The sequence below is a fragment of the Ceratotherium simum genome, chromosome 30, assembly GCF_057802395.1.
Source record: "Ceratotherium simum simum isolate JZ-2026a chromosome 30, ASM5780239v1, whole genome shotgun sequence".
NCBI classification, from domain to species: domain Eukaryota; kingdom Metazoa; phylum Chordata; class Mammalia; order Perissodactyla; family Rhinocerotidae; genus Ceratotherium; species Ceratotherium simum.
Genome location: NC_141929.1, coordinates 902,201 through 1,104,595, shown reverse-complemented (window position 1 = coordinate 1,104,595; position 202,395 = coordinate 902,201). Strand labels below are relative to the sequence as shown.

The following is a 202,395-nucleotide window of genomic DNA, read 5'->3' as shown; positions in this document are numbered from 1 at the left end:
TGGGAGGTGCCTGGATCCTGGGCCAGACTTTCCTACTAAGGGAGCCACGAGTACCCGTCTGCTCAGGCCAGCGAGTGAGTTTCCATCTAGAGATGCTGGCCGAGAGGTCAGCAGATGCTCCTGCCTCGCAGACAAGAAGAGCAGGCTCAGGACAGGTGAGTGACTGCCCAGGGCCACCCAGCCGGCCAGTGCAGCTCCTGGATTCACACCTTTCCTTGCAGCGTCCTCCATCACGGATGCGATAATCCTGATGGGCCCCCAGGGTGGGGACTCCAGGACGGGGGTCAGAAACTCTGCCAATCGGCATGGAGACCTCCCCAAATCCTGCACACCAACAGCCGAGGACGCAGGTTTTCTCGGCAAGCAGAACCAGCAAGTGTGCAATGGCAGGGACCCACAGCGGGAGTCACCTGGTGCTGGCTCTTCAGAAATTGCTGCAGCAGCCATTTGGAGTGGCCCCTTTTCAGAGGATGAATTTGGGATTTGCATACAGCCTGAAGGTGCTTGCAGTGGTCAGTGGCCTCAGCACTGGTCCAGAGTCAGACTAGGCACCTGGCTCTAGCTTTCAACAGCTGTGTGACTTTGGACGAGTCATCTCCTCCCTCTGAGCCTCATTCCTCATCTGTCACACATGGGTATGGCAGCTTTAGGTCATGGCCCTAAATTCCTTGGCTACCCCTCCCACTGAGGGGTCCCATGTGACTTCCAAGGCTTGGTCATGAAAATGCCACTCTACTGCCCTGCTCACCTGAGACACTGGCTCTCAGGACCCAGCTGCCATGCTGGGAGGAAGCCCAAGCAGTTGTGGAGTGGCACTGAGGCCCCACTGACAGCCAGGACCAGCCACCTGGCTGCGTGACTGTACCATGGGGAGAGGGGCTGCTTCAGCCAGGCTGAGGTCCTGACTGCAGGTCCAAGAGAGACCCTGAGCTGGGACCACCCAGCTGATTCCGTCCTGTGTTCCTGACCCTCAGAAAACGTATGAGTTTATCCGTGTTTGCTGTTCTAAGCCGCCAAGTTTTGGGGTAATTTGTTAGGCAGCAGCAGATAACTGACACGCCCTCCTCTCAGGGGTCTGGAAGTATTGAATGTCGATGCACAGGGCCTGGCACAAAATATCTGTTTGGTAAATAAACATCAATTTTGCAAGAGAGTGTGGCTTTTCTTTCTCATTCTGAGGCGTGATTGTGCCAAAGCTCCATCCTTTGGTTGTAAATGTGCCCCTTGCACTGCTGGCCATCTGCCTCCCCGACGGAGCCCAGGCTGGGCCTCAGAGGCCAAGGACTCCGGGCCAGTGTCCGCCACCCTCAGAACCTGCCCTTGCCAGCCTCAGAGTCAGCTGTGGCCTTGAGGAAGGGGGACGGGCAATCGGTGACAAGGCTGTGCTTCCTTCCGCCGCAGAGAGGAGTCCTGGCAGGAAGTCGTGACTAAGAGCTTGTAATTGATGTGGGGGCGGCAGCAGGGCCATCAGACGGGAGCAGGCCAGCCCTGGGCACAGGGGAGCCATGGGTGAAAGCGGTCTCCCCTGCACCTGCCCCTCGCCTCCCCCTGCACTGGTGTCCACCCCTGAGTGAGGGCATGCAGGACCCTCGCCTGGCACAGACCCTCCCCCATCAAGGTCTCAACAGCTGCCGAGCCCCCCATGTGTGGAGTACGTTCAGGTACTTGCCAACCTTAGCTCAAACATCACTGCATTGAATTCCCACAACAACCCCACGTGGCAGGCCTGTTGCGAGCACATTTCACAGAAGGGGAACTGAGCTTGGAGACATTAAGCATCTCAGACAGCCCAGGATGCACAGCTGGGAGGGCGCAGTGGGCGTCGTGGGCTGGGCCTCGCAGCCTGGTTCCCGGGACTCAAAGCCCAGACCCAGCAGGCCTTGGCTGTGTGTGCGTGTGTGTGTACGTGTGTGTGCTTGTATGCACGTGTGTGCGTGTGGGGGAGGGGCCAAGATAGGGGTCTTTGTCCTCAGCTGCTGTACTGAAGGCTGTTTGCAACCCCCCAGCCACAATCAGGCCCCTTTGCGTGGCTATGTGTCTCTCTATCTTGTCGGGCCTCATGAAGTCAACCAGACCAGGGAGCATGGCTGATGGCCACGGGCGGGTCACTGGAGCCCGGGTGCCCTGCCCAGGGCACATTTCCTGGGGCTACTCAGGGTTGACCAGGATGTCTCTGAGAACATGAGATGTGCAGACATTAGACCAGCACAACCTTCTCCAGCCCTGGGAGAAGCTGGTCTGGGGGGAGGGGGTTCCAGACCAGCCCTGGGGGCTCCCTGGGAGGCAGGAACGGGTGAAGGGGCTCCCTCTCTTGCTCTGGGCCCACGGGATGGGGGCCTGAGGCCGAGATGAGACTCAGGGACTCAGCCCAGGAAACTGGCCAGAGCGAATGTCTGCCCAGTGTCCAGGTCAGACCAGCTGGACAGAGCCCCCCAGAGCATGGCAGGCGGGGGTGAGGGGCAGGGCCTGTAAGGGGCGGGTAGAACAGTCTGCACCTCTGGCTGCTGCGGGGCAGCTCTAGAATGGCCCTCGGGGCACGTTCCTCATTCATTCATCCAGCGTTTGCTGAGGACCCAAAGCAGCCCATGCCCACACCCATCTGCAAGAAGGGGGTGGTGATCCCTGCCTCGAAGGGGACCTGAGGCCAAGGGTGATGGCATGAGCAAGGGGGCCCCCTCCTGCCACTGGAGAAATGGGAACTCGACTCTGCCTCATCCTGGCTTCTTCCTGGGGTCCCCAGGCTCTTCCTGGACACAGGGGCCTGAAAAGCTCCCCACACCTAGTTGCCAGCGGTGTGGCTGGACCTGGAACCCATGCCAACCTCCGATGCCTGCCTGGGCTTCACTTTGGTCTGTCACCACAGAGAGCAACCGGCTAGTGCCTCGTGATGACACCTGGAGGTCTCAGCCCCCAGGAGGAAGGCAAAGGCCACCGCAGGTCTTGAGCCCAAATTATACTAATGTAGCAGCTGGTGGCAGCACTGGGGGCAGGGAAGGGTGGGAGCAGACAGGACGGGAGGGAAGGAGCGCAGGTTCCTCCGCTGGGACTGCGAGTGTGGCCCACGGGAGGCTGGCCAGGGCACCCAGGCTCCTGACACCCTGTGGGGCTTGGCTGCATCCTCTGGTCTTCCCCCTACTAGAGCAGCGAGCACTTATTACACGCCTGCTGAGTGCCAACACCGAGAACACAGCAGCTCAGCGTCCACCCAGCTGACAGGCAGGCCTTGATAATGCGACCCAGGTGCCCGGCCCCTGCTCCTTACAGCCCTGCCACTTTGGCGACTGCCATGTCTCCAAGGCTGGCCCCTGCTCTGTCATGCCCACCGCGAGGAGCATCCAACCCATGGGGCACAGATACTAGGGGTCATCTGAAGCCTGTCCTCCCCTCTTCCATAGTAACAAGCCCCCAGTTTTCATCAGGGTACATAGCTGTCCTGATAAAGTCTACATTTCCCTTGCTGCTAGGTCCGCCATGTGACTACATTGTAGCCAAGAGTGTGGGATGAGTGGTATGCACAACTTTAGTATGTGTGCTTCTCTCCCGCTTTCCTTCCTGTTGCTTGGATTGAGATGTAATAGCTGGAGCTCAGCAGCCATCTTGCACCATAGGTGAACTTGGAAATGGAAACCACACAGGGTAGATCAAGAAGATAGGAGGGCCAGGCCGGCCCTGTGGCTTAGCGGTTAAGTGCGCGCGCTCCGCTACTGGCGGCCCGGGTTCGGATCCCGGGCGCGCACCAACGCACCGCTTCTCCGGCCATGCTGAGGCCGCGTCCCACATACAGCAACTAGAAGGATGTGCAACTATGACATACAACTATCTACTGGGGCTTTGGGGGAAAAAAGGAGGAGGATTGGCAATAGATGTTAGCTCAGAGCCGGTCCTCCTCAGCAAAAAGAGGAGGATTAGCATGGATGTTAGCTCAGGGCTGATCTTCCTCACAAAAACAAACAAACAAAAAAAAAGAAGATAGGAGGGCCTAGGTCCTGGACACCGTCCTGGAATGACCACCTCTGAATTTCTTGAATGCAAGAGGGAAATAAAAACTTCTACGCTGCTTTTTCATTATCCGTGTTACTTATAGCCAAACCAGTGCCAAGTAAAACAGCATGTAAAACACTTAGCATTCCCACCAAGTAAGTTTCTGGAGAATGTCTGCCATCATTATTACAAGCGTCTCTGTTGTAGGGAAAACCTCAGAAAAGGTGGCTGGCTCGTCCTTGGTGTTTCAGGAAGGCTTCCCTGAGGAAGTGGCACGTAAGTGGAGACTTGATGAATAGGAATAAGGTGAGTCACTTCCAAGGCAGAGAGTGACTTCTCAGAGCCACTTGGTGGGGAATGTTGCCTCTTGTTTAGGACCATCAGAAGCTCCCTGTTGGCTCCTGAATTCTGTCTTAACTCCTTAGCTTGGTGGTCAGGGCATGCCTCAGGTGGATCGCAGTAATGCCTTCAGGTATGGTCTGCTCCAGCAGACTGTCTTATTATCTTTTTCTTCTTCTGGGTCTTGTACCTTATTATTGAACATATAACTTTCTTTTTTCTTCTTACAAAAGCAATTTGTGTTCTTTGTAGAAAAATTAGAAAATCTAAATAAGCAAAAATAATTTTAAAAATCAGCAGCATGTCCACCCGGGGCAGCCATGTGAACACCGTGGTGCCTTCCCCTCCAGAGTTCTCCATGAATATTCATATGCCTATTTTGTAGTGGAGGAAAATTGTCATCGGGGCGAGTGCTTCACGACAGGAACTGGTGGCCCACATTCTTCACCACCCCCCATGCCCTTGATTCTCTCAACAGCCCCATAGGAGGCCCTATGAGCCCTGTGCTGCAGATGGTTCCATAACCTGCCAGAGGACACAGTGTGCGGAGGCAGAGGGGGCCTTCAGCTGAGAGTCAGGGAGCACTGGGGAGGGGACCCAGGAGCTCCCCAAGAGGGAGGCAAGGACAGGGTGGACCCATGACGGCAGCAGGCTGGGCACCACAGAGGGACCCCAGCCGGCCCCCACTTTACACAGCCTCGGGGCACTGTGGGACCTTTCAATGTCAGTGGACATCTCTTTCAGCATCATTTTGGGAGCCTGAAGGTATCCCTCCCACAGGAGCCCTGTTCTCAGTCATGGGATTCCTCGTCGTCCACTTCAGTGGCTTTGATTTGTCATTGTCTTGAACAACGCTTCGGTGGACACTCCTGAGCGAGCCCAGATGCTTCCCCACGGCCCTGGGGCCCGCTGCCCAGTGACGGACATCTGGGTCACCCCTCTCCCTTGGGGTGCTGTGGAAAGGCTCAGGCAGTGGACATGCTTGCACACGCCTGCAACATGTGCTGGTGGGGCCTCCGGGAGCTTCCAAGTTCAACAGCACGGCAGCCACAGCCACGAGAGTGTGGCCGCGCCCCTGCCTGCACAGGGAGCGTTCACAACCGAAACGTCTTCTCCTTCAGCTCTGTGGCCTTCCTTCCTTGTGGGTGAAATAGTTGCTGTGACGGGTGGAGGTGTAGGGGTGGCCTCAGGGGCAGGGGACTGGACTGGAGCTCATCAAAGCAAGAGGGAAGAGCAGAGTGCCATGGAGCCTACCGCACCACTGGGGCAGGGTGGGCAAGGGGGCATCGGGAGCAGATCCCTGGTCCGCAGTTGTACCCAGACATCCAGGCTGAGGCTGCGGAGGGTGAGAGTGGCTGCACTGGGCCTCTCCAGACACGCCCGAGCGCTGCCCATTGGGCAAGATTGCCCAGTGTTCTGGGTGGCCTGGCCAGTGTGGCCTGTGTGTGGCCAGTGTGGCCACTGGGCACAGCATGGAGCTAAGGAGTGACACATGGAGTGTTCTCCCAGTGTCTCTGGGGAGAACGAGGGCTCTCTGTGCCGGCCAGCCCAGCTGATCACCTTTAGCTCCTCAGCAGATGGGTATGGAGCAGGGTTGCCCAGCGTCTGCACAACAGAATGGGAGGGGAAGACACAGCCAGGCGGGAGGCTGGCCGTGGGGGTGGCGTCCGCGCCCCGCGTTCTCGCCGTTGTAGGACTCGGCGCCAGCCCACGGCTTCACATCTCCCGCTATCTGCTGCCTGGGAGAGGGAAGCACGGCCTTAAGTGGGAGGAAACAGGTGTCGGGCTGGACCCTCTGCCCGGTCCCCCAGCCCTGGTGTCTCCGGTGTGAGCTGACACCCCTGCCCGGCTTCAGCTCACCTCCAGAGCTGGTGAGCTCAACTTCAGAAAAGATGAAGCGATGAGGGTGTGGAGGCACCACTGGGAGTGTCTGCGAGCCCGTCTCAGAAATCCACCCCTTCTCCCCACAGCAGGGGCCGCACTCACAGGCAGGGTCTCGCCTGGAGAGGCAGCTGGGGCGTTCCACCATGAGAACCTCAGAGGGCCTGTGAGACGTGAACCGGCACTCACCACCTCTTCTCATCAGAGAAGAGCAAATCGAGGCCACAGGAGTGCGTCCATCAGCAAGACTGACAGATCCAGTGCCCATAAGGATGGGGGCAACCAGGACCTCCGACACTGGCTGGGGCTGAGCGGACACTGTGGAGAACTGGCAGACCCGGCCACTCGCCCCGGGGTGCACACCCAGAGAAGCGCATGCGTCCGTCCTGCAAACCTCCACACAAACGTGCAGCTGGGAAGTGAAAGCAACTCAGAAGGCCGTCAACGGGAGAGTGGACCGAGAAATCGTGGAGCATCCACACGAGGGAGCCCTAGACAGCAAGTAAACCAGAGAACCCCTGAGACCTTCAGCGAGACCAGGCATAGAGGCAGACATGAGGGGATCGTGCTATGCGACTCTGCTCGTGTGAAGTTAGAAGACAGGAGGGAGGGAGAGGACGGGCACGCTCTGCCTCGTTCTCGGTGTTGGAGGTACAGGCACTCAAGCTGATGTTCGTCTCGATGGACTTTCACGTGTGTGTGTGTCTTCTTTGAGTTGTGTACATTCACATATGTAAGCTACATCTAATTTACTGGGTACCTGGCCGACTCGCCCAGGCCCTCTCACCCCCAGACGTTGGAGTCTGGTCACACTGACCCCTCAGCTGGACCAGCAGAGCATGGACAGGAATCTGCACCTAAATTCTTGTCCAGGAAAACAGGAGGAAAAGTCGGCGGAGTGTGCCCTCCCTAGGCAGTCTCTCCGGCGACTCTCCCCAGGGTGCCCTCCTGCCTCATACCCCGTGGCGGCTCCTGGAGGCCTGGGGCCCCAAGTGGGGCAGCCCGGTCAGTAGCAGGCTCAGGGTGGTCTGAGAGGAGGCCACCATGCAGCCTGCAAGGCTGTCGGCCGCGGACCAGGGACACTGTGGCTCCTGCCTCTTGTGGCCGGGTTCGAGGTGCGCTGTCAGCATTGGGTGGTACACACCTGTGGCCAGGTTACGACCCCCCCAGTTTGTGGGTTTTTCAGTTATAGCCCTCTCAGGGCCTCAGCTCTTCTTTCTGGGAGAGGCAACGGGCGCAGCTATGAGCTCAGGACTCAGAATGGCCTGGGTTCACACCGGCTTCCTCCCTCCTAATGTGCAAGCTCAGGCCTCTTCCCAGTTTCCTGTCTGTGGGATGAGTGTGGCGACCCTACAGCGTTCCCAGGATTAAATAAGACAGCGAGCACAAAGCCCTCACATCTGCCTGCCCACTGAGGCGGGGGAGCTGGTACAAAGCATCCTGGCACGGCTCCTTTAGGCTGACGTGACTTTACTAGTGGCCTCACAGCTTGAAGGTGACATCGTCACAGAGCCCTGTCCTGCAGAAAGGAGGTTGGGCCTTAAGTTCTGGGAGGGGTGAGTTTCACTGAAGCCCATGGGCTGGCAGTGGGAAGGGAGCGGTCCTCAGATTCAAAAGAAAGCTGAGAGCGAGCGGGGTCTGCGCAGCAGGCCCCTCCTCCTTTATTGCCAGGCTGAGGTGCAGGCCAGCTGTGAAGGCTGGGCTGTCAAGGGGCCAGGCTGGAAGGGGAGCAGGCTGTGGGGTCGTGGGCGGGGTCAGCCTGTCGTCCAGGGGAGGGGAAGGCTGGAGTCGCCCATCTTGGCCTTGTAGACAGCGTTGAATTTCTCATTTTGCGCTGGAGTCAACTGCCCCTTCCGTTGCCCCATAATCTCCCCACCTGGGGAAGAGGGCAGATGAGGAAGTCAGGCTGAGGGAGGAGAAACCCCAAGTGATTATGGAAACAGCATAGCCGACCTCTGGGGTTCCTTGGGGGAGAGGAGACCAACGACCATCCCCTCCCAGGGTCATGGTCTAACTGTATCCCCAAAAGACACGTTCGAGTCCTAACCCCGGTACCTGTGAATGTGGCCTTATTTGGAAGTAGAGTCTTTGCAGACGTGATCAAGGTCAATGAGGTCATTAGGGGGGCCTTAATCCGAGGACTGGTGTCCTCAGCAAGAGGAAGGAGCACCCGTGACTGGAGAGATGCAGCGGCACGCCGAGGACCCACGGAAGCTGGAAGAGGCAGGAAGGACCCTCCCCTGCGGGTGCTGGAGGGGGCGTGGCCCTGCTGACTCTGATCTTGGAATTCTGGCCCCAAGGACGGTGAGGAAATAAATTTCTGCTGTGTTAAGCCCCTCAGTTCATGGTACTTCGTACAGCAGCCTCAGGACCCTCACTGCCTGGGGTAACCCACCCACCCGCAGCCCGGCCGGCTCCGAGGAGGCGAGGAGGCAAGGAGGCTGCGGGACCTGGAAACTACCCTGAGATCTGCCGTGTTGGAGGCTTTGAGGAACAGTTGGGTTTTGTTTTATTTTTCAAATTTTCTAAACAATTATATTGTTTCACTAGAAGAATTCCACAAATGTGCTTTGGTTTGATACAATGTTTTCTTACACTAGCCGTACAAGACTGTGACACAGACCCCTCACTCCCAACTTTCCCACCTGGCCCCGGGGGCCCAGCAGGCTGCTGCCTTGCTGTTTTCCGTCCTGGACTCCAGGGGTGACCCAGGAGCTCACTGGGTCCCTGCAATGCCATCCTTGGGAAGAGGCCTTCTTGTTCACAATGTGGAGTGACAGGACCCTGACTTCTACTAGGAGACACCCCAAAACATGGGCTCTCACAGAACTCAGTGAGCCAAGCCTGCGACGATGGCCAGGCGCAAATGTCAGCTCCTTTTCCCCAGTTTCATTGAGATTCAGCTGACATACAACACTCTGTGAGTTTAAGGTGCACAACGTGGTGACTGATACACGTACATGTGAAACGATCACCACAATAACGCTAGTTAACACTCCATCGCCTCACATCATTACCGTTATTTTGTGTGTGGTGAGAACATTTAAGGTCTGCACTCTTAGCAACTTTCAAGCATACAGTACAGTATTGTTAACTCCAGTCACCATGCTTCACGTTTGATCCCCAGAACATATTTACTTTATAACTGGAAATTCGTATCTTAACCAACGTCTCCCCATGAGGCAGCCACCATTCTACTCTCTGTTTCTACGAGTTGGACTTTCTTAGAGTCCACGTAAGTAGGATCATACAGTATTTGTCTTTCTTGTCTGACTTACTTCACTCAGCGTAATGTCCTCAAGGTCCATCCATGTTGTAGCAAAAGGCAAGATTTTCTTTTTTCTTTTTTTTTTTTTTGTGAGGAAGATTAGCCCTGAACTGACATCTGTGCCCATCTTCCTCTACTTTATATGTGGGACGCCTGCTACAACGTGGCTTGATGAGCGATATATAGGTCTGCACCCGGGATCTGGGCCTGCGAACCCTGGGCCGCCAAAGCGGAGAGCTCGAATTTAACCACTACACCACTGGACCTGCCCCAAGATTTCCTTCTTTTTACAGGCTAAATAATATTCCATTGTTCAGATATCCCACCAGATGTTGAGGTAGATGAAAATCCTATTCATAAGCACCCATCCTGGTGCCTGACTCCTTTTACCCATACGAGGCATATTTGCATGGCTTTTATAAATGCCTGCTTTCCTGAGAATGCAACAGACGCATCACTCGAGTGTGTGGGGGGAAGCACTTCATTTTGTTCCATTTTCCAAGAGCTGTTCATCACTTTGAAAGATCCCTGCCTGGTCTGAGTCTGTGGGGGGTCTACACTCAGATCCCTGAATCTCATCGCACCATTGTATCTGCTCGTGTTGACGTGGCCACACATATTATGTTGAAGTATGTTATCTTTTTATAAGTTATTTTCCTTATATTTCTCCTGTATAGGATAGTTAGGATATTATATTTATTTTAAAGAAATATGTGGCAGGAAGTTCTCTCACCTATAGCTGTCATTTCAAGATAGTAAGAATCATAACAAGAGGAGGCCTGGATGTGGCCACGAGAACGTGTGAAGGTCTTTCTCCTTCAGAGCAGAGGTTGTTAGGAGGAAATGGATTTGGGGGCACCCTCTCGGAGGGGTTCAGAAAGTAGGATTTGGAAGTCCTGGGAAGATATGAGAGGAGAGAGAGCCGTAACCTGGGAGAGATGGGGGCACCATCCAGATGGCAAGCAGCATGGGAGAGCACCACAGGCTGGCGAACCCTCTGGGCGTGAGCTTCTGGTGTTTTTGTTTTGCATCCTGACTCTCCACCCTTAGCTTCAAGCCTTTAGTGACGTGTGCTATACTGACAGCCCGGAGCCCATCGGCCTGGGAGAGGAGTGGGGAAGGAGGGTACCCTTCCGCGGGAACCAGCCCTGGCACCTCCTTGGGTGCCCTGCTGGAGGTGACCATGCTGCTCCGGCTCAGGAAGGAGAAGCTGCAGCGTTCCGGGATGATGTCCGCCTCTTCCGGCCCGAGTGGGTGCCCCAGGAAGTCACTTAGCTTCCGGATGGTGCCCCGCAGTTGCTGGATCCAGAAAGGAAAGGCCCAGGAAGAGACATATATTTGCAATATGTATGTAGGGCCTTAAAAATAGGGCACTGAATAACCAGAGATGTGGACGAAGATGTTCAGTTCAGCATGATTTGTAATAGTAAGAAATGAGAAACAACTGAATTTCCAGTAATGAAGGGAAGTCATTTATGCCATATCTCCATCACAGACCATTATGCGGCCATTAAAAATTTCATGGGGAAATACTTACACTAAAATTTTAAGTGAAAAGTCCAGGATATAAAATGTTGCATGTGCAAGATGAGCTCCACTATGTAAAAAGAGAGTAAACAAAAAATTAGATGGATGAATAATAGGTAGATGATAGTAGATGAGTGGATGGATGAACAGATATACGGATGGATGTGTAGGTAGATGGCTAGATAGCTTAAGAGCCCAGGGAATACAGACCCACTCAGCTGGTGCAGGGTGGCAGACGTCACAGCACAGCAATGAAAGTGACCCACAGTTCCTGAGAGCTACAGGACCCAGCTCTCTTTAAGTTACAAAGGTCCTATTATCGATGGTAATACTGCTCTTGGAATCTCGCTGTCTTGCCAGCCAGAATTCTGCCAGACTCGGGGCAATATTTCTGGTCATGACACAACCCCAACCAGCTGAGAAGGAAACCCCTGAAGCCACCTGGATTGTCATAATCGTCTCCTCCTGGGTGAACATCTTTTTTTTTGTTCATTCAATAGATATTTTTTGAGTGCCTCCTGTATGTCAGGCACTATTCTAGGCGTTGGGGATACGTTGGTGACCAAACAGACAAAAATGCTTCGCTAATAAAGGCCACATTCCAGACGAGGAGACAGACAGTACAGTTTAGTGAAGACGAGGGCATCCCAGTGGGTCAGGAGGCCTGATTTCCGCCCCAGCCATGCCGGGAACTGGGCTGTGTCCTCTTTGAGGTCAGCATCATCTTTAATTCAAAATGACTTCAAAAGAAGCACTAAAAATTCTAAAGAATGAAACCTATGGCATTAATATTTTTGTGTTAAAGAAATTTTATATATTTGGCATTTGAAGATCTCATAATATTTTAGACAATTTGGCCACAGATCTTATTCACTACTCTCAAATCTAAAAGCTTTGAAAAATGAGTCTTTTCTTAATTATTGCACTAAAACTCATTTGATTGGAAAAACCTGGCCTGAGCTGACGTGAAGCTATTTATAATAATTTTTGTCCCACTTAGAGGGAATATTCTAATGTCCTGAGGCAGAAACAGGCGTTGTCTGCTGTCTGGTAGCAGCTGCTGACAAGCCCCCACAGAGCGTTACAGCCTCTGTGGAAATGGGTACACATCCTGAAATCCCACAGATTCTGAATTCCCAAACCACACTTGGCCCCAAGAGATGGGATGAGGGATTGTGGACGTCTGAGAGGCCAGCCTTGTGAGAGCAATTTAAACATGTTACTGAGAAATTGATTTCAACTTGTGATTCTAAATTGAAGTCTCACTGTGTGCATACCATGTTGGAACAGCTCAGAGAGCCTGTGGTGCTCTGGCTCTGTAAGTTTAATTTGCTGTTGCCAAGGAAACTTGTCCGGGGCTTGGGGAGCCCAAAGGTGCAGCCCAGTGGCTGAAACTGCCCACTGCAGACTCACTCCTCTCTCACAGGCCCTGCTGGTATAAGGTGCAGGAGGCAGCCCTATGGGCTTGCGTTAGATTCGTAGGCAACGACCGGAAAGACCTTGGGAAGGTGGGGTCCACTCCCCTTGTCAGGAGGGAATGAGGCCCCCGGAGTGGATGGCGGGGGCAGAGTGAGCAGTGTTGCTGGGGCACCCCTGCCAGCCAAGGACCCTCCCCTGACTTAGGGTATGTCACCAAGAGGACGTCTGTGTCCTGGAACTGGAAAGTACACGCAGCCTGCAGGAACTCTGAGGGGAAGGCGTGCAGACACCATAGAAGCAGAGGGTGCTTGTCCGTGGGCTTGTGCTGGTCCTCGCAGAGGTAGCGAGCAGAGCCTGGGGCCTCTGAGGGTAAGTGGAGGGAGGGTCTGTTAGCCAGACCTGCCCGACCCGGGTGGGCTGGTCCTGGCAGGTGTGCACTGGGGCAGCCACACCCACTGTTAAAATGTTGACATAGGTCCCTGCCAGGTGACTGCTGGCCAGTGTCCCGAGTCCCAGGTGCCTCATAGGACCATCTCAATGCTCCTCGTCAGCTGTCCACCGTTGTCTGTCCCCTTGGCCGGGGACGGCCCCAGCCCCAGCAGGGGAGACAGCACTCTGAGCGGCGGGCCTGGAAGGTACCTGGTGCCCGTTTGGCCCCCAGGCTGTGGGTCCCTCTGCTGGAGCCTCCCTGCTGAGGCCGCCTGTAGGACCTCACTTTGGCATCGAACTTCGGGGGTTATGACATGTTGTGGAGTTGAAACCCAAGCAGCAGTCGGGTTAGGGGGAGCAGCCACAGCACATTTTGCCCGGAGTCCCCACTTACCAGGCAGAAACCTGCAACTAACACCGTCCACCCCCCCATTCAGTCTCCATATAGCAGCCACAGGACCTGACCACACTGTCCCCTCCCCACCTGGCCTGAACTCCCTCCAGGACTGGTAGAGATTTAGACATTCACTGCATTATCTCCCAAACAGTGATGGGGTTATGAAAGGGAAATGCAGTCAGAGAATGTGTGTGTGTGTGTGTGTGTATGTGTATGCACGTGCACACACGTATGCTCCCACACCTGTGGACAGGTGAGTGTTGGTCAGGGACAACGCCCAGCAAGGGGTGAGCTGTGGGGAGAGCTAGGGGAGGAGTAAATGTGACCCACAGACCAAGCAACCAGGCAGGGAGGGAGCCTACCAGCAGAGGGAACAGCATGTGCCAAGGTCCTGAGGCAGTGGAGAAGGTCTCTTCAAGGACCTAAGAACAGGCCAGTGGGGGTGGGGGTTCTAGGATGAGGGCCACTCCCATTTCCATCTGTAGTGAGGTCTGAATTACCAGGTACGTGGGCCAGTGTCCTCAGAGGGCAAGAGGGCCTCTATTTCCCAGGCCAAGAAGAAGTGGGGGCTTTAAAGTTCATGCTCCACAGTGAACGCACTCCAAACACAAGGCAATATAATTGTTCCAATCAAAAGCACTTAAGGGGCATTTATAAAAAGTATTGACTTTTTATAAAGTCACTCCGCCACTGGGCGGATCAGTCATGAGACCCAGCTGAAAGGGGTCAGATGGCCCTTTTTAGTCCTGACAACCCCAGAGCGTGTCTGGGGTCCCTGAGCAGCCCCCCACTGTTGGTCCCACCTCCCACTCCACCACACCATCCATAGCCCGGGGGGAGGACAGACCCCTTAGGCACCCCCCCACAGTCCGAGCCCCCCACTCGCTCCGGAAGGAGCAAGCCCCTTCCTCGCTCTGCGTGGCTGCCTGGCCCTGGAAACCTTGGCTCACCCACTCAGGCTGGCCCGGGACACCCCAAATTGGAAACTTTAGGCTTGAAGCCAAGGAGCTGGGATTGGCTGGATTCAGCGTCAGATGATGTGGGGGGCAGCGTCTTTTTCTTTCCTTCCTTCTGGACAATGCATTTGCAATGAGCAACATTCTGGAGATTTTTGCACATCAGTATATAGACAGCTGCACAGAATACCTGTTTTTTTAACCATTCTCCTCCAGGTGGACACTGGTTGTCCACATTCCTTTGCTGTTAATACATGGTAGCTTATCTCCAAAGACGACCGCTGAAAACCGCTCCCCTCCCTCTGTGTGCAAGCTGCTTTTCCCTTCCCTTGAACCAGGGCTGTGACTTGCTTTGACCAACAGAATGTGGCAGAAGTGAGGCTGTGAGATTCTGACAGATTCCGCCACTGGCCTGTAAGAGCCCTGTGCTGCCCTGCTGGAAAGAGGCCCAGCCAGACCTCAGACAACCAGCCACCCCAGCTGAGGCTCAGACAAGAGAGAGAAGGTGTCTGGGACATTCCAGCACCAGCCATGCCCCAGGGAAGGAGCCACAAGAATGACCCCAGCTGACATCCCAGGAGCAGAAGAAACACCAGGCTGGGCCCCACCGGTCCAGAGACTCGTGAGAAATAATAAATCACGGTTGTGTGAGACCTGGAGCTTTGGGCGGTCTGTTAGATAACAGACACTGCTGCAATGAAGATCTGCGATAAGCCCCGTCTCCGCGTGTGCAGGGCATCCAGAGGATAAATTTCCTACAGCGGGACTGCTTGTTCAAAGGACAGATGCAATTCTGATTTAACTAACTTATGGATTATTGCCAATCAGATTGGTAAAAGAATGGTTTTCTGGTGCTGTTTAATTTGCCTTTTTCTCATTGTGAGTGAGGCTGAGCATTTTATTCAGATGTTCAAGGGATGTTTTTTCTGTCATCTTTTCAGTCATCTCTTTTGCCCGTGTTTCTGTTGGACTGCATCCTTTTATTTTTTATTTATTTATTTATTTGCTGAGGAAGATTGGCCCTGGGCTAATATCCATGCCCATCTTCTTCTACTTTATGTGTGGGATGCCTGCCACAGCATGGCTTGATAAGCGGTTTGTAGGTCCGCGCCCGGGATCCAAATCTGCGAATCCTGTGCCACCGAAGAGGAGTGCACGAACTTAACAACTATGCCACCATGCTGGCGCTGGACTGTGTCCTTTTAGAAAAGCTTTCTAAGAGCTGCTTCTATGCCAGCACTTTGTCTGCTGTCTGCATTATTACAAATATATTTCCTAGTTTGTCACTGGTCTTTTATCTGCCTATGTGCTGTTTTGGCCATGCAGTGTTTTATTCTACGTAGGAAAATGTATCAGTATCTTTCCCTAATGCCTCGTGAGACAGAGAATCTGCATCTGTTTTCTTCTAGTACTTTCCGATCTCATTCTCGCTGTGTAAGTCATTGGTACACCCAGTGTTTGTAGAGTATGAAGTGGGGAATCCTACCTGATCTTGTTTCAGATGGCTGTATCGTTGTCCCAACACCATTTATTAAAAGCCTGTTGGTTTCGATGGGCCATGGCTTTCGTATGTCAACTATCCATGTGTATCTGGGCATTGAGCTTTCTAAACAGAGTGGTGCACTGTGACCAGTTCCTCTGGTTGGCACACACCCATCTTTAGTGGCAGCATGACTCCATCACGGCGAAGCAGTGGATCCACGCTCCGTTCCCTCCTCTCACTTTTGGACATTTGTGTTGGTTTGCACCCAGCCCCTTCCATGGAGGGCAGGAGAGACTGAAGAAGAAGGCAGCCATTCCAGGTTGGTGAGGGCAGGTTAATAAGCAGGGAAACTTGCAGACGAGGCTGGTCTTGATCTGCCACGGGACAAGTAGATCTCCTGGCACACTCACCAAATCTTAAGTTTACACAGAGGCCTTACCTGGCTTCAGTCTCATCCCGTCCCGATGGTCCCAACAACACCTTACTCTCTCCAGGCTGTGTCCCTGGAACAGCTCACATTTGGGAATGGTGGGCAGGACGTACATTCCATGGACATGGGAACGGGGAGGAGCCACTCATTGCCCGGGACCAAGAGGCGGTCTTGTCCTCTTGACAACCTCCTCCAACAATTTGGTGGATAAAAAACAGCACAAATTGTCTCGCTGATATTCTCCCACATGATAAAGTAGGTAACCAAAGCTGTCAGCAATCCATCTACTAATATTTCTGGGACATATACTCTGTGCCTTGACTGGAGGGACAATTGTGAGGGAGATGGCTACTGCACCTGCCTTTGGGGGGCTCACCAGTGAGTGGGGGTCAGGCCACAGTAGCAGACACTCACCAAGGAGTTTGAGGGAACTTCAGGGGTCTGTGGGGTCACAGGAGACCATCGAACCCACACTAATGGTGAAGGCAAGGAAGACTTCCTGGAGGTGGAGACACCTAGCTGAGGCCGGGAAGATGAGGAGGAGTTAGTCAGCCAGGCAGGGGTGGGCAGAGACTGCTGGGGCCCTGAAAGGCTTCCACTCTGGCTGGACTAGGAGCGCACGATGGTAAAGAGATGGGAGTGGTCTCTTAGACATGGGCCGATGGGTTCACTGTCCCGGGTCCTGGTGCTCAGGGCAGCCTCAATCCTGTCACCCTCTTGGCTGGCACTCCAGCCATCTACCCCCTTGGGTGGGGCAGCCACTGAGGTGGAGATCCTGTTAGCAGCCTGCCCTGAGTGCCGCTGACCTACCAGCCTGGGCCGGCTTGCTGACCCTGCAGGGAAGCCCTGGTCGGCCGGGCAGCCTGGAGTGAGCAGCGCCGTTGGTTTCTGCTGGACCAATGGAGAAGGGCTGAAAGGCACCAGGGTTCTGGGCCGTCCCTCCCCTGGAGTCTGGAGTCTGACCCTGGTGCTTCTGGGCACCACTAGAGAAAAGGGACCGGAGGATGCACTCTTGCTCCTGTCCCGAAGCCGCCCCATGTGGACAAAGCTCCTCTCCCTGACCAGACCGCAGCCGGGCTTCTCTGAGCCCTCTGAGACCATGGGCCTCCCCTGGGCCTGCAGACTTGAACAGGCACATCGTTTCTTTTATTTATTTATTTATTTATTTATTTATTTATTTATTTATTTATTTAGTGAGGAAAATCAGCCCTGAGCTAATATCCGTGCTAATCCTCCTCTTTTTGCTGAGGAAGACCGGCTCTGAGCTAACACCTATTGCCAATCCTCCTTTTCCCTCCTCCCCCAAAGCCCCAGTAGATAGTTGTATGTCACAACTGCACATCCTTCTAGTTGCTATATGTGGGACGCAGCCTCAGCATGGCCGGAGAAGCGGTGCATCGGTGCGCGCCCGGGATCCGAACCCGGGTCGCCAGTAGCGGAGTGCGCGCTCTTAACCACTAAGCCACGGGGCCGGCCCAGACATGTCGTTTCTAACAGCTTGAGCCCCATCCCTAGGATGACCCTGGACCCCTTTAAAGTGCTCTCCTGAGAAAACTCAAGACTGACAGGAATGGACTGTTTGTTCTAGCCACACCTGAAGCCAGGGCCTGTCTCCCAGGCTCCGCGGGAGGGCTGGAGCCCAACTTGGACAAGTGGCCGTGAGCGAACCCAGATGCTTTCCCAGGGACCAATCCTCCCTTCCCACTTTTTTTTTTTTAATGTGATAACTTTTAATAATATGTTTTAGTCACACACTTAACATAAACATGGATCATCTACAGCTTAGCCAGAGGGTGAGGGAAGGGCGTCTGAATGTCGGTGCCTCTGGTGTCGGGCCTCTGAGGCTTTGGCCGCGTCCTGGGGGTGAGGCTGATGCAGCTGCTGGTTTACCCAGCGGGGAGCTCTTAGAGCAGAGAAAATCCAAAACAGAAGGAATGTCGCTCTTTTTCCCTCTGGGCCTTTTAAGAAACTAGACCAGGGCCGGCTCCGTGGCTTAGCGGTTAAGGGCGTGCGCTCTGATGCTGGCGGCCCGGGTTCGGATCCCGGGCGCACCCCAGGGCACCGCTTCTCCGTCCAGCGCGGGGCCGGGTCCCACGTACAGCAACTAGAAGGATGTGAACCTACGACATACAACTGTCTACTGGGGCTTTGGGGGGAAAAATATGAATAAATAAAATCTTTAAAAAAAAAAAAAAAAAGAAACTAGACCAAAATTATAAAATGTCCAAGGTTTCTGTTGAGCGAGGGTGTTTTTCTGTGTTTAACTGTCCAGAGAACAAATGAGACCTTCCTGACGCTGTGAGAGCATGGCCTTGGGGTTCACTCTCCCAGGAAGCAGGAGCCTTGGACAGCATTCAGGGTTTTATCACACCCTCCCTTCACCTGCTTTTTAACAACTTTTATGGCAAATGCATTTTGGGGAGCCCTTCCCACATTTTGTGACTTTCTACTTCCCTGACACCACTAAGCCCAGCTCACCCCTCTCCACTCTCTCCTTCTCCCCTTAAAACATCGAGTCACGTCTGCACAGAGTGGAGTTCAGTCCATGCTGGGCCATTCCCTCCTGCATGAGTCGTTACTGATTAAAGTCTGTCCTCCACGCTTGGACCAGCGTCTGGCTGTCTGAAGCGCGCTCGACTGGCAGGCTGCCGCTCTGCCATCTGCCCAGTTTACTCAGCACTCAGTCCAGCTGTTTTCCTTGTAAGTGGGCCTGGAGGCGGGAAATGCAGCTGGCACACATTCTTATTTCCTTGAGCTACCCCTCCTACAGAGACGAAAAACAAGGAAAAGCTCAGCCCACGGCTGGGCAGCTAGGAAGCCGGGCCTGGTCCTGCCTTCATCACTAACCAGTGGCCCGACTCAGACAAGTCACTTCCCTCCTGACCAGCCGGCGGCCCTGCCGAGCCTGGGGGGAGGGTGGGTGTGCGTACCCTCAGCCCGGACAGTCCGCAGCCATGCTCCCCACTTGGACCCTGCTCACAATCTTCACCTTCAAAAGAAGAGACAGGCCAGCAGTTGTGTCCATCTCCTTGGTCCTCAGGCATCCTAGGGGAGCAGAAACGCTTGGGAAGAATTATCGGAGGTAAAATGTCAAAGCAAGCTGGGAGGAAAAGGAAGCAAAGGCAGCCCCTGCCTCTTCATGCAGCAAAGATTCTCTCCTGGGAGAGAAAGCCCCCACCCCATCGTCGCCCTGCACACACCCCCTGCCCTGGCTTACCTGCCCCTGCTCTAGGCTGCAGCTGATGGGACCCAACTCTGAGCTCCTCCAGCACCCCCAACTCATGCTTCCTCCAGAAGCCTGCCCTGATGCTCCTCTGGGCATGAGCTCTTGCAGGGTCGTGCCTGCCTGGGGTCCACTGGGTGTCAGGTGCAGCAGTGAAGGATGGGCTGAGGCCCTGGCCCATCCAGCCCCACTGGGCTCTCCATCTCCCCACACACCACGGCTCACTGCCACCCTACAACAGGGTGGAAACTCTGGTGTGACACCTGGTACCCAACTGAGGCAGAGACGCTGAGGCTGCCAGGCGTGCTGGCCCATGGCTCACTCTCTGAGCGTCCCCGCACTCCCGAGGAATGCTGAACACCTGAGGCATGTTTGAACATCTGAGGGGTGTTCTCATTCCCAGCTCTGCCCGCCAAAGCCAGACTCTGACGGACTTTGAGCTGGACGCCATGCAGGACCATGCAAGGTGTCTGTAAACAGGTTCCACCTGAGGGCCCCTTATTCCCGCCCCTCTGTGAATCCTGTTCTCGCCTTTGCTCCTCAGAGGCTGTGATATCCCCACTGAGAAGTATGGGCTCCCAGAGTCTTTGCCTGGAGGAGGGTGGTGAGGACGTCCTTAATCCCACTCTCCAAATATGCCCAGGTGTCTCTGTAACCCAGCAAAAAGGGGCTCATTCTGCCCACCGCAATCCAATGCTGATCAATTGCAAACGAGCCGGTGGTTGAGAAAGGAAAGTTTATACGATTAGCTAGCATAATCAGAAGATGGCAGACTAGTGTCCTAAAGAACCATCTTAAAATCATACAGAATCTTGAGGCAGTTATATAGGGGAAATGGGCAGGGAAGGAGGGGGTTCAGGGATGTCCACCATCTGGTGTGACGAACTTCAAGGCACCTCATTGTCTCTTTCTCTGTCATCTGTGATGGGTACCAATGCAGAGTTTTTCTTTCTGGAGGTCATCATGTTCCTGGAAGACTAGAACAAAGTTATCATCTTATCACAACTGGGAGATATATGTAAGCAAGAGTCATAGAACTAGCAGATCATGTATTTTGCAAAAGTGAGAGGTGCTTAATCATCTAGCCTACATGCAGGCTAGAATGTGTTCACAGAGACTAGTGAGTCAGGACCACAGTTACAATATTGCTTCCTTTCCCTAAGATGGCTTCCCTCACGCTAACCTAAGATCTAGCTGTTACATCTCCTTCTGGGCACAGAGCAACTGGTTCTGGCCACCGACGTGGGCTCCTCCAGTGGGAACATTTACGGCCATGTGAGACTCTTCTTTTCCTCTGCTTGTCCTAGGGTGACTTTGGGGAGCAGATCCCCCCTCAGTGGACCTGCAGCAGGAATGGGGCACACTTCACTGAGAGTGGGGTCATCTGGTATGGCAGCATGACCGAAGGAGTCGCAATGGAATCAGTCTCTGTGCTCCCTGGGTCTGACTCTCACTCACTCACCAGCTGGGTGGCCTCAGGTGGGTCATTCAGCATCTGTGAGTCCATCTGTAAAGTAGGGTGCTAATTAAACCCACCTGCAGTGAGTGGAATGGTGGCCCCTGAAAGATATGTCCCTTGGAACCTATGAACATGACCTTTCTGGGAAAAATGCAGATGTAGTCAAGCTAAGGATCTCCAGGTGAGTCAGAGTCTGAGCTCAAGGGACATCTTTGTGGATGTGGCCTGCCTGAGCAGGGCAGTGAGGGGGCATGGGGGGGATGGGAGTTTGGGGATGGTGCGAGGCTAGTCGGGTGAGGCTGTGGGCCGTGGAAGGACTTTGGCTCTGACTGAATCGCAGGGCAGCCCTGGGGCCCAAGTCCAGCTCACAGGGGCACGTTTTCTGGGGTCATTAATGACAGCTCCCCTGGCTGGGGATGCCCTGCTGTTTCCTGCACAAAGGTGAGGCCTCGCACAGCCAGCCTCTTGGCCTCCCAGGGTCCCAGGCCAGCTTCACGGCCCCAGGAACGGTGGAGGCATTTGAGTCCTTGTCCTTCTGTGTACACCAGACTTGCAAAGTGTATCCTAACTTGGCTCCAGCCCCCCAGCCCTGTCCCTAAGATTTTCCCAGAGAAAAATCATCCCCTGACTCTTAAATCTCAAGGGACAAAGGTCTAGCTCTTTGAAGGTTCAGCTCACTGGACTTTCACTTATTCACACATCACATAATTACTAAGCAGATGAGATGGTGTAACATATTTCAATCCCCCAGAAACTTCCCCAGGGCCGTCTCCCATCCACCACCTCCCCACCCCATGGGCACTACCGACACAGCACGATTCACCTGTTACAGCACCCCACACGGGGACCAACGCAGTGCACCTTTTGGGCCTGGCTTCCTGTCCACATCTGTACATGACATTCGTCCATGTTGTTGTGCTTATCGACGGGTCCGTGTCGTTCTTTGTCACAATCCACATGACGATCAGCTACAACTTGTTTATCCATTCTCCTGTGAATGGACATCAGGGCTGGTCCCTCCGCTGCTGCTGTAACGGCTTTATTGCGATGTAGCCCACATACCATCTGTTAGGGACTGGATGCTTGTGCCCCCCAATTCATATGTTGAAATTCTACCTGCCATGCGATGGTGTTGGGAGGAGGCACTTGTGTGCCTAGTCAGGGGTGCAATGTCTTGTGGGGCAATTGGGCCGTGTTTCTGGAACTACTATAAAACACATGTGACCTGGCCTAGTAATTATACTCCTTGGAATTCATCCTTCAGGTGCGTTAGCAGGTGGGCAGGGAGCGTGCCTTGTGGTAGCAAACGATTAGAAATAGCCCAACACCATCCGGGGGCAGGGGGAGTGTACCGCGCGCCTCCACATAGTGGAATACTATGCAGCTGCCCGAAAGTGGGTGTTGGTTCGACCACGTGGAGGTGCAGTCTGGCAGCATCCACTGAATCTGCAGATGCTCTGGCCCTCAGACAGGTGCACATGTGCCAGGAGACCTTCGTTAGAGCCAGGAGTAGAAACAGCCCCATCCAGCTAGTATTGCTGTGTGGAGTTACCCCAAACTGAGCAGCTTAAAATACCCATTTTTATTGTGCTCACAGACCTGTGGGTGAGGAAGAGGACAGGGCTCAGAGGACAGCTCCTCAGCAGGGCTGTCCCAGAGTGCTCTCAGCACGGCGGCTCATAGCGCCCCAAGTGAGTGTGTCATGGATGAGGCAGATGCTGTCCTAGCCGGCTTGGGCAGCTAAAACAGACACCAGGGGGCTGAAATAGCAGATATCTGTTCCTCCACAGTTCTGTAGGCTGGGAAGTCTGAGATCACGGTGCCAGCAGATTTGGTGTCTTGTGAGGGTTCTCTTCCTGAGGTGTAGACAGCTGCCTTCTCGCTGGGTGCCCACATGGCCAGGAGAGATCAGGCCGTGTCTTGTCTCTTCTTTTAAGGGCATTAATGCCAACACAAGGGCTCCACCCTTGTGACTTAATCACCTCCCAAAGACCCCACCTCCTAATACCATCGCACTGGGGATCAGCGCTTCAACATTGGAGTTGTGGGGGGACACAAAGCTTCAGTCCATAGCACAGACCCTGCTCCGGAAATCTCTTGCGTCACATCTACCACATCCTATTGTCTACGGGCAAGTCACAAACCCAGGCAGAGGGTCATGGACACCACCCCACAAGGGAAGGAGGGCCAGGGCCGCACTGCTTGTATAGGTGGGGAGATATGGCTCTGAGTACCAGAGCCTGGGCAGACTGGGGGATGTCAGACTGTGGAGTACTACGCAGCAATGAAAATAAACAGCTACAGCTACGCGGAGCTCTGAAGGAAAGCGAGAAGAGAGTTATGAACGGAAGGATCGGGGTTCCAGGGACTGGTGTCTGGTTCTTGGCTTGGGTAGCAGCTCCCTCATAATAAGTCGTTGAACTATACATATATTTTTTAATAGCTTTATTGAGACATAATTCACGTCATAAAATTCACCCCTTTGTCATCTACAATTCAGTGGTTTTTAGTATAGTCGGAGTTGTGCAACCATCACCACTATTTAATTTTAGAACATTTTCATCACCCTAAGTAAAGACCCCACACCCATTAGTAGCCACACCCCATCCCCCTCCTCTAGCTCCTGCAGCCACTAACCCACTTTCTGTCTCCATGGATTTGCTTGTTCTGACATTCCACATCAATGGAATCTTACACTCTGTGGCCTTTTGTGTCTGGCTTCTCTCACTGAGCATCATGTTTTCAAGGGCCCTCCATGTTGTAGCATGAATTAGTACTCCATTCCTTTTTATGGCTGAATAATACTCCATTGTATGCATGGACCACATTTTATTTATCTCTTCATCAGGTGATGGGCATTTGGGTTGTTTCCCCTTTTGGCTATTGTGGATAATGCTATTGTGAACATCTGTGTACAAGTTTCCATGTGGATGTAGATAAATGTCCTGCATACTTTTTGGTATATATGTTACATTTGCACAATTAAAGTGTATAATAAAAGGAGTGAAGGAGGGTTCCATGTGCTGACGTGGAGCAGTCTCTAAGGTCTGCCATTGCAAAGCTGGACAAGACTGCCCATGGTGCCAGCGCCCTGAGTGGAATGTGGCAGTCACTCTCGTCCTCTGGGATGCCCACAGGAGGCTGGGAGATCGCTAAAAGAAGTTTCCACCCCGGGAAGGTTGCTGCGAGGCTGACAGGGGGTGCAGGATGCTGAGAGGAGAGGAGAGAATTTCCTGGACGAACAGCATCTGGCCTTCTCTCCCCCACCCCACCCCTCCTTCCTACCCGCCCCCTCCTTCCCTGCATTTGCAAAGTTTCTGCTAGCAGAAATGGGGCATTTTCACCTTCCTGGGGAGAGGCCTGGGAGGAGAGGCAGGTGGCTGGGGCGAGGCCAGCGCAGCTCTGAGGTCCTGGTGAGGGAGCTCGCCCAGGCCAGATTGCCTGGCTGGGGACAAGCCTGCATCACTGATGCCCTGATGAGAGGGCTGGGGGTCAGTGGGCCAGGGGCCTGAGGGCGCTGTCTGGAGCTGAGGTGGCCGGAGCATCGCGCCTGCCCCTGGGAGCCCAGGTTCAGCAGGGCACAGCTGGGAGACGAGGAGCCTGGAAACAGATGGAATTCTAGAAGCCTGAATTGCTGTAGTCAGTCCTGTGGTTGACAGACGGGAAACCGAGGCTTGCAGTGCATCCCGACTCAGCGCTCTTCTCTGCACCCTATCTTGAATCAACAGGTCCTCTCTGCTGTCCTTAGGACGGGGTTCAGACTTGCTGAGGCCGGTGGGGCCCCTGCTGGCCCCTCTGGTTTCCGCTCCTCCACATCTCTGCCGTCCTCTTTGCCTAGAATGTCCCTCCCTTGCCACCTGCCCTTCATGATTGAGCTAACTTGTCCCTTCCTCCAAGAAGCCTTCCTGTTCTGGAATTCTGCCTGGCAGCCCCGCTGAGAGCAGGCCCCCGCTGTCCGCCCTGCCCACTGCCGTCGCTTCACCAGGGGGAAAGGATCTGTTGAATGAATGAAGAAGGGAATGAAAATCAAAGCGGCCATCTGTAGGGCCCATTTTCGGCAGGACGACAAGGGCTGTTCAGAAGCTCAGAATGTTTTGTCCTGTTGGCGGCACCAGATCATCTTGCGACAGTGACTCACAAAATAGCATCAAAACGTACTCAGGACATATTCTTTGTATCTAACGCAAACACGTGTCCTGAACTTTACCTTCCCCTGACTTCCCCGTGGAATCAAGAGATAGTCCAGAGCATAAAGCGAGTGGGGTGGCTGGTTTGGAGCTGAGGACCCAGTCGTCCCGTAGCCGCTCCCAGCCCCCCGGCTCTGAGCCCCCTGCCCCTCGGCTGGGCGTAGGGGAGCGTTCTGCCTCCATACAGGCCAGACAAAAATGTCAGCCTCCCTTTGTGTTCCCCCTGCTAATTAGTGTCTTGGATTCCATCTTACATCAAATTTAATAATGTTTTGAAGATTAATTATTTTACAAGGAGCCTGGCTACTTTTCTTTTTCCACGTTCCGTCTCTTCTTTTCTGAGAACACCCTGTGTGCTAAGGGGAGGGCCTTCAGGGAGTCATAGAAGATTCTGAGGAGATGGCTTTGGGCTCAGCGAGAGTTGGATCTGGAGCTCGGGGGTCATTTGTGGGGACAAGTGGGTGTGAGCTGGGACATCATGGACTGGCTGCGGCAGGGGACACTGGGGACAGAGAGCTTGGGAGGTGCATCATGTACATACAGTCGAACTGTTTTCATGGGGTGGGTAATGTAGTGCACAGTGCTTTCTGAGATTTGGCATTGTCCCTGACCTGTAACCAGCCCCAGGGAGGAGGTGGTTTGGATTTTATGGGCAGGAGGAGGCCCTCCAGTGCCCCCTCACATGCAAATGTCCCCAAACACGTCCCCCTCGGGGCTTCAGGCTCTTGTCTATAGAAGGGCAGGTTTGCTGACCAATCCTGATGGAATCCTGGGTTGACGTGCATAGCCCTGGGGACTGAGGTTGGAGGTGCGGGGTGAGGGGGAGTCTCCTCATGCAGTTAGTGATGTCGGAGTACATCTGACTGCAGTGCCCACGGGACTCGGGGGCAGTAGGGGCAGTTCTGGGAGACGCGGAGGGCGGCCCCAGATGCTGGAACCAAGGGCTCTCGGCCCCTCCTGGAGGACAAGGCAGGAGGGGAAGACCTGGGGCCCCCTTCTCTCCTCCTGCTGCCTGAGTGGTTCAAAAACATAAGAACAGTCTAGTGGTCGATGCACACCTCTGGAACCCTCTGGAACCCTCTGGAAGCTTGCATCCTGGGTTCAAATCCCAGCTCTGAGCCATGTGGCCTAGGCATGTGCAGTCCGTGCCTCAGTTTCCAGAGCTGGAAAAGGAGATAATCACACCTGGGAAGTCTTCCTGGGCCCAGAGCTGCCAGGTGCTGCCCCTACAGGGAAGTCACCTCCTGGGCCACAACTGCAGGAGCCTGACTGGTTACCAGGGTGCAGCAGCTGGGGGTAGTGGGGTGGACAGGAGGAAGCACAAGGATACCAGCTGTCAGGGCCATCCTCTGGGGCTCATGCCTGTGGGGTGTGGACCTGAGAACGGGCAGCCCTGAGAAGGACCGACCCTGAGCTGCTGGCTTGGCCCCTGAGTGTCCAACAGCCTCATGCTGAGCTGAGGGATCTCAGCCCATTTCACAGAGAGGACACTGAGGCCCCCACACACAGCGCTTAAGAGTCCCTGAGCGTTTCCACACAAGTGTCTCCTTCAAGTCTGGAGTGTCTCCTTGTGGGGACCATTGTCCCCATTCTACAGTCCAGGGGACAAGGCCAGCCCCAGTGGGAGGCCCCTCACCCGCGCTGCCTTGCCCAGCCCGGCGACCACACTGTCCCTTATGGGAGGGCAGGGCCAGGATCCTGACGCTTCCTGTCACTGCACTGGGACAGGGGCTGTAAACGGAGGGCAGGGCCCAGGACAGCAGGCCTCTATCAGGAGAGGGATCTGCTGACGGAGCAGCTGGCAATGACAGCAGAGATAACCCTGGACCTCAGACCTGCCCCACCGTTGCGGGAGGCACCCAGGCCAGGGCCTCCTGCGCCTCCTCATCCTCGACCGGGCTGGCCTCAGAATAGCCCATGAGGCCCCCCAGGAGAATGGACTCAGCAGCCCCGGACAAGACACAGCAGGCACCGATCTACAGATACCTTGTACGCTCAAATGCACCAAGGCCAACACCACACTGGACCTGAACGTCCTTCACAGGAGCTCCGTCCGGTAACTGACAGTGTGGCCACAGGCAACACATGGGGAGAGAATCCCAGAGCCCACCAGAGCCCACCGGGGGTGGCTGCGGTCCCCTGAGGCAGCCTGGAGGCAGGAGCCACAGTGCTGGTATTGTGACTGGCTTGGAAGGGATGTGTGTGGGGTCTCCACCACTCCTCTGCCCTCATTAACTGTTTGCTGGCACTCGCTGTGGCCTGGTCTGTTCTAGAAGCTGAGGACGCAGCAGGGAATTTGACAAATAAAACCCCAGTGAGAATGGAGCCACCAGGAGGCAAGAAACAGAGCAGCGAGAAATCCTCCCTGCTGGAAAGGGCTGAGTTCTGGGGCGAAGAAGCTGCAAGGACACGGGGGTCTCCTTTCGTGGGCCCACTGTCCCCTCAGACGTCCTTATAAAACATGCCGAAGACAAAACTAAGAATTTCAGGACAGCAGAGCATTAAACCGAGTGTGGGGCCTTCCGGGGGCTCCCCAGGAAGCCGGCCCTGCTCCTTTCTGAGCGTGAGCCGTGGCGTCTCCTCTGAGCCTGGCGGCTCTTCTTACGGGGGCAGGTGGCGATGTCTCCCGCCGTGGTCCCTTCCCCACGTGGGCCCCACTTGGCCCAGGCGCTGGCTCTATGAGCCGGAACATGTGTGTGACAGTGTTTGGGGGACCCAAACATTCTTTTGGGGCCCCTCTGCCCCAGAAAGAATGGAGAAGCCGGCCGCCCGGAGGTGTGAGTGTTCTGACCCCTGAGCTTCCTCTGGAAGCCTCGCCGAGGGGACCTGACACTGGGAGCGGCTGTGGGCACCATCCACTGTGACGACTCTCCCCCATTAGGCTGGCCCTGATGAATGGTTCCCCTCATTTAACCTAACTCGGGGTGTTTTCTCTCTGGGGACTTTCAGAAAGACACACGTTTCCCCCAGGGCCACAAATGTGACAGCAGGAAGTGTGCGGGGCCATCGGATGAGGCAGGGCCTCCCCACTCTGGCCCTCCACGCCGTGTCTCTTCTCCCATCAGGACTTCTGACCCTGCAGGGAGGTCGACCCCAAGGTGGGGGGTGGGGAGTGGGCGCGTGAACCCAGCAGAGCACCCCCATGAACAGGGGTGGGGCTCAGGGCTGGGTTGGGGCCCCGAGGGTGCCCCAAATCGGTGGGGTCTCAGCCCCCTAGGTCACTGTGCAGAGGCCAGGGAGGCTGCTTGAGCCCTCTGGAGCCTCTTTTTCTGTTTTAATTAATTCGATTTTTCCATTTTAATGCACATGCTAAAAATTTCAAATAGTACAAAAAGTAATAACATTAAAAGTAGAAATCTCTCTTCCTAACACCTGGTCCTTCTCCTGAAGGTCAGTGCCGACGACAGATCCAGCCCCCTACCCAGTCCCTAAATTAGGGTCTTGCCAGCAGAGCCCTCCCCGATGATGACAGGGCCCAAGGCTGGCCCAGCAGGGGAGTACTGCTCTCCAGTCTTTGTGCCCCCTGAGCGGTGCCCCCTCAATGTGGAATTGGGGGGGTTGCCCTCCAGGCCAGGCCCAGTCCGGGATGCCCAGAGAAGGACACTCAGCCCCTCCTCTGCCCTCCTCGGGAAGCAAGGCCCTAACTCAGCCCTTCTCCTGTGCCCTCACTGCCTGTACCTCTTTCACGGGGTCCCCCTAAACTCTGAGGTGAGGAGACCCCCACCCAGCTCCTGGGGCCCATCCCTGTGTCTCTTCCTCCCAGGTCTGGTACCTGAACTTCTCATGGCAGACCCCTGGCTGGGGGGCTGTCCCCCATTTAGAGACTGTGGCTGCAGCACAGGAGGCAGCACGGGGTCCCACAGCCAGGGTAGAGGGTATAGGGCCGGGGCTGTGCTCCCCCGACTGTGCCCCCACCCTCCCCCCGCTGCTGTGCGTCCCCGTCCCTGTGTGGGAATGGGACAGCCCACTGCCCGCCAGGGTGTGCCCCCTCCAACCTCAGATCTGAAACCACTTGATGGAGCCCGCTCCCAGCCAGGCTGGGTCCCCACCAGACTGTCCCCGATTTCAAAAGTCCCGTGGCTCTGCCAGAGGACATTCCGATCTGTGAACGCTTTTGATCCTTTTGTAGCAGGGAATGCGGGGAGATCAACCCCTCATTACATATATGGAAACCGGGGCCAGGCTAGAGCCCACCCTGCTCCTAGGTTGGGGAGATAGTGAGTTTCGACGCTGGGACTCAGAAGGTCACTCCTGACCCTAGAGAATGAGGCGGGTGGGCAGGGGTCAGGGGCTGAGAGAACATCAGGATGGGAATTCCTAGATCTTTAGGTGAAAAGCTGGCCGCTGCCTCGGGATGCTATGGGCTTGGCGGGAGGGTCCCTGGGGTCCAGGTGCCCTCTGTGAGCTCCTGTACCTGGCTCCTGCCTCCCCATCTCCTAACTCAGCCCTCCCACCTGAGGCCAACAGCCTGCCTGAACATCCCCCACATTACTGTCTGGGGGACCCTGATTCCTTTTCACCCAACACAGTCCCATCCTGCTGGCTCTGGGCCCAAGGCCCAGCCTGTGGGTCGGAGGGAACCCAAGCCCCTGGGGCCTGCTGAGTGTGCATGAGCCTGGCTGAGGCCTCAGACGTGTCTGCAGAAACTAGAACCAGCTGACATGTGTAGAACATTAAGCCCCTCTCTCTGTGGCGCATTGTGAAGGGCCTTGGGGGAATTTCTTTTTAAGAGGTGGCTTTTTTGTGCAAGGGAAGCTGGGTGGAGAACTTGGGGGAGGGATAGAACTTGAGAAAAACAGAAACAAACCCCCAGGCCTCGTGAGCACCGGTGCGGCAGGGAGGCAGAGCCCAGGTCCCAGCAGCACTGGGCACCCCCTTCCCCCCAGGTGAGTCTTAGGGGCTCAGGAACAGGGCTGAGGGCCAGGGCTCTGTGAGCTGCAGGTCTGTCTCCTCCCACCACTGGAGAGCTGCTAGGTTAGGGAGCACCCGCCAGCGCATCCATTAGTGGGCATCTGCTGTGTTCCCAATGAGGCCTCTGAGTTTGAACTGGGGGGAGAACAGACAGGTGGTGAGTGCATTGTGGGTGGGGGTGGGGGAAGGCCTGACAGGCTGGGGTTCTGGGGTTCTCGGGTGATGGACAGAGGGCGAGAAGGAGTGAGGGATATCGGTGCCAGGCAGAGGGGCTAGACGGTTGCTTCCAAGGTCGGGGAGGTGGTGAGGTGAGGCTGGAACCCTCTCCCCAGTCGAGGCTAAGGGGCCAGGACCTTGTCAGAGCATCTTGTGGGGGTCCCTGAGGGAGGGAACCCTCTGCTGTGTGTTCAGTGGGTCACAGGCCTCAGAGCGGTGGAGGCAGCCAGCGGGGCCGTGAGGTCACCTAGAGAGAGTGGGGGACGGGACAGGACTAGGGGATGTGGAGAAGCCACAAGCCTGAGGGTGGCTCCTGGGGATTGGGTGCCCAAGGTGTTGTCCACGAGGACAGTGGGGATTGAGGCTTGTAGGGGGTAGGGGTCAGCGTGGTGGCCTCATGGCTGGGCCAGGAAGGCTGAGGGGCTGACACCCCAGTGCAGACATAGGCTGGTCTGGAGCCTGGGAGGACGGCTGTGGAGCCGTCTGTGAGCCTGGATCCTGTCAGGGACACATCACTACGCCTCCCTCCATTCTCCCTCCATTTCAGGCCATTTCAAGGCCACCGCACCCGGCTCTGTGGGTGGTCACAGGGGCTGAGAGGCGGCTGAAGGCACCAAGGTGGGCGTGTGGGCTGGGTGGGCGCAGAGACAAGGGTGCCTGCGAGCTCCCCACCCTGTGCGAAGTGTGTATGTATGTTCTGTGTACCCAAGAGGGCAGGCTTGTATGAGTGTGTGTGTGGTTGTGTCTGTGTGTGTCTCGTGTGTGCCCATGTCTAGATATCTGAGTGTGTGTCTGCTTTTCACATGTGAGGAGTCCGTGTGTGTGTGTTTATAAGGATGACCAGGTTTCTGCACGGTCACGTTTGGCATGTGTCTAAGTGGTCTTGTCTGTGATGTTGTGTGCATATGTGTGCAAGTGCATGGGTAGGTGTGTCTGCATGTGTCTACTTGTACAGACACGGTGAAATCTAGATATGGGTGTGGGTGAGGTCTGCACACATTTGCTGTGGGTGGTGTTTGTGGGGGCATGCATGAATTTGCATGTGAGTTGTGTGTGTGTGTAGCTGTGCTTATGTATGTGTCGGTGTGTTTCTCTTGTGTGCACGTGTAGGGTGCTTACGCATGCTCATGTGGCGTGGGTAGGCTTGTGTTGAGTGGTTTGCATGTTTCTGTCTGTGCATGTCTCGGTGTGTGTTTTCTCATACACCATAGCATGTGTGTTCATGAAGGATGGTGGGTCAGGGACCTTGGGCCTTCTGTGCTGCAGTGGGCTGTCTCAGAGCCACGGGCTCCAGTCCCCCTTGGCTGGTTGGTGGCCCAGCCCATGTGGGCATGAGGGGCAGGTGAAGCTTTGGTGGGAGGGGGCTTCCTCAGGCCCCACATCACAATGCAGTTGTGGTGAAGTGGTCCTTGGTGGTTCCAGCTGATAATTCATCCCCTGGGGCTTCCACGGTGGAATGTGAAGTCTCCGGGCCCACTGGGGCCCCCCAGTCCATCCCAGCCATGTGTTTGTAAGGAGTTTCTGCCAGCCACCTGGGCCATGACTGCTCCCTGGACAGAGAAAGCAACCTGCTGTAACTCTTCATGGGTTGCTTCTCCATGGCTCTGGTTGATGTTTAATAGCACTGTTTAGTTTTGTGTGTTTATTTTCACTCTATTCCTTCTGTTTATGGAAAATGATGCTGATTTCCCAATTAATAATACTATTCCCTTTACTTAAATAAAAAGTGATACAATTTAAGGCTAACTATTAAGTGTCTTCCATGAAAGCAGAGCTTGAGGCAAGGATTGGGTACAGATTGCTTCTTTGGAAGTGACCACAGGACCAAGGGGAAGGAAAGTGTGAGATGAGGGCATCACCAGGGTGGTCTCAGGATGTCCTTCCAGGGACCAACTGAAGAGCATTTGTCCATGGGCTTCTGTCCCATTGGTTGAGGACTACCACACGAGCATCCAGGAGGCATTGCCATCAGCTCCACGTCATCTGTGTGAGACTGAGAAGATGTGGGGTGGGTGCAAGAGGCTTCTCTTTACTAAAAGGAAACAACCGTGGGGCATAGAGAAGATGACAGTCATGGAGGGAGCACTCGAGGTTGATGCATGAGAGGTGCTGGCTCACAACAGCCCTGTGAGGTTAGGATTCTTCATCCCCGTTTTACAGACAACAAAACCAAAGTCACTAGTCATGGGAAAATGACCAGTGTGTCAGTCCTCTATTGCTGTGAAACAAATTATCCCCAAACTTAGCAGTTTAGTGCACAGTAGTCATCAGTTACTGCTCTCGTTTCCTGTGAGCTGGGGGTTCATCAGGGCCCAGTGGGGCCAGCTGATCTGTGGCCCGGTGTCTGAAGCCTCAGCTGGGACTGGGGTCATCTGAAGGCTCGTGTCTGGCTGTCAGTCAGGGCCAAGCTGGGGCTGTTGCAAGAACAGCCACACCAGCTTCCCAGGGGGGTGTCCAGGAGACAGAGCCAGGTGGCCATACAGAGGTCATGCCTGCAGCCTCTCTCGGTCAGTCGAGGCAGCTACCCCGCCTCTGGAGGAGAGGCCAAAGTCACACCATCAGGGGAGCGTGTTGGGTAGGGAGTGGTGCAGCCGTCTCCGGGAAATGCAATCTGCCACGGCTGGGAGTTGGAGCCCAGGGTTGTCCAATCCCGAAGCTTGTGCTCTTAACAGAGCACTAGTTCCACCTCCTGCCTGCTCTCCTAACAACGATTCTCTAAAAACAAATGGCCTCAGCCAGGCTGGCCAAACCCCAGGACACTGCTGACCTGGCCGGGCCTGGGCCGCCTCCCTGGGCCTCACCACGCACGATGTGACCATGTGAAGGATGGGTGCCGTGCACGGCAACCAGAACAAGGGGAGGAAAGAGGAGCCACAACCAGAGAACTCTTCCCTGCTTTCTGTCTCCTGAGTCCTCTAGTCAGGTGTCAGGGGCAGGCACCTCCTGCTCTTGTCCAGTCGGGCGAGAGGGGCCCGCAATGTTGCAGAACGGACAGCATCCATTGGCAGGCCAAGGTTTCGACACATTTCTGGGAACAAGAATTTGGTTGGAAGCAGAGTAAGGAAGTCCTGTCAGGAATGTATACAGAGGGGGCTGCAGTGGGGGACAGGGAAGCCCACCCAGCAGAAACCAGAGAGGAACTCAACTGAGACCTTGCAGGCAAGATGGGGTGGAAGTGAGAAGCATGGCTGAACTTGGGATCTGCACACGGTTGGATTGTAGAGAGGCTGACCACCCCGCGCCTGCTCACACATGCGCCGTCCTAACCAGCCCAGAGGAGGTCTGGGTGAAAAACACCATGAGGTCCCTCCCTAGAAATATATTTTTTGAGAATCAAGGTTACTATTAAAAGTGCTCGTGTTGCATTCTGGCATGAAGGGGCCCCCATTGTACTGTCGGCCCCTCCTCCTCGTTCTACACAAAGCCTGAAGCTGGGAGGCTGCCCACGTACATACAGCAGGGCTTGGCTATTGCTGCATTCTTGAATTCTAGATATGGAGTGACAAAGATCTCCAGCTGTTGAGAAAAGAGTGCGATGCAGCAAAATGTCCAGACAAACAACGGAAAAAATGCATCTAGAGGAAACAGATTATCATCTGGGATCAGAAACACTGCTTCCATAACAAGAACAGGGAGCTAGGAGAACTTCAGCAACAACAACAAAACACAAGACACGGCTCTTGGGAGATTAAATATATAATTCCTGAAGGAAAACATTAAATAAAAGTGCTGGGAGACATAATTGAGGAAAGGTCCTAGAGCATAGACTAAAAATAGAAGAAAACCTAAAACAGGAGACAAAAAGGACCAATCCAGGAGGTCTAACATCCGACTTCGAGCAGTGCCAGAGAGAGAGGACAGGGAAAATGTGTCACCTGCAAAGAACCGGGACTCAGGTCGACACTGGACTGCCCAGCAACAACATGGTGCAGACAGAGCACAGAGCCCTCACGTTCCGAGGGAAAATGGTTTACGACCCGCAGCGAATGTCCAGCAAAACTGTTAATCAGTTATGAGGGCAGATAAAGCCATGTGCAAACACCCAAGGAATCAGAAATTTACTTCTCACACATCCACAGTTAGGGAACGATTTGAGGACCAGATCTAACAAAATAAGTGCATAAACCAAAAAGGAGGAAGACTCATAGTGCAGAAACTAACTGGAAACCAAAGATCCAAAGCTAGAGGCCGTGAGACATGAGGCACAGCTTGGAAGTTTGTGAGAGTATGATAACAGCACCCAGTGAGGGGGCGGGGGGGAGGTAATCAGAAACTCCAGGATGAACAGTAAAACCGTATGGAGCAAACAGGTTTAAGTGTGAGCTGGGAATGCCTTGAACTGTGGGGCATGGTTCTGAGTGGTTTACACGTTAGCACTCCAACAGGACTGTTGTGAAGTAGGTACCACGATGCTTCTATCTTACATGTGAGAAGACTGAGGCTAAGAGATCTGACCAGCTCACACAAGCAGTCTGACCCCAAAGCCCCCTCAGCCTTGCCACCCCACAGGTTACAAGTCAAATAAAGAAACGATGTAGGGCCGGCCCTGTGGCTTGGTGGTTAAGTGCGCGCGCTGTGATGCTAGTGGCCCGGGTTCGGATCCCGGGTGCGCATCGAGGCACCACTTCTCCGTTCATCCTGAGGCCGAGTCCCACATACAGCAACTAGAAGGATGTGCAGCTACGACACACAACTATCCACTGGGGCTTTGGGGGGAAAAAATAAAATAAACAAAATCTTTCTTAAAAAAAAAAAAAAAAAAAAGAAATGATGTAAAATGGAACCACATCCGCCTACCAGGATGTGGACCTGGGCCCCTGCTCAGAGGGCTCATCACACCCAGTGTGAGCTCATGATCCTGTCATGTTCTGCTGTCATCTAATGTCTGAAGAAGGGTGTGCCAGGCCCTCCCACATGGAGTAGCCCAGTGGCCTTGAATCCTCTCCTCCCAGAAGCATCTCAGGAAGTGCAGTCACACTCACAGCTGAGCTCCTGCACGTGCTGTCCTCTGTCATCAGCTGGCAAGACACATCTGTGGCTGAAGTTACAGGACGGAGGTGAATGTTCCCCGTGAGACCAGTACCAAGTGGAATTGTGCAGGAGCTGGGAGAAAAAGGAGAAGTCAGAATACTGGCCCTGTCTTTACTTAAAAGTTTTATATTTTGTTCATCATGGATTTTTTTTGCTCGAATTTTTGATTTTTTAAAATATTGCCTTAAAACACTATTTATCTCAATGACTGAGTCTTTTGGTGACCCCCTACTTTGCAATTTGCACCTGACGCAGTGCCTCGCTCTCCTCACCTTCATCCGGCCCTGTGCTCCCTGAAGTTGCAGAGGTAGAAGGCCTGTGACATCATCGGGGAGCTGGGCAGTGGACCACAGAGAACCCGATCCTGGTCAGCGGAAGAGGAAGTCAGCAGGAACTGGGCAAATTTGATGACGAAGGAGGAGGTGCGGGGGCTGTTGTTCAGTGATGCAGAGATGATCAGAAAACTGGGAGCTGAGAGTACCTCCCACCGTGGAACTGGGCTGGGGGTGCTGAAGCCCTTCTCTCCTATAGGGCTTCTAGACTGTTAAAGTGTTACAAAGGAATGACCAGAGAATTTACAGATTTTTAAACAATTAAAGCCATTGAATTCTGAATTTGAAAATGGAAAGAAGGCCAAAATCAAGTGTGAGGCAGGTTTGAAAAGACACCCTGCACCTGTCTGGGGAGGGATGAGGGTGAAGAAGGACCTTGCAGACACGTGGGGAGACCACCCACTCACAGAGGAAAGAACCAGCCTGGTGGGGACAGGATGCCACCATTCCCAGGAAATGGCCCAAAGAAGTACCACAGACAAGTGAGAAATAAATCAGAATAAATATCTCAAGAGAGGAGAAAATAAAGTGCACAAGAAACAACGAATCCAGGAAAACGTGTAGTTACATTTAAATGAATGTTGCAGAGACTGAGGGCTATAACCTAAGCGTTGTGGATTCTGTGTGTTGAAAGAGAATGTAGATCTAAATATGATGTTAAAAAAATGAGGGAAAATACCAGCAAAGTACTGATACATAGAAGAGCTTTCTAACTGTGGGAGATGGGGAATCAAAATCACCTGAAGAATGCAGCAAAAGCAAGAAAATGGGCGATGGGAGGGGGCCAGAGATCTACAGGAAATAGGTCACAAAGGGGAGCCGGGAGAGGGAGACCCACACGTCACTGTCATGGTACTGGCTTAAATGATCACACTGAACGACAAAGATGCTCAGATGAGGTTAAGAAATAAAATACGATTATATGATCTTATAAAAAGCTCAACTTTGAAACAAAAAGGATAAGAAAAAAAAGTTGAAAATAAATAGAAAAATATGGAGCAGGCAGAGGCTGATAACAGGAGTGCGGTATGGTGACAACTGTGTCAGGGAGAAGGTTCCAGGGGAGAAGTCTTGGAGGAGCCAAGGGAGCCTACTGTGGAAGGGGACAGTCTGCCATGAGCAGACCTGAGCCTCACCCACCAAACAGCATCCAGGTCACGAAGAGACAGGTCAAGAGGGTCAAAGGTGAGTGGACACGGAGAATCGGGGGACCAGCGATGTGCTGGAGCTATGCAGAACGCTGCGAAGGGCAAGTGGATGTGTGCGTGTCTCTGCGGTGTAGACTCCTGGCTCGGTGTTAACCTGCGTGTCCAGGCTAGCCCGGACGCTCTGACTTGGGGTGGCCCAGCGTCCGAGAGGTCACAGCCCCCAGGCAGTCTGGTCAGAGCCCATGGCCCAAAGTGAGGGGCCTGGACCGGGATTCCTCATCCATCAAGGGGGATCGTCTCCTCACAGGGTTGTGGTGAGGGTCAAACCCCAGGGCCTGGCACAGAGGATGCCCTGGCAGGGGGCAGGTGGGTCCTAGCCAAGGGACTGGGGGCTAGAAGGAAAGTCCTTGATGGGTCTGGGGCTAGTGGCCCAGGCCTTGGGCATCCTGGGGTGAAGATGTAGGAGAAGCAACAAGGATGCCCTGCTCCTCCTCTCAAGGGTGTGAGTGGAGGCTGGAGGGAGGAGAGGCAGACAGAACTAGAGCAAACGATGGCTGTGCCTTTGGCCTCATCCTCCCAGCTGGCTTGCAAACTGCCATTTCAACAGGAGGGAAACTGAGGCCCAGGCACCAGCCTGGGACACACAGCTGATGGCGGCAGAGCCAGGACTGGGACGTGACCTCCTTCTCAGGCGAGAGGAAGGGTCTCCTTGTCTCACCTGCACCTCCTACCAGCCTTCCTGGCCTGGTGCCCTCACAGCCAGCCTGGTTCTCAGCCTGGCTGCCCACCAGAACCCTGGACACTGGCCCAGCCCTGGGACCAGGATTCATTGGTCCCGGTGCCACTCAGCATCAGGTTCTTAGAAGCCCCTGGGGAGACCTGAGTGTACAGCAAGGTTGGGAAAGGACCCCAGCTCTAAGGAATCACTGACACTCCAGGTTTCTGACCCCAAACCCCAAAGTCCAACCTGCTGGGTTAGAAGCCTTCAGCCAGTCTGGGTCCCTGTGATGCCAGAGGGCTGCAGGCCGGGAACTGGAGTACAGATGCCCCAGCACTGGAGGGGTGTGGTGGGGGCCCAGCTGGGCTCCAGGAACCAGATGCAGACCCCCAGCATTGGGATGGGGTGTGGTGGGGGCACCCCCATGGGGCTGTGCTCCATCTTCCACAGTAAATAACGTAAAACTATTTTTACGGGCAAACAGAGGAGTACAGGACCAGAACGCGGTATTTGAATGACTGTTTTAATTCTTGTTTGCAGATCTCAGACAGGTCCCCGGATCCTGAGGGCAGCAGTGGTAACAACACAGCTAACACTGTTGGCCGTGTACCTGAAGCAAGCCCCCTCTGGGCCCATTGTCCTTTCATCTGGGCTCCAGCCCCTCCCCTGGGGTTGGTAGCCACTTACTACGCTTCTGCCTGGTTCAGACAGCAACGCCCAGCCCAAAGGGTCTAGGACTTTCCATCTATCCACCCTCTCAGGGAATGTGCTGATTACTGATTGATTACTGATTAAACAGGAGAGCTCCCGGGAACAGTCACCTGGACCAAGGCCTCTGCTCTCTCTTCTGGCACAGAGAGAAGCTCCTAAAAGACTTGACTCGTCCTCGCAGTGCACAGGCTGGCCAGACCAGGACAGAGGTGCCAGGGCAGCGGCGGAAGCAGGTGCCTGGGGACCGTGTCATGTGGACCAGCTGGTGGCTCTGGCCCCTGGTGGCCATCTGCACTGCAGACCAGTTCCGGGACGAGGCAGAGAGAATCATGCAGGATACACCGGTCATTGACGGGTAAGCAGCCACTCACGAGACAGGGCCGGGGGTTGTCCAGGGCTGGGGGTCCAGGGCAGGGGGAGCTAGCAGCGAGGTTCTTGTGCCCTTGACTTGAGATGGGCGCTGCCCTGTCTCCGCTGGGACTGTTTCTCCAGCTGCAACCTGGCCTTTGCTCTTTGCTGGCCTCAGCATCTTCATGAGGTCTCTTAGAGCCCCCAAGCCTCCAGCAGATGAGGGCCTGGAAGGAGCAGGGAGGAGGCAAGCGGGGAGGCCCCTGTGGCCCTCAGCTGCTCGGGGGGCACCCCACAACCTCGTCCCACCTGCACCCTGGGTGCCAGGTCTCAGCTCAGATTGGGTGCTGGGCCTGGGGATGTTGGTGGTCTGCCGTGGGGTCATGTCTCACACAGCCGCATGGCCTGAGGGAGCCGCATTCCCTCTTGGGGCCTCAGCTTCCTCATCTGAAGCTGCAGGTGAGGGTGGTGTCCCCCACGGGCCCCTGGGAGGCCCTTCTCGGCCCTCTTGACCCTCCTCCCTGAGACCCTTTCCTCACGCCCCTCCCTCTCCTGTGTCCACCTGGGAGTGACCCCATCTATGTCTTGCTCCTGCGACGCTTGGACATCCAAACCAAGCTCCTGATGCACCTGCTCCCGAAGCCCCCCTTCCAGACAAGACCCTGGTGACACCCTGTCGCTCTTTCTCTGATGTCACAGCCAACCTGGCAGTGCCTCCTGCATCTGCATCCCAGTGCATCTGCAGGGACCCTCCTCCCCCCACCACCTCCACCCCTGCTCTGGGTCACGCGTGAGCCTCTGACTGTCCCCCTGCTCCTGCCGCCGGAAGTTGGGTCTCAACGCCGCAGCCAGAGGGAGTCTTGGAGACATAAGTCCCAGCTCCTGTCCTTCCAGCTCACCTCCCACCTCCCACGGCTCCCATTCAGCTCAGAGTAATAACTTAAGTCCCCCCAGTGGCCCCCAGCGCCTCTCACTGCAGCGCCCAGCAGTGTCCATATGACGCAGGCAAGCCTCACACTGTCCACGCTCAGCTCCTCCAGGGCTTCCCCCAGGGCCACCTCAGCAGCCAGGCCGTTCCTGACCCTCCTGGCACACCCCAGCCCTGCCTTCCTGCTTCCCTTTCTGACGCCCGCTGAGAGCAGAGACTGGCACACTCTCGGAGCTGAGAGTGTTAAGGAGAACACTTGCGTGTGTCTGGCACACAGTAGGTATTCCATAAATGTTGCTGTCATTAGTTTTTGGCAGATGCCTCTGGGTTTTGTTGGACAAAAAAAACTGCACAAGAAAAGCAGAGAAAACAGGATGTCTCGCTGTGTAGGAGTTCAGGGAGCTGCACAGCCCCTGAGAAGGAGGAGGGCCCCAGGGGTTGTGTGCGCCCCTCCCTCCCCTCTGGCCCTCTGTTCCTCCCCTCCGCCTCCTGCCTGGACCCCAAGCCCTCTGCTCTCCCCTCTGTGCCTCTGAGGGTTCCGCAGGGCTGGGTCTCCTCCACAGGCTCAGGGGGAACCAGGCACAGGGAGGGCGGCTGCGGAGGCCCTGCCGGGGCACCCATCTTGGGCCCCTGCTGTCTGGCAGGATGCAGCAAGGGCAGCACAAGATGCCAACAGTATGAGCCAGGGGAGCTGTTCCTTCATTCTGGGGGACTCAGGGCAGCTGGGTACAGAGAGATGGGGGCCAAGTTCAGGTGTGGGGGGCTGCCCAGAGGCCCACGTGAGGGGTAAGATGGCTCAGAGAGCCCAGACAGCCGGGAATACTAAGGAACCAGGATTTTGGGATCTGGAATTGTCCAAAGAGTGAGAAAGCTCAGACTAGGCTGACAGAATCAAAATCAAAATTGTGGACCAGTTAGTATTAGCTACTCTTGTAGGTCAGAGACTCAAATAAGTAGCTTCAATACAGAGAAGTCCAGAGGGAGTCCCGGCATGGCATTCCATAGTGCCAGGGACTCAGTGTGGCCACATTCCCATGGTCATCTCATGGTTTAAAGTGGCTGCACCAGCTCTGGCCATCACATCTGCATGCCAGCCAGCAGGAATAAGGAAGGCATCTAGAAAGGGCAAAGTGTGAGCAATAGCTCTCCGTCAAGGACAGATTCTGGAAGCTGTCACAGGGCAGAACTTAGTCACACAGACACACCCAGCTGTAAGGGGGCAGGGAAGTATCTTTGTTTCAAAGGGCCATGTGTCTTGCTAAAAATGGGAGGTTCTGTAACCAAAGAAAAGGAGGAGAATGGGTGACAGGCAACCAGCAGTCTCTCCCACAACAGCCGGCCTGAGTGCGTGTCGGCTGCTGTTCAGCATTTTGCAGCGCAGTGGGGTCCTTGTGTCACTGCTGAGGACAGTGCCTGGGCCACACAGATAAGGCAGATGGCTCCGGGAGGCTCCAGAACGCAGGGCGGACCACAGCGCGGAGGAACCTCTGTCCCCACTTTGGGTTCCAGCCGAGGGTGGAGCAGCTGAGGGGAGGAGGGAAGAGCAAAGTGCACCCTCCTGTCCTGGGGGGCCTGGGTGGCAGCTGGAGGGTGGGATCCGATTGCCTAGAAGGCTGGGGCATCCAAGTCCTGTCCAGGGGCCTTGCCCTGCCCTGGGGACAGCAGCCCTGCGACCCCCGGTAATGAGGCGGTGACCTTGCCTGGCTGGAGCTCCCCCACCGTCCACCACTCAGCCAGCAAAGGCTTCCTGACCACTCGTGCAGCAATTCCTGGAAAACGGTATCTGTGGCTGGAGCCCCCGGCCAGAGACCAGGGCGGCTTCCAGGGTCTGGAGGCAGCCAAGGGGTTGGGCCCAGGGGAGGGCACATCTCCCACGAGGAGCCAGGCCAACTTGCTTTGGAAAAGCTCAGTCCAGGGGGCCGGCTGACCTGGGGCTGAAGGAGGCCAGCATGACCCCGATGTAATATTAGTATTAATAGTTACTCATTCACCCTCACAATTCACCCTGAGGAGGGTTCCAAGACATCCCCCTGCTACAGATGAAGACACAGCAAGAGGGGCGGGAGCCAGGATTGGACATGGGAACTGGATGTGGGGTGAGGAGGGGTGCCGTCTTGGGGAGAGAGGGGTCTTGAAAGCGGGAGTGGCCCCCACAGCCCCATCCTGGCCCCCCATTCACCGCCGTTGCACCCCAACTGTGGCGTTCCTGCTTTACAAAGCAGTGTACCCCGGACGGGCCTCAGAGAGGAGGGGGTGAGGGGGAGGGGCCTGCCGTGGCACCAGAAGGCCCCAGGCATCCGCAGGGTGGGGCGCCAGGATGAAGGCCTCCCTCCAGGCTGTCCTCTCAGCCCCCTTGTCACTAGATGAGGTGTCCAGCCGAGGTGCCTCCCTAGACGTCCTGTGTGAGTGTGGGTCAGCTGGTGAAAGTGCAAATCCCACGGTGGTTCTGGGCCTGGCCCGAGACTCTGCATTTCTAACCAGCTCCCAGGGGCTGCTTCTAGCATCTGGAACTCAGGGGGCCTGGCTCCCCAGCAGTCTCTCCCACTCGGGGCTGCTCCTGCTCTCCCTCTGCCCATTCCTGGGTCCAGGGAGGAATCAGACCCACCAGCTGCTGACAGCTCTCCCTTTTCCTCTGCCTTCCCCCTCTCCCCTTCCCCTCTTCCCCGCTCTCTTCTCCTCCCCTCCCCTTCTTCCCCTCCCCCCCCCCCCACAAAACACTCACCCTGACTGATCCTCAGAAAACTTCAGAGGCCCTCAGTCCTTTGGAAGCAGAGAAGGATCTGCTTAGATCTGCTTGGAAATGGTGCAGGGCTGTCCAGAGGGACAGAGGCCACCGAGGGCCTGTGGAGCTCCCGAACCTTGCGCCTGACACCCTGCTCCCGTCTTTGCCCCAGAAGGATGGGATGGGGGTCCCAGGCCCCTCAAGGGCAGGCCACTCCCCATGCTTCCCTGCCCCCTCCTTGCAAGGGGAGGATTTCATCTTTAGCCTGTGGAGGCTGTCAGGCCCCAGACCTCACGCCCTGCTTCCCCAGTGGCAGCCAGCCTTATTTCAACTCCTGACCCCCCAACCCCCGGGATGATTTTGAAGCAGAGGGAGCATCTGCCCTGCCATCTTCCACAGCGAAACGCCCTAGAGGGAAGACCTAGCCATGTAGGGCTCTCAGCTAGAAGTTACCTGGCCTGGGGGTGTGCTCAGGTGCGTTCAGGCAGTCTCACCCCTGTGGCTGGCTGTCCTGAGCCATGAGAAGCAGGAAGTGGAGAAAGAACAGTCTGCAGGGAGTGAGCTTGGAGGCTCCAAATCCAAGTGGCCACCCTGACCTGCCTCTGGTCCCTCCTCTCGGCCCCTAGGCACAACGACCTGCCCTGGCAGCTGCTGAACTTGTTCAACAACCAGCTTCAGGATGAGAGGGCCAACCTGACCACCCTGGCCCAGACACACACCAACATCCCCAAGCTGAAGGCTGGTTTTGTGGGGGGCCAGGTATGGCTTGGCCGGGCCCTGTGCTTGCCTACGTCGGGGCCCATCCACCACCCACCCCCCATCTTGGGTCCTGGCTAGGGGCAGCCCCTCTCTGGTGGCCACAGGCCCTGGAAGGGGACTTGGCCATCCAGGCCATGGGAAGGGCTTCCAAGGTGGGAGGAAAGCCAGATGCCCACGTGGGGGTGGGGCTGGGGCCAGGCACTGTCAGCTCCAACCCCCACCATGGCCTCCAGTTCTGGTCTGCGTACGTGCCCTGCGACACCCAGGACAAGGACGCCGTGCGGAGGACGCTGGAGCAGATCGACGTCATCCACCGCATGTGTCAGATGTACCCCGAGACCTTTGTGTGCGTCACCAACAGCACAGGTGCGTCCCAGCTGGCCCATCCCCAAGCCCCCCCGTCCCCCAGCCCTTGTCCTGAGCCCAGTGCGCTGGCGCGGCTGGGGTGTTTCTCATGTTGAAGCTCCCCCTGGAGCCCAGGCGCACCTGCTGCTCAGGTGCCCACTGCCCGGCTGGGCTCCGCTCACAGGCATCCGGCAGGCCTTCCAGGAGGGGAGGGTGGCCAGCCTGGTCGGCGTGGAAGGCGGCCACTCCATCGACAGCAGCCTAGGTGTCCTGCGGGCACTCTACCACCTGGGCATGCGGTACCTGACCCTCACCCATAACTGCAACACGCCCTGGTGAGTGACCCCAGAGTCCCTTCAGCTGTGCTGGAGGGTCACGAGGGGTCAGAGGCCAGCTCGGCCCTGCTCCTGCACCCTCCTCTCCTCCCAAGTGTCCTGGATGTGGGTGGGCCGGGACGAACACTCTGCCCCTCGGGCACCTGCTCTCTGCTCTCCCAGGGCCGATAACTGGTTGGTGGACACGGGGGATGACAAGGCCCAGAGCCAAGGGCTGTCGCCCTTTGGTGAGGTGAGTGGGGGTGGGGACAAGGAAGCCCATCACCCTCAGAGAAATGAGCCAGGACACAGTGTCTCGCCTTTCAGAACCTGTCTCCTCACCTGTAAAATGGATTGGCAGGGGTTGTCCCCAGGGAACCCACTGGTCATTAGAGTGGCCCCAGACTTCCAGCCTTTGAAGGAGTCATTGACGCCTGGCCCAGCAAGGGGTCCTTGCCCGAATGCTCTCCCCCCATGCCTGGACCTCTCGGGGGGGCTGCAGTGAACCCCAGAAGGCCGTGCGCAGTGCAGCCTGCCTGGCTTCAGGGCACCAGCCATGACCTTCCAGGATGTGGGGGTCGGCTGTCCTGGTCCCTTGAGCCCCCTCTCCCCTCAGACTGTGGTGAAGGAGATGAATCGGCTGGGCATCATGATTGACTTGGCCCACGTGTCTGTGGCGACCATGAAGGCCGCTCTGCAGCTGTCCAAGGCCCCTGTTATCTTTAGCCACTCCTCAGCCTACAGTCTGTGTGCCCACCGGCGGAATGTGCCCGACGATGTGCTCCAGCTGGTGGTGAGGGGCTGCTAGGGGGTGGGGGTGGAGATGGCGGTGTGCTCTGCTCCCTGGGTGGCCTTGAGGACACCACTACCCCCGTGGGTGGTCCTGGGGGTGCCTTGCTGTCCCCCCCGTGGGTGGTCCTCGGGCACCTTGCTGTCCCCTGTGGGTGGTCCTCGGGGCACCTTGCTGTCCCCTGTGGGTGGTCCTCGGGGCACCTTGCTGTCCCCCTTGCACCCACAGCTCCACTCTCCCCCCCATACAGAAGCAGACGGGCAGCCTGGTGATGGTCAACTTCTACAACGATTACGTTTCCTGCAAAAGCGAGGCCAACCTGTCCCAAGTAGCAGGTAGGTGGGTGAGCATGGTTGCAGTGGCCGAGCGGGGGAGGGCCTCTTGTGGGACCCACACCTGTTGCTTCCCCCTGCAGACCACCTGGACTATGTCAAGAACGTGGCGGGAGCTGAAGCCGTGGGCTTTGGTGGGGACTATGACGGTGTTACAAGGTAAGGGGCGAGACCTGTGTCTTGTGGATGAACTGGGAGGGTCATGACCCCCTGTAAACGTACCTTGAGGGGCTGGAGGAGGGAAGTGTGTCCTGAGGATGGGCCCAGCACATCTCCCTCTGAAGGCCACTCCCCTGGACTCCAGTGCCTTGGGATGGGGGCATGGGCAGGTCAGTGGCTTACGGGGAGGTGGACGGGTCCCCGGGCCCTCATCGCCTGGGATGCAGAACCTGGTCGTCTGCCCTTGTCTCAGGGTTCCCTCAGGGCTGGAGGACGTGTCCAAGTACCCAGACCTGGTCGCTGAGCTGCTCAGGAGACAGTGGACGGAGGCGGAGGTCAGGGGCGTCCTGGCTGGCAATCTGCTGAGGGTCTTTGAGGCAGTGGAGCAGGTGAGAAGGGCCCCTACACTCACTCACCCCCTCCCACCTGGCAGGCAGGCACCCAATCTGTGTCTGTCCCCAGGCGAGTGACCATACGCAGACTCCTGAGGAGGAGCCCATCTCGCTGGACAAGCTGGTGGCTTCCTGCAGGACCAACTACGGCTACTCAGAGGCCCCCAGCCTCCACTGCCAGCCGGGGTCCCTGCTGGTATCCCTCACCCTGCTCCTCCTCAGCCTGTGTCTTCAATGAGCCCTGGGCACCGGAACCCTTGGGCTTCTGCGGCTCGGGGAGGACTGGCCCTCAGAGCGGCGGTGGCTCTAGGAACGTGCTCCCAGCACATGGGGACTGGACTCCCCCGGGGCCAGCATGCTGCGGGACCGCTCAGGATACAGGCACACAGTGGACCCTCAATAAAGGCGACGACCCCTTTGAATCCTGAGGGTGTGTTTCATCAGCACCCTGACCCTGGAGGGGAGCTCCTGAGCATCTAAGGGCAAATTTTGTGAAAATAGCCCCTGGCTGAACATCCAGACACAGAGTGCCTGAGTCCTCGAAAGCAGGGCCCGACAGGGCGCAGGGTCTGAGAAGGGCTTTGACGGACACTGCTGGAGGGCCTTTAAAAACACATGGTCCGCGGGGCCAGCCCTGTGGTGTAGTGGGTAAGTTCACGTGCTCTGCTTCGGTGGCCCAGGGTTCGCAGGTTTAGATCCTGGGCACAGACCTACATACCACTCATCAAGCCATGCTGTGGCATGGCTCACACAAGGCATCCCTCTATACAAAACAGAGGAAGACTGGCACAGATGTTAGCTTAAGAACAGTCTTCCTCAAGCAAAAAGAGGAAGATTGGCAACAGATGTTAGCTCAGGGCCAATCTTCCTCATACAAAAAAAAACCCACCACACGGTCCATGCTCTAGCTGCCACCTCCCCACATGCACTTGTTCACACACATACACACACGTGTGCACACACCCACCCACATACTCGTAGTTATGCATGTACACACATATACACACTGCACACACATACACAGGTGCACACTTACTTGTGTACACACCCACATGTGCACACACACCTACACACACCGCACCCTTTGGCCCAGCCTCTGTGATAAATGGGAAAGTGCGATCTGGAGCAGGGAGCACTCTCCGGGCCACCCCCTGCAGGGGCTCCACACCTACTGGGAACATGGACTCTGCACGGCTTCTTCGGAGGGTGGGGGCTCAGTACTCCCCCTGGTCGTCAGTGGATGTGTCTTGAGACAGTAAGCTAGTGGGTGACAGACCCAGGGCGGAGCCCTAACATGTCCCTGCTGCCCCTGTTAGAGGCCAGAGCCCCTCAGAACGCCCTGTCTGGACAGCTGTGGGCTTTAATCTTGAGCAGGAACTCCGCTGCCTGGGCACCCTGGGCCCCCAGGCCCCCGCCCCTCGGGCCCCACATGAACCCAGGCCACCCCCTGTGCTTTGCTGTTAGAGTTTTCCTCCAATTCTTCTGTGATGAGCCGCATGTCCCACAATAAGGCAAGTGACTCGCCCACAGGTGCCTGCCTGAGCCAGTGGACCGTCCCGGCCCTGCCTCTCATTCCAGCCGGCACCTCTCCAGGTGGATTGAAAGCCACCAGAAGGGACATTTGTGGGCATTTGCTGATCAGTTAAGATCAATTTAATAAAGGAGAAACAAGCAAGGAAGGGTTTCCGTCCCAAGCTGGCCAAATCCCGCCACCGCCCCTATTCCACCACTGTTGACTGTGGAAAGGCTCCCCCTGGTGCCCTGCAGGGGTAGCACACCTGGTTTTGCTAATGGTATTTTCTCACAAGAAAGGCTTTAATACTAGTCCTGAAATCATCTTAACCACATTAAAATCACACCCCATGGAGGCCGCACCCTCAGGTACCATCCCAGATACTCCTGGGTCCCAGGAGGTCTTTGGCTGCCCATCCTCAGGTCTTCCTGCTACAGCTGGTTTCCATGCATCCCTCATTCCAACCTGAGTGGCAGAGACACCAGCCTTTCCTGAGGGAACAGCACCCAGTGGGAGGTCTGGGGACCTGACAACTGGCTTCACACAGGCAGGCAGAAGGCTGGGCCCACCCACAGTATGGTGCCCGTTTCAGGGTGCAGGCAGATTCCCTGGGCGGCATCCGGATGCTCAGCCACTCTGAGGGGGCCTCCTCTCTCCTGGAAGGGCCCACGACAGCACTTCGCAAACCTGGGGTGCTCAAGCAGCCGAGGACCCTGTCCAAACACAGATGTGCTCAGGTGGAGGAACAGGGGAGGATGCACCTGGAGCTATGGGGCTGGTCACCACGGGTGTGTGGGCTGAGGCTGAGGGGCAGGGATGTGACTCCAGGTGCTGACTCCAGAGGCTTCATCATGTTCACACGCCCGAAGAACAACTGGAGACCAGCCAGGATGGGGAGCACTCATAACGGAATATGCAAAAATGAGCCTAACAGAAGACTCGCAACCACTGTGAAGAGGGCATGGATGAGAATGAGCGGGGCATTTGACCATGAACCGGAAGGACGGCCCACAAACACTGTCCTCTGGGTAGTAAGGGGTTCTCACAGGGGTGCCGTTAGCTATTCTGAAACTACTCTGTGTACAAGACAAACGAGCAAAGAGTATGTGAGGGTCGGGCTGTCACCTCAAAGAAGATAGAAATGAGGAGGGTGAGGGCCAGACGCAGTGCAAAATAGGGATGTGCAGACGCAGCCCCCGGTGGACGTAGAGGGGCGTGCGATGCGGTTTCTGATGTCTACAAAAAATAAACACCCACAGGTCCATGCTCATAGAAATAGCGGAATAAGTGGAGAAGGAACTCTTAGAACACAGCTGCACACAGAGATCTCCATGAGTACTGTCACCAGGAAGACTCACCAATGGACACAAATGTCAGGAGCATGACGAGGTCTGCAGTCTTCAAACGTCCCCCACAAGACACTCAACAGAGCGGAACACATAACTTGACAGGAGAGAAGCCTGGCCAGCACCACCTGTCCAGGTGAGTGACAGCGACACCACGCACCTGGTGTGATGCACGGAGGATGCAACACCACGTCTGTGGGACCCTCGCCAACAGCTGCGGACTCGATGCCATCATGTGAAAACGTCACGCCAACATGAGCAGAGGGTCACTCTGTAAAGTAACTGGCCAGCACGCCTCAAGGCCGTCCAGGTCATGAAGACAAAGAAACGGGAGGCCTACCAGGCGGGGGCGGGGGTGTGGTGAAGGCCCAAGTTACATGTCAGGGTGCTTGGCTGACTTGGCTGGTTATATGTGGTTAACTAGTAAGCTGATGTGAGGGAAGCTGGTATACAGAAGTATATAGAAACCATGTCCTTCGTTTGCAACTTTTGAGTTTAAAATTATTTCAAGGTAAAAACAAACAGAATTTAAAATTGTAGATTCTGATTCCATCTGTGTGGGCAGGGCTTGAGAGTCTGCATTCCTCCTACCACCCACCTCCCCTCCCCCAGGTGCCCCTCCTCAGCCTCCCATGAGCCACCCTGAGGGTCTCACCTACGGCTCCCTGCCCACCCAAGACACTAACACAAAGCTGGAGCAAGTTCTCAGGGATCAACTTGTTTGCTTACAACAGCATTTTAGGACAAACGGCAAACATGCCCACTAATCTTTAAGGAGCTGTGGCCTCCGCCCCCCACCCGGCACATCTGTGGAACTCTGAACCCCCTGGGGACCAGGACACTCAGGACCTTCTCTGAACCTCCAGCATGTGTGCACCCCGAAGGACCACGGCCAGGGAGTAAGGCGAGGTCAGCATCATGGAAGTAAAGCCCGACAGCGCCCTGACCCTATACTCTCTGGTCTCACCCCATAGCTCAGGGCCCACCATGGCTGCCCCCAACACAACTCATTGCTTGCAGTAAGTCCAGGAAAAATCAGTCAGAGCAAGTCAAGGCAAAGGTCTCCAACATTCCTGCTCACAAGAGCCATCAGTGAAAGGACAGGCTGGACGGTCGGAGGCCTCTGTGAGTGCTGGGTGGGGTGGTCAGCTGTGCACCGAGCCAGGCCCCAGTCAGTACCAAGCATGCAGTTCCCACCAGCTTACGCCAAGGAGGGGGCTCGGACCCAACGTTCACATCTGCTGCCTGCTCCTTCTATTTTGGCAAAAACAAAAAACCCTGGAAGCTTCAAGAAAATGACGAAAACTTCAGGAATTGGAAACAACAGAAATCGCGCCCGTCCCAGGCTGTCCCAGCAGGGTGTCTGGAAGCGTCTGCTGCCGGCACTCCACAGCAGCAGCCGGGTTTCCTCAAAGCACTGCCGCTGCTGGCCCCACCCAAGGTGGCTGCGGCTTCTAAGGTCAAACGGTGTGAGCCAACAAGGCAGGAAGAGAGGCTGGTCGTGGGGAGGCACCTCGTTATTTACAGTGACAGGAGACAGCGACAGAGAGAGCATGCCACTGTGCCGTTGAGGAGCATTAGGCCACCCTGCTCCATGGCTGAGAGGAGCCTCAGCATACTCAGGGTTGCTGGAGGAGACACGCAGCACACCCCACAGGGCCTGAGGCCCTCCAGAGGTGGCAGTGGAGTGAGGATGCAGATCCCCAGGGTGAGCATGCCTGGACTTGGAGCCTGGCAGCCTGAGTGGGGCTCAGCCACTTGGCAGGAGCACAGCTCCAGGCTGGAATGGCCGAGACCGCACCCCTGGAACATCCCATAGGAGGGAGTGCTGGCTGGGTGGCCCTCGAGGACATCCCTCAGTACACACAGGCTCCCAGCACCTCCTTGGGGCACCAGCTGGAGCCGTGTCTGTCCAAGGGGTGGAGAGCTCCTTGCCCACTGCCTGGCAGCAGGGGGCCCTGACCCCCACTGGCTGACCACCAGCAGCATGTCTGCCGTCACTCGGAGTGTGAAGGCCCCACAATACACAGGGTGTCCACTGGCCAGGCCCCGTCAACTCCTCGAGGGTGGGGGACAGAGGGAAGCCTGCAGATCCTCCAGCTGGTCGGCCCAGAGTCACAGAAATTACCCACAGGAGCCAGAAGTTTGTGCAAACTCACCAGGACACAGATCCACCACCCACCCTAAGAAAAGAGGAACAATTCCCAGGCCAGGCAGGTGGGGGGCTGGGAGCAGGGAGGGCTGACAGCTGCTGCTGCAGGGTCAGCAGAAAAGCAAGACGCAGTGTGGAGGGAGGAGCCTTCCTTCCCGGCACATCAAGGCCGGGGAGGCAGCGCACTGCGGCCCAGCACTGAGGCCCAGCACTGCGGCCCGCGTGGGCGCGGCTAATTCCTCAAGGCGGCCAACCTGCAAATCAACAAGAGAACTCCAGTGAGGGAGGCAAGGGGCAGGGCTGTCTTTGAACCCTGTGCGCTCACGTCAAGACACCAACCCTGGGAGCCAAATAGGGCCCCTCACCCACCCATCAGGCCAAGGTGCTTTCCTCTCAATTTTGGTTTTTCAAGGTGGGCCTTAGATAACACGTGAAGGCTCTAGCACCGGCAGGTACTCTTCCATTCTCTTTTCTATTACGTTAGGAAGAGTAGACTTCCCTTTCTAAAGCAAGCTGTGGACAGGCGTGTAAACACCACGCTGATGCATAATGCAGAAACTGAACAAGGGGCAGGGGAGAGGCAGTCAGATGGCAGGAAGGCAGCTGCTCCTGAGCCTGGAGGCACTAAGGGCATTTACTTAGACTGAAGAACTTGGAGATGAAGCCGCCCTCCCCGCGGGCCCCTGGAGCCACCTCGAGCCCAGAATGCGCCTACCACCCTCACAACCACAGCATCAGAGCACGGGGTTTGTCACCCAATGTTTCTGGGCAGCGAGCCCACCTCCGAGACAGCTGGTCCTCCTGGCTGCGCACAGAGCTCTCGCCCACGGCGGAGGCACCCTCAGGCAGCTGGTTGAGCTGGTCCAGGACCTCCAGACCGTTCTCCTCCGCAATCTGCATGATGAGGCTGTCCACCTGCTCCTGCGGCGTGGTCAGTGTGGTGGCCGAGCTCATGGAGTCCTCCATCACCTGGGGGGTCATGTTCTGGGCAGTTGGGCCCAGGCCCGGGGAACCCCCACCACAGCCTCACAAGGGCTCCACTGGCCCCTGCTCTGGTCACCCCGTCTCAACTACACTTCCTGTTCACTCCCTCGGCCCACACCAGCCTTCTTCACACTCCACTCTCTCCTGAGCCCTTTCTCCAGCTCTCTCATCCTTTGGGCATCGTGCAAAGTAGCCTGCATAGAGCCACCACACCTGGTGAGGCGCCCACACCCCAGCCCCCGGTCCCTTCTCATCTGCTGACCTCTGCGTGTGGGTCCGGACTCCCCACAAGGAGTCAGGGGCCCAGCACAGAGGACACGTGATGACGCTGCGGAGGGAACACACGCCCAGACTACGGGCCCACCTACCGACGTGTGCACATCCAGGTTTTGCACCTGCTGCTCGAACCTGTCCATCACCGCAGAGACCTTCTGCAAGTCCATGCTGCTCAGCGCCCTGTCCAGGGCCTTGGTCACCTGCGCCATGTTCTTGGTCACCTGGCACCGGAGGCAACAGGACTAAAGGAAGGAACGCCACCCACCAGGGACGGGCCTCTGAGAGCTCCCTGAGGAGAGCTGGGCCCTCCACTGCCCGGGCACCCAGCCCCAGGGCCAGCAAGACCCAAGCCTGGCCAAGCCGAGCTGCACGCAAGGCAGGCGGGGCCTCTGGGGACACACGGGCCCTCTCCGGGCAGGTCCCCAGGAAATGCTGTCAACAAAAGGACGGACATGAGACCCAGCCTACGGGCACTTCAGAAAAGTCCAAGGACACCATGGACCTTTGGAGTTGCCTTCTCCTTCGGCGCCGTCCCTACTGTGTGGAGGGACCCCCACCATGGAACCAAAGGGTCGGGCGTGATTCCCTGCCCCGCCAGCCAGCCCCCGACTCTGCCAGCGGAAGCCGGCACACATGGCCCAAACACTCACCCCCTTCATGGTCACAGCCGTCTGCACCTTGGAGGCCACTGCGTCCACACGGGACGCCATGCGGAGCCAGCTCACGCCCTCGTTCTTCTTGCGGATGGCATTCTCGGCGTAGACACGGGCGCACTCAACGTTCTTCTGCTGAAGGGCCTGAAATCCAAGGGGAGATGCCGGCTGGGAGAATGTGGTTGTTTGTCTGTACAAACTCTGCCTGCCCTGCTCCGGGGCCTGGTCCTGGCCATTCCTGGGGCGTTGTCTGCAGCGTGGGGGCTGCCTCGCTTTCAAGACCCTCTGCAGGCGTTCTCATCAGAAACGTCTGTGAGCTTTGTGAACACACAGACGCCCAGGCCCCAGCCTGCTCAGGAGCGAAGGTGTCCAGGGGCAGGGCCACCAGAACAGCCTGCAGAGGGGTAGAAAGGAAACACAGCCACCCTTCCCAGCCTCTCTACTCCCACGACGCACTCAGCCCTCTGCAGCTCCTTGTCGAGCCGCCCACACCATCACTCACAGGAGCTCGCAAAAACCAGAGCAGGCAACGCTGATTCCAAAGGACCCACATGGCGGGTGGACAAGAGGACTCAGACCAGGGTTGGCTGTCAGCACCCCTTCTGCCCTGCGAGCTCCAAGGTGGGCGAGGGCTCACCACAATCCAACACCCCCACTAACACAATTGTAAGCAAGTCCCCACCGAGAGCAGCCAGGCCCCTTTTGCCTTTCCTGCTGCCCGTCCCTGGAGAGGCCTGTGTGGCAGGGGACCGGGGGATACGCAGGGACCCTCCAGCCCTGCTCTCCAACACACGGAGGAGGTGAGAGACAGCTGAAGTGATGGGGTCACAGCAGGCACAGCTGGAAGCCCACTTCCCACAAAATTTGTGCAAAAAGCAAGTTCAGAACGTCGGAAATGAATAAAAGGCATGGACGTTCAAAGGAAAAGAACAAAGGCAGCGCATGATCTTTTTGCTCTGGACACCCTTGATGCGCGCACTGCAGGTCTCGTGTGGAAGGCAATGAGTGAGCCATGGTGGGCACCTCACACAAGAAGACACCCCAACGAAACCAAAACGACAGAAGGCGGGGTAGAGAGGAAGAACCCAGCGGCAGTCCCACCTTTTTCACTTTGGCCTGCTCCGCCTTGGCATCTTTCTCCGCCTTCTTAGCCAGCTTCTCCAGCTGCTTCGCCGTGAACTGAGCAGAAACAGGATGAAACAGGATGCCAGTCAGACACACAGAGCCCAACCTTGGCCCTCCGCTCCCTGCTCCCCGAACCCCCATGAGCCCCTGGCCCCGGGGCGCAGAGGAGCCAGGAGGGGACTCAGCAGGGTCTTGGGGTTCTGTTGCAGAAGGGGTTGTGAAGGGTTTTCTGAAACATCTGTCCTCTCCCAGAACATCCTAATCAAACCCTCCCCCAAAGCAGAAGGTTAAAAAGGCAACTCCCACAATTACTACTTCTGTTCACTGATGGATTTTGAACTTACGGAAAAAACTCGACAGAATCTGTTTCAAGCTACCTGGAATAATACAGAATTCTGGATGGAAATACCCCTCAAAGTGTTATCTTCACAGAGCACTGTGCTCATGAGGAGCTGCCGGGCAGCACACGCAGCTTCCTGACGCCAACTCCCAACACCAAAGGAAACCATGTCTCGTCTCTGTGGAGCCTCTGGCAACCCCAGTCCAGAACCAGGATGATGGGCTGGCTGCATGCAGGCCTTCGCCCAGGCCCCCCACCTTGGGTGGAGTGGGTTGAGGGTGGGCTGCCTGGCCCTCTCGTGGGCATCTTCCCAGTGGTCACTTCTGTCCCAGCAAGATCGTAGACCAGGTCACCCAGGTGAGGCCGCCCGACTTGAAATGCACCTCAGTCTGTAAATCTGTCACGAGGGCAGACATCACCGTACCGAGAGTGGCCCTCTTTGGAGAGACTTCTCTTCCCACCACCACTGTCCCATCTTTGCAGCTCTGTCCCCATACCCCACCTTCCTTCCTCACAGCCCCTGCCCCGGCCCCTTGCCCAAAGCTCCTAGGGGCCTCAGCCCCCTGGCAGCCCTCCTTCCACCAACTCTGAATCATAACGCGCCAGCTTCTCCGCTCCACTGATCAGCACCTGGGGGCAAAGGAGAAGCGACCAAGGCACCAGGAGCATCACACAAACCTGCTACCCTAACCTCATCCTTCTCCCCTGCCTTCTGCCCCTCAGCCTTAAAACGTGCGGACAACAAGCAGGCAACCGCCCTTATGTCCGGGCCTCAGGCGAAGGTCTCACCTAGTCCAATGGTCAAACCTCTGTGACAACTGGGTGCCCAGGACAAGGGCGCTCTCTCAAAGGTCACCACCAGCTCCTCATCCCCACACACACTCCTCAGGTGCTTTCAGGTCAACCTCTGCTACCCCTGCCACTCTGACCATCCTTTTTCCCTTCAACCTCTCTAAGTCTGCGCCGTCCAATACAGCAGCCACTCACCACATGTGGCTATTTAAATCTAAATTACCCCAGGGCCGGCCCTGTGGCTTAGCGGTTAAGTGCGTGCGCTCCGATGCAGGCGGCCCGGGTTCCGATCCCGGGCGCGCACAGACGCACTGCTTCTCCGGCCATGCTGAGGCCGCGTCCCACACACAGCAACTCGAAGAATGTGCAACTATGACATACAACTATCGCCTGGGGTTTTAGGGGAAAAAAAAAAAAAAAAATTACCCCAAATTAAGTAAAAGTAAAACTTCAGTTCCTCAGTCACATTAGCCACATTCCAAGTACTGGATGTGGCTGGTGTCGGGCAGTGCGCATCTACGACGTCCCTCGCTGCAGGGTGTGGGCTGCTTCTGAGCCTGGCTCTGTCCGGGTCCCCAGTCCCATCTCCTGGCTGCTCTACAGAACGAGGGTGCTTCAGCGGGGCACTCCGTCCACCTAGGGGCTAAAACCCAGGCTTCCTCCCTACTCATCCATACCCTGCCCTGCCCCTTTCTCCTCAGAGGCTCAGTGACCTGCTCTGTCCTCACCCCTGCCATGGCCACCCTTGCCTCATGCCCTGCCTGCCTGGACTCTCACAGGGCTACCTGCCCCTAGTCTTGTCCCTCCCTCCACAGACAGCCCCCAAACGGCCTAAAGCGCACATCTGGCCACGTTCCCCCTTCACATAGAACCCTCCAGCAGCTCCCACTGCCTCTAAACGACGTCCACTCCTTGGCCAGATGCCCTGGGACCCGCCTGCCAGCAGCAGCAGGGACTGCTGGCACCTCCTCACACACTTAGCCTCCTGCCTTGACAGCACTGTTCACAGTTCCTCCCTCCTGGAGGGCCCTACCCCAGCTCTGGTCAGAGTGGACCGCAACAGCCCCCAAAAGAGGCATCTCTTGACCAGGCAGCTGCCAGGGCAGAATGCTCCGATGACCCAAGGGAAGGAGCAACCTCCTAGAGGCCCATACGGTTTCCTAACTCTGGCCCCACTAGCGGCGTCCCCTCAACCTGCAACACCCACCACCTGGAGGACCCACCGCCCCTCAGCCCCTCCACAGCCCTGGGTTTCCCCCACGCACATGGGACTTTGTCATAGAGAAAAGGTTCCTTGTCTGCCTACCTCACACTCCTACGTTCCTGAAGAGAAAATCTAGATTTTCTGACCCTGAGCACCCAACAGTCCCTTCCACATGAGTCTGCTGAATGAAGTGCCCGAGGCCTCAGTGTTCCCTGCTCTCCTCTCCGTGGTAAAGCCAGTGTGACAAGCTACAGTCGGTGGCCTGCACACAACACTCCTGCTCAGACTTTCAGAACTAACCACGGATGAGAGCATTTAAGGGAAATGTGGCAGAAGCTTGCCCTGGATTAACCAGGAAGTGCACGCACCACTCCAGATAGGAAGAAGGCTCAGCTGCCCAGAACGCTCTCCTGCAGTGTGCTTTCAGAGGATCTGAGGCCACAGGTTTAAATGCCTGGTAGAGCATCGAGGGGTGCACCTAATACCCAAACTGTGTTTCTTACTTTTTTTTTTTGCTGAGGAAGATTTGCCTTGAGCTAACATCCGTTGCCAAGCTTCCTCTTTTGTTTTTGCTGAAGATTTGCCCTGAGGTAACATCTGTGCCAATCTTCCTCTATTTTATATGTGGTCGCCACCATAGCATGGCTGCCAACGAGTGGTGCAGGTCCGTGCCTGGGAACCAAACCTGGGCCACTGAAGCAGAGCAGGCTGAACTTAACCACTATGCCACGGGGATGTGTTTCTTAAAGATAACACCCTTACTCTGGCATGGATGAGCCCAAGCCACCTGCTTCCACTCAGCCCAAGATAAGGAAAGAGTTAACACGCCATCAAGCCAACTCAACAACCCCCTTTCATCGTCAGTCAGGTTGAGCACTATGCAGAGATCACGCAATTTATAATTTGTCCCTCTGAGTGTGACTTACACCTTGTGTCCCCATTCACTAACCAGCAGGACAGGGTTGGGGTGACTGGTCACGCAGTACATACCTTCAACTGGAACAGGGTATCTGCAAAGAAAAGAGATGGTTTGAGGATTTTTTGTGTGAGGAAGATCAGCCCTGAGCTAACACCCAATACCAATCCTTCTCTTTTTGCTGAGGACGATTAGCCCTGGGCTAACATCCATGCCCATCTTCCTCTACTTTATATGGGACGCCGCCACAGCATGGCTTGACAAGCGGTGCATCTGTGTGCGCCCGGGATCCGAACCTGCGAACCTCGGGCCGCCAAAGCGGAGCATGCGCACTTAACCACTGCGCCACTGGGCCAGGCCCGGTTTGAGGATTTTAAGGCATGTGACAAGCAGCACTTTTAATAAGCAGATGGGGTCACTAAGACCCCCCCTAGACATGAAGAGCTGGAACACAGTGCAAGCATGGATGGCACTGACTGGGCCTTCAGGGAGGCCCACTCCACACTGGACCAGCATGCCAGCTCTGCTCCCTCCTTAGCCACAGGGCTCAGACAAATGCAGAGTTCCCGAACCTCCGATTCCTTATAGGTAACACCAGGATGGCACCAGCTGACCTCAAGGATTAGTGTGCGGGCAAATGAGGTCATGGATGCAGTGCGTGGCCCACGGGGAAAACTTGAGATGCTGGTTTGTAATTAATGCAACTTTACAAAGGACCATTGGGATTCTTTCCCAATTTATCGAGGCTCAGTACTGGACAGGCTATTTTTCACATACTCTTTCTCCCCAAAATAAATGGATAAAAACAGCAGAGCGATGACTCTTATGCCGTCAAAGGGCTGGCCCACAGACAGAAACGACCCTCTCCACCAGCTGCCATTTCTGAGCCATCGAACCAGGCTCAGGGGCCTCCCTATCCACACCTGAGGAACCAAAGAGACGTGAGTGTACCATGGGCTAACTCCTCTGATGGCCGAGCTTGCTGCTCACTCACCAAAATGCAAGAGCCAGGTAGATTTGCGCTCATCTTAAAACTATCTCAATTCATTCAATTCCTAAATTTAGAGAATGATTCCTGAAAGGGTTTACCACCCTAGCCCAGAATGAGAAACAAATCCTGTAACCAGAATGGGGGTGCGGGGTGTTGATAAATGCAAATCAAGGCTCTGGGCTGAGAGCCCAGCCCACTCTTCAGAAAAGCTCCCCGCCTCCACCATTTATCAATGCAGGCACCTGCCCGTGACTCTGGGAAACAGAGCTAACCTGACACAGGTGGCAGGCAGGGTGCTGACTCAAGACTGGCCTGGGTATGGCCCAGCCTTTGAACTTATTTCGTGACCTAAATCACCCTCTGCCCCTGCCACAGCTTTCTCATCTAGATTTGAGCAGTAGGAATAGAATCTGAAGAGCAGAGTTTGTTAAGGCTAAACCTAACCCTGGAGAAAAGTGATATGGGCAGAAGAAAATGCCCTCGAAAGCCCAGCAAAGTGGAGCAAGAACCCAACAATTGTGTGTGTGGGGAGAGAGTAAGTGATGCTACTCATCTCTCTGAGGCAATTCGTAGAGAATTTCCTTCATGACAATGACACGGTTGTGCAGCTTTCTACATTTCACAACATGATTTTCATAACCTCTCCATCACATCAGCCCTTAAACATCCTAGCAAGTGAGGGTACCTTCACTCGATCACTGATTCTTCCTGTTCTTTGGGATCCCTGAGCACAGAACGGGCAGAGGGGGCCCTGAGGGGGTGCTGCAGGCCGCGGAGGCCAGGACCAGGGAGCCAGCCCGCCTGGGGCCGTGGGCAAGGGCTCCCTCTCCCGCTCTGTCTCCCCCTCTGCAGAATGGGGCATAAAGCTCCACCTCAGACCGTGCCTGGCACACAGTGAGTGCTTGCTGCCTGAGCTCTTCCTAGTCCCCTTAGTGGTGTTCTGGCAGCGGTGCGACTGTCTCCTTTTCGGGTGCCCTCTGATCTGACATCCTAGGGCCCCAAAGGCCAGCGTCTCTTGCCGGTACTGGAGCTGAGGGGCGGGGGGCGGGGGGAGGTTGGGTTGTGGGGAAGAGGGTCTGGGGACGGGGGCGGTCCGGCTCGAGGATCGGGGATCGGACAGGGATTCGGGGTCCGAGGTCGAAGGTCGGGGATCGGAGTCTGGGGTCGAGGCCTGCGGCGCCCGCCGGAGCCCCGCCCGTGGGAGAAGCGGCCCCACCCCGCGCGGCCCGGAAGACAGCGGCTCTCACCGTCCATCGCCAGTCTGGCAGCGGCGACCCACAGAAAGGCAGAGGGTCGTGATCTCCCGGCGGCGTCAACCGCACCTACCAGCTCTGCTGGGCGAGAACTTCCGGGTTTCCCCCTCCCACTTCCGGCGCCGGCCCCTCTCGCGAGAGGACGGCGGAACCCGCGGGCGCGGCGTTGCCGTGGAGACCAGGGGAGCCGGCAGCGGTTTGTGAGTCAGTCGGCTGCGTGCCGGCCGGGGTGCGCGGTGCGTTGGCACTGTGGCGCGGAGGGCTCGCCTGTGGGACTCGCCAAAAGCAAACACAAACACAGGAAAAGTAAAGGGCCGCCGTCCGCCGTGTCTCTGGCGCGGCCCTGCCTGGGGCGAGGCCAGGCGGCCGCTGCTGGCGCCGGGCTGGGAGTGCGCCCGGGGAGGCCGGTCCGGACCCGAGGGGCCTACGCCTGGGTCCTCCCTGATGACCGTGCCTCTGGAATCTTTCCCTCCACAGAGATATCCGTGTTTAGGGAGACGGAGTGACCCAAGTCTTTCCAGCTGTTTTATTTCATGCTGTACCAAAGCAGGCAACCCAAGGAGGATGGGAGCCACTGCCCTATATTCAGTAAATTACAGGTCTGATTAATTATCCGTACATTTCAGGTGAGGAGCAAAAGAAGGGGTGCACCTATTCAGTCCCAAAGGCTAAGGGAGGGTCCACGGACAGGCCTCCCCAAGAGTCTCAGAAGCTTCCAGACACCACGCCCGCAGAGAGCTTCCATCAGAAGGAAGGGGCATGACCGGCCCCGTGGCTTGGTGGTTAAGTGCTCGTGCTCCGATGCTCGTGGCCTGGGTTCGGATCCTGGGCGCGCACCGAGGCACCACTTCTCCGTCCATCCTGAGGCCGAGTTCCACATACAGCAACTAGAAGGATGTGCAGCTATGACATACAACTATCTACTGGGGCTTTGGGGGGAAAAAATAAATAAATAAGTAAATAAATAAATAAATAAAGAAGGAAGGGGTAGCCAAGTTGCAGTGTTCTTGTTCTTCTGAAGTCGAAGGTAGGACACACCCAGGAGGGGGCAGAACAGAGGTGTGCACCTTCAAGGAGTTTGCCAATGGGGTAAACAGGAGCCTGGGTGATGCTAGGCTAGTAGCAGGGGCACGCCCTAATGAGGGACGGGGTTTTAGGACCTTTAGATAGATGAGTATCCAGAATTCTAGGTGGGAAATATAAGTTCAATAAAGGTTTAGGTCAGTTCCAAGGAACAGATGCATAACAGTCCAGAGGGGCTCAGCAGTGTCCAGACACAAAGCATACCCGCGGTTATCCCAGAGCGCTGGGTGCCTCTTGGCACCACTGTCGTTCCTTCAACATCCCACAGACTGGAAGAGAACCTTGGGAGTCTGCTCCAATCTGGAGTGTTGTCATGTGTAAGAAGGGATGTGGGAGCTCTCTGTCTGGGCGCAGGGGTCTGGGAGGGAATAGCACATTGGTGGGACAAGGGTGAAATCGTGACAGCCCAATGAGGCCAGACCTTTGCGTGTGGGTGAGGGGATGAGGCCACAGAAGTAACCAGAATATGAAGTGTTTTCTTAGTTTTATCATGCGGGTTGTGGAGATGGAACTGTTAAATAATTAAAATAAGGTGTGTTGGGGTTTGTACCTTAGAAAAGTCTGTCTCCAGAATAGAGGCCATTGGGGCAGCGAGGAGACGTCATAGGCCCACTGCTGTCACTGAGTAGCAACTAATGAGGCAGTGGCAGTAGGAATTCCAATAGGATCCAGGAGGTAGAACCAGCAGAATCTGCTGTCTGAGATGTGGGGGGAAGTGGGGGGAGCCAAGTGGATGGGTTTCAGGGACCATGAGAGTGAATGGTTGGTGGGTCAGACAAGGAAGGAGGACAGGAGGAATGCTGGCCTGGCAGGGAGAGGAGCTAGGCCCGGGCAGGGTCAGACTGAGGCACCTATGGGATCATCAAGTGCAGGAAGCAGTTTGAAATGAGGGCGTTGGGCATTGGAGCAAGGTCTGGACTTCACATCCTGATTTAGGAACACTCACTTGAGGGTGGAAGACCATAGGAAGGGGCAGAGTCCCAGGGAGGAGGTTTGGAGAAGGCTACCAGTCTGTCAGGAGGCTTCTGGCTGCCAGTCACAAAAAAGCCAACCAGACTTGGCTTTACTGCCACATGTCCAATGTCTCCCAAATGAAGGAAGGGTCAGAGGTAGGACACTCAGGTTTGCTCAGCAGCATGGCAGTGACATCAAGGACTGTGTGTGTCTACACTTCGCCACCGTCAGTATCCACGGTCCCCAGAGAGCTGGATGGCTCTAGGTGTCACATGCAGATAGGACTGCACCTACTGAGCTTCATAACAGCAAAGAACCTTCCCCCAGTGAGCCTCACCTGCCCGGCATCTCCAGGATGAACTCAACTGTGCAAATTCCGGGGCTGGACCTCTGCCAGCAGGAGGTGTGGGCAGGAAACTGCCTGTTGGAAAGGCACCAACAGTGTCTGTCACACCCTCATTTCCGGGGAGTGAGAGCAGATGGATATGAGGGGAAAAGGTCAGAGAACAAGAGTGAGGATGGGGTCTCCAGAAAGAAAGTGAAGCGTGTGGTTTCTCCCTAAAATAGAACATCTCAGCAACAACAAGGAACAAGGCACTGATGCCTGCTGCACTGTGAAGGATTCTCCAGAGCATGATACTGAGTGAAAGAAGCCGGATGTAAAGACCACATATATTATTCCATTTGTATGAAATGTCTGAAAATGGCAAATTTATAGAAAGGGAAGCCTGGATAACGGTAGGAATGGGTATAGGCTGCAAGTGGGCACAAGGGGTCTTTTGAGGGTGATGGAAAGGTACTTAAAACTGGATCGATGGTTGCCCAACTCTGAAAGTTTACTAAAAATCACTGAATTATATGCTTTAAACAGGCAGATTTTATGGTATGTAAATTATACTGCAATAAAGCTGTTAAAAAAGAAAGGAGCACTAGTCCATTGTTAAATGCAACAGGGAGATGGAGGAAACCCTGGAAAGACTCCGTGGAAGGAGGTGAGCAGCTGGTCTCAGTGGCCTTCCAGGGAGCAGCATCCAGGAATCAGAAGTGCAGACAGACATATGGTCTGCCAGGAGGGACATCTAAACTAGGGCAAGAGCATCTTCTCCTTCACATCCTGTTTTAAAGCTGAGGGATTTCCCTATTAGATTTGGAAAAGTTAGAACTTTTGTAATTTTATTTATTTAGTTACTTTTCCCCCAAAGCCCCAGTAGATAGTTGTACGTCATAGTTGCACATCCTTCTAGTTGCTGTATGTGGGACGCGGCCTCAGCATGGCCGGAGAAGCGGTGCGTTGGTGCGCGCCCGGGATCCCAACGCGGGCTGCCAACAGCGGAGCGCACGCACTTAACCGCTAAGCCACGGGGCCGGCCCAAGTTAGAACTTTTGGAAGTCAAAGTTTCTTTTTACCATAAAAGCCTTAGAGAAATGGAAAGTTCCAACAAGTCAAAAGTTCAGTGTATTATAAAATTATTAAAAGTATGTTTTACTACTATGGGATAGAAATCAGAAAGTGATTGCTGGGCTGGGGTTGGGAGAGGCTAGCTGACTGGAAAGGGGCTTGTGGGAACTTTGTGGGGTGATGGAGAGTTCTGTATCTTGTTTGGGTGATTACATAGGTGCGTATAGTTGTGAAAACTCATCCAGCTGAACACTTAAGAACTGTGCATTTTATCTTTTGTGAATTATGCCTGAAAAAACATGGAATATACACGAGTCCTTGTCTCTTAGAGCTGCACCCAAAATATTTAAGTACAAATGGATGTGATGAATGGAGATGGTGTCTGAGATTTGCTACAAAATGTCAGCGTGTACATGTGGATGATGGTGTTTTCCAAAGATGCCACACTTCTCCCATCCTGCATCTTCAATGGTGTGACCTTGATGCTCCTCCCACCTGGGGGGTGGTGTATGTTCCCTCTCCTTAAATCTCTGCAGCCTTGAAGTTCTCTTGTAACCAACAGAAGGTGGCAGGAGTGACTTCGGAGGCTAGCCCATGGAAGGTGCTCCAGTCTTGCCTTGCTCGCTGGAATGCTAGCTGGTGCTTGGAGCCCTGAGCTGCCATGCTGTTGGGTGCTGCAGTCAGCAGTCCTGGTCTCTGAGCCCTTCCAGCCCAGGCGCCAGACTTGTGAGTGAACAAGCCTTTAGGTGACTCCAGCCCCCAGCCTTTGAGTCTTCCCAGCTGAGCCACCACACATCATGTAGCCGCCAGCATCATTTCCCAGCCCTGTGAGTGGCCACCTTGCACGTCCAGTGCAGTTGAGCCTTCAGATGACTGCAGGTCCAGAGAACATCTGACTGCAGCCACCTGGGAATCCACAAATGATAACTGTCCAGTCGAACCTGTCCTGAATTCCTGAACCATGAAACTGTGAGACAGAAAAATGGTAGTTTTAAGCTGCTGAGGTTTGGATTAAGTTGTTACCTAGCATGAGTAACTAGAACAGAGGGTAAGCGCTGGGGCAGAGAGAAAGTTTGACCATGAGTTTATAACTGTGGCAGCTGTGTGATGGGATATATTGTACTATTCTCACTACTTCTGTATATGCTTAAAATTTTGCAATACAAAATCCACAAACATACACACATTATAGAGATTAACATACCACAAATTTGCAATCAGCCAATTCCAAAATGCTGGAAATTCTACTGAAAAGATGACCCTGATTTTTCTACAAATAAATGACATGAAAAAAAGGAGCGCCTCTTAGTCTGCTTGGGCAGCTATAACAAAATACCATAGACTAGGTGGCTTAAACAACAGACATTTTCATAATTCTGAAGGCTGGGGAGTCCCCTGATCTGGGTGCCACTGAGTCGGTTTCTGTGAGGACCCCTTACTGACCTGCAGAGAGGTGTCTAGTTGCTGTGTCCTCACATGGCCAGAGAACAAGAGCTCTAGTCTCTTCCTCCTCTTAAGAGAGCACTAATCCCATCACGAAGGCTCCACCTTCATGACCTCTTCTAAACCTAATTACTTCTCAAAGGCCAGATCTCCAAATACCATCACATTGGGGAGTAGGCCTTCAACATATGAATTTGGAGGGACACAAATATTGAGTCCATAGCAGAGAGAACTGTTATAGGAGACTTGAGAGACCCATGAACCAAATGCAGTGTTGGACCTGAGCTAAGTCATTCCGGAGATAATCAAATTGGGTATGAGATGATATTAAGAATCAATGATAATTTTCTTAGATGTGACAATGCTATTGTGGTTATGCTAAAAAAAATCCTTATCTGATAAAGACTGCATTATTGTTGCGTAAATTATATGTCTGGGATTTGCTTGAAAATAGGAAAAAAAAAAAGTAAGAAAGATAAAACAAGGTGACAAAATGTTGATTGAAATTAGGTGATGCGGGGCCGGCCCGGTGGCGCAAGTGGTTGGGCGCACGCGCTCCGCTGCGGCAGCCCGGAGTTCGCCGGTTCAGATCCCAGGGCTGCACCAATGCACTGCTTGGCAAGCCATGCTGTGGCAGCATCCCATATAAAGTGGAGGAAGATGGGCACAGATGTTAGCCCAGGGCCAGTCTTCCTCGGCAAAAAAAGAGGAGGATTGGCAGATGTTAGCACAGGGCTGATCTCCTCACAAAAAAAAAAGAAAGAAAGAAATTAGGTGATGCATATATGGGTACTCATACTATTCTATTTTCATGTGTGTGAATATTTCTGTAAGTTTTTTGTTTGAAGGTAGAGTATGCATAATCACAAGAAATTTTTGAAAAAGAAGAGAAACTTAAGGAACATTTAACAGCTATTAAAAAATATGTTGAGTGAAAAGAGCCAATTTCAAAAGGTCACACATTGTATCATTCCATTTATATGATGTTCTCCAAATGACAAAACTATAGAGATGGAGAAGAGACCAGTGGTTGCCAGGGCTTAGGGTGCGGAGGGTGGGTGTGAGGGGAAGGGCGTGACTATAAAGGTGTGGCACAGAGATCTTTGTGGGGATGGAACAGTTCTGGATCTTGATGGCGGTGGTGGTTACATGTGATAAAATGGCACAGAACACACATTGTACCAAAGTCAATGTCTTGGTGTTGGTATTTTACTGTAGTTATGTAAGATGTTACCATTGGGGGGAACTGGGTGAAGGATACATGGGACTACTTGGCACTACTTTTGCAACTTTCTGTGAATTTATAATTTCAAAATAAGTTTAAAAATGTATCAAAAATTATAATTAAAATAATGTAGTTCCAGTAGAAGAATAGCCGATGAGTGAAATAGAAAATATGGACAAGAATAAGCCCCTACTCTATGTGAGTGTGTATTTATTTAGTGCATGATAAAACTGGCACCAAGAGTAAGTGGAAAAGGAAGGATTATATAATAAATCATGCTAGGAAAATTACTTAACATTTTAAGGGAAAATGTAAGTTGGAATGTAACCTTCTGTGTGCTCAGATAAATTCCAGATGGATAACAGTGAATATAAAAAGTGACTACTGTGGCACAAGTGGTTAAGTGCGCGCGCTCCACTGTGGCGGCCCAGGGTTCGCAGGTTTGGATCCCAGGCGCGCACCGATGCACTGCTTGGCAGGCCATGCTGTGGCGGTGTCCCATATAAAGTGGAGGAAGATGGGCATGGATGTTAGCCCAGGGCCAGTCTTCCTCAGCAAAAAAAGAGGACGATTGGCATCAGATGTTAGCACAGGGCTGATCTCCTCACAAAAACACAAAACAAAAAGTGACTACAGGGCCGGCCCCGTGGCTTGGTGGTTAAGTGCGTGCGCTCCGCTGCCGGCGGCCCGGGTTCGGATCCCGGGTGCGCACCGAGGCACCACTCCTCCAGCCATGCTGAGGCCGCGTCCCACATACAGCAACTAGAAGGATGTGCAGCTATGACAGACAACTATGTACTGGGGCTTTGGGGAAAAATAAATAAATAAAATCTTAAAAAAAAAAAAAAGATCAAAAAAAAAAAAAGTGACTACAAAAAATAAGATGTAAATTTTAATCTGATTCCTCAATGGGGAACATCTTTCTAAGCGTAAAAACAAAGACATTACAAAGAAATATTGAAGGTTTTGACTACATTAAAATGCACAGTATCTCCCCAAGCCCTCTATAAACAAATGTAAATGGTAAACTCAAAAAAAAAAAAAAGATTTGCACCTTGAATGTGGGGTGGAACCATGAATAGGATGGATGTCCCACCTGTGATCAGGCTATTAATCCTCTGGTTTTGAGGCCAACCCAGTGGTGCAGCGGTTAAGTGCGAGTGCTCCACTTCGGCGGCCTAGGGTTCTCGGGTTCGGATCCCAGGTGCGCACCGATGCACCGCTTGTCAAGCCATGCTGCGGTGGCGTCCCATATAAAGTAGAGGAAGATGGGCATGGATTTTAGCCTAGGTCCAATCTCCCTCAGCAAAAAAAGAGGAGGATTGGCATCGGATGTTAGCTCAAGGCTAGTCTTCCTCACAAAGAAAAAAAAGAAAAATCCTCTGCTTTTGACTTAATCAAAATGGGGACCACCCTGGGTGAGCCTGACCTAATCAAAGAATCCTTTAAAAAAAGGTAAAAGTGTCAGAGAGGTGGCTGTGAACAAGTAAGCTACCATGCCAGTTACATTTCAGAAATGTTTTTAAAAAGAAATACACTACCATGTTTGTGAGAGAAGCTGCAAGCAACCCCCGCCCCCACCAACAGCCAGTAAGAAAAGGGGGACTCCCGTCCCTGACCCACAAAGGAATGCTACCTACAACTGGAATGAGTGTGGAAGAGGTCCCCAGGTCCAGAGGGGGACACAGCCTGGCTGACAGCTGGGTTTTGGCCTGGATTCCTGACCCATGGAAACAGATGATAAATGTATGTGCTGTTTTAAGTTAGCCGCTACGGGTGTGGTCATTTGTTAGGCAGTAATTGAACACTAGTACAGGTAGTATGTATCAAGAACCCTAAAAAGATTCATGTTTTTTTTTTTTTTTTTTGTGAGGAAGATCAGCCCTGAGCTAACATCTATGCTAATCCTCCTCTTTTTGCTGAGGAAGGCTGGCTCTGAGCTAACGTCTATTACCAATCCTCCTCCCCTCCTTTTTAGTTTTCCCCCAAAGCCTCGGTAGATAGTTGTATGTCATAGTTGCACATCCTTCTAGTTGCTGTATGTGGGACGCGGCCTCAGCATGGCCAGAGAAGCGGTGCGTCGGTGCGCACCCGGGATCCGAACCCGGGCCGCCAGCAGCGGAGGGCGCACACTTAACTGCTAAGCCAGGGGGCTGGCCCCAAGATTCATCTTTCTAAATGGAGAAGCTTTAAAACTGATAAAAGAAGTCTTGTTTTGGACTAGAATGCCTCAATAATGTAAAGATGTTCATTCTCCCTTAGCCTTTAAAATAAATGTGACCCCAATTAAAACACCACAGGTCTTTTTGGGAACAGGACCAAATTATTCTAAAGTTCACCTAGGAGAATAACACAGTAAGACTAGCAGGAAACACCTGGAAGAGCAGAGGCGTGAGGAGGCCGAGTCCTCTGACATGAGTGTCACACGGAGAGTCTCACGTCACGTGGGAATGCATGGTCAAGGTACCCTGTTAAAGACCGGGGGAAAGAAGGAGCATCCATGAAGTGGCGCCGGGACAGTTGACTAGACAATTGAGAAAACAAAAGGCTTAATATTTTTACCTCAATCCTTACTCAAAAAATTCCATATGAATCAAAAAGCTAAACACAAAAGATAACAGAATGAAAATGGGTAAATATTTTTATAAATTTGGGGTAGGGAATGCCCTTTTTCAGTCTGACAAACTCTAAAAGCCATAAGGAGAAGACTGACGAGGGCCGGCCCCGTGGCTTAGCGGTTAAGTGTGTGTGCTCCGCTGCTGGCAGCCCAGGTTCGGATCCGGGGCACGCACCGACGCACCGCTTCTCCAGCTATGCTGAGGCCACGTCCCACATACAGCAACTAGAAGGATGTGCAACTATGACATACAACTATCTACTGGGGCTTTGGGGGGAAAAAAAGGAGGAGGATTGGCAATAGATGTTAGCTCAGGGCTGGCCTTCCTCAGCAAAAAGAGGAGGATTAGCATGGATGTTAGCTCAGGGCTGATCTTCCTCACAAAAACAAACAAACAAACAAAAGACTGATGAATCTGCTGCAAAAAGCAACAGAGAGAAGCTAAAAAGCCAGGGGACTGTTTGTGACATACATCACTAAGGGTAAATTTCTTAAATATACAGAAAGCTCTCACGCACACACACAAAAAGGTCAAAGTAGAAAATGAGTGCTAGTTCTTTGGGGCCGGCCAAGTGGTGAGGTGGTTAAGTTCTTGCACTCTGCTGCGGCAGCCCGGGGTTCGCTGGTTCGGATCCCGGGCATGCACCGACGCACCGCATGTTAAGCCATGCTGTGGCAGCGTCCCATATAAAGTAGAGGAAGATGGGCACGGATGTCAGCCCAGGGCCAGTCTTCCTCAAAACAAAAAAGAGAAAAAAAGAAAATGAGGAAAGAATATGACATGCATTCACAGGAATAAATACCACTGGCACGTGAACGAGGGAAGAGATGCTCAGCCTCCCTGTCAGAGAAGTTGATGGTGACCAGGGCGGGGGTGGAAGTCACCTCTTCCATTTTCACTATAGCATGGGAAAAGATTTAGAAAATTGACAAGAACCAGGGGAGGGTGTGGAGAAATATCCTGCTTATAGGCTCTTAATGGAAATATAAGTTGATACAATCTTTATGGAAAACAATTTGACAATGTTTACCAAAATTTTCCTTCTAGTAACTTACCCAATAGATAAACCCTCACAAGTGTGTCAATACATAAATGCAAGAATGTTCATTGCAGCATAGTTTGAAAAAGATAAAAACGGGAAATAACCTAAATTATGTTCATCAAAGGCAGCTGGTTATGTAATCGATGGGTTCGTGGCCAGTGCCACACCGGCTGCTGTGGAAGAGGAGGGGCCACACCTGTGTGCGCGGAGATGGGGCTCAGCCAAGCCATGTGGTCAGCTTTGAGACTCAACCTTCCACAGTGTGATCCTAAGTGCGTCCAACAGTGTGTGTGCATGCACATGTGAAATGTCTGGAAAAAGAAAATCATTCCATATGCAATTTCTAATCAACATGTATTATTTTTAAATTAAACATTCATAACCTTTTAAGCAGTCTTAGTATAAAAAGGCTTATATAAATCAATGTGAAAAAAATGAACTTTCCAATTTATCTTAAATGCAAAATACGATAAATTGCAGTTTTTGGCTTAATGCCAAAAATAAAAAGGATACTCTCAGAGCCCAGTGCAGGCCATAGGTCATTCAGTAGTGGTTCAAACAATTGAGGCTGTGGATGCAGCGTGGAAGGTCGAGGGGGCTCTGAACGCCAGCATCTCCCTCTGCCCCCAGCCTTGGGTAGGTGATGTAACTCCTCCGTGCCTCAGTTCTTTCATTTGTAAAACGCACGCAGGTCATACGAAGACTGACTTCAGAAGCTGTCGTGGGTTGTTACTGTCATTATTCTAGCTCAGAACAATGTCTGGCACAGAACTGGCAACTTTTCATCCCTCCGGGTAGCCAAGTTCATGAGGTATGAAGTGGGGAACAAAGCATGCTGCTAAGCAATAGGACTGGTGTACTCGAGGTTTTCTAACAAGTATATGACGACATGAGTATTCTCACTCTATTTCCATACACCTATGTGTGCAGAGAGAGAGAGCGAGACTTGAAAGGATGGTCTTCAAAACTTGTAAGCCCCGGGGGAGCAGGCTGGGAGATGAGGCCGTGCAGGAGCTTCTGCTTTTGTATTTTGTAATATTTGACAAACTCAGCGTTTCACAAGTCCTGTGCATTCCTTGTAACGTTAACAAGTTTAAGAAAATGTTGTGGCCAACCTCAGAAATGTCCATTTCTGGGGATTCTGATTCATAAAGTTCTATACAGAGAGCTTTTACCAGATTTAGAGTCCTCTGGCAATTGTGCATGTGAACCTTCACGTCTGAGTCAGACCCTGCCTTTTTGTCTTCTCTCCGGCGTTCCTCTCCTTCCAGTGTCTGTCACCTGAGCTGGCAGCTCAGTCTCTCCATGGTGGATGGTGGAAGTGTCTCTTCTGTTTTCTTCCTTGAAAGAGGACATCTAGAATTCACCACTCTCATGGCGGAGTTGTCAGTCGGTTTAAGCTTTGGGATGCTCATGTACGGATGTGACTGCTTTCCACCTTGCCTGTTTCTTTTCCTGAGGTTCTGGCCCTAATGCAGACATTGTCTGCTTTATGGAAGAGCTTTTCCACAGAGTTATTAAATACTGGGATGTTTTCTTCCGTCTAGAGAAACCTGATGTAAATGAAAAGTCGAGCAAGAAGCAAGTTGCCATTCCACAGATCATCATCACCCGAGCCTCAAGAGAGACTCTGATCAGCTACTGTTCCATCGGAAGCAAAGAGCAGAGAACCATGGAGGAGCAGGCTGACTGGGGCCCCTACCACTGACACAGGAGCCCCAGTACAGTAGACGCCTATGGTCCACAGACCACAGAAGAAACAAGCACCCCAAGTCGCTGTCGTGAGCTACTGTGCTGAGTCTCAGCGATGATGGCAGAGGGGCCACCCTGCTCTGTGGGAAGCTGCAGCTGCCCCTTCAGTACATGAGGTCCCCCCAGTGACAACCTTGGTCCTTGGTCTCACCTTCCCCAGAGCTGCTGGCAGCTTGGCAGGGGCAAGAGTGACTCTGGCTCAGAGGGTGGACTCTGTGGCAATAAATGGATAAACTAGTATACCTCTGTTGGAACTGGCTTGCTGTGCACAGTGATGAACAGATGGCAGGTGGCATCTCTCGATCGGCCTCTTGTGGGCAGTTAAAATCCTTCCCATCCACTTCTGAAGGAGCGTGTGTAAGTACACGGTGGTTATAGTGAAGGAGGTGTCCCCCTCACTTGGAGAAAAGGGCAGACTCTGAAGACCAAACCTTAGGTGTCATGTCCCAGATCAGGGAAGTGCACAGTCGCCTTGGAGGGCCCAAGAGCTCCTAGCTTGACTGTAACCTGATCCAAGGTATTGAAAGATCCAGAAGAAGAACGTGGAGTAGCAGCGGCCATGGCGCTTAGAACTTTGGAAGTGGCCTTGTCAGAGCCGCCCTGGAAGAAGAGCTGAGCTGACACCTTCCCATCCTTCTGGCTGTGGATGAGGGCTCCCAGTGGTGAGGGGACATTCGCGGGACCCCCACCCCAACTGTTCCACCATCACCAGCAGCCCTCAGGTCAAGCTCGACTCTCCTCCAAGGTGGCTGGAGAGGACGCCCTGCCCTGTCAGGTCTCACGTGTCTAGTCTGGTGACAGTATGTGTTAGCTCCTGAGTTCCTAGAATGCTCAGCAGGCTTTACACGTGGTCTCTATCTATTGATGAGCATCATATTCTGTTAGTATTAAATAGTGCAGTTGATTTCCAATCAGTTTTGGTATAACTTGAGAAAGAATAATAAACTTCATATTGATGTTTACTAACACATTATTAGCATCATTACTTGTATTTATTCAATACATTTATTAATGCATTCTGACTGCCACAACTAAATATTTATACAGAAAAATCAAGCCCATACAAATGTGGATCTGACCCCATAAGGTCAGCACGCCTATCCTTTTCCATAAAATTTCTAGTAGCCATTACATTTCTATTATTTGACCTAGAAATTGCTCTCCTCCTACCCCTGCCCTGAGCATCTCAAACAAAAAATCTAAAAATTATACTTACCATGGCACTAATTCTAATCTCATTATTGGCTTATGACTTTAGCTTATGAATGAATTAAAAAAGGACTAGGATGAACTGAATATGATAATTATTTAAATTAAAACAAATAATTCAAGGGCTGGCCCCGTGGCTTAGCGGTTAAGTGCACGCGCTCCGCTGCTGGCGGCCAGGGTTCGGATCCCGGGCGTGCACCGACGCACCACTTCTCCGGCCATGCTGAGGCCGCGTCCCACATACAGCAACTAGAAGCATGTGCAACTATGACATACAACTATCTACTGGGGCTTTGGGGGAAAAGTAAATAAATAAATAAAATTATAAATAAAAAAATAATAATTCAACTCGTTAAATTATGATAAATTTCATAATTATCAAATGTCCTTAACTTAATGTTATTTTAGAATTTACATTACAGTCCCCTTCATGGGAGGCCTTTCCTGGCACCCTATTTAAAGCTGCACCCCTCCGACACATCCCCTTCACAGCCCTGCCTCATTTTCCCCCTTAGCGCGCATGACTCTCACCTTCTGTGTCTGACCTCGTGTGCCTGCCTCCAGCTGGGTCGTGTAGGGGAAGAGGGAGAATCCCCCTCTGCCCTTTCCCTTAAGGTTCTTCTGGCTGGCCAAATAATTAATAAGACAAGTTAGCAGGAGAAAATAATACCAAGTTTAATAACATGTATACATGGGAGAAAGCAGGGACACTGCGTTTCTCAACACAATAGCAGAAATTCTCGTCTTAAATACCATGTTCAGCCAATGACAAAGGAGGATGTTGGGGGTGGGGGGAGTCAGTTACAGGAGATTGCCACTAAAGCACAGTAAAGAAGAGTAAGGTTATTATGCAGATTTAAGGCCTCACTTTCCACATTGATAAGTTTCTAGAAATGAGGTCATCCCCCCTCTTCCCAAATACAGAGAGGGAGATACCTTTACAAATGGAGATTTCCCTTATAAATGTAAATGTTTGTCTGGCAACTCCTCTCAGGGCCATCCAGAGAATGTGGCCAGAGAGACAGAACTTCCAATAAGATGGGCTTGTTGGTGCCTTTCCTATTGTAACATCTATTTTACATTATATTACAGCCATCAGATCGAAGATCTGTTCCAGGAAGGAGTTACTATGTCAACTTCTTTAGGCAGGTAGTGGGGGAGGTCAAATGTCCATCAGAGAAAACAATCAAGGTAAAGAGATAGATTTCAGGGTAGCCAAATCTTGATCTCCCACAGACGTGAGATCCACAAGGCAGAGTGTGCAGGGCTGAGCACGTAGCCGGTGACCCTGTGGTCCCACCGCAAGTCCCTCGCCTGTCCCCGAGCCCTGGCATTTCCTTTGGGCTCTCCATCCCAACACCCCATGCAAACCCCTCCCTCCACGGCTCCAGGGAGACCTTTAACCCCGGCCTCGCCTCCCCGAAGGAGGAGCGCCCAGCAGCGCCGCAGACCCCTTCAGCACCCCCACACGCCGTGGCCCTCTCAGCCCCGCCAAGAACCCCGCCCCCAGCCCCTCGGACTTCTGCTTTCTCCTCCGGCTGCCGTGACCCAACACCCCAGCTGGCGCAGATGCCAGTGCTTAAAACTAAAATAAGGTCCAAACCTCGGTGGCCGGAGCGGAGGGATCCTGGGGGCTGAGGCGCTCGGTCGCCGCTAAGTTACCTTGGTAACTGTTGCTAAGGAGCGGACGCCCCGGAAGTACACTGCGCGCATGCGTCGAGGGACCCCATCTGCGCCTGCGCACACGGGAAGTGGGGGTCGCGGTCGGCATGGGGGACCCGGAGCCGGAGTCAGAGCAGATCCGTCTGAAGTGTATCCGTAAGGAAGGCTTCTTCACGGTGCCTCCGGAACACAGGGTGCGACGGGGGGCGCTCGGGGCACCTCTGCCCTCGCCGTCGGGGGGCGGGGCCGAAACGCGCTGGGGCCCTCAGTGTTGCGCTGAAGCGCCGAAGTTTCCGGCACGGGGAGGAACAACAGTCCCAGAGTTCCTCGCGGCAGACCCGGAAGCCGGAGGCGGTGGCGGCGGCTGCTCCCTTCCCGGCGAGGAGTGCGGCCCCCGGGGCGTGCGGCGCCTGCGCGTAGGGTCGGCCGGCTTCCGTGCCGCTGCCAACTCCAGAAGGGCGGGCTCTGGGCGTGGGAGGCGTCGTCTCCCCGGGCTGTGGGCCGGGCGGCCCCACCCGGGACCCGCGGCCTCTGTGCCTCGCTGTGTGCGGGGCTCTGCGTGTCACTGTCGCCCAGTCCCCTGGCGACCCTTTCTGGGCACGTTACTGCCCACGTTGTAGAGGGGCGGTAGGTAGAGCCGAGGGGCGCAGGCAGCTCGTGCGGGGCGGGTCTGATCCTGGCGACCGGGTGGTGTGTTAACTGCCTGCTGGTGCTCCAGAGGCCCAGTCACGTGTCCGATGAGGCTCACTAACGGACTGGCTGAGTGACCGCCAGGAGCCACTCTAGAGCCGCCCACTGGTGGCTGTGCGTCTTCGCGCAGGGGTGGCGGTGTTCAGGGCACCGTGCTCTCACATGAGCGTGAAGACAGCCAGACCAGGACGGCGCAGGGAGTGCGGTAGCAGGTGCTTCAAGACATAAGAGTATCAGAGGATTTCAGAGGAGAAATTGTTTTCAGCTGGGAGCCAGGAAGAACTTTGTAGAATGGGGTCGCATTTTTTTTTTTTTGAGAGGAAGATCAGCCCTGAGCTAACATCCATGCCTATCCTCCTGTTTTTGCTGAGGAAGACTGGCCCTGAGCTGACATCTGTGCCCATCTTTCTCTACTTTATGTGGGACACTGCCATAGCATGGCATGGTAAGCAGTGTGTTGGTGTGGCCCAGGATCTGAACACTGGGGTGCCAGCAGCAGAGCACAGGAGCTCAAACGCTACGCCACAACGGGGTTGGCCTCCAGGGGTTGCGTCTTTGCTGGGCCAGAAAGTGTGACTAGGTTTTGGACATGTGGAGGTGAGGAGGTGTGGCTTGCCAGACTTAAGGGGCAGCAGGAGCGAAGTCATGGAGATGAGAAATACAGTGTGAATAGGAAAGGAAGCACAGGAGTTCAGCCTGGAGAGAGAGAATGTGAGAAGGGGGAGTAGGTGGGAAAGGGAAGTTAAGGCGAGATCATGGAACGGCTTCCATCCTGACTACAAGGTTCTGACTCGGTTCCCCAGGTGGTTAGGGAGGATGGAGATGGAGGGCAGAGTTGGTAAGAGAATAGAGGCAGGAAGGTCAGAGAGGAGCTGTTAGAATTCGAACCTTGCTGCTTGTGCTTCTGAGACCCAAGGAGAAGTGCTCATTGAGTCCACCTAAGAACCCACCACATTATGAAGGTGTATTAGGGAGCAGACTCTCTGCGAGGACAGAGAAACCCCAAAATACAGTGGTTTAAGTACAGGACTTTATTTCTCTCTCCCCTAACATTCCAGAAGGTGCCAGGCACTCAGGTTGTCTGTCTGGTTTTCCATCTGCACCTCTTCCAAATCCCAGCCTGCCTCAAAGAGTAAGAAGGAGTGGGCAGCAACCAGCTTCCCCTGGTCAGGAAGTCACAGCTGTCCATTTTGCTCATGTCCCGTTGGCCAGAATTCAGTCGCATGGTCATACCTAGCTGCAAGGGAGGCTGGGAAATAAGACCACCAGCTGGGTGGCCACATGCCACTGTGCCGTGTTTCATAACTCAAAGGAAGAAGTCATGTATGGATGTTGGGGATAGTTCCTCTTGGCCATAGAAGCATTTTCACTGTGTTTGGTAGATACTTTGTGAAGGTCTTGAAGCTTTTTCCATCTCCAGAGCATGGTTTAGACCAGTGCTGCTCAGCAGGCTTTCTGTGATGATGGATCATCCAGTATGGTTGCCATGAGCCACATGGGGCCGTTGAGCACTTCACACATGGCTAGTCCAGCTGAGGAAATGAACTTTTGTTTTTATTTATTTATTTTTATTTTTATTTTTTTGTGAGGAAGATCAGCCCTGAGCTAACATCTGCCAATCCTTCTTTTTTTGCTGAGGAAGTCTGGCCCCGGGCTAACATCCATGCCTGTCTTCCTCCACTTTATATGGGACGCCGCCACAGCATGGCTTGCCAAGCGGTGCATCAGTGCGTGCCCAGGCCGCCGAAGCAGAGTGCGCGCACTTAACTGCTTGCGCCACCGGGTTGGCCCCTGAACTTTTAGTTTTATTTTAATTAGTTGTAACTGTATGTGGCTGGTGGTTACTATGTTTAGACAGCATACGTCAGGACCATGGGATTTAAAGGGAGTGGTTGGGGTGTCTTTGATACTAGATTCAAAGTCTCTGGGGGCTGGCCTGGTGGCCTAGCGGTTAAGTTCGCATGCTCTGCCTCAGTGGCCCTGGGTTCGATGGTTCAGATCCCAGGTGCAGATCTATGCACTGCTTATCAAGCCATGTGTGGTGGCGTCCCACATACAAAATAGAGGAAGATTGGCACAGATGTTAGCTCAGGGACAATCTTCCTCACCAAAAAAAAAAAAAATTCAAAGTCTCTGGCCCAGTATCATCATTCCCCTTTTCTTATCTGAAAAGTCCCCACACTGCCAGCCCCTCTCTCTTTCAGCTCGGACGGTGCCGGAGTGTGAAGGAGTTTGAGAAGCTGAACCGCATCGGGGAAGGCACCTACGGCATTGTGTGTGAGTGGCTGAGATGGGAGGCCTGGGCCACGGGACTGTCCGAGCAGTAGCTGCGTTAGGGCTAGAAGGAGGCTAACAGCCCTTGCTCCACAGCCAGGGCAAAAACTTGTACAAGTGAACTGTAATCCCTGGTGTAATTACCATGAATTTTACACCATGTCCGAATAAATGTCAATCTCAGATTGCTTACATGTAACTGTGAGCAGAGGTAACTGTTACAGCAATAAAATGTAGCACTTCCAGAAGCAGCCAGAGCTGCAGCTTGTAGCTGCTGAGACGTTGGTGTGGATCATGCTGCTAAGTGTTTGGAAGCTCTGCAAATTAGCACAGTGCTTTGGGGAGCCATCTTTGCCCCCCAAAATAAGTGTTCTTTTTTCTAAATAAAGTACCTTATTTGCTGTTAGAACTTAGTAACAACAGAACACAGAGCAGTGATCTGCATATTGACTCTAAGAAGGAAAACTTACAGGGACCTTATTATAACTGGGCACCCTGTACCCAGCTCAAATGAGAGAACCCTCCCCCCGGGAGCACGTGTCTAGTGGGGCTGGGGATGTTGCTTGCACAGAGTGAGGACTGTCACTGGGTGTCCAGTTGTTGAGGAAGAGAAAAGGAGCCCCCAGAGTTCAGGAGGAGGCACTCTGTGGCAAGAGGACACATGAGGGGGAATGGGGCGGGAGTCCGTCATGGATGAATTTCCATTCCAGATCGGGCCCGGGACACCCAGACGGATGAGATTGTCGCCCTGAAGAAAGTGCGGATGGACAAGGAGAAGGACGGTGAGTGGAAAGGGGATGCTGGACCTCTTTGAGCTCAAAGTGGGAGGGGGTAGAAAGCCTTCCTTGGGACTGAGAGTGCGAGCCTGCCCTCCCAGGAGCGGCGGCATCACGGTTAAAGGGGTCTGGTCTCGGGCCTCCAGCCTGGCCCTGCTGGTCTCGCCTTTACTTCTCCAGCTCATCTCACCCCCGCCCCCCGTCACTCTGGGCCTCAGTGCCCCTAGTCCTGTGCAGTTAGTCCTTCCTCTCTCCGCTCCTCCTGCCTGGTGACTCTGCCTGATTGTCTCTCTCAACTTGGCTGTCACCCTTCCACAGGGCCTTCCTGGCCCAAGATTGGGCTGGCAGCCCCTGTGTGCTCCATGCACCCCCCGCTTACCACCCCCAGCCCTTCCCTGGCTGCCTATGTGGGCAGAGCTCTGCCTTGCTCACTGTGGACCCCCTGCCATACACAGTGGTCAGTGCAGAGAGCTACTGCCTTGCACTTGATGAAGGAAGTGGCATTGGGATGGTCTTGATTCTTCCTGAGGTGACGGGCAGAGCCCTGACAGAGTTAGGGATGGGGGTAACTGAGGACTGACATGGGCCGGGGTGGGGCTCGCTGAGGCTGTGTCCGGTTGCAGGGGCCCCCGTCTGCAGGGCTGGGGCTCGCTGAGGCTGTGTCCGGTTGCAGGGGCCCCCTTCTGCAGGGCCGGGGCTCGCTGAGGCTGTGTCTGGTTGCAGGGGTCCCCATCAGCAGCCTTCGAGAGATCACGCTGCTCCTTCGCCTTCGCCATCCAAATATCGTGGAGCTGAAGGAGGTGGTTGTGGGAAACCACCTGGAGAGGTGAGCAGTCTGCTGACCCTCCGCAGTAGGCCCTGCTAAGCCCACCCTGCCCCTCCCTGTGTTCCCCGGAGATTATGGTCGCCCTTCTTACAGCCCCGGGAGGGTCTCTTGGCCCACCCAGGAGGAGGTGGGAGGTGACGTGTGTCTTTCTCTTTTTTTTTCCAGCATCTTCCTGGTGATGGGTTACTGTGAGCAAGACCTGGCCAGCCTTCTGGAGAACATGCCAACACCCTTCTCTGAGGCCCAGGTGCGAGGTGGGGGCCCTGGGAGGGGGTCCTGCATGGGTCCTTGTCCAGCACATTTGTGCCAAACACAGCTGGCTCTAACTGGCCTGTCTTGGCCCTCTGCGTAGGTCAAGTGCATTGTGCTGCAGGTGCTGCGGGGCCTCCAGTACCTGCACCGGAACTTCATCATCCATAGGTGGGCAGGGTCTGGGAGGGCAGGTCAGAGGGGCAGGATCTTGGGCTGATAGGAGGCGCCTGGATGGGACAGGGCCTCGGGGTCGTTTGTCCAGGCGAGTGCTGGTTTGTGACACCAGGGAGGGGTACTGCCAGTACTGATCCCTGGCTTCCAGTGCCAGCACATCAATGCCCAGTATGCAAGAGAGGAGCAGACACAGCCTCAGTGCAGCGGACTTCTCTAACTGCTGCTTGGGGAAGGGTGCAGGAGCAAATAATACCTGCTTTCCCTGGGGGCGATGCTATGAGTGTAGTCAAGGCTTTGAGAAGTCCTGCGGTGGAGAGAGCCTTCCTGGAGGCTTGTGACACATGCAAGGAAAGGCCAAGACTGGAGGGGGCGGAGTGGGGGCCTTCCGGGCCAGAGCAGGACTGTGCAGGCAGTGGCGTCTGTACCCTGGGGCAGCATGTGCAAGGGAATAGGCATGACTGGCAGTTAGACTGGGCTGGAGGCCCGGCTCTGCCGCTTTCTCCGAATGTTACTGAGAGCTCTGGCATTCCCAGCTTCCAAGAGGCCTTAGGCTGCCTGCTCTCCTCATGTTAGAAAGTTCAAACAGGAGACGCGTGGGAACACGTCCTGAATGACAGCCATCACCCCAGGAGCTTGCTTCCTGGGAACCACTGACCTTCTCCCTCTGTCACAGGGACCTGAAGGTCTCCAACTTGCTCATGACCGACAAGGGCTGTGTGAAGACAGGTGGGTGCAGGGTGCCGGCTCTGCAGGAGGTCTTTCCACGAGTGCCACCTTGGGGCTCCAGCCTGGCCCTGCTGGTCTTGACATTACTTCTCCAGCTCATCTCCCCCTGCCCCCCACTCTCTGGGCCTCAGCGCCCCTGCCCTGTGCAGTTAGTCCCTCCGTCTCTCCTCTCCCTCCCGTCTGGTGACTCTGCCTGATTTTCTGTCTCAGCTTGGCTGTCACCCTCCACAGGGCCTTCCCTGCCCAAGACCAGGCCAGCAGCCCCCCTGTGCTCCAGGTACCCCCGCTCACCACCCCCCAGTCCCTCTGGAGGAGGTCAGATCTTATAAGCATCCTGAAGGCTAAGAGCTGGCTCCTTTGTCTTCGTGGCCCCGGGCAGCAGCTCATTAGCTCTCACTAGGTGACACACTCTCCCTCCCATATCTGCCTCTGTCACAGCGGATTTTGGCCTGGCCCGGGCCTACGGCATTCCAGTGAAGCCAATGACCCCCAAGGTGGTCACTCTCTGGTGAGTGCCTCAGGACCAGGTGTGCCCGGAGGAGGGGAGTTTGGGGAGGCCACGCTGAAGCTGCAAAAGCGTCTCGTGGGTCTTTGAGCTGTAGGGGGCTGCGTACACTCAGAGGCTGGGTCTAGGACAGCTTCCCAAGACAGCAGGGCTGTCACGGGAAGGACAATGGCAGAGTTGGTGGCACTGAAAAACCTGCCTCATTGGATGGGGCGCCACCCTGCCCGGAGGCAGGGGAGGTAGCTTCACAACTGAAGGAGGACGGTTTATGTAGTTTTGTGTCTTCTTTGTCACTTACGTTTCTAAGAAGCAGGACAGGGTCCTGGTTAAGGGTAGGACATTGAAGTCAGGTGCTTCCTGCCGTGTGTCATTTAGCCCTGTCTGTAAAGCGGGTGACAGGAGACGTGTGCTAAGGATTCCAGGTTTTTGTAACCCACGGGACACCACTGCATTTAGGAGCCATCCAGCGGCCGCAGAGCTTCAGAGGACGGGGCGGTCCAAGCTGGGGTTAGCAGTCCTGTCGTCCAGGCTATCTCAAGGAGGCTGGTGGCTCGTGGGTGGGCTGGTGCAGAGCCGCTGTGCCCATGGACGCCCAGGCTGGAGGGGAGGCGCTGCGCAATGTGAGGTGGGTCTTCTCTTTGCAGGTACCGAGCCCCTGAACTGCTGCTGGGAACCACCACGCAAACCACCAGCATCGACATGTGGTGAGAAGTGGTTGCCACTCCCAGGGCCTCGGGGAAGGGCCAGCGTCGGTCACTCTCAGAGCTACAGGGACAGGAGTGGGGCTGGGATCTGGCCTCCCAGCTCCCAGGAGGGTGGGCCCAAGCCTGGGATCCTGAGAGCAAGTGTGAGAACAGAGTGTCCACAGGCCCCTAGCCCTGAGGTCCACAGAAGTGACTGGCCCTGCCCTCGTGTTCACCCAGAGAGGCCTGCTGGGACCAGGTGACATGGCCCGGGTGGGGATCCCAGCAGTCGCTTGCCCATTCCATTGTGACCATCTCCTGGGCTCTGACCCCAGCACTTGGAGATGTGTGGGTGGCACATGCCCTCAGCGGTCACGCTGGAGTGTCGCTTAGCAGAGGTGTATGGCAGAGTGAGCAGGTACATCAGGCAAGGCCTGCTCTCCTGTAGGGCCGTGGGCTGCATCCTGGCTGAGCTGCTGGCCCATAAGCCCCTTCTCCCCGGCACTTCTGAGATCCACCAGGTGGACCTGATCGTGCAGCTGCTGGGGACACCCAGTGAGAACATCTGGCCGGTGAGCACTTGGCCTCTGCCCTCGCCTGCCTTTGGCCAGGCCAGCCCCTGTGGCTTCAGCTCCTGCTCCCGCAGGGCTTCTCCAAGCTGCCGCTGGTCAGCCAATACAGCCTGAGGAAGCAGCCGTACAACAATCTCAAGCACAAGTTCCCGTGGCTCTCAGACGCCGGCCTGCGCCTGCTCAACTTCCTCTTCATGTACGACCCCAAGAAAAGGTGCTGACTCGGCCTGTGGGCAGGGCCCTTTATAAAAGGATTCTCAGAACACAGGCCACCCTGCCACCGAGATGCCCCCTCCCCAGACATGCACAGCAGGCCAGGTGTCCTGTCTGGGTGGTCTGCCCCCCCAGGTCACAGAGCCCACTCTGAGGTTCCCAAGGGTTTCTGGGCCACAGACCCTTACTTGCCACCCACCTTTGAGTTGTTGGGAAATTTGTGCCAGAGACTGCTGGGCTGGGTGAGGTGTGAGGGAAACGAGCCTCAATGAGGCCCAGGGTCCCATTAATGGGGGCTTCCTGCAGGGCGACAGCTGGGGACTGCCTGGAGAGCTCCTACTTCAAGGAGAAGCCCCTACGTGAGTCCCCTAGACCCCTCAGGCTCCGGTCTGCAGGGTGCTCGTCTTGTGGCCCTGTGTGTCTGGGGCAGGTGTGTTGGGACCTGGCCTCATGTTGCTGCTAGAGACCCTGCAGTGTGGTGTGGTGGGCTCCCACAAAGGCCCGTCCGGGTGGGGTGTGGGCAGGCCGGGGCCATGCGCTGAGGCCCTGGTGGGGGCGCTGTGGCCACACAAACCGTCTGCGGAGTCAGAGGAGGGGAGCGGGGGGGGGGGCACTGTGAATGCAGAGCAGGGTTCAGACCTGAAGGCCCCCCCACCCTGGGGCTCTTCCCATCCCCTGGGAGGCCCTCCCCGCGACGCAGCGCTGAGCAGCCCACTCCCCGCAGCCTGTGAGCCGGAGCTCATGCCCACCTTCCCCCACCACCGCAACAAGCGGGCCACAGCCTCAGGCGCCGAAGGCCAGAGCAAGCGCTGCAAGCCCTGAAAGCCCTGACTGTGGGGCCTCAGCAGGCAGTGAAGCCCCTGCAGTCCAGCTTGACGGGGCTCCTGGGATCCAGCACGTCCCTGGCTAGGACCGACCAGCTGCTCCAGCCGACTGCACCGCTTCCTGCCACCTCCACCCCAGAAGAGTGGGTCTGGATGTGGGGTGAGGGAATGGGGCACCCCAAAGGGCCAGGACACCTTGAGGCCAGCCCTACGTGGGCAGTGGCTGTGTCACCTGCTGGCAGTGCTGGGTCCTGCCCGTTGCTGGGCTTTCACATCCCAGGAGGAAATGCCCCCGGCCCATCTCAGCAGGTGTTGCTAGTTTGGGACCACCAGACCCCGCACGGCTGCTTGTGTCTGCTCTTGGTCACCAGAGTCTGCCCGGGGCAGGGAGCAGCTATGGTGACCCCTGGGTGGGCGTGGCCAGACTCAGAGTGGGAAGGAAGGATCAGGTGTGGGTGAGCCAGCCTGGTGGATGGGGCTCTGGGCAGTCACCACGCTGAGACCACCAGAGCCCCGTCCCCGCCCCCATACTGGGGCCCGAGGGGAAGGGGTGGGGTTGGCACTAACAGATCTCAGAGAGATAAAAGCTTTCCTAACGGGCGAGCGGGTTCAGTGTCTTTAATGTACTTTGAGCTTCTGATTCTTCATGTGATGGGTTTTCCCAGTGCTGGGAAGGCTGGGAGGTGGGACAGATGGGCTGGGCGGGTGCCCAGTGAGGAGGGGCCAGCACAGAAGACAGGCACCCACCCCCTCCAGTCCTCTGGGCTGGTGATTCCCGGGATCCCCTGCTCCGAAGGAAAAGGGGTTGCCGCTGTCCTGCTTCCCTGGCCTTGGGAGTCTGCCTCAGGGGGTGGAGCTTGCTGCATCTTTACCACTGGACCCAGGGGGTGGCTTGGGTGGGAAGCCTTCGAGACCTCCCATCCTGCCTTCCAGAGCCAACACAGCAGGAAGCAGCAGCCGGGAGGCCACTGGGGTGCTGGTTGTTCAGAAGTTCCCGCACTCCACCTGGAAGTGCAGGGACATGCAGGCCTGTCCGGGCTGCCCGCCGCCCGCCTCTTGCTGCATGTTCTCCAGAGTTCTTGGGCACCTCCTCACTAGGGTTTCAGATCAGATCACTTCATCTGCACACCCAGCTTCCCTGCCCAGCTGTGACCGGGGCACATGGGGTAGGTCACAAACCAGCACTCAGCTTGTTCACTGTGGCCTGTGACACCCACGGAGAGGTGCTGAGTTAGCCATGCACCTGGCGAGTCCCCAGACTCATTCCAGCAGAGCTCAGGGGCTCACAGTGTCACCTGTAGGCCCCCAAGGACACCCCTGTGTGGAGAGTCCCTGTGGAACCTTGGAGGGAGGCAGCGTGTCCTGAACCACAACCTGCAGGGAACGGAGCTACCGGCTAATCACTGGGCCCCTACGGTGGGGTGGGGGAGGGGGTGAGAGAGAAGGGTGAGGGTCCTTTAGGGGGACAGGCTCAGCTGCTACATCCCTCCACCCAGCACATCTGGGCATGAGTCAGTTCTGAGGGCGGGGATGGGACTGCCTCAGGCAGGAGCTTACAAGACCCCCACCTCCTGCTCTGTGGGGCCTGGATGCTCCACACCCCCTCCCGCTGTGCGCTGGGCTCCTCGTGGGGTAGGAGGGGCAGGTGGCCAGTGGCCCAGGCCTGAGGAGGGACAAGGCCCAGAGAAGCACCACAGTAACTCTCCAGAAAGCCCTTGACCCAGGGCGTGGCAGGGCCTAAGGCCGGGCCCCGGGGCTATCGTAGAGCAGGGTGTCCACCTGTGCTCGCTGCAGCCAGAGGTGCCGCTGGGTGTCGCTGAGCAGGATGTGCCGCACGTGGCCCTGACGGCAGGCGGGCAGGGCGGCACAGTGGGCAGCGTGCAGTTGGCGACACGTGTCACAGCAGAGGATGGGCAGGACGCCAGAGGCCAGGCAGTTATGCGCCTGGTAGCCGGGGGTCTCGGGGATGGGCCCATGCTCATGCTGGGGGCTGGCCCGTCTGGGGCTCCCGGGGGCTTTGGGAGCAGCGGGGTCCCTGGGCCGACTCAGCAGCTCTCGGCGCAGCGAGAGAAAGGAAAAGGCCGAGGGCTCCGGTTCCAGCTCCTCTTCCAAGGCCCTGTAGGATGGGCTGCTGGCCTGCTGTGGCACCTCAGCCTCTGCTGGCGGCTCCCAGACCCTGCCCCCCGCACCCCACAGTTTGGCGCTCTGCTCCCAAAGTGGAGGCTGGTAGGCCAGCTCTGAGGGGGGCGAGTCTGGGCCTGACGAGGGCCCACTGTACAGGCTGGCCTCCTCCGAGCCCTCGTCCTCTTGCAGGTCCCGGTACAGGTCCAGCTGGGGCCGGTACAGTGCCGGGGAGCCCCGTGGGGGTAGGGGCGACGGCTCCTCTTCCCGGGCCAGCCGCTGCTGCAGCCAGGCCACGCAGGAGGCCACGTCCGCGCTGGCCCGCCGTGCCTGCAGCAGCTCATCAGCCGGCAGCACGCTGGTGCCCAGCCGCTCCAGCACCTCGCCCAGGATCTCGCATTCCAGCCGCAGGGCGAAGCAACCCAGGGCTACTTGCACCAGCTGGCAGGCAGGAGGTGGGGCGGCCACCATGAGGAGGTGGTTGTCCCTGCGCACGTAGCCCATCTTCTGGAAGCTCTGGATGAGGAGGTCCTCCGAGAGTGCGCCCTTCAGCACGTGCACATAGCCCCCCGAGAAGGTCTGCAGGGGAGGAGCCTGATCAGCAGCAGCCTGCCCTCCCACAGACCTGACCCAGGCTCTGCTCCCCCCTGGCCTTAGCCAGTTTCAGGGGCCACCACCCTCACCCCAGATGGCAGCGTGGCGCCAAGTGACGGGGCAGTTCCGGGCTGTGCCGACACTCCCTCCAGGTGAGCCCACTCCTGAAGACTGATCTCATCGGCCGGGGCAGGCTCATAAATCAGGACAAAATACAGAGCCCCTATGCTGAGAAATCTCTGGGTCCCCCAGTTCCCTCCACCTCCTCTCACCCCTGGGGCTTCACGGCTCAAATCAGGTGCTGACTGAGTGCTTTGTTGTGCAAACACCATAGAGATGCTTATGTCCTCTGACCAGGGAGCCTCCTAAACGCACTGCTTTTCCAGGGACTAGTTTCCCCTATCAGGACAGACCTAGCTGTTCATGTTTTCCAGCTGTCTAGCGTTCCACCACATGGATGAAATAGCCGAATTAAAAGGACTATTAGTATGATGATCAAGTGTCTCTCCTAACTACAACTCCATAACTCTGGGACCCTGTGAGCATTCCTCTGCTTACAGCTTATGACAATATCTCCCTTGGATTGAGCACTGTGTGCGAGCATCGTCCTCAGGGCTTTGCATTCACCCCTCACAACAAACCACGACCTGGACTATTCTTGTGTCCATTTCACAGAGGAGGAAGTGGGTTCAGAGAGATTAGGTAACTTGCCCACAGCCACACAGCCAGGAGGAGGCAGAACCAGACCCCATCCAGGTGTGCCCAACACTGAAGCTGTGAGCACCTCGAGGGCAGGCTTGTCTGTTCTGCTCTTGGCCCCCCATGGGCTGGCCCTGGTGGGTACCTCTTGCCTTCTGGTCTGAAAGGATGAATGGATGTCCTGGAACCTGGCACCAGCAGGTGTCCCCAGAGCTCACCTTCCCAGACAGGCTGCTGCTGTCATGGCAACCGGCAGAGGCGGACTTGCCCACATGTCCAGTGACGACATCACCTTCCCACTCTTCTAAATTAGCTCAGACCGCCAGCGGCCTGCGCCCCTCCTGCTGGCAGGCAGCTCACCTAGAGGGGCCAGGCCAGCCCTGGGCAGATGTCCGGACCGGAGCTGAGGGGTGAACTAGGTACCTGCCCAGCCCAGCCACCCCAGGCGTGCAGAGGTGTACAGCCGCTGCCTACTTCATAGGGGATCCACCCACCCGAAGTTCTTTATAAATGGGATCAGCCCACATCCTGGAGAAATTAAGGTGACCATGGAACCTCAAGCCCCTCCTGTGGGCCTGTCCTAGGATTTCTGTGGCTGCGAGGCCACTTTGGGGAGGGCAATGATACAAGCTTTAAGGAGCAGAAACCCCCCAGGAGGCAGGCACCCAGGGCTGGTGGCCTCCACCCACCCCAAGTTCTCAGCCCTGGGAGTGCTGGGGATCTCGGGCAGAGATCTGCCCCAACACACCCAGGACCCCTGAGTACGCTCTGAGCCCTGCGAAACCCACCAGGCTCTGAGGATGTCTGAAATCCCTTGATGGAAGCTGTTCTCTGGAGGGTCGCAAGCCCCCCAGCAACCCGGGCAGGGGAGCCCCCCCTCGGCCCGGCGCCCTACCTTGATGGTAGTGAACTCCTTCCTCCAGGGCAGCAGGTACAGGTGCACGGCGGCCAGCTCCAGCAGCTCAAAGGCGCGGGCCAGGCCGCGCAGGGCTGGGGCCAGGTCAGCGCGGCCCCACAGGCCGTCAGTGAGCAGCGCCAGAGCGTCGTCTTGCAGCGCCCCATGCAGGTCGAAGTCTTCCACCAGGATCTGCCAAAGCACGGCGCGCAACGACGGGTCCCCGCACACACCCGCGCGGCCGCGCCAAAGCTCGCGCTCCAGGCACAGGCGGTAGTCCTCGGACAGCGAGCTGCTGCCCATCCTTGCGGGCGGGGGTAGGGTGTCAAGAATCAGAGACCCCTCCCCGCCAGCTGTGCGCCCCCCAGAGCCCCCATCCAGTATCCACAGGTCGCCCTCCCACCTGGTAACCCTGTCGGCAGCTGTGCGCCCCCGGAGCCCCCACCCGGCATCCACAAATCTCCCCTCCAGCCTGGCGACCCTGTCCCCGGCAGCTTGTGTGCCTCCCACCCAGCATCCACAGGTCCTCCTCCAGGCGGGCGACCTGTCCTCGCTAGCTGAGCGGCCCTCAGTATCCACAGCACCCCGCTTCCCTGGGGCTCCTCCCAGCCGGCTGAGCACCTCATCCCAACCAGAGACCCCCTCGCCCACCAGATCCTACTGTGGGCCATGCGGGCGACCGCAATACCTGTTCGTCCCCAGCGGTCTCCAATCGCCCGCCGCTTGGCTCCTGCCTCTGCTCCACGACCGCGCTTCCGCCGGGAGCTGGCTCCGCGCATTGGCCGGGGCCCTGACGTTCGGGGTGGGGCTTGCTTCGGGCACCGCCCCCTCGGCTGACTGGGGCCGGACGTGCCGGGGGCCTGGCCGAGCTCGTTCCCGTGGGCCGGGCGGGGCGGGGCCTGATGACAGCCGGGAGGACGACGGCGGTCATGCCCCGGTGAGCACCTGCGCGATGCACCTGTACGGCCACCTGTCCCTGCGTCGCCGTCTCCCCACGGGGCGGGGGTCGTTCACTGCCGATCCCCGGGCCGAGGACTGCAGGCACACAGACGGCGCTCAATAAACGGTTGTGTCCCGGCAGCCCCTCCCACCGAGGCGGCACCGAGGCTGGGCGCGGCCGCACCGGGCTCTCACGCTGTGACCTCCTGAGCCGGGCCCTGCTAGCGCCAGGCCGCGGCGAAGCAGGTGCCGGGCTTCCCCTGCGCCGCCGGGCGGGGGGCGGGGCACAGGGCGGGGCCATCTCCTGGAGGGACGGGCCTACCATCTGGCAGAGGCGGGACCCTCCGTGTTACCTAACGGGATTGGCCAGATGGGGGAGGGGGGGTGATGCGGCGCCATCTCCTGGAGGGGCAGGGCTATTCCGGAATAGCCAACAAAATTCCACTTCCGGATGTGCCTGCTATGGCGAACCATAGACAAATCCAGAAAACAAACGCGGGATCTGCTTTTATAGAGAAAAGGGGGAGTGGGAAGGGCTGTTCTAAACGGAAGTCCATTGGGGGGAAGTAACAGTTCAGGGCGGCAACAGCTTCTCATTGGCTGAGCTGCAGCACTTCTCCTTGGGTGGGCTGTTGCTGGGTCCAGAGAGAAATCTTCCTTCAGTAGTACATTAGTTATACTTCCTGTCTGAGATGCAAGTCTGTCTCTTCCGGTTTGGTGACTTTGACGATGTGTGATGGGACCTGACACCTCCCACTACAGGCCTTCCTGATCCAGTTTAATTAAGGTTTCTTTTATTAATTTCCACGGAGCCAAGCGGGATTTCCCCGTCATCTTGCCGGCCACCACTGAATGTGGAAGTCCTTCTCTTGCGGTTTACTGAACCCAACCCTGGGCCACGCCAACCCTAAGGGGACAGTTAACCTCTTACACCTCCAGCACATCTTCTGCTTGCGCGAAAGGGCTGAGCAAACCCCGCTGCAGTTCATGACTGAGTTAATCGTGATCTCGGATGGATGCAACGCTTCTGCCGATTTGTCAAACGGCCTTCAGCCACAACCACAGCCCCCTCCATTAAAGCGGTGGATGTGCACCCTCCGTACACATCCTAGTAGAGTTCACAGGATGGTGCACGTTCATTTTCAGCCCTGTGTGGACCGTGTTCTGCTCTGCACCTCACTCTTGCTTCTTTGCTTCTGCACTCAGCACTGTTTGACATGCATCTCTGTGGCTGTGTGTGACCCCAGGCAATTGCTCTTAACTGTTGTGTGCTGCTCCAGGGAGTGTGGCTCTTCCTCAGTGTGACACTTGAACCTGTGCAGGTCTTTGCACCTGCCTCCACCTGTCATAAAATGCCTTGTTGTCTTGGGCCAGCCCCAGCGGCCTAGTAGTTAAGTTGAGCATGCTCCACTTTGGCGGACTGGGTTCGGTTCCCGGTATGGACCTACATCGCTCATCTGTTAGCAGCCATGCTATGGTGGTGGCTCACATAGAAAAACAAAAAGAGGAAGATTGGCAATGGATGTTAGCTCAGGGACAATCTTCCTCAGCAAAAGAAAAAAAAAAAGCCATGTTGTCTTGAGATGCTCACTCTAGGAACCTAGCCACTACACTGTGAGGAAGCTGGCAGCCACACGGAAAGGCCTTGTACTAGGCTGATTATAACAATGTCCCCCAAAATTCATGTCCACCTAGAACCTGGGAAGGTGAGCTTATTTGGAAATAGGGTCTTTGCAGGTATAATCAAGTTAAGATGAAGTCACACTGGATTAGGATGTGCCCAACTCCAATATGACTGGTGTCCTTATAAGAAGAGGGAAGTTCATGGGCCGGCCCCATGGCTTAGTGGTTAAGCGCGCGCGCTCCGCTGCTGGTGGCCCGGGTTCGGATCCCGGGCATGTACCGACTCACTGCTTCTCCGGCCAGGCTGAGGCCGCGTCCCACATACAGCAACTAGAAGGACGTGCAGCTATGACATACAGCTATCTACTGGGGCTTTGGGGGAAATAAATAAAATTATTAAAAAAAAAAAAAAGAGGGAAGTTTAGACACAGACACATGGGGGAGAAGGCACATGATGACAGAGGCAGAGACTAGAGTGATGTGGCTACAAGCCAAGGACTGCAGGAGCCACCAGAAGGCAAAGGATTCTACGCTAGCACTTTGAGGGAGCACAGCCCTATCGACACCTTGATTTCAAAGTTCTGGCATGCTCTCAAATAACTTTGAGAGAGTAAATTTCTTTTTGCTTTTGTAAATTTCTGTTATTTTAAGCCATCCAGTTTGTGGTATTCTGTCACAGCAGCCACAGGAAACTAACGCAGGCCTCACACAGTTGTTCTGACAGCCCCGACTGAAGTCCTGGCTGACACGCATCCACCACAGACCTGTGGACAAATCTCCAGATGATTTCAAGCCCTGGACATTGGGTCAGCCAAAACTGGAGGCTGACCTAGCTGATGCTGGGGGGTCAGAGACAAGCTGTTCCCATTGAACCTGCCCAAATGGAAGACCCTCGAGCAAAGTGAATGACTGCTGTGTGTTTAAGCCAGTGAGTCGGGGTGGTCAGTCATGCAGCAGTAGACACCTGGGAGCACGTGCTTTTACCACATTCTCCTCTCCCATCTGCTGAGGTGGATGCTACATTGCCTCAACTCTGTCTGTGTACACGTCCTTCTATCATTTGGGGCTACAACCAGAAGCAGAGTCGCAAGGTCAGAGGATCAATTGATGTGTACCTTGGCCCAGGCCTGCAGCTGGCTGTCTGAATCCACTGCCCAGTCCACGCCACACTGTGCAAGTGGTTCCCATCTACCACATACTGCCACGCTCTGTATTGTCTGGCTTTCTAGTTTCCACTAGTCCATTGCCTATGAAGTCTGATCTTGTTACTGTTCTCATGTGCATTTCTTGATTTTTTTGTGACTTTGAACACCTCTTCTTATGTGGATTAGCTTTTTATTTTTGTGAGGAAGATCGGCCCTGAGCTAACATCTGCCAATCCTCCTCTTTTTTGCTGAGGAAGACTGGCCCTGGGCTAACATCCATGCCCATCTTCCTCCACTTTATATGAGACGCCGCCACAGCATGGCTTGACAAGCAGTGCATCAGTGTGCGCCTGGGATCTGAACCGGTGAACCCTGGGCCAGTGCAGCGGAGTGTGCGCACTTAACTGCTTGTACCACCGGGCCAGCCCCCCCGATTAGCTTTTTAAATTTCCTCTTCTGTAGATAGTTTGTTCATAGCCTTTGCTATTTTTCTAATTGGGGCTCCTGCCTTTTTCTTGTTGACTTGCAGGATTTCCAATGTGAAGAATCAATTATTCATCCCTGTTGTATGGGGGAGACACAGGCTCAGAGAGGCTAAAGAACTGGCCCAAAGCCACACAGCCGGAAGCAGCCTGAGCACAAGCCTGTCTGATCTCAGTGTCTTGAGCAGGGTGCCAAGGAGACAGCTCAGCCCGCGGTGTGGCCCCCCGTGCAGAGCGAACAGGCGCTCCCACTATCAGACTTAGCTTCAGACACACTTCATCCTCCACAAGCTCTACGAAAGGGGGCTTTAAAATCCCATCCTCTAGCCGTCAATGTCAGGCCTGGAGCAGGGACATCCCCCTCCTCCCCAGGCTCTGGGCTAGCTAGGATTCACACCAGGTCTGGGGAACTCAGAACTCCATGCTCACAAAAGCACAAGCAGAATGCCAGGGGGGCTGAGGACAGGGCCAGAGGGCTTCCTCTGGAGAGGGCAGGATGAGGAGACAGGGGTGGGGTTGGATGCAGGGACTCAGAGCTTCAAGGGCAGGGCAGGTGAGTGGGTGGGCGCTGCTGGGCAGGGGAGCCCAGCCCACAAAGGCTCCTGATAGGACAGCTGCCCCAGCCCACTGGGCCTAGCGCCTGCCCTTGGGGTCACGGCCTCAGATACCCACTGACCTCTGGAGTTGGCCTGATGGGCTCAGACCCAGCTGCATCACCATAAGATGTGGCCTGAAGAAGGCACTTCACCTCCTGTGCCTCAGTTTCCTCACGGGGTTCTTGTGAGGGGTAAATCGGCTTGGTACACCGCCTGGCACAGTGCCCAGTAAACACCAACTGTGGCTGTTCTGTAAGAGCCTTTCTCCGAGGACCTCAAACACTGCTCCCACAACCAGCCTCTGGTGTGGCTGGGCCCAAGCCGCCTGCCTCTGTGGTGACCCAGGTTGCTGGGGGTCCCTCCTTCCCAGGCGGATGGTGCCACGGCTGGGGCTGGGCCGCCTTTCCCTCTCCAGGGGTCCCATGTACCACCACTCAGGGCACCTGCATGTTCCCCAGCTGTAGAATGGAAAGGATTCCTCAAAGCCCTCAGACCAAGTACTCCAGGCTCAAGTGCCCAGTGACGACCTCTGACCCTGGCCCTGCCCACCCCACTAGGCCCTGCAGTGTGTCTTGTCCTAGAGGGTGCAGCCCCAGGGGGATCCCCTTTCTGCAGAGAGGATCTGTGGGGGAGGGCTTGGTTTGGTGGTGGGCCTCAGTAGTCTCTGGGACAGCCTGGCTCTTCCTGATCAGCAGAGGGGTTGGCTGTGCTGCCTGGCCTCCGCCCGGCCAGTGGGCTGGGGAGCAAGCCAGCTACGCGGAGTGATACATCAATGACCTCTTTATTTTTGGCCGGGTCAATGGCGGCCCAGGGGCATGTAACATAACGGATAGTGGGCTGCTGGCAGGCGCTGACCCTTGGGCTCACACCCACCTGGAAGGAGATGTGTGGAGGTGGGAACTGGCCAGGGGTCTTGGGATGTCTAACGCCCATTGCCAAGGGTAGGATGGCTCTGAGACCCCAGGGATGTGTGGGTGCCCCAGGGACACCTGGGCCTCCAGGGGAGAGTGGAGTGGTCAATGCCCAATAAATAAACAGCACAGTCTCAAACCACTTGGGCCCCAGGCCGCGGGGCGGGGGTGATGACAGGCTCTCTTCCTGACTCTGACAGGAGACTGGCTCAGGGAGTTCTGACTGCCTTCTCAGGGGACAGGAAGGGAGAGAAGCTAGACCCGTCCTCAGCCAGGCCCACGGCTCTTCTCTGCCCTGGGGTTGGCGGGGCCCGCGGGGCGTCAGTGGGCTGAGACATCAGGGGTGAGCATGTCCAGGGGAGTCCACAGCTCCAGTGTCCCTGCACGGGGCCTCTCAGAGACTGGGTCAGGGGAGAAAAGGGCCCGGTTCCTGGGAGCTGACTCAGCTCAGCGCCATCCTGTCAGGAGCAGAGGGGCCTCTTTGAGCCCCTGGGGGCAGATGCTGGGTTAGGGTGGGCTTGAGAGCTGCAGAGCCCCACAAGAGCTGGCCCGCTGCCCCCAGTGCTGGTGACTCCTGGAGGGTCCTCCTCCACTACTTGCCCAGAGCCCCCCGGGGCAGCAGCTCCACGAAGCTCAAGGCACTCTGCAGTGACGTCAGGCAGTAGCCCTCCTCTCCAATCAGGTACCTGCGTGGAGGTGGGCACGGGGGACACCTGTCACCTGGAGGGGTGCTCTGGAAGGGGCATCTGCCTTCACGGGGCAGGACCTGGACGCTGAGGTCCCACACGGAGCTGGGCCGGAGGAACAGCCCACCTCCCAGGTAGACGCTGCTCAGGGGACAGCCCCTCGTTCCTGTTTAGGCAGTAAGCCGAGTGAGGGGCGGTGGGAAGGGGCTGGGGAGAGGGGACCATGTGCTGTGTGCACAGGTGGACCCCTAACTTGGGAGCCTGTGCCTAGCCCCCAGTGCTGGCCCAACCCTGGCCCGGAGGCTCCTACCCCTCGTGAATGAACTCCTCCAGGGCTGCACACTCCGACACCAGCTGCGGGAGGCCGCTTCTCAGCACCACGAAAGACAGAATGGGCAGCAGGTCATCGGCACCACTGTTGGGCAAAGGCACGGCCGGCTGGTTGGCTCCAGAGGCCAGTGGGGCTGCCCAATCCCCACAAGCTCGCAGACCCCTAGCTTGACCCCTGGAGTCTTGGGCTCGTGGCTGATCTCTCTGCACCCGTCCCGCCCGTCTGCATGGGGGGCCAGGGGTGGACTCTGGTCAGCAGCACAGACCACCAAGGAGCAGTGAGGCCATCCCCAAACAGGGACCCTGTACTGTAGACCCCAGGGCTGAACTCAGGGAGGCTCCACGGTGGAGGAGTGGGGGCAGCTGCAACCTCACAAGCTTGCCCCATGAGCTGCCTGAGCCTGGGGGCAGTGTGATGGAGGGGACGACCCATGTCCCAGGCAGCCTGCTCACTCTTGGGACTGAGTGTTACTCAGCTCAGAACATCAGGCACCCCAAGTCCTCCAAAAGAGACCTCTAAATAAGCTGAGAAGGGAGCGAGTGAGGCCACACAGGATGCTCAGAACCCTGGCCCAAGGGCCCCATGGGCCAGTGGACTCTGGCAACAGCACAGGGGCAAAGATTGTGGCTTGAGTCTGACAACTGGGGAGGCCCTGCCCTCACCTCCCTGGACACCGCACACCTGTGGGAACACAGTCCCTCACTGGCTGCTCAGATGCCCAAAGGAGGGAGCTACTGTGAAGCTGTGGTTGGGACTCGGACACAATTTCAGTCCTGGAACTCTTTTACCTGCAGTACTTACTCGGGAACCAAAAGGCAAACCCGTGAAGGGGCCCAGTGGGAACCATGCTGGGCCTGTGGCCTGACCCTGCGGCAAAGGCCCAGCACCCTGGCCCTGGGGGCTGGGGGATAGAGGGAGCATCTGTCTCCCTCCTCTTGGGTGGAACCTCTCCCTGCTGACCTCACCTCAGCTCTGTTTTTTTTTTTGTTTATTTTTGTGAGGAAGATCAGCCCTGAGCTCACATCCTTGCTAATCCTCCTCTTTTTGCTGAGGAAGACCAGCTCTGAGCTAATATCTATTGCCAATCCTCCTCCTTTTTTTTTCCCCGAAAGCCCCAGTAGATAGTTGTATGTCATAGTTGCACATCCTTCTAGTTGCTGTATGTGGTACGCAGCCTCAGCATGACCGGAGAAGCGATGCGTCGGTGCGCGCCCGGGATCCGAACCCGGGCCGCCAGTAGCGGAGTGCACGCACTTAACTGCTAAGCCACGGGGCCGGCCCCCTCACCTCAGCTCTGACTTTTATCTGCCCATCACCTGCAGGCCCCTGGGTGTAGGCGGGGGCCACAGCCTGCCCAACAGGCTGCAATGACAGGTGCCTTCAGGATGACCCTGATCCCTGCAGCAAGGTGGCTGGAGGCAGAGCCCCTACAGGTGCTTAGGGGACGCCAGCCCCAGTTGGGCACCAAGGCAGGAGGCTGCTGGCCACAGGCGGATCCAAGTGAGACTGAGGCAGGACCAGGCATCAGAGCCCCGGGCTGCAGGTCCCAGGTGGGGAAGACCCCCGCCCCATCTCGGGAGGGCGGGCAGGGCCAATGTAGGAACCCCAGAGCTGGGGGCTCAGTGCAGGGAGCAAGCTCTTCACTGGGGCCGGGACAGCTTTCCCCAGATGTGCCACTCAGGGGCCAAGCACATGCTTCTGGGACGACAACCCTGCTTTTCACCAGACTAGCCAGGGGGTCCCTGACCCCTAAGAAGCCCTGCCCAGAGGAGCAGAAATGCTTCGTCCGCAGTGGCTGGAGCTGGGATTCTTGGTGGAAGTGGGCTCTACTCCCCTCGATGATGAGCTCTACAAAGGTTATGGAGGAACAGGACTGCTAGGGCCCAAGTGGGCCAGACGCTGGGCAGAAACCCATGGTCTTGGTGCCCCAAGCAGGGTGAGAGGGTTGTCCCTTCCGCCAGGCCTCTGAAGGCAACCCCTCACGCACCCAGTGCCTACCCTAGGACGTGCGCTCCCGGGACTCACATGACAGTGGCGCCGGGCTGGGGTCCAGCCTGGAGTCCAGCCTCCTGGGCCCGGTAGTAATCCTCTGCACAGGCACAGATGACCCGCAGGGCCCTCACTGCAGCACAGAAGCGAGGCTTTGGGTGAGAGGCAGGAGAAGCCTGTCCAGGATGGCCTGGAGGCCAGCACTGCTCCCTCGCCCCTCATGTGCAGCACGTGCTGGGCAGAGCCAGGACAATCCCTCCCATGGATATCGCTCTCACACCACTGATGTCCCATGGGACACACCCTCATCTGAGAAGAGGAGGTTCTGCAGCTCAGAGGTGCAAGACACAGGCTCCAGGTCACCCTCTGGGATGGGGCTCTGTCATATCCGACTATGTTCCCCTTTCCCTCTTCCCAAACCACCCCCCACTAACCAACGCATTCCAGCTTCTTCTGGGGGCAGCTCTCCAGAACCAGCAGACCCAGCTCCTGGGCTGCTGTGCAGTAGGGGTAGGCACCAGCTCCCATGGCCTCAGGGTCCCGAGGGAGGAGCTTGGCGGGGATGCCTACGGCTGCTGGGGGCGCATTCCTGTAGAGCTCCATGCTCCTGCTCAGGGCAGCCTCCCGGGGGCGGTGCACACTCCTGGGGCAGAGAGAGGCCAGGCTCAGCTGCTCAGGGGACCCTGACCCAGGATAGAGGCAGGGCTAAGGAAAGCTGGCCGTGCCCCAAGTCACAGGAGGGTGGGTGGGCGACCTGCAAACCTGAAACACCCAGGCCTCAGAGTAAAGTGCCAGCTGGAAGCACAGTCAGAAGTTTGCCCCAAGACTCAAGAAGGGGCCTCACACTCCAGCCGGTGGGAAAGGCCCTGCAGTGGACTGGCGCTAGGGCTGTACCTGTAGAAGGTCAGCAGCAGGGGCCACAGCGGGGAGAAGAAGGACTCCTCGATGCAGGCCAGGCAGCGGTCCTTGGAGGCGGCCATGTTCAGGCCTTCAAAAGCCAGGAGCGTCAGCGAGAGTAGCCTGTCTGCCGGGAGCAGAGCAGGCACAGCGGCGCTGTGGGGACAGCTGGGCCATCCAGCTTGGCTGGCAGCCCCTGCAGGTCACCCCCAGCCAGCTTTGGGTTCCCAGATGGGCCCCTCTCCTTCCCAGAGCCAGCTCAGTGTGGGCAGTCACCGTTAATGTCCTAGCTCAGTGGGGAGGGGGCTTGGCCTGACCCTCCCTCCACTCCCCTTCAAACCACCCCCTCCTATATGTCCATGTGGCCTGGGATCGGAGCAGGAAATCTGGGCCCTCATCCCTGGGGGCTCAGAGGGTCATGCACAGCTCCCCTGAGGGGCCAAGAAGACAGGCCTGGGCAAGAAGGCAGAAAACACTGTCTTTCTGAAAAAGGTTTCTACCCAAAACTGTGAGAACCTGGAAAGATTTTAAAAGCATATACCAAGACAATAAATATGAGGCCCAGGAGACAGAGGACCTGCTTGGGGAGGACGGCGGACCTGCGCCAGAAGAAGGGGAGACCCACTTGGGGAGGAGGGGGAGCCTCAGAGAGTGGGGCCCCACAGTGAGTAGAAGGTCCCTGACTGTTAGGCCTCCCTCTCTGGTTCTCAGAAAACCACCGAGGCCTTCCTCCTTCAAAAAGACTTGGAAGTCACCCACTGCCCTGGGTCCCAACCCTTAGGGAACCCACATACTACTCTCAAAACAGAAAAGGCTAAGGGAGGAGCCCACTGTCACCACCAGGCTGCACACCTCCAACAGTCCTTGGTTTGCAGAGACATGAGTTGGACTGGATGGAACAGCCGGGACTACCTGGCTGCCAGAGGATCTGAGGACAGACCCTTCCCCAAACAGAAGACTGGAATGGACCGGGCTGTGCCTCCCAGTGCAGCCCAGTGAGAAGACAGCCAGTGACTCAGAGCAACCTGGGCCCACAGCCAGCCCCAGCAGCTCTCTGAGGCAGGCACCTCCCTCTGCTAAGCTGGGTGTTTGGCCGGCAGGGAGGGGAGATGGAGCAGGCTCTGTAGATCAGGGCTGGCCCCACTGCCAGGCAGAGGAAGCCCCTCCTCCCAGGCCTGTCTCCCGCCTATGACAAGCTTTTTGCTGGCAGTGGGCTTCAGAGTCGGAGCAGCTTCCCCCACCCGCCTGCCTGTCCTGCGGGGTGCTGGCCCTCACCAACGGCTTCGTGGATGTCCTTCACAGTGCTCTTCAGCTGCTCCAGCAATGGCTCCTTCACCCCGGGGGTCTGGGGCTCTGGCCACCCCCCAGGGCCCTGGCCCCACCTCTCAGAAGTAGCCAGAAACTGTTCCAGGTCTTCGAAGGAGCTGTCCTTGCATGGCAGGTGGGATGAGATGTCTGCCAGGGGTGAGGGCAGCCCTGCAGGGGTGCTGTCCGCCCCTCTGTCGGGGGGGCCAGGGTGGGGCGGGGGCGTGGGAGGACTGGCGGGGGTGCTGTCAGGAGGCCGCGGGGCCGGGCCTGGCTCTGGCGGGGAGAGCATGCAGTAGAGGCTCTGCGAAGGCCGAAGCCGCCGGCTTCCAGGGGCCAGCAGCCCGTCGGTGTCCGCAGGCAGGGTGCAGCAGCCCGGGGCCAAGGCAGCGCCCACGGCGGCCTGGCTCACCACCGGGTACAGCGCGCGGTACACAGCGCACTGGAGCTTCTTCAGGAGCTTCGAGATGGGGTGGTCCGGGATGCTGCGAGCAGGGGAGAGGCAGCATCGAGGGCATAGCCCCTGGCCGCCTCTGGCCTCTCCCGGCAGCCGCCCGTCTACACAGCGGCCCCGCCGTCAGAGACTGTAGAGAAGTGGCTCACATGTTATTTCCTTGAGGGTGAAGGTTGCAAAGAAAGTCTGACCCACCCCTCTGAGATGGCAGAAGAAGGCCAGCCAATGAGCCTCGGTGCCATGGGGGTGGCCACCCAGGGCCTCTGCGGGACCCTCACTCGCCTGTCTTCTCCCTGTCTAGTCCTTGGGGGAGGGGCTGCAGGCCCTGGTACCTGAGCAGGTGGGAGACCAGGCTGGTCACCAACGACAGGTCCCCTGGGCTCCTCTTGAGCTTGGCCCTCCAGTGCTTTGGCCAGTCCTGCAGGACAGGAGACTTTGGGGAGCATGGCAGGACCCACGATGGGATGCCCCTCCTCCCCCACCAACACTGTGCCCCAGGGGACTAGCGCCTTTGCCCAGGCCCTTCCTGGAGTGCAGGGAAGAAGACCCCCGCTGTCAGGCTGCCGGACCCCCATCCTGCCGCCAGGAGCCTCAACACATGACCCTTGCCCCACCCCCACCCCCAAGGGACTCACGTGGTCCTGCTCGTACTCAAGGATGGCGGCATAAAGGGCCCGCTGCTCCCGCTCCTCCGGGGTCAGGGCAACCTGACTGCAGAACCTCCTGGGAATGAAGCGTGGGGCTGGCAGCCTCAGGGCTGGAGGGGCCGGTGCGGGAACCCCCATCTGTCCCCCCAGCTGCCCAAGAGCAACGGGAGGAGACACACCTGTTGGCGGCCTCCTGGAGTCGAAGCCGGCGCTCCTCCATCTTCCTCTGCAGCTGGGGCGGAGAGTCAAGGCCGTGTGTGATGTGGGTGGCCCCCATACCGTGCCAGACACAAGGCCCAGGAGGTACGGTCCAGTGGGGCGGGCCGGAGGAGACGCAAAGGCCAGAGGACAGATGCCCACTCAGGGAGGGAAGGCAAGTCCTAGCCAACTCCAAGGATGGAGAGGAGCCCATGGGCGCTAGGAGAGGCAGGACCGCCTGTGCGAAGGCCCGGAGGGTGAGAGGAAGGGGGGCTGGGCAGGAACTATCCCTTGAGGGCATGCCTTTCCAAAGCCAGAAGAATTCTGTTCCCGCACCCCAAACCTCAATCAAAGTCACACTGCACTTCCCCCTCGAGACAGCAAGGATGGATGGAAAGGATACTGTCTCCTCCCGGGCTTTGGCAATCACCAGGTTCTCCATCATCTGCCGCTGCAGAGATAGGGTCTAGGAAGGAATGGAAGGAATAAGGCCTACTTCCCCTCTCCCACCGCCCCAGACCCTCCCTGGGCCCAGCTCACCAGGGATGTCTTCTGCAGGGCCTGGCTGGGGTCCAGACGGGCCATCCGAGCCTCATATGCAGCCTTCAATTTCTGGTTCTGCAGGGAGGCCTCCTCCAGGGGTGTCAGCTCTCTGGAAATGGTGACAAGCTGCTGTCTAGGCCCCAGGAAGCCCAGGAATGCTCTGGTGACTTGAGGACCCTCCCTGTCCCTGCCCTGGAGACCAGAAGGTGAGGAGGTGGTGATGAGGCAGGCAGGAATGTAAAAGGAGGAGGAGATCTGGAGTGGACTGAAGACACCTGCCCTACTGAAATGTGGCCTTGCTATTGCCAGGACTTCTGACTTGTCAAGAAAAGCTGGACATAGACCTTTATGCAAATTAGTTATAGTGCTAGAAACAACATGAAACTCTTTCAAGGCACCATGTGGGCCAAACAGCTAGATTAGTTTGCAGCGCAGGAAAGGTAGAACCATGTCTACTCCATAACAGTTACCAACAACCATCCCATCACCAAACTCTTTGGTTCCCCGTCTTCCTGCTTTCATGGGTGGGAGAGAGTAAGCTGTGGGGGACATAAGACTGAGGAGGGAAAGTTTATCCCAGGATGGAAGTCTTGTGCCTGGCCCTACCCCAAAGCTGCATGCGCAGAAATGAGGTGCCTGGAACCTCCTGAGTAGCAGTGGCTACTCAGCGGCTACAAAGAGTTTCATGTTGTTTCTGCCTCCTGGCAGCAGCAGCGCCAGGAGGAGCCAGTCCTCCTTGTTTATCCTACTTGGGATTCTTGCATCTATGTCTTGCTATCTTTCATCAGTTCTAGAAAATTGCCTGCTGTTATATTTTCAAATAATGCCTCTCTTCCATTTTCTTTTTCCTCTTTTTTCTGGAACTCCAATAATCTTATGTTAGACCTTCCATCTCTTTTTCATATTTTTTGTCTTATTTTTTTCTGGGAGTCATTCTGGATATCTTTTGGCCTTTTGTCCAATTCACTAATTCTCTCTTCAGCTATGTCTATTCTGCTGTTGTAAACTTGTCCACTTGTTTTTGTGTGCATGTGTGGATTTTACTGGACAAATAATTTGTTGTTATTGTTTCTAATTAGTATTTAAAAATAATTTCGGTATATTTTTCATTTTGCTTCTACTTGGTTCTTTGTTTGCTGGGTAGATTTTATAGTTTCTTGTTCCCTGCAGGTATTTTCAAACTTTCTTTTTATTTTTCTAAAGATAAAAGAGCATGATTGTCTTATAATCTGTGTCTGATAACTGTCTGAAGACTTTGCAGGTCTGTTTTTGCTATCATCCCTTCAAGGTTTCTTGTTCCTTCTTGTGCTTGGTTATCTCTGTTTGCCATTCATTTTATGAAAGTTGAAGCTGCTCTGCTCCAAAGACAATTTGCATTCATTTCTGTCAGCACAAGGGTGTTTCCACTCTGGGACCCCTTTCAACTAAATTCACATGGTTAGCTCACTTTGTCTTGCCTTCAAACCCTGGCTCAGCCCACCTTCTATTTTGCCCCATCTTACTTCTTAGAGCTTTGCGACTCTACCACCTGAAGCTTCTGGAAGATCTCAGGCGGCAGAAATGGAGAGAGCTTCCCCCCCTCATCTGAGTACACCCGGCGATGTCGGGTGGTAGGTGAGGGGACAGGAGCAGCCACAGGCATGGCTGGCTTCAGGCGTGTTTTCCCTGCAAGACATATGTAGCCAAGGGTCATCATGGGATCCCCACATTCCATAGAGGAGATGCAGACTTGAGGGGTGCTCCAGGAAAACCTTCTGCTGCAGACCCACCAAGCTTGGCAGCTGTTGAGTGGGCCCTCTCCAGGCACTGCTCAGCCAGTTTCAGCATCTTCGAGGTGTCCGGGGACACAGTTTCCCCAGCTTCTGGGGAGCAAGGGATAAGAAGGCTGGTCACCATCATCTCTCATCACTAATCAGATTCTTGCTGAGATGACAACAGAGGCAAGCCCATCTCCTCCTCACCTCTGACGCCTGGGTGACCCCACTCCCTCCTAGTCTCTGACCATCTGCCCCAGGTTTACTTCCTGACCCTGTGTGGACTCCGAGTTCGGCCAGCCCAGCATCTGACTGATTGTCCTGTCTTCTCAGCTGGACCTTTGGAGCCGTCTCTCTACCTAACCAGGCCTTTTCTCCTCACTGAGGGCTTCATTTACACCTAGAGCCTCTCCTCAAGACACAGGCCATTTCACAGAGACGGCTTCATCACCCATCTCCCGCCCTCTGGCTGTGCTCAACCCCACCCCTGGCGCCTCCCTGTAGCTTCTGTTCTGCATTCCCTCCTCTGGGGACTGCTCCTACCAGCAGACATGCTGTAGGAGCTGGCACCCAAAACTCTCCTCTGGACCCTGCCAGCCCCCGCTCCTGACCCACCTCCTGCTCCCTGTACAGCTGGCCCCTCCCCACACCCTGTTTTAGCCCCTGACTCCCACTGAAACTGCCCTCATTCACCCAGCCACGTTTTGCCCTGCTCTGAGGGCTCCCCCACCTCTCAGGTCCTCTCTCCTCCAGGACATCCCTCTCAAGGACACTCCCACTGCACCCCCCTCCCAGTCCTCAATCTCGGAGTGGCCAGAGCCCTGCTAAGTCACTGGCTCCCTAGGGCAGCTCCATTCTGGTGACTCCCGCCTCTCCCTGACTGCTGTGCTTCTGTGTTCAGTGGGCTGCTGGACACCTCAAGCAGAATGTGCTCAGGACGCAGCTCTCCATTCCTCCCCCACAAGTCTGCTCCTGCCACCCCTGTGCAACCTGCCCCGTGCCTCACCATTCCCCCAGCAGCTCATTGTCCCCCCCAGTGGCTCGACCCCCTGCCCTGCCTGCAAGCATGGTGAGGTCTACCTTTAAAGAATATCCCCAAGTCCTTCATTCCTCCCACCTCTAGGTGGTCCCACCACTGCTGACCTCATTGTGGGCACCTCCTGGAGGGTCTGCTTCCATGCTGGTCTCCCCTCACAAGCCTCCACGAGATTCCCCTCACACCAGAACGACCCCAGTTCCACCCAAGGCCCTGCCTGCCCCAACTGCACCCTCCTCTTTCCAGCCTGCCTTCCTGGTACCCAGCACCCACTCTCATCTCAGGGCCTTTGCACATCTCTCTGCTGGGAATGCTACCCCCGTACTCTTCCTGGGCTGGGGTTCAATGTCCAGTCTCTGGTCATGCCTCCACCACCTTCCCATCCCCTTCCCCACAGCACTCATCCCTTCCCCACAGCACCCATCCCTTCCCACTCCCGCGTCACAGTGCGACAGCTTGTGCTTATTGAGTGCACACCCGTTCACCTTCCGCTAATGACCAAGTGGGTAGGACACAGGACACCCCCAGGGACCCACCACCGGCTAAGTTGTCCACCGTTTGCCCAGTGCGGAAGGAGCAGCGAGGCTGAGAACTGTACCTTTGGTGGTTTCCACTTCTTCCAGCAGTACCTGGGCGATGTAGTGGATGCTCCTCAGGTATTCTGTATATGCTTCCTGTGCCCAGGGGAGAGAAGGCATGGGTTGGGCCAGTGGAGGCAAACTATTCCATTACGTCCGCCTGGTGCCCTTGTGGGAAACACAGGAACAGTGGTTCCTGTGAGATACACTTGAGACAGCGAGCCTGAAGTTGTTAGCTGGTAATTCCTCCCAGTCTAATCAGTGATGTTCTGCCTGGGGCACAGATCAGATCCCTCTTCTCCAGACTTGAAAAAAAAGAGACCTGGCTGGGCATCCATCCCTCCTCTCACTGCCTTTCTCTCCAGCACAGGAAGGAATGGAGACTCTCATTCAGTGGGCCAGGGGAAGTGGCCTTGGCAGTTGCTGTCACTTTTCACTCTATGCAACAAGTTTCCTTCTTGTACAACTCAGAAGCCGTTCATTCAGTGGCTTTAAAAAAATATTTCCTGGGAGGTTACTAAAGGGACTGATGTTGCAAATCTTAGAATCACTTTCTGGCTTAGGTTCTGGGAAATCCCTTTCCTGAACCCCTGCATAGTACTCCCTGGGCATGTAGGAGTCTGGAATACTAGACTATCACCAGTTTCAAGGGTGGATCATTCTGTTCAGGGCTCCCTGTCAGAGCTCACGGTATTTGGAACAGCATCGTGTTTTGTTTTTTGTTTGTTTTGTTGCATCCCAGTTCTCAAATTACCAGTCTTTAAGTCTACACCTCAGAGATAAGGATAAAATGGATTCCGCGAAGGATTTCTGACTTGGCACCTGCTGCTCTAGAAAACCAACTTGGGGAAGGCAGCGGATAGGGGCGCCGGCCGCCTCTCCTGGGCACAGGCAGTCTCCCCCTCCCTGGACAGCCCAGCGTGGCTCAGCCGGCTTCTCCACCTGGAAACACCCCTTCTCGAAACAAGCCGCAGCTCTCCCCGCCGCCCTTCCTTCCAAGCACACTCGGACGACGCCTGGAAGCCGGGTTAACCTTTTCCAGACCGCCTCCCCTTTGGGGATCTGATGAAATCTACCGTGTCTGCCCAGAAAATACACATACACATGGACCTGTCCGCTAAATACGTTCTGGAGGGCCGCTTCACAGACCCTCTGAATCCCAGTACAAACAAAACCGCGGCCACGGGACTGCCCACTCGTTAAACGGATGGAGGACGCAGAGCGAGAGAGGACGGGAGCTGTGCAAGGTCACCGGCGGATGGGAGCCCGGTGCCCCGCCCGCCGCCCGAGGGTCCCGCCCGAGGGTCCCGCCGGCGCCCACCCCGTGGCCCCGCCCCGCCCCCGGGTCTGCGCCGCGGCCACCGCCCCCGCCTCGCCTCGCCTCGCCTCACCCGGGGCCGGTTGCTAGTGTCCAGCTCGATGGCCCCGTTGGCCAGCTTCATGGCGCACTGCAGCGGTTTCACCGCGCCGTCCCCGGCCGCAGCGGCCATGGTTTGTCGGGCGGGGGGGCGGCGGCTGAGGGGCGGGGCGGGCGGCCCGGAGCCCGGAGCCCGGAACGTACCCTGAGCGGGCGCGGGCGCCGCCCGAGCAGCGGACCGCGGGAAAAGGCAGGACCGGCGCGGGCACACTTCCGGCGGCCCCGCCCCTGCCGCCCCGAGTGCTCAGTTCCCGGGGCCGAAGGGGAGGAGATGGGGATGGCGAAGCTCTCAAGTAACCTGCTCACGCAGTTGCCATGAGCGTGCGAGTGCAGCAACCGGCGCCCTCACTCCACGCCTGTGACACGCCAATCTCACGGGCCCCACCCCCCACCGCTCGCCCCGCCCCTTGCTTTCCTAACACCGCCACGCCCCGCCCCTTGCTTTCCTAACACCGCCACGCCCCTCTTCACGCCCCCTCCGCGTGCCCTCCCTTCCTCGTCGCCCCGCCCCTCTCCTCGCCCCGCCCCTCGCCCTCCTGACAGCTCCCTGTCCCTCACCACTCGCCCGGTCCCTTGCTCTCCTCACACTGCCCCGCCTCTTAGCACTTTAACCCGCCGCCCCGCCCCTTGTCTCACCTTCCTCGCCCCGCCCCTTGCCCTCCTCATGCCGCCTCGCCCCTCACCGCTCGCCCCGCCCCTTGCTCTCACGCCGTCCCGCCCCCTCTCCTCTCCCCGCTCTTGCTCTCCTCACTCTGTCCCGCCCCTCTCCCTTCACCCTCATCACTCGCTCCGCCCCTCGCCGTCATCACTCCGCCCCGCTCCAGTCAAGCGGAGCCGAACAGCGGAGCTGAGCGGAAACGAGCGAGCACAGTCCACCTGAGCGGAGGAGAGACTCCGGCACCAGCAGGACCTAGCTGGGCCAAGCGGCCGGCCCCTGCAAGCCGAGCGAGGCTGAATGGGACCGAGCAGAGCCGAGTTGAACTGAGCAGGGCCGAGCCGAGCGGGGCCGAGCGGAGCCGAGCCAGGTCGAGTGGGGCCGAGCAGTGGCGGGCCTAGCCGAGCAGAGCCGAGCCGGGCCGAGCGGGACCGAGCTAAGCCGAGCGTGGCCGAGCTGAACCTACCCAGGCCGAACCTGGCGGAGCGCCGTGGCCGGGCTGTAGCCGCGGTAGCCGCCATGAGGCGCGACCGGCTCGGCCGCTTCCTGTCGCCTGGGGCGGCGGGGCAGCGCGGGGGCTCGGGCAGCGGCGGTGGCGGCGGCGGCGGCCGGGCTCGGGGCCGCCCCGCTCGCAGCGGACCGAGCGTGGATGAGACGGCGGCCTTGGTGGCGGCGCGGCTGGGCTGGGGCCGGGCTCGGGCCTGCGGGGATGCGGGCGAGGACGGCGCCGACGAGGCAGGTGGGTCCAGGGGCTGAGGGGCGGGGGGACAGGGTGCGGCCGGGGCCGCCGGTGACCACCGGTGACCACCGCGGCCCCCAGTTCCCCAAGTGACCACCACGTCCCCCAGTGACCACCACTTCCACCGGTGACCACCGCGTCCCCAGTGACCACCACGTCCTCCAAGTGAGCACCAGTGTCCACCGCGTCCCCCAGTTCCCTAGTGACCACCACGTCCCCCGGTGACCACCGTGTCCCCAGTGACCACCAGTTCCCTCAGTTCCCCCAGTGACCACCACGTCCCCCAGTGACCACCGGTGACCACCAGTTCCCCAGTGACCACGTCCCTAGGGCCTCTTCTCGCCCTCGGCGCCGTCGGGCTCCTGGAAGCAGACCAGGCCTCCCGCGGACAGCGGGGGAGGGCGGCCTCTCCGTGGCGTCGGCGGCGGCCTGCGCCGCGGTGTTTCGCAGGACAGCTGACGCTGTCGAGCCCACTCCGAGCTCCTTAAGTGATTAGTGCTCAAGTTCTGCGCTCGGACAGGCCTGGCTTTCAGTCCTGGTTTTGCCCTGTGCTCTGTAGCCTTGAGATAACTGCCTAAGCTCTCGGGGCCTCCCGTCCTCGCCATTACGAGAACTCGGTGGGTGCAGTGGAAGGTGCCCGGTCCCAGCCCGGCGGGGCGTGCAGAGCGTTTGCCCCTGGAGAACGGCTGCCTCCCGGGCAGAGAGGGGTGGCGCCATCTGCACTTGCAGTCAGGAGGCCCAGGGAGGCAGAGCGCGGACACGGCGTCGCTGTGGCCTCCGGAGGATGCTGTGAGGAGGAATGGCGTTTCCACAGCTGTGAAGACGTTTGTTGATTCACTTAAAAAAAGTCTTTTAGATCTATGTCTTTTGGAAAAAAGTTTTTATAGAGATATAATTGACATATAACGTTATATTAGTTTTAAGTGTACAACATTTTGATTGGATATCTGTATGTATTGTGAAACGGTCACCACATAAGCCTAGTTAACACCCATCACCACACACAGATTATTTTTTCTTGTGATGAGAACTTTTAAGATCTACTCTCTTAGCAACTTCAGATATACAATACAGTGTTATTAACTGTAGTCACCATGTTGTACATAACATCCTTAAGACTGACTTATTTTATAACTGGAAGTTTGTGCCTTTTGACCACTTTCACCCATTTCACCCACTCCCCTGCCTCTGGTAACCACCAGTCTAGTCTGTTCTCTGTATCCATGAGTTCAATTTTTTTTTTTAGATTCCGCATATAAGTGAGAACATACGGTATTCATCTCTTTGCCTGACTTATTTCACTTAATGCCATTAAGGTCCATCCATGTTGTTGCAAAAGGCAAGATTTCCTTCTTTTTTATGACTGAATAGTATTCCACTGTGTATGTGTATATATATATACATATATACAGACACATGTGTATACACGTACACTACATTTTCTTTATCCATTCATCCATCAGTGGACACTGGGGTTGTTTCCGCATCTTGGCTATTGTAAATAATGCTGCAGTGAACGTGGGAGTACAGATATCTTTTTGACATAGTGTTTTCATTTCCTTCGGATATATTCCCAAAGATGGAACTGCTGGACCATAGGGTAGTCCTTTTTTTTTTTTTCCACTAACCTCCATACTGTTTTCCGTAGTGGCTGCACTATGGAATTTTACATTCCCACCAACAGTGCACAAGGGTTCCCTTCTCTCCACATCTTCACCAACACTTGTATCTCCCGTCTTCTTTTTTTTTTTTAAACAGTTTTATTTATTTATTTATTTATTTATTTTTTGTGAGGAAGATCAGCCCTGAGCTAACATCCATGCTAATCCTCCTCTTTTTGCTGAGGAAGACCAGCCGTGAGCTAACATCTATTGCCAGTCCTCCTCCTTTTTTATTTTTCCCTGAAGCCCCAGTAGGTAGTTGTATGTCATAGTTGCACATCCTTCTAGTTGCTGTATGTGGGACGAGGCCTCAGCATGGCCGGAGAAGCGGTGCGTCGGTGGGCGCCCGGGATCTGAACCCGGGCCGCCAGTAGCGGAGCGCGTGCACTTAACCGCTAAGTCACGGGGCCGGCCCCTCTCCTGTCTTCTTGATAATAGTCATTCTGACAGGAGTGAGGTGATATCTCATTGTGGTTTTGATTTGCATTTCCCTGATGATTAGCGAGGTTGAGCATCTTTTCACGTAGCTGTTGGCCACCTATATGTCTTCTTTGAAAAAATGTTCAGATCTTCTGCTCCTTTTTTAATTGGATTGTGTTTTTGCTATTGAGTTGTAAGACTTCTTTATATGTTTTGGGTATTAACCCCTTATCAGATATATGGTTTGCAAGTATTTTCTCCCATTCGGTAGGTTGCTTTTTCATTTTGTTGATGGTTTCCTTTGCTATGCAGAACCTTTATAGTTTGATGTAGTCCCATTTGTTTATTTTTGCTTTTGTTCCCTTTGCTTTTGGTGTCAAATCCAAAAAATCATCACTAGACCAATGTCAAGGAGTTTATTGCCTTGGTTTTCTTTTAGTAATTGTCTTTTCTTTTCTTTTCTTTTTTTTTGGTGAGGAAGATTGGCCCTGAGCTAACATCTGTTGCCAATCTTCCTCTTTTTGCTTCAGAAAGATTAGCTCTGGGGCTGGCCCCGTGGCTTAGCAGTTAAGTGCGCGCGCTCCACTACCGGCGGCCCGGGTTTGGATCCCGGGCGCACACCGATGCACCGCTTCTCCGGCCACGCTCAGGCCGCGTCCCACATACAGCAACTAGAAGGATGTACAACTATGACATACAACAATCTGCTGGGGCTTTAGGGAAAAAAAAAGAAAGGAGGAGGACTGGCAATAGATGTTAGCTCAGAGCCGGTCTTCCTCAGCAAAAAGAGGAGGATTAGCACGGATGTTAGCTCAGGACTGATCTTCCTCACAAAAAATAAATAAATAAATAAATGACTTAAAAAAAAAACAAAACGAAAGATTAGCTCTGAGCTAACAGCTGTGCCAGTCTCCCTCTGTTTTGTATATGGGACGCCACCATAGCATGGCTTGATGAGTGGTGCATATGTCCATGCCTGGGATCCGAACCCACAAACCCAGGGCCACCAAAGCAGAGCGTGTGAACTCAACTACTATGCCACCGGACTGGCCCTCTTGTAGTAATTTTATGGTTTCAGGTCTTTCAAGTCTTTAATCCATTTTGTGATGATTTTTGTGTATGATGTAAGATGGTAGTCCAGTTTCATTTTTTTGCATGTGGCTGTCCAGTTTTCCCAACACCAATTTATTGAAGAGACTGTCTTTTCCCCATTGTATATTCTTGGCTCCTTTGTCATAAATTTTTGTGTGTGTGTGAGGAAGATTGGCCCTGAGCTAACATCTGCGAATCCTCCTCTTTTTTTTTGCTGAGGAAGCCTGGCCCTGGGCTAACATCCATGCCCATCTTCCTCCACTTTATTTATTTTATTTATTTATTTATTTTTTGTGAGGAAGATCAGCCCTGACCTAACATCCATGCTAATCCTCCTCTTTTTGCTGAGGAAGACCGGCTCTGAGCTAACATCTATTGCCAGTCCTCCTTTTTTTCTTTTTGCCCCAAAGCCCCAGTAAGTAGATAGTTGTACGTCATAGTTGCACATCCTTCTAGTTGCTGTATATGGGATGCGGCCTCAGCATGGCCGGAGAAGCGGTGCGTCAGTGCACGCCTGGGATCTGAACCTGGGCCGCCAGTAGCGGAGCACGCGCACTTAACCGCTAAGCCACGGGCTGGCCCCATCTTCTACTTTATATGGGACGCCTCCACAGCATGGCTTGCCAAGTGGTGCGTCGGTGTGCGCCTGGGATCCGAACCGGCGAACCCCGGGCCGCCGCAGCGGAGCACGCACACTTAACCGCTTGTGCCACCAGGCCAGCCCCCTTTGTCGTAAATTAATTGACTATATTTGCGTGGGTTTTCTGGGCTCTCTATTCTGTTCCATTGATCTATGTGTCTGTTTTTATGTCAGTACCATACTGTTCTTTTTTTTTTTTTAAGATTTTATTTATTATTTATTTTTTTCCCCCCAAAGCCCCAGTAGATAGTTGCATGCCATAGCTGCACACCCCTCCAGCTGCTGCACGTGGGACTTGGCCCCAGCATGGCCGGAGAAGCGGCGCCTCAGTGCGTGCCTGGGATCCAAACCTGGGCCACCAGCAGCGGAGCGTGCACACTTAACTGCCAAGCTATGGGGCCGGCCCAATACCATACTGTTTTTATTACTATAGCTTTGTCATATAGTTTGAAATGAGGAAGTGTGATGCCTCCAGCTTTATTTTTCTTTCTCAAGATTGCTTTGGCTATTAGGAGTCTTTTATGGTTCCATGTAAATTTTAAGATTGTTTGTTCTATGTCTGTGAAAAATGTGGTTGAAATTTTGATAGGGATTGCATTGAATCTGTAGATAGCTTTAGGTAGGGTGGACGTTTTAACAATATTAATTAATTCTTCCAAGCCACGAGCACGGAATATCTTTCCATTTATTTGTGTCTTCATTTTCTTTCATCAGTGTCTTATAGTTAGTTTTCAGTGTACAAATCTTTCACCTCTTTAGTTAAATTTATTCCTAGGTATTTTATTTTTTTTATACAGTTGTAAATGGGATTGTTTTCTTAAATTCTCTTTCTTACAGTTCATTACCAGTGTATAGAAACACAACAGATTTTTGTATGTTGGTTTTTGTATCCTGCAACTTTACTGAATTCATTTATTAGTTCTAACAGTTTTTGGGTGGAGTCTTTAGGGTTTTCTATGTACAGTCACACACTGCATAATGACATTTTGGTCAATGACAGACCGCATATACGATGGTGGTCCCATGAGATTATAATGAAACTGAAAAATTCCTATTGCCTAAGGCGTCTGGAAGAAGACGCTCAAGAGGTTCATCCCTGACTTAAGGGATTTACCAAGGATGAGGAGGTTGCAAAAATCAACACGGCTGTGGTTGAGATGGCAAACAGCTTGAACCTGGGTGTGGGTGAGGCTGACATTGAGGAGCTCCTAGAGGTGGTTCCTGAGGAATTGACTAACGAGGAGTTGTTGGAAACGGAACAGGAGCACGTAGCTGAAGAAGAGGCAAGAGAAGGGGAAACTGTGGGAGAAGAACAACCTCCAAGAAAATTCACAGTGAAGGCTTTAGCAGAAGCTTTTGCAGACCTCAACAAACTCCTAAAGATTTGAAAACACAGACACCAATACCAAAAAGTTTTCACTAATAGAGAGGAATATTCACAGTGCATTATCTGCTTACAAGCAAATCTATGATGAAAAAGAAACACCAAGCAAACCACCATGGACATATATCTGAAAAGAGTGACATCTCCTCAAGAAGAGCCTCAGGTAGGTCCTTCAGGAGGTATTCTAGAAGAAGGCATTGTTATCATAGGAGATGACAGCTGCATGTATGTTAGCGCCGCTGAAGACCTTCCAGTGGGACAAGATGTGGAGATGGAAGACAGCATATTGATGATCCTGACCCTGTGTAGCCCTTCCTCTCTATTAGTGAAAACTTTTTGGTATTGATGTCTTAGTTTTTAACAAAGAAGTTTAAAAAGTAAAAAAATAAAAATAAAAAACTTTAAAAATAGAAAAAAGCTTATAGAATCAGGATATAAAGAAAAAATATTTTTATACAGCTGTACAATGGGTTTGTGTTTTAAGCTAAGTGTTATTACAAAAGAGTCAAAAAGTTAAAAAAAATTAAAAAGTTTATAAAGTAAAAAAGTTACAGTAAGCTAAGGTAATTGATTATTGAAGAAAGAAAAATGTACTTTTTATAAATGTAGTGTAGCCTATAGGTGTCCAGTGTTATAAAGTCTCCAGTAGTGTACAGTGATGGGCTAGGCCTGCACTCACCATCACTCACTGACTCTCCCAGAGCAACTTCCAGTCCTGCAGGCTCCATTCATGGTCAGTGCCCTCTACAGGTGTACCATTTTTTATCTCTTATAGGATATTTTTATTGTACCTTGTCTGTGTTTAGATACGTTTAGAAACACAAATAGTTACCATTGTGTTACAGTTGCATGGAGTATTCAGTACAGGAACATGCTGTAGGTTTGTAAGCTAGGAGCAGTGGTCTATACCACATAGCTTAGGTGTGTAGTAGGCTATACTGTCTAGGACACTATGATGTTCACACAATGATGAAATCACCTAATGATGCATTTCTCAGAATGTTTCCCCGTTGTTAAGTGACACATGACTGTATAGTATCATGTCATCTGTAAATAGAGACAGTTTTACATCTTTCCAATTTGGATGCCTTTTATTTCTTTCTCTTGCCTAATTGCTCTGGCTAGGACTTCCAGTACTATGTTAAATAAAAGTGGTGAGAGTGGGCATCCTGTCTTGTTCCCAATCTTAGAGTAAAAGCTTTTAGCTTTTCCCTGTTCTGTATGATGTTAGCTGTGGGATTGTCATATATGGCCTTTATTATGCTGAGGTCCGTTCCCTCTTGTGCCCACTTTGTCAAGAGGTTTTATCATGAATGGATGTTGAATTTTGTCAAATACTTTTTCTCTATCTATTGAGAGGATCATATGATTTTTATCCTTCATTTTGTTATTGTGGTGTATCACATTGATTGATTTGCAGGCATTGAACTATCCCTGCATCCCTGGAATTAATCTCACTGCATCATGGCTTATGATCTTCTTAACGAATTTGGTTTGCTACTGATTTGTTGAGGATTTTTGCATCTGTGTTCATCAGGGATATTGGCCTGTAATTTTCCTTTCTTGTAGTGTCCTTGTCTGGTTTTGGTATCAGGGTAATGGTGGCCTTGTTGGACATGGGACAAGGAGATGGCCCTGTGGCTTACCCAGCATCGAGGGTCCAATCCCACTGGGGCTGCCCCTCAGAGCTCCCAGGGCAGAGTGACCAGGGCTGGAGCCGAGACCAAGACTAAGATGCTGCCCAGCATGGACACAGCCCAGCATTACCAAGCTGGCCTCTAAATGGGGGCATTTAGAGTTCTTTGAAAGGTTTTCTGGAGTGGAAGACCCTTCACTGGCCACATCTCCTGAAAAGCTGTCTATTCAGCTGGGAGCCCAGAGCCAAACCCCTGCCTTTGGCCTAGACACGGCCTTGTGTTTAAGGAGCGTGTCTGGGGAGGCCCCATGGAGAGTTCTTCTCCACTCAAGGAGCTAGGAGGCTGGCGGAGCGTGGGCCTCACCTCCCCTGGGGCCACGTTGCTCACCTCCTGGGAGCTTGTGTCTTGCATGCCCAGTGCAGCAGGCAGCCTCCCCGGCTGACTTAGTGTCTCCTGTGCTTGCCTAGGAACAGGCCGGGCCCTTGCCATGGGGCACTGTCGCCTCTGCCACGGGAAGTTCTCCTCACGGAGTCTCCGCAGCATCTCTGGCAGGGCACCTGGGGAGAGCTCAGAGAGACCACCCCCGGGGGAGCATGTTTTCGTCAGGGACTTCCAGCGCCTGTTAGGGGTGGCAGTCCACCAGGACCCAGCTCTGTCTCAGTTTGTCTGCAAGAACTGCCACGCCCAGTTCTACCAGTGCCACGGCCTCCTCAAGTCCTTCCTGCAGAGAGTCAACGTCTCCCCGACGGGCCACCAGAAGACTTACACAAAGTAGATGCTCCCTCCTTCATTCTGTGGGTGTTCAGGGGCTAAGCACCCTGTGTGCTTGGGCTGTTCTAGGCACAGAGAGTGCCTGATGGGGACCTGTGCAGTGGGGAGACTCGTGTCAGGTGCAGATGTGTATAAGCACCAATGCGACTAGTGTGAAGGGAGATGGACAGGGAAGATGTGGGGAGGTGAGGGCCGCGAAGGGCTCTGAGTGTAAGGAGGCAGCCCTTGGAAGAGAAGGGTCAGCCCACATGTGGGAGAGGCGGCCTGTGAAAGGAGTGTGGTGAGCCTGGGTCCTGCTCACTGCCTGGCCCCACTCATGGCCACGCTGATCCTTTGCAGGGTCGGTGCCCAGCCCCCAACAGTGGCAGAGGAGGGAGCCTGTCTGGGTGAGTGCGCCCCCGGTGTGTGGTGCGTGGGTGGGCTCTTGGTGGGCTGGGTGCTGACCAGCCCCGGGACTGGTGTCTCTATGCCTTTCCTCAGTGGACCTGATCACTTCAAGCCCCCAGGGCCTGCGTGGCTTGGTGGGGTGGGTGCATGGACACGCAGCCAGCTGCGGGGCCTTGCCCATCCTCCAGAGGACGCTGTCCTCCGAGTACTGCGGTGTCATCCAGGCCGTGTGGGGCTGCGACCAGGGCCATGACTACACCATGGACGCCGACTCCAGCTGTGGGGCCCTCTTGCTGGACAGCGCATTGGCAGTCAAGTGGACATGGGACAAGGAGACGGCCCCGTGGCTTACCCAGCATCTAGGGTCCAGTCCCACTGGGGCTGCGCCTCAGAGCTCCCAGGGCAGAGTGACCACGGCTAGAGCCGAGACTGAGACTGAGACGCTGCCCAGCATGGACACAGCCCAGCCTCCTTTGGATGGCAACCCTGTGGGGCCTGGGCCAGGACCCCCGCCTCAGCCAAGCCTCCCCCTGAGTGGGGCCCCAGGTAGGAGGCTCCTCCAGTCTGTTAGAACAGGATTCCTAATTCTGAGCCAGGCAGGGCCCTCAGCAGGAAGTGGATGTCTGCACTGTTGTGGGCAGTGGTTGTGGCGTCGTGTGCAGAGGGACCAGGAGAAATGATGGGGAGCTAGCTTCAGTGCCTCCTCCTGGGCATCTCACAGCAGGGAGGGGCTGAGGACTTTATTCTAGCAGTTTCTGTAAAGGCAGGCTCATCTGCCATCCTGTCTTCCTCTAAGCCTGCTTGGGGCCTGGGGACCGAGGAAGAGAGAATGTGGCCCTTGTTGTGGGGTGTGGGGGAAAAGGACAGCTGGGGACTCAGGCTGTTTTGGGCCAGCTGCAGGTCATTCCCTGGGCCTCAGCCAGCGCCCTGGTGACACCCCAGTGGGACCAGTGTGGACAGGCTCCTCTGCTGACTGGTTGAGGGGAAGCACAGGGCCCTTGTTTGGGGCCCGATCTCACAGTGCTGTGGGTTGGGTGCAGCTGTTCATGGACATCATGTTAGGCGGGCCAGACTGGCTTCCTGCCTGCTTCTCTCAACCTCCATGTGTGCACCTGTCTACGTGTGCGAGTCCCTAGTGGTGCTTTAAAAGAATGCAGCTTCCCGGATGGTTCAGAGAGAAAGAGATGCACAAATGCCAGGAGGGGACAGGGGAATTAATGTTGCAGGGTTCTTAGAACTGCTTGGCTTTTTAAACTGTGTGTATGCAATACTTTGATAACCATGACTTCAAATATCCCAAAACATCCATAGAGCGAGAGTCGTCCCACCCTGAAACAACTAGGTCTGAACCTCTGGGGACGGGCTGGGCCTGCTGATATTGACTGTGGGTTTCTGATGCTTGGTGCTGCCTGTGCCTGTGCTAGACATGGGAGTGGCCCAGCGGGCTCGGCTGTGCAGGGACCTTGTGGGGGATGGGGTCAGGAAGGGGTGGAGTTTGAGAATGGAGGACCCCAGGCTCCTCTGTAAGGAAGGCTCTGTCGTTAGACAAGCACACACCTCCCTGCTGGGGGACACTGCCTGTGTTCTGTGTTGGTAACAGGAGCCTTGTTCTTTGTTTCTCAGGGCAGTTGGGTGAGAAGCAGGTTCCGTCTTCAACCTCGGATGATCGGGTAAAAGACGAGTTCAGTGACCTTTCTGAGGGGTGAGAGAAGAGTGGGTTTAAATAGCCTAAAATTTCTCCTTGGAAAACCAAACCTCGCCATCCTAGGGGCACACTGCCCGTGTCCTGGCCGAGACTCTCCCTCTCTCTGTCTCCATTGGGAGGAGAGGAGTGGCCAGGGGTGCTTCCAGCCTTCTAGTTCCTGATTGGGGGTTTCCTGGGTCCCCGAGGGTACCCCAGACCTGATGCAGCTACAGGGGGAGGACAGCTGGGTGGTGTGGAGTTACTCTGTGAAGACGGTCCCATGGTCAGGCCTTTGCTGCTGCTGGCTTGTCTCCTCCTTCAAGGCCTTACTTTTGTGCCAACCCCAGATGTTACTAGAACAGAGGAAGCCAGCCCTTGGCTCTTATCATGACATAATTGTGACTTGGGGTGGAGGCTCCATGCAGGAGGACAAACCAGAGGGGGCATCATTAGGGATCGTTTGCTCCTGGGGCCACTCCCTGCCTCTAAGCTGAAAACCACTTGGGGTGGTGGCCCCATGCCAGCTGGCCTTCACCTCCTTTCCACCCTACCCCATAAGCTGTGGCTGTAATGCAGACACACCATTGTCCAAACAAGTAGAAGGACAGCACAATTTTTGGTGCAACTCCAGGGGAATGCCAATGACAAATGACCAGGGTGCTGGAAGTACCCAAGTGTGTGTGTTAGAAATGCCTCTAGACCAGGAGTGGTTGCTGGCTGTCCTGCAGGCCACCAGCCAGCCTCAGGCCTTTCTCTGTCTGGACAGGTGCCAGCCTGGCTCTGTCTGCTGCCCAACAGAGACTGAATAATGCTTCATGTTTTGGGGTGAAGGTTACAGATGTACAGATCTTTTTCTGGCCTTTGTGACCTTTGAAATGGCTGACACTTGACCTGTTAGCTTGACAGGTACTCACGGTTATGGGGTTGAGATGACTTTCTAAAAGTCCAGGCACTGAGAAGCCCACCTCCTGTGAGGGTCTTCACATCCTGCCTAGGGCCCCCATAGAGAGGCTCTTTGTGAGTTCGAGGTCCTGGTGCGAGGAGAGTGTGGCTTATAGGGGATTCTTAGCTTGTTGGACTTCCGTGACCCTGGCTTGCCCTTTCTGTTAGGAAGTGCGATCTGAGATTTGGGGATTTTAGGTATCTTAAGACCTTTTCAGGAGAACTAAAACATGAAATATAGGAATCCGTTTGGTGTCTTTAGACAGGAAGTCTCATTAGATCTGTCACTAACCCCAAGGCTTTGCTAAAAGTTCTCTCTTGTTTCCTAGAGACTTCTTTAGTGAAGATGAAAATGACAAGAAGCGGACTACCCAGTCCTCGGATGAGTCCTTTGAGCCATATCCAGAAAAGAAGTAAGGGGACAGTCCTGCTACAAGTATATGGGGTCTAGGGGTGGCATCAAATGGGTCACCTGGAACCTGCGTCTGCCTCGTGGGGTCAGCATGCAGGAGCAGCAGGACAGAGAGTGGAGACTCACATTCCCTGGTCTGCCTCACTTAGCACACACTTTTTGCTTCTCTTTGGCCTGACCTCCCAAGCCCAGGGCAGTGTGGCTTCTGAGTGAGCCAAGAAGCGTTTGCCAGTTTAGTGCTCGGACCTGGCCTCAGTGTCACATCATAAGGCAGCAGACAGCCGTGTGAGGGTGGCAGGAGGCCTGTGGACATGACCCAGACTCATTCTGGGAGCTCCTTGCCTTCCCTCTGTCAGTTCTGCCCCAGCCACACCACTCCAGTGTCTACCCTGTTAGCCTCTGATTTCCTGTAGGAACCCTACCCTGCTGTTCTCTGTTCTCTGTACCCAGGGCCTGAGGCATGGGCCCAGCCCTGCATTTGCTCTCAGCTCTGCCTCTGCCACTGATTTCTTTGCCACTTCCTTGTTGAGTTGCTTCCTTGATGACCTCGTCTTAACCTTCCCTTTTCAGAGATTTGTGTTCTCTCTCCATTTAGAACGTAGGGTTCTGGCAGGGAGGCTTGATTTTTATTTGTGTCACTTTCCTCCCAACCCCAGCCCAGGAACTCTGCAAACACCTATAGTTAGTTGATGCCCAACTTGAGTGTTGTCCTCCAGCATTTCACAACAGAATGAAAACATGAGAGCACCACACCATCAGCCAAGAACATGCAAAACAAAGACTGAGAAGCAAACACAACTTCCTTTTTTTCCTTTAAGTTCTGACTTGGGTTATGGAAAGAGAGGAGGAGAGTAGGCGGCTTGGGGAAGAGATCAGCGTCAGTGTTGGACTGAGCCAGAGGCACGTGAGTGGGCCTCAGAGTAGACAGAAAGCTGGCCAGGGCCAAGAGGAAGTATCAGATAGGTCCTGCCCCCCGAGCTTCCATGCCAGGTTGGGGAGACCAAGTCTGTTTCCAGGAAGCACAGCCTGAGTGCGGCACAGCGCTGCCACAGGAAGTGAACTCCAGAGCTGAGTGTGAATCCCAGGGCGTGGCCCAGAGTCCACATCTTTATGGCTTGCTGCCCACTGGTCTGGGGAGAGGACAGAGATGGGCTCAGGAGGAAGAGGGTATGCTCGGCCATGCCTCTGCTGCTGAGATGGGGACAGCACCCACGGGGCTTCACTCACTGTGTCTCCACGAGGACCCCAAGGAGTGCAGACAGCTATGTGTGGTGGAATGGAGACACATAAGACAAGTTTTCAGAGGCCTGTAGTAAAACAGGTGATTTTAGTGGAATCTGGGCCCTGCAGCAGGAGGGACCAGGCGGCAGTGGGCAGACCAAAGCTGTGGGCTCAGCCCTTTGCCTGCAGAGGCACTCTGACCTGGTAGCCACTTGGTTCCTCAGGTGCTACTATGTGAGTCACAGCTGGGAAGCTAGGACGGGGCCTCTGAGCATTCCTGGTCCACGTGACTTTGTTCTAGCAGACGTGCCTATCTGGGTCCTCAGCTGGCGCAAATAGAAAGAGACTTAGTGATGTATTAATTAGGGTGCCGTGGCTTGAGCGACCGAGGGGAAGGCAAGGAAAACCAAGCAGCAGTTGAGTCAGGCGTTATAAGCACAGCCTTCCTGCGTGCGTAAGGACCCCAGCCCCACACCCTTCAGGGACTCACCTGTGAAACCATGGGCTCTGAAGCCTCCTGCTCTCAGGAAACCTGCTGTCTAGTGTGGGAGGGAAACAGCACATCACTGGTCACAGCGCGGCTCTGTGGAGAGGAGAGGGTGGAGGCCAGCGAGGAGGGGACACATGGCCAGGTTTTGAAGAACAATTAGAGAGACAAGAAGAGGAGGAGAAGCCTGTACAGTCATCAGAAAGGTTCTTTTTAATATACTCTTTAAGGAGGAAGACAATTGTTTGTAACCTGTTTTTTTAAATTGTGGTAAAATATATCATAAAATTTACCATTTTACCATCTTTAAGTGTATAATTCATTGGCATTAAGTACATTCACAATGTTGTGCAACCTTCACCACTGTTTGCAAACTTTTCATCATCCCAAACAAACTCTGTACCCCTTAAACAATGACCCTCCTCCTTGCACCACCTCCCCCCCCCCACCGCGCCCCCAGGCCCTGGCAACCACTTATCAAGGTACCCATTCTAGGGGCCTCATAGAAGTGGAGTTACCCACTATTTATCCTTCTGTGACTGGCTTCTTTCACTTAGCATAATGTTTTTGAGATTCATCCATGTTGTAACATGTATCAGAACTTGATTCCTTTCTGTGGGTGAATAATATTGTATGGATAAACCACATTTTGTTGATCCATTCATCTGTCATTTGGGGCTGTTTCCACCTTTTGGCTATTGTGCATAATGCTGTGAACACTGGTGTACAAGTATCTGTTTGAGTCCCTGTTTTCAATTCTTTGGGTATAAAACCAGAAGTAGAATTGTTGGGTCATATGGTAATTCTGTGTTTAATTTTTTGAGGAACTGCCATATAGTTTTCTACAGCAGCTGCACCATTTTACATTCCTGCCAACAGTGCACAATGGTTCCAATTTCTCCACACCAACCTCACCAAAATTGTCATTATCCGTTTGTTTTTTTTAATAGTCGTCCTAATGGGTATGAGGTGCTATCCTCATTGTCATTTTGATTTGCATTTCCCTAATGATTAGTGATGTTGAGCATCTTTTCACATGCTTGTATCTCTTTGGAGAAATGTCTAGTCAAGTCCTTTGCCAGTTTTTTAATTGAGTTGTAGGATATGTTTTCTCCCATTCAATGGGTTATCTTTTTCACTCTCTTGATAGTGTCCTTTGGTGCACAAAAATTTTTAATTTTGAAGTCTAATTGACCTATTTTTATTTTTGTTGCCTATGCTTTTGGTGTCATATTTAAGAAACCATTGCCAAATCTAGGTCATGAAGATTTACCTTTATGTTTTCTTTTAAGAGTTTTATAGTTCTGGCTCTTAGATTTAGGTCTTCGATCCATTTGAGTTAATTTTTGTATATGGTGTTAGGTAGAGATCCAACTTCATTCTTTTGCATGTGGATGTCCAGTTGTCCCAGCACCTTTTGTTGGAGACTGTTGGCACCTGTGTCACAAATCAGTTGATTGTATTTGTGAGGGTTTATCTCTGGTCTCTCAATTCTATTCAGTTGGTCTGTATGTCTGTCTGTATGCCAGTAAAGGCATAAAGGGACAGTCAGGGACACTGACTATTCAGTGTCCCTTGAAATTCCATGTGAAATTTAGGATAGTTTTTTCTATTTCTGCAAAAAATACCATTGGAATTTTGTTAGGGATTGAATCTGTAGATTGCTTTGGAGGAAGTATTGCCAACTTATTAAGTCTTCCAAACCACAAACATGGGATGTCTTTCCACTTATTTAGGTCTTCTTTAATTTCTTTCAGCAGTGTTTTATAGTTTTCAGTGCAGAAGTCTTTCACCTTCCTGGTTAAGTGTATTCCTAAATATTTTATTCTTATTGATGTTACCACAAAGGAAATATTTTCTTAATTTCCTTTTGGGATTGTTCATTGCTAGTGTATAGAAAAAGAACTGGTTTTTGTGTGCTGATTTTGTACCCTGCAACTTTGCTGAATTTTTGTGTGTGGATTCTTTAGGGTTTTCTACATATAAGATCATGTCATCTGTGAATAGAGGTAATTTTTCTTCCTTTCTAATTTAGATGACTTTTATTTCTTTTTCTTGCTTAATTGCTCTGGCTAGGACTTCTAGTACTATGTTGAATAACACTGGTGAGAATGGGCATCTGTGTCTTGTTGATGATCTGAGAGGAAAAGCTTTCAGTCTTTCACTATTGAGAATGATGTTAGCTGTGTCATATATGGCCCTAGAAATTCCCTTCATTTCCTCACAGATTTCCTTAAATGTCTGGATCCAAAAAATAAAAAAAAAGTGTGCATGACTCTTTAAATCTTTGATAGACACTAAGGAGGAAGTTGCTGTGTCTGGGCTGGTCCCTCAGTGACCTGCCAGATGGACTCAAAATGCACAACCCCACATTTTTGGATCACAAGGTCCTCACTGCCCGCCCTGGCCCCAGTGCAGGGCTGAGGAGTAGAGGTGGCAGCTAGTGGAGCATGCAGCTCTCTTCCCAGAGACAGCACTTCTCCCTTCAGGCCTCCCCTGGGTGCTGTGAGTCTCCCAGCAGGTTCAAGTTCCAATATAGTGCATTCTGATCTTTTTCTAGGTTAGTGGTTGTTTTGGTGGAGGGACTGACCCCTAAAGCTTCCCTACTCCATTTTCCATGACATCTCCAGAGTTTGGTTTTTATGTTTAGAAGAGGAGGTAAAGCTTCTGTCCTGAAAACCCACACCCATGGCCAGTGTGGTCCACGGCCATGTGCTCTGCCCTTCCCAGGTGGCAGTACAAGGTCTCTGCCTTCCCCCAAGAGTCATTCCACCTTTGTGGCCAAGGGTCAGTTTGAGGGCCAGCCAGTTAGCACAGAGACTGAAGCAGGTTAGCCATGGAAGCCTCTCATCTTTGAAGAGAAAAGCATGAAGAAAAATGAGAAACCTGTATGCAAATGGAGATCGAAACATCGCTGAATCTAAGTCTTTTTTTTTTTTTTCTCAGGGTCTCTGGTAAGAAAAGTGAAAGCAAAGAAGCCAAGAAGCCTGAAGAACCAAAAATTCGAAAGAAACCTGGACCCAAACCGGGATGGAAGAAAAAGCTCCGCTGTGAGAGGTGAGGGCTGGGTGTGGGGCTGCACCGCCCGGTGGGGCGGTGGCTCCACGTGTGCTCTGCCTTGTAGGGAGGAGCTGCCCACCATCTACAAGTGCCCTTACCAGGGCTGTACGGCCGTGTACCGAGGGGCCGATGGCATGAAGGTGAGGAGGGTGCTCCCGTAGGCCAGGGCTGTCTTCAGGTGTGGGTGAGCGAGCTGTGGCAGGTGTCTGCAGGAGCCTGGGGGAGGCACCAGATGTTTCAGCAGAGCTGGGTGCAGACTCTTACCCAAGGGCTCACGTGAGCCTGGGACCAGCACTGTGGTCCATGGGGGGAGGATCCTTGCTCCTGGGAAAGCACCCATCTCTTGAGTAAGGAATGGTTGGATCTGTTCCTTCTGGAGGGTGCTGAGCACGGCCTGTGGGCAAAGGCATGTGCTGCATGACGAGGTGGGACATTGTCCAGGCTGAGGCACTCAAGGTCTTGCTGTCCCTCCTGCAGAAGCACATAAAGGAGCACCACGAGGAAGTCCGAGAGAGGCCCTGTCCCCACCCTGGCTGCAACAAGGTGTTCATGATTGACCGCTACCTGCAGCGCCACGTGAAGCTCATCCACACAGGTGAAATGCCCTGTCCTCCCACACTCTCACCTATACAGGCCCCCGGGGGGCTGACAGGGGCTTGCTACCCTTCCAGGAGTCCCAAGGCAGCATCTTGGTACCTCATGAGTCGTGTGTTAAGTGGTATGGAAATGACAGCAAAAAAATCATGGTGCCTTTCTGCAAGTTTATCATGGTATTTTTATTGTTACTTTAAAAAAGTGACATTTTTTTATATGCTTTTTGGATTACAACAGAAATTTATGTGCATCTTGTGTAGAAACTGTGAAAAATAAGAAAAGCAGATAGTAAGTGCCCTCATACACTGCCCCCATCAGCACTTGAGGGTTTCCTCCTCTCATTTTTCCCTCTGCATACATATTACAACCCTGGGCTCATATTTTCCTCACAGGTGTGATTTCCCCCTCCAATTTTAATGACATGACCCATACAACCCACGTTAGGAAACATGAGAATTACATGCATGCCTGATCCACAATCGTTGCTGCTTCTGCCCAGAAGGTAGCTCTCCTGCCTTGGCATTTCTCCCCTTTAAAAGATAAATTTGTTACATCTATATTTGTCCCTAGACAATAGTTTTGCTTGTTTTTGAACTTTGTAAAAATGATTTACTATAGAATGTCTTAAGATTTCCTTTTTCACTCAGATTTGTCCGTTTTATTATTGGATCACATTACGTGTTGGTTCCACAGTGAAACCATTTTCCTGTGTTTTGCTCTGAGCGTTCTTGCACATGTCTCCTGACACAATACTTCCCTTAGGTCGTGTCTTCAAACTGTGTGTCTCAGTCCAGACACCACTGGTCACAACCATTAGCAGGTTTTTTAAAACACAAAAGAGGACAGACTGTAAACTCTGAGTGGACTGTACCTAGTGTTTCAGGTATTTGTAGATGAGCAGGTGGCATGTGAAATGACACTGGGGAAGCATGTGGCCACTGCCCAGGTGCCCATCCAGGAGTGGAATCAGTCGTATAGGGTCTGACTGTTCACCTTTTGTTCAAGAGTGTAAGAAGTTGATTTCCAAAGTGGGTACTCCCATTGTGGGCCCAATATGGGGGTGATTTCTAGAGCAGCAGAAGCTGTGATCAATAATCTATGAAACCATATTGATTTTGCTTCCTCTAAGAATGGAGATGTAAAGTTAAAGAAAACAGGCTTCATATGTATACAGTTGGTGAAGAGGAAGTCCCAGCCAGGTGACATTTTCACGCAATTTGGAGGGCTCTAATAAAAAGGGGCTTTGTATCAGAATTGTCTTTCATCTATGAATAAAATTGCAAAGTCCTCTTGGCTTGGGCTCTGAGTGTAGAAAACAACACTTCAGACCATTGTGCTCTAGGGGAGGGTTGGGCATTTTCAGTGCCTGTGCTCATTCCATCTCTGGTCCTTAGAGGTGCGGAACTACATCTGTGACGAGTGTGGACAGACCTTCAAGCAGCGGAAGCACCTTCTCGTTCACCAGATGCGCCACTCAGGAGCCAAGCCTCTGCAGTAAGTGGGGGCTGGGCACCTCCTCGAAGCCACACTGGCTACCATGCCCTTGCTCACCTGCCCCTGTCCCCAGGTGTGAAGTCTGTGGGTTCCAGTGCCGGCAGCGGGCGTCCCTCAAGTACCACATGACCAAACATAAGGCTGAGACTGAGCTGGACTTTGCCTGTGACCAGTGCGGCCGGCGGTTCGAGAAGGCCCACAACCTCAACGTACACATGTCCATGGTCCACCCTCTGACACAGACACAGGACAAGGCCCTGCCCCTAGAGCCGCCACCTGGGACCATGGAGGGTCAGACCGTGAAGCCTGAGCCCACCTGAGGGCACACAAGCACCTGGACTCAGCAGGCGGTAAATGGGATTTAAAGACAATTTTAATAGTTCCTCACACCAGACCTGATGGCACAGCTTCGCTCGCTCCCCTAAGAGCCCCCACACTGTACCCCTGCCTCGTGTGTCATTGCTCTGCTGGCTGGTGGAGGCGGGCTCAATGCGCAGCTCACATAGCCTTTCACGCCTCCACTCTGGGACCAGCAGTTTATTTTCCTACCAACACTGAGTGACTCGGGGTCAGATGCAGATTTTAAATAATTGATTCCTCTTCCCCACTAAAGAAATCAAGGAGATTTGTAATCCACTTTTTATCACAACAAGAGCTCCATGTTTTGCTTGAAATAAATTATTTACAAAGAAGCTGGGCTGTACACCATGCAGGGTCCAGTCAGAAGAGATGAGGCTCTTGGTAGAGGTCAGTGTCAGACATGGCCTGCTGCCTGCTCAGGAGGGCAGTGATCACTTCCGGGTCACAGTCTCCACCAGTGGCCAGCAGCTGGAAGAAGATAGCTGTGCTCAGCTCGGTGCTGCCCCACAGACCCCAAACACCAAGGGCACAAAGAGAGGGAAGCTGGTGACCATAGCCCGATTGGTAAGTAGCCATGGCAGCCACAATGCCAAGTGTCGGGCACTGTACGTTCCCATTTTACCTAAGGTGTAGGAACTTCAGCATCCTCACATTTAAATAGTGACTTAGACTTAAAACCAAATGCTCAGGTGAGCATCTGGGTATTACCTCTGCTATGTTTGAGAAGCTCTTTTTCGGGCACTGAGGTATTGATTGCAGCAGAAAAAGACGAGCTTTTGTTAACAGGCCTACAGGGTCACCCTAGAGAGAAGACAGGCAGAGCCATGGTCAGGGTGCCCACACTTGCTCACTGTGCCAGGAAGGGCTTTCACAGGCCTCAGGCCCCAGACAGCTTGCTGCTTGGGTTTGTGGGATGTGCCATCTACCTGGAGAAGGGCCCCTGCACCTGCCTGGCCCTGGAGCTCCTGGATCCCGCTGGCTGGAATTGAGACTGCACTCGTATCGCCATCCACAAAGAGGCAGATCAGCTTCAGGTACATGTCGACAGCAACGTGCAGGAAGGCGTCTTCCCTGAGGAGGGCGTCTTTGTCAAAGTAGGAGAGAAGGCTGAAGGTAAAGACATAAGATGTCAGATGACTCCAAGACCTTACAGGGATAAGTGGCAGCCAGCACAGAGAACAGCTGTTCATCTGAGGAACAAAGTTACAGGCAGGCTTTGGAGGGAGACCCCTAGTGGTGCCAAGATACAGGGTTGGGGCAGGGGATGCTGACCCTCCTCAGACCACACAAGGCCCCAGGGGCGCGGGCTCCTTCTCTGAGAGAGAAGGCTGTGGCACTGACCAGAACAGCAGGTGCAGTTACCTGTAGAAGGCGAATGGCAAGAGCCTGATGTACTGATCTGGGGCCAGGCGGAGGAGGATGTGCCCTAGGCTGGCATCTGTAACACCATGGGGGTGCTGAGTCAGCTCGGGGGGCCTCCTCCCCAGCATCGGTATCTTTAGGGATGTCAGGTTCCTCTGGGAGGCCTGTGCCTGGCTGTGGAAGGGTGACGTCCTCATGCTGGAGAGCAGAGCCTGGCGGCCAGACAGGCAGATCCCCCACAGGACAGCCCAGCAGCACCCTGGGATCCTCAGAACTCCACTAAATCCTTTTGTTGTTTAAATGAGTTTATACTACATTTGTCCTGACCAAAATGGGGTTTATTTACTCAGCAAGAAGATAAACTTGCAAAAACGAGTTTGTTAAGTGAGCCCGAAGGAGGGCTCATTCTTAACCATTTGAAGGTTGCTTCTGAAGAGAAGGACTACAGAGTTGGATCCTAGTCTGACCCTGCCAGGTCACCTGTGCTCCCAGCAGATGGCCATCCCTCCATTAGCTATCAAGTCTCAGTGGATTTCTTACCTGTCTCTCTCAACTGAAAGAGCACCAGCCAGGATATTTTCCTTTTCTCCAAAAACCCCAGAATCTTGCCACAAATGTCCAAAGCCTTCAGGGAGTTGACGGCCTGTGACCCACAGAAGAGGGAGAAAGACTCAGAGATGGCAGGTGTCTGCAGAGCTGGTGTTTAGAAGTGTATACACGTGGGGAAGAGGGATGACCTCGGTACAGAAGGGAGCCTTTCCTTTTTCTTGCTCTAAGTCTTAAGTGCTCATAACCTATAGAAGATGTCACCCTGGGAACTCTGGATGGAGGAGGCTCAGGTAGGAGGAGGTGGCCAGGGACCCTCAGCTCCCAAGGTCTGAAATAAGACATCAAGAGAAAGGCCCATAGCCTAGGGGTTCTCCCTTCAGTGAACACAGTTACTCTCCTGAGAAACCCTTTGAAATGAAGGTTCCAGGGCCCTCCCCTCTCCCTCCTGAGAGACCCTGATTCAGGAGGTCTGGGGGAAACTAGAGACCCGTGGTTTCAAGCACATGTGGGGGCTGTGCAGGCTGCTCGCTGTCCTGCCCACAGTGGGAAACGCCACCTTAGCTGATGAGGTCTGACATACGTGTGGGGTCAGATGTGATGACAGCAGGCCGATCAAGGAAAAGAAAAACAGGAAAACCAGCAGCTGCAAATAAGAAGAGGCACACTTACACAATGTCAAATTACCTCTGCCTCTGTCCCTGAAGTAGCTCTAGAGAAGGAATGCACAAGTTCCTCTTTATAGGTCTAGAGTATAAATCTTTAAGTGGCTCTTCTCAGAAAGAAAATGGTCCAGTTACTTTTTTGTGTGTGTGTGAGGAAGATCGGCCCTGAGCTAACATCTGCCAGTCCTCATTTTTGCTGAGGAAGACTGGCCCTGGGCTAACATCCATGCCCATCTTCTTCTACTTTATATGGGATGCCACCACAGCATGGCTTGACAAGTGGTGCGTCGGTGCACGCCCCGGATCTGAACCAGCGAACCCTGGGCCACCACAGCACAGTGTGCGCACTTAACCACTTGTGCCACTGGGCTGGCCCCTCCAATTACTTTTAAAGAGAATTTAATTTAAAATAAATTATTACTGATTGGGTTGTTTTATACTTGCCTCTGAACACAGCTTGGAACAGTGACAGCAGTGAGCAATCAGGCTGTTGCTGAGGGCCTCCTTGGGATGTGAGCTGCAGGTACCCCTCACCTGTGCCCAGCCTTGCTCCCCAGCTTCCCGTCCAGAAGTGTTTGTAAAATCCCTGGCGATAACCCCACAGGCTCCATCCTGACTCAGGGCAAGAACCCACCTCTCCCAACCCCCTGGTGCACAGCCAGGCTGGGTGGGGTCTCAGACACTGTCCCCTTGGCAAACTCAGGCCTGGAGGCTTTGAAGCCACCAAAAACCCTTCCAACAAAAAGAACCTGAAAACAAAAAACTTGGAAGAATCTTCCTATAGGTTTTTTACTTTAAATTATAATTACCAAAAAACCTTGGCTCAGCAGTTGCTCTGTTGTCAGGCAGGCATGTATGTCCTGAGCTGACAGGTGGACATTACAGAGCAAACGGTTTAGCTGGGGAGACTGGAGGGAGTGCCGTAGGGCTGGTTCTCCTCTTCCTCAGGAAGACGAGGTGCCCCTCCTCACAGAGGACACAGAAGGGCGCACCTCATCTCTGGCTGAGGGGCTCTGTGCTGCCAAGCCTTGGGGGGTGTGGTGAGCACTGAGTACAGAGTCCAGACTGGTCCCACAGCTCCTGGTGGGGACGTTTCAAGGTGCCAGCCTGGAATTCAGAGCAGCCTTCTCTCCACCCTCTTTTCCTTGCACCTGCCCTGTTTCTCAGCGTGTGCCTAACTGGGGGTGCACACGAATCGAGGCTATGGAAACAGGAACACAAAAGGTTCCGTTGGACAGCGGACAGCTACCCTGGGTTGTGGTGAGGATAAAAGGAAGCTAAATAAAAGCACTTGAAAAATGAAACGTAAGGTGTTCCTTTTACCAGTAAACTTGAGAGTCCAAGTCTTATTAAACCTATAAACCCAGTAAGTTTTACTTCCAAATCAAGTTACAAGAACTCCAAACTTCCTGTCTGTCCCTGGAAAAGCACACTTCATTAGGTGAACCATGAGAAATACTATTGATCAGAAACCTGATTAAAAATGAGCTTACTAGAAAAGAAAAAAATAAGTGAAAGAATTTTATTTCTTGCCTCCTCTTGTTGGCAGTCCAGCTTCTCTAGCTCTCTCTCAACGCTTTCTTTCCTGGCTTGTTGAATCGCAAAGTGCAGCGCTGCAGCAGAGACCCACGCTGGGTCAGGTGCAGGGGACGCTGTGCTGGGAGAGAGGAAGCTGGGAGATAGAGAGGCAAGTGTCAACACAGGAACCTCACAACCACGTCACCTAAGGACTTAAAGTCCTTGTTCCTGTAACTGTCTCAACACCGGCCCCGTCCAGCTTTAGGTCAAGCAGTGAGAAGCTGCAGAGTCAGCAGAAACGAGTTCTGTGTCCCTCATACCCCTGGCTCTGCATGGAGACCTGTGGCAGAGGGCAGAGGCCCAAGCCTGTATCACAGCCTGGTCCTTGGTTTAGGGTCTGGTTTCCAGTTCTGTTAGCATGCCTCTGTGCTGTGGACAGGGCACCTGGTCCTGGCTGCCTGAGCTTTCAATCCTTTCAAAGGTTGTGGGACACTGAGACCTGTGGCATGGAGTCCACCACTCGGACCCTCAGGGGTCTGCACCTGGCCCTTCCGCTTACTCAGTCCTCAGGCCCTGCTCTGACCGAAGTGCGATGTTCAAAAAGGTTTTCCAGCAAGTTAAAAAGGGCTAAAAATTAGTAAGGGAATAGAATGCCATGATTCAGAAACTTGAAGCAATCTGCTCTGTCAGCAGAACTAGGGTTGGTGGGCGAGACTCGCTTTCCCTGTTTTCTGAGATTTCGAGCACCCCTGACCCTGCAGGGGAACATGGGCACATCAGGGATAAAAAAGCTCCAGTCACAGAGTCAGACGTGAGGAGGCTGGATGGGGACCAGCAGTTCCTTCTGGAGGCCTCTAAGAACTCAACACTCCCCAAATCCAGCAGGATGCCAGAGACCGTCAGCTCAGCAGGTCAGGAGGGCGGTTAACCTAGATCACTGGCCAGTCCCAGGGCTGCATCCCTAACACATCCCTGTGGTATTGACCCGGCCACTCTCAGGGCCACTGCGGATATAGGAGGAGGAGACAGGCAGATGGACAGGAAAGCTAAGCAGGGACCTGCTGAAATCAGTCTTTCCACAATAGTCTTGAGCTTCTCACTCAGAAAGCTGTCAGCTTGTTCTGTTTGTTCCCACTCAACGTGGGTCTTGCAGAGCCTGCCCAAAAGGCCCCTCTCAAGCACCCCAAGATGTCCATGGACATAATCCAGAGCAGATCCTAAAGTACATCCACGCTTTCTCCCCCATGTCCCGCTGCCAACACTTACCTCCTGGCAAACTGCTGGGCCTCTCGAAGCCTCTGCAGCTCTCGGGGCAGTGGGCCCTGGAGGCATTTCTTCCACCGACAGTGAAGCTCAGGCTCCAGGCGTGGCCACCACAACTCACAGAAGAAAAAGATAGCAGTAAAGAGAGAGGGGCAGCTGTATCTGGACACATCTCCAGTCCCCATAGTCAAAACGATTTGGAAACCTCAAGTGACCACTGAAGATCTAGGTGAGAGATGTCCACTCCACCAGCAGACGCCCCCTCTAAGCCCAGCTCACGTCCATCTAATGCTTTGTAACTTGAAGCACAGTACCTCATGTCCCTTATTTAAGGCTCAAAGCAACTGCATGAGGCATTCTCATCCTCATCTGCAGAGGATACGGAATCTGGAGAGGGGAGGGCCCTGCCTAAGGAGGCCCCCTATTTGTGGAGTCAGCCACACTCTGCCCCAGACCTGGGCCCAGTCCTTGGACATCCCTGCTGAGAGCTGGTGTTTTTTTTTTTTTTTTTTTAGTTTTTATTATTTTTTTCCCCCAAAGCCCCAGTAGATAGTTGTATGTCATAGTTGCACAGCCTTCTAGTTGCCGTATGTGGGATGCGGCCTCAGCATGGCCGGAGAAGCAGTGCGTCGGTGCGCACCCGGGATCCGAACCCGGGCCGCCAGCAGCAGAGTGCACGCACTTAACCACTAAGCCACGGGGCCGGCCTGAGAGCTGGTGTTTTAAACACAGAATAGCTCCCTGAAGGTTAATTCCATCCCACTGAGCTAGACCAGGTGAAATGCCAAAGCCGCTCAGGGAGCTTGGCAGGGAATATGCTGCTTTGAGGGAAATGAGCTCTAGTCCCAGTACAGTGAGTGTCAGGATGCCATTGAGTGAAACTGAGAAGGGAGCAAAGAAGCTGTGTGTTGTCAGGACTCTAAGAAAGCCCGCAAAGGCACCGAAAGGAACCCCACACCCTTGGTCCTAGAACGTCAGGTCACAGGAAGGCCAGGCTGGCAGGAGGCTGAGGCGGCCTCTCTGTTCTCAAGTCCTGAGACAGCAACCAAGACGACAGATGGAATGAACACCAGATTATACCCACGGGAGAGCGCAGCAGTTACTGTTCAACTCCAGCCAACACAGAATGAGTGAGTGAGTGAAGGAACACCCAGACATGTAGACAAGAAGAGCCTGTTCCTTCCCAGCTCTCTTACAGGTTTCTGTGCCACCTGAGACAGGTGTAGGGAGAGGGCAGGCAGGAGAACCTATGTTCTGACGTGTTCTATTTAGCCTCTGTTTCTCCTAATGCATTTTGTCTTAAACTGTAATAACTAGGATGAAGTTGTGGACAGAAATCGAGGACACACTGCCGAGAAGCCCTAGGCAGCTGAGGAGCTCAGTGCAGGTCCACGAACACCCCCAAAATGGCAGCCGGGCCTACCAGAGCAGAGGTCAGAACTATGGGGCACTCGGTCTGGCACGTGGTCAGGGTCAGGTTGGCTGTCAAGGAGGGGTCTCTGCTTCGTGAACAGGCATTGAGGAGCCCCTGCAGAAGAGAACATGCCAGAAGCTCAGCAGTCTGCAAGTGAACCCAGGCCCTGAAAGACACCATGACTTCAAAGCACCGCCAGACACAAGGATCCAGCCCGGGCAGTCTGAGCAGGTGACAAGGGGGTGCAGAGGGAAAGGGAATTACCCTGAAGAAGTGGACGGTGATGTCGTGGGTCAGGGCACCTCCATGGGAGCAGAAGTTTCTCTGCAAAACAGTACAGGCCAGTAAGAAAGGTGCCAGTGGGGAGGAGGCACAGGGACGGAGCCTGGTCTGCAGCCCCACTGTCCCTGCCTGGGGCTGTGTGCTGAGCACCTGTGCATGTGCCCAGAGGGTTTAAGGGTTTAGCTGTGGAAGAAAGCAGGCCACAGCATCACCACTGACCGTGGAGGGCCGGCCTTGGGCTGCTTCATGTCCACTCACACACTGTGCTGGAACCTTCTAGCTCACTGCTTCTCCACATGGCTCCTCTGTGCAACCAGATCCCCCAGCCTCCTGGGCGCCCCGGGGAGGTGGGGCAGCACTCACTGCTGCTCCTGCTGCTGGGGTGGCATTGCTCTTTCCTACCACTTCTCTGCTTTCCCTGTCCTCTGCCAATGAGGAGCTGTCCTGCACATTCCACAGGCTATTCCGAGAGCTTTAAGGAAAATAGCCTCTGGTAAGAATTTAAAGAAAATCTGAGCTCATTTCCTCTGCTCTCAGAGTCACCTTTTAAAGCTCTACACAACTGAATGGGACCTCCGTTCAACCTCCAGTCAGACATATTTGTGCATTTCTAAAAACCAGAAAAACACCTTTAGGAGTAGAAGCCGTTCTCATGAAGTGTGCAGGGAGCACGCTTGTTCAAGGTCACCTCATTGACCTTGACTGGATGCAGGTCCAGGGATGTCATCTCTCGTCTGTCTTGGTAAGATCGTGGAGCACCTGACGCTGAGTGACGTGTAAAATGACATGGGGCTGCCTGCTAGTGACGGTGATCATGGCACCGCCAGGCTTTTGGACACCCGACACATGCCAGAATTGGAAAGAAATGAATGCAGGTGCTTGGCAAGCAGAAGGGTCTGCAACATTCCATGGATCCAAATTATTACAACTCGAGGAAAGTTCTGTGAAGGAACTTAAGCTTGGGAGGAAGGTCTCTGCATCCCGCTGGCCCATGTCCAGCTGTGGTGAAGCACTACACTCACAGCTGCTCCTGCTCTCTCACACAACTCCTCTTTCTCAGTAATCCCATATGGTCAGGACACGGACTGAGGCAGTTAGCCCCAAGTGACCATAGATGCACTCATGAACTTTTAAGAACCAAGCCTCAGTGCCCAGATCACCCCCTTATCCCTGTGTCCCGTGGTCACTTGCACTGTACCTACCAGCTCAGAGTTGACCAAGTGGAAGAACTCGTCACAGTCAGGGGTGGCTGGCTGTTCTCCCTGGGGGCTGCCGACGAGCACTGACGGAGGCAGGCTGAGGAGGATCCTTAGAAAGAAGGGAGTACAGCAACTGTGAAGGCACGGCCGAACTTCACTCCTTCTCGAGAGCTCACAGACTCTCTGAGCTGCAACGACCCTCCCTACTTGTTCTCAGAACCCGAGTCTGGTCTGCAGCCCCAGTGTCCCCACCTGGGGCTGTGTGCTGAGCATGTGTGCCCTGCTGGGCCCACTGCAGACACTCCAAATGTGTTACCAAGGGCCGGCCCAGTGGCGCAGCAGTTAAGCGCATGCACTCTGCTTCAGTGGCCTGGGGTTTGCAGGTTCTGATCCCGGTACGCACCAACGCACTGCTTGTCAGGCCATGCTGTGGCGGCGTCCCATATAAAGTGGAGGAAGATGGGCACGGATGTTAGCCCAGGGCCAGTCTTCCTCAGCAAAAAGAGGAGGATTGGCATCGGATGTTAGCTCAGGGCTGATCTTCCTCACACACACACAAAAAAATGTGTTACCAAAAACCAATTTTTAAGTTGCATAATAAGCAAGTAAAGGGTGCACCATAGTCTAATGAAGCAGTTCCCTAATATTGGAAAATTCCATCATTTCACACTTTTCATTATAAATGCGGCTGCAGGGAATGTCTCTGAGCACTCACAGTTTCCTTATTTTAACATGAGTTCTTTAAGGCTACATCTTTCACCAGAGGGATTCCTGAGTCTCAGCATGAAGGCTTTAATCCAAAGTGCTTTTTATACCTCCAGGCCCTACCCTCCATGCAACCCCCAAGGAAAAGATACCATGACAGGCTGGGCAGCAGGGGGGACAGAAACGAGTGACTAATGGAAAAGAAAACTCAATGTAAAGACAGACTCTGAGATGTGGTGCTAAGTTACCGTTTGCACATAAGCAGCTCCCGCTGTCTCCGAAGGTGGGTGGCCACGTCCCACCCACTCGCCAGAGCACGGAGCCGTCTGCGGAAAACCCCGAAAAGGAAGTGCCCCCGAGAGGAAGAGTGGCCGTAGGGCGCCACTGGGCCCTGCTCCAGGTCAACAGCCATCTCCTGGAAAAAAGCAAGGCCAAGACGTTCACATACATTTATCTCTGGTTCCCGGTGGTTCTCTGTCCCCTAATGTGAAGGCAGAAACTCCTTGGGGTTTACTGTGTCAGCCCCTATCGGGACCCTGAAGTGGGCTTGGAAGAGAGGTCTCCACAGGGGCTAGGAAGAGTGAGTGGGACAAGCCTTCTTACTTGGAAATCACCGAAAAAGTACAGAAATTTGCCAAAATAAAATAAGAATAGTAGAAAGAACACCTTTACCCAGATTCACTTATGGCTAACATTTTGCCACGTTTATCATTTGCTCTTTACCTATACATACAGCTGTGTGCAGACGCACAATCTGGGCATGAATTACATAAATAAGGCACATGCACAGCAGGCACTTGATAAATGCCCGTTAACTGAAAGTGTACACACACGTGTGCACACTACCTACTTGCACACATTCAGATGCAGAGACAGAACAAGCTGAGTGCCCACGTCTCGTCATCACCCTGTCCATTTGTGACCCCAAACCCCATGACTCACGCTGTGTCTGCCCTCCCTGGTCACTCTTCCTTCCACAACCAGTTATGAGGGACGTGGAGGACAAAAGGTCAAGATGAGGGGTTGGGGGATTCGAGTCTTTTTTGTGGGATGTTTTACTCATTTCTAAGTAAATTTTCCCAGCGCTCCAGACTGCACCCTCCATGGTTTCTCTTTCACTCCCACATTTTCCAAATTCAGGCACTTTATGGTGGCAGCAAAAACACCATCGGGAAGCATGAAATCCACACAAAGACTCCTATAAAACAGAACTGCATATACACGTCCAAAGGTACAGATTCCCAGTGTACACAGTGGATGTGGAGGCAGGAAGGGGCCTTGTCTGCACTCTGACCCAAGAGCTCACTCCCAGGGTCTGGAGGAGAGCAGGCATGTTAACTACAGAATGTAGTTTTCATTTCAAATGAGAACACCACTTCTGCACCTCCTAAGTGCTCCCGCCTTGATAAAAAGCACCCGACAGCCTGTGGAGGTACCACATGACCTGTAAAATAGGAGTCTCCTGGCCTCCAAACTCCACAAACTCTTGATTCTCTGACAAGTAGAGGGTTATGTATGTAATTTCTCAGATCCTGACATCCAAATGGAGCAGCCAAGAGTTAAAAAAGCAGAAAATAGTGGAGTAGTAACCCTTTTACTACCAAAGTCGGTATTTTTTTCTTTTTTGAGGAAGACTGGCCCTGAGCTAACATCTGTTGCCAATCTTCCTCTTTTTTTCTTTTTTCTCCCTAAAGCCCCAGTACATAGTTGTATATTCTAGTTGTAGGTTCTTCTAGTTCTTCTATGTGGGACACCACCCCAGCATGACTTGGATGAGCAGTGAGTAGGTCCGCACCCGGGACGTGAACCTGTGAACCCTGGGCCACCAAAGTGGAACGTGCGAACTTAACCACTATGCCACCGGGCCAGGCCCGGTATTTTCTTAATTTCCTCTATTTTCAAATTTTAAATGTCCCAAAGCCTAGAGATGGTTTCAACATCACAGCTTTTGTTTCTGTATTTCTGTGACCTTCTCTGGTGAAATGAATTCACAGAGCACAGTCATTCTGGGTCTGGGCCATTGTGTGTGTTATGGTTTTCATTCTGCTTGGTTGCTGTAGGACCCATGAAGGATATTAATAATAAGCATCTTAATAGCAGATGGCTTATGTGCAGTGAACATGCTGAGTTTTGCATCTTCTAACTCACCTGCAATCTGGAAAAAATATCTCGATTTCCTGTGCAGCCACCAAGAACCAAATCAGAACTCTCTGAGTGGTCATAACTCCTTGAACTGAAATAAAAACACAATAAAACCCTCCTAAGTATCTCCTAACTATGCTGGAGTTCCTGCTTCTCCTCCTGCCTCCAGAATGGTGTTGGTCCCAGAGCCAGAGGCCTGCGGAGACCACGTGACACTCACAGTAATCAACAACAACAGAACCTTCTACAACAAAATACTAGCAACCCAAATCCAGGAACACATAAAAACAATTATGTATCATGACCAAGTGGGATTTATCCCAAGGATGCAAGGTTGGTTCAATATCCAAAAATCAGTTAATGTAATACACATATTGACAGAATAAAAAAGTACATAACCACCACAATAGACACAGATAAAACATGAGACAAAATTCAACACCCTTTCATGATAAAAACACTCAATAAACTTGGAGCAGAAGGGAACTTCCTCAACCTGATAAAGGGCATCTATGGAAAACCCACAGCAAATATCATACTTAATGATGAAAGACTGAAAAGTTTCCTCCTAAGATCATGAACAAGACAAAGATGTCCTGTCTTACCACTTCCATTCAATACTGCACTGGAAGTTTCAGCCAGGACAATTCAGCCAGAAAAATAAATAAAAGGCACCCAGATCGGAAAGAAAAAAGTTAAACCGTTTCTATTCACAGATGACACAATCTTATACATACAAAATCCTAAAGAATCCACAATAAAAAACTATTAGAGCAAATAAACAAGTTCAGCAAAGTTGCAGGATATGAAATCAATACAAAAAAATCAGTTTTATTTCTACACACTAACAATGAATAATGAGAAATGAAATTAAGACAATAATTCCAGGGGCTGGCCCCGTGGCTTAGTGGTTGAGTGCGCGCGCTCTGCTGCTGGCGGCCCAGGTTCGGATCCCGGGCGTGCACCCACGCACTGCTTCTCCGGCCATGCTGAGGCCGTGTCCCACATACAGCAACTAGAAGGATGTGCAACTATGACATACAACTATCTACTGGGGCTTTGGGGCGGGGGAAAAAAAAGAGTCCTAGGGAAAACCAAACGACAAGAGGAGTGGCCCCAACTTCGGTTTCCCTAGCATGTGTTGTTCCCGGCCACTGCATGCTGGTGGGAAGAACTCCAATGCTGTTGATTGTACTGAAATGTAACACGAGTCTATAAGCTTTGTGCCAACTGGACTACATGTTTACAGATCCTTGTGGAGAAGAGAGAGGCACTAGGAAAAACAAAGCCATCTGTCCTATGTTGTGTCTTCAGTAACCATTTGCCTGGACACTGTTTCTTAGAGTGTAACAACAGGATTGATTTTCTATGATTGAAGTAATATGATGTATCACCTAAAACGTGGAAAATGGGACTTCTCACGACCTCATCACTGTGACACAGCAATCATGAGAATGAAGAGACATAACAGACAACTCAGCAGAAACACATGCCCAACACAGCCCGGACAACACAGGACTGTGGCCTGTCACAGCCATTGGTCCACAGCAGTGCTGCACGCACCTCAGATGGCGACAGTCGGCACTGCTCACCACTTGCTAGACCTTTGTCCCACTCTTCACATTTGCTGACCCTGAATGCCAGGTGACAAAGCAGAAATACAAAGCTGTTGCCACCGGCGAACAGACACACATAAAGAAAACTGATCCAGGAAACTTGTCTTTATTTCTATCAGACTCAGACTTACTACCAGGACATGTTCAATTGTGCCTTGTACAATACAAATTGGACTGAAAGAAATAAGAATACATGCTTAGCAGGACCAAAATTAAAAGTCAGATGCTTTTTGGCATTAGCATTCCTTACCTTTGGCAGAAGTCCATCAGCACATCGACAAGAACTGTGCACGCTGTCTCCAGGTCTCCATCGCAGCCCCCTGCAGCAGCAGGCTTGGGGAGGAAATGCTCGTGGATCGCCCACTGGTGGAAGTCCCGCCTGCAACAGCAAACACCAAGGTCTATACCGAGAAAGACTATAAGCCAGGGGTTCCCGTGGCCGGGAAGTGAGCCCATAGCAATGGGCATGGCATCAGGGGGCCTGGGGCTGTGGGAAGGCCTTCTATCACCAATCAAGGCCCACTCGGGCCATCCTGCTGGGAGACTGCTGGCACATGGCTGCTGAGCTGGGGAGCAGAGTAGGCACCTGCACCTCGTTCAGGCTGAGCGGTCATCCCAGGATGCCCGTGAACTGCCTCCAGGTCCACCAGCAAAGGTGTCCAGACCTGGACTAGGCTCAGGTGCCCACAGGAGAGGTCTCAAGGACATATTAACTGAGAACCACAGCACAAAGAGCCACCAACACTGCAGTCTATTTATGTAGAAAGAACCAAACCCAACTAAGATGTTCCCATACCACCACGAGTGGGCAAGGAACCGAGGTGACAAGGGGGATGTCACTTCATCCACGCCGTGGCACACCTGCACAGAACATATTCGAGCGTTACTTGTGTCATTAAAAAAGGAAAGGAAGGAAATCCCAGAACAGATAGTGACGTGAGAGTAAGTTAAGAAATGGTCAAACCAGAAATTTAATTCCTTCTTTTTCTCCTGGAAAGAGAGGAGGGGAAGGGAAGGCAGGGACGAGGTCCCAGGATGTGTGAGCCTCTGAAGGAAGTACTCACAAAGCTGGCTTGGTGCAGACCTGAACGGTAAACAAACAGCTATTTTGTTGGAAAAAGCAGTTCATTGTTCTTTTCATCACCTCAACTTTTTCCTTTTCATATTATTTCTATTTGTTCCATCCAGAATCTGACACTATGATTACAAGCATGAGGAGACACACAACATTCCACATGTGAGGGAAGGGTCTCTGACCACACAAAGGACAGGGGCTCAAGGATGGCCGACATTGACCCTTGCCTTCAGCTGCCCCCCTGGGGCCCCTGTGTCCAACTCGGGTCTCTACAGCACATTTCCCTCCCTGACCTCCACCTGACCTCCACACCCCAAGCCTACAGCCCTATCAGCACCCTACTTGCATGCCCAGAACAGCACGTGCAGCCTCCCAGTGGTCTCCATAATTGGTCCTGGGACCCACATGGGCTCAGACATTGCTTCATCTGCTCCTGGTACCACCACTTCAAAGCCAGGGCTGCACATGGCACCTGCCCAGCCCTCAGCTGGCCACGTGTGGGAGACGGCAGCGGGCCAGCCGACACCAGCTAAAAACCCTCTCAGGCTCCCTGGCAGGATTCAGGACCCCACCACAGCCCCCAACCACGCACAGCTTTCTCTGCTCCTCTCCCACCTTGGGGATGTGCTTTGGCTGCTCCCCTTGCCCCCTCCCTGGGCACTCGCTCTCACAGCCCTGTCTGGTATCTTCAGAGCACTCGTCCCTCCCTCTAATCCATTCTAACTGCCCACACAGGTGTACAGTTCTATGCATATGGTTTCTTGGCAAGAGGGCCCAGTCAGGGGTGTCAGGGGCGGAAGTGAAAGTGGGGAGCCCTGTGTGCCTTGGCACCCCTATATGCACGTCTCATCACTCTGCATCCCCAGCTTCTAGAACATTCTAGAAGTGTCTGGCAAACAGTAGGAACTCAATGTTTCTTGAATACAGGAATGAATGAATGAAGTTGTGCTCACAGGTTATATGTTAAACTGAACATTAAATTGAGGATATAACGACAAAACTTTAACTTTAAGACAATATAGAAAACCACATAACACTTTAAAGGGCAGATCCCTTTAAACACTTACCTTTCTGTATCTGAAAGAGAATCAACTTCAGGTTGAATTTCTAGTTCCAGCTGTAACCAGTTTCTGTAAGTTAACTGAGAGAAAAGGACCAATTGGATTCCACAGCGAGGATGGAGCCAGAAACCACAGGTTGGGTCTATAAAAGCACCATTTCCTCCCACCAGGAGAGACCTGTGCCCTGTGTTATGCTGACATCGCAGCCAAAAGAGGCTCACAGGAAGGCACCTGCGCTTATGTCAGAACAATCTCTGTTCTCACACCATTTCCCACTGTTAGACTGAGATGTTGGCACCAAGCCCTGATGAAGAACTGACATATTGCTTAATTTAACTCTGAATGTGAAGCTAACCAAAACTGTTCTAACTGGTACTTTTAAACTGAATTCTCCAGCATACTGCCTGGTTTTGAACAGTTAACCCATGGCATCTGCAAACCTGCTACAAACCTCTCAGGTTACTGCACAGCAGCACCAGGAAAGAAATCACTTCCTAGTTCACTTGAGTTGGGCAAATAACCATAGAATAAACTTGATATAGTAACATGCTTCAAATAGTCATGGTAGCATATTTCTTGTTTTGTTTTTTTTTTTGTTTGCAGAAGATTGGCCCTGAGCTAACATCTGTTGCCAGTCTTCCCCTTTTTGCTTGAGGAAGATTGGCCCTGTGCTAACATCTGTTCCCATCTTCCTCTATTTTGTATGTGGGTCATCGCCACAGCATGGCTTGATGAGTGGTGTAGGTCCACACCTGGGATCTGAACCCAAGAATCCCGGCCATCCAAGCGGAGCACGCGGAACTTAACCACTACGCCACTGGGCCGGCCCCGCACATTTCTGGTTTTACAATTCTTGGCCAATTCCATGCATCAACACAGACTAATCTCAAAACCTCACATTTGAATGTAAAAAAGCACATCACAGAAACACAAACACAGCATGCTTCCATTTTTGTAAAGGCCAAACCCAAGTGACATCCATGTGGTCAAACCAGGAGGAGCAAAGCCACGATCACCCAGAGATGGGACAGCGGCCCTCTGGGGTGCAGGTGAGGTACTGCCGGTGGGCACAGTTGTTTCTGCATCATTACTCCGTATGTTAAATACAGACTGTCTTTAACTGACACGTGTCGTTGTCAGTGGCATGGAGTGGATTCTGACTCCTAGCACCCCTGTGTACAGCAAAGTGGAACCCTGCCCGGTCTTTCACGCCATCCTCTCACCTTCTTGCGCTCTATCAGACAATGCTCCACTGCTATTCATGGGGTTTTCAGGGCCAGTTTTTTCAGAAGTGGGTGGCCAGGTCCTCCCCGTCCTAGTCTGTCTTAGTTTGGAAGCTCCACTGATGGGTGATCCTGCTGGTATTTGAAATACCAGTGGCAGGGCTTTCAGCATCACAGCCACATGCAGCCACCACAGTATGACAACCAATAAATGGGTGGTATGGTTTCCCTGATGGGAAACGAATTGGACCTTGGCAGTGAGAACAGCAAATCTTAACCACTAATAACTGATATACTTAACAACAAAAGAATTGAAATATATAATAAAACAGTTGAGAATTTTTTAATCTAAAGGCCAAAACAAGCAGGCAAACATCTAAGAAATAAATGAAAAGTTATGAAAATGTAGCAAAGACTAGGAACATAGGCATGTTGGCTGGAACAGGCCACGGCTCCCAGTGGCTGCGCTCGGAAAAGCCTAGCCCAAAATCGGAGCCTGGCAGATATGTTTAAAATACGTGTTTATTTACCCTTAAAATTTAACACAAAATGTTACTACTGGAAGAAACTGGGGAAAGATTATATAGGATCTTTCTGTCTCATTTCTTACAACTATGTGTGAACCTACAATGATCCCAATAACAATTTCAATCAAAGTCACATGTGTGCTGTTCCGGAATCACCAGCTCAGGCCCACCCGCCTGCCTACAACGTCCTCAGGAGCCCGAATCCACACCCCCAGACTCCTGTAAGCTAAGACGAGGTGAGAAGCAGGGAAGGGACGTGGGACCTACATGAAATTGTTCCTCCTTCAACAGCTCCTGGAAGGTTCTCTGTTTCCACAGATAGAGGGCGACTTGCTGCCAGTCTGCAGAGGGCAGGCACCAGGGCTTCGAGGGATGGCCAGCTGTGTCCTCCTGAGACAGAGGGTCCCGGGCTTCGGAGAACAATCTGAACACCATGAACTGAAACTGAAAGAGACAGTGATGTGTTTGCTGTAAGAGGTTGAGAAAATACGCAAGTGACCTGGCTACGCACAGCAGGGCAGCGTGGAGACCCTGCAGTGGCCTCACCAACCCCTTGTGGGGCCCCTGGGCACCCTGTGTTCACAGTTATAGACGGCATTTCAGTAAAGAGCCTGTACATAAATTTTGGCACATCTGATTATCTCCTTGGGCTAACTGCCTCGAAGCAGAATCACTGGGCCTAACTATCCTTCACAGGAAGGCACTGGTCTAGTCCTGCAGCAGCAAACAGCTGTCTTCCCAGACTTTTGCCAGAACTGGTGTTTTCACTAAAAAGTTTACCAACTGCATAAGCAAAACACATTCAAGCTGCAGGCTGCTCAAGGGGACGATGGAGGGGAGCACAGGGCACACCTGGCTCAGAACTAGAAAGTGGGATAGGGGACTTCCTTGCTTGGGTCACTCCTCCTAATCTTCATTCCATGCTTGAAAATTTGGGCACCTAGGACTAAGCTCCTCAATGCAAACGACTGCAGAGCACGTGTGTGCCTCGGACCCCAGGCTGCTCCCAATGCTGACTTAACTTGTCAGGCAGGGCCCTGGCGTGTACTTGCAAAAGGTTCTCAATTGATTCTAAAGGGGAACTTGGAACTGAGAACCAGGTTTCAACTTCACAAGAGTTGTTCCTTAAAACTCTGCAGAAGGAGTAATGCTTATTTACATGATAACTTCACCTTCACTTTTGACATTTAAGGTTTCTAACATGCATCATTACATTCCTCTGGTCTTCTAATAAATGTAACAAGCATTCACTAGATGAGGGAAGTCTTTAGAGGAAATCCAGAATTCTTCTTTAAATGCAAAGATACTCTTTATGAATATGTACCTTCTAATTTCCCTGTTTTATAAATACCAGTATCTGTTTCTCCTAAAAAAAGGAGGGACATTTGTAGCTGTCATCTTACATTCCCTCATTTTAACTCAGAACAGAAGGAAAAAGCAGCATTCAGTCCAAGCAGATAGTTGAGGCAGCTCCCAAGAGACAAAGCCTGATGAATAATGGAGCACAAGGCTGCACACCGAGATAAAGGATGCTCAGACAGCAAAGACCTCAGACTTTCCTAATAGACCTACCTTTTTTATAAGGCCTGGAGATAAACAGCTGTACAAAACATCACGTGACTGGGAAGAAAATTTACACAAGGAGTAAGAAATTGCCGCTGTACAAAATCTGAAAATAGAAAATAGAAATTATAATGTAGAAATGTGATCCACGCAAAATGAGGGATGAAAGAAGTTTGAATTTCAAGAGTGAACTGAGTGGACTCTGCACCAGCCGGCCTGAGGGTCAGCCCTCAGCCTCAGCTTTGGGCGGGACCTGCTCCTCCGAGCTCTCAGGAAACAGCCCCATGCCACACCTGTCTGCTCTGAGCTCTGTCCATGCTGAAGGCAGAGACTTGGCAAACACATGAACATTCAGACTCTGTGCAAATAAGGGCTTCCTTTCACTGCTTGTGAAGAGCCACAGCCAGAACAAACGGAATAGTCAGGAGACGTGATGGGGAGTGTTACTCGTGTAATTATGTAAAAAGGGCTTTCATTCACCCGAGTGTTAGCAAATTATTCACTTTTCCTTCCTAAAAGGAGTCTGCAGAACCAGAGAGAGGCAAGCTCAATTTTAAACTCAGCCTGGGGCAGCCTTTGCCCGCTGTGGTCAACTGTGAGGTGTGGAGAAGAGGAGACCAGTGAGAACAGAGACCAACCAGGGCCCAAACAAGTTAGGAAGGTGGCGAGGAAGAAATGGGGGACCACGGTGCCTATAGGACTGACTCCCAACGGGACCTGTCAAGTGTTGCCAAAAGTCCAGGAGGGGCTGGACCATGCTGCCTCCCACTGTGGACAAATAGTGGGCAGTGGTCCAAGACAGACCTTTCTGTGTTCATCTCTCCCTGCTCCATTGCACTCTTTATGCCTTTTGTCAGTTCTGTCGATCAACTGCAACACCAGTCCCAGCCAACAACTCCCATGGGTGCCTCCTGGCTTCTGTTTGGACCCTCCCTCTACTCACCTCGGCAGCCACAGCAAGCCCTTCAGACCCAAGCCACACCTGGGCTCCCTAGGGCTATGCCCACTCAGCACACCGGGACACAGCCCTGCCCACCTCTCCCAGCACCTGCCACCTCATATGCTCCATGCTCGCTGTTGACTTACCTATTACCCCTGCACAGAAGGGCAGAGACAGTGCAGTAAGTGGACAGTGGGGGTGTAAAATGGCACAAACTTGTAGGATGACTGGTTTCAAAACCCTGTAAGATGACTTTATCTTTGGACAGGGCAGTTCCATGTGTAGGAATTTACCCTAGAGAAAGAGCTGCAGCACAGGGCTGCTCACCACAGGGAAACCCAGGAACCTAACTAGAGGGACGGGTCCAACCAACTGCTGGGCACCCCCAAGACAAAATGAAGCAGCTCCCACCATGACCCTAAAGAACGCTCAATGTTGTGGAAGGCTGTCTATGGTCTACTGTTAATGTCTTACAAGGCAGTTTGGTAAAGCAGTATGATCTCATTTTTATAAACAGAGAAACAAACACACATATAAATACACACAAAATAAGATTCTGGAAGGATATACATCAACATATTAATGAGTCATTATCTGTGGAGCATGTCTATTTTTGCTAATTGTATCTGATGAACACATGTTACTTTTGTCAAGAGAGAGAAGAGAGGTGACTGAGGGACGAAGAGGAAAGCTCACTTCAGGCACAAGAGCGAGGACTCCGCGGTCCCGCACGTCAGGAGGCTGTTGAAGAACTCGGGGATGGAGAGGCCCCTGGCGGGGGCAGGAGGGCCCATGTGCACCTCCGGGAGTGCAGATCTGGACTCGCCAAGGTGGACTGCCAGGGCGGCCAACCCCAGCACATGTGAGGCACTCAGGCTCGGGCCCTAAAATGAGAAAGAAAAGTGGTTCTGCAGGAGGGAAGGAGTCAGAGCTCACTTCCCAGCTGGAGGGAGGCGGCAGCCCTACCTGGCGACGGAGCAGCTGGCAGAGCCTGGTGAGCACGGCAGGGAGGAGAGTGCGTCCACACATGGTCATCACGAAGCGGGAAGCCCAGGGGCCCTGCCTGCAGAGACAGCCACAGAGACCAGCAAGAACGACCAGTTCTGGCCCTGCATGGCCCTTTCCTTGAGTCTGGTGGACATGCAGTCAGGCACAGGAGGCCTAAGAAAGAACCAGGCTGTTCCCCAAACAGCGAGGCCCCCTCATGTGGCGATACACAACTTCTGCGTGTCCCTGCTTGATAAAAGTCAGCACCACTCCTCCACCCGCCTGGGCCCCCTCAGCCAGTACAGCAGGAAGTCAGAGGGCAGGACCAGGGGTCAGAGCTGGACCAGGAACAGACAGCCACTCTCCTCATCATGGAACACAAGGAGAAGCTCCACTCCACGCTGGAGGCCCTCCCAGAGTACCTAGGCCACCCCGGGACAGCTCCAAACCACCCAGTGAAACTTCCCAGCCTCTACCTGTCCGGTGGGGCGAAGCTAGAGGCTGCCATTAGGTTCTGACAAAAAGACGTCAGCAGGAGATCCACGACCTGAGAGAGGAGAGATAGTCACTGAGAGTGCAGTGTCCCAGAGAGGGCAGCATGCACAGGCCTGATGCTGTACTGATGCTGTACTGTTCACATGCTGACGTGGGCAGGGCCACAGCTGAGCTAACCAGACTGCACAACTGGCTTACACTTCAAAAGGAAACTACAATGCACTTCAGTACAAACATCCCCCTTCCCATTTCTGGGAACAGCACAGGCCAAGTGTCCTCACGTGACCTCCACTCATGGAAATTTACAGCAGGGAGCCGGTCGGCCATCCTTGTCTACAAAGGGCCAAGGGGGCCACAAACAGTCTCTGCTGCATATTCTTCTTCAAAAACGTAAAAAGAGTTTGTACACAAACAGGCGGGGCCAGCCAACCCTGGGACAGAGGACTGCCCCGCTCCTGGATGTCCTGCTTCCCTCGCACAGTTTACCTAGCAGGGGCTAGGCATCTGATACTTTCTGCACAACCCAGCAACACTCGACACTTTGTACCTTTTCTAGGTGTCCCACCCTCACCTTCTGTTCCTGCTGCTCCAGTTCTGGAGCAAGGACACTGAGCTGAATCTTCGATGCCTCAAAGCTGCCACTGTCCTTGCTGAGGCCCAAGACAGAGCCGACCCTTTCAGAAATCACCGCAATCTGAGCAGACAGAACTGCAAATGGAGAAACCCAGTTAGATGAGCAGGGAAATGTGGTGTTAGCCACCTAGCGCCCAGCCCTCACAGCACCTCCAGGAGATGCTCCGGGGCAGGAGCACCAGGCTGGCTCTGGGTGAACAGGGGCTCACCACAGCAGCCCTGGCCACCACCACAGCCATCTCTTAGGTCCAACACTCTTCACTGACCCTGGGGTTGCCCACATCCACCAGCTGGGCAGCGAAAACCAGTTTTCCCATCCTGCAGGTGGCCGAGGTTAGACTGCTGACGAGCATGTGGCACGAGTGCATGTGACACGGAGAGCGGAGACAGATGCTGGCCTCTCCTTTTTCCTAGATATCTGATGGATTCCTTCACCATAACAAACCTCCACCATTTATTTATATTCCCTGTTCGAAATCACATGTCAACTCTCCCACACAGTGTTAACATCTGCCAGAGGCCCTACGTTCCAGCCACTGTCGGTCTGCCAACAGTGAAGAGCCACAGCCTCTGGGTGCCAGGGTTGGGCGACAAGCAGGCCGACCACGCCACTTGGAAACGGAACCTCTGCTGCTTTTAGAAACAAGGCTGACCTGACCTTTTATCAGTCTTGCCGAAGTACTGGGGTTCCAGCCAAGCCTCAAGGTCCCCAGATACCACACCCTGCAAGAGCACAGCTCTGAAAGGCCACACTCTCTATGCAATCACACACTCAGCCCTCAGAACCATCACGGCTGAGGTACTGCAGCCCCATCAGTGAGCAGTGGAACTAAAGTGGTTTTGTTAACATTCCCTCTGGGAGGCTTTCACGGGACATTCTGTCCTGGTTTAAATGAAATGAATTCATAATAAAGAAAAATCTATTACTGTTACTAGGTAAAAATACGGCTTATTTTAGACTCTGCATTTTTCCTAACAAAAATCTGAAAGTACTGAGACTTAGTATTTTATGGACCACTCTGCACCCCAATGTGCTCTGAACTATTCATGCTTAGTCCACAGACGAAGGCTCACAACTCACCATCCTGCAGTCACACAGAAACAGAGGCCCAGTGCTGAGTGTCACCATTACTCAGGCAGTTAGGGTAAGAAAGGAAACCCCACACCCTAGTAATGTCACTCAGCTTTCTTCCTCTCCATGCCTGTCCCACTGTGATGCCAAACAGCAGAATATTCATCTTCTACCAAGGGTTTGTGCCAACTTGAGTGACCAGTCTCCCATCCCATCTGAAATGAGGCCGCATCCTCAACACCTGCCAGCACCGTAGTCAGGCTTAACTACCAAACACTGAGTTGGTGGGAATACACACTGGCTACTATCCCTCCGGGGGAATGGGCCAGCCACTGAGCTCCGACCAAGGCCAGACACGCCTACTCAGCCCAGAAACACCCACTGCAGAGAGCCCTGGCTACTATCCCTCCGGGGGAATGGGCCAGCCACTGAGCTCCGACCAAGGCCAGACACGCCTACTCAGCCCAGAAACACCCACTGCAGAGAGCCCTGTCCTCACCGTCATACTGCACAGGGTCTGTCATTGCAGCCCTGAGTTCTCCCAGCGCAATGGTGAGCAGTTCCAAGGGTTCTTCCACACAGCCGGGTTCCACCTTCATTCCTGGGGCTGCATCTGAGAGAAGGGTGGTTAATTTTAACAATTAGGCCAAATAGGAAACACATACACCGCTGAATATGGAACTGCTTGTCTCTATGGTTTCTCTGTGTAGAGGGCAGACAAGGGCACTAGGACTGTACAAGGAGGGAAATGAAATCCTCTCCCCTGATGCTGGATACTAACTGTCCCATCAAAAATTAAAACGTTTATAAACAAGCTTAAGAAAAAATGTGGTTCTATGCACACCATTGCTACAAGCATGAAAAGCATGTAGATAATGAACAAAGACCAGAAGCATAATAAGGGAGGCTGGGTGGGGAGAGCAGAACTATGAACGGATGATGATTTATTCCCAGTTTCTCAAACTTTTAAGTAACATTGTTATAAAAATAAAACATAAAGAAAAAAGACTGAGAATGAGTATAACAGACAATTGCCAGTTCTCAACACACATTTAACACTCACTAAAAAAGACTAGATATAATCACACATTTGCAAAAGAAAGATATTTGTTCAAACACACCATTTTCATTATAATAAGGAAGACACACCACACACGTTTTAAACGCAAAACAAATTCCAGTTCTGGTGTCATGGGAGAAGACACCAGGTGTATGCAGCAAGCTCACAGTATCCCCAAAATGAGACTAGAAATCACAGAACCTAAGGCCTCTGTTTATAAGCCCTATCAGATGAAGCACCAGAAAATATTCTAGAAGCCCCCAAAAGTAGGACCACGGGGTTGGGTAAGGAGGAGCAAGGCCTCCTCGGCACCTCCAGCACAACCGCAAGCTGTTTCAACACTGGTCCAGACAAGTGTGAGACCTGGGCCCTCATGCTTTACCCATTCAAGTTTTCTGAGTCCCCAAGGCTGTCAGGAGTTATCCAAGCTTGTAGACAGGAGGAGTTTTGGCAGACAGAACTAGAAAACACAACAGCAGTCAGCTGAAATAGCCTCCTTCAGACTAGCTGGCCCTGCAGATGTCACAGGATTTAAACCAGCAAACAGGAGCACTGCACCAACAGCGCTGCTCCTGCCACTCATCCAGGGACACTGCTGAGAAATCAGGCCCTCTCCCTGTCGCCTTGTTAGCGGGGAGAATGTCGGGGGCGGGGGGGCAGCAGCTGCTCCCAGCACTGCCACCTCACTGATGCATGCTCCCTCAGACACGACCCAGGTCTCCATCACTGCCCTGATAAGCAGAACCCACTACAGAAGAACTCAAGCATCCAAACAGTCAGAAAGCTGCCACAGACCATCCACTACGACATGCTTCAGAACCAACACTATGGTCTTGAGGCTGGCTGCTGAGTAGGAGAGGTCACCTGAATTTAAAGCTCGAATTCAAGACAGGCAAACAGAAACCGCATCACAACCTCAGGGTGCCACATAAAGGTGACAAACAGTAAAGTAGATTTTGTCCTGCATGCAGTACTTCAGGGAAGTGCTCTGTCAGGTGAGTTTTCAGGCCCTCCAGGCTAAGAGTCTGTGAGCTGACATGTCACACGTGGCCCTCCTGGTGCCAACACTGGTGCCAGTACCGGGCAGTCTCTGAACCCACAGCTCTGGCCGGATCCAGCATGACCCAACCAGACCAGCACTGACAGGCATCACGGACACACCTTGTGATCGGAGAAGTGGAGAGTGCACATCTCATGACTCAGTGACCATTACCCATACCTTCTGGCTTCTCCCTTTCGGCAGCGGAGCAGGCTTGGCGGTAAGTGGAGTACAGAGATGGGGGAATTTTATCTGCTCTGGATCAGAAGAAAATATGAAAATTAAGTCAACTATGACTCTAATTCTCAAGCTTACAATTCCAAAAACTATCATAAAACAAAAATATGTGACATAGTAAATCTGAATAAATTATACAACACTGTATACAGTATGACCATGGTTTTAGAAAAAAGTTATATATATATGGATTTAAACGGTCCATAGTGTTTCATAGTGTGTCATATACACACATCTGCCAACAGTGATTTTCACTGGGTAGAAAGATTATAAATGATTTTTACTTCTCTCATTTAAATTTCGGTAATTTTCAAATTTTAAAAGTGAGCTTATTTTAATTTTAATGAATAATACTCAGAAAAATACCCAATTAATGTCATTAAAAATACACAGAATTATAGAATGAAGTCCTGTGATAAGGACATGGGGCGTTTGCAGGGCACAGATCCCCAGCTGGCACTTTCTCAAGGCACAGTGACAAGTCCAAGGACAAGACCATGGAGTCACCTTCAGAGGAACAGGAGCCATGAGCAGCAGCCTAGGCACGGCCTGCAGGACATGAAGCCTCTGCGTGAGCAGTGAGGCGGGAGGGCACCCACCCGACGGTGCTGCAAACTGTGATGACAACACAAACAGAAGAACAAGACACAGCTGCACTCCAGACTGAGCCTCACTACGGGGAGCGAAGTGAGGCAGGGACCGTGGCCTGGAGACTAGGAATTGAGGAGAACTACCTATTGCCCTGGGGACTGGAAAGCCTTTAGCTTAAGAAATAGAAACCAATGCAAATAAAAACAAAGAACAAATTCAAGGAAATGGAGAAATTCACACAAAAGAAAACTTCAGACATCACTATTATTAACATCCGCAGAGAGGCCAGACAAAACACTGCAGGTAGGAAATAAGAATAGATTGCCATAAAAAGGAACATCTGATGGCAGAAACATAACATTCAGTGAAAGGATGGGCAGGTAAACTTGAAATCTTCCAGAGGAGAGAAAAAACCAGATATGCGAAATACAACAGAAGAAGAAGAGAAAAATCAGAAGACAATCCCGGGGGCCTAACATCTGCAATACAGGAGTTCCAAGAAGAAGAACATAGTGGTGGGGCTGGCCCGGTGGTGCAGGCGGTTAAGTGCACGCACTACACTACGGCGGCCGGGGGTTCGCCGGTTCGGATCCTGGGCACGCACCGACACACCGCTTGGCAGGCCATACTGAGGCAGCATCCCATATAAAGTGGAGGAAGATGGGCACGGATGTTAGCCCAGGGCCAGTCTTCCTTAGCAAAAAAAGAGGAGGATTGGCAGATGTTAGCACAGGGCTGATCTTCCTCACAAAAAAAAAAAAAAAAAAGAACACAGTGGGAAAGAGATCTGCAATGACATAAGCCAGGATGAAATAATCAGTGTCTGGGATTTGCTTCAAAACAATCCAGAATAGCGAGTAGATGAGTGGGTGGGTGAATTTGGGGCTACAGATGAAACAAGATTGGCCATTGTGGGGCCGCTCAGTGGTGCAAGTGGTTCAGTGCATGCCCTCCGCTTCAGCAGCCCAGGGTTTGCAGGTTCGGATCCCAGACATGTACTGATGCACTGCTTGTCAAGCCATGCTGTGGTAGCGTCCCACATAAAGTAGAGGAAGATGGGCACAGATGTTAGCTCAGGGCCAATCTTCCTCAGCAAAAAAAGAGGAGGATTGGCATCGGATGCCAGCTCAGGGCTGATCATCCTCACAGAAGAAAAAAAAAAAAGATTGGCCATTGTTGGTAACTATTAAAGCTCGGTGGTAGATACGATTCTCTCTACCTTTCTGTCTTAGATTTTTCAAAACATAAGGTTTTAAAATATCTGAGAAAATTTCTTAGTACTGAAGGACATGAATTTCCAGATTTAAAGGCTCACTATGTGCCCAGCCAAGAAATGACATTAGACCCACACCAAAACACATCACTGTAAAATGTCAGAACACAGGGAACAAAGAAGACACCACAAGCCTCCAGAGAGAAAACACAGGCCACATGCAAAGAATCAGAAATTATAACAGTTTCTAACATCCCAACAGCAACAGTGGAAGCTAGAAATCAATGGAGCAATACTTTCAAAAACTAAACTGGAGGTAAAAAAATGTCTAAGAGTGATGTCAGCATCATGGTGGAGTGACCTTTCCCCCTTAGACTCTCCCCGACTAAGATACAACAAAAAGGACACTCACACACCAACAGAGGACGTTCACACAACACCAAAGACGTCTGAGAGACCCACACAGCCTTTCATCTGAAGGTAGAGGTGCTGGACCCCCTGGAGGATGTATAAGGAGGTAAGGAGAACTCCTCTCGTTCCCCAACAACAGCGACCCTGGGACCAGGACCATGTGGCTCTCTGGGGGTTGCGGGGGGCGGCAGTGGCGAGGGGCAGCCCTCCTTGGGAAAACCGTCGCTCTCCAAGTTTTCTCACAGCCTGTGGGAAAGTCCCATATGGAGGGGACTGAACTGTTGCAAGTGTCTTCATCAAGCTAGAAGCGAGGGAAGAACAAGAAGCCCCTGGGATCAGGCAGGCAAAAGACAAAGCCCCTCACCTCCGGGACTAAGCGGCCCTCAGAGACACAGTGGGGAGGGGCAGCCCTCCACACGAAAATAGTTGCTCTCCAAGTTTTCTCACAACCTGTGGGAAATTCCCATACAGAGGGGACTGAACTGCTGGGGGCGTGCCTTCATCAAGGGAGCACCCCAGGAGAAATAAAAACGACACCTAACAGAATTAGAAAAAGAAAAACAAACAAAGCCCAACGTCAGCAGAAGGAGGGAAATAACAAAAATCAGAGCAGAAATAAACGAAATCGAAACCCAAAAACCGTAGAAAGGAACAATGAAACAAAGAGCTGGTTCTTTGAGAAGATAAACAAAATTGACAAACCCTTAGCCAGACTCACCAAGAAAAAAAGAGAGAAGGTTCAAATAAATAAAATTAGAAATGAAAGAGAAATTACAACAGATACCACAGAAATACAAAGGATTATGAGAGAATACTATGAAAAACTATATGCCAACAAATTGGACAACGAGAAGAAATGGATAAATTCTTAGACTCATACAACCTCCCAAAACTGAATCAAGAAGAAATAGGGAATCTGAATAGACCAATCACAAGTAAAGCAATTGAAACAGTAATCAAACACCTCCCAAAAAATAAAACTCCAGGACCAGACAGCTACTCTGGAGACTTCTACCAAACATTCAAAGAAAATTTAATACCTATCCTTCTCAAACTATTCCAAAAAATAGAGGAAGACGGAACACTTCCCAACACATTCTACGAGGCCAACATCACCCTGATACCAAAGCCAGACAAGAACAATACAAAGAAGGAAAATTATAGGCCAATATCGCTAATGAACATAGATGCAAAAATCCTCAACAAAATATCAAACCGAATACAGCAATACATTAAAAAGATCATACACTATGATCAAGAGGGATTTATACCTGGGACACAGGGATGGTTCAGCATCTGCAAATCAATCAATGTGATACACCACATTAACAGAATGAGGAATAAAAACCACATGATCATCTCTAGATGCAGAGAAAGCATTTGATAAGATCCAACGTCCATTTATGATAAAAACTCTCAACAAAATGGGTATAAAAGGAAAGTACCTCAACATAATAAAGGCCATCTATGACAAATCCACAGCCAACATCATACTCAATGGGGAAAAACTGAAAGCCATCCTTCTGAGAACAGGAACAAGACAAGGGTGCCCACTCTCGCCACTCTTATTCAACATAGTACTGGAGATTTTGGCCAGAGCAATCAGGCAAGAAAAAGGAATGAAAGGAATCCACACAGGCAATGAAGAAGTGAAACTCTCACTGATGCAGACAACACGATTTTATATATAGAAACCCTAAAGAATCCATCGGAAAACTATTAGAAATAATCAACAACCCACGGCAAAGTTGCAGCATACAAAATCGACTTAGAAAAATCAATTGCATTTCTATACTCTAATAATGAACTAAGAGAAAGAGAACTCAAGAAGACAATCCCATTTATAATCACAACAAGAAGAATAAAATATCTAGGAATAAATTTAACCAAAGAGGTGAAAGACCTATACAATGAAAACTATAAGACATTATTGAAAGAAATCAATGATGACATAAAGAAACGGAAACATATCTCATGCACATGGATTGGAAGAATAAACAGTTAAAATGTCCATACTACCTAAAGCAATCTACAGATTCAATGCAATCCCAATCAGAATCCCAATGACATTCTTCACGCAAATAGAACAAAGAATACTAAAATGCATATGGGGCAACAAAAGACCCTGAATAGCTAAAGTAATCCTGAGAAAAAACAACATAGCTGGAGGCATCACAATCCCTGACTTCAAAATATACTACAAAGCTATAATAATTAAAACAGCGTGGTACTGGTACAAAAACAAACACACAGATCAATGGAACAGAACTGAAAGCCCAGAAATAAAACCTCACATCAACCGATAGCTAATCTTTGACAAAGGAGCTAAGAACATACAGTGGAACAAGGAAAGTCTCTTCAATAAATGGTGCTGGGAAAACTGGACAGCCATGTGCAAAAGAACGAAAGTAGAGTATTTTCTTTCACCATACACAAAAATTAACTCAAAATGGATCAAAGACTTGAAGGTTAAGACCTGGAACTATAAAACTTCTGGAAGAAAACACAGGCAGTACACTCTCTGACATTGGTCATAGAGGGATCTTTTCGAATTCCATGTCTACTCGGACAAAGGAAACAAAAGAAAAAATAAACAAGTGGGACTTCATCAGACTAAAGAGCTTCTGCAAGGCTCTTTAAACCAGGATCAAAATGAAAAGACAACCCACCAGCTACGAGAAAATATTTGCAAATCATATATCTGACAAGGGGCTAATCTCCATAATATATAAAGAATTCACACAACTCAAAACCAAAAAACAAACAACCCAATCAAAATATGGGCAGAGGATATGAATAGACATTTTTCCAAGGAAGATATACAGATGGCCAATGGGCATATGAAAAGATGTTCAACAACACTAATCATAAGGGAAAGGCAAATCAAAACTACACTAAGATATCACCTTACACCCATTAGAATGGCTATAATCACCAAGACAAAAAACAACACATGTTGGAGAGGTTGTGGAGAAACGTGAACCTTAATTCACTGCTGGTGGGAATGCAAACTGGTGCAGCCTCTCTGGAAAACAGTATGGAGATTCCTCAAAAAATTAAAAATAGAAATACTTTATGATCCAGCTATCCCACTACTGAGTATTTACCCAAAGAACCTGAAATGAACAATCCAAAGAGGCCTATGCACCCCTATGTTCACTGCAGCATTATTCACTATAGCCAAGAAGTGGAAGCAACCCAAGTATCCCTCGACTGATGACTGGATAAAGAAGATGTGGTATATAGATACCATGGAATACTACTCAGCCATAAAAAAAGACAAAATCATCCCATTTGCAACAACATGGATGGACCTGGAGGGTATTATGTTAAGTGAAATAAACCAGACAGAAAGACAAACACCACATGATTTCACTCATACATGGAAGATAAACTAACGCATGGACAGAGAGAACAGTTTGGTAGTTACCAGGGGGAAGGGGGTTGGGGGGTCGGCACAGGGGTGAAGGGAGGCATTTATATGGTGACTGAAAAACAATAATGTACGACTAAAATTTCACAATGTTATAAACTATTATGACATCAACAAAAAAAAAAATGGGAAAAAAAATTGCCAACCTAGGTTTCTATACCCAGCAAACTATCCAGCAAATGTAAGGGCTGAATAAGTGTCAAAAAAAAAAATTTACCCTGCATCCATCCTTTCTTAAGAAGTTTCAATAGGATGTGCTCCACCAAAACAAAAGAGTAAATCAAGAAAGAGGATGATCTAGGACACAGAAGAGAGAAGATTCGGCACAACTAGAGCAAAAGACATTCCCAAGTGATGTCGAAGGCAGACACTAAGATGACATCTGTGTTTAGACATAAAAAACTAACAATTCAGATCACAGCAGGTTAGAAAGCTCTAGAAGAGATTTCTCTAAGATGTAACTGTTGGAATACTTGATGATTCTGAATGAGATGACATTTAGACAACTGGCAGAATTTGCAGTTGAATCATGATATGTACAAGGAAAACTAAGATAAAGCAAAGGTAATTATGAACTCCAGAGAATACAAAAAGAAAAGAAGATTCATAATGGTCAACTCTGAATCGTGTTTATATAGCCTTAAAAAACAAACAGTAAATATTGAGCTTTTAAAAACTATTATATGAAGGACAGCTATGTGTGTTGGTGGAGGAAAGAAAGCTAGGTCTTTATTCTCCATAGTGGAAAGCCAAATGATATTGCCGAAAACAGAAAAAGTGTTAATTAGCAAAACAAGAATGTTATTTACAGATTTGGAGAGAAATATCAAAAAATCAGTTAAGAGTTGAAAACTGTTGCCTCCAGAGAGAAAGAAGCGGCAGAGAGGGGTGGGCGATGGCTGTTTCTTTTAATAAACTTTATGGAACTATCTGACTCTTTAATCTACATCCATATTTAACTTCAAAAAAATTTATTTTTAAAGACTAGAAATAAATATGTCAAGAAATGAAGAAGCTATACCATGCAAATACGACACACACACACACATACAAGCTGGCATTAATATCAGATGAAATCGGGCCGGCCCCGTGGCTTAGCGGTTAAGTGTGTGTGCTCTGCTGCTGGCAGCCCAGGTTCGGATCCCGGGCGTGCACCGACGCACCGCTTGTCCGGCCATGCTGAGGCCGCGTCCCACATACAGCAACTAGAAGGATGTGCAACTATGATGTACAACTATCTACTGGGGCTTTGGGGGAAAAAAATAAATAAATAAAATTTTAAAAAAAACAAAAAAAATATCAGATGAAATAGAAATTAAGGTAAAAGGCCTAATAGAGGCATTATATAATAATGAATAAAACAATATCCAGCAAGAAGACTGTATTTTGAAGGCTATATTTTAACAATCATGAATCTGTTTGCAACTAACAAGGCAGCCTTCAAAATTCATAAAGATAAATCTGACAGAATTACAAGGAGAAACAGACAAAGGCACTACCTCCTCCACAATAACAGATAAACCAGGGACAGACAGCTGGTCAGGACACAGAAAACTTGAGAACAAGCACAGGTAACAGACAGACTCTGCACCCCAAATCAAAGGGTCTGCACTGTTTTCAACGATGCCTGGAATTCTTGCAAACGCTGAGCATGCACTAAAGGTAAATCACAATAAATACAAAAAAACCTGTAAAAACCAAATCATGTTCTTTAAAAATAATGTAATTAGGGGCCGGCCCAGTGATGTAGTGGTTAAGTTCTCATCCTCCTCTTCGGCGGCCCGGGTTTCGCCGGTTTGGATCCTTGGCGCGGACACACACACTGCTTATCAAGCCATGCTGTGGCAGCGTCCCACATATAAAGTAAAGGAAGATGGGCACAGACGTTAGCCCGGGGCAATCTTGCTCAGCAAAAAGAAGAGATTGGCAACAGATGTTAGTTCAAGGCTAACCTTTCTCACCAAAAATAATAATAATAATAACATAATTAAATAATTAAATTAGAAATCAACAATAAAACCTCAGGGACAAACACCTATATGTTTGGAAAATTTTAAAATTCACTGATAGCAAACTTCCAAATTACAAGAAAATCATAACAAAAATGGTAGAATATTTAACACAGAATGACAATGTAAGAACTATACGTCGAAACGTCTATAAGGTAGGAGGTTAAACAATCAGTTTAAGAAATAAAAAGAACAAGAGAGTAACCTCAAATAAAAAGAAGGAAATAAAGTTAAAATCTAAAATTAATGAATAGAAGATTAAAAAAACCAGGAGGAGGCCAAACAGTGGTTATGTAATAAAATTAATAAACCAGACAAACCTTTACCAAGTGAACCAAAGGAAACAAGGTGAAATTGACACTACCAGGAATGAAAAAAAAAGGAATGAAAAGTATAGATGAGGTAGACAGATTTTTTTAAAGTCACAACAGAATAGGATGAACAATGCTATGTCAATAAATCTGAAAACTTAGATGAAATGGACAATTTTCTAGAAATATAATAACTACTCAAGAGGAATAAAAATCCAGACTAAACCAATAACCATTCAAGAAACTGAGTCAGTAGCCAACTCTGCCTCCACAAAAGACACTAGGAACATGTGATTTCACAGCTGAGTTCTACCAAACCTTAAGTATACACAATCCCTGTGTTGCACAAACTCTTCAGAGGACAAGAAAGAGGGAAGGCTACCCAACTCATTTCACAAGGGACCGAAACCTTGATGCCAAAGCAGCCAAATGAGTACGAGAGAATTAGAGACACAGATGCAAAAATCCTAGATAAATATCAGTAAACCAAATTCAGCAGTTTATAAAATAAAATCATTACCAAGTAGGGGATACTCTAGGAACACAAGGACAGTGGAAAAGAATCCATCAGTGTAATCTATCCCATGACAGAGTACAGGAGAACAGCATGGTCATCTCAAGAGATGCAGAAAAAGCAATCATTCACGCTAAATGTCCTTCGAAAATTCACATAGAGGGAACTTTCTTAATATGGGAAAGAGAATGTATATATACATAAAACGAGCAAATATAATTAATGGTAAAACTTTAGAAGTATCCCTATTTTAGTCAGGAACAAGATAAGATGCCAGTTTATTACTCCTGCAATTCCGTATTATACTAAAAGTCCTAGCCAATACAACAAAACAAAAATTAAGAGGTATAAAAACTGGAAGGAAGAGACAAACTGTGTTCTGCTAACAACATGATTATCTACCTAGAAAATCTACTGACCAACAATGAGAAGTCAGTTCAGCAGTTATTGGATATAAGAGTATACAACCAATGAGAAAACTCAACAGAAAACAATACACTGTTCACAACAGCAACAAAATCTAGGTACCTAGTAATAAATCTAACAAAACATTTACAAGATCTTTACAAAGAAAAATCACAAAACACTATGAAAAGACTTGAATAAATAACGATATGCTACGTTCATGGAAGGAAAAACTCGGAATCAACTATCCTCAGATTAATGTGTAAAATCAGTGAAATTCCACTCAAAATTCTAAGTTTCATGGAGATATGCCAAGGATGTTCACTGAAGCACGGTTAAAAGAGCATAAATCAGAACTCTGGTAAGAGCCCAATTACAGGGGAAGAATAAATCAGTGCCTGCAGTCACGTAGTCCTACTGTATCTATTCTGTAGTCTGCAACACAGCCATCCACAGCCATACAGCAGAGTCGTACACGGCAGGTAAACCAACAGACCACCAGGGTGAGTGAAAACGCAAATGGCAAAATGACACACACTGTATTGACTCCACTTTAAAAACACAAAACCATACTGTGTGATGTGTGTATACATACATAATTTATAACTATAAATAAATATAACAAAAGAATAAAAAATAGAGGAAAAATTAGACACCGACTTCAGGACAATGGCTGCCTTGGAGAGGAAAAAACAGGAGGGGGTCAGAGAGCTAGACTGAGAGGCTTCATCTGATCTGAACTATTTTATTTTATTTTATTTTATTTTATTTTATTTTATTTTATTTTTTAAAGATTTTATTTATTTATTTTTCCCCCAAAGCCCCAGTACATAGTTGTCTGTCATAGCTGCACATCCTTCCAGTTGCTGCATGTGGGACGCGGCCTCAGCATGGTTGGAGGAGCGGTGCCTCGGTGCGCACCCGGGATCCGAACCCGGGCCGCCGGCAGCGGAGCGCACGCACTTAACCGCTAAGCCACGGGGCCGGCCCTGAACTATTTTATTTTGAACAACAAAAAAAGGAAAGACAGCAAAATATTAATGTGGGTGGGGCATATGGGTGTTTTCTTAGTTGGTCTCTGTACTTTTGGAATATTTTATATCAAAAATAAATAAGGATCCCAGAGAATGGTCTTATTGTAAGACGAAAAAATATATTTTTACTTTCTAGGCTTTCTTTTTTCAATCTCCTTATAGGTCCTATCACTTTATAACAGCTTCTCCGGAAAACAGGATTACAGTTTTCTGTTTCTCCCAAGAAGGATGCCCTTCGGGAAACCAACCAACTCCCTGCTCCTGGAGGCCCTGGATGGGGCTGGGGCTGAGATCCACTTCTACACAAGAGTCTCTGAGTCTTCTGAGCGTGAGGCTTTCCCATGTCTCTCTTTTCCTCTCTTTCTTTGCTTAAATTCTCCTCCTTTCACAATGATTATGTACCAATAAAACTATTGTAATTCCCAGACCAATCATCCTAGAAGTTCATTGAAAAATGATGCTAACTGGAGATATTCAGAATCAAAGAAATTTTCTTTTTAAAATCTTAACTAACTTTGAGCCAACAGTTTATAAATAAGACACACATGATAAAACACATTTCTCTACAAAAGAACCACAATTCTTTGCATTGTCAGAAACCCCACTAGAAACAGAAATGTCCTTGCATACCTCTTCAGGGACTCGATAAAAGCCACTCGGGTATCGGGGACTCTTGGGAGCTATGAGAGGAGAGACGGGGTTCAAGTGAGACGCCAGACAGCAACATCCTTGGTCTCTGTCAACTCGGTCCCAAGTTTGTGAAGGTGCATACTGACCACTCGAGGTGTGAGCAGGGCAGGGAGAAAGTGAGACAGGTAGTAGGGCCTCCTGAATATGCTGCAACACAGAAGAGCAGGCTCAGAGGGATCAAAAACTTGGTCAGAAAATAGGCATTAGGATTCCTACATGAATACAACAAAAATGCCCATTTCCATGGACAGTCTCCACACTGCAGAGAGTAGGACCATGTGGGCTGTCTCATTTCATAACTATGACATTATATCCCATTTTTAAGTCTTCTTTTTCACTGTTTTGGGACATTTCATGAAAACGGCAGTCTGTGCTGGTGACAACCCTGCATCCCAGGGAATCTGGATGACGCTCTGTCCCAGGTGTGGCCATGGAATCTAGGTTCATCCAAGGCCATGAGATCGCTTCAGGTCAATTGTGGGCATTCTCCTTGCAGCTGATCTAGAAGTCCCAGGAGCTGGAATCAGTTCACATTTCTCAGAAGCAAACCTTAAGAAAGCTATCCTACACTGGCAGCAACCAGAATTCAAGATGTTTTGGGATCATACTACATTCAACAGAATTTTGCTATTCAATTCCCTATACTGGCTCCATGCTGGTCACCAATGAAGCATTAATAAAAAATCCTTGTCACTAGACCGAGGGCCTGTTCTCTCATGTCTCTACTCAACACTTCCTGTTGGCTGTTCTGAGGTGCCGCATGCTTTTCTAAAGAAAATATATCTCACAGCAAGGGCTCCACACCATCAAGCTGCAGGACCCTCGATGGGACATTTACACCGACTCCCTAGTCTCCCCACGTACACAATGACCACCCTGCTTGCTGTGGCTCTGAGGACACATGAGGAGACAACGCCAGGCGGCAGGACCCTACCTGGCCTCCAAGACAGCGACGGGAATTTTCCCCGTGTGCTCAAACACCAGGAGGGCCTTCTCAACATCCTGGGGTGCTTGGCTGTGGGGCTGGCTCTGTACGGGGAGGACAGGAGAAGAAGAGAAGATTAAAAAAAAAAACCTTCACTAGAGAGGGGTGCCATCACCCTGTTCCTCCACACTCCAACAATTCTGCCATTTCAGGGTTGATGCACAACACAGCAAGGGAACAATTACAGAGACTCCTAATCCTAGCTGCTCAGACCTAGCAATGAGCGGCCACCAGGGACCACTCCACACCTCTGGGAAGCCACTGCTGCCATCCCAGATCCATGCATTCTTCCTGCCTCTCCTTTCTGCTGCCCCTCTAGGAGAATACAGGGTTCCAATGAAAGATTTTCAGGTGGAAAGGAGCAGAGACTTAATTTTTGAGATTTTAAAAAAATTATGAAATGACAACTTATGAAGAGCAATAACTCTTGCATGGAAATTTGCATTAAATATTCACCTAAGACTTTAATGGCATCTCTAAGGGCTCTCCAGCAACTCACAACTTTTAAGTAAAATGGTCTTAAAAAAAATACATACAGATGCCATTAAGGCCATCAGACATTTGGTTTACATAAATATAGTTAACACCTTTTTCTGTAATTCCTAGAAACTCATGACCCCCGCCCCCCACACACTGTTTTACAGACCACCTGTACCATTCAAACCCACGTGAAAGGAAATCTCCTAAAAGACAAACCTTCCTATACATAGTGACTCTTCTTGTTCCTGCTCTGAACTGCACGGAATACTGCAGAACAAACAGCTGCAGGATAACTGTCACCCTCCAGCTGCACCAGATGTACCAGCTCCCAGACAGAGAAGGCTCAAATGCCCAACTCAGTCACAGGGAATGAGACTGTGCTTGGTGAGCAGGGGGAGAGGCCTGAGGGGGCAGGAGCGCCGAGGTGACATTACCTCTGTGACATCCCTGGCTGAAGACAAATCCTCATAGAGCCCCAGGTTTTCTATAGAAACCTACAGGGAAGACATGAGCAAGAACGTGAGAGCCCAGACAGACGGTGGCCTCTGTGGGAAAAGGGTGAGGAAGCAGGCTTGCAGGGGTGGCTGGGACTCGCCTTGAGGTCGGCCAGCCTCGTCTTGGCCAGCGTGATGTAGTCCGTGAGAAGGGAGCGGTACTTGCTGGGAACCAGCGGTGGGTGGAGAATGTGCACCTGTGGGCAAACGGCAGACAAGGATTAGATCAGCCCATGAACTGCTTGTAACTTTTTGGGGAAACACTTGTACTGATGACAGGAAAGTCAAAAAATCAGCCAAAGACCACCAGGGCAAAAGCTGGAGGTGGGACAGATGGAATCCTGGGTGAGGGTCTCTACAGTACCCTCGGACATTCCTTCAGAAGTGGGCCAGGCCCAGAAGAGGGCAGGCAGGGTCCTGCCACAGAGCAGCCGCTTGGCCACCACACCCCTGGCCCTCCTCTCAGAGGCACCTGGTGCTACGGGCAGTGTTCACACCTGTAATCACAACGCACCTTCCATCTTTTTTTTTTTTTGGTGAGGAAGACCAGCCCTGAGCTAACATCCATGCCAATCCTCCTCTTTTTAAGAGGAAGACTGGCCCTGAGCTAACATCTGTGCCCATCTTCCTCTACTTCATGTGGGACGCCGCCACAGCATGGCCTGACAAGCGGTGTGTCGGTGCGTGCCCAGGATCTGAACCTGGGCCGCCAGCAGCGGAGCGGGAGCACTTAACCGCTACGCCACAGGGCCGGCCCCAGGCACCTTCCATCTTAAAGGACCACCAGCTGTGGTCACAAACACAGTGGTCAGGAAAGACGAGGGGTTACACAGGCAGGGCAGGGTGGGGAGGGAGGGCCCCCAAGGTGTAAAAGCAAGCATTCTGGGCTTCACCCAGGGATAGGTACATTAGTCATATGCATTCTTTGGAATGTAACGCAAGTTTCTTAATTTAAAAAGGCGAGAATCAGTTTTCAAGTGTCCTACCCCCAAAACGAATGGTGGGCACAGTGATCTGATTTAGAAAGAAAGCATAGAGGGCCGGCCCCGTGGCTTGGCGGGTGGGTGCGCGCGCTCTGCTGCTGGTGGCCCGGGTTCGGATCCTGGGCGCGCACCGACGCACCGCTTCTCTGGTCATGCTGAGGCTGTGTCCCACATACAGCACCTAGAAGGATGTGCAGCTGTGACATACAACTATCTACTGGGGCTTTGGCGGGAAAATAAATAAATAAATAAAATCTTAAAAAACAAAAAAAAAAGAAAGAAAGATACAGTGAGGCTTTTTAATCACAAGGTTAATACAGACTTGTTATTAAAAATGCAAACTCTATACTAGAACGTAAAGTCTTCCACTCCTACAAGTAATGGCCAGTGGCAGTTTGGGGGTACACCCTTCCAGATTCTTCTTCAATATAAAAATATTTCATTTTTTAAAAACAGAGACAGGATCATACAACACTTCCCATTCACAACAGGTGCTCTTCCCACATAACTGGGTGCTGAGAGCATCTTTCTGCGACAGCACACAGACTGCTTTGTTCTTCTGAAGAGCTGGGTACTATCTCACAGCTCAGCAATGTTATCACTGATTTACCATCTCCTTGGATGGACTGGCAGCTGGCTTCTGGGCATTTTACCACCACAAACATCTCTCCCTGGCTGTACACTGACATCCCAAGTTATCAAGTAGGATGCCTGGGGGTGGGTGAGACAGTGGGGACTGAAGGTGCCCCAGTCAGCTTCTCACCTGCATGTACCGGGGTGCCTCAAAAGGCACGAGGTCTGACAGAAACTTGAAGAGGAAGACCAGCGCCTTCTTGCTGCAGCCATGGTAGCCCTTCGCACTCCCAAAGGACGCCTGCGGGGAGAGAGGCATGAGGCACTAGGCAGCGGGCACTGCTCTGCGGGAGGCCGAGCCATCCACCCAGGGACCCATCACACCATCACACAGCAGCCAGCTGCTGCTATGTCTCTGCTTCAAAAACAGAGAACTTCTACTGCAAAAAAAGAGAAACAACAAAGCCATTTTGTTCATATAATTTCAGGATGTCATGGCTACGCCTTGACTGAAGAGATGGGCTGAAAGTTTATTTAAAAAATTAAAATTAAAGGGGCCAGCCCAGTGGGGTAGCGGTTAAGTGCACGCGCTCTGCTTCAGCGGCCCGGGGTTCGCAGGTTCGGATCCTGGGCGCACACTGACACACTGCTTGTCAAGCCATGTTGTGGCAGCGTCCCATATATAGTGGAGGAAGATGGGCACGGATGTTAGCCAGGGCCAATCTTCCTCAGCAAAAAAAAAAGGAGGATTGGCATCGGATGTTAGCTCAGAGCTAAGCTCCTCACACACACACACAAAAAACTAAAATTAAAAATATATTCCTATAGAAAACGGTAACTATGCTACCTTTTTGTGAACTTTAGAGACACAATTTATTAGCTGCCCTAACAAGGGCTCTTTCCTTGGCAAATACGTTCATTCCACGTGATAAAGCCACTTCTGAACCAAACTCGTCTGTGAGTGGACGAGATCACTGCAGGGAGACACACAGAGGGTGGCCCCTTAGGACCCCAAAGTGCCCAGATCACAACAGAAAAGCTGACCCTTCAGGGACACCCAGGGTGTGACTTCGGAGGAAGGAGACTCTAAAAGGCGCTGGCCCTGAATATGTTGCAAATGAGCCTGCAAAGAGAACCAAATACCCCACCCCAAGCAACACAAGGTCCTGCCACCCAGGCCCATGTGGAAGCCCAGCCCCCTGTCATAGCCCATCAAAACTCTGTTAGCTGCTGCTGATCCTCACGGGACCAGCACAACTCACAGCTCTTCTTTCAGAGTGTACGACGTAATTCTTGTGAATACTGACACTAGAAGCCATTAGATAAAAAGGGGACTCCCCAACGCCATTCAGCTCCCACCTTACACCCTCCAATCCAAGTGCAAAGGGCATCACTTCCTTCCATTCAATCTGTCTGCACGGAAAGGTTCTTGACTCTTGGCAATATCCGTTCAATTAAGAGTGAGCCTCAATGATATCCACTGAAAACAGGGATAGAAATGAGCCACCGAGGAGATCCATGGTTTATTTAAAGTACTTATGTAGAGGCCGGCCCCATGGCTTAGTGGTTAAGTGCGTGTGCTCCGCTGCTGGCGTCCCGGGTTCAGATCCCGGGTGCGCACCGACGCACCACTTCTCCGGCCATGCTGAGGCCGCGTCCCACGTACAGCAACTAGAAGGATGTGCAGCTATGACATACAACTATGTACTGGGGCTTTGGGGGAAAAAAATAAAATAAGTAAAAAAAAAAAAAAAAAAAGTACTTATGTAAAGCGTCTAAAATCACACGCATCCCCAGAGCTGGGGTTACAACAGCATTTAATGTCACTCCAGGAAAAAGGCAGTTCTTTTCATTATTAGGAAAATTACATCCAAGTACATACTGTGATGAGCTAAAAACTGTATTCCTGACCCCAGAGGGCTCAAATTTGCAATCATCACGTTGGTCTATTTACGTTAACATTCTTGAAAATAAAGATTAAAACAGATTTTCAAACATTGCATACACACAAACATCTGTCAGAACCCACCCAACCATTCACTTAAATTGGGTGCATTTTATTTTATATAAATTATACCCCAATAAAGTTGATTTAAAAAAGTAAAAGGAAAAATAACACCAAAAAAACACCCTCGACGCAGCACTTCAGAAGCATTCTTCTCCCACTGTGTGTCACCTCAAGAACTGAACACATGCAGGCCCTAGGGGACACCTGGCTCTGACCACATCACCTGGGCAGAGCTCGCGGCAGATGCAGAACACACAAACACAGGACAGAGGGTCAACTCCGTGTGACCTGCCCAGAGAGCACTAGGGTGGATTCTGGGGTCAGTCCTCTGGCGCCCTTACTGTGGACACAGCTAACAACCCACGTGCATCCAGGGGGAGCTGTGGGCTGACCGCCAAGAGCTAGAGGAAGCCCAGGGCGATGAGAAGGAACTTCAGGGAATAAAAGAAAGCAAGATTCGGTGACCACCCATCCTCCACCAACACACCAGACAGAGAGAAGCTGGGCTCTTGGCAGGTGAGGCCACTCTTGCAAACTGGAGGAAGGTGAGCTCTCCACAAAGAAGCAACAATTGCTCTATCCAGTGGTGCGGTGGGAAATCCCAAAACTTCTACACAGACTAAGATAGCTTTTTCAATGACAAATTTACACATGCCCAACCTTCAAAGCTGATCTCTGGAAGATGCCCCCACCAGGCATGGCCAGAGCTCTCACAGGGACCCCTCAAAAGCTGGGACCCAGCAGGTCTGGGAACAGCTGCACAAACGTGGGAAACAGAAGAGAAAGCAGACCCCAGGAAGCCTCAGAGAGTGCTCTTCCCAGAATGACGAGAAAGCAGTGGCACTCAGTGTGTTCTGCAGTAAGAAGCGGCCACGTCTGCTTTCACTCCTTCCTGACTGACCTCATGAATTTTCTCATAAGAGAGAGAAGGAGGCCCAAACAGGCAGGCAAGGCAGCAACCAGGGGAAGGGGCCAGCCCCTGGATAGTGAGCTCAGAGCCTGAGGGAGGCCGAGAAGTATGCATGGAGGTTTATCCAGGGCCATCTCTGCAGAGCTGACCCACGGAACACGTTCATTCTCACGACGGCGGGTCAGGGGGGGACGTGTTAATGGCTAGCTGGGAGTACCGGCTGGTCAATCGTGGTAACTCACTTGGAACCAGTCTGCATAGGACAGGAACACAGATGGGCCCTCCAGCGCAGCCTGACGCACAACCAGGAAGGCAGTGACCATGCTATCCAGGTCGCAGCTCTCGAACGCGCGGGCCAGCAAACGAGCCACCCAATCTAGGCGAGAACCATAGTCACAGCCAGTACAGGAGGGCGTCTGGTAGAAACGAAATGTGTGCATTCCACTGGGGACTGAGCATTCCGGTTAAGAAGATTTGCATGCCCAACACCCATTTCAAGAGGCTGGATAAAGATCAGAGCATGCCAGACAACAACTATGTGAGGCTGTCACAAGCAGCAGTGGCATGCACGATCTCAGTGCAGCAGCTGGCACCATGGGAGAGGCTGACGGACAGCCCAGACAACAGGATGCAGGGCACCTTTTGGGCATGTAAGGGAGGGCTTCCGTCCTCACTGAGATGGACAAGTGATTCCGCCAATGGGCTCACTCACAAATGCTGGGGTTTTGCTGACAACAGATGAATAGCACGTGCTTTCATGCGCACGCACACACTCAGAACACCACAGGGCCCCCACCAAAGCGCACCGTTTACCAGCTGCTGTGCTTCCGGTAAGCAGATCACCAGCGTAGACACACAGGAGAGCACATGCTGCCAGTTCACCTCATGTGTCTCCAGAACTTCTTGTAAATGGCTAATCAGCTCCTCGGGACTCACTATCACAAAGAGCTGGAACAAAAGTGCCCCGCTTGGCTGTTAAAGCAAGCCACTTGTCAGGCAGGACTGGATCCCCACCTCCATCCCACTTCCCATCAGACACAACATGGAGCTTGAACAGTGGACATTTGTGGGTCTCTCCTCTCAGCAGAGGTAAGTACATGCTGGAGGAATTCTCATTTTGAGGAGAAGGTGCTTTTCCCAAGTGACGAGTTCAGTCTCTAGACCTTTATACAGGGGGTCCGACATGGATAGCCAAGTTTGTGGAGACTCCAGCCTCTCTTTAAAAGGACTAGGAATCACAGAAGCAGACCTTAGATGCCACCTTGCACTCGCAGTGGCAGGTGTCAATGCCACCACGACACTCACCCTGCGGTACACACTGGTGAGCAGGGGGTGGGTCCTCGCGAAGCTCCATTCTCTCTGCATTTGAACAGCATCAGAAACTTCATTCAGGAGAGAAAACAGACAGAAATGTCACTAATCATCAAAAAGCTCTGTTTTAAAGCTTTAATGTCAAAAAACTATTTTGTTACAATTTGGATTTTTTCAATTTAGTGAAGTTCACAATTTCCATTTGTTAACCATTTTCTATGTTATTGAATGTCTGTGTCTTTGGTCCAATTACCTGCTGGTAATCCTTTACCATATTTGCTATACTTTCTCATCCATCAGTTACATTTTAATTTTGCTGCTCTTAAACTCTCACTGTCTGGGCCGGCCCCGTGGCTTAGTGGTTAAGCGCACGCGCTCTGCTACTGGCGGCCCGGGTTCGGATCCAGGGCGCACACGGACGCACCGCTTCTCCGGCCATGCTGGGGCCACATCCCACATACAGCAACTAGAAGGATGTGCAGCTATGACGTACAACTATCTACTGGGGTTTTGGGGGGAAGAAAAAAAAACTCTCACGGTCAATGAGCAGTCAGTGAGGACGCTGCTGACGGGACGGCAGGTTGGAGCAGGCACTGACAAGCTACGCTAAGCCCTCCGGAAAGCACAACACAGCATCTGTCAGGAGCCCCTCCAAGGACCTACCCTGCTGATCTACCACTGCAAAAGAAGGCTCAGTGGGCAAGGTGTTCCTCCCAGCCTCATTAGTAACAGTGAAAACCTACAGACAGTCTGTCGTCGAAGGCATGGCAACGTCAGCCAAAGGACACTCATTGGTAGAAGATGACATAAGTATTATATTACACTGTTAAGAAAACCATGTAACTACATAAGAAGATGCTTACAATGTGTGATGTATGAAAATAGAACTGTGGAATTTATAGTATAACTATGTTTTCAAAAACTTATTTAGAAAAGACCACAAGAAAGGTTTCATGATAAAGACATTTCTATTTTGGTGATGAGATGGGTGACGATTCTCTTTTCCACATTTCTTTAATTCTAAATTTTCTTTATGAGAATGTGTACTTTCAAATGGAAGGATGTTTAATAATAACATGTCCTTCATGATCTCAAAGAGTCTTAGAACGTTAACATCAAGCAGGGCCCAGGCAGACAACCATCTCCAACAAACCAGGCATGGGGACCCACCTCTCAGCACAGGCTTGTAGGTGAGTATCTGAGTCAGAGTGTGACTGAAAAACTTCTTTAGAGAATCTGTCGAAATGGTTCTGCAAAATGTGTGTATGCTGAACACGCTGAACCTGCAAACACATCAGAAAGAGGCTCTCAGGAGAGGAGAGTCTGCTGGGCACCCAGCACGCACCAGGACTAGCTGGTGGCATCATTCTCACACACGAAGAACAGCTCATCACAGCGATTTCTGTCCAGCAAAGCTGCCGCTCCCAGCTCAGGGGCCCACAGGCTCGCCCTTTCGAACTCGGACACACTTTCTCTGCTGGGCTACTGACCACAGTCTTGAAACGGAATCCAGGGAATCGTAGTTTCAACAAGGAAGAAAACAAAGGCAATGAAGACACCTGTTGAGCAAAGCAGGACAGAGAGCTCAGGAAGGGCTGGACCTGCACAGAACCGAAGGGAGGCTGCAGCAATCACAGTAACCTGCAGCCAATGGTAGGACCAGGTTCCAGCAAACTGAAGACCTTGCAAAGCCTCTCCTTCTGTGAAATAGGAATCAGAGACAGCAGGGGCACGCCAAGCCTTGAGCAGAGCACCTGGCATATGTAGGCACTCAAATGCAGCAACCGCTCCTGAAGCCAATGTCAAGTGACAGGATGAGGAAGGAAAGGGCCATCCCTGAGAGGGAGCAGAACGTCACTGACAGGTCAGAAGGACGAAGGATGACAGGGCCGACAGCAGCGTGCTAGGGTCAGCGCCACAGTCAACCCTACCCTGATTCCTCAGGGGAGAAAACCAAGGGTCCCAGCAGTTATGTGACCTGTTCCAGAGTCACACATGCAACGAGGAAAAGCTGGGTAAGAGGGATGACGTGGGGCTGGCCGTCCCCAGGGTGCAGGGCCAGGATGCTAAGCCCCATTGGGCCAGAGAGGCTGGCCACTCAGACTGTTAGGGGATGTCTGATTTTATTGTAAGTACTGGCAACTAATTAAAAATTTAACAAAGAAAACCAAACAGATTGACAGTCATTACCTGACTCTCGCGACGTGAGTTTGAGCAATCTAGTCAGGCATATTATAAACATGCATAAAATTTAGAGAACAAAGCAATGTTTTATACACTTCAAATAAAATACCGAATTAGCACATTTGAGGACTATTAAAGTAGTCGTGGAGTACAGGCAATCAGGAGCAAAAGAATTAACGAACGGAAAGATTTACAAGATCTGGAAATGCTGGGGAATTCTCCTGGCTTCCCAGAAGACAGCCAACCTTCCAGGTCAGCGTCATCCCACACTACTTTGAAGCAAACCCTGACACCTCAAGGTCCACCCTACAAGTTATGACAAAATGTACCTCCACAGAGCCATGGAGAGAAAGCAAATATGGCAGAACCATGACTACTGGTGAATCCAAGCCAGAGCCTTGGAGAGCAGGTGAAGGGTTCAATGGAAAGATGACTAACAGCTGTGCGTTCTAGAAAGCCCCGTGGAAGGGGCCTGAGAGGGCAGGCACAAGGGAGATCACCATGGGGCCAGCCCGGTGGCATAGCGGTTAAGTGCGTGCGCTCTGCTTCAGAGGCCCGGGGTTTGCAGGTTCAGATCCCGGGCGTGCACACTGATGCACCGCTTGTCAAGCCATGCTGTGGCAGCGTCCCATATAAAGTGGAGGAAGATGGGCACAGATGTTAGTCCAGGGTCAGCCTTCCTCAGCAGAAAGAGGAGGATTGGCAACGGATGTTAGCTCAGGGCTAGTCTTCCTCACAAGAAAAAAACAAGGGAGAGCACCAAGATAATGAGGTTGCTCTGGGTGGGAAGAGGGGTCCACGACCCTTAGGAGTCTGGGCTTAGAGGAACAGGCCCATCCCCTCAGACCAGGAGTGCAGACCCAGAGGTGGCAGGTGATTCCTGCAGAAAGAGGGCCCAGCCTCCTGCCTCATCTTCAAAGGAAGCAGGTGGACTAGAGGGTTCCTAGTGCTTTCCAGCCATCGCCCTCTCCTGACGTTATCACAATGGAAGAGACAGTGTGCGTGGGAGTCAGCTGTTGATACCTCGTGAGTGTCTGAAATACCTAGGACCTCAAACTTAGCAGGAACCACCCCGAGCATGCCCGCAGGCCTGCCCCCAGGAACATACCAGCACCTCACTGCCTTGTGCGTTGGGGACTCCTCCTGCAGGCCAGCATCCAAAGCTTCAAGTGCCACTGATGACAACATGAGAACAGAACAGAGACACAGCACAACTGTCACAGTCCATCAGAAACGATCCCCAATGAAGTATTTTTGGACAAGTCCAATGGATCTTTGGGAAGATCCCCTCAATTCCCAAGTTACAGACCTCCTAGGCCTCCTAGACCCCCAGGGGGTACAAGTCCTTTAAGCTTCCAAGCATCTCAGTGGTACAAAAGAATTACACCTTTAAACTCTATCAAAATATGTAGACCATCAAGTGTTTCCCTAAGTAACCGTTAAACTGGTTACCATTTGCAGCTCTAGAGATTAAATGTGAAACCACCGAGAACTGAAAGCCAGGAGAAAAAAGTGAGAGTAAGTTTACACCAAATTACACCCAAAAAGGGGGGTTTTCCAGTACCAGGACTCTAGAGGGTGAAATACACCAACAGGTCAAATACTCAAAATGGAAAGGCAAACAATTGTGAAAATTTCCAAAAAGTAAACTAAGTCATTTCCAGTATGGGGCACAGAGCAACTGACTCACAGATCAGCATCCTCTCAAGTACAGCAACAGCGACCTGTCAAAAAAGAACATAAGTTACCACCAGTCACACACAAGCACCACATAAGAAAACTAGTTATTACTCCAAAGTCAAATAGAAATTGACTTTACAAAGAGGTCCACTTCTAAGATTTCCTGAGGTAAAATATTATCCCAACACTGAGGAGACCCAGACAGAGCGGAAAGGCAGACTTTCTGGAAGTATTCGTTGTGATATCCTGAAACAGCTCTCAGCATGGCCCGAGACACCCAGGCCCACGGCTCTGGCCGCATCCTGCTGGGCTCCCATGGCGTCTGGCTTGAGCTTGGTGAATGTCAGCACAGAAGAGTTTTGCTGACGCTCTCTCAGCTCGTACCCAGTGAAGAGCTCTCCCTTCTCTCTGGTCTAATAGCACAGGCCCAGATTCTGTACCACAGTGATGATCTCCACCCTCAAGAGCTTTGGAAACCAGAAGACAGGCTGGGGGACACATTACTGCCTATTTCCATTTCCTCACATCCACTGGATGTAGGGAGCAATATTACTCAGGGAGCATCTCATGATAACAAAACAGATTTCCTCACTAAAAGCTTATAAACTGTAACGTGGGTCAAAGTGTTACCCACTGGTCGAGGAACTTCCAAAAAAGAATGAAAACTTGGGATGGGGACTGCCCTGAAAACTTGGGATGGGGACTGCCCTTTACACTGCAGCACATTTTCATGAGGCCAATTCTGCGAACTTGCACTTGACTTTTCCTCCTACCTGGGGCATCTGTCCAGGCTGCACATTTCTTCTCAGATCCGAGTTTTTCTGAAATCCGTTCGAAACAAACATTTGCACAAAATCTGAAAACCACAAAACCAAAGTATTTACATACACTGTGGTCTCCAAATAGCTGTGAATTTCACACACTACTGGCCTCAGAGGGACTGGAAGGGTGAGGACCACGTGGGCTGTCAGGACAGCCTGCTCCGGGCCTGGGAGCCCCTGCATAGGTTACCACCCACGTGACCACCTCACACAAGTGTTCACTAAATCCCACCAACCAAATCCCTTACTGCACCCGATTTTTCCTCCTGTCATTCTATTTGAAAAGGAAATACTTATAATCAATCAAGTTTATGCTCTCTTAAAGCAAACAAAAAAGCAGCCTCTATGGGCTCCTTGTTGATTTTCTCTCCAGCCAGTCCCCTATGCCAGAAATACAAGGACCACTAGGACCTGGAAGCATAACATTCTGGGAGTGAGGCAGGAAATGGACTCATATCTTCTGAGAAGATCAGAATCAAGAGGACGGAAATTAAAAAGATTTTCTGTCTAATCTTCAGTTTGAACTTAAACTATCTGGGACCAGATCACAGGATTCATGAATCACAAGTAGCTCATGTCACCAAGAAAGTATTAGGAAAAAAAAAATGCCTCTTTTGCAAAGGAAAAAAATCCACAAGATGCCTATATGGAGCACTCCACTTTTCATCTAACTTTTCATTTATTTGTGGATTTCATTCCTCAGGGGTTCTGGCAATGGCAGGGTTTCCTGGCTCAGAGCAGCAAGGGCTGGGGCCCACTTAAGAGAAAGGTGCCCAGAAACACAGAGGTGTAATGAGAAAACAGCTACACTAAGTTGCTGCCTCTGCATTTAAAGTGTGACAACCCTGCTCACACCCACAGTCTGGACATTTAGAAAAGGACCTGAGCTTAGGATGCCCACAAGTGCCCACTCTGCTTTTCTCGGGGCACCTTTTAAAATGACCACTCAGAGTTGAGCCCACAAAAATTAGTGACCTCCACCCCAACCACCTTATAAGTAACAGGTGCTTGCTGCCCTGCTCCCTCTCCACCTAGGGCAGAGGACTGCCCTTTCCCCCAGTTCATTGCTCCCCCTCAATTCTGGGATGTGTCAGTAATAAATCTTGTGACTTTACTTCCTTTGTGTGAGTGTACTGAAACTGCGCCTTCAATAAAAACAGTCCCAGGGTTTTTACTTCCCCAAAGTGGGAATTCAGATGCTGAGGGAGCTACCGGCCCACCTCGTGTGGGTGGCTTGTGCCGCCTCATTCACAGGTCATAATCTGCACATATTCAACTTAACACACCAGCTACGGGGGGGCCCCCCCAACACAACACATCAACAGGCTGACTTACCAAAATTTCCACACAATTCAAGTTAAATGCAAACGCACAACAACAGGTATGGATTGAGATGATTTCATATTCGATTTCCACGCCACGGGTATAGGAGACTGTTCTGCTTCCCATAGATCGTCAGACAAAAAGCATCCCCACTATCTAAATAAATTTTACCCAGGCACTCGCCTCTGTCGTGAACTTACCAGAAAGCATCGCCCTGGCGATGTCAGTGTGCTGACAGGACGCTTCTATCTGCTCACATAGAAGGCGCAGGTTCCTGAAAAGCCATGCAACCACGGCCTGCAGGTCGGCATGGCTGGGAACACAAGCACACAGCTTACCCTGACTTCATCGTTCTTTTCCATCGGGCCATTTTCTTTCACACTCATTTCACTAGGAAGCTTGGGCCACTGACAATGAACTAGCAACTGTCTGAGCCTTTGTGCCCCAAGAAGTCACAACGGGGCCAGATGACACAACAGGTGTCAGGGACGGCTGTGACTGACGTTAAAAATAATCATTTTCAAATCATTTATTTATTTGGAGTAGCTTGTTAATGTTGGGGAAAAAAGAAAGGTCAGCAATAATAAAGTAATTAGAGACAATTTAACAGATGGCAGCAGTTATGGACTATAGGTTGTCCTCAAGGGCATTGGCCACGAAGAAGCATCATGCGACCTGCAAAGCCTAGATCTGGGAGCAGGAGCAGTGATGCGGGAGGGCCCTCACGTTCTCACATGTCAGGTTTGCATTTCTCTGGTGACTAACGATGCTGAGCAACTTCTCATGTGCTTGGCCGTTCGTCTGTCTTTAGAGAAATGTCTATCGAGATCCTTTGTCCATTGTTTAATTGGATGATTTGTCTTTTTACTGTTGCGGTATAAGAGTTCTTTATCTATGCTAGAGACTAGATCAGATATATGATTTGGAAATAATTTCTCCCATTCTGTGGATTATCTTTTCATTGTCTAGATAGTGTTGACGCACAAGTTTTAAAATTTGATGAAGCTTAATTGATCTATTTTTCCTTTTGCTGCATGAGTTTTAGGTGTCTTATCCAAGAAACCATTGCCTAATCCAAAGTCAATGCAGATTTACCCCTAGATTTTCTTCTAGGAGTTCTATGGTTTTAGCTCTTACATTTAGGTCTCTGATGCATTATGAGTTAACTGCTGCATGTAGTGTGAGGTAGGGGTCCAACTTCATTCTTTTACGTATAGATGTTCAGTTGTCCCTGCACCATTTGTTGAAAAGACAATGTGTAGATCGTTTTGAGGGAGTACTACCATCTTAAGAGTATTAAATTTTCCATTCCATAAAGATGGAATGTTTTTATTCAAGTCTTAATTTCTTTCAATGATGTTTTATAGTTTTCAGTGTACAAGTTTTGCAGCTCTTTAGCTTTACTAATTTATTCTTTTTGATGCTCTTTTAAATGGAATTATTTTCTTAATTTCATTTTCAAATTGTTCATTATTACCATATAAAAATACAATTGATTTCTGTATATTGATCTTGTAGCCTGCAACCTTGCTGAATTCATATATTAGCTCTAATACTTTTTGGTGTGGATTCCTTAGGATTTTCTATATGCAAGATCAAGTCATCTGCAAACAGTTTTACCTCTTCCATTCCAATCTGGATGCCTTTTTTCTCACCTAATTCCCTGGCTAGAAACTCCAATAATGTTGAATAGAAGTATCAACAATGTTCCTGATCTTAGGAGGAAAAGCCTTTTGTCTTTCATTGTTATAATGTTAGCTGTGGGTTGTTCACAGATGACCTTTATCAGGCTGAGGAAGTTACCTTCTATTCCTAGTTCATTGAGTCATTATCACAAAAGAGTGTAGGATTTTTTTTGTGTGTGTGAGGAACATCAGCCCTGAGCTAACATCCATGCTAATCCTCCTCTTTCTGCTGAGGAAGACCAGCTCTGAGCTAACATCCATTGCCAATCCTCCTCCTTTTTTTTCCCCAAAGCCCCAGTAGATAGTTGTACGTCATAGTTGCACATCCTTCTAGTTGCTGTATGTGCGACACAGCCTCAGCATGGCCAGAGAAGCAGTGCTTCGGTGCATGCCTGGGATCCGAACCCGGGGCGCCAGTAGCAGAGCGCGTGCACTTAACCGCTAAGCCACAGGGCCAGCCCAAGAGTGTAGGATTTTATCAATTGCTTTTTCTGCATCCATTTAGATGACCCTTCTTGTCCTTTATCCTATTAATATACTGATTTTCAGATGTTAAACCAATCTTGCATTTTTGGGATAAATCTCACTTACTATGGTGTTCAACCCTTTTTCTATGTTGCTGGATTCAGTTTACAAATATTTTGTTGAGGATTTTTGCATCTGCATTCATGAGAGATATTGGTCTGTAGTTTCCCTGTCTTGTGACGTCTTTGTCTGGCTTTCATATCACGTTAGTTAACACTCGCCTCATAGAATAAGTTGGAAAGTGTTCCCTCCTCTACTTGCTGGAAGAATTTATGAAGGAATGGCATATTTCCTCTTTAAATGTTTGGTAGAATTCACTAGTGAAGTCATCTGGGCCCAAGATTTTCTTTTTTTCTTTTTTGTGAGGAAGATCAGCCCTGAGCTAACATCCAATGCCAATCCTCCTCTTTTTGCTGGGGAAGACTCACCCTGGGCTAACATCCGTGCCCATCTTCCTCTACATTGAATGGGACACTGCCACAGCATGGCTTCACAAGCAGTGCGTCAGTGCGTGCCCGGGATCTGAACCTGCAACCTGCGAACCCTCAGGCTGCCGAAGCAGAGCGCGCGCACTTAACCGCTACCCCACTGGGCTGGCCCCCGCCAAGATTTTCTTTGTGGGAAGATTTTAAATTAGTAATTCAATTTCTTTTCTTGTTATAGATCTCTTCAGACTTTTTAAGTCAGTTGCAGTCATTTTCATCTTTCTAGAAATTTGTCCTTTTTATGTTTTCTAATTTATCAGCATAAAATTGTTCATGATATTCCCTTCTTTTCATTCCTGATTTTGGTCATTTGTGTCTTTTTTCTTGGTAAGTTTAGCTAAGTTTATCAATTTTGTTGATCTTTTCAAAGAACCAATTGTTTCATTGATTTTTCTCTACTGTTTTTGTTTTCTATTTTATTGACATCTACTCTAATCCTTATTATTTCTTTCCTTCTTCTTACTTTAGGTTTAGTTTGCTCTTCTTTCTCTAGTTTCTTCAGATCAAAGCTTAAGTCATTGATTTGAGATCACTCTTTTTTCTAATACAGTCACGTATCACATATAACGATGGGGATACATTCTGACAAATGGGTTGTTAGTTGATTTCATTGTTGTGCAAACATCATAGAGTGTACGTACACAAACCTACCTGGTATAGCCTACTACACACCTAGGCTGTATGGTGGTAATCTTATGGGACTACCTTTGAATATGTGGTCTGTTGTTGACCAAAACATCGTTATGTGGTGCATGACTGTGTGGGCTGTTGCAGCTATAAATTCCCTCTAAGCACTTTTAGCTGCATCCCATAAATTTTGGTATATTGTTTTCATTTTCATTCATCTCATTTCCATTCACCTCGAAGTATTTTCTAATTTCCCTGGTGATTTCTTCTTTGACCCAGTGATTATTTAAAAGTATATTGCTGAATTTCCAAATACTATGAATTTCTCAAACTTCCTTGTTGATTCCAATAGTTACTTTGTGATTGGAGCACACACTTGATATGATTTCAATCCTTTTAAACTTATCCCAACTTGTTTTACAGCCTGAATTGTATGTTCTATCCTAGAGATTGTTCCATGCTTAAGAATGTGTATTGTGGGGCCGGCCTGGTGGCAAAGCGGTTAAGTGTGCGCATTCCACTCCCGGGGTTCATAGGGTCGGATTTCACACCGCTCAACAAGCCATGCTCTGGCAGCGTCCCATTTAAAGTCGAGGAAGATGGGCACGGATGTTAGCCCAGAACCAATCTTCTTTAGCAAAAAGAAGAGGACTGGCATCGGATGTTAGCTCAGGACTGATCTTCCTCACACACACACAAAAAAAAGAACATGTATTGTGCTACTAATGGGTGGAACATTCTATAGACATTAAGTCAGGTTGGGCTGTAGTGTCGTTCAAGTCTTTACATCATTTCTGATCTGACTAGTAGTTCTATCCATTACTGAAAGTGGGGTACTGAAGGCTCTGTTAGAGCTGGAATAGTCTATTTCTTCTTTCAATTCTGTCATTTTTTGCTTCACATATTTTGGTGCTCTTACATTAGGTGTATACGTTAGAAAATTTAAATCTATTAGTCCTTTCTAACTTCTGGGCTATATATCATATTTAGGCCTTCCCCACTTCAAGATTATAAAAACATTATTCCACGATTTCTTCTAGTACTTTTACAATTTCATTTTTTCCTCTTTGATTCATCTAGAATTGTTTGGTATAAAGATCCAATTTTTTAAATCCAGATGTGACCCCCATGTCATAGCACCACTGGTTTCAATACGGCATTTTCAACTGGGCTTGACAGTCCCCCAAACCAGATACCCTGTTTTTCCTGACCAGAGAATAAACATATAAACCTCCAGCCTTCTGTTTGACTAGGAGAGGAATAATCACCTGGCTGCCTGGAGCAAGTAAGGCACCTGATCTAAGGTTCAAATGCTTCTTCTATATGCTTTCAATCAATTCTACTGAGCCGTCTCTCCTTCACCCTACATCTAGGGGTGCCTGGTGCCATCAACTCTTCAGTCTTTCAGGAAGAAAGAGAATAAACTGGATTGGTTCTCTTCTTTCTGCACTGCTGGCTTAGGACAAGTCTTTCTCAAGTTTGCTACGTCATTTACCACTGGTCCATCTGCCTCCTGCTTCCTCTTCCATCGTTATGGGATTATGTATTTTATAAAATCTCTTTTCTGACTCTTGATGGGATTTCAGGAAGGAATAAAAGTAGTTGCACACATTCTATCAACCATATTTACCTAAACGTCTCTTTTTCAGTTTTTAATATTTTATCACGATACATCTTACACGAAAAAAATTACCAAGTCTGTGCATGATAAGGAGTTCAATTATAACAAATGTTCTCTTTTAATAAAGTAATAGTTTCTCCAGGTGATTTTTGGCTTTGATATATAAATAAGTGATTCTAGACTACAAAAAAATAAATCATGTAATATTAAGGTAACATTAAATTATCGCTGTATACTACCTTTCCAACAGCTCCTGGAGGCTCACAATGTTTTGTACATGAAGATGCCACAGAGCTTCAAGCAATAAAGAATTCTAAAGAAAACAACAGTACTATGAGTCCTTTATGCACGCATTTTCCTACAAAATGTTCAGCTTGTGTTCTTAACCATCATGCTCTACTGAAAATTAAAGTGGAATAACAAGCACAGCCTAAAATATATATTTCGTCCACTGTGGTTTTAAAACTCACCAAGTCTCAGACACTCAGCATTACCATGTTTCATCTCCTCCCGCATCCCACCACCATTGCTTCCTCAAAGGCTCAGACATGCGCCCTGTCCAGTCCCTAGCTTAACCACACTTCTAGGACTTTCTCCATAGGCCCAACACATGATTCCAAAATATAAACTGGACATGTCAATCTCTTCTCCTCTTTAGTCCTTCAGTGGTTCCTCACAGCTTTCAGGACAAAGTCCAGACTCTTCAACATGGCATAGCCCTTTGTGATCTGGCCTCCATCTCTCTCCTTCTATCCTCTCCCAGTGAAGCTCTCCCTCCTGGAGCAAAGACACACACCAATCCCCTCAGACAACTTGCTCAAGTCCGATCTATCTTCCACTGCCTACTATGTCCTCCCTGTCACCCAGCCAACTCGTTCTCTTCCTCCACAATCCATGCAACTTCTGGCTTTTCTAGGAAGCCTTTTGGAACCATCCAATCAGATAGTCGCCCACTCTTCTCTGCACACCTGTGAACACCTATATCACTGCATTTCATGTGCATTTAGCTGCCCCTTCCCCCAACTAGATAGTTATCAGTGAGCACAGGGACCATACCAACACCTCACAAATCAACTGAACTCTATAATGTAGCCTGGGTAAAAGAATGGGGGAAAATCATGAATGTACCATCACCTTGGTTGTTTCTTTCCTTTTTCTATATATATATATATAGAAAGATCTATATATATAGATCTTTCACTGATCTCTTTTAATAACCAGTTACGTTGAGTTCTTTCAATTGTTTAAAAATCTATAAACCTATTGAATTCAAAATGCTTCAAAAAACAGATAAGAATAATTTTTAAATTATATTCTTCTAGTGTACTACACTGCCCTGGAAAATTGTTCATAATAATATACCTAAGAAGGCAGAGCGTCATGTTTCTGTGGTATGTTCTATTCTAATAAACATTACTAATGATGGGCACATATTGACAAATATAATTGAGGGCATTTCTTTCCCATCCACAGAGGCATTTGCTGAACGCCTTTTTCCCCCACTCTCTGTAATTAATGAGAAGCTTGGTGGAATTCCTAAGGAAACCTAGGGATTCTGTTGGCTCAACCCAAATCAACAGAACATTGTTACTTATAGTAACACTTTCCTACAATCGGAAATTTACCTGTACTTTCCATAATTCTTGACAGAAGGAGAGACGGGAGAACATACTGTGTGCTAATAAATACTGAGCAATCTCTATCAAGGAAGACAGTTTCTTCTGAAAAGAGAGAGTAAATCTTTTTAAAAAAATAGGCAAAAACCTGAAACAATACTAAAGAAATGTCCTATTTTCCCAAACAGCTTAAATGTAATGAGTAGCACCGTTTCCTTGTTGTGCAGCATCTTACTCTTTGCACCGAGTCCAGCAGTGCCCTGTGAGCATGCTCAGCCTCTGCCTCACATATCCGCACAATGCTGGAGGCAACCATCTGGCTGGACAAGACGGCCACTGGAACTCCCAGCAGTGAGGCGTGATCCCGCAAAGCAGAGCCTTAAAGACAAAACATGGGAGACACACTACAAAATCTAAAGTAAAAGACTTGCAGTTTACAATGCCTCCTTTTAAGTTGTAGCACCACAGAAAATTGCCTTTGAAGGGGACAATCGATCTAGAAGGAAAAACACGAGGTATAAAATTAAGACAATTTCATGACTAAAGCAGCTCATGAGACGATCAGGGCCAACATCTGAAGCTCCTCGTTGCAAATACACATGTGTGTTTTGTGTGACACAAACAAAGGAGCTTGGCAGATAAAACCTAAGAACTTCATCAATTTTTTTCCAGAGGAGCACAATAAATTGAGAACTCTTTTAACAAATTCCTGTTTCTCTAATTACTTCAGTGTCCAAGACAGACCTGCTCCCGTCAACTTTACATTAACATATGAGTGGAAACTGGGTCTGGTTTCCCAATGCTATGCCACGCACCTGGTGGGCAGTGGAGGCCACAGGTCTGCTCAGTCCTTGGGCTGCCAGGTAGAACCTGGGTGCTGGGCCCACAGGCCTCCTGAGTGACCAGCCTCTGGTCTGCATTCAATAAAGTGAGAAATGATGGGCAGCCTAGAAATAGGCAATGCCTACAAGCAAACTGTTTTCTAATTTATTTGACTTCCAAAATTAATTTCTTTTTTAAAACAGAAGACTGTAGCACATGCCCATTATCTTCAAGGCTCTGAAAACACATACCAATATATAAGTGAAAACACTTGCAATAATTACAAAGGTTCCAAATGATAATATTACAAATTACCAAGTACTAGAGTCAAATAATTTATGGTAGAAAGGTAGAAAATGCTGATTTCTAGCCATTTATTTCCAATTTATCTCCATGGGAAAGTTTATTTCTGTTTTTATTTACCTTTTTGAATATGAATATTACCTAAATATGAATAAGTATGGTAGCCACTATCTTCAGCAGGAAAAACAACTAAAAAATTCATAAATTAAGGGTGTATATTTCTGTGGTCAAGGTTAAGAGCTCCTTATATAAGCTCTTATAAAAGTCCATACAAGAAAGTGTGTGGCTGACCTTAGTTTCCTGGAATAATGATGCATAATTTGTGAAATTAAAATGCAATTATGGCAGTAAAAATCAATTATCACTGACCAATGACCTTTAGTGATCAGTTATCAAGGCGAGCCTAGGCCAGCCCCGTGGCGTAGTGGTTAAGTTTGGCATGCTCCACTTCAAAAGCTCAGGTTCACGGGTTTGGATCTCAGGCACGGACCTACACCACTCATTGGGGACACTGTGGCAGTGGCCCACATACAAAATAGAGGAATACTGGGCAGGCCCCGTGGCTTAGTGGTTAAGTGCTCGCGCTCCGCTACTGGTGGCCCGGGGTTCGGATCCCGGGCGCGCACCTACGCACTGCTTCTCCGGCCATGCTGAGGCCGCGTCCCACATACAGCAACTAAAAGGATGTGCAACTGTGACATACAACTATACAACTAGCCTTGGGAGAAAAATAAATAAATAAATAAAAAATTATAAAATAAATAAATAAATAAAATAAAATAGAGGAATACTGGCACAGATCTTAGCTCAGGGCGAATCCTCTTCAGCAAAAAAAAAAAAGGTGAGCCCACTGTTTAAAGTATTTTAATAGAAATTTAAAACAAATTAATGAGTTAATATCTCTTTCTGACATGACAATCATTACATAATAAAAATATGAATGACCAGAAAATAACTTATTTATTCTTCCGTTATTAATAACAGAATTTCCCCATCTCATATTCTCAAATTGGGGTTGGGCACCTAGAAACATTATTCTGGTTTCCTGCCTGACCTCCCCCACCCAGCACACGGTTTTCACTCCTTCCATGAATGGGGCACACCTTACCGTCCCAGGTTTTTCCAGGGGACACTTTGGTTCCTACAGCTTCTGAGCCCCATGTTGAGTCAAACACTGTTTTAAAATAACAGCCTCACAAGCACCAACCAGGTCACAAAGACATGACTTGTATGTCCTGACTATACATGTAAGTTGAAGATCATTATCTGAGAGAGTTTAAATTTATTATAAACAAGTCAAGGTCACTTCAAATAAACGTCTTCCACAACTCAATACATTAAGAAAAGGAAACTCTAACACACCTATGAGCGAACTAGAAAGATGAGTGCAGGCCTCAGGAACATCGTGATCAATCCATGAGCCGAGACACAATTTTTTATGTGGTGGACCTTCTACCTAGAAACCAAACACAAAGAATCCATTTTTAAAACTCAAGCTGTGTGTGCATAAAAACAACCTGTGTGTATGTAATGCTTGCCTCCTGCGCTATTCTCTAATATTCTGAGGCAAAACATTTTTTTTTTTATAATTTTATTTATTTTTTCCCCAAAGCCCTGGTAGATAGTTGTATGTTGTAGTTGCACATCCTTCTAGTTGCTGTATGTGGGACGCCTCCTCAGCATGGCCCGACAAGCGGTGCGTCAGTGCGTGCCCGGGATCCGAACCCCGGCCACGAGCAGCGGAGCGCGGGCACTCAACCGCTAAGCCACGGGGCGGCCTGAGGCAAAACATTTTTAAAAAGCGAAACTTACTAATTTAGAAATTTCCAGAATTTCTAAATTTGTTTTTGAACTTCTTTTATCTTCAAAAAGATAAATGCTCCCAATTTTTTTGGTCAGTCAGCATTTAACAGGTGCTTCTGCCAGACACTCAGGAGGCTCTCCAGGTGTCTCTTCACAAGCTGGGTTCAAAACCCCTAGCCTGAACCTGCCGGCAGAGGCCACACCAACGTCCTCTCACCTCGAGCAGCAGGTGGCTCCAGTCCAGGTGGCTTCTTAGGAGGAGCACCGCTGACTCCTGCAACTTCTGTCCCCTTCCAGGGCTGCGCTCCTGCCGTCTGACCCTTCCCGCTAAAAGGGAAAATCAGTTCAAAAAATCACAGCGTTCTTTAAACACTCATGTAAGGGACATCGGGACGTCCTGGCCCCCTGACGTGATGACCCCGGGACACGTCACTTCCGTGGGATTCCTGCCAAAAACGCACAACTTCAGTCTAACCACGAGGAAACCTCAGACACACCCAACAGAGGAGCCCTCTATATAACCGCGGCCAGTGCGCCTCCTGCGTCCAGGTCAGGAAAGACAAGAGCGGGGAACTGTCCCCGTGGAGAACCAAGGAAACAGAGCGAGGACATGCAACTGGACCTAGGACAGAAAAGGACGTGGTGGGGAACTCTGGTGCGACCGCGCGGAGTGCAGGTCGGTCAGCAGCACCGCGCCGACTGAGAGCCCCGGGAACGACCCTCGGCGAGTGATGCGGCTCCGGGGCCAGCAGAGCCGAACCCGTCCTGTCATCAGCCCCAGGGCCCCGCGTGGGGGACATCTTAAGGCCCCACTTCGTAGAACAGCCTTTCTTGACGCCACGTTTGACGGAGGGCGGCTGGACAAGGGACGGCTGGGGTGGGCAGCCCGGCCAGGGCCCTGAGATGGGGGGCCAGGAGGGGTCGGGGGAACGAGGAGGGGCCGGAAGGCGGGGGGAGACGGAGGGGCAGGGGGTCGCGGTGGGGCAGCTGGGGTCGGGAGGGACGAGGAGGGGCTGGGGGTCGAGTGGGGAAGAAGGAGGGGCGAGGAGGGGCCGGGAGTCGGGGACCGGCGTGGGCTGAAGGCAGCCTGCCCGCTGACGGTGTGCCGGGTCCGGCCAGCGCAGGCTCGGGCAAGAAAAGGTCTCGGGGACCGGCGCCGCCCACTCCTGGGCCCCCGTGCCCACCTACCGAGCAGCTCGCTCCACGCCCTTCTGCGGCCCCCGGGCCCGCGGCCCGAAGCGGCGCCCTGCACCCGGGAGTCCGACATGCCCAGAGCCCTTCTGTCCCTGCGGCCCCGCGCGGCGCGCGGCCCGCGGCCCGCGCTGCCTGCCCATTGGCTGAGGCCAGGCGCACGCTCCCATTGGCTGCGGCCCGCGCTGCCTGCCCATTGGCTGCGGCCAGGCGCACGCTCCCATTGGCTGCGGCCCGCGCTGCCTGAGGCCCCGCGCCGGGGCCAGCTTGGTGAGGGCATCTTGGTGGAGGCGGGTTGCGGCCATCTTGGTGGTGGCAGGAGCGCCGGGCGCCTGGCACCGATCGCGGTCTTCTCAGGTTGATGCCGCGGGTTAGCGGGCGGTTCCGAACGGCGTCGCGTGCGAGAGCGCCGTGGCGCCCCCTCCGCGTTTCTCCCGCGGGGATGGCGCAGAGCCGGTCGGAAGGAAACGGCCCGAGACACTCGAACCGGGAGACGCGCCCCTTAGAGCCGTCCGGAGCCCGCCTCACGCCAACTTCGAGGACGGCAGCTGCGGCCTGAGGGCGCCGTCCGCGGCCGCGCGCGGAGAGGGCCCGGGGGCGGGGGACGGCTGGCAAGGCGCCGAGAGCCGGCTCTCACTTCGCCCTGGTGTCGGTGTGGGCGGCGTGGTGCGGGCCGGCGGCGTGGGGGCGCGGCCCCGCGTTTGGCCGAGCGCGCGGGTGTCCGGCGCCGAGAAGGGGCCTCCGGACGGGCTCGCTGTGTTGGTCTGTGGTTCGGGTCTTTCCCTCCGTGTGACGTGTGTCGGAGCCGTCATGTGCGCAGCTGTCGTCGTGCGTCTTCGTGGCTGTGCGAGTACAGATTTTGTACTGAATAGTTATGTATTTTATTTTCTGTATGTTATGATGCTTTCACATCTTGAAAGGCCTTTGTGGCTGTCTCCCGGGGCTCACCCAGTCTTGAGACGGAAGGGCCCTGGAGCTTTCCGTTCATCTGCAGGTTTACCAGTCCAGAGCCAGACCTCCTGCATTGGCCCCAAACCCCAGAGGCAATATACCTCCGCCTTAATCACCCCAGGGCGGGGTGCAGGCCAGTGGAGACCAGCCCTGCAGCCCACAGCCCTCCCGAGTTAGCACACCAGCCAGTCCTGTGGAAACGCCAGTAAAGGCCGTGACTTCAACCTTCCCCTCTCAACTTCTGCCCTCTGGCCACCGTGGTGCGTCCCCTGTGGCCCTGGGGCTTGTGAACGTAAGAAACTTGTTTTTTCCTGAGTCTTCTGCGTCTCTTCTTGTGACTATCTCATAAAAGAATACAAAACACATCTTTCGAAAAGTTAGGGCAAGGGCAGTTTAAGCTTAGAAGGGTTGAGGCCTCCAAGCCTGATGCACACTCCACCCCGGCGGGGGAGCCAGCCGTGGACAGAGGGCTGTGGGGCTCTCCCTGGGATGGACCACTGGCAGGGACAGCAGGCTGACGCCCTCACTCCCCCTGAGAGTCAATTGTAGATGTTCAATGATGACACGGCTTTCTTGTTGCCTCAAGCTGAAAGAGCTCCTTTAGATTGTTCAGACAAGTTTTACCATCTGTCACTTTTATGCGTACATGAAAAGACAAACATACGTGAAAAACGGTGCGCGAGGTGTCCAGGGTTCTCTGGCTCCTCTGAAGAAGAGTGAATTAGGAAAACAACCTGGTTTTCCTGAGTAGGGAAAACTCAGTTCTTCCTTCCAATGTGAGTCTCTCCTGGAGTCGCCTTACTCCTCCGCAGAACACCTCACTTCTGACACTTCTCCTCGCCAAAGTGTGGAAGTTTTCCCCACCCAGCAGTTCTCTGCAACACACCAGCTGGATGTCCTAAAGTTCAACTGAGTTCTGACACTGTTTACCCAGAGGTAGCATCAGATCCCACAGGGCTGCCCCCACTTCGGTTGCCAATTCCAAGTAGTAGGTCACCAGATTACCCTCAACTTCTGCGGATTTGGCAACAACCCCCTCCTTGGGTTTGATAAATTTGCCAGAGCGTCTCATGGAGCTTAGGGAAACTCTTAGGTTCTCCAGTTTTTTAAAGAATATGATAAAAGATACAGCCAGATGAAGAGATCCACAGGGCAAGGTCTGGGAGGCTCCCGAGCACGGGTCTGTCCCTGTGGAGCTGGGGTGTGTCTCCTCCTGGTGTGGACGTGTTTGCCAACATGGAGGCTCCTCAAACCCCATACTTTTGGGATTTTTATGGAGGCTTCATCATGTTGGCATGATCAGTCATTAACTTCATTTCCAGCCCTTCTCTCCTCTCTGGAGAATGGGAGGGCAGGACTGAAAATTCCCAGGGCTTGGTCTTTCTGGTGACCAGCCTCCATCCAAAAGCCCACCCAGAGTTGCCTCGGTAGAACAAAAGATGCTCCTAGTGCTCTTATCACTTAGGAGTTTACGAGGGTTTCAGGAGCCCTGTGCCAGGAACAGTGGGCAGAGACCTGTATGTATTTCTGTTGTCTCGCAAAGGGTTAGAAAAGTTGTCACCTTTCAACTCAGTGTCAATGTCCAGGTTTTCACACGGCATCCTCCTGTCTGCCATGCAGACCTTTGTGATGCAGGATGCCCTCAAAGCACGTCCACTGTGAACTCCTGAGTTGCCTTCCAAGCTGCTGGAAACTCGGCACTTTTCAAGTTTGTGTACAGGCCATGACCACCGTGCAGAACTGCTGCTGGGCCCAACCCAGATCTGGAGCTGCTGGACTTGGGTAAATGCACAGTGAGGCTCTGTGAAGATGAGAAGTGCTGGACACTGTTTAGCCCTTGTTGTGGACTGCAGCAAGTGTTCACAGGTCCTCCCTCCATCAGTTTGGGCTGGCTGATGAGAAGCGAGTAACATGACGTAAACAGAATCTTGGAAAGAGCTTGTACTTTGGAGCTTGGAACCCAGAGACCCCCAGGAACACACCTGAGCCTGCCTGCCTGAGGCCCAGGTCATGTGGAGGAGAGGCAGGCACCCTGCCCACCGCCATAACCTGGGAATGAGGCCATTGCAGGCCCTCCAGCCACCAGCGTTGTAGACATGTGAGTGAGGCTGGCCAAGATCAGAGGAGCTGCCGTGGACCCACAATCATGCACTAAGCAAACAGTTGTTGCTGCGAGCCACTAGGTGTTGGACGCTCTGTTACAAAGCGACAGATAACTGATACAGACTTTCACATGTGGTTAATTATAGGAGCAGGGGCCATTAATATTGTTCCAAGTTACAGAAGAAACAAGGCACTTGCAGCTTGAGGAATTTGCCCAAGGACACACAGCTAACAACCGGCAAAGACAGGAAAAGAACCCAGGTCTGTCTGACCCCAAAACCCAAGCTCTTAAACATTGCATTGCCGTGGAACTGGAGACTGGGCACATGGGCTGAAGCCCTATAATGGACCAGAAGGAAGAGCCTCCTGGGTTTCCCTCCAGATACTTTCTCCTCCTCATTCTCTGCCCTCCCAAAAGCAAGGCATCAGGAGAAATAGATAGACCTGAGAAAATGCAAATCAGGCAGGCTCCCCTCCTCCTGCATCTGCCTCGCCAGGACTTCTCACCTTTTCCTGACTCTTCTGTCCAGCAGTTGGGGACGCTGCGCTTACTCACGACAATCTCTATGCGGAAATGGCCAAGAATGGAGAAAAGAATGTGAAGATGAATTTTTCCTTGATGCTGAGGTGGTGGGAAATATGGGGACAAGAGTGAGTCTCTTGTAGACTCTGAACCCCATGCCCAACCCCGGGTGGGATATGACTGAAAGGCTTTTATAGTGACAATCCATAAAAGCGAGTGCCTCGGGGATGCTCCTCAGAGCCCTGGGGGGCAGGAGAAGCCATTGGGCACTCCACTTCCCACCCCCCACCCCACTGCAGCCCCAGAGCACTGAAGGGTCTGCCCTCAGCAATGGCCACCCCGTCTCTGGTACGTGCTCCTTTTTTGCCTCAAAGTGAAGCCCCCTTTGGACCACCCGCCTGCCATGAGCCATGCGGACTGCTTGGGTTCCATCTAGCACAGCGACGCTCTTCTTTGTAACTGAGACACAGAACAGGGCCTTGGGTTCATGAGCCAGGTATGGGACGGGAATGCGAATTCAGAACCCAGGAAGTCCCCACGAGGCTTTCTCTCAGAGCCTTTGGACTCTGCTGGCTGAGCGTGATGGTGTGAATTATGATGACTAGGGAAGTGCAGGGCCAGACCAGCTCATTAAAGGCAGAGTCATTCTCAAGGCAGACCCTCGGCAAGCCTGGGCAGGAGCCAGGGCCTGCTAGGAATCTCCTTCCACACAGCTGTGCCCTGGCCACCTCCCACCCCAGCCATGCCTCTGACAGGGACCCGAGACCATGCCAAGAGCTGCCTGTTGTAAGCACCTCATAGATTATTTGAGGAGAGTTTATGAAGCTTTGGGGAACATTGTGTCTGTTTGGCCATGAGTCACCTGAGAAAAGCTTTTCTCAATTTCCCCAAGCTGCTGACTGGGATGGAGCCCTGATTGTTTTAATTACTTTAATTAGCAATAAAACCAGACTCACTCACGTTCTCCTAATGCAGTGCAGACACAACAGATCTGTATTCTTGGAAATTACTAGAGAAGTCATAACAGAGCTCTGTAGAAATCGCCAGCACACGGAAGCAGCGTCCATCTTGCCCCTGGGAAGGATGCTGTGCTCAGAAACACTGAGGCAAGGTGCAGACCCCACGGCCACCACACCTGCCATCCCGAGGCGTCTTGCCAGATCAGGATTCATGTTGTGGACGACATCATTTGCAGTTGTGCAGGTACGGCCAATGTGGGGCATCAATGCCCACTTTCAGTCTCCTGTGATAACACCAGTATTCCGCATTTCCATCCTTAGAGGTTGTTGTGTTGCAGAAGAACTGGCCAAAGGTGTTTGTGCTAATGGGTAAGTTTAAAGCATTCGAGTTGGAGGAGAAGTTTATTCATCAGATCCGCTCCTGTGAGCGCCCAGGCCAGTCAGGAAAGAAAACACGCCAAGAGTGCCTTTGAGCCTAATTTCTCATTGGTAAAACTGGCCTGACAGATGCTCTCAAGTTTCCGTGGGAAGGATGTGGCGTCTGATGTTGTCTGCACATGCTGAGGTGTGTGTGTGAAAGTCCAGAGCACTGTGCCCAGGTCAACAGTGACCTTTAGTGCTTGATCTGGACCTGAGGGAAGCCGAGACCTGTGGAGGATACACGCAAGTGAGGAGACCCCCCTTCACCAGAAATGCTTCTTCCACGAGGGGAACAGCTGGGTCGGGGGTTCTTCACATCCGCACGGCCCGGTGTTTGGCAAAAGCCAACAGCTGTGGCTGAACACACACTTCCTAGAAGGATCGATCTCCCACGTCACAACCACATTTCAGAGCTGCATTGCTCCAAATTCCTGGAGTGCATTTTATGAAAGAGGAGATGGAGCAGGCAATCGGGAGGGACTGTGTTGAAATCCACGCAGCTCAGCTACAGAAAGCCACACCACAAAGCTTGGCACATGTGCACATATACACACACATTTCAGTTAAATCCTACTGCTCCCTGCTCCGACCAGCAAAACTGTTCATCAATGGCAGCAGCAAATAGGAGGAAGGGGGGCCTGAATTATTAGCAACACAGTAACGTAAGAATGCCGGGCTCCCGAAAACCAGCTGCTCGTAAGAATGCCGGGCTCCCGAAAACCAGCTGCTCGACAGGTGCTCAGAGACTGTCTATGAAAGGAGGCGGAGCCCAAGAAAGGCTTGGAATGGCCAAGCTCTGAATAAAGCTAACCAAGTGGGAGGTGAGCCAGGACAGGGAGAGCTGGTCCTTCTCGCCCTTGCTTTTCTGCGTCCTACAGAAGCAGCTGCGTGTGAAGGGGAAAAGGAGGCCCAGCTTGACTCTGAACTTTTAGAGGGACCAGCGTCAGCCCACCTCGCTCAGAAGGTGGGACCGTTGTTACTGGTAGGCAAGAGACCATTTTGCACTTAAAGAGACAGAACTTAGCTAGAAAGATCCACAACAGGGAAGGGAGCTGATGCTGTAATACCGAATACTGCATCAGGCCCTGGGTTGAGGATGGGTCACAGCCTGCCGCCGTTATCAGAAGTGCTGCCCGGAAATGGGATGGTCTGGCTGTGAGTCTGACCCTCACTCGCAGCAGCCCAGAAGGTGGAACCCTTCCCACCTCTCAACATAAATCCAAACCACTCAAACTGCGACCCCCGCAGTGACCTGTTCTTGCTCCACGCCTTTGTCTTCTCAGGCGCAACACAGAAAGGAGGTGCAAGATGGTTGTTTCAAACATGGAAAGGACATTTCTCCACCTTACAAAAGTAGTTACATGTATTTATTGACAAAATTAAAGGTACAGAAAAGTACTGATTTTTCCACAATCACACCCAAAGACACCATTAATATTTTACTGTATATCTTTCAGGCTTTCTCCTTTGCAAACACTGTTTTTTTAACTGCTGCTTTATAATCTATGTTTTTCACCCACAAAAATTCATGGATATCTCTGGTAATGGAGCTATCACAGTCTCTTAAGTTCTTTTTAATTGCTTCGCAGTGTTGTAGGGCGATGCTGCGGACCCTGCGTGCCGAGCATGTAAGTCAGGCCCCTGTTCATTTTCCTTGGGTAGCAATGCTGTTGTAAAACGTTAGTACAGGGGCCGGCCCGTGGCTTAGCGGTTAAGTGCCCATGCTCCACTACTGGCGGCCAAGGTTCGGATCCCGGGCGCCCACCGATGCACTGCTTCTCCGGCCATGCTGAGGGGGCGTCCCATGTACAGCAACTAGAAGGATGTGCAACTATGACATACAACTATCTACTGGGGCTTTGGGGAAAAAAAAAAAGGAGGAATATTGGCAATAGATGTTAGCTCAGAGCCAGTCGTCCTCAGCAAAAAGAGGAGGATTAGCACGGATGTTAGCTCAGGGCTGATCTTCCTCACACACACAAAAAAAAGTTAGTACGTCCTTGACGACTGCAGACCTGTCTTTATTGCCTGAGGATAAATTCCAAGGAGTGAAATTGCTGGGCCAAGACCACCTGTACGTTAATATTTGTTGTTTATTCTTTGGCCGTATGAGATCTTTCCTAGTGGAAACTCAGGCGTGCAGTTTCAGAAGTGCTGTCTCACAGACCCAGTCTCTTGTTTTCATGGCTGAGGCCCTTCATGTGGGGCTGCAGACTCCCTCACGAAACCCTGGGATTCCAGGATACAGAATATTAAAAATGTGTGTATTCAAGGGGCCAGCCCGGTGGTGCAGCAGTTAAGTTTGCACGTTCCACTTCAGTGGCCCGGGGGTTGCTGTTTTGGATCCTAGGCACGGACCTACTCAATGTTCATCAAGCCATGCTGAGGCGGCATCCTGTATAGAGGAGCTACAACTCCACGACTATGACACACAACTATGTACTGGGGCTTTGGGGAGAAAAAAGTAAAAGAGGAAGATTGGTAACAGATGTTAGCACAGGGCAAATCTTCCTCAAAAAAAAAAAAGTGTGCATTCGAGGGAGTCAAGTGTCAAGGTTTGATAAAAGTAGTCGTTTTTTATTGCTTCATCTAGGAAATTCTTTAGTAGATTGGCTTTTCTGTCTTTTTCTCTCTTTTCTTTCTTTGAGTGCGTGGTGGTGAGGAACACGATTACTGCGACAGTTGGGAGGCACAGCTGCGATTCGTGCTGAGGCACCAGCAGCTGTACCCATTAAGGGTTGAGTGGAGGCCCCCTGAAGATGTGTCCACGTCCTAACCTGGAACCTGTGAATGTGACCTTATGTGGAAACAGGGTCTTTGCAGATGCAGTTAGTTAAGGATCTTGAGATGAGATCATCCTGGATTATCCAGATGGGCTCTAAATCCAATGACAAGTGTCCTCATAAGAGACAGAAAATGACACAGAGGAGAGGCCACGTGATGATGCAGACAGACTGGAGCAATGGGGCCACAAGCCAGGGAATTCCTGGAGCCACCAGAGGCTGGCAGAGGCAGGAAGGACCCTCCCCTAGAGCCTGTGGAGGGAGCGCAGTCCTGCTGACACCTTGATTTCAGACTTCTGGTCTCCAGAACTGGGAGAGAATAAATTTCCATTGTTTTAAGCCACCAAGCTTGTGGTCATTTGTTTTAGCAGCCCTGGGAAATTAATACCCCCAGCATTGCTCTGTATCATCAGTGTAGTGTTAACATAGCGGAAAGGACAGTACCATAGTATTTTAGTGAAAATAATTTTGACATGTTGGATGCCCTGGATGGGTCTCAGAGCCTTGAGGAGTCTGTGGGTCACACATGGAGACTGCTGTCCAGCACAGGGTCAGCACTCTTTTCTCTAAAGGGCCAGAGAGTAGATAGTTCAGGCTATGTGGGCCATACAGCCTGTCAAAGCTACTCCACTCTGCTCCAGCAGCATGAAACAGCCACAGATAATATGCAAATGAGTGAGTGTGGCTGTGTTCCAATAAAATTTGTCTACAAAACAGGGAGTAGGCTAGATGTGGCCATGGGCCATAGTTTTCTGACCCCCGGTCTCCTGAGAGATCCCCTCCTGGCTCTGCTGTGAACTCATTAAGGGTCATGAGGTCAATCTGTACCTCATTTTTTTCATTTATCAAATAGAGATTATAATACATATTCTACCTCCTCAGAGGGTTGTTGTGAGAATAAAATGAAAGGATAGCTGTGAAATTATTGTGAATATTTTAAAAGCATTAACTGCATGGTAGGTCAAATGCATGTGAGAGCAGCTGCACACACAAATGCGCCTGTGCTCATTTGGCACGTGGTGAATGACTCCTCTTGGGTGCAGGCACTGCTCTAGCCCTGGCGATGCACCAGTGAAAAAAGCAAGCGAAAGTCCCTGCCTTCGGGGGTTTTACAGTCAAGTGGGAGGAGAGAGACAATGAGGAAGTAGAAAAGAGTAGGCAAGTGACGTATGCAGAGTGCCGTGAGGAAAGTAAAGAGGGTCGGACGATGAAGATATGGGGTGGGAGGCAGGAAGGAAGGCCAGCAACCACATGTGCCTTATAAGCATTGAGAAGACCTTGGCTTCCACACCACGTGTGCAGGGCCACCAAAGGGTGCATGCCCTGAGTTAGGCAGCTTGTTGAAAAGAGACTCTAAGGGGCCGGCCCGTGGCGTAGCAGTTAAGTGAGCGTGCTCCGCTGCTGGCGGCCTGGGTTCGGATCCCAAGCGTGCACCGAGGCACCGCTTGTCAGGCCATGCTGTGGCAGTGTCCCATATAAAGTAGAGGAAGATGGGCACGGATGTTAACCCAGGGCCAGTCTTCCTCAGCAAAAAGAGGAGGATTGGCATAGATGTTAGCTCAGGGCTGACCTTCCTCACAAAAAAGAAAAGAAAAGAGACTCTAAGGAGGCAAAGTCAAGGCATGGAGGCCAGTCAGATGGACTCTGATGATTATTAGGCACGGGATGGGGGTTTGGACCAGAGTAGTGGTCATGCAGGTGGAGAGAAGTGATCAGGTCTGTTCCTACTTTGAAGGCTTCTTTGCCAGGTGAGAAAGAAGTCCAGAGTTTTTGAACCTAAGCCATTAGAAGGGTGGAGATGCCATCAATTGAGAGGAGAAGACCCTGGGAAGGGGACTTGAGAGGCAAGAACAGGAGAAGATCAGGGTTCGAATCTGGCTGTGTCAAATTCAAAATGGAGCTGCCAATTGGCAATTGGTTAGAGGAGGGGAACCCATGCATGCGCGCACACACATGTACGCACCCCAGAGCTATCCTTCACTATCCATCATTGCAATCCTTAAATCTTCTGTTTCAAAAAAAGATGAAGAGAGGATACCCAGTTATTTGAAGCACACCAAACATGTCACTGTGATGCACCCAAGTGTCCCATGTGTTGGGTGAGACCTTCTGGCAGAAACAGGCTGTAGCTCAGGGTTTCCAAAATGTCAGTCATTCATGCACCTTCCCAGTGTCCACTGAGAGCATTATTTAGGGACTATTTCCTTTTAAATTAACTCACTTCTTAAAACCCAAAATCTAATTTAAAAGAAATCTTTATATACCAATATAAACAGAAATCCAATATTCTCATGCATCATAAACTAAAAACGAACAATTTAAAGAAATTTCTTTAAAAATTGTCTTTGTTTCACTTGAAATCACCTGGTGAGTTTCTCTCGCATCTAGGATGTGGAAAGCTGGAAAGAGCATCGCTCCTCCCTAAAAACAAGAGAAAAACAGATAAAATACAAAATAACACCTTTGCTTGAATCCCTTAAAAGCGAATAGCCTAACATCTATGGAAAGACAATGCCTCCGGGAAGGGGGGACGGAAGCACTGGCCCACTTGCAGGAAAGCATAGGAAGGAGACACCAAGGGCTACATGCTCAGGTAAGAACACAAGTGAAAAATGTTAACAAATTGCCAAAGGCCAAGTGTGGGCTAAGGTGAGAGTACCGAATCCTTGGGAGCCACAAATGCAAGGGGAGCTGACGCCCACTCACAGGTTCTCACCACACACCTCCACTAGGAATTCATGAGAAAGACTGGGGGCAGAAGACACCTGAGAAGGTCTCCTGCAGTATTCACACGTGGAGAAGGGAAGCAGTCACCTCTACCAGAAAGGCATAAAGACCACTGGGACCCTTCTCTCCTGCAAAGCAAAAGCCTTAAGACACTGGAGGTGGGGCAGCAAACCCTGCTGCCCTCAGAGCAAAGGTGCAATCCCATTGTGCTGGGTGAAGGATACAGGAAAAACATCTTCCCCTGTGGAATGAGAAAACACCCATACTGTGCCCAGACCACTCAGGGTCTCCTACCACCAGGGCAGGAAATTCTCCCCATACAAGAACCACCAAAGATACAGGGCGGAGTGTGGCTGCCAAGAGGAGGACCACTGAGAGAGCTGCACCGCTAAGACCCAGAACACAGGGTGTGTCTAAGACTGAGGCTGGATTGGGACAACAGGAAACACCCCCTCCCACTACCACCAAGCTAACAAGTACTAAGTAAGAGCAACAGCAGTTACCACTGGAGGTGAGGCAAAAGTGTGGAGAGAGATTTACAAGGAAGGCTGTAAGCTGAGAGCAGATGCATTGAGAAAATCCCTTAGGCAACCCAGTCCCCACCGTAAGCACAAGGCAATGCTGAAGGAATTGGGAGATGGTGTACAAAACACAACATGGCAACATGGCATGTTGTACAACCCAAATCCAGTTCAACTCCTGACTATCACTGAGTCAATTGACTCAACCTCCCCCACAAATGACCGAGCAGAAGATGAGGCATAAACACTGTTGACCTCAGATGCTTCTGGCCTACACACAACGTTTGGCATTCAATCAAAAATTATGACACAAAAAAAAGTGAGAAAAATTCAACCCACTCTTAGACAAGGCAAGTAACAGAACCAGACCCAGATGTAACCCAGATGTTGGAATTATCAGACAGGGAATTTAAAATAACTGTAATTAGGGGCTGGCCCAGTGGCATAATTGTTAAGTATGTGCACTCCACTTCGGCGGCCCGGGGTTCACAGGTTTGGATCCCGGGTGTGGACCTGCGCACCGCTTATCAAGCCATGCTGTGGCAGGCATCCCACATATAAAGTGGAGGAAAATGGGCACGGATGTTAGCCCAGGGCCAATCTTCCTCAGCAAAATGAGGAGAACTGGCAATAGATGTTAGCTCAGGGCTAAGCTTGCTCACCAAAAAAAAAAAAAAAAAAAAGATAAAATAACTGTAATTAATATGCTACAGTCTCTGATAGAAAAGGTGAACAACATGCATGAAGAGATGAGGAAATTCAGCAGATGGATGAAAACTATGCGAGAAATAAAGAACATGGCACACAGATAAAGAATGCCTTCAGTGGACTCAGCAGGTCAACATAGCTAAGGAAAAATAGTAATTAAAAGACAAAGAAGATGTTAAAAAAAAGAAGCAGCCAAGATCTGTGGGATGGTATCAAATGGTATAATGTACATGTAATAGAGCTCTCAAAAGAAGGAGAAAACAGTGCAGAAAAAATATTTGAAGAGATAATGGCCAAGAGTTTTCCAAAAATAATGAGACACAGAAAACTCTAGATCCAAGAAGCTCAGAGGACACAAAACAGGATAAATATGGAACCAAACACACACACACACCCCATATTCAAACTGCTGAAACCAAAGAGAAAGAGAAAATCATGCAGGCAGCCAGAGAAGAAAGGTGATTTAAATACAGAACAACGAAGAGAAGACTGACAGCAGATTCCTCACTGGAAACTATGCGGGCAGAAGATGATGGAGTGACACATTCCACGTGTTGGGAAAAAACATCAACCCAGCTTTATATACCTAGCAAAGATATCTTTTAAAAATTGAAGCAAAATCAAGACTTTTTCAGGGGCTGGCCCTGTGGCGTAGCAGTTAAGTGCACCCACTCTGCTGCTGGTGGCCCAGGTTCGGATCCCAGGTGTGCACTGACCCACCGCTCGTTGGGCCACGCTGTGGCGGCATCCCACATAAAGTGGAGGAAGATGGGCACAGGTGTTATCTCAGGGCCAGTCTTCCTCAGCAAAAAGAGGAGGATTGACATAGATGTTAGCTCAGGGCTGATCTTCCTCACAAAAAAAAAAAAAAGACTTTTTCAGACATGCAAAAGCTGACAGAATTCACTACCAGCAGACCCACGCTGCAAGAAATGTTCAAAAAAGCTAGCTCTTTAGGCAGAAGGAATATATCAGACAAAAACTTGGATCTACACACAAACAAATGAGATCTCTGGAAACAGATAAAATGGAGGTAAATATAAAATCACTCTAAAAGATAATTGTCTGTCTAACGCAAAAAACAGTAGTACTGTATTGTAGGTTTGTTGCATATGTAAGAATAAAAAGTATACTAATGCTAGCACAAAGGATGGGAGGCAGCAATTGGGAGTATACAAATATAAAGATGATGGAACAAACCAATTGTGGTAGTGGTTACATGACTGTGTTTGTCAAAAATCATAAAAGTGCACATTACAATGGATGCATTTTACTGTCTTTATACTTCAATTAAAAATTTAACTCTCAATCAATTCAAATAAATATAAGGAAGATAATAAAACTTTAGAAAAAATCACCTTGCAACCCATTGGAGGGATTTCCAAACATAAAATAGTCTTTAGAATGCATGAATGGGGCCGACCCTGTGGCTTAGCGGTTAAGTGCGCACACTCCGCTATTGGCGGCCTGGGTTCGGATCCCGGGCATGCACCGATGCACCGCTTCTCTGGCCATGCTGAGGCCTCGTCCCACATATAGCAACTAGAAGGATGTGCAACTATGACATACAACTATCTACTGGGGCTTTGGGGGAAAAAAAAACGAGGAGGATTGCCAATAGATGTTAGCTCAGAGCCGGTCTTCCTCAGGAAAAAGAGGAGGATTAGCACAGTTGTTAGCTGAGGGCTGATCTTCCTCAAAAAAAAAAAAAAAAGAATGCGTGAATGGACAGTTCTTTTCTAGTAGGACATTCCACAGGGTAGTTTGTACTTGACAATTTATAATAAGATCAGAGAAAATGAGGGAAATGTTTATGTTGCAGAACACGTTACCTTCAGTTGAGGGCACAAAGTGAGGTGACTATAGCCCATGGTTCTCAGAGTGTCCAGACCACTAGCAGCCTCAGCATCACCCAGATACTGTTAGTTGTGCAAATTCTTGGGCTCCACCTCAGACCTAATGAAACAGAAAGTCTTGGAGGGGTTCCAGACATCCAGATCTTAACAAGACTTCCAGGGGATCCTGATGCATGATAATGTGTAAGAGCTGTTGCTCTAGGAACATAAAATAAAGAATTGTGATGATCTGCAAAATGCAAGTGCACCGGTTAGGATAAAATTAATTTTACCCAAATGGTCAGCGTTGTCACACAAAATGTATTATTGCTTCGCTAATGAGGTAAGGTCTATTTTATTCACTGCCACATCCCTATCAATTAGAACACTGTCTACCACTTAGAAATAGATCAATAAATACTCGTTGAATTAAGTAATTTTTAAAAGGAATCTGTTGTTCAACTTCACCCTGATAAGAAAAATGCAAATTAAGCCATTTTTCACCCATCAAAGATTCAAAAGTTTTATCACACTCTGTGTCTGGAGAGCTTAGGGAAGTCTACACCCTCAAACATTACTAGTGGGAGTGGGAGTTGGTGCAGCCTCTATGGAGGGTGATTTGATAATATTTATTAAAATAACAAGTTTATATATCCTTTGACCCAGCAAGTCCATGTCTTAGAATTTATACCAAACACATATAAGAGGAAAAGTATCAAGTGTTCCTGCAGTCAAGGTACTTGGGAGAGCAGCGCTTAAGCCAACAAGATCCCGTCCTCAGGAGCTTATACAACGTACAATGTTATTCACTCAAGACTGGAAACGACCCACATGCCACCAGTAGGACATGCAGCTGTACGGAAGAATGCAGAAGCTTTTTACACATGATGAGTGAAAACAGCAGAGCACAGGACATGGTGTATGATGTGCTGCCCTCTTTAAAGAGGGGATGTGTGTGTGCTACAGGCACATGACACCTCAGGAGGGATAAACAAAACCACACGGGGCCAGTGTGTGGTGGAAGATTTCTCAGTTTATACCGTTTTGTACCTTTGAACATCAAACCACATCAAATTAGCCAACACCAATTTGTACAGTTATTCTATACTCTTACAAAGTTCAGGCCCACACAGGCCTTTGAGGCCAACCCCACTGTCTGAGATGGGATGTCAGCTGTGGTGTAAAGCTTCCTTCACTCCAGGCTGTGAGAAAGATGTGGCACAACCAGCAGGTTCATACAGCAGCTAGTGTCTGAGTAAGACATTTGGAAAGTGTTTGACTCATTTTTAACCACCCTGCATCACCTGTTCAAAACATAAATAAATTCAGACTTGGTAAACAACCTCCAATGTGTCCAATGGGAAGCAAACAGACTATCTCCTCCGCTCCTGATCAGGAACTCCAGGGTAAGCACTGGCCTCAAGCGCCCCTCTCCTTGTCCTGTCCCATACAGGATACTGTCCCCTCCCCTTTCCATCACCTTCTAGGGTTTCCTTCATCATCCTGGCTTAGCTCTGGGATCTCAGTGTCCCGTCCTGTACTCTGGATCTCCTCCCTCCTCTCTCCACATCTTCTCTACCACCAGCCTAGAACTCTCACAACAACACCCAGCCCCAGGGCCCTTCCCTCGGAGCTGTCCTGGCCTCCCTTTCAGAGATCAAGCACAGCCTGGCTCTATGTGGACTCCCTTGGGATTCATGGCCTTTATCATTATCCCAAAATAAACCTAAAGCAAAAAACCACAGCCTCTCGAGTTTCAGCTTTTCCTCCTGGAACTCTGAGCCCTGCCTGGCTGCAGGAGCATGACAAAGAGGGCATTCAGGGGCCTCTGAGTGGTGGCAACAGGGGGGCTGGTCCCTCACTGCACTTGGTGTGCACAGATACCTTGGGAGAAGCCGACCTGTTTTTCAATCTGAAGTGAAATTACTAAGGCGTGGGTTTATGGAGCCTCTGCTTGCCACTCACCAGAGGTGAAGCAGTTCTGCCTGTGTCTGGGGAGTCCACAGCCTTTGATCTTAAATTGTCTTTGATCTTAAATCCAATTACCCATGTGCCTGACTCACTCTGACCTTTGTCTCAAAACAGAGTGTTTTCTCAATGCCACCTTGGACCCTGGAGCTCTGCACGCCTCTCCTGGAATCATGTAACTGTAGTCCACAGTGCACCTGGGGATCCAGCCACAACTTCTCTCTTTGACCTCCAGAAGCCTAAAATTAGGATTCTCTAGCTTCTGTGTTTGCAAAGATGCTCAGAGGTATAATCCCTAAAACTTGACAACCTGGCCAACGGCAGTTACGAGCCACCCACCCCTCTGATTGCATTGCTGTGCTATGGACACGATCTATATTTGCTCAAAGCATCACACACGGAGCTTGGGAGAAAAGAAACATAACCAGTGGGTTCCCAGTTCCTATCAAGCACCTGTGGCCCTCACTCACCTGTAGCGATGTTTCCTTCTGTGCTGTCGCCCCCTAAGAATGGGGGCTGGGAGGGGGGACCTGGCTGGGTTTTTCACTGGTCTTTCCCAGGCGTAAGACATCAGTGCCCAGCGCTCAGCAAATATGTGTGAACAAACAGCGTACATCATAGATGAATATTTTGGGAACGTCTTTGTTAATGTGGTAATTTGGTAAAGTGATTCTCCAATTCCAAGCCCTGGTGGATTAATCATTGCACTAAATGTTTCTATTCTGACCCCAAACACTGCCCACGGTGACTGATAATGTCCCTTCCCTGGGATTTTCCTAGGGAAGGAAATGAAGTATAAAGTGGAAATGGAAGTATAAAGAACTTGTTTGTAGGAGTAGGCTGCAGGTGATCACATAACTGTAGAAATGACCTTGATCCAAAGCTTTCCAAATTGAGTTAATGATTGACCTCAATCAATTTCTGCCATGCTTCTCAATTGAGTCTCCTATTTTTTTTGATGAGGCAGAGTCACCATGAGCTAACATCTGTTGCCAATCCTCCCCTTTTTGCTAAGGAAGATTGGCCCTGATCTAACATCTGTGCCCACCTTCCTCCATTTTATATATGGGATGCCAGCACAGCATGACTTGATGAGTGGTGTGCAGATCCACACCTGGGATCCGAACCTGTGAACCCAGGGCCATTGAAGCAGAGCATACGAACTTAACGACTACACCACCAGGCCGGCCCCTGAGTCTCTCTTTTTTTTTTGGGGGGGGGGAGTCTCTCTTTTAACAGCTGGAAATACACTGTTTTATTTCTGAAATCCAAGTGGCAAGTTCGACTTATAGAAGAACTAACGTCTTTGATTCTGATGCTCAGTGTTGCATACTCCATAGACAAATAGCTAAATGTTTTAACCCTAGTGGCGTTTTCAACTGGGATAAACCCCAGTTCCCATCTTAACCAGGCACTGTTTGCTCTGCTCATGTGTAAAAAGCCCATATTTGTTCTTTCCTTCCTGTGTGTAGCCCAGACGACTGTAAGTTTACCCACATGAGTTCCTTATGGGAAAGCCCTCATTCTGATTTAAAATATTGACTTTTTATTTTTTACTTATTTTTTTTGTGAGGAAGATCAGCCCTGAGCTATCATTTGTTGCCAATCCTTCTCTTTTTGCTGAGGAAGACTGGCCCTGGGCTAACATCTGTGCCCATCTTCCTCCACTTTACATGGGACGCTGCCACAGCATGGCCTGACAAGCAGTGAGTCGGTGCACGCCTGAGATCCGAACCCCGGGCCGCCAGCAGTGGAGCTTGTGCACTTAGCTGCTACGCCAGGGGGCCGGCACCTCAACTAGACTTTTTAATCAAAAGTATGGGCGGTGCTTGGTGCTCCAGCACAGGCAGGAACTGATTAGCTTGACTCTGACTTGTGACCAGTGGGTGGAGCTTGTCACTGTACCCAGAGCTCCCACCAACCAGATCAGAACCCAGTGGTCTAGTTGCTGGAGCCATGGGCCCATTTGGTCAGTTTTCTCTTCTAGTGGATTCATGCTTCAATTCAGATTATTGGCTCAGAAGCTACTCTCGGGCTCCCAGTCCACAAGGCTGAAATCCCTCTTGCTGCCACCGCCCCCCTTAGGCAATGTTGGGCTTACTTCTAACCTTAAGTCCGTTTCCAGGTCTCATCTGGTACTTTCTCGGGGAATGTGCAGGTAAATGACCTGGAGGAAAAAAGATATGGTTTCTCGGAGCATCTAGAGAGCTGACTAATGCTTCTACCTCTTCATTTTGGTCTAGGAGGTCAAACCCTCAGATACCAAGAGATAAGTAAGTAAAACCAACCTTTTAAAAATTGTTAGTAACACCCCAGTGCTCTAAATCTTGCTGGCTGATGTCCTGGAAAGTACAAAGGGATCCCTGAAAAAATGATCAATGCCAGATCAGAAAGGGTTTTGTACCCTTACACAGGTGACCTCAAGGGTCACCAGGTCAGCCAGGTGTGAGTCATCATAGGTCCTCGCCAAAGCCCATGCTCATCCAATGAGATCCTAAAACCATCTGGTCAGTTAGGGAAATTTGAGGCCCTTTGAAGAACATGGAAGGTACTTCTTGCTGCTGACCCAACCCTGCTTCCAATTAAGGTAACTACCACCTTCTGCTCTGTCTACTCACTGCACTGTGGCAAGGGTGCCCCTTCTGAGGATGCTCTTGACACCCAGGAGGGACGGGTGGCTTAGCCTAAGGTGAGAACAATGGCCCCACTTTCTGGTGAGTGGGTGGTGAGACCTCCTCATCCAGAGGTGCTGGGAATGGAAGTCTTTATTTTCATGTAATCTGAAAACAGAAATCACCCCTTGTGTGGGCCCCTGTGGAACAACCTCACCTCGTGGTGGGGGGTGTGGCGGGACAGTGCTCCAGATCACATACACCTGACATTGTGTGTGAGTCAGGGACTTCCCTTAAACCACCACATAGATGCTATTGCTCCTACATATTGAGACCTCACTGAAGATTTCTTGCTGTTGCTGTTGTAAAGCAAACTCTGAAATTGTCACTTACCTCTCTTGATAACCACAAGGGGGTAAAGACTAGGTAGGAACATTAACCAGAGTCCCAGGTTCTTTGCACAATTTATTCAGGAAATAGCATATCTCCACACCCCTATCTCCAATTTTCCTTCTACAAAGTGCCCACGCTCCTGTTATTTCTGGCTGCATAAGCTTGGAGAACTGAAAGTTGCCCCGTTATTGAATATAAGAACTTTGGCTACAATTCGCCTTTATCACACTCCTTTTTGTTTGAAGATTAAAAATCCAGAGGGGATCATCTGACAGTAGGGTCCCAGGTGACAGCCTACCCCCCCCAAGTCTCCTTTCAATGAGGTGAAATTGCTGCACTGCTGTGGTTTCTATGCCTAGCTGTTCGGAATCACTAAGGAACTTCAGAGTTCCAAGTTTCACCTCAGTCCTGCCACTGAATCTCCAGCCATGGAGAAATCGCCAGGAATCTGCATTTTGCATGCTCCCCAGGGGATCCAGGGTTGGGACCCATTGCTTTATTGGCAGTTATTTTCCAATTGCATTTTGGCCCTGTTATTCTGACCTGGTACAACTGTGGCTGAAGAAGTCTCCGGATCAGCCTGAATAAAGCTGCCTGGGGGCCCCTTTTCCGTGGAGAAGTGACCTGCGCCTCTCTTTATTTTTCATGGAGACACAAGAGCATTTAATGCAGATATACGGCTCCCACTAGAAAGGGTCATTTATTATGTGCTTCATACTGTGGGGTCTCCCTCACTGTCATCACCCTATAGTAATCTCCTGAAGTCACCCTGCCTTCCACTGAGGCCACCGCGGGCACCATCTGCTCCTCGGAATCAAAGTAAAGCCTCTGTGTGTGTGTGTGTGTGTGTGTCTGTGTGTGGGGATGATTCACAGGCCTCCTGGCTCCCTCCACCATTCCAGTGTCAAACGTGTTCGAGATCGCGGAATCACTACAGCGTGTCTTGAGCTGGATGCGGTCTAAGTACGCGTGTGGGAGTCCGGCGTGGACGCCCGCCGTCTGGGTGTGCCGGGAGCGCCAGGGCTGGGAGAACAGCGTCGCGGTGCGTCTCCCTCGGGAGCGCCCTCCCCCCTCACCTCTGCACCTCCACCGCCGTGTTCTGTCCCCCAACCCTCCCTCCCTAACCCCCCATCCCTCCCCCCCATCCCCCGCCCGGAGCACAGCT

General features: G+C 51.8%; 8 protein-coding genes and 1 long non-coding RNA gene across 48 annotated transcripts; 4 read left to right on the top strand and 5 right to left on the bottom strand.

Moving 5' to 3' along the window:
* Positions 1 to 38,227: 38,227 nt before the first annotated feature.
* DPEP1 (dipeptidase 1) lies at positions 38,228 to 45,609 on the top strand. The gene is made up of 10 exons (XM_004437010.3): positions 38,228 to 38,401; positions 42,671 to 42,803; positions 43,037 to 43,169; positions 43,333 to 43,483; positions 43,646 to 43,715; positions 44,079 to 44,255; positions 44,503 to 44,587; positions 44,668 to 44,743; positions 44,997 to 45,132; positions 45,206 to 45,609. Exons 1-10 carry the CDS (start codon positions 38,298 to 38,300, stop codon positions 45,371 to 45,373), a joined length of 1,233 nt encoding a protein of 410 aa, XP_004437067.1. The 5' UTR covers positions 38,228 to 38,297; the 3' UTR covers positions 45,374 to 45,609.
* Positions 45,610 to 48,469: 2,860 nt separating this feature from the next.
* Positions 48,470 to 58,799, bottom strand: CHMP1A (charged multivesicular body protein 1A). Its single transcript, XM_004437016.3, has 7 exons — positions 58,675 to 58,799; positions 56,511 to 56,530; positions 53,161 to 53,238; positions 52,057 to 52,203; positions 51,499 to 51,627; positions 50,928 to 51,115; positions 48,470 to 50,400 (listed from the first exon to the last, which is right to left on the bottom strand). Exons 1-7 carry the CDS (start codon positions 58,679 to 58,681, stop codon positions 50,379 to 50,381), a joined length of 591 nt encoding a protein of 196 aa, XP_004437073.1. The 5' UTR covers positions 58,682 to 58,799; the 3' UTR covers positions 48,470 to 50,378.
* A 393-nt stretch (positions 58,800 to 59,192) lies between these two features.
* Positions 59,193 to 73,120, bottom strand: LOC147913073 (uncharacterized). 4 transcript variants are annotated; one of them, XR_015549097.1, is made up of 4 exons: positions 73,009 to 73,120; positions 71,937 to 72,030; positions 67,160 to 68,755; positions 62,060 to 63,083 (listed from the first exon to the last, which is right to left on the bottom strand). It is a non-coding gene; the product is annotated as an uncharacterized LOC147913073 (long non-coding RNA). The 4 variants fall into 4 exon arrangements; XR_015549095.1 differs by lacking the exons at positions 62,060 to 63,083; positions 67,160 to 68,755 and adding an exon at positions 59,193 to 61,138; XR_015549096.1 differs by lacking the exon at positions 67,160 to 68,755.
* On the top strand, positions 69,937 to 70,304 carry SPATA33 (spermatogenesis associated 33). The gene is given in 1 exon segment (XM_087419621.1): positions 69,937 to 70,304. A coding segment is annotated over 1 exon segment (306 nt). The 3' UTR covers positions 70,243 to 70,304.
* A 30-nt stretch (positions 73,121 to 73,150) lies between the features above and the next one.
* Positions 73,151 to 84,792, top strand: CDK10 (cyclin dependent kinase 10). 12 transcript variants are annotated; one of them, XM_087419726.1, is made up of 14 exons: positions 73,643 to 73,694; positions 74,133 to 74,202; positions 75,962 to 76,034; positions 76,742 to 76,813; positions 77,531 to 77,633; positions 77,799 to 77,880; positions 77,986 to 78,053; positions 78,733 to 78,785; positions 79,224 to 79,293; positions 79,935 to 79,994; positions 80,422 to 80,545; positions 80,620 to 80,759; positions 81,065 to 81,117; positions 81,530 to 84,792. In XM_087419726.1, exons 2-14 carry the CDS (start codon positions 74,200 to 74,202, stop codon positions 82,039 to 82,041), a joined length of 1,413 nt encoding a protein of 470 aa, XP_087275852.1. In that variant the 5' UTR covers positions 73,643 to 73,694; positions 74,133 to 74,199; the 3' UTR covers positions 82,042 to 84,792. The 12 variants fall into 12 exon arrangements, with proteins under 12 accessions (XP_087275855.1, XP_087275851.1, XP_004437066.1 ...); XM_087419727.1 differs by lacking the exon at positions 73,643 to 73,694 and adding an exon at positions 73,741 to 73,969; XM_087419729.1 differs by lacking the exons at positions 73,643 to 73,694; positions 74,133 to 74,202 and adding an exon at positions 73,151 to 73,223.
* On the bottom strand, positions 83,320 to 86,718 carry SPATA2L (spermatogenesis associated 2 like). The gene is made up of 3 exons (XM_004437012.3): positions 86,580 to 86,718; positions 85,892 to 86,195; positions 83,320 to 84,282 (listed from the first exon to the last, which is right to left on the bottom strand). The coding sequence occupies exons 2-3, from the start codon at positions 86,192 to 86,194 to the stop codon at positions 83,320 to 83,322; spliced, it is 1,266 nt and encodes a 421-aa protein (XP_004437069.2). The 5' UTR covers position 86,195; positions 86,580 to 86,718.
* A 4,482-nt stretch (positions 86,719 to 91,200) lies between these two features.
* Positions 91,201 to 103,784, bottom strand: VPS9D1 (VPS9 domain containing 1). Of its 12 annotated transcripts, none has more exons than XM_087419720.1 (16): positions 103,397 to 103,550; positions 102,026 to 102,101; positions 100,407 to 100,499; positions 100,140 to 100,302; positions 98,635 to 98,746; positions 98,498 to 98,560; positions 98,076 to 98,128; positions 97,885 to 97,972; positions 97,582 to 97,667; positions 96,766 to 97,280; positions 96,116 to 96,266; positions 95,488 to 95,613; positions 95,028 to 95,236; positions 94,630 to 94,726; positions 92,584 to 92,688; positions 91,201 to 92,273 (listed from the first exon to the last, which is right to left on the bottom strand). In XM_087419720.1, the coding sequence occupies exons 1-16, from the start codon at positions 103,493 to 103,495 to the stop codon at positions 92,180 to 92,182; spliced, it is 2,130 nt and encodes a 709-aa protein (XP_087275846.1). In that variant the 5' UTR covers positions 103,496 to 103,550; the 3' UTR covers positions 91,201 to 92,179. The 12 variants fall into 12 exon arrangements, with proteins under 12 accessions (XP_087275846.1, XP_087275847.1, XP_087275839.1 ...); XM_087419713.1 differs by lacking the exon at positions 96,116 to 96,266 and having other exon boundaries at positions 91,216 to 92,045; positions 92,188 to 92,273; positions 95,488 to 95,617; positions 100,407 to 100,496; positions 103,397 to 103,549; XM_087419712.1 differs by lacking the exon at positions 96,116 to 96,266 and having other exon boundaries at positions 91,336 to 92,045; positions 92,188 to 92,273; positions 95,488 to 95,617; positions 103,397 to 103,548.
* Positions 103,785 to 104,218: 434 nt separating this feature from the next.
* On the top strand, positions 104,219 to 123,394 carry ZNF276 (zinc finger protein 276). Of its 2 annotated transcripts, XM_004437011.3 has the most exons (11): positions 104,220 to 104,816; positions 112,118 to 112,421; positions 112,761 to 112,807; positions 112,902 to 113,354; positions 114,432 to 114,510; positions 115,764 to 115,847; positions 120,501 to 120,611; positions 120,679 to 120,754; positions 121,092 to 121,209; positions 122,603 to 122,702; positions 122,776 to 123,394. In XM_004437011.3, exons 1-11 carry the CDS (start codon positions 104,597 to 104,599, stop codon positions 123,020 to 123,022), a joined length of 1,839 nt encoding a protein of 612 aa, XP_004437068.2. In that variant the 5' UTR covers positions 104,220 to 104,596; the 3' UTR covers positions 123,023 to 123,394. The 2 variants fall into 2 exon arrangements, with proteins under 2 accessions (XP_087275837.1, XP_004437068.2); XM_087419711.1 differs by having other exon boundaries at positions 104,219 to 104,816; positions 114,432 to 114,478; positions 115,766 to 115,847; positions 120,501 to 120,754.
* FANCA (FA complementation group A) lies at positions 121,362 to 182,825 on the bottom strand. 14 transcript variants are annotated; one of them, XM_087419703.1, is made up of 43 exons: positions 182,725 to 182,825; positions 181,754 to 181,863; positions 181,096 to 181,189; positions 178,844 to 178,986; positions 178,618 to 178,713; positions 177,232 to 177,305; positions 172,250 to 172,362; positions 170,679 to 170,761; positions 169,916 to 169,949; positions 169,334 to 169,400; positions 167,212 to 167,324; positions 166,036 to 166,112; positions 165,537 to 165,678; positions 164,973 to 165,106; positions 162,003 to 162,113; positions 160,358 to 160,453; positions 160,197 to 160,256; positions 159,232 to 159,326; positions 158,384 to 158,444; positions 158,238 to 158,287; positions 147,630 to 147,706; positions 145,850 to 145,963; positions 144,217 to 144,353; positions 143,627 to 143,697; positions 143,130 to 143,226; positions 142,860 to 143,047; positions 141,233 to 141,329; positions 139,928 to 140,104; positions 137,917 to 137,990; positions 136,025 to 136,153; positions 134,165 to 134,249; positions 132,265 to 132,431; positions 131,315 to 131,420; positions 130,095 to 130,154; positions 129,840 to 129,944; positions 128,420 to 128,532; positions 127,169 to 127,307; positions 125,530 to 125,616; positions 124,965 to 125,067; positions 124,425 to 124,500; positions 123,989 to 124,169; positions 123,771 to 123,863; positions 121,362 to 123,530 (listed from the first exon to the last, which is right to left on the bottom strand). In XM_087419703.1, the coding sequence occupies exons 1-43, from the start codon at positions 182,801 to 182,803 to the stop codon at positions 123,423 to 123,425; spliced, it is 4,416 nt and encodes a 1,471-aa protein (XP_087275829.1). In that variant the 5' UTR covers positions 182,804 to 182,825; the 3' UTR covers positions 121,362 to 123,422. The 14 variants fall into 14 exon arrangements, 8 of the variants coding, with proteins under 8 accessions (XP_087275829.1, XP_087275831.1, XP_087275830.1 ...); XM_087419705.1 differs by having other exon boundaries at positions 124,013 to 124,169; XM_087419704.1 differs by having other exon boundaries at positions 125,554 to 125,616.
* Positions 182,826 to 202,395: the final 19,570 nt, after the last annotated feature.

What these genes read in the sequence shown, in the direction of transcription:
- CHMP1A (XM_004437016.3), bottom strand. An exon ending in ATACCCTGTTCCAGTTGAAG is followed by an intron (nt 53,239 to 56,510) that starts GTATGTACTGCG and finishes GTTTCTGCTCAG; the next exon opens with TTCACGGCGAAGCAGCTGGA. An exon ending in AGCAGGCCAAAGTGAAAAAG is followed by an intron (nt 52,204 to 53,160) that starts GTGGGACTGCCG and finishes CTTGGATTTCAG; the next exon opens with GCCCTTCAGCAGAAGAACGT.
- ZNF276 (XM_087419711.1), top strand. Translation starts at nt 104,597, where the DNA reads ATGAGGCGCGACCGGCTCGGCCGCTTCCTGTCGCCTGGGGCGGCGGGG. An exon ending in CCCCCTGAGTGGGGCCCCAG is followed by an intron (nt 113,355 to 114,431) that starts GTAGGAGGCTCC and finishes TTTGTTTCTCAG; the next exon opens with GGCAGTTGGGTGAGAAGCAG. An exon ending in GAGGGGCCGATGGCATGAAG is followed by an intron (nt 120,755 to 121,091) that starts GTGAGGAGGGTG and finishes TCCCTCCTGCAG; the next exon opens with AAGCACATAAAGGAGCACCA.
- SPATA2L (XM_004437012.3), bottom strand. Translation starts at nt 86,194, where the DNA reads ATGGGCAGCAGCTCGCTGTCCGAGGACTACCGCCTGTGCCTGGAGCGC. An exon ending in AGGAGTTCACTACCATCAAG is followed by an intron (nt 84,283 to 85,891) that starts GTAGGGCGCCGG and finishes CCTCCCCTGCAG; the next exon opens with ACCTTCTCGGGGGGCTATGT.
- DPEP1 (XM_004437010.3), top strand. Translation starts at nt 38,298, where the DNA reads ATGTGGACCAGCTGGTGGCTCTGGCCCCTGGTGGCCATCTGCACTGCA. An exon ending in GGCTGTCGCCCTTTGGTGAG is followed by an intron (nt 43,716 to 44,078) that starts GTGAGTGGGGGT and finishes CTCTCCCCTCAG; the next exon opens with ACTGTGGTGAAGGAGATGAA. An exon ending in CAACCTGTCCCAAGTAGCAG is followed by an intron (nt 44,588 to 44,667) that starts GTAGGTGGGTGA and finishes TTCCCCCTGCAG; the next exon opens with ACCACCTGGACTATGTCAAG.
- VPS9D1 (XM_087419720.1), bottom strand. Translation starts at nt 103,495, where the DNA reads ATGGCCGCTGCGGCCGGGGACGGCGCGGTGAAACCGCTGCAGTGCGCC. An exon ending in GAGTCGCAAAGCTCTAAGAA is followed by an intron (nt 98,747 to 100,139) that starts GTAAGATGGGGC and finishes CACCATTTCCAG; the next exon opens with AGAGCTGACACCCCTGGAGG. An exon ending in TTGAGTACGAGCAGGACCAC is followed by an intron (nt 97,668 to 97,884) that starts GTGAGTCCCTTG and finishes CCTGTCCTGCAG; the next exon opens with GACTGGCCAAAGCACTGGAG.
- FANCA (XM_087419703.1), bottom strand. Translation starts at nt 182,803, where the DNA reads ATGTCGGACTCCCGGGTGCAGGGCGCCGCTTCGGGCCGCGGGCCCGGG. An exon ending in TTGCCATTCGCCTTCTACAG is followed by an intron (nt 124,170 to 124,424) that starts GTAACTGCACCT and finishes CTTTACCTTCAG; the next exon opens with CCTTCTCTCCTACTTTGACA. An exon ending in GTGCAGGGGCCCTTCTCCAG is followed by an intron (nt 123,864 to 123,988) that starts GTAGATGGCACA and finishes TCTTCTCTCTAG; the next exon opens with GGTGACCCTGTAGGCCTGTT.
- CDK10 (XM_087419722.1), top strand. Translation starts at nt 73,175, where the DNA reads ATGGGGGACCCGGAGCCGGAGTCAGAGCAGATCCGTCTGAAGTGTATC. An exon ending in CAAGGGCTGTGTGAAGACAG is followed by an intron (nt 78,786 to 79,223) that starts GTGGGTGCAGGG and finishes CCTCTGTCACAG; the next exon opens with CGGATTTTGGCCTGGCCCGG. An exon ending in CCCAAGGTGGTCACTCTCTG is followed by an intron (nt 79,294 to 79,934) that starts GTGAGTGCCTCA and finishes TTCTCTTTGCAG; the next exon opens with GTACCGAGCCCCTGAACTGC.